This window comes from Mesocricetus auratus, unplaced genomic scaffold, assembly GCF_017639785.1.
Source record: "Mesocricetus auratus isolate SY011 unplaced genomic scaffold, BCM_Maur_2.0 Super-Scaffold_100011, whole genome shotgun sequence".
Classification (NCBI taxonomy): Eukaryota; Metazoa; Chordata; class Mammalia; order Rodentia; family Cricetidae; genus Mesocricetus; species Mesocricetus auratus.
Genome location: NW_024429195.1, coordinates 50,092,202 through 50,380,559, shown reverse-complemented (window position 1 = coordinate 50,380,559; position 288,358 = coordinate 50,092,202). Strand labels below are relative to the sequence as shown.

At 41.8% G+C, this 288,358-nt stretch overlaps 2 protein-coding genes and 2 long non-coding RNA genes across 4 annotated transcripts; 1 reads left to right on the top strand and 3 right to left on the bottom strand.

Moving 5' to 3' along the window:
* Nucleotides 1-41,610: 41,610 nt before the first annotated feature.
* Nucleotides 41,611-75,684, bottom strand: LOC121143270. Its single transcript, XR_005880468.1, has 4 exons — nucleotides 75,428-75,684; nucleotides 44,919-45,081; nucleotides 44,232-44,332; nucleotides 41,611-41,847 (listed from the first exon to the last, which is right to left on the bottom strand). It is a non-coding gene; the product is annotated as an uncharacterized LOC121143270 (long non-coding RNA).
* Nucleotides 75,685-90,098: 14,414 nt separating this feature from the next.
* Nucleotides 90,099-204,391, bottom strand: Msrb3 (methionine sulfoxide reductase B3). Its single transcript, XM_005081520.4, has 7 exons — nucleotides 204,161-204,391; nucleotides 179,879-180,004; nucleotides 163,044-163,152; nucleotides 161,331-161,408; nucleotides 138,923-138,951; nucleotides 101,015-101,112; nucleotides 90,099-93,102 (listed from the first exon to the last, which is right to left on the bottom strand). The coding sequence occupies exons 1-7, from the start codon at nucleotides 204,321-204,323 to the stop codon at nucleotides 92,932-92,934; spliced, it is 774 nt and encodes a 257-aa protein (XP_005081577.4). The 5' UTR covers nucleotides 204,324-204,391; the 3' UTR covers nucleotides 90,099-92,931.
* Nucleotides 204,392-208,712: 4,321 nt separating this feature from the next.
* Nucleotides 208,713-211,554, top strand: LOC121143269. The gene is made up of 2 exons (XR_005880466.1): nucleotides 208,713-209,012; nucleotides 211,449-211,554. It is a non-coding gene; the product is annotated as an uncharacterized LOC121143269 (long non-coding RNA).
* Nucleotides 211,555-222,907: 11,353 nt separating this feature from the next.
* Nucleotides 222,908-265,254, bottom strand: Lemd3 (LEM domain containing 3). The gene is made up of 13 exons (XM_005081521.4): nucleotides 263,647-265,254; nucleotides 243,786-243,823; nucleotides 240,757-240,823; nucleotides 238,726-238,793; nucleotides 230,587-230,666; nucleotides 230,351-230,496; nucleotides 229,201-229,302; nucleotides 228,987-229,089; nucleotides 228,164-228,342; nucleotides 226,104-226,185; nucleotides 225,423-225,528; nucleotides 225,256-225,334; nucleotides 222,908-225,046 (listed from the first exon to the last, which is right to left on the bottom strand). The coding sequence occupies exons 1-13, from the start codon at nucleotides 265,181-265,183 to the stop codon at nucleotides 224,883-224,885; spliced, it is 2,751 nt and encodes a 916-aa protein (XP_005081578.2). The 5' UTR covers nucleotides 265,184-265,254; the 3' UTR covers nucleotides 222,908-224,882.
* Nucleotides 265,255-288,358: the final 23,104 nt, after the last annotated feature.

The window sequence follows — 288,358 nt, the reverse complement described above, 5'->3', positions numbered from 1 at the left end:
TTTTAGCCCAATCTGCCAATTGTCCTTTACATCCATGACTTCAGACTTGAAACATTTTAAGCCACAGTGGGGAATTCTGTAGAGCACTTCCCCCGAAGAACTCAGTCTCTAATCTTTTCCCTTCCCCACAGCCGGCTCACCAGGGCAATGGTTTCCTCAAAGAATTCCAACAAATTATTTAGGCACTACTCCCTTTCCTGAGACTATGTCGGCTGTCTTTAATCAAGCTTGCTTTTCCAACTGTTCCCGATTTGATACCTTCAAGCAGTTAGACTGTTTTCTTCAACTAACGCTGCACAGCTTCTCACTCTCTGCAGACTCACAGCCACGGATAACACTTCAGGGGTGGAATAATGCCTGTGACCCAGGGCAAGGCTCCTTAGGGCTGCTTTCCACAGGAATAGACATTTCCCATCAGAACACAAAAGTAAATGCTTGAAATCAGAGACATTGTCAATGCTCGCTCAGTTTGTTAGCATTGCCTTAACATATTTGAACGAATGTTTAAGTTAGACCATTCCAATTGTGCGATCCCAATACCGTGTAGTTCCTACACTACTTGTAACTGGTATTTACTTCCTGGTAGCAGTGCCAAATCCTAACTTCTGAAGTCAAGAGGTTATGTTATACAGACCTGCAATTAAACAACTATGAAACATTTGCTGAAGGCTTTGATAGTTTAAGTCTTCTATTAGACTTGTACACAGATATGTATATTCTTATAGATATGTATATTTTGGAATGCATGTGTATCTCACAACACCTCATGTGTGGTCATGGTATCCATCACATAAACCTCTTCATTTTTCCAAACCCTGGGATACAGTTTCAAGCCACATATAAACGGACTTTATACTGCACATATGTGCCACACTGGGCCCTACCACACAGATAGCATCATTATTTCCACACGGACTGATTCACGGTCTAAACCCAGGAAAGGGTCTCCAAGAAAAGATGTTTTCGGACCAACTTTCCAAGTGAAAAATCTCCGTGGGAATGTCCAGAATAACTCTGATACTTTGTGGTGGGGTGCAACAAAGAGAGCCCCCAAACCAGGACCAAAACCAAACAAAAGGAGCAGCATTAAAAAGTTATGTGATGAAGTGGGATGCTATAAACCTTTTATTATGGCTTGCTTGGAAAGAGCTTGCTTAACAAACGCAGCCATCTTCTATTCAAATGCAAAACAATAAAGCGTTTTATGGTATACTATCACATACCACGATGTGGATGGAATGGCTTGGTTCAATTGAATCTTGGAAAAAAACAGCCTGTGTTTGCTCTTCGAGGAAAAGTCAGCCTTTTAAAAGAGACAGAAACGAAAAAAAGGGGAAGAGGGGGAGAGAAAGGGAAGCAAAGAAACTTCTTCCACAGAGTCTTGGTGATGATGGGAATTGTCTGGACAAGATGCCAACTGGGGAATTGGGGACGAAAGAGAAGCAAGCTCTTGTCCTGGAAAAGGGAGTCCAGGGAGGGAAAAGAAGATTGCTTTCACATAGTTTAGAGGCAATTACTCAGGAGAGTTGTTAATTGTAGAGTTACGATGTGAAGCGAAAAAGAACAGAGCTAGAGCCAATGGGTAAACACTGGAGGGGAAGGGTGGACTTGTCTCAATAAAGACCATTCTGCACGATGGCTTCACCACAAAAGAATGGGCTGTGCTGGGAACAATTGAGTACTCCGAGCCTGAGAGGCTCAGTCAACCTCCAGGAAGGGTGTTTTACACTGCTGTAGTTTGGATCTTAAGTGTTCCCCAAAAGCTCACATGTACAGGTGTAGTCCCCAGGGTAGAGCCATTAGGGGGTGTTAGAATTTTAAGCCTTTAGATAACTGGAGGAATACCGATTCCTTTCTTCTCCTGTAGCTCTTATCTGGCATTCCCTCTCGTCATGAGGAACAAATGCCCTTACCAAAGGACCCAAGCCGCAGGACCCATGGATCACGGAAGCTGCAGAATTACTTCCCAAAACAAACCTTTCCCTTCACAAACTGACTGTCTCGGATATTTGTTATAGTGACAAGAAGTTGGCTGTCATTCACAGGTAATTGATTCCCACAGCCAGAGACTCCAGATGCGGCGACCTGCGTGATTCTGACTGAGTTGGGGTGTCCACAGCCTAGGACTTGCTTGAAACTCCAAACCAGCCATTCCAGACACACTATCAAATCCTGACTGGGCCCTAAATAGGATTTGCACTGAAACAGTGATACGTACTGGATTGACCTCACTATTTGGCATTCACCAAGAAGGAAGGAATTCTCCCTCTTGAAACAGAAATTTTCAAAAATAAAGCCTTTCTCAAAGTTGGAGCACAAAGTTTTTTTCTTGTGTGTGTGGAGGGGTGCTTTTTTCTTCCTATAGTTTATTCACAGTTCCTGTTATTAATGTGTTGAAGTTTGGAACCACAATGTACTGTAAGACTGCAGGGGAATCCCACCGCCAGGGCTCTGTTCTTTGGCCATCACCCTTCATCTTTACCTGCTGTGTCTTCGTGGGTTCGGTTCTTGACTCCCTTAACGTATTTTCCTTCTGAGGTAAAATGAAGGACACTATTTCTCTGCTCTTCCCTTGTCAGAAAGGCAAACAGCCTTTTGGAAGAGATCAGAATATGGAAGTCAAAGAATCACTGAGGAGGGCTCTTCATCTTATTCCTGGTTTATGGAATAAACCTGGTTTATGGTCAGACTTGCCCCCTAAATTGCCAAGGAAGAGTGTCCCTGCCCAGTCATTTAAATGGATTCCTTTCTCCTTTGTTGCTGCACTTTCTTCAGGACACAAGAGACTCTGAGGCAGAACCTGAGAGGAACATAGTTAAGTCATGATGGGTTTCGCCCTCATAATGAGCCTCTCATTCCTCAGAGGCCTCCTGAGGCTAGCCATCAATATTCAACACCCTGATCCTCACTGCTGACAGCCAGCCTGATTCTGGGGAGTGGCCACAAAAGCAGAGGAAAGTTCCATCCCAAGCAGTCACCCCCCTTCCTAAGCATTAACACTTCCCTGAGGCTCTGCCCCGTTGACTTTGCATTGCTCAGTCTAGACAGGAGTCTTCCTGTATGTGACTTGTTCATGCATTTTCCTCACCTTCCTTTTGGGGGGTTCCCTTCTGGGGTGATATTTTCCCTCTTATGTAGATTTCCTATTTTAAGTCTATGAAAATCCCCTCTGGGTGGAGATTCTGTGAAGGCAGGGTACCTTACAAGGCATGAGCACAGCTGTCATTTAAGTTTTCCTTTAAGTAGGAATCGCTTATGAAACAAAACATCAAATGTGAACAGCACATGACTCCTAATGCCTCTAAATGTCTAATATGAAAAGGTATCTCCTTGACAGTTGAAGGACACATGAAGCAAACTGATCTCCACTATCCGGGAAGACATCAAGATAACTGGTAACCCGGTGTGTGTTTTCCAGTATCACTTGTTTTATGTTTAATATTTCATACATCTTACACAATGAACCTATGACAATGTGGCATTATATTACTTTTATCCCAAAGGGAAAATGGAAGCTCAGAGAGATTAAGCAAGGCCTGCCTCAATCTAGGCTACCTCTGAGTTATTGGAGCCCTTGTTCTTCTGCATCCCAGGATCTATTCTCCAGCCAAGCCTGTCCCACTTCACCCTAGGTCTTTCTCCAAGAGTGACATTTCCACCTATAGTGCATTCTTCTATTTGTACTTGAGACAAATTCAGTGTTTGTCTGGTTGCAATTCGAGGCAAATTCCCACATATTTGAAGTTCTCCAGTCTGCGAGGGCTCTGGAAGATGCCACAGGGGTCTTTATTTGGGTTGCGTTTCATTTCTACTGAGCTCTGGGCCTAGTTTCTCTAAAGAGTCCAAGGATTGGGCTTGGGAGGGGTGAGGGTAGAGGACAGAATGTAGTCAAGCGTTCATTTCTCACTGAAAGGGCAACTGTCTACTGAGTCCTCACAGTAACTTGAGTAAGTGTGTTGCTTAATACGCCAGGAGAAAATGCCCACCCCGAGAGTCTGAAATCGTGGATTTAATAGGCCTCCCACTGCTGCTCGGCTGCCTTCCCAAGGCTTGTTGAATTGTTTCCTCGGCTAGTAGCCCCTTCTGTCTCTGGGATATGATAATAATTGATCTGTGGCAAGGGGTGACCTGCGGCTGTTCTGCAATTGTGGAATATTAAAACCGATATTAAATAACTTCTTGTGAAGGATGAAGAGAGACTAGGAAAAGAAAGTAGAGCATTTGATCCTGCACCTGACTGCATCTGTGCCTTTTGGGGCAAGGTGTTCTGGCTGGTATCCAGCTTTCCACACTCAGAAAAAAACTAAGTCTTCTAAAGACCTGTTCTGGGAATACCTTGGCATGTGAACACACTGGCCAGCCACACACAAGCTGATCCTGTGCAGAGTCTTGCTTAGGTGAGACCCGTCACCCAACTCAGCAACATCCCACTCTAGAGGAGGTAGCTCAGGAGAAAACAGCTGTCCTTTTACATAGGCAACCCCCTTTTAAAAGAAGAAGACTCTACCACAGTGCTGAAAGACTTGTCTGTGGAAGATGCAATGGCCTTTTGAGTTCTAGCCTGAGATATAATAGAGGTCATTGACCCAGAGAATTTTACAAGTCACTAACTGAACTTGTTACTATTGAAAAGCTATGGGTCTAGAAGGTTCTCCAGATTATGAGAAGTACATGCTTCATGAAGTCGAGAATAGAATCAGTCTTTTGACCATATTCATCTCCTCTTGGAGACCGTAGATGGGTCACAGTGTCAGAGAAGCAAGAGCTACTGGGCTATGTGTTTTGTAACAATGGCTAGACTTTTTGTTCTCTGCTCATGCTTCCGTGCTTAATCCTTCAAGGAAATGACTGCTCCTTTGGCTTGAGAGCTCCTGCATTCTCACCACTCTGACCTATCAGGAGGTTCTAGGAAGAGAGTGCAACTATTTCTGAAACCGAAAATACATTTTACAGACTTCCTTGATGAAGGATGTCCTTCTGTATATATGTTTCTTTCTTTCTTTTTTTCTTTCTTTCTTTTTTTTTTTTTTTGGTTTTTTTACGAAACAGGATTTCTCTGTATTGTTTTGGAGGCTATCGGTCCAGCCCGGCCTCGAACTCACAGAGATCCGCCTGCCTCTGCCTCCCAAGTGCTGGGATTAAAGGCGCGCGCCACCACCGCCAAGCTGTGTATATGTTTCTATTATTGGTTGATGAATCAAACACTGTTTGGCCAATAGCCAGTAGAGGCAGGAAGATATGTGGGACTAGGAGACAAGGAGAATTGTGGGAAAGATAGGCAAAGAGAGGCACCAGAAGAAATGCCATGGGGGGAATGGGAGGATAGGACACACCAGGAATTACCCAGTAAGATAAGACCATGTGGAAATACATAGATTAATAGAAATTGGTTAATAATTAAGACAGAGCTAGTCGATAAGAAGCCCTAGCCATCAGCCAACAGTTTTATACTTAATGTAGCATCTCTGTGTGCTTAATTTGGGTCCAAACAGCTGCAAAAAAATGCTAGTAATACTTCCTTTCTGAAAAAGTTTCTCAGAAAATGCAACCAGTCTCTAATCAATGATAGACCATGTATTTGATGGCATTCAACAACTACAACAGAATCACATAATAATGGATTTCTCAGAGGTGGGAAATGGGGTGAAAGATGCCATATGATGAGAAAACAGGAGAAGCTAACTGTGGGAAAGAAAGGAAACCAGTTGCAGGGGGAGGGGCAATATGGGGGGGAGGACAGAGGTGAAAAGAGACAAGTGAAGTGGGGAATGAATGAGAGCAGTTTCAGGACACATCAGTAGGAAAATTTCATAATAAAACATACCATTTGACATGCTAACCTAAAAACTGATTCAAAAAAGTCTGGGGTTGTTCACCATTGCAAGCTATTTCACTGCCGACCCTGTAGGACACAAGTTGTTGTTTGTCCAACATACACATACTATGAACACTACCTACCACTTGGTTTTCAAGATGACCATTGTGGTGTCACAGTGCTTCTGTAGCCCCTACAGATTCAGACAAACTAAACAGAAATTAGAATTATCTAAGGGCACATGTACAGAAAAACACACCAACAGTAGGCTAGGTACTAACTATGCTTTCAAACATTCACTCAGAGTCTTGAAACGGGCATCCTGTGGATTCTGGAACTTACTTGTGTAAAATATACTTTTGCACACCAGTGTAGCCCAGTGCCTAGTCAATGGGAGCATGAGGGAGGCATCAGTCAGTTCTGAGAAGGCTTCTTTATCTGCCGGTGTGACTGGTTCTGCAGTCAGAGGGCCTGGATTTGAATTGTGACGCTGTTGCCTCCCAGGCTGGGTATCAAATATGTGGCTTGTGTTCTGGTTGTTCAGTTGAATAAAATACAGATAATACCATTCCTGACACCATGTAGGTGTTTGAGAAGCAGTTAAGTTTATATCTATCTATCTATCTATCTATCTATCTATCTATCTATCTATCTATCTAACTACCTACCTACCTACCTACCTACTACTTACCTACCTATCTACCTACCTATCTATCCATCCATCCATCATCTATTCATCCATCATCTACCTATCATCTATCTTATTGTGAACTACATCATCTCTATGTGTGTGGGTGTTGTGTGTGTGTCTTATGTATGTACATGTGTGTGAAGTGCATAGGATATTGCCTAAAATAAATACTCAAAAATTGACAGTGATTAATTTCTAGAAACAGATAGAAGGGATAGTAAAATAAAGGGAGTAAAAAACAAAAGTAGGCTTGTAGGTTCCATGGTGAGAGAATAAAAAAGATCAAAGATTAATATGTATTTTCTGAGCAAGTTAGGAGACACAACTGAGTGTGAGTATAGCTGTCAGAGTCTAGAGGGAAGAGACACAACTTAGCTGCTGCATGAAAATTTCACAGTTGTCAGGCCCATGCTGGAGGCTGCTCTCATTGCTTTCTGGGACTCACAGAACCAGCCGCCTGCACCTTGGGTGAGCTCACACAGTCGCTTTGCTAACTCTACTCCTAGAATCAAAAGGTCAGAGCCAAATATATGTAGTACCTCAGATCGATAACCTCATCTACCGGTAACACCAAGGACAGAGAGTTGAATTTGCATGCGGACTGTAGCAGATACACAGTTAGGAAATGGCTTTGTGTTCTGGAAGCATTGGCCTCTTTGCAACGGTTCTTCATTTCTTGAAGTTCTGAGAGGCTATTGTACGCTCAGGGTGATCCACTCTGTTTCCTGAATGTAAGGGACTGCAGACATTCGTCCGTTGGGACAGCCGTGCCAACGTGTCACTGGGTGATGGATGCTTTCCTATGGCTCTGCTCAAGAGCTTGAAGGTAAGCTCTCACTTTGGCTCCACAGACAGCTGAGGCAACAGATGGCCTTTCTGGAGGTCTGCTCAATTGCTGCAGTCTGAGGTTTGGAGGCTGGCCCCCATTTGTTGGTTGTTAAAATAGACTAGGAAAATAAAGAACTCTTACAGTAGGGGATGCAGCAAATATAGTGGCTACTAGGATGAATGGGTAGGAAGTGGAAAATGTTTGTGGAGTAATCTCCCTGACTTAAAAGGATCTAGTAAATTTATGCTACATGGCATATGAGGGAGCCATTTAATGCTTGCATCCTGGCTATCTTTCAGCACACAAAAATGTTAACTTAATGAGCCAAACACAACTAAAAGACAACAGTATGGATCTCTTCTCAAAACCGAGTGGTATACTTAACAATTACTTAGAATCAGACCTTAGAACATGTGTATTTTCATAAGCACTTTGAGAGATATTAGAGAATGTATACTTTGTTTCAGACCATCCCTAAGACTCAAACGTCCTCCACAATAAGAAATATCTGTTCATATAAAACTAGAACACTCGATGAGGGACTAGTGTGATGACTCAGTTGGTTGAGTGTCTGCTATATACACATGAGGACTTGAGTTCTGATTCCCAGGACAGGTTAAAAAAGGTAGGTACAGAGATGTATCTGTAACCCCCATGATGACTGGCCAGAGACAGATGGACTCCTGAAGCTCATTGGCCAGACAGCCTAACAAAATCAGTAATCTCTGGGTTCAGTGAGAGACCCTGTCTCAAAAAGTAATTCAGAGAACAATTGAGACAGACATCCAAAACCAATATCTGGTTTTCACACATGTTCACATTTGTACACATACCACACACACATACAAAGAATATTTGATAAACCCATGGGATTCTTAGCAATATATTAAATGAAAACAGTCATTATTTAGAGACATAAACTTCACAGGAAAACATCTTGGTTTGAAGTTTGCTATTTATATTGCATGGTGCCATCTTAAGCCTGCAACCGAAGGGGCTGAGGAGAGGATGCAGTTGCTATGGTGCTGACCACACAAATGTGAGGACCTGAAAGGGACTGGGGAGACGATGCAGTTGCTATGGTGCTGACCACACAAGTATGAAGACCTGAATCAAGAGTCTCAGCATTCAGCTAAAAGCCAGGAAGGTGACATCACATCATAGCAACAAAGGTTGGACAAGTCTGAAAGTTAAATTACAGTGAAGGGTACCAACACTTCAAGAGACATATTAGCCACCAGAAAGGGAACTTAGTCTCAAGACCCTTTGTGGGTCAAATGACCCTTTTGCATAGGGTCATCAAAGACCATCAGAAAACACAGATATTTACATTAAGGTTCAAAGCAGTAGCAAAATCAGAGTTATGAGGCAGCAATGGAAATAATTGTATGGTTGGGGGTCACCATGACATGAGGATCACAGCATTAGGAAGGTTGAGAAGCACTGGGGTAGAGGCAGAACTGCAGGAAAACCCCAACCTATCAGAATTTGAGTTTTCCAAGAAGAAAGTAGTATCGTTCCATTTAGATGGAGTCATTTACCTGCACTCTAGAAAGGAACACTTTGCACTGATTAGAAAAGTTACTTAACAAACAAATCACTTAGGTTTACTGGGTCACAGTGAACAGAAAGAGATTCTGCACATGCTGAGGAAACATTTCACTGGGGTCCTTTGTCCACATCAGGAGCCCTCTGCAAACCTTGGAATTCTCCATCCAGACCACTCTGTCCCGAAAACTAGCTGCCTTGGCAGTTACTTGCAAGCATGGAAGTTAATGCAGCCCCTGTTCTCCAATGGCTCACAAATAGAAATCTGTTCATTTTAAATGAAAAGCACTAGGATAGAGAAATTTTTAATGAATGGAGTAAGAGACACCAAGCCTGTATTCATTGTATTCATGTTCATGAGAGAGAGAGAGATAGAGAGAGGGAGGGAGGGAGGGAGAGAGAGAGAGAGAGAGAGAGAGAGAGAGAGAGAGAGAGAGAGAGAGAGAGAGAAAGTTTCCATACTGCCAGTCTTCAAAGACACTGAAATTGCAAAAATTAAATATTAATCCTGTGCTCATTTCCAGAAAAAAAGACCCCACACTGGCTTCAGATGTATTTGCTTAAAAATGTTTGACTTTTTGTCTTTAAGGAATGAGCACTTCAGGAGAAATTTTCCAACTTTTTCTCTGCCTTTCCCAGGGTTTCCTAACCCTGGCATGATTTTTTTTTTCAGCTCATTACAGCTCTCCAAACAAATGCCATGACACTTATCTTCAGTTTGGCCCAGTAATTCCTTTCTGAATGAATCACAGAAAACAGATCCATAAGTTTATAAAAAAGGAATTTTTGAAATATATAGAAGTTAAATGTTTTATGGCACCTACTTTTAAAAATCACAGGTAATAATCTAATTACAACAAAAAGCAAAAAACAAGTCAGTAGATCGTCTATGCTCTCTGCAGTCTTGGAAAGTGAAGCAATTGTCTGGATAATTGAGTCCAAAAAAACAAGTATTAAAGGAGAGGAGGCCCCCTTTTCCTGTCCCCAATTCACTGAAGCCATCCAATAACATGACCCACTGTAGTGGAATTTGGCATTAAAAAGGCTTGTGTTGGCCCTTGTCCAGTGGCATTTAGTTACTGGATTCTTTGAAGGACATTGTGCAAACATGGTCTCCCATGTAACTTGGTTCTAAGATCTGGGTTTTGAGAACCTTGATGTTACCACGAAGCTCTGCTGGATCGAATTATCCAGAAGCTTCCATCATCCCGCTTCCCGGTCCCGGGTTTAACAATGACAGTGTGTATTTCCACCACTTCCGCGTGAATGCTTGGATCCCGCAAGCAGAAGCAGCTGGGTGAAAGGAGACTGCCCTTCGCTGACTCTTCGCTCTCTAGCTCTCTAGCCCGGGCATCTGCACTGAGTCGCTGGGATAATCGTGTTGATTTGACTAATGGTTGAAACGACGGTGGCATGGCCCACCATCTCAAACCCAGAGTCCTGCTTTTTCTACAAGAGCAACCACGCTGAGGAAATAGCAGCAGCGTTTCTGTTTGATCTGCTGGCGCTCCCTAACCACGCCTAAGCCGGGTCTTTTGTAAAAAGACCCTGAACCGATTAGGTACACCTGGTAAACTGAAGCCTGCTATCCTGGGGTGGGGGGAGACTGAGGGGGCACACATGCGTGCTGAGATTCCATTTTCTTTGCCTGTAAAAAAGACAAGCACCATCAGGCTCGTGCTGAGATAGTCTAGGGGGAAACACTGCTTAAGCATTCTGCATTTACTCAACTCATTTACTCAATGGGGAGAGATTTCTCAGGAGGAAGGCAAGTCCTTTGTCTCTAGCCCTGGGGTCCTTTTTCTAAATAGAGGATGACCTGGGAAGCAGAGGCTGGTAATGTGTTTCCTGTGTGTGAGCCCCAAGTGTGAGCTTTCATTTAAAGGTATGCGCTCAAATAAGAAGTGCATTGTAGTCCTAGAACTACTAGGCACAGTTATGCACAACAATAGGATTTTCAAGAAGCAAGTATGTCATCTGGCATCTAAGGTTACCTTATCTCCTATTTGGAGCGTATGCTGTTAAAGCTGTAATAAATAATTCAAAAATATTTTTTGTGTGGTGCTAGGAATCAAACCCAGGACATGGGCAAGCTACACAAGTCCTTTACCACTGAGCCACACTTCCAAATTCCCTGAAAATGAGTTTGAATATCATTAACCTCAAGACAACCGACACCATAGTCCTCTTTGGTGTTTTGTGTAGACAAAAGACTTTTCCATGTGGGCATACAGGGACTCTGGGATATAAGAAAATTCAGGGTCAGACATTTTGCTAATGAATGGGAGTGAGGGGAAGCTCCATTCCCACCATTATATGGGACAACAGAGAAAACAACTTAAGAATTAAGTTTCTGTAATTCCATCTTTAATTTAGACACCTACGTGCTTGTTTTCCTTCCCGTCCTCCTCTTCCCCTCCTCTTCCCCTCCTCTTCTCCATCCCTTCTCCTCTCTTCCTCCTCATTCTTCCCCTCCGTTTCTCTTTAGCCTTTTGAGACTTATTCAGATTCTGGTTTCTCAGAGATTATTCACATCACTCCGTTTAACGCTGTGCTCATAGCCATCCCAGAAGCTTACTTTTGCTGAAGTTTCCCAACCATAAAATTAACAAAGCATAATGGAAACCTAACTGACCTGGGCAATTGTTCTGGAAACAGATCTCATTACAATTATATGAAAGGGATTTTTTTAATGGCTGTAAAACAGGAGGCATATTTATGCTCTCCCCAAAGATGAATAGACTTATTTATAGGTAGGCAGACATTCCATATGATAAGCTTAAATTAATCATGCTGCTGAAGAGGTTAGAGTCCAAATTAAATATAGAAGGGCAGCCCGGCTTCTTCCTCTGGTGTATTTTAATGAAGACTACAAAGGCTTAGGAAATATTTATATTCTTTCATTCATATTTTCAGGATTGCCTCATGTCTCAATCTCCAACCACCACCCCCCATCTCTCATTTAAGGGAGGGCACTTCAAAGTGAATGTGGATATTCTCAGTTCTTCATATCTTAAGAAGAAGGAGGAGGAGAGAAGGAAGGAAAAGAGGAAGGACGAAAGGAAGAATTAGTGGGGCTGATCAATTAGAAAAAAAACCCAGCTGTCTTGACTATGATTACTGCCATGAGTGGGACACATGGGGTCATCCACCAGCACTTTCTGTAGCTTTGGTGCAGATGATGGTTATCTTGGGGGAGCGAGAGACTTGGACCGGTACTCAGACTGTCTCTAGGTAACCGCTGCAGATTTCCCCAAAGCACACCACAGATAAGGAGCTGTTTCCCTGGCTGTCTAACTGCCTTTGGTTGACAGGAGGCCCTGCGAAGCATTTGGGGTCATTTAGTTAAAGATGGATATCAGAATGCTGGTAGTGAGGGAGGAATTCCTGCCCCACATGACTTGCTGCCTTCTTCAATGAAGTTCAAGGGTAGAGATGAGCCATCTTCCTGTTTTCCATTAACAGTAGGACGAGAGCACTCCGTTGAACTCCAGAATGCAGGGTCAGGAAGAGACTCCTAATTGCTCTAGTCTTAGTTGGGTTTAAGTGATATCTCTGCCCTTCTGGCTGCACGTTCAGTCTGTCTCTCTCTGCAGAGCCACACTGGGGAATCACAACACCACCCCAAGTGAGAAAACAATGTCTTCAGACAGTGGGAGATAAGGAGAGATGGGAGAGTTCCAGGCATAGTGGTGTGCATGTTGATATCACTGAGTTATGAACTATTTCCTTTTAATCTGGTTTCAAAAGATGACTTCCTCCATATGTGATTAATTCCACAGAGAACTACAAGGAACTGCATATTTGAGAACTGTAGTGCCATCAGTACAAATGTTTAAACAGTCTCTGCGGTCTCTTTCCCACAAACTGATTTAACATGTATATAAAAAGGCTTTGGGAATGAGCACATTACATTTGCTTCTCAAACTTCAGCGTCTGTTTTCAGTAAATATTGAAGACGAAACTTCCCTCATTCATGCCTGCAGCACTGGCCAATTGCAACCCAGGAATGCAGTTTCAGGGCTTCTCCTGAATGCAGAGTTCTTCATTGTGAACCTCGTTGTTCTTTCTCCAACCAGATCAACCGGACCACCGCAGAAAGTGTTCACGGTCATGTGGCTGACCTAGTCATGGTTCTCTTAATCAATATGAAAACAGAGGGAGTCACAGAGGCCAGAGTTCAAACCCTTATTCCAACATTTGCATCTGAAGTGACCACATACCCCGGGCAGCAGTGAACTGGGTTCACTGCTCTGGTGTATATAATCAAATGTGTTTATGATCACCTACTACTAAGTCAGCTGATGTCTCTACCATCCTGCTTGCATTTTGGGGAGGGATGTTTTGTTTTGGCTCGTCTTTTTGTTTTGTTTACTTTGTTTGTTCTTTCAAAAAAGGTTTGCTCTGTGTCGTTCTGGCTGTCCTGGAACTCACTGTGTAGACCAAGCTAGCCTTGAACTCGGAGATCCACCTGCCTCTGGCTCCTGAGTGCTGGAACTAAAGATATGCGCCACTACCGTCTGGCTCTGTCTGACCTTGCCTTTTTTAGGTGCAGCAATATGTACCTGAGTTCTAATCCCAGCATCTCTTGAAATGAGACAAAACTATCAAAAACGGATCACAGATTTAACAAAGTTAGATAGCAAAGAAAGACTTTTGCAAGAGAGAAGACAGCAACCTGCCTGTACCAAAAGTCACCTACTGCTCTTCTTGACTTATTAAAAACCCTAAGACCATTGAGAGACAGTTAAATGCCCTCGATTCCAAGGAAGACAAGTGAAGGCATTATAGGGTAGACGGTGGGAAAGGAAGGCTCTTCTCCCTGATAGGATGGGGTCAGGAAAATAAAGATCCCTGAAGATGTGAGCAGAAGAGGCAGAGGTAGAGACTGCAGGCAGAATCAGTTTGCAGGACAGAGGAAAAAACATCCACAAAAGAGCCTAAAGCAAGTTAGGGATTTTGCTGAGCAGGGAGGCTAGTGACACTCCACCAGGAGTATTCAGGCAGCTGGTCCTGCCCAGGAGAGATGGATTCTCCCTGTAGACCAGGCTGGCCTCGAACTCAGAGATCCGCCCGCCTCTACCTCCCGAGGGCTAGGACTAAAGGTGCGCGCTCAGCTGAGAGATGCCTTAGCTGATGCCTCCAACATTGAGAATACAACTGTGAGCTTCACAGTGGGACAACAGTGTACCCAGAGAATGGAGATTCCAGCTCCCCCACCCCAGTTGTCTGTCCTCGTTACAATTAAACATTCTACATTCTGGGAAAGAGGGGGGTCTACAAGCAGGAGGTAAATATTTTTGCCATCTTTGAGAATGGATGAAGTCTGGGAGTCAGAAAATTACATTGATTTAAAGAAATAAAGAAATTGATATGTTTTGCTCACTTCAGTTTGTAGGCTGAAATTTATTCCACATATGTCTTTATAAATATTTAAGTGTATAAAACCAAATGTTTAATATAAGATCCACATTGTAAATATTCCTTTGAGAGTATTTTTCTGCATGGACTGGGATGGCTGAACTTCTTAAAATATAAGTCCATGGGGTGGAGGGAACGGTGCCTGCTTTTTTGGTAAGCCTCCCTGGGATACCCACAGGCTTTCTTCACTGTTGCAGGGAGTTCTAATGTACATTTAAAATTCAGATTGTTTGTCTCCAACATTTTCCTTGCCCATTTCACATGCAAAAATACCCAGAGTTACTGAAAGATAGGCTCTTTTGGATGAAAAGTTTCCATTACTTTAGTTAACTGATTTCAAAGTTGAATTTTTTTCTCTAATGACAGTACATTTTTTATAACAATCATTCCCCTTTGTAATAGTATCTTTTTAAATTTTATGTGCATTGGTGTTGTGTCTGCATGTATGTCTGTGTCAGGTCTTGGAGTTACAGTCATGAACTGCCATGTGAGTGCTGGGAATTGAACCCAGGTCCCTTGGAAGAGCAGCCAATGCTCTTTACCACTGAGCCATCCCTCCCACCCCTGTGATACTATCTTATTGGAGCAGGTTAGCATGCTACAGTATCCTCCTCTGTCCCAGGAGGATCACAGTCACCTCTTGGGGGTGCTGCCCAGATTAAGAGGGGTCTTATGGAACAGCTGTCACACATGTCTGTTGTTTGGACCAGAATATTACTCCACTATACTGTTTCTGCTATAGTGACTGCTTCCGTTTCAAGTTCATGATTACCTTAGTGGGAGGGGGTGTGATTTTCTTTTTTTTTAATCTAAATGAGTACTCGCAAATCCTCTGATCTCCACATATGTGCCATGGCATGTATTCCACATATACACATAGATAGATGATGATGATAGATAGATAGATAGATAGATAGATAGATAGATAGATAGATAGATTGGCAGACAGACAGACAGACAGACAGACAGACAGAATAAAAAGGCCTAGAGAAGCCACAGGCTTCTACAATCTTCAGTTCTATAAAGGTGGCTTGGCTCACAGGGGAACCTCAGGCCTCCCACTCACCCCCTTCACTCCAATAAATGTGGTCTCGGATCCTCCCTCCCCACTTTGCCAGTGAGTACCTATTTTTGCATATTGCTTATCTAAGTAAGATTTCTTTTTTTTTTTTTTTTTTTTTTTTTGGTTTTTCGAGACAGGGTTTCCCTGTGTAGCTCTGGAGGCTGTCCTGGAACTAGCTCTGTAGACCAGGCTGGCCTCGAACTCACAGAGATCCGCCTGCCTCTGCCTCCCGGGTGCTGGGATTAAAGGCATGGGCCACCAACGCCCGGCTGTAAGATTTCTTTTAACAAACAACCTTGGTAGCCAATGGCAACAAAAGCAAAGTAAAAAGATCATTTGAAAAGAAATCTGATCGGGTCCACCCCCTTGATGAAGTTTAACACTAGAAGACTAAGTGTCTTCATGGACATCACACAGCAAGCCAGGGGCAGAGCCCAGAATGGGTTCAACTCATCTCCCTTCTCGCTGAAAGAGGCAGTTAAAGTCACAGACTTACACCTTACACATCAGATGTACGAAAACAGTAGTTTATTTATTTTGTATTACTGGTGCAATCTCACTCAAAAGCCCTCATTTTGACAGGTAGCAGAAATAACTAAAACTTGGGAAGTAACAGTCTCTTCTGAGGGAAAATAGAAGGGAAGTTGACTATATTCCACTTTGCAAACCACGAGTAAAGCTGACCCTGTCTCCTCAGAATTGCCTGTCACCTCTTCTTCCTCCCCAAATGCTCTCTGGGTAATGAGTCCGTGAATGTGCACTGGTCCTATTTGCACCTTCTGCAGGCTCTTTCCCTGGACCTCCCCACCATCTCTGGGCCTTGGTCTCTGCTCTCCCTCCATGAGCTGTGTTGTCTGCAGCTGGGGTAATTTGCGGTCTGTTCTCTCAGCGTGGGCAATCTGTGGTGATAGCTCCCAGGGAGCTGGGCCATCTCTCCAGTGAAAGTTCTACCCCGGGTGCCAGCGCTGTGGGAAAGGCTGCAACTGCTGTTTAGGAAGACTTTCTTTATCGGGAACTCACCAACTCGGAACTGAAGAGAATGGTAGACATGAGTCCCTTAGCTTTCCTTAGGGTAGAAAATTAAAAGCAGACACATAATCACTTTGAAAAGTAAGTCTCTTCTTGAAGACATAAAAGTAAAATCACCGATGCCATTCCCCTACCAATAATGAAAATAGAAGGGGGAAAAACACCCTCTCGGCATCATGAATGAAATAGAGAAATCTCTCTAATTCCAAACCACAAACTACAAAAAGTACCTGCCAAATATTGCTGTGGCATGGACAGAGATGCAGGAGGCCCTGAATGCTGACAAATGCCCTCTTGGATCTCATGCAGTCTAGAGTTCTCTCAAATTAAGTGAGGCAGCTGAAAAAGTCAGACCAATAGTCCTTTGATTAGAGACAGGATGTAAAACACGATGTTTTGGATACTGCGGACTTTTACTTTCTCCTTTGGGCTTGCCTATGTGTCCTGAAAATTTTGGGGGTGGGGTGGGGAGGGGAGTACCTTTCTACCAAATGATAGCTATTCTAACCATAAATAAAAAGTGAACAGAATGAACAAAGCAAATGGTGGTCCAACTATGCTCACAAAACTCTTCTTAAGCGGGCAGTCTTTGTACGAATATCTTGCTAAAATCGGGGTGTTATAAAATGGAGTTGGGAAGAAGAGAGGGGAGGTCAAGCTGTTCTGCATTTAAAAGTAGGCCCAACTACTGGGCTTTGCCTGCCATTGTGTCCTACTTTAGCAGGAAGAGAGGAAGGAAGGAGCCAAGAGGCGATGGGGTCAGGGTGAGAGTGGAGGAAATATTAGATTCTGAATTGTTTGAAATAGCCAAAACTATTTCAAATTAGGCAATCCTGAGGTTTGAAAATAAGTTTAAGTTACATCAACACAAAACCCTTCTCGATTGTCCTCAGATTTCTCTTGTGTACCCACAAAGTCCTAGCTTGTGTCTATTTTTTTTTCATTCACATTTTTCGTCCATTTGCCTGTTTGTCCCATGATGTTGAAGAGAAGTGAAGGCAGCTAGGAATGAGACAGGACTTACAGGTGAGAAGTGAGCAGCTCAAGTGTGGACTCTGAAGCAGCTAATTAAGGAAAGCAAACCAGAAGCCCACATCTTCCCTCCCAGCGTGGATCTCTGTAAGTTCAATGGCAGCCTGGTCTATAAACCGAGTTGCAGGATAAGCCAAGACTACACAGAGAAACCCTATCTCAAAAAGCAAAACAACAAACAAAGAAAAAAACAAACCAGCCAGGCAGTGGTGGCTCATGCCTTTAATCCCAGAACTTGGGAGGGAGAGGCAGACAGACCTCTGTGAGTTAGAGACCAGCCTGGTTTACGACAGCTAGTTCAGGACAGGCTCCAAAAAGACAGAGAGAAACCCTGTCTCGAAAAACAAAAAAGAAAAAAGAAAGAACCAAACAAAAAAAAAGATAAGGTGTTTACATATAAAAAGATTCTTTCACAGTCGTCCCTTAGTCATTGGGGTCAGGATTGGGTAGCTGGTGCAGACAGAAAACCCTTGATTACATCCGTGCTCTGATACTGTACCAATGGCTGCTGTTATTCAAGTGAACAGTGAAGAAAAAAAAAAGCCAGGTGGGGTGGCACTCGGGAGGCAGAGACAGGTGGATCTCTGCGAGTTAGAGGCCAGCCTGGTCTACAGAGACAGGACAACTAACGCGCTTACACAGAGAAACCCTGTTTCAAAAAAACAAAACGATAGCAAGAAACTCCTCCTGCCTCTGTCCCCACACACCCACCGCCTACTCAAGGACTTGCTCAGGCCTATTCAGGAATCCAAGTCACTTTTGTTTGTGCAACCACTGATCGCTGCCTAAACCACATGAGGCTTTGGGTTAGAGGGAAGAAGATGGAGTCCCTTTCATGCGATCTAGGTAGAACTCCTTCCAAGTTTGGGCTTTGCCAAGATATCTGGGCTATGTTTTACAGTCTTAACACATTTCTTGTCATTCTGGACTATTCCTGCTGGAGTGTTCTCATCACTGTGACAAAGTCCCTGGGGTGACTTATATAGAGGAAATGTTAGGCTGACAGGTCCAGGATTGCCTCTACAGCGTGGGAAGCTCAACTGTTCCCTCTAAGGCTTTTAGCATGCAAGGCAAGAGGTATACCCACCCTCATGCAGCCTCTATCTTAAAAAATTCCAATAACATTAAAGGCTGAGAACCAAGCCTTTCACACAGGACCTCTCAGACCCAAATTACAGCAACTGATTAAAGTCAATCAACAAATAAGAAGCAAACAAACCAAAAACACCCTGACTTACCCAAAATCAACAAGGTAAGTCATCTCTGAATGTGTTTGTGATACCAGGGTTAGAAGAAACAGTGCAACCAAGTCTTATTTAGTTTTGTTTTGAAGTTCCAATTTAAAAGATAGATGAGAGATAACTACTTGGCAATCACCAATCAAAATCAGTGACAAATGGAAAGCCCTGCTGAATTGGAATAATAATGGTTCCTGGGGGGCCAATATTACTTGTTTGATGTTTCTAGAAGCAGCCATCCGGGATGCTCTCTTTGATATTATCATCCATGAATGCCTCTTGGACAAAACTTTGCTACTGCGGATATCCAGGCCTGGAATTTGTTTATGAGTCCCGCGGGCTGTAGCCAGGCAGGATTAGGAGGCGTGAACAGTGTGGCTTCTTTCCTACCTGTTTTGTATCAGTTACACATACATGAAGAATGACCCCAGGTTCCATGCTCACGGTCTATGAACCGCAAGAGTCACTCTTTACTTTTGACAGAAGTTATCTGTCTGTCTCTTCTCAGATCCCCAATGGCTACTGTTTAAAGCAACTTGGAATCATAACTTCTCAGAGGAAGTCACGTCTCCGTTCTGAACTTCTCCCGTGGGCCATATCAAGGGCTCAGAGAGCATTGAGATCAATGAGGGGCCCCCTGAAAGCTCACACTGTCATTTTAAAGTCAACTTTCCTAAGAGTTGCAGAGGGAGATGAAGAAGCATCTGTCTTTCCATCTTCTCAAAGCTGATGGGGCATGATGGGCTTTTCTTCATCTTGGACATGGGCACAGAGAGAGAGAGAGGATCCCCAAGGGGAACAAAGATGGTGTATAATGCCTAAATCTCACCCACCTTGGTTAACAGAAAACAATCCCTCAGCTCAATTCCACATTGCAGATTCTGACACATTTTTGTCTCACTGTATTCCTTCCCCAGTCAGTGTGTGTGTGTGTGTGTGTGTGTGTGTGTGTGTGTGTGCGTGCGCGCATGAGAGAGAGAGAGAGAGAGAGAGAGAGAGAGAGAGAGAGAGAGAGAGAGAGAGAGAGAGAGAGAGAGAGAGAAGAGAGGGTTGAGGCTAGAACCTGGTCCAGATCACAGATCACAGGCAGAGTAGCCTGAGGGTGCTACCTCTGTTACTCTTTGCCAGCCTCTGGAAAATGCCATCACAGGACCCATTCTGTTCCCTGTTCTTGCTAACTTCCAAATCCAAGCCTCATGTAGATGCGTTTGTTCCCTTGCTATAAGGAAGGAGTTCTGGAAAGTTGCACGAGAAATGTAAAGCTCATAGTGGCAAACAATGAAAATGCCGTACAGACATTTTCCAGGATGGCAGCGTCTACTGAAAAGGATTGGTACTCACTTTCTACATTGAGAACTTTTCCCTTTGGACTCTTCAAAAAGAATCAGGAAGCCCTTGAAGTTATCAAAACTTGTAGACTATGAGGGTGAAAGACAAGAGCTGGCTGAAAGCATGGCGGTAACTAAGTATCTAGAGTCCCTCACCGTTTCTCGTAGATTCAGAAAGTCACCCCCAACTTTCCCCAGCCTGTCCTTTCTCTCCTGAAAAAAAATGTCTGGAACTGTATTACTTGATGAAGAAGGTCTAGGCCCCCAGGCACTGGGTCTAAAGACAGTTAGGGCCCAGAGTTCATAGCAAAGTGATAATTTTAGCTAGGTGAGGAGAAGTATTTCCAAAGCTCTGAGAAATGTCTTTAGCACATCTAACCACATTCCCACATGAGTGTTCTAAGGAGCTCCTCCCCGGTTCCAGGCAGTTTGGCTGTGGACTGAGGAGGGGAACAAAGCAGACGGTGGTACTTGTTACTTCTACTGCAGGACTTAGAAGGGGTGGCGCTCCTGTTTTCTTTTCCCTGGGTATAGTGGCATCTTGTTTTGTCAGTGAGCTTGCAGTGGTGGCCACACCCTGTGGCCATGGTTTCAGGTGTGTAGATGTGACCTCTCATAAGGTAGGGGAGGGGCTGACTCCATCTCTTGGGTTGCAGTGAGAACATGGGAAGGACAGAGACTGCATCTTCTAGAGCAGGAAGACCATGGTGGTTATTTACGGTTATTTATGTAAGTGCTTCCCCCAATAAACACCTATTTATCATTTATCTTGGGTCTGGTGGACTCATTTATACTCCATTTTCAAGTTCCGTGATAGCGTCATACAAGGTTTTTGACATGTCAAGGAGAATAGCGAGCCTTACCCATTTCCAGTGCAGGAAATAAATGATGAGCCAACAGCACAGACATCGTTCAGCTGGGTTGTCAGGCACAATATCTAACAGTTAAAACTACTCTTTTCTGGAGGACAGGAAGTTCTTGACACTACTGACATGAGGTAGCCATGCTCCGGAGGATAGCTTCATGCCCGTGCCTATACAAGTGGCCCCAGTAAAACCCAGTGGGTCATAAAAACAAGACATTAAGAAGTGGGATGGGGACTTCATGGTGGTGAGTGGGAGTGGGGGGGAAGATAAGAGGTGGATCGGGGAGCCAGAGCAGAATGTACTAGACAAATGTATGAAAATGCTAAGAAGTAAATTAATTGTTTTAAGGTAAAGAAGAGGTCGAGGAAGATATGTTGATGTCGCCCCTGGCTTGCATCTTATATGTACTTGCGTGGATGGACACGTCCACTCAAACGTGCACACAGGCAAACACCACACACAAGTGAAAATAAGGAGTAGCAAACTGCCCCGCTTTATTCCTAACTGAACTTAAGAGTCCTGTGGTTGAGAAAAGTTGGCTTCTCCGGCATCCTCCTGTCTCATGTCCTTGCATTCCACCAGCCTGATGCCAGACGCCATCTGCTGGCTATAAGCTATATAGCCCCAGAGTTACTGCAGAGGCCACAGAAGGACACAGAGAGAAGTCCTCTCCGGTCAGGAAGCTTCCATGGTCCCTCTGCTTCAGCTCCTGGGCTTGAGCAAGTCCGTGAACAAGGCCAGACCACTACCTTAACAGGAATGAGAAAAAAAGAATATCCCATGTGGGCCTCTGTCTCAAAACTACTATTATTCACTTAAAGTTCATAACCACAGAAATACTTCTATGCTCTTGGGTGATTCAAAGTTTTGATACAGGAAGAAAATATTACTTCTAGAAATATATATGAGTTGAGTTCAGATTGACGTAATTTTTACACCACATTCTTCTAAAGAACGAACAACCTTCTCTGGGACTCATGTCCCAGGCTCTGTACCAGCTTCCGTGATGTAACATTGTCCTGCTCAGTCTTGGGTTCCATCCTTTGTTCGCCACAGGCAGACATATTCTAGGATTTCTCTGATGCCTGTGATAACAGAGAACAGATAACGTTGGGCTTCACCATTTCCAAAGGAAATGTTATTAAATAATCTTACTGGAAATCACGATTATTTTTTCTATGTTCTAAATATCATGTTGTTTTCTATCACATTCAAATTTTTTTAAACAAAACAAGGTCTGACCCAGTTGCCATGATGTCAGGACTCTGGAAAGACACTCAGTAATGACAACCGAATTACTCTCCAGGTTTGTTCCAAGACCACATTGGATGATTCTGTAAAATGGGTGGCAGAAAAACAATGTGAATACCCCTGCATGTTAAGAGATGCCTAATCATCAGGACCACCATTTGCAAACTGTAGTAGTAAGTATTTAATATTATAAATGTGGAAGACTGAGATACAAAAATGAATATTTCATGGATCCTCTAGCAAGCTATGTAACTTATGTAAGCAAAGGCTACCACCCTGGAAGTCAGGGGATTTCAGCCTTGTTCAGTCAAGTCACTGTAATAATTCCAATAAGTTGACTGCTGTGACACTAGCATAGCCTGTGGAGTCTTTACCTCACATTTTATACGAAGTAATATGATGAGCCATTAACTCATGATGCAATCGGCTAAGAAGAGTCTGCCATGATCTTGCACGTTCAGGGATTGGAAAGGCACACGCCTATTTTTCAGTCTTCTATGGGCCTTTGGTCTAGCCTCTGGCCAATGTCTTTGTCATATCTCCAAAATGCAGCCACCCTAATAGTCAAGGCACAAAATCCAATTTGGTTTTGGTTTTGCTTGTTTGTTTGTTTTTGTTTTTTGTTTTTCTTGCTTTTTTATGACAATGTCTTACATGGTGGCCTAGGCTAGTCTTTGTTTTTTCATGGAAGCCCTCTACCTTCCACACTTACACCAAACACTCATTTCCAAGATCTAAAATGCCCAGGGCCCAGTCCTGGAGACCGAAGGATAATTTTTCAAAACAGAATTTGAAAGGTGGCTTTTTGTCACCAAACACAGAAGAGACACCTCAGTAGTAGAAAGTGAAGTAGGCATAAATCAACCACCACACTCCATCTCTGGTCCTACAAAAAGCCATTCCAGGGGGGTGGGAGGGGTGGGAAGCCTATGCAGAAACTGAAGGTCTTGCCAATAAGTACCAATATGAGGAGACAGCAGAGCGTAACTAGAAATGCAAAGGTGGCTGCTATTCCGCCCTGAGAACAGGCATTTCGTGGTTGGCACGTGTCCTTTAGAGAACCTTGAATATTATCCCTCATGTTATTGTCATTTAAACTCTTTTTTTTACTTGTATTTAATGTGGGGAAGAGGTTCATATGCCACAGCCATGCATGGAGGTCAGCGAACAATTTGTAGAGGGGGGTTCTCTCCTTCTGCCATGGAGTCCTGGGAATCGAGCTCAGATCATCAGGGTCAGTGGTAAGTGCAGTTACTAGCCACGCCTTCTCACCAGCTCTTAGAAGTCATTTCCTGAAGGACTTTCCCAGAGACAATAGCAGCTGTCACACATATGCACACATACACACGCAAGCAATCTTTCAAACCCTACACTTTTAATGATGTGGGAAAGCATCCGTATGTATTAAAATGAAAAGGAGAGCAGGGCTAGAGAGATGGTTCAGAGGTGATGAGTGACTGTCGTTTTTGCAAAGGACCTGCGTTTGGTTCCTGGCACCCACATGGTGGCTCACAACCGTCCTTAACTCCAGTCCTAGTGATTCGATGACTTCTTCTGACCTCCAAAGGCCCATGCAGGCAAAACACTCAGACACATAAAATAAAAATTAATTTTAAAAGAAAACCACAAAATGGAATACACAGCATGCAGGTCCATATCACAGAGGGGTGGAGAGCAGAAGTGCACACGCATTGAAGACAAAGTGACAAAAGAAAACTGTTGTCTTTAAATAAGTTATTCTTCCTAAAGAAACCCACAGGTGGTTTCTTCTTCTTTCTCCTCCTCCTCCTCTTCCTCCTCCTTCCCCTGCCTCCTCCTTCTCCCTCTCCTCCTCCTCCTCTTCTTCTTCTTCTTCTTCTTTTTTTTTTTTTTGGTTTTTCGAGACAGGGTTTCTCTGTAGCTTTGGAGGCTGTCCTGGAACTCACTTTGTAGACCAGGCTGGCCTCGAACTCACAGAGATCCGCCTGCCTCTGCCTCCCGAGTGCTGGGATTAAAGGCGTGCACCACCAACGCCCGGCTTCTTCTTCTTCTTCTTCTTCTTGTTTATGTTTTTGCTCCTCAAGTTTCCACCACGAATATGTAATATTTGCTTACTCAGCTGAAAACTAGTAAAACTCGTTGCCCCACAGACTCGTGTGCTTGCACACTTGGCCCTGAGGTGTACAATACTGTGCGGGAAAGTTTGGAACAGGAGGCATGGCCAGCAGAGGTGGATCACTAGATGAGTGACTTTGGGGAATATAGTTTGGATATTAGGCCCAGGCCCTCCATGTTTCCATAGTAAAGCCAGCCACCTCATGCTCTGCAATCCCCTCCTCACGTCCATGTTTCCCAACCACAGTGGACTATGCTGCTGCAAACTATGAGCCAGTATTAATTCTCTCTCTCTCTCTCTCTCTCTCTCTCTCTCTCTCTCTCTCTCTCTCTCTCTCTCTCTCTCTGAAGTACTTCTCTGGTATTTCATCTCAGCAACAAGTAAGATGACTATTTCTATCATCTTTGAAAAAGCCCCTCAAGTTGATTATGAGTTTACAGTTGGCAAATTTTACTCTGATAAAATTGCTTTTGTTTTTTAAGGTAAGAAATCTGCTATTCAGTGGCTACTCATTCTCTCTTATTCTAATTACCCTATTCATATTTCACAGCAATCTTGTGATTGTTAAGTACTGTGCTTATGGTCACTCTGATGATAAGGGCAGAATGGCCATCAACCCTCCAGAGATATCTTTTACTCAGAGTTCTCCAAGTGTCTAAGCTGCAAATGGTTCTGAGTATAAATTTCCACATTAGTCTACTAAAAGGAAAAAGTCTCCGCTTCTCTCCCAAGTAGATAGAAAGAACGGATACTGACCACGCACTGCAAGGTGCTATAAGAAGCAAGAAAGGCAGAGAGTGGCTGGAATCTACATGCCCCATAGTCAGCCCGGGGTGGCCTGGATTATAATATTTAGGTTTCCGTGTTTATATCCTGTCAGGGGAAGGCAGAATATCACATTCTATCAAGTCACTTGAAAAGAACCACTGATTTACAACTCCAAGGCTCTAACAGAGTGTTTGATTTAAAAGAGTGTATCTATGTAGCTGGAATAAACATACCACACTCCAGAAAGTCTGAAGATAGCTTCCCTCTGAGTAAATGGCAAAGAACTAAGACTTGTTTATATTCCTTCCCCTCCCCGAGGGTTATCTCGGCCTTTTTCATCACCTTGAAGGGAAAACAAATGATCAAAAGATGAATGACCTCTGTCCCTTATGTATCTCCTTCTTGGTATGCCAAAAGGCTGCTCAACCAGGCAGGGCAAGCTAATTATTTTTTTCCTAATCAATCGGGCTATTTTAATGAAGTGTGACATGCCTGATCTATCAGTACCATTAAGATAATGTCCACTCTGCTAAGTTTATGTATAGTCCACTAGCCAGCCTGGACCCTCAAATAAACCCAAACTCATGTTCCTCTGAGTGTAAGCCTCAAGAGTCCTGAGCACAGGGGAGAAAGCTTCGGGGTGGCTGTACTTTAGGGAACTGACAGACTCTGGCTGCCTCTGAAGCCTCCCCCAGAATTTGACATTGCTGCTTATTTGATCCTTTGAATTTTAACTTTGTCTTCTAAAGAAGTTGTTGTTAAAAACAAGAACAAAACCACACTTCAGTCCTGAACTTAGGTAGGTATTAAGAGCTGTTTCCATAATGGCTCTGCAATCTTTTGTTAGAGAGGAAGCAGCATCTGTAATCTGACCTGTCTCACTGTGGCCCTGTTTGTTGGGAGGAAGGGGTGAAGCTGCTGAGAGAACATGGAGGTCCCTGGTAGGGAGGTCAGGGGAGAGTGGAAAGAGGTGTCAGGAGATCAGCCGAAGGGCTGCCCAGGTGAGGAAACCCATGCTCGTTTGGACCTTTGGATTACCTGGAGCCCCTTGCACGGGGCTTTGGTGCTCTTGCCTGGAGCTCCCGGGCACAGGCCAAATGGAAGCCTGATGGTGGCCCCTGAAGAAAGTGACACTGGAAAGACTGTCCTCGGAGGCCTGTATGCTCCTAGTCTCTCCCCGCACCTCCAGCGGTCCCAGACAATCAGACAGGGGAACTCTCATCTCCTAGCCGACTGTGGCCCCTGACCAGATGTTTCACAGGAAGCTTTGCACCCCTCTCCCCTCAGACAGTAACAGAACCAGGACGGGGGAGGGTCGGGGGAGGGGTGCTGGGCTGCTTGGCCACAGCTGGCACACAGCTTTTGTTCTTGACGACTTCAGTTTGGAAAATCGGCCTGAAGACTGTCTTCTCAAAAGAGAGAGAGACAGAGACAGAGACAGAGAGAGAGACAGAGACAGAGAGACAGAGACAGAGAGAGAGACAGAGACAGAGAGACAGAGACAGAGAGAGAGACAGAGACACACAGAGAGAGACAGACAGACAGACAGACACACAGACAGAGAGACAGAGACACAGAGACAGAGAGAGAGAGAAAGACAGAGACAGACAGACAGAATAAAAAAGGAGACATCTGGGCAAGGATACAAGCTGCTTTTCACTCAGTGAGTGGAGGGAGTTGTGGAGAGAACATCCCTCCTCCCTGTTCATAGACAGCTTTTCATTGAGCAAGAACTCAGGATAGACATTCCCACCCACCCAGTCTCTGGACTTCAGGAGTGACCATCGATCCCTGGGGCCTGTCTCTTTCTGTAGCACGGATGCCAGTCTGCAGGGGTTAGGTAAACAGAAAGCAGTATGAACCAGAACTTCATGTGTTTCCTGTTCCTAGACTGGTTATAAACAGAAAGGGGAGGGGCCAGGAGTAGAAACACGACATTATAGCATGGTAACACAAACGTTGACAGAGGTCCAGGAGACAGGGTGAAGACAACAGAAAGAGAGAAGACGGCAGGAGAGACAACCACGGGAAGGGTGGTGTGGTTCCTGCAGTACAGTTCACGAGAAAAGTGGTCCACACAGAGAGGCACAGTCATCCCTGCACAACCGCTTCTGTTTCTGTAAAAATAATCAAGGAGAAGGAGAGGCAAGCTTCTATGTACTCCTTTGACTTACTGGATGTCACCCAGAGTATCAAGCATGATGCCCTGGGAATAAATCTGAAGGGATCTGACGTCCCTAGGGTTGGAGTTGAGCCAAGAAGATAGTCAGCCAGGGAAGAGACAAGTCCATGCAGGAACGACAAACAGGGCAGGTACTTTGAGAGCAGAAAGCAAGTTTTTGTGTAGAGGAAAAGAAAGTAGGAAAAACCTTGTCTCAGACAAGTTTGTAAACGGAAGCCTCTTGGAGCGGACAGGGAGACTAATCCAGGCAGAAGAGACCAACTGTGTGAGAGTCCCAAGGCCTAAAGAAGCTTGGGAAGTTTATTTAAGACAAGGAAACAAAACAAAAACAAGATAAAAACCATAGACAATGTGGAGGGAAAGTACCTTTGACAAGGTCTTAAGGGTCAGATTAGGGTCTGACCACATTGAATAACTTTAAGATGAGTAAAAGCATAAACAGGGGTTAGCTGGGAAAAAAAATAACCAAGAAACTTGAGTTTGTATAGTAAGGGAAGTCAATAGTTGGACATTCGGGGTGAGGGGTGGGTTGGCAGAATCCAAGGTGAGAAAGCGCTGGTGATGGCTCCAACACGGCAACAGAGGAAATGGATGGGACTAACCTGTCACTCTGTCCGTCTCTCTTTTTCTCTCTCTGTCTCTGTACGTCTGTCTCTGTTTCACTATGTCTCTCTGTCTCTGTCTCTGTGTCTGTTTCTCTGTGTCTGTCTGTGTCTCTCTCCATCTATCTTTGTCTCTCTGTGTCTGCCTGTCTGTCTCTCTCTGCTCTCTATGTCTGTCTCTTTGTCAGAATGTGTCTCTCTCTGTCTGTCTGTCTTTATCTTTGTCTCTCTTTCTGTCTGTCTCTCTGTCCATCCCTCCTATCCCTCCCACCACACACACACGCACACACACACACACACACACACTCACACACACACATACACACACACTCACACACACATACACACACACTCACTCACACACACACACACACTCACACACCACACACCACACACACACACACACACACACACCCCGTCAGTACTTTGGAGAGAGAGCAGGACAGCATCTGTCTCTTTCCTCCCACTGTAGCAAGTTCTCCATGTGTCTTCTTGGTGTGGAAAAGCAGGAGCCACAGACAATGGGCCTGAGACCTCATCTCAATGGCCTCTCCTGGCAAGAGACTCCTGGAGACGTTTTCTGTGCTTGGCGGTCTCCCCCATTCTTTGTTCAGCTCTGTCTACAGTGCCCACGTGGGGAAGAGAAGGGGCTGCCACGTACCCCAGACTCTGAGAAGCTGATCCTGTTTCTCAGAGATGCTAACAGGACATCTCTGTAGGTGTTACCACATCTTGTTATGTCTGTTGTCTGGTTCCCAATCTCAGCCTCAAGTCTCCCAGGTCACCCCTCTCCAGAAGCTGGAGAATATTCACACTGGGAGCAAAGGTGTGTGCTCCAAGGTTCACATCAGTTCATCACTGATAACCTGCCTCCCTTCAGAAAGCCCTAGTGAAGCCTCAGCCGGTTTCAAGGTCCCAGTGCACCCTTCGAAAGTCTCACACAACCTCTCCTTTTGAGAGATGTGAAGACTTATGACTCACTCTGTTTTATTAAATTTCAATGGCCTTCACTGTGCATTGAAAAGACTAGAAGATAGTTGTAACCATGTATGTATATGTTGAGTACCTGTGTGTGCAAGTGTGTAATCTCTGACGTAGACAAAGCTCTTTCCCGCATACTTTCTCATTTAGTCCTTAACACAACTTTTCCACTTTATTATCTGGAGGGTAAAAAGGCCTCTCAGAGTGACAAGGTCATGGGCACATAACTTTTATAAAGTCTAGATTGTTTTCATCATATCCAGAGCCTACCGCAGTGCCTGACACATAGTAGGTACTTGAATTGTGAAGTGAATTAGTGCTGTGTCTCTTGAAGAGCTGGGAATAAAATTCTAAATTCTAACCTCGCTACCCACCCCACCTGGATGTCTTCTGGTAAAATAATGAGTTTAGCTGCACAAATCAAAAAGAAGTAAAGTACCTACTCACATAGGTCCTGTAGATTCAAAATATTTCCTTGTAATATATCCAAGCCATGATCTGTGTCAGTGACTGCATACTTAGCATTGAGTTGACTAAGAGGCCATACTGAGGAGGCTTCATGGGGCAAGAGGTTCTATGACCTTTTGCTGCCCTGTACCCTAGCCCATAGCCTAACCCCCAAAGCATGTGTGTTTGCACATACACAGTTCTGAATACTACTCCGTAGCGTAGCTTATACAGTAAACTCCTAACATATTCAGGATTAGCGGCAAGGTTTTTTTTTTTCCTTTCAATTGGGATATCTAGTATCCAGTAAAGGCTCCTGATAAACTGCATACCACCACAGTGTGCAAAGCTACCATCAGACTACAAGGGGAGGAAAGGAGGGTCAGCTCCCGGGGACTTCTAACTGGCTTGGGAAGCTGAAAGGTTGTACAAGGCTGGTGAAATAATCATTCCATCTTAAGAAACCCAGGAGCAGCCAGGCCATAGTGGCACACACCTTTAATTCCAGCCCCCAGGAGGCAGAGGCAGTCAGCCTGGTCTACAGAGCAATTTCCAGGATAGCCAGTACTACACAGAGAGATCTGTCTTGAAAAACCAAAACCAAAACCAAAAAAAAAAGGAAACCAAGAGCAGCTTCCTGGTTAGCAAATGAGTTTTTCATTTACTTCTGAGGAATAAGAGAAGGTTGGTTATACATTCAAATCCTTGCTGACCCATGGCTGGCAGCTGAGTAGGCTGACATACTCCATCAAGTCTCATTTATTCATACGAATACGATCTACTTAATGATTGATTTATCCTTCGAGAATTTTGAGACCCAGACCATTTTTTACCCCTTCCTCTCACCAATATTCTTGGTAAATACAAATAGCATGGTTTTATAAACACTCTTTTAATAAACCCCAGAAATGGAGCCAAGACTAGCATCTACAATCCCACTTTCGGGAACAAGTCCCTTTTCCTCAGATCGTTATTCCTTGTGAAAATACCACATTCGGTTAAACAGAATAGCTGGTGTGGTCAAATAAAAATGGTAAAACTCAAAATGAAAAACCTTTTGTATGTAGGAATGAACGAAGTAAAATAACTCTCCTGCCAGCTCAAATACTTCCAAATATCTTGGGAGTTCCGGGACCTTCGAAATGAAGATGAATTTGCCAAGATTAGTGGTGACAGCCATTCGATGTAGAGAATGCTAGTAGAGGCCAGCCCAGTTTTTAATGAGGGAAAACAAATCCAACCATCAGGAAGTCGGTGGCCCCAGTGCTATGTACAGCAACTGAGTATGATGTAAGTCTGTTGCATCCTTCTCGCCACCTGCGTCTCCATCCTAGAAAGGTCAAACTCCTCCAAGCGTGTGAAGATCTGTGCAACCCATATTTATGTGTACTTATCATAAAAGAAAACATTAAAACATAAATGTGCATAAAGAGTAGTATATTTAGTAAAATTGTTGTATTACATTCTGTGTATGCATGAACCATTAACAAAGGTTAAAAATACTCAGGCAAACTTGGAAGCAAGGGATAATGGTGGTAACTACATTTAATACTTGCTACCATGCCCTAGGTACCATTCTCAGTACTGCACGCACATTGACTTGTTTAACCTTCATAACTCACAGACGACAAGCATTATCTATGTTTCGTGGTTAAGGAAACAGAGGCATAGACAGAGTCACTTCCCCAAAATTAAACACACACCAAATAATAGAGATGGTGTTTTTAATATCAAGTTCTCAGAATTTGGACTCCATTTTCATTTACTTTAAGAGAGAACTCGGGGTAGCTGTAGATGATAAAATTCCCTATGGGTGTGTTGGAATACCCAGAGTGAGGCAGGCCAGCTTTGTAATCTCCTACCCTCTACATAGAAAACTGGACCTGCCTGAGAGCCTCCCTAAGCCGGATTCTGGGGGGTTCTGTCTTGACGAAGCATCAAGGAAACTGTCCACCGGTTTAGAGAAGTGGTGAAAAGGAGGGAAGAAATCGCATCCAAAAACTAGAAACCCCAAGATCACCCTACTCAGGAGTGGATTCCAAAGCCACAATACCTACATGATACAGTGTTAAACCTGTAACTCACAAGGCAAAAGACCAGTTCTTCAATTATCCAACTAAAGGAAGCTTTAATACTAGCCAAGAAGACAGACTGGCCAGGTCCATACCCAGGGTTCCCAGAGAATGGCTGCTAGCTACATTGACCGGGTGCCTCCCAAGGCTAAACCCACAAGGTTACAAACTTCTCGCCTTCATCCAATCAGGGGCAAGCATACACCCTGACGCACTTCCTGCCTACTTACCTCCTAGGCAGGTTGTGTGATCAAGCACATCCGGTGCAGCTGGGTCAAATAGACTTATTTAAGACATGTGGAGGCATGCGGTTTGTTACATGAACACCAACCTCCAGCATCTCAGGAAGTATCTCTTCTTAGGCAAGTGGGGCTTACAGGTTAACTTAACCCCTACAATAGAAATGAGAAATGAACAGGAAAAATGAGCCAGAGGAAAAAGAAAAAAGAAAAAGAGAAAGAGGCAGAAGCACATAAAGAAACTCCCATGAAACGAAACATGGGTAGCAAGTGAATCATAGAGTCCTAGAGCAATCTAAAAGGGGCTCATTAGGAGTTTTTAAAAATATTATTTAAGAGAAAAAAGAAAAAAATGTCCCCAAAACTGGAATATTTTGCTTTAAAGAGGCAATATACATTCTAGCGGGAGAAAGACAAGCCATTAACCCTGTCAAGCTTTAATGTATGAATTATGGATTTCCTTCAATGATTTATTTATCTGATTTTATGTGTTTGAGTGTTTTGTCTGTGAACGTGTGCATGCATGCCTGGTGTCTGAAAAGGTCAGAAGAAGATAATAAATCCTCTGGAACTGGAGTGATGGACAGTTGTGAGCGTGTGTGCTGGGAATCGAACCTAAGTCCTCTGCAAGAACAGCAGCCAGTGTTCCTAACCTCTGAGCCATCTCTTCAGTCCCCCAAATCATGGATATTTAGACAGAAAAAGAATGTGAGCTCCAAGTCCTGTCGGCAATAACACCAAAGGGGGTCACTTCAAAATTAAGGCATTTAGAGGTACTTGTCTATCTTAGGAGAGGCGGACACATGGATAAACTTCAGACTTTGGAAATGATGCCATAAGTTTAGCAGTATAAACTATGTTAATTGAGAAAGAGTATTTCTTGGCTATAAACTGAATGCCCTTGGGGAAAAAATTTCAACATGTATTTCCAGACCTTTTTGTAAGTTCTTGTCCAGAGTGTCTGGAAGTGTCTCTATTTCTGTGTGAGTTAACACTACCTGCATCCAAGCTAAGTTTGCTGAGAAATCATAGTTCATACTAATCATGATCAGTGGGATTTGTTTTCTGGGTTCTTCCTTTCAGGGTCTCCAGGATGAAGAGACAAGCAGTGAGCCAAGAAATATCAGAAAACCAGTGTGCCAGAAAGAGATTCTTCCTAGGCTAGTATCTTGGGATTCAAATGAGAAAATTTTCTGAGGTTCTCCATGGCATGTACTGTTTTTGCAGGTGATTGATGTGAGGAGGTAATTTACTAGCTCCTGACCATCGGAAACTAATTATTTTGAAGTGACAATTTAAACTGGGTATTGGCAGGAATTGAATATTTAAGCTAATGAGTTTAATTGAGTATCAGGAAGTGTTTTCCTCTTTTCTTTTTCTTTCTTTCTTTTTCATTTATTTCTTTTTACAATGATGTAATAACCGTTTGGCATTCTCCTTGTAATAGCAGGAAGGCTTAAGTGCTGAAATGTTTGAGCAGTCCTGTTGGAGAGAAAAGGGCTCTGTAAAAAATATGTAAAAGTTATTAGTTCCTTCCTTAGCCTGGGCAAGAAGCAGAAGTCGTTGTCTGAAATTGTCCAGCACAAATTGGCTTATCTAAAATCCAGAGTCACATACCAACTCCTTGGGTAGAAGTCTTCTCATCTGTATGTGACGAACGTTAACTAGTGTTGCCCCCTGTCTGCAAGCACAACAATGGCTGCTTGTGGGGAAATCACAGTCTGGGGAAATACCGGTATAATGACCTATGATGACCAGGGGGAACTGTTTTTCAGAAGTGTGGCACATTACACTTTATCTAAAGACCTGAACTATGGAGCGGTTGAAAGAAACCATGCCCTTTGTTCACAGATTGTACAGACTGAGCAAGCACATGGGGGAATGGTTACCAAGTCGTTCTACCCACACAGCCCTGAAACAGCAAGGCCTTGTCACCTCAGTCATGTCACATTGCTGTCGCTCTGTGAGAAGCAGCAGTCTGCTCTTTTGAATCAGGGACTCTCCAGATGCAGCCCAGTGCCTGGCACATAGTGGTTTCCCAATCTACTTTTGTTTCTGAGTGAGTTTATTAAGGAACTCCTAGAGGTCAGTGTGTCTCTCATCATCTCAGGAAAACATTGTCTCCTCCACCCTACTAACCTTTTATCCCATGTAACCCAGACAACATTAGAACTTGCTTCATATAGACCTGTGCGCTCTACTATATAGTTAAATTTGTATGTATATATATGTTATATATATAGTATAGTATATTCCTCATACTAACCACACTTTAAGAGTTCAATATCCACACATGACTAACAGCTACTACATTCAGTAGTATAGCTATGGGACATTTCGATCATTCTAGAAATCCTATGTCATGAGGCTACTATAGAAACCTAGCTGGGATCTCTATGGCCAGGTCTTATTTGACTACTTACAGAGTAGATGTAGTTTTCCCTGCCTGAAGCACTCCTCTTTCCCACAGTACTTAACAAAGTCCTTCTATTCTTTTGGTAGTGATGACTGCATCATCCTATCCCCAGCTAGGTCAACCTGAGTGATCCTTGCCATATGGATACTTTAAGTACCTTTATGTAATTACTTGGTTAAATATTTGACCTGTTGTCGTAGAATATTAAACTAAGATGTGTTGCATTTTTATGCTGTGGAACATTTGTTTTAGTGATGCAAAGATGTGTTGCATTCTCCTATGTAGCATTTGTTTAACTCTGTGAAGCTGTGTTACTTTGCCTGTCTAAAACACCTGATTGGTCAAAGAAAACTGAAAGGCCAATAGTGAGGCAGGAGTAATGATAGACAGGGCTGGCAAGCAGAGAGAATAAATAGGAGAAAAAGAGAGAAGGGAGATCAAGGATTGAGAAAAGAAGGGGCCAGCCACCCAGCCATACAGCCACCCAGCCAATACAGCCAGCCATGGAGTAAGAGTGAAATTAAGATATACAGAAAAGGAAAAAAGTCCAGGGGCAAAAGGTAGATGGGATAATTAAAGTTAAGGAAAGCTGGCTAGAAATAAGCCAAGCTAAGGCCAAGCATTTATAAGCAAAAAATAGGTCTCTCCATGTGTGACTTATTTGGGAGCTGGTTGGTACACCCCTTCCAAAGAGCCAAAAGAATAAAAAGAGTAGAAAAAAAACAACCAAACTGTTAGCATCAGGAGTCTAGAAACAGCCATATTCTGTTCGGCATTGTATCTCCACTGCCTAGAAAACCCAGAGAGTTTGCATTTGTTGCAGTTTTCACTGGCCAACCTGTGAATGAGTCATCAGCTTCAGGGTTAGCTCCTCGGCATTGCGGTGGTTGGTGTGGTGCAGGACTGACACTCAGCTGACACACAAAGACAAAGCTTGATCCGTTGCTCACTGCCATCATTTCTGCGTTGCCATCTCTGTTCACTCACCTTCTTCATTGGCTATGGTAAATATCTCTAACATTCCTTTGTCACCTATGAGGACCTGTCAGAGTATTTCAGACTCTCAGGGTGAATAGACTGACCATGCCAAATGAGCATTCGCTACATAGAACACAAGCTTCCAAGTAGATTTTGAAACAAGTTCTAGAATTCTTCCTATGTAGATATGCCTCCTTTTCATCGTCAGAAGCTTGATGCAGAACCCTTGAATGTTTTCTAGAGAGTAACTTTCCCTAGGAAAAGGTTTACTGCCTGGTCCAGCTCTGAACACACGCATACACACACACACACACACACACACACACACACTACTGTTTCAATACTGTGATCACCGTTCTCCAAGTGCCCCAGACTTTTGCTGGGCAAAGTCCTTCAGCGGCCCTAGCCTATTGCAGCCAGGAGACTGGGGAAAATAGAGACAGTTACATTTGAGTATCTCCTGAAGCATTTGGGTCTGCACATTTCACAAGTGTGGAACACAGACAGACCGAAACAGCAACATAAAGGACAGCCCACTCAGGCTCCTGTGAGCTTTCCTGTCTGAGTTCATGCGGCTCTTGCTCCCAAACGGAAGTGGAAAACCAAATAAAGTCAACTCCATGGAGGTCCCAGAAACTAACACTGAGCAGCCTCACGAATACCAGAGTGATGCATCATGATTCATGTTACTACAATAAATGCCTAAGAAAGTAATAAGGATTTGGCACTTAGTATAAAGCGTTGGCAAGACAGCTTGAAAGTTTTCTGCTTGTTGTAAAGTATAACCCAGGACATTGTCTCTCATTGAGCAACAGGCATGAGCAATGTTATCTATGGTAGTATAGAAGTTATTCACAGAACTTTAGTAAATGATGTCAAGTTCCCTCCCTCCCCATGTTCTTTTATTTCCTGGGAGAGGCTTCAGAACAAACATTAAGATGTTTTTCCCAGTGTGTCTCCAACAGTCTACTATGAGAAGACGAAACACAGACCCAGAGGATTCAGACATCACCTTCCCCAAAGTGACTCACGTGAAGGAAAGACGCTCCCGATTTAACATCATTCACCTTTCCAAAATCGGCTCTGCACAGGACAGGAATCGGTTCAGACACAAAGCATTGGACTAGCACATAGGGGACAACAAAAGGGACGCAGCCCAGCTAGTTCTCTAGGTTCTTCAGAGCATGGAGAAAGGCTGTGGCCTCCCTGGGGAAGAGGTTCTCTCACAGAGAAAAACAAAATCATCTTGGCTCTCCTCAGGCAACTGATGTCTATCCAGCAAACCCATCCATGCAGGCCAGCGTTGAGATGGCTGCATCACACAGGCAGGTCGGTCAGTCCTGTGATGGTTCCAAGGCAGCTGAAGTGTATAGGAAAGGGGTGGCCCTTCTTCATCTTGTGGGTAAAACAGGTTCTCCTGGTAGAGAGCCTAAGGGCTTGGTTGAGCAGAGAAGAGCTGGAAGGGATCTCTAGAAGCATTGGCTATTTCTGCTTCCCTGCTTGTTATGAGGGATCTGGGCAGTATCTGCCAAGGCTTACGAGATCTATACCCTCCAGCAATGGGAGTCAAGAAAAGGAGGAATGAGAAGAGAGGTACTTCTGCAGGGTAGTAGCTCTGTTCCCTGAGATGAAAGGCCTTCTGCCATCTCTCCACAGGTCCTCCATTCTCTACGATAGGTCTTCCCCAGTTTGGCCAAGGAAATTTGGCAAACCCTCCACGGTTTGGTGAGACAAGGTTGAGTGCTTCCCTGGATCGTCCCAACACTAACATGAGGGACCATGAAGCTTGCCTGGTAAGCAGTGGCTTCCTGATGTGGAGGACTTTTCAGAGTTAAAATGAGGACAGTCACGGTGCCTGCCCTTTGAGCTGACCCTCCCCCGACTTCTTGTCTTCTGCCACTGCTGTCCACTTAGAGCAGGGTAGACTGTCAATTGGTGGAGGATGTGTTTGGGGTCATTCATCTTTGCAAACCCTCATCCAGGGGAGAGAAAATAACCAAAAACTATCACTCCAACAGAGCTTAGCGCTGAATGAATGAAAGGTAGCTCTTACTCCTGTGCCCCACAGCTTTTCGGATGTCTTGAATCTAGACATGGAGACTAAGGTGGTACCTCTGTGTCCTTCACCCACGGCAGCTAAATGGATGTCTGAATCCTACATCTTCCTCTCCAGCATCACTCCTCTTAGTCACTAGAATTAAGAGATTAAGGACTAGGATTTTTTTTTTTTGAGACAAGGTCTCACTGTAGAGCCCTGGCTGTCCTGGAACTTGCTCTGTAGACCAAGCTGGCCTCTTATGTACTAGGATTAAAGGTATGAACCACCACACCCTGTAGAAAACATTTTTGTCACTATTGTTAAATGCCCTTAATCTACCATTAGTGGAATATTTGTACATAAGAGCTGTGGTAGTCCTGATCTTTAGCTTTCTGAGTTTATATTCAGAATAATCCCTGCTGCCCCCATTTTCCAGAAAAGAAATTGATTGCACAGAGACATTAAACAACTCGCTCAGATGCCCACAGTTGCTTGCAGCTAACCCAGGGCTAGGCCCCCTCATTGGACTTTGAACTGCAGAACCTGTGTTCGCAACCACAACCCTCTACTGTCAGTCACTTGGGCAAGGGTGGCTGCATCAGCATGAGGACTATACAGCTGAGGTTTATATGTAGCACTGAGGAAAGAGATATACAGAGCCTGTTTCCCTGTCTCTTGTCCATTAGCCATAGTGAGTCTGGCTCCTTGGAAGCAGAAGAGAGCACATTGCAAGAGTGTGGTCCAGGAGACGGAATGGCTAACAAAACAGAAGGTGGTTCACTGTTTATGAGATAAATGAGAAGCTGGGAGCAAGCCAAGGTAGAGCTCTGCCCAAGGTAACAGCCAGACAGTGGCACGCCAGCCCTGCAGCCTTAATCCCCTGACTTCCTGCCCATGTTTCCTCCCTGCTTTCCCCCATTCTGCGACTATAAAAAACACACAAGGCTCTCTTTACCACATTCCTCGGGTTTTAAAGGCATTGCTCCTGCTGTCCTACCCCCCACCCAAATTCTAATACTCTTTTCTTTTCAACATTTGAGGAAGAAAGTGTTATGGTTAAAAGCATTTGAATTCCACCATGTCACTGTAACGTGTAATAAATACCTTTTATTATTTATTACCAAAATGCTTAGGAGCCATGGAAGACTAAAAGCTATTTTATTTTTTCTTCTTTTCTGGTGAAGCTCTAACAAGTTTATTCCCGCCCCTGAGTGGAGGGTAGGGGTGGGGAAGGGAGCAGCTGGGCTTGATGGTTTAATCTTCTCGACGCCACAGGTTGTGTCTCTGTGGTTATAGCAGAATTGTCTGTGACTGGAAGATTTGTTTTAGCTTAAACCTTACAAATGGCAAGCTCCCAGAAACACCTATCCAGTCCCCCACCCCTCAAAAGGAGCTGAATATGCTAAAGGAGAAACTGAACCAAGGGTCTATGTTACCCCAGAGTGACCAGTGACCAGATATGTCTGTTGCCAGGGGAGAGCTACAGAAAGATCTCATCACTAATTATTTGGGCAAACTAACAGTGGCTATTTCTGGTAAAGAAGAGGTGGGAGAAGGAGGAGGGAGGAGAAAAATGGAGGAGGAGGAAGAGGAAGAGGAGGAGGAGGAGGAGGAGGAGGAGGAAGAAGAAGAAGAAGAAGAAGAAGAAGAAGAAGAAGAAGAAGAAGAAGAAGAAGAAGAAGAAGAAGAAGAAAAAGAAGACGACGACAACCACCACCACCACCACCACCACCACCACCTCTGTCTTAAAAGGCCCACAGACTACAAGGCATCCACACACTACCCTTTTAGCCCTTCATACCTGCCAGGCAGGAATTCTGTTTGAATTAAAATGGCATCTTCCAAGAGGACCTATGAACTTGAAACAAATGTTGTTTAATTTGCCATTCATTGAGGGTGTATCTGGATTGACTTATTGCACCTTTATGACCCTAAGTCTTTGGAACAGCATTCCTGCATGATTAAACAGGGAAAGGCTACAGACAGGACTTGCACGGATCCCAGAGAAGGCTACAATGATACTGCCAATTGCTGTGTATCAAGTAACCCAAAGGGAACAGGGGACCAGTTGAGCCTTGAATGCATGTGATCCAGACAAGAGTGTGTAAGTCTTTTGATCCAGGTTTGCTGAGTCTTGTCCAAGAGATGTGGTCAGCACAGATCACTATTATCTAGATTGTTTTTTGTTTGTTTGTGTTGGTTTTTGTTTTTTTGTTTTTTTGTTTTTTTTTTTTTGAGGACTTTCACCTTCAGGATATTTGGAGAATGCCTACTCACAACTGATCGCAAAAATCTCAATCTCTTTTGGTCCTGATCTTCCTGCTAACTCCACAGCAGCAGGAGAAAGAGGAGACAGAGACATAGACAGACAATGGAGATGCGCATAGAGAGAAAATAAGTTTCCCCTGGCAGTTTAATAGGACGGTGGTAATCAGAAAATGACAACAAGCAACTTTTGAAGCGCTAAGAGTGGGGCAACAGCGATAACCCTTCAGAAATGGGAGCGGCCGCCTCTCGTGTGGCTGGCACAAGTCTAATTACAGCAGTTATGAGGAAAGACTGTTCATTTTATCTCATTTTATTTTATTTTGCTCTTAATGCGTAAACAAACCATTCGGGAACGGAAAAACCTCAGCCAACTGGTGTTGTTCATTTTTATCTCCTACTGTGACTCTCCATGTTTTAATTGACTTCCAGGAAAATTGTCCAGGGCCTTTGTGGTTGTGGCTGGAGCTAAATATGCACATTTACCTGGGGTCAGGGAGGGAGAGGACAGTGCCTTCAGTTCACTACCCAACTTCCTCAGGCTTAATAACGTCAGGCGGCCCGGCCAGATCCCTGGGAGACGACAGGGACTTGGGGCTTCGGCTGAGGACCCTGTACTCCTTTGCTTCCTGTGAGGGCTTGAATGCAGGCTCTCCCTGGAAGCAGCTGTCGTGGAGTCTGACCACTCCTACCCACATTCCTCTCCCAGACTCCCTTCCCCCACCCCAAACTGGCATGTGTCGGGGTGTCTAGCAAGCATGCTGGTTTTGTTTGGTTTTCCCATTGAAACCCAATGGCTATATAAGTAAAGAGGAATGTGGGAGTCCAGATGAGGTCAGGAAGTTGCTCATAGTCTATTGTTTGGGGGTGAGGGGATATTAGGAAGCCTGTCTTAGAACTCCGCACCCAGTGGCTGACATTCTACCATTTGTGAGGGACTGGCTTCCCCAAGAATTCCTAAGGATTTATTAATGTAGTTAAGGCAATGAATTCCCTAGAGGTTTGCTGCAGACTCAAGTGTATAGAATCGCTGCTTCGAGAAGCAGCCTGCTTGCAAATCAAGGACTGCAGAATCTCTAGAGGATGACTTCCTGCCCCCACCCTCCCACCCCACCCCCCTCCCGGAAAGAATCTGCATGCACTTCTAGGAATAAATAGCAGTTAAGTCCGACCGACGAGCAGCATTTGAATCACCTTAACAATTTATACAATGGCTTGGGTTTCTTTTTTCTCTCCCCTACTTTAACTTGCCAGAGGTCTGAAACTTAATTTTTTATCGCTAGAAATTGATTCCTTCAGTTTAAGAATTCTCTTCGGGATAAAAATGTTTGCTTCCCAGTTTTAATACGAATGCAAACCGAGTGGCTCTCTCAGGCCCCTGGCTCCCTCTGTTGGGAGTCCCGGTCTTCCCAGGAGCTCCATATCCCTGGTTCCCTTGGTGTCCAGGTTGCTTTCCTAATTAAGATCTCTCCAGGAGGTCCCGCCCCCAGTCCCTCCAAATGTCCCACCAAAGATCCGCTTTGAGAGTGGAAGCAGGTGGTGCTGCTCAGATCTGTCTGCTGGCACAGCTTTCTGAGAAGGGGCCAGAGCAGCACAGCAATCTATCTGGCCAACGGAGAGAGTGGGGACGGAACAACCAAATGGGTGGTGGCCGGAGAGCTCAAGAAAGAGCCAAGGACTCAGTCAGAACTTGCTGCTTTGTCACTCACTACAAAGTGTTGGCTTTATTTGGTGTGGTAGTTCTCATGCCCTCCATCCCATTTTTGGATGCTTAAATGTCCCCATATCTAACCAGCTCAGTGTTCACAACCTTCAGAGATGACTCCACAGGTGACAGATAGACAAACAGAATTGCTGGGTATGGGCTGCATTTGCTGCCAACCACCCCATTTTAGACTTCTTTCCTGACATTATCCCCACACTCTGCCTCCACTCAAGCCTTCTTGACTTCATAGTCTCTGTCTTGTTTGCTCTACACCATTCAAGGAGCCATAATGACTTTGACTTCTTAATGTTCTTTCTACATCTAAACTTCTTTATATCCGTGTGTGTGTGTGTGTGTGTGTGTGTGTGTGTGTGTGTGTGTGAGTCCATATATATAGATGTATCCATATACATACATAAAAATGGATATTTATTTCTATATGCAGCATATATATCCCTATATGCTATATTCTTTGTGTGGCTTTGAAGATAACCTCTCTCTTCACATTTATAAATAGTGCTAAGTGTACAACCTCCCTTCTGTATTTCAGCAGAATTAACCTGATGATATTACGTAGAAATGTATACAAAAACAATTAACTAGTATTTAATGCATGGTGGCTATTAGACTTGATGTTAACATATAATCTGTGATGTCATTTGGTTGGTATGTTTCTTCCGAAAATGCAACATTAATGTGAAGATGCCAAAATTAGGTGTGTGACAAAAGCTGTCATTTAATTTAGAAGATAATTAGCTGATGGGCCTGGATTTATGTCAGCCACTTCTTCAGGAAACTTACAGTCCGGGTCATTCACTAACGTTCCCAGCTGACATCTGTCACTTCATACAGAGTGCAGCAAAGACCAAAGGCATCACAAGAGACTACTAGTTTCAACAGGGGACAGAGTTGGTGGAGTCGATCATCTTTCTGGCAGTTTCCAACGTGCTGAGAAAAAGAGACAAAGAATAGAAGAACAGCTATAAAAAAAATTCAGAAACGCACATGGAATGAAAAGAACACTGAGTGCAACGTGAACTTCAGCAAACTTGGCCTCGTAAGTACAATCGATTTATAAATCGGGCCCTCAGGCAAATGCTACTTGGCCAGATGAAGACTACATGTGGAAGGTCCGTGCCTTCTGAATTTGCTCTAAGGTCTGGGGCAGAACTCAGCCAGAGGACTTGTAGAACTTTAGGTAACAAGTCAACTTTTACTCCACCAAGCAGAGGGCTCCTTAGTTAGTATGATTAGACAGAACAGCTTAGTATGTGGCTTCTGCTAGATCTTCATACTTCTAAGTGGGGAGGGAGTAGAGAGTTCTAGTCTTAGTTCTACCACTAAGTTATTATGGGATGGTGACTCCCTCTGCTAGATTCCCTATTGCTGGTGAAATAAACTAGAGAGAAAAATCTTTAGCACCCAGGAAAAGTATAACCATTCCAAATAGTTTATAATTATTTCTTTTTCTGGGAAAATAATCCCCAACTGAAATAACATTAGAAAAGCAATAGGAAAATGCTTGCGCATGTAAGAGTCTCCCCCATCCCCACTGTCCCATAATAGCATATCACATCACAGAGAAGAAAATAGTAAGAAAAATGTGTCTCTAGAGAGTCAACAGCTCAAGCCCTTTGTCGCATAGAAATGATTGTTATACCAAAGCACCATATTAGGAGAGTACACTTTTGTTTTGTTTTATTCAACTGGTTAATGGTCAAAGAGATTCAAAATGATTAGAGGGCATCTTCCTTCCTTCCTTTCTTTCTTTTTTCTTGAGACAGGATTTCTCTGTGTATTTCTGGCTGGCCTAGAACTTGCTCTGTAGATCAGACTGACATCAAACTCACAGAGATCAGTCTGCCTCTGCGTCCTGAGTGTTGGGATTAAAGATGTGCGCCTCCACTGCCCAGTGAGAAAATACCTTTCTATAGTTCCTAAACGTTATCTTATTATTCTCACTTTGCATCTTCTAATACACAGTGTAGGTGGAGTGTCTGAATAAGGCTTACATTGGTGAAAAAACAGGAATGGCCCTGGGATTCCCAGCAACACCTGCATCAGGTTGAACCTCACAATGCTCTGATGCTCCTAATGGATAGATCAAGCCAGCAAGATGGAGAAAGAAGTCCTTTGATGCTGGCCTGACCAAGATGCTGGGCAAGGTTCTGAATTTCTGGTTAGTGAGAGCTTGGTTTAGTGTAACTTTCCCGGTGACTGTCTCCATGGCCAGCAATGTAGGTTAAGGGGAAATGCCTCTGAGAACCTGGTTCAAACTGCATTCTGTTTCACACATGCGTTAGCTACATTTCCTCTGGCAAGGTACTGGGCCTCAGTTTTCTTGTATGTAAAATGTAGATATATAGTACTAATACCTATAAAAATGACTCCATAAATATTAGACATCATCACTATTTTTATTGCCATAGGCTGCCATGATAAAACATCATAGAATGGCTGGCTGCCTTAAACAATACATTTGACTGGCTTAAACAACCCTAGAATCAAAATCCAGATCACATTTTGGTGGATGGTTTGATTCTTGGTATCATTGCTCATAGAGATGTTCCAAACCAGTGCAGCTAAGCAAAGAAGACTATTAAGGTATCATATGATGGTTTGATGGTTATGATCAGATGAGTAATTATTGTGTACTGTAATTAGTGAAAGGAAAACAATATACTAAAATAAGTAATTACATCTACTATAAAAATTCTGGTGGGTCAGGGAGTTGGAATGAACTAGCCTAGAAATAAGAATATTTTCATCCCAACTCTTCTATTCTTAAAAAAAAAGTAAAGTTACTGAACAGATGTAGCCTTCATTTCTTTATTTGCATGATGAAGGTCATAATGAATTGTCTATCTTGTATGGTTCATGGATATCTACAAAAACATAGATGATGCAAAAAAAAACCTTCAAAAACCACAATCTGTAGTTAATAAAAGGAGTCCCAAATATTGCAGGAATGTTCCTCTTACTCTCCCTGGGCCTTGGTTTTCTTAGTTTTGTTAGCAATGCCTTAGAATAGTCCCTCACACGTGGTGGCCTAAGGGTCCATGCTACAGGAGAAATCTCACAAAGACCTGAAAATACACCTGTGTGCCCACAAGTTTTGAAAGGTTCCAAAGTAACACACATTCACTTCAGGAAGTAGTTTCCCTGAGTCCAATGTTTTTCGGTTGTAAATGAGTAATGCAAACAAGGGAAGTCTTTGGTTTTTCCAGAATAGCCAGAAAAAATATATATTACATTATGATCAATATGAAAACCACAAAATTAGAAGAAAATGGCTGTAGGGTTCTGTGACCCTGGAGAACAGATCTGTGTACCTGATCCAGGTGAGATGGGAGACAGTGTCAATTTCACTGCCTGAGTCTGTGGTTTTGTGGGCGACTCACAAACCTGGCTCATATGCTGAGCCATTAAACTCCTAGAGAGAGAAAAGATGCATCTCTTTGACTCTTTCAGGCATTTTTTCTCCGAGGATATACTCAATGATATCTGATTAAATCATTAATGCAAAGAAGGGAAGTCAAACTGGATGATGTCATTTAAAATCACAATCGAGACAATATATGCACATTTGAATCCGATTTTTGTATTAAGCTTGTGCTTTAATAGTGTCTAACACCCACACACACCTCCATCCAAGCCATCCCCCAGTGGGGAAGCCAGCAGCTTTGACGAAGACAGACTTTTGAATTGAATGTCCCAGGCTCTGATTAGCTTAATAACCAAGTCTTTGCTGTCAGTCAAGTCGATGATTTTAAACAAAAATAATTGCGGTGAGAAGTCAAAAACTCAAGTCCTGCTCCTGGCTTTCTGATTCTGCACCGTTCAGGTCCATTTCTTCCTGCTCCCTCCCTAACCTGAGTCTACCGTCTCACCCCTAGAATACCATCACCCCCAGCTCTTTGCTTAGCTGTTTCCTATGTGCCAGCTTCTCCTCTAGTGTCCCTTTGTTGACCCCTGAGACCCTCTGTTTAAGTGAGTACATCCATGCTTCCATTTCCTACCTTATGTCTTCTACTTGAAAACCACTTATTCATAGTAGTCGGGGGAGTGTTCAGTTTCTCCTTTCTCCTTAGACTACAATCTTCATGAGAGCAGAAATTGAGTCTATTTTGTACAGGACTGCCTCCTTAAGAGCTAGTTCAGGGTCTGGCCTTTAACAAGCATCTAAGTGAACATAGGCAATGAAAAAGCAAAAAAGGGCTGTTTATAAAACATTCTGTGTGTACAGAGCGCTGTGTTAGATAAGCAGCTGGAAAATTATTCAGTCTTTCAAATGAAAATACACACACACGCACACACACACACACACACACACACACACACACACACTCACTCCACCAAACTAGGATTTCTCTTTTAAAATCTATTGCCTGTCAAACATGGAAGCATAAACCAGGTTGACTAAAAGCAGACCTACTCAAGGACATTGCTTCATATTGTTTCCAATAGATTATGGATTAGACAAGATCCCACCAACGAAGCAGTCAGTCAGAAAATGAGAGCTTGATAAATCTCTGAAGGTACATTGCCTTACAGGGGCAGGGTCCAGCCATACCACAGCATCTACTATTCAGTCAAAGAAGAGTAACACGGTGAGAGCCTGTCTCTGCAGTGTGCAGTCCTGGAGAGTTGCTGAGTGCTGAGTGTGGGAATTCCAGTTCCTCTAAGCCAAGTACTTGCCGAGCAAGCACCAAGGATCTGAGTTCAGATCCTCAGAGTCCACAGGAAAGCTGTAAGCGACGGTGTCTTTAATCCTGGTGCTCCCCTAACAGGACATGGGAGGAGGAAACTGAAGAATCTCCAGAAGTCTTTTGGCCAGCTAGTCTGGCTCACACAACAGCAAAGAGGGCCGTCTCAAACAATGGGGGAGGTGAGGGTAGACACTGAAGCATTACACTAAGACAAGTCTATATGCATGTGCTCATACCACCGCCACCATACAAGTTCACATACAGAAGAGAGAGAGAGGGAGAGGAGAGGAAGGAGGAAGGGAGGGAGAGAGGGAGAGGAGAGGAAGGAGGGAGGGAGGGAGAGAGAGAGGGAAGGAGGGACGGAGGGAGGGAGGACCCAGAAATCCCATCTTCTTTTTCCAGTTTTCCATCCCACATAAGAGTCCTACTGGTAAACCACTTCATGAATGTGGGATTGTTCAGGTGGTTCCAGACACTTGATCGTATTTTCCTTAAGATTAAAGGACTAAAAAAAAAAAGCAATTGGCAATTGGCAATTATATCCTCTTTCATTTGCTCTAAGAAGAAAAAAAGAACCCAATGCCCTATTCTAGGGTTACCAGCCACAGCTCACAAACATCCTGAGGCATAGTTCCTTTATCCAAGAGCTGCTGAACATCTTTTCTGGGGTCCCAAACCTCTCTCTTGTCGAAGTTCAAAGATGACTTATGTGCCCGGTGTTTAGCAGGTAAATGGTCTTTCCTTAGGAGTCAAGCTTCCCTCTGCATTCTGCTTTTCTGTCTGCCCCGAAGCCTCTTATACGAAGGGAGAATTCTATTTGTTCACTTAATGAATGGAAGGAAATCGACTTTGAATTCTTTATTCCCCAACAATGGGTAACCCTGCATAAAGCATAACTATGGGCTATGATGGATGCTATTGTCTCTCAAAGACTCAATTTCTTTATTGGTAAAATGGAAATCATTACTACATCTACTTCATAAGATGTTACAAGATTTTAAAAGAGCAAGATGGTCGAGGCAAAATTTAGCAGCCTATAGCAGTGTGGATAATAAAGAGATGGCAAATTCTTTGCTTTTGTTGAGAGGCAGAACCTGTTTCCTCTACCTTTGGATACAGAATGGTCTTTGTGCCTTGCTTGACATACCCATGTGTTGACATTGATATTCTGTGAATTCCAAGATCAGATTACAAGAAACCATCCACCTTTTGCCCAACCAATTGGAGCATGTGTTCTCTACCAGCTACCTGATGTCCACCACAGTAGAGGAAACTTGAAGTAGTCATATGAAGAAACAGCATGCAGAGAGGTGCCTGGGTTTTCCAGACATTCTTTCACTCATGCCAGTTGAACTGGAGGAACTGTAAATTAGAGAATCAAGGGACTCTGGAAACTTCTGGAACTAAAGCCCATGTAAGAACTAAAGCCTCTTCCAGAACTAAAGCCTACCCCAAAACTAAAGGCTACCCCAGAACTACAGGCTATCCCAGAACTAAAAGCTATCCCAGAGCTACAGTCTATCCCAGAACTACAGGCTATCCCAGCTGTTTCCAGCTATTTGAATCACCCGGCTGAGACTCCAATACAAATTTAGTCCCATAGTGCCTTGCCCAAATTACTCATCCACAGAGTATATTGTTTTTTACTACCAAGTTTAGGGGTTAACAGTAGAAAGCTACAATACTTCAAACAATGTTGGTTAATATTAACAAAACAATTACAACAGCATTTAGAAGAGGCGTTTTCAACCGTCCTAAATGCTGAGCTTTGTTCCCAAATCATGACAGAGCCTTCTCATTAGTCTTGAATGCTCAGCCTAGCTCAAGCAAGTTTCTGGCTAGCTCTTTTAACTTAAACTAACTTGTTTCTCTTTATCTACCTTTTGCCTCAGGGCTTTTTGCCTTTCTTCTGTATATCTTACTTTCACTGCTTCTCTATGTCTGCTGGCTGGTAGACACCTGGCTTCTTGCCCTGGGCTTCTCTCTCATTCTCTCCTCCCTCTTTCTCTCCTTCTTCCCTTCTTTGTAAGCCTAGATTTCTCCTCCTATTTATTCTCTCTGCCTGCCAGCCTTGCCTATCCCTCCCCTGACTAGCTATTGGCTGTTCAGCTCTTTATGAGACCAATCAGGTGCCTTAGGCAGGCAATGTGAAACAGATGTTTTCATAATTGAATAGACATCCTTCCATAGTTAAACAAATGTAGCATAAATAAAAGTAGCACACCTTCACACAGTTAATGTTCTGCAGCATAAACAAATAGGACACATCTTTCTCTTATTAAAATAGCATCCCACAACAACAGACAACCCAGAAGGTTATAAAATGACAGAAGAGGGGATCCCCAGTGCTCCTCAGAAGTGTTTGCACTTCACAGACCTCAACAACTGTTTCTCTTATGAGTGAATAAATACCATTAGGAATGCATAATAAAAAGCATTCTTCCATAAATGAATGATAGACTTCAAGCATCATTGAGGAACGCTAAGTTTTTTCTACGATGACTTTTCTATCTAAAAACTGCCTTGTGGGATATGCTTTAAAACTCTTTAATGTTCTGAGATAAAACACAACCATTTCCAGAAAACTACACTTCAAGGAGGCTGTGGAGAGTCTGCAGCAGTTTTGTGGCTGTGATTCCTTGTCCGCAGGCAATAGGAGCAACCAGTTAACTTAATCACTGAAAAAATACTTTGTACTCGCTGCGCCAGCACACTAGAGACACAGCACTGAGCAAGCGAAGGATGCATGTCTCTGGGAGCCACATTTTACTGGGAGAAGACACTGAATAAGCAAAATCAAGGGACTATATGCCTTTGAGGGCTGCAGAGGAGAACAGTGCGGTGGTTTGAGTAAGAATGGCCCCCACAGGCTCATATATTTGAACACTTAGTCACCAATTAGTGGAATTGTTTGGGAACCATTAAAAGAAAAGGCATCTTCTTGGAGGAGATGTGTCAGTGAGAGTGGACACTGAGATTTCAAAACTGCACACCAGGCCCCGTCTCTGTTGTGGGATAACTGTACACTTTGAAGATGTGTCACTGTGACTGGTGTAATGAAAAGATGAACAGCCAATAGTTAGGCAGGAGAGACAGGCAGAGTGACTGCCAGGCAGAGAGAATGCTGGGAAAAAGAAGGTGGAGTCACCAGCCAGGTGCTAAAGGAGCAGGATGGCCAGAGCTCAGGGATGAGGTAATGAGTCAGAACATATACTAAAAACTATGGGTTAATTTAAGTTATAAGAATAAGGGACAAGCCTTACTAGTCGAGCTTTCATTATCAATGATAAGTCTCTGTGTCATTGTGTGTGTGTGTGACCTGCTGGCCCAAAGAAAAATCCCTCTACAGGTCTCTCTCTCTCTCTCTCTCTCTCTCTCTCTCTCTCTCTCTCTCTCTCTCTCTCTCCTCCCTCCCTCCCTCCCTCCCTCCCTCCCTCCCTCCCTCCCTCCCTCCCTCCCTCCCTCCCTCCCTCCATGTCTCCCTCTTCCTCTCTTTCTCTGCTATCTGATCAGGATGTAGCTCTCAACTATTTCTCCAGCACTTTGCCTGGCCTCCTGACAAACACTCTTCCCCGTGATGATAATGGAGGAACCCTCTAAAACTGTAAGCATGGCCCCTGAAATCGTTGTCTTGTTCATGGTGTCTCTTTACAGCAAGATGAAGAGACGAAGGTAAGAGCAAAAAGTGACTCTGGTTTAAGAAGAGCAAAAGCACCTGGTGGTGGTGATGTGCACCTTTAGTCCCAGCACTGGTGAGGCAGAGACAGGTGGATCTCTGTGAGTTCAAGGCCAGCTTGGTGTACAGAGTGAATTCTAGGACAGCCAGGGCTACACGAAGAAACTGTGTCTTGAGGAAGAAAAAAAAAGAGTGAAAGTTTAATAGGTCGATGATGATGTTTGAGCAGAAACAAGTGGTAATCTTATGAACTGAGCCATCTCTCCAGAGCTCCCTCTCTTTGACATAATAATTGAGCATGCTTGTGAGGTAAGGCGTGGTCTTTTGATGTACATGGGATGTGTGGGGATGAAATCTCAGGTCAGGCCCATTAGCTTTCCCTTCTCCATAAATGTCCATCACTCGAATAGATGACCTTTGTGCTCTCTAGTGCCCTAGAAGATGAGTGATACATGGTGAACTGGACAGATTTCAATTTCAGGTCAGGGAGTCGGAAGAAGAGACGAGGGAAGGAAGTGATGGAAGGCCACTTTGGTTCTGGAACAACCAAGCAATTGCAAAGTCAAGGGGGGAAAATGAGATGACCAAAACAAGCTCATATGTGTAAAAACAAACAAAACAAAAAACAGCTAATGTTCACTTTCCCCTATTGTCCTCCCCCACGCACACGCACACAAGTGCTCCTTCCACTCCACAGATCTACACCTGGAGACAGAATGAGGCAGGTCCAAACCCCAGCAAAGCAGCTGGTGGGCCTGAGCTGTGGAGTAATAGGCTTATGTCTTTCTTTAATTCTTCAAGCATTCCCCTGGGCTGGCACGGCTGGAAAATTACCTGTTACGTATGAGCCGACATTCAGACTCAAAAGACACAGACCTACCATCATCAAGACAATTCAAAAGAATGCACTGTGGGCTTGAAGACAATTTCCAGAGAGACACGAATTCTCAGAATGTTTCTAGTAATGGTTGAATCGTTGGAACAAAGGGCTGACGACCTCCCCTGGGGACCAAACTCCTTAGGACGTATGTGCTGAGAACTGTTAACATTCCAACTCATTACATAATAGTTGCACCTCATGCACTCGGATACCTCCGAAAATGTTTCCAGCCCTTCCATTTCAGTCATCACGGCCCACTGACAGTCTCCTATGCCTCTGAGAGAACGCAGCTCTCGCAGAGTGAAGAATGAGAAGGAAAGAGCCAACAAAGAGGCACTGCTGTGGACCATCTCTGTTCGCTTCCTTCTGAAAGGACTTGAGAGCACGAGGAACGAATTCTCCCCAGCTTTGGGGTCAGTCGGTGCTTGTAGGCTTCATTTGTCTTTTCTGTTTTAGTTTGTGCATCGCATCTAGGAAAGGGATAATTCGACTTCGAAGATAATTCCGGGCACATTGGGCCAGCAATGCCTTGAAGGAGATAGCCGCAATATCTACTAATTATCAGGAATTGCTTTTCAAACCTGCCCGCCACTAGAAGATTCCGCCTCCTTCTCCCCCCAGGGTGAAGTCAGAAGGCTCCTCTCACCACAGTTCCTTCGCTCTTCCATTGGAGCACGTGGCTCTGCATCTCCCCTAGCTACTTCCTTTTTCTTCCTTCTTACTTCCTGTGACTTTAGAGCATTGCATTGGATGTTGTATCATTCAAAGACTTAATGACAGACGAATTCAGATTTACATGTGGATAATGAAAACCTAGGTGTAGGGAGGAATAGGTGCAGAGAAAGCAAACTAGTAAATAAGATTTGAGGGCTGGAGAGATGACTCAGCAGTTAAGGGCACTGGCTGCTCTTCCAGACGACCTGGGTTCAGTTCCCAGCACCCACGCGGCAACTCACAACCGTAGGTAACTCAAGTTCCAGTGGATCCAACTCCCTCGCAAAGGCATGCATGGCAAACAAGAACACATCTATAAATTAATTAATTGATTAATTAAAAGATCTGAGTTGCAAACCCCATTCAGGAACGAAAGGATCTCCTATTTGTCCAATCAGATTCAGAATTCTAATACACATGGGTCTCAACGACTAACAGATTTGTGGCAGTGAAGAAGTTGCTCAGTGGTTAAGAACACACACTGCTCCTGCAGAGGCCCCAAGTTCGACTCCCATCACCCACACTGAGTGGCTCACAGCCACCTTAACTTCAGATCCTATGGACCCTATGCCTCTATCCTCTGTGGGAAGTGCATTGAGGTATACACATCCAGACACATACAAATCATTAAAAACAATGGAAAATAAATTTAAAGATATATTGCAATAGTTTTTTAACAAAATAAATTGATTTTAATTGCTTACCAGAAAAACAATCAACCATGTCAAATATATAGTGTTATTTTTACTATGGCAATTACCTTAATCTATGCACATACTTTACAATGTCTTAAACCACAGTCCACATAATAAATTTGATCCCAAAACTTACTTTTTGACCAACATATGGGAAGTATATACAGCCTGCCCTTGAGGACCCTGATATCACATCTCTCCACTGTAAGAATGAAAAGTAGGATATCTGGATTCATCTAAAATTGCCACACAATTCAAATCTGTCCCTCTGCTATCCTGTGATGAGAACCTGTCGGGCTGAGTAAGTTGGTGAGTTTTCTTTCCTTGCAAGTATGCTGTTGAAAAATGACCTCTTACAGTGTCTTTCTTTATTTGTTCCTGGTGAAGAGACACATGGCAACAGCATAAAGGAATTGTAGGATACTATCTATTGCTAGATAGCCACTAACCCAACAACATACTGACTTAAAAAAAAAACTACACAAACATTTGAAGGTAAATATTAACTACTCTGTGCATTGAAAGCTTCAGAAGCATTTCAGCTGAGTGGCCCTGGCTGGAGGTCTCTCCAGAGTTATTCAAGGTGTCAGCAGGAGCTATAGAGTCACCTGAAGGCTTGACGGAAGTGGAGGATCCATTTCTGCAATGTAACATTCATCATTGCCAAAGTGACGGCAGATGTTAGCAGGGTGGTAGCATGAACTTCTCACCAGGGGGACTTTTCCACACATCCGGTTTAATATCCTCATAGCTGAACAGCTGGCTTTCCCCAGGGGAAGAGGTCCTTGAAACCAGAGCAGAAGTTTAGATGGCTGCTGTGACCTTGTTTGGAAGCTTATGTTCCCTCATTTTTGAGATCCCCTGTTATGCACACGGCTCATCCTTGTCCATGAGATTCCCTGTTTGTTTTGGGATCAGACTCTTTGCAGGACATTGGCAGGAGGAGAGGGCTTCTGTGTGTTATTTTGAAGGGGAGACACCAAAGATGATGTTCAGATGAACAAACAAGTTCCTTGTGTTTATGGAACTTATTCTCAAGGTGAAAAGAACAGAAACTAGGCCTAATAAGCAATGGAACTAATTGGGGGATTTTGGCCTTGGTTGGTAGGTCAGGTCTGCATTTGGAAGATAGAGGCAGGATGATTGCAACAAATGGGAGGCCAGCCTCATTTACATAGCAAGTTCCAGGCCAGCTAGGGCTGCCCTGTGAGACTGATTCAAAAATGCATGCATGCATACGTACATGAATGCATGCATATATGTATACATACCATGCACACATGCATGCATACATACATGCATACATATATACATACATCTGCTATTGAGACTTGTGAAGAAAATTCAGCAAGATGAGATTGGGTAGTAATGACATCTTTTTTAACTGATGGTCAAGGCGGGAACTTCTCTGAGAAGGTATTTCGAATGAATATGAACTATGAGAAGGAACTAGCCTTGAAAAACTCTGGGAAAAAGAGGGAAAGCACAGGCCCAAGTGTGACTGACACACTTGTGGGCCAGATAAAGGGTCAAGGAGCAGAGTAGGAGGAAGTAGGATCAGAGATCCACAGGGGTCAAAATGTAGTTCTCGGAGGGCCAAGCAGAGACTTTGGATTTCATTCAGTGTATGACGAGACTAGAGAATTTGAAGCAGGTAAAAGACGCGATCTAATTTACATCTTCTAAAGGCACTTTTTCTTGAAGCTGTCTTATAAGACAACCACATGCCGTTAAAATAATAGTTAGCAGCAGGATCATTCCAGATGTGATGAGAGGTCAGGGAAACTGAGAGAGAGATTGTAGAAGCAGAGATATTCAGTGGGTTGGGTGGAGGTGAGGAGGGTCAGAAAATCCGAGAACAGTTTGAGTTTAACAGAGAGAATGCTGCTTCCTTTACAAAAATGGGGCGGATAATATAATGGAGTAGGGGCAGGAGGGCAGGAATTCTCTCATGATGCCTTCAGTTTCAGCAGATAAGTCCAGCAAGAGGCAGAACCTATAGAGTATAGGGGAACATAAAGGAGACCTAGGAGACAACCGAAAAAGTGCAGCTACATCTGGTCTACCAGAGCCCACATTCCATGGTAGCTCTTTAGACCAGACTGACCTTGAATTCACTGAGACGGCCTGCCTCTGTGCTGGGATTAAAGGTGTGTGCTGCCACCATCCAACCGAATCCCTCTTCTTGACTCTGACTTCTACTGTCACCAGTCCTTAGGCAGGACATGCCATGCCTTGCCCCTTCTGAAGGCTCCAAGGTGACCCCCTTCACTGCTTCAGGCTTCTAGCTTCTTAGTCTGGGAATGTAGACGCTTGACATTTACTTCAGATGCTGACTCATTCCCTTGTCTCTCACTTTACTGTCCTGTCCCTGGGTGTTCTAGGCATTCCTGGGGGCCGGGGCAGGGAAACTCCACAAACTGAGGTGAAAGAGAAAGCCCTCAAAGCCCTGAGCTCCACTGTACCGCCTCAGAGACATTTTTTAGCAAGCACCTATGTTACGTTTGTGTCTGTGAATGGGAAAAGTTATGTTTGATATCCTCAGATTTGCATTGGAAGCATTCGAATGGGGAGAGGGTGTGTGAGAGGAAAATAACACTTCAGCAGGAAACTGCCCCTCCAGATGTCAAAAAACACCAGAGTAAATAAAACAATGCTGTGAAATGTTTTCCTTTTGGGACTTAGTTTGGGCATTAAGATACCACAGGCCCTGCCTGGGGCATTGGTTAGCGAGCTTGACAGTCATGATTTGCTATAATGTAGTATCTGTCAGAGGAAGCCTTGATTTGCCCCCAGGAAAGTGACTGGACCATCACAGCACACCCAGCAAGTTAAAATTGCTCATGTTTCTTGTTCTGACCCAGGGCCAACGGGGCCTTCCTTTTGAGCAATGACAAGACGTGAGATTGAGCTATCATTCAGGCCTGTCTCAAACCCTCCCGTTTTGAATCCCTCCAGGACAAAGGGACCACTTTATACAACTAGAGCTTTGGGTCCCAGTCCTTGAGCATGTCCCTCCTCTCGCCTCATTTTTCTCACCTTTGGACTGCAGAGTGACTGAGCTACCACAGACTCTATCCAAAGCCCTGCCCCTAATCTGAATCTGGTCTCTCTAATGTATCGTGCCTCTCTTCATAGCATCTGCGCACCCTGTCACCGAGCTCTTTGTCAGTTCATCTGATGACCAAATTCTCACTCAGAAAGGACAGTTTACTTGCCCCCAGGCCTGGTACTCCCACACCACCCCCATCACTTTCCAGGGGCCAAAAGCACATGCATGGAGCTGCAGAGTTTGGAGCTGCCCAGCTGGTTTTCAGTCCTGCTTTGGTCCAGTATTCCTTACTATGCTCCCTTCCCTGCATTGCGGAACGGTTATGTGAACTCTATGCCATTATATGTTGGATGCATGTAATCCGATTTTTGATTTTTTTTCCTTAACAGGGATTACAGTCCTATGCCATGAGTCTCAGAAGAGACTTTAGACTTTGAAACAAGTTTGAGACTGTTATAGACTCTAGGGATTTCTGAAGTTGGACGGAATACATTTCTTTGCATTATGGTATGGCTATATGCCTTTGAGGGCCAAGAGGAATAATATGGTGGTGGTTTGAAAGAAAATGGCCCCCAAAGGGTGTAGCACGATTAGGAGGTGTGGTCTTGTTGGAGGAAGTGCATCACTGTGGGAGTAGGCTCTGAGCTCTCGTTTGCTCTGAGTTAGAATGTTTTCTTTCCATACTTTCTACCTGTTTTTCTTTCAGAAGCTGGCCGGAACCCTGCATGTGCATTCAGTGACAAATTGGGCTATCCCACACCTTCCCTGAAGTTTGCCAGCCCCGTCCACCACGTTGCTGCTTGTCCTCTTTGACACTGTTTAATGATCTCTGGTGCTGAACTCAAAAAGCTCCCCTCCCTTCGTTCCTCCCTCCCTCCCTCCCTCTCTCCCTCCCTCCCTCCCTCCTCCCTCCTCTCTCCCCTTCTGGCAGCCACCAAACATACAGTTTGGCTGCCCTGTTGTTTTTCTCTCCAACTCTAACAAAATTGTCCCGGAGCTTTCTTCAAGTCTGTTTCTAAAGTCTTATGTTAACAAGACTAAGAACCCAAAAGAAGGAACTCCAATTCTCCTAAAAAGGGACAACACTACAGGCAAGAAAAGGGAGGTCTCGGGGCTTGTGTTTTTCATGCAGTGCTCGATACACCAAGCTGGCCAAAACCAACTGTTATCCTCTGGTCATCCGACCGTCTCACACCGAGAACAAACAGAAGCCCTTACACACCTCAGTGCCGCTCTGAGCCTGCCGGCACAGCGACAGCCCATTAGCTGGGTGGGTCATCCCGGGTCTAAGCTCCTGCGCACCCATCCCATCCCTCTTTCTGCTGGCCACCCGTTTGACTTTCCTAGGTGTCGGTGCTTTGAATTCTGCCGATAGGGTTTTAGTGAGAGTGTATGCCTCTGCCTGAGCTAACAGGATTTAGCTTGACGTGACAGGAAGACTAATATCGGCCCTGCGCCATGTGCTGCTGGAGTGTGGATGCTCCCGGGGTCTGGAAGGAAGCAGCAGCTATGCTCTTGTTTAATTCCATATGAGCGGCTTTTTTATTTTTACAAATAGTCCTCTTGCTGTTAGGGAGTGAGTGAGGGGCATAAATCATCATGTCTTTGGCAGCCAGGATTTCGTGGGCATGGTCCTCATTAAAGTCTTTAGTTGCAGGGTTCCTGGAGACCTTCCTTTGATACCAAAAAAACATCAAACTGAAGCGCCACGGTGAAGGGGGGGGCGGCATGAAGAAGAAGGGGTAGAAACGCAGGAGGACCCCAGAATTGCTGTTGGGAAGCAGCAGGGAAACACTAGAATGATTATTTTTCAGCTACAAAAAAAAAAAAAAAAGTAAAAATTGCAGGCGCTATACAACTTCCTTGCTGCGGAGTCCAGTCAGCCCCGACAAAGGCTCAGACAGCTCCAGCAGCAGGAAGGACGGCTGCAGGAGATGCTGAGGGGGGAGGGTGGGAAGGAAAATTCTCTGAGCGTTTCCCTTCCGCAGACCTCAGCCCAGCAGGCTGTGGACCTCAATGAACTAACCTATTCCTAAGGCCTGATCTCCCCGCTGGGAGGGAATCCAATCCCCGGGCAAAGGTCACCGGGAATAGCGCTGCGGGCAGCGCTGTTCATTCACAAAATGAGCTCCTTTGTGAAAAAGTGGGGAGAGCAAACCGCTTGTGTGCATGCCAGGCTAGCCGTGGAAGGAGAGCCTCCAACAGCCTTCAGCGGACCCCGCGCATGCAACTCCCTTTTCAAAATCAAAGTGGCCCTGCCGAGTCCTGCGCCTCCAATCCCAAGAAATCAAAGCATGTCTTTAGTGGTGTGTGTGTGTGTGTGTGTGTGTGTGTGTGTGTGTGTGTGTGTGTGTGTGTGGCCATTTCAAGGAACCCTGCAGTGACATTTTGAAAAGTGAAAAGTCACACTGAATTCATCTCTTTTGCCTGGAAGTAACAAATACCATGTACCAGGCAAAGGGCTGAGCACGGTGAACATTTCTTAATATGGGATGTCCCTGGGCCTGGGGGGAGGGGAAAAACCCCTTCGAGACACTTTTGGTTTGGGTTAAACCAAGATGAGCTGCTTACAGTGTGGAGGGATTCCAGCTGGAGCCATATCCTCATGTCAGTATTAAAAGACACACACCAGTTGGTCCTCCCCTGCCTGACCGGGCAGTAATTCTTCAAGCAGACAAGCAATATTCGATGTCTTTTTAAGGCCTGAAACAGGAAGTGATAGCCAGAGTCATGGGGGAAAGGCCAGGGCCTCTATCAGAGAATTCACCCCAACTCGGCTTTCTGTGGTGGTGTCTGCCCATTCCGGCAGCCATCTCTTGTCTCAGGGAACTCACAGCTCAGCTTGATCATTCCCCATGCCTCTGAACAAATCGATGATGCATCGGTGCGCACGCAGCCTAAACCCCCAGGCTCATTTGGGAAATGTATTGCCTTTGACAACACTTTTGAAAGAGAGCCTAAAGTAAATTGAACCTGCACGAAGACTCATGCTCAAGACCCACATTGAACTCAAAGACTGCAGCTTTAGAATCCCAGGTCTACCAGGCTTTCCACTGAACTTGGGTCAAGTCACCTATCAGCTTCATATTCAGGCCTGCTTACTTATAACATGTTTTTATAACACCTCAAAATAGAGTATTTGGAAGATTAATCACTATAGACACACACACACACACACACACACACACACACACACACGCTTGGTTGCATGTCCAATGTATATACAGTACGCACTCAATAAGTGCTAGGTATTATGATCTTGTGGGGTTTTTGTTGTTGTTGCTGCTGCCATTGTTCACCTAAAAACTAAATCTCTAGACATGTATTTTATGGATTTGACTACAGAGCTGGTTGTCAGTTGGAGGAAGGGTCCAGAGATGGGCTGATTGTAATTACATTGTTTGACCCCAAACGATAAAGAACAGCAAACACAGTATCTTTGTAGAGACTGCCGAGAGAGACTACAAGCACTAAATTTTATGATGAACAAGACCAAAAAGTTATTTAATAAACTTGTCCAGTGGATGAAAAACAAAAAAGAAATAAGAAGGAAGGGAAAGGACGCAACTGCTTCTAGATAGGGTGGAGAAGAAAGTTTCTTGTAGATGTATGGGAGAGCATAGTCAGAGGCAGGGGCAGCTGGAGGAGGCCAGAGAGGACATGAGCAGACTGAGCTGGGCCATGTTGGGAGAGCCAAGGGAGTGAGGGGACCAAGTGCAGCAGCCAGGAGGCCAAATGTCCTAAGAGAATGGGTAATCAGAATGTCTGACTTATGTAGGGAAGGGTCTCTGGGAGAAGGGCAGCTCAGCCCCTGGGCTGCAGAGTTCAGGGTAGGGGGCCAGGTATGCCAGCCGTACTCTGTAATAGGTAGAGACTGAAGGATGCTGGGAAAACCTGGAGGCCAGGCTGACCTGTTAAGTAGGACCGCAGCCATTTGTCCCAGGTTTGAAATTTAACAACTAGGATACGTGTCATCTTTATAACAATGATAAAATACTATATTCACTGTGTATCAGACCTTCCAATTCAGGATGCTGGGGGGGGCATCACTACCACCACCACCAACAACAACAAAAAAAGACATTTTTCCCCAAAGCGGGAATGAAATGCAAAAGCTTCATCCACACAGAAAATGAGGACCAAAGATCAGAGGATAGTAACGAACCATCTCCAGACAGACAGGAGAAGAAAGTCAGCAGATTTAAGGGCAGTTCTTAGTTTCAGGGGTAAAATCTTTTTTCAGGGCTAAGTGTGGCGGTACACATCTTTAATGCCAGTATGTGGGAAACAGAACCACGTAGATCACTATGAGTTCAAGGCCAACCTGTTCTAACAGCCAAGGCTACCTAGGGAGACTCTAACTCAAAAGCAAACAATCACTTGCTTCAGAGTCCTGTGAAGGACTGGGACAGTGCTATGTCCTCACCTGATGACACGGCAGAGAAGCTGGGGTGCAGCTAACACAGTGCTGCATTTCCCATGTGCTGAATGAACACAGATATAACGCCAGTGTCACCGCCCACATAGCCAGTAATCGATGAGGGACATGCTTGTCACAGCACATGAGCGTACATGCGGGAACCATCACGGAGAGGAGATGGAACTGTTACTACCCACCCTGAGCTGCTTTGCTCACCGAGAGCAAGATTTAGTGGCAATAAATCCACACTGACCGTGCAATTGGGGATTTACCACAACCAGAAAGAATTCTTCTACCTGTGGCAGTTCTGAAGGCCGCACATGCTCCCCATATGCTGCCTCCTGAAATTCTCTTCATTGACATGGAATGTACTGAGATAATGTCTCTTGGAAGCTCATCAGGCAGAGCGCAGATCCTAGGCAAACTCCTAGAGACCCTCCCATGCACCTGGGTAGAATCCTTGAGGAATGGCCTTCCTTCTGTCTTCTAAAACCCTGACTCCCCCAACTCTGACGTGAGACTTGAACTCATTTATACCCCATGACAAGGTGGCCTGGGCCTCCACCTTACCATCTTCCTTGTCTAGTGACCTGTGAAATCTGTTGGAGAAACACCCCAACTATTTAATCTATGTTTGAACAAAGTGGTTAGAGCATTCTCTGTATCCACTGACTTAAACAAAAAGAGGTGAGTTGTCCTAAACTAAAATAGGAAAAGAATAATGCTTGGGCAATTTGACCTCAGAGTGGGAGGAAATCAGGGTCCATAGACTTCCAAACAGACAAAAAGTCGGGGTGATTTAAAAGTGCAGATGACAAAACTCCAACAGCAAGTAGAAATGCTACAGAGGCTAGGCAATGAAGCCTTTCCACATGGAGGGACCAGCATCCTTTGGGGGTACAAAGCACAGCGAGCCACACAAAGAAGAGGAATACTAGTCTTCCACCATGAAGGAGAAAGCAGGTGGAGTAGGGCAGTTACAGAGGGGAAGGGTGCAGCATTGGGAACATACTGTTAGGTGCTGGAAAATGTGGCTCCTAGGGCTGATTTTAAAAGAAAAAAGTCACAGGTGTATTACAAATAAAAAACCCCAGAGACAGATATTGGGGGTTCAAACTCAAGATCAGGAAAGCAGCCAACCATAAGAGAGATCTTACCTCTACCAAGGCTGGGGAGAACCAGTCCTCAGTGTGGCTGGAGACTGAATGCTACATGAGATGATGCTCCTGTCCTACATACCTCACTAGTGCTGGGATTAAAGCCTTACGTCACCACCACCCAGCTTCTGTGGATAACTAGTGTGGCTGCTGATCTGTATGGCTGTGGCTAGCTTTGCATTCTGATCTCCAGGCAAGCGTTATTAGATGATAAACAATATATCACTACACATAAGCTATGCTACAGAGAGATGTCTGTAACTTCAGCAAGACAGCCAAGCTTTTTGTGGTGCCCAGGGGATCCTCAACTTCCTGCAGAAGCGTGATATCCCTCGAGGGACTATGAGACTCTGAATTCACAGGAAAACCAACAGAGTTCCTCTCTGGAAGGTTATGTGGCCACTTCTCTCTGCGCGCTTTGTCCACAGCCTGCCTTCAGGAAAATCAGTGAGCCTAATGGCCAGGTGAAAAGGGACTCAGGCCTCCAGAGACCCCACTGAGAGTAAGCCAACTGGGAAGAAAAACAAAAAACAAACAAACAAACAAAAAAAAAAAAACAAGGGATGAGGCTCCCAAAGAAGGAAACCCGACAACAATGTAATAGATTTGCCATCAAGTGAAAAATCTCAGAAGACAGCAGAAACCTAAATATTCCCTTATTTACTATTTTGCTAACTTGTTCTTTTTCTCCATGTTGTCTGGTTTGATTGGATCAAATAATAATCAATGAATAATTTTCAAATATAGAAACCCTCAGCTGTAGAGTGATGTCAGAGTTGTCACAACTGCTCTAGATGGAGTGCCCAGGAGCACGGTAAGAGTGAAGAACAAATACCCTGCGAAGATTTTGTCCCCAAGGGTGGGAACAAAGAAATTACTAAAAGCATCAGTAAGTCCTCTGTGCATTAGACAAGGCCAGGAGACACCAGCAAACTGGCCCAGCTCCCTCTTGCCTCAGCATGGTCTCAGCAGCAGTCACCAAAGGCAAGTCCAAGTCAGCAAACACAAACTTTGGCTACGCAAGAGCTTCTGCCTTGCTCAGTGTCAGCTAGAGGTTGCGTGTACCTAAAAATCTCAGCAGAGAGGCCAAGTGCAAAAACCTGTGCTGTAGAGTTTCTACTTTTACAAGAAGAATGAGCATTTGAGGCACTCAGCCAAGGTCAACCTGGGGCTGGGAGGCTGCAGCTATGCTCGGAGGAGCCAGGGCCAGGGTGGAAAGCTGAAGGCGCTGGGAGGGTATGAGCAGGGCGGCTTGAGGAAAGGGCCAAGTGTGGGAATGTTTATTGAAAAGAAGACGCTGGGGAGAACCCAGGTCTCACACCTCAGGGATCTGGGAACTGGCTGTCTGCATTCGAACACCCTGCCAGATGAGTTCAGCCATTTCCACTCCATAAAGTTCTTGGTATAAAAGTGAATGGCAAAGCTAGCTACGAACACCAACATAATTGAAACCAATGGGTCTCCATTTCTAATCTGTTCTGGTGGTCCAGAGGAAAATGGCTGGTGAAAAGATTTCTGGGCACTTGCTAACATCCCTGTCCTACTCAGAGAGCCACTGTGTTGTAACAGGAGGACAAGCAAGGGAGGACTGTATCTGCTAAGACTTCACCAGAAAGAGAAGGCGAAAATGGGAGACTAAATTAACCCAAGAGTTTGGATCTGGTTGCCAGGAGACATTGGAAGGCTCGCATGGATAGCAAAAGGAAGGAACATTTATTCATGACCCTGAAATAGCATGACAGGACTGCCTTGGGTGATGGAACTTCATAGTAGACACTAGACGGCAACTCAAGGAGGAGACACGCTGATTACCCTTCTAATTGGCTGTCACTATCTTCCTGATGCCACACACATCACTGCAGTTTTCCGGATCCTTCCTGACTCCAGATACTACACTCTATTTCCCTCAAGGACTCAGTTTGAATTATTTCCTGGCACTGGTTCTGTTTCCTTGTTTCCTGTAGGCACTTAATTTATTTTACAGATGCCCATGTTTTGTTGTTTTTAATTTTATATAAGCTTTATTATAAAAACCTTGCAAATCAATGAAAACATCACACATGTAAACTCGACAGACCCAAAGCCAATACAGCCCAGTGAAACTCTATATAGTTAGAGTTGGTATTTGGGGTAGAACCTGTGAAGTTTTATACTAAACTTTACACTTTACACTGAATTTTATATTTCAGTGTTGAATATATTGTATGCACTTATTCACCATCTAAAACAGAAACTCCATGACCGAATTAGAACCCAGATAAACAATTATCTTTACATACTTATTCATAACTCGTGTCAATTACCTGTGCTCAGTCCTTCCTCACGCCCTAGCATTAGCCTTTCTATTGTCTTTTCTTCATGTTATACAGTACCACATGTGCGTTTGTTTACATGTATGTATATATTTCTCAGATGAGAGAAAATGTTTTTTGGTTTCTTTCTGAGATCACTTTTTTCTTAATATTATACATATGCCTTTTCTTTTATTTGCCTGTAAATTATTTAACTTCATTTTTTCTTTAGAGCTGAATAGTATTCCTACACACACACACACACACACACACACACACACACACACAATTTTCATTATCTGTTCATCTGTTGATGAATAATTAGGTTGATTCCAACTCTTTGCTATAGTGAACAGAGAAGCATTAAACATGGGTTGCAAATATCTCTATGGTACAGAAAGTAGCTCTCTGGGTATATGTGCAGGACAGAAATAGCTGGGTCATATAGTGGTTCTATTTCTAATTTGTTGAGACATTTCCAAACTGATTTCCACAGTGGCTATAGTAATCTGCACCCCCCCCCACCAACAGACAATGGGGTTTCTTTTCTCCACATCCTCCCCAACATTTGTTGTCAGGTTTCTTAATGACAGCCATTCTGGCTGGGGCAGTTGGTGTCTCAAAGTAATTTTAATTTGCATGTCGCTGATGGTTATTGACATTGAACACTTTTTAAAATACTTATTGGCCAGCTATATTTATTTTTAAAATATTTTTATATTCAGTTAATTTGCCCATTTGTTGATGGGTGGTTTTAGAATTTCTGTGGTTCTTTGTAAATTCTGGATATTAGCCCTTTGTCGTAAGTATGGCTGGTGAAGATTCTCTCCCATTCTGTGGGCTGTTGGTTAACACTGATGGTTGTTTCCTTTGCTCTACAGAGTCTTTTTATTTTCCTTTTCCACCCTTTTCCTTTTACTGAAGACAGATTTTATTTCACACAGTACATCCTGATTATAGTGTCCCCTCCCTCTACACCTCCCAGCTCCTCCCCACCTCCTGTCCCATCCTGATCCACTCCCCTTTCTGTCTCTAATTGGAAAACAAACAGGTATCTAAGGGATAACAATAAAATTAAATAAGATAAAACATAAATTAACATATTGGAACAGGACAAAACAAACAGAAGGAAAAGAGCCCTGGAAAAGGTACAAGAAACAGATACAGATGCAGAGACCCGGTTGTTCACACACTTAGCAATAAGAAAATAGTCTGGAAGCCATAATATATATGTAAAGGACCTGGAGGGTAAATGAGAAGATAATCATATAAATTAAATTAAAAAGACTGAAGGAGGAGGAGGAAGAAGACGTAAATGTACACACCTATGGACACCTGATTTTTCATTAAAAAAGAAAAGGCAGAAATACACACTGGGAAAAAAGACAGCAGCTTTATAATGTGCTGCTCAAACTGAATGGCTTGTATTTAGAATGGAATGCACTTAGAAGAATGCGAACAGATCCATACTTATCACCATGCACAAAGCTCAACTCCAAACAGATTAAAGACCTCAACATAAGGCCAGATAGACTTGATGAACTGTCTATTGGCAAGAGTATCATAATGAAGCCTCCCACTATGAGTGCTTGGGGAGGGTCAATATATGATTTAAGCTGTACTAGTGTTTCTTTTACAAATTTTGGTGTCCTTATATTTAGTACATAGATATTAAAAATTGAAGTGCCCTCTTGATGGATTTTCTTTTAATGAGTATGTAGTGTCCTCTACTATCTCTTCTGATTAGATTGGTTTGAAGTCTATTTTGTCAGATATTAAAATGCCTACACTTGCTTGCTTCTTAGGTCTATTTGCTTTGACTATCTTTTTCCATCCTGAGGTGATATCTGTCTTTGATGTTAAGATGTGTTTCTTGGATGCAACAGAAGGATGGTTCCTGTTTTCACAGCCATTCTGCTAGTCTATGTCTTTTTATTGGGGAATTGATGTTGAGAGTTATCAATGAGCAATGTTTATTCCTTTTATTTTGTTGTCGTCATTGGTGGTGGTGATGGTTAGGGTCCTCTGTGTGTGTGTGTGTGTGTGTGTGTGTGTGTGTGTGTGTGTGTGTGTGTGTGTGTGTGAGTGTGTGTTCCTCTTTTTTGATTTCCTGGTCTGGAACTATTTATTCCTTGTGTTTTCTGGTGTGGTTAATCTCTTTAGGCTGAAGTTTGCTTTCTTTTTAGTGCTTCAGTAGGGCTGGATCTGTAGATAGATATAGCTTAAATTTATTTTTTTATCATGGAATGTCTTATTTTCTCCATCTATTGTAATTGAAAGTTTTGCTGGGTATATATAAGTCTTGGCTGGTATCTGTTGTCTCTCAGAGCCCTTCTGTCAAAACCCTTCTGGGTTTTAGAATATGTACTCTGGGCCTCGGAGTGGCCTTTAGCACTCCAGATATCAGAACTCCACATCTGTAATGCCCACAGCCCACTGGAACCAAAGAGCCTCCTCTCGGGGGGGATCCTAGGCACACCAGAGCCAAAGCTCAGTGCTGTACCAACCTCTGAGGCTATTGTGCTGGGAATCTAGTCACACAGTGTTCTCTGGTCCTGCAGAATCCAGGGGCCTGGTTGCCCCCAGCTCTCTCTCTTATTGGCATCGATTCTCAGATTATTTCTGGGGCTCTCAGCTGTCTGCCTCCTTCCTGACAAAACTTCCAATAGGTCTGCCTTTATATATTAATTTGGTCTTTTCCCCTTGTAATCTTTAATATTCTTTGTGTTTAGTGTTTTGATTATTTTGTGCTGGGGGATCTTCCTTTTCTGGTCCATTCTATTTAGTGTTCTGTATGCTTCTTGTACCTTGATGGGCATCTCCTTCTTTACGTTAGGGAAATTGTCTTATATGATTTAGATGAAAGTATTTTCTGGGTCTTTGACTGGGTTTCTTCTCATTCCTCTATTCCTATTATCCTTAGATTTGGTGTTTTTGTAGTGTCCCAGTTATCCTAGATGTTTTGTGCCAGAATTATTTTAGTTTTAACATTTTCTTTCTATCCATTTCTTCTATTGTATTTTCAGTGTCTAAGAGTCTCTTTCTGTCTCTTGTATTCTGTTGATGAGGCCTGTCAAACTATGCCTCAGGAGTTTCTGTGAGCCAGGCCCAAGAGACCTCCCAAGGAGGGCCACGTTCTGGGTGGTGAAGTGCCAGGAGAACCTGGAGTGTGGAAATACACTATAGGAAACGTTTAAAGAAAATGAATACTTATAAGACAATACCCCAATCAAAGCCATGGTAATGGAAAAAATATACCTATTCAAGCGGGGCTGAGACCCATGGGATCCATGAGCCCCAAGTGTAGGTGCCAGATGTTGTGGGTGACCCTGCTGGGAAAGGGGGTGAGAAGATGCAGCACCAAGGACTCAGGCAGTAGGAGTCAGTGAGGAGCAGAGCATGCTGCAGACTCCTTTATTAAGGAAGTTAAGCCTGCCTTTATACCCCCTCCCAAGGTCCTATTGGCTCAGGCAGCTGACTCTGCTGTTGTCCTTTCCTCATTGGTGTCTCCCATTCAGCATCTCTGCAGGCTTCTTGAGAAATCACTCATTCTCCTTACTTTTTCCGTATACATGCATGCATGCATACATACATACAATATATATAGTGTTGACTTTGTCCTCCATCCCTGAAATTCATTTTTCTGCATGGTTTTGTCTGTCATGGATAATGTCTGTTGTGGTTTTTATGTGACTGACCATATCTTTCATTTCAAATACTCCTGTTTGATTATTTTTCAATGCTTCGATTTCCTTGTTAAATTTTTCTGTATTTCTAATGTTTCCTCCAATTGATTAACAGTTGTTCGTTCACTTCAGAGACTCTCTTGCCAAGGTCTTGGATACCTTTCCTTAATTCACACAACGGATCGTTCAACTCTTCTACATGATTCTTTGGAAAAGTGGGACTCTAAATTCTAAGATGCTTTGACTATTTCTGTAACTTTGGGCTCCCTTATCCAGGAGTTGGTCAGTTGGTGTTAAGTCACAGGTGGTGGCTGTGTCATGTACTTTGTATTGCTTCATCATGTTTTGAGAATCTGTTGGAGTAGGTATGCTTTGACTTCCTCTTCTTCTAAGACTTTTGGAATATTCTGGGTACTGTGACTCTTCTTAGAGAAATATCTATATGAAGTGAGCTTCAGGTAGGAGGACTGATGAACTTGGTGTTGATTATTGAATTGTTGAGTGAATTGCTGAGGTGATCCAGACTTGGCTACGTGCCAAGGTTATTAAGAGTCAAAACCCTGGTCACCCCTGGAGCCTATGAACCTTCTTAAGGCAGAATACCAGACCCAGGGAAGCCTTTGTGTTATCAGAGGGCTGTGGCTAGAGCCACAGGCCCAAAATAACCTCTTGAACTTCAGAAATATGTACTCTGGGCCTTGGAGTGGCCTTTAGCACTCCAGATATCAGAACTCCACATCTGTAATGCCCACAGCCCACTGGAACCAAAGAGCCTCCTCTCGGGGGGATCCTAGGCACACCAGAGCCAAAGCTCAGTGCTGTACCAACCTCTGAGGCTATTGTGCTGGGAATCTAGTCACACAGTGTTCTCTGGTCCTGCAGAAGCCAAGGGCCTGGTTGCCCCCAGCTCTCTCTCTTATTGGCATCGATTCTCAGATTATTTCTGGGGCTCTCAGCTGTCTGCTTCCTTCCTGACAAAACTTCCAAATCTACTGAAGTTTTTTGCTTTTTGTTTGTTTGTTTGTTTTTTGTTTCTTTTTTTGTTTGTTTGTTTGGTTTTCTAGACATTGGGGTCCTCTGGCCTTCTCTCCTGATCATTCGAAATGATATCATCACCAACTTGCCTGACCTTACTGTTTCTGGGGTGTACAGCTGTAGCCCAGCCTTTACCCCTTGATCATTTTTGCTGCTTTGGGGGTTAAGATGAGTGAAGTCATCATGAGTGCTCCTTAAAGTGTAAAGAATTTGAGAAATGACGTTGTATGGGGTCTTGGCAGGCAATGCATTTGAGCAAGAAGTACAGTGGCCATCTGGGGGCCAGTCTTTTTATTACCCCCCCTTGTTTTACAGACACAAACTCAAGTTGCTTTGTTAGACTTGTGCGTGTGTGTCTTTTTATATTTCAGCTTTATACAATTACTCCCCAGTCTTCCAAACTGACAGTGAGGAAGAGTAAAAAGGAACTGCTTTGAAGATTCCCCACATCCACATCATTGCATTTTTCTCACTTTCTGGCATCTACTCGGTACTTCTAGACGTTCCTAAAACAATCTTGATACATACAATAAAATTAAATAGATCATTAAAAAAATCTTGAGTAGATGATGCTACCAGCATCCTTAGACAATCTTACTGGACTTTCTGCCTTGTATGTTTTCCACTGTAAAATTTATTTAGTATCAATCAGTGCTCCAAAAGGAGGACACAGTGATCCCATGGATCTAATTAAGGACAGGGGATCGGCACAGCCTTGTAAGTTGTTCATAAATGCAAGGGTGATCACTGGAGGAAAAAGGAAGTTGATAAATTAATTATTACAATTATGAAGAATTCTCTCAGGGACTGGAGAGGTGGCTTAGCAGTTAAGAACATACTTGCTTCTCTTGCAGAGGACCCAAGCTCAGTTCCTGGCACTCACTGTAGGAAACTCACAGCCATCTGTAACTCCAGACCAAGAGAATTCAAAACCCTTTTCTAGACTACTTGGGTACTTTCAAGGTTGTGGAACACACACACACACACACACACACACACACACACACACACACACACACACACCACTTTTAAAACTCTTAAATTTTTGTCCATTTCTTCAACTTAGAAAACAAAATCATTCATATATTTTCAATTCTTTCAACAAAAAAAGCTTTGTCTTGCTAATAATAAGCAATATTTAATTTTCCTTCCCTGATACCTTTCTCAAGTTGCAGGAGAGGCCAGAGTGAGTCTGCTGCCGCCCTGTGATTGCTGAGGTGAGGTGCGCTGTCAGCATGGAGGGGCTCCTGCACTGTTGGAGGTTCTGTGTCTCTGATGCAGCAGGTGCCTAAGACTCTCTTCCACACAGTCAGTGTTTCCGAAAGGATGAGCTGTCATCTCTGGTAGAATTGTGGCTGTGGTGTATGTGCCCTGGTGACAAGGCAGCTCTGCCATTTTCCCTGAAAAGCTCTGGTGGCTCCACTGCTGTTTGTTGTTGCCCTAAAAATCTCGTTTTGAACTGGATTTCAGTGAATGCACATTAATTGAGCAAGATTCAACACTTTTCCTGTGTTGAGTCTTTCTGTCAAAGATTGTGCTATGACTCCCAATTCATTCAGGGATTCAGTTACAGCAGTTAATAAAGGTTGAGCTTTCCTAATACAAAACTCTGCAACATTTTTTTAAACACAGACGTGAAGCTACAAGTGAAAAATTCCCTCACATCATGTGATAGGACACATTCAAAGTGCAGGCGCATTAAAAATGTTGTATGAAATTACCTTCGGGCCACCCATTGATGCATACATGACACACAAATGAATGTTACATTGAGACTTAGATTGTGTACATAATGCATTTCATTAGGCATAACTCAATATTTCACATTCCAACATGTTTCGAAGACCTGAAATACATCTGGTCCTAGGTATTTCAGATGGGGTGTCAACCTGTATTATAGTTTTCTTCATACAGATTTTGATAGATTCATTCCAGTGTACTTTAAGTTTTGCAAAGAGCATCTGCTCCCCTTTATAGCCTCTGATCATCACTACACAGTCCAGACACTGCATGCTGGCTGGTTACCCTCTTCAACTGCTTTGCCTGCTCAAATGCTTTTCTCACTTGAGTTTCTTTGTGGATCATCTAGGTACATAGGGGTCTCTCCATTTCCAACCATTACCATCTCTCTATTTTCTTATCTTATTGGTACATTTAAGACGCACACTGACGCATAGCATGGTTACAGGACTGCTAACGTCACTGTTGCCACAGCTCCCATTTTTCAGGAGTGTATCTCACCAGTGCACACAGTGTTTACCAGCAGCTTCTCTTTATAAAAAGAGAACTTCTCTATCCTATCACTGCTGGGATTTATCCTAGTAAAGACGCTGGATTTTTTTATTTTAATTTTAAATAGCTTGTTTTACATGTCAATCCCAGTTCCCTCTCCCTCCCCTCCTCCCGCACCCCCCTATGATCCCCCCCATCCTCCCACCCTATTGTCAATTCCTTCCGCATAGGGGATATCTAGAGTTTATCATTTCACTCAGGGTAGGGTTCAGGACTTCTCTAAGAGTCCAGGCAGAGAGAGCAACCCTCCTTGTGTTATGGACACACGATGTCTGTTAGTATTCGAGGGATAAACACTGATCCACTGCTCAGGACTCCATAGGTAGCCCAGGCCTCCTCACTGACTCTCACATTCAGGGGGTCTGGATCAGTCCCATGCTGGCCTCCCAGCTGCTGGTCTGGGGTCCAAGAGCTCTCCCCTGTTCGGATCAGCTGTCTCTGCTGGTTTTGCCAGCCCATTCTTTGCCAATTTGCTCATCGGTCCTCTCTCTCTGTGGCTGGGTTCACTGGGTTCTGTTCAAGACGCTGGATTTTTATCAAGTGTAAAATCTATCACATCAGCTTCATAACAACCACTGAGAATTCAGAACCAAGTTCTTTTCTTTATAGCCACAGCTTTTATGCTTTTGTTGCATTTCCAAAATATCTGTAAAGAAATACACCTTTTTGGAGAAAATTAGCCTCCATCTTAGTGTGGTGGGATCTCATTTTTATGGTTATGAACTGTGAAACTTGAGAATTATTTTTTGAGAAAAAGTCAATAACTACAATAACAACAACAAAAAGATAGCAACAAAAAAGTAAAAGCCCAAACCCAAGATATATGCTTAATTGCATGAACTGTTAAAGAGAAGAAAATATTGGATATTTTTAAGTTATTACATTTATCCCCCCATCGTGTGTGCGTGTGTTTGTGTGTGTGTGTGTGTGTGTGTGTGTGTGTGTGTGATGTACATGCACAAACCATGGCATATGTGGAAGTCAGAAGACAACTTTTGGGGGTCAGATCCCTCTTTCCATCATGTCGGTTCTAGAGGAGGAACTTAGGTCATCAGGCTTTCGGGCAAGTGTCTTTACCTGGCTCTGAAAACTTTGAGTTCTACTTTTAGAGATGTTTTGGTGTAGCTCAATGCTATAGCACTTGCTTCTCACATGTGAGGTCTTGGGTTCAATCCACACCCCCTCCCCGCCTAATTTCCCACCTGTGTAAGTTTAATGCCATTTTCTCATCCCTGCATAGCATTGTTTCCTTCAGGCTCCTCTCTTCCGAGCTATAGACCAGGCAAAAATAAACACTGTGGTTCTCTTCCACAGCCAGGAGTCATACCCCACGTAAAACAAACGGTTGGTAAAACTCCAGACCCAACAGGGATGGGACACTCAGCGGCTCTCCTTCATGTGGAGAAGAGGGGAAATGGGTTATTGTAAAGTGGGGAACAATATTAGCTGATGTCTGGAAATGTCACAACGATTAACATGAAATGTTGAACTCACTTGAAATCAGTGTTCTGATGGTGTGACTCCCAAATGCTCTCTGCACCGCATTGTACACCAGGACTAAGAAAACAGCCTCACGTGTTTTACAACACTGCCCTCTTCCCCAGCCGACCCTGTGTGTTTTCCAAAGCCCTTAAGTCTGCCACTTTCAGCATCCCTACTTCTGTAGATTTATAGTGTGTTGCTAATATTACTGCTTTGCCTGCCTCCACCCCTCCCACCCCAAGTATCTTAGGCATTGTAAGTAACACATTTCCACATAAGAGTGCTGAAAAATCTAAAAGCAAAATCTCCCAACCAGAAGAACTGTAGGTAAAGTTCTTACTCCCAGCCTGAGCTTGTATCCAGCGGGCCATGAATACCAATGGGGAGGGTGGAGTAGGGGAACTAAGGAACTGCAAAGACAAGGAAAGGGTACTTTCCAGAGGAGAACAGCCTGTTTCCACTGACATGATCCGCAACATGACTGGCGCCACATAGCTCTGACCATAAGAGAACTTTCCTACTTTGTCAGCTTGGGCTACAGAGATACAGTCTAGAGGAAAGTCTTCCCAACAATTGAAGGCAAGATACAGGCTACAGGAGGGTCTTCCCATCAGTTGAAGGTGGGACACAGGCTACAGGAAGGCCTTCCCATCAGTTGAAGGTGGGACACAGGCTACAGGAAGGCCTTCCCATCAGTTGAAGGTGGGACACAGGCTACAAGAAGGCCTTCCCATCAGTTGAAGGTGAGATACTGGCTACAGGAGGGTCTTCCCATCAGTTGAAGATGAGATACAGGATACAGGAGGGTCTTCCCATCAGTTGAAGGTGAGACACAGGCTACAGGAGGGTCTTCCCATCAGTTGAAGATGAGATACAGGATACAGGAGGGTCTTCCCATCAGTTGAAGGCATGCCCCCAGAAGGCACAGGACTCAATCTTCCTCCTACCCATGCTCCTATGATTCATCAGGTAGCAGTGTCAAGGGGTCCCTTCGCTGATCTATGCCATGTTAACTTCCAAAATTCTGAACTAAATAAGCTAGCTTGCCTCTGTTGTTGTGTTATAGTAAGGAAAAACAGACCAATACAAGGACTTACTTATTTCTATTTGTTAACTTTTATGCTGCCATGATGTCTCCACTCTGAAAGAATTTATCCAAGCTAGCTATTGTCACAATGATGTTACCTAGCTAGCAACGAATATTAGAGATGTTCAAAAATCCCCCCACCACACACACATATCTGTAGACATCTAATGGCTATCAGACTTAATCACACGCTTTGGGGGAGCTGGGTAAGTTGGGCTTTGGATGGCTTTATTTCACATGAGACTCCCTGTAAGTCTGGTCCTCGGGTGTAGGCTGGGGGTTCACTTTGTGATTAACTGAGAAAAGAGGACTTTCCCTGGGGAGGTCTTCTTATTGCCAATGTGGAAACACACAAACCAAGCTCTACTGTATAAGTGCATTTCAGGGTTCTGCTTGGGTTACATCTGCTAACATGTCACTGGCCAAAGTGAGTCACATGGGCAACCCTAGATTTAAGGGCTTCTCATTGTAAGGTATGCCACTTTCCAGGCCTACACCAGGACACTTAAATGATGGACTCCTCTCACAGATGTAGGAAGGAATAAAATGGTGACTGTCTGAGCTGTGATGTCTTATAGGAACCTTCCCCCATCTAGTCCCAACAAGGACACGCAGAGCTTAAGGATTCACTTCTGAGCTTCTGACTCAAGGGAAATATTTGTTTCAGGTCCTAGCAAGTCCAGTTGTTTCTCTTTGTCACTGGGACACCCCAGCCTCCATCTTGTGGCAGACAAGATCACAATAAACAGCTAGAGCTGCACAGGTAGATCGTTTTGCTCAAATTACTTAAATTCCACAGACAGAAGTCAGAATACAGGAGAATAAATCAAATCCACTGGGGCCAGGGAAAACCACACCTGCCTGCTGCATGAACCTCACTCCCCCTATACCCTACCCTACCTGTGTGGCTCTGCTCCTCTGTTTCTAGTGCCCAGCTGTTTCTCACGATTTGCCTTCATCCTACCTCTGAGACCTCTCCAGGACACACAGGATAGCTCTGCTTGGGTGACCTCTGCAAGAAGGCTCACTAGCAGTCACTCACTCTTTCTCTCAGGCTTCTTTCTGCTATGGACCAATCTCAGGGCACCTATTTCCCTCTGGCTGCCAGTCCATCTGGTCATAGGCCTCTCTGATAGCACTCTTGCTTTCCAACACACACACACACACACACACACACACACACACACACACACACACACACGCACCACTTTTGGCTTTGGCCAAGAGCTATAGTCACCCAGGCTACACACTGGCCACTCTGGCAGCCAAGCTGCTGGACCTGACGGATGTCACGCAGCTGCCCTTGGGGCCTCTCCCGGATCTGTTCTCTAGAAGAGAGATTTATTTCCCTGATGTTTTAGGACAGGAAAAGACTGGTTTCTTGGAGGCTTGCCAGGAAGGGGGTGATCCACCCAGGAAATAAACAAGACCCCTTCCTCTCTCTCGGCCTTTCGTCTTTCCTGCTTCCCCGTGTCAGGTCCTCCCAGGGCAGCTCCCCCTGAGTGGAAGGAAAGCTGTCAGGATGAAAGGGCCTTGCTTGTGATGAGCAGCTGCTGGCAGGACCCACGCAGGCAGACCCAGCAGAAACTTAACTCCTTGTTCCCAGTCAGCCGGGGAAAGACTACATCCAGACTTCGGAAGTCACAGCTCTGGATGAAGCAGCTTTGTGTGAACAGAGAGCCATGCTGCCAGACTCAAAAGACCACAGAGTTTCCCCTGAGCAGCCGCTCACCTCCTCCCCCTGCACAATAGATGACCTAATAGGTCCACTCCAGGAAGTGAAAGGTTCAGACCTCTGGTGGTACCACTCTGTGTGTGTACCACTCCCTAGCTGGGAGATCCTGAACAGCCTGGCTGCAGCTCTATTTCCTCATCTGTAAAGAGAGATAAAGATGACAGGCATCTGTTGGTGGTGTGCAGAGACCTAAATGGCATCAGGCCAGTGTCTGGAATAGCATCCCAGAGCTGCCTTGGTTTGTATGGTCATTTCCATCATCACTAGGAAGACGCAGGCAATTGCTCCTGTAAAGACATATGTTACAGATATGTTTCTGTACAGTCAGAAATCCCACAGGCTGGGTTTCTCTAAGGCTTCGGGTTCCATCAAATTAGCGCAGGAATGAATCTTTATCATGTTTTCCAATGAGACAAGAATGTGACCATTTTCCTAAAGGAAAAACAAGGCACAGCCCAAACAGTCAGATGGGCAGAACTGGGCACAATTATGCACCCGGGTCAGCCCCAGGCCTTACTGACAACATCTACTGAAGGCCCTGGCTCCATCTTATAACAAGGAACAGGATAAGGGTATCAACACATAGGCAAAGCTAATCTATACACTGATAACTGTACATTAGTTGTAGGTGCTACAAAAACACAAAGAGTATCTGAGAAAAACAACTTTACAGGAGAACAGTTTCCTTCCAGCTTACAGTTCAAGACTTTAGTCCTGTGGTCACCTAGTCCCAGTGTCTATTGGCTGTAGTGAGATAGAACACAGGATGGCCATTTCTGATTACCAACTTGACAGGATTAAGAAACCCCTAGAGTACGTATCTTGGAACATATCTGTGAGACATTTCTTGGAGAGGACTGACCAAGAGCACACGACCTTCCCTGAGTGTAGGAAAGACCATCCCCTGATATGGGAACTTGATCTGAATAAAAATGGGAAAAAAGAAAACCTCTGGGTCCCCATTATCCCCTCTTCTCTTCTTCCTGGTCCACTGAGATGAGAGCCAGCAGCCTCATGTTCCCACTGCCAGTCTGCAAACCACTCCCACTACCAATCTGCAAGCCACGCCCACTGCCAGTCTGCAAGCCTCGCCCACTGCCATGTCTGCAAGCCACGCCCACTACCAGTCTGCAAGCCACGCCCACTGTCATGCCTTCCTGCCTGTGACAAACTATACCCTCAAACCATGAGCCAAAACAAATCCTTCCTCTCTCAAACCGTTTCTTGTCAGTATTTGGCCACAAAGCAACAGGAAAAGCAATTAATAAGCAGCATCATGGAGGAAAGGGGTGGGGTGGGGTGGGGCAGAGCTACTGACCTCATCACAGCTGGGTAACAACATGTGTGTCAGGGCGAGATAAACTGGTCAAATGCATCATCCCAACTCACCACTTACAGCCAGGACACACCTCCCAACAACACATTCAGCTATGAAATCGTCAGTAGAATGGTCTATTGATGTGGTTGGTACCTTCATTATTCAACCACTTCTCGGCAATTCCACCAGCCTCAAGACCTGAGACTTTGGGGGACATTTGTATCACTTGGAGTTCTCTATAGGAACAGAGTCAACACAATGAACATATATTAAGAGGGAAATCCATTACCATGGCTTACATGATAGGAGCTGAGTGATTAGCCACGGCTGTCTTCACACTGGAAAGACTAGGAACCAGATAGCAGCTCAGTCCGTGAGGCTGGATGCCCCCACAGTCCCAAACTGGCACAGAAGGCCTAGAGGATTCCAGGAGAGCCACTTGTCGTTAGTAGACGTTGGAGGACTAAAGAAGCAAAGGATAGCAGCAACAGCAGGGTGGATGTATTCACCAGCAAGAAGCAAAGGCAAGCAAGGAAAGCAGCCTCCTTGTCTCTTCTGCCAGTGATAAAGGAAATGACTCCTTTGATGGGGGGCGGGACCAGCTTCACGAGTTCCTGAGGCATGCTGGCTTTTGTCTAACTTCTTACTACCCGAATTTGGGGAGATGGAGTATCCTTTGGACCTGATTGGGAGTGGGGCATAGCATTGTCCATGCATTGTTTACCCTAAATTTATGATTATTTCTTCTTGATGGTTAAAAGTCATCCAATTGAAAGAATTTTCTACTGATAATGCCAGAGAATCCATGGCAATATTCAGCATGGACATATTTTATGGACACTGTAGGGCCTCTAAATACCTTCCTATTAACGAGATCAAGTATTGGGATTTTATTGGTTTGGATTACAGAACATTTTTAACATATTTCCACCAAGTAACTTTGAGATGTCTCCTCAATAACAAAGATTATTAATGAAAGGTTACCTGGAACAAAAGCATTTATTCAATGAGGACACACTTTCTGAAGAATACCACATACTTCATAGATGACATTGTTTGTTGTTTTGAACTAGGTGTTTTTTTTTTATCACTGCTTTGAAACACTTCACTTATAAAACTTGGCATCCTACCTCAAATAAAACTGGCAATTTCCCTCAGAAATGTAAGAACTTTAGAGAAAGTCACATGTATTAAAATAACTCCAGCAGTGAGAAAAGCTACATTTTCTGTACTTACAGAAATATCAAACCATGCCTGTTTCATTTCTCCTGTTTCTAGACTGCTGATACAAGGAGCTAAATGCAGGCACACTTTTTAAAGTTGAAGTTTTAGCAACAGAACTCAAGTGTCCCAGAGACCAGGTAAGTAACTTCAGAATGTCGACACCCTTAGTGTCACCCAAATGAAAGAATAAGGAGCCAAGCTTTCACACTTGGTGGGAAAGTTCTAATGTGAGTGGCTAAAGGATTAAGGATGAAAGAAAACTGATGTAAAATTCTGAAGAGATTGGGACTCAAAAAAAAAAAAAAAAGAAAGAAAGAAATCCATTCATAATGACTATAGAAGTGTTCACTCTTATGTCTCTCTAGGGACCAGAAAAGAAGCAGTAGCAGAGATTAATAATACAGTAACCTCAGAATAGTTTCCAGGAGAGATATTTGTTCTGGTTTCCTTTTGAAGGTTGTCTTCACAGGTCAGTTAGAGGGTTGTCCTGGCTAGTTTTATGTTAACTTGCCCCAACCTAGAGTCATTCGAGGAAAGGGAGCATCAGTTGAGAAAATATCTCCCTAAGACTCAGCTGTAAGACATTTTCTTAATTAGCAGCTGATGGGGGAAAGACCAGCCAATTGTGGATGGTTTCATCCCTGGGCTGGTGGTCCAGTGTCTGTAAGAAAACAGGATGAGCAAGCCAGGGGAAGCAAACCAGTAAACTGCACCCCCTTCATGACCTCTGCATCAGCTCCTGCCTCCAGTTTCCTGCCCTGTTTGAGTTCCTGTCCTGATTTCTTTCAGTGATAAACAGTAATTGGAAGTGTAAGCCAAATAAACCCTTTCCTCCCCAAGTTGCTTTTATCATGGTGTTTCATCAAAGCAATGAAACCGCTGACTAGGACAGAGGTATCTAGCATAGAGCACTAGTCCAAAGTCTACAAACTCATCTAAAGCAAAGATCTCCTTTTATTTGAACAGCCACTCACTCTCAACACACTGGAACCCAGAATTGAAGAGGCTACTCTTTTTCAGGCTCAATAAGCAATCTTAAGGATTTTAAAGTAAATATGGGTTTGAAGATAGCAGAATAATTTACTTTTCACTTCTTCTTCCATTCAAAACTTATCCTGAAACAAAAAGAACAAACAGAAGACCACAGAGTCTATATTGGAAGGCATGTGTAAGCTCAACAGACAATGCAGGTACAAAGAAGCAAAGGTAGGAGTAAGGATAAGTGGGGCTGGCAGGGAGAGAAGAGAAATAAAAGGTGAACAAGGAAGAGAGCAATGCGGAGGGGAGGGAGAACAGGAGGAAGTCAGGGACCAGTCACCCAGACAGCCATGGAGTAAAAAGGATGGTGAGATATGCAGAAGTAATAAAGATAAAAGCCCAGAGGGAAAAGGTAACTGGGTTAAAGTTAAGAAAAGGTGGCTAGCAACAAGTCAAGCTATGGCCGGACATTCGTAACTAAGAATAAGACTCCATGTGTGATTTATGTGGGAGCTGGGTGCTGGGCACCCCCAAAAAAGCCAAAAGAGTAAAACCTAGAACAGCACAAGGGAGATGAGACTCTGGGCATGCCTGTGAGGATTATGTTGATTACGTTAATTGGCTGGAAGACCTATCTTAATTTTGGGTTGGACCATTCCCTGGGAAGAGGATCCTTAACTATTTAAAATGGAGAGAGTGAACGGAGTACCAGTTTGTATTCAGTGCAACATAATGTATATTAGGCAAGATTTCCTTGAAAACATAGAATTGAATAATTCTAATGAAAATGAGTGCTATAAGAAGCACACATACAGAGAGAAAGGAGGCTATATACAAAGGAACAGAATAAAGATAACCAGAAAGGAAAGAATAGTATGAAAAGTACAGAGAGAAAATGATCAAATAAGAATTACATATTAGCAATAAAAGTTGCTTTTAAGAATGAGAATAAATTAATGTATCTTTCATATAAGAAAGAACAATAAAAAGAAAATAGAGAATTTATCCATGTCTCAGTTAGGGTTTCTATTGATTACTATGAAGAGACACCATGACCATGAACTCTTTGTTTTTGTTTTTTGTTTTTTGAGAGAGGGTTTTTCTGTGACTTTGGAGGCTGTTCTGGAACTAGCTCTTGTAGACCAGGATGGTCTCAAATTCACAGAGATCTGCCTGCCTGTGCCTCCCAAGTGCTGGGATTAAAGGCTTGAGCCACCACCACCCAGCTCACTGCAACTCTTATAACGAAAAGTGTTTAATTGGGGATAGCTTACAGTTCAGAGGTTTAGCCCATTATCATCTTGGGGAGAAGCATGACAGTGTGGAGGCAGACACAGTGCTGAAGACATGCTGAGAGTTCTACATTCAGACTGGCAGACAGCAGAAAGAGAGAGACACTGGGCCTGGCTTGAGCATCTGAAACCTCAAAACCTACCTACCCACAATGACATACTTCCTCCAACAAGGCCAGACCTCCTAATGGGCCATTCCCTATGGGCCTATAGGGGTCATTTTCTTCAAACCACCACAGTCTTCAAGAAGTTGTGGACCAAAGAAATTTTCAAAATAAATAATAAATAAATGAGTCAGGATTAAGAAGAAAGCCTATGGGGGGGGATGTATAAGAAACAAAGGAATTAATGAACATCGAAATTAGTGAACATGTAGAATATGCCATCATTGTCTCTCTGTGCAATCAGTATAATTAATAATACTCATGCTTTAGGATAAGGAAATCAGAAGAACTCAAATTTCATAAGTAGATTAGCTGTGGGGAAGACAGTCAGTGTCAAAGCACTTAGATTGTAAAGTCATTCAGATCTGAAATGTTAGGTATTAGTCATTCATGGTAAATTCCAAGGGAGAGGTCATGACTTCCAGATTAAAGAGAAAAGGAAGTAAAACAAAATCATCTTTGAAAAAGAAAAAACAGGTATCAAAAGAGCAAAAAAAAGAAAGGTATGAAATAAAATGGTGAAGGCAAATAACAATTGCACAAATAATCCATATATGTGTAATCCATCCATAAACACACACACACTTACATAGTAAAGTTCAATGCAAAAGATGAATTAAAAATGCCTATATATGATCATGGATTAGAAAAATTAGCATTTCTTAAATGTCCAAACTACTCAAAGAAATCTATACCTTCAATATCATCTCTATTAAAATTACACTAAGGATTTTCAAACCTCAATCAAAACTACAATGGCATTTTTAAAGAAATAGCAAAAAAAATTCCTAAAATTCATATGGATCCACAAAATTAGCAAAGCAGTCTGAGCAAAAAGAACAAAGATGGAAACACTGAACACTAAACATTAATATATCCTACAGGTATTAGAAGTAGTTAGTGTACTGCATGTCAAAACAACATTGTACTGGCATTAAAACAGACATTTAACCCATGGAATGGGTCAACAGCTCACAGTAAGCACACATACTTAGGGTCAATTATTTTTAGATAATGTTATGGTAAATCAAAGTCTTTCAACAAATGATGGTCAGTGATGAATATCCACATGGAGAAGATTGAAACTGATCTGATAACATTTGACATGATATAAAAAGCTGAGGCAAGAAAAACAAAAATAGACAGAGGATATTTGCATCAAATTAATTCATTTCTGCACAGTAAAGAAAACTCTCAAGGTCAGTGTTAGAGGCCAACACCTTTAATCCTAGCACTTGGGAGGCAGAGGCAGGTGGATCTCTAAGAATTCCAGGCCAGACTGGTCTATAGAGTGAGTTCCAGGACAGCCAGGGCTACATAGAGAAACCCTGTTTCAAAAAACAAAAAAACAACACACAAGATGATCAAAAAGCAACTTATAGAATGGTGAAGAATATGTACAAACTACAATTTCCATGAGGAATTATTACCCAAAATAAACAAGACACTCAACTTAATAAAAAGAAACCAATGGTCACTCTGGCTTTCATAGGGAGACTTTCTCAAAACAATCAAGAAAAAAATGCAAAAGACAGGAATACACATTCCCAAGAGAAGATGTATAAAGAGTGAATGGATGAGTGAATTAATCCCTTGATCTCAGGGGCTAGAAATATGGCTTTGCAGTTAAAAGAACTTGCTACTTTTGCAGAGAACCTGGGTTTGTTCTCAGCACTCAGATGGTGGTGGCTCAGTTCCAAGGGACCTGACACCCAATTGTGGCCTCTGTGGGAACTGCATGCATAGTACGTTGACATATATGCAGGCACATAAAAAATAAATCATTAAAACAAATGTGTTGCACATTGGTACTCTTTAGAGAAATCAAAGTGAAAACTACTAAAATGATTATTATCCAAAAAGGTAAAAGACAGAAATCATCAATGAAGATGAATAAAGAGGACACCACAAAGCAGAGTATAAATTCATTTGATTGTTATTTGAAAATAGTATGTAATTCTCTCTAAAGATTAAAAAGTCTCACCAAGTGGCCCAGCAATTCTGCTTCAGACTATAAAGACTAAGAAAGTGTAATCAGTTCATCAAAAATGCTGCAGTTCCATTGTTAGTATTATTCAGGCATCTGTGCTGGCCTGCCCTTGGAGTTCTGACATGATACAACCTCAGCTGCAGCCGCTAAGAGCACCACCTGTGCACATTCACTATGTTCCCTTTTAAAAGGGCCCTGCCCAATTCCCATCATCCTCTCTCTTTCTCTTCCTCTCTCTGTTCCTCTCTCTTGCTCGCTCTCTCTCTCCCTCTCTCTCCCCTCTTCCTCCCTCTTTCTCTCTCTGTCCTCTGTTTCCTCTCTCTCTCTGCCTCTTTTTCTTCTCTCCTATTGCTCCTGTCCCTGGAGGCCTTTCCTTTTTTACAATCCTTTTCCTTTAATAATAATAATTTTAAAAAACTTCCACTTGAACTCTGTAGCATGGTGTCTTTCTGTCTCAAACTGCTTTTCTTTAAATTATAGCACCCACATCACTGTAGTATCACCCACAAGATCCAAGTCACAGAATGGGTCTAATGTCACCATTAGGTAAACCGGAAAGTTAAATGTGTTTTACACACACAAAATAATACTATTCAGTCCTTTAAAAAAAAGGACATACTTTGTCTTTTCCAACAAGTAGATGAATTTGGATAGTGTTATGTGACAGGCACAAAATGATAAATGCAACGTGATCTCCCTTAGAAAAGTCTAAAAATGTTGGACTCACAGAAGCAGACAATAGGATGGTGGTTGACAGGCGCTGGGGTGAGGGGAAAGGATGCAGGTTGAGTGGCATGAAGTTTTGGCTACATACGTTATAGAAATCAACTAAACAACACGGGGGCTCTAGTTGCTAATACACTGTGTACTTGAAAGTTGCTAAGAAAGAAGATTTTTGTCTGTATTTAATACACACACACACAAGTTTTATCAGGTGATAGACACAATAATTGTTTCATAATTTTTACATATCATTATTAGGCAATATAGATCATATAATTATATGAAAATGCATGAATTATGTCACATATAATGTCATGGGCAAGGATACTTCTGCTAAAGTAAAAATAACCTGATACTAATAATACCAGAAGAAAAACAAGGGGTATAAAAGAAACACTACTTAGTCTTTCTAACTCCAAATACATTGGACATCAAAATTCCTTCCTGTGTTTCCTTTTACAGGACTCGGACACCCAAGCATCAATGGATCTTGAGGAAAGCCCTTGTAGAAAACAGGTGCCAAGAGATGCAGCAGAGTGACAGACAGCAGGTTCCCCAGCATAACTAGCCCTCACAGACTCCCACTAGCAACAACACTCAGACAAAAATAAACAAAAACAAGCACATTCAAAACTAAAATTAGAATTCCACCGGGGTCGACCATGTAGTCCATAGAGCAGAATGATAATCACATGGAAAGAGTGAGAGACGGTGTCTGGCTTTGACTTGTTGCCTTTTCCTCTCCTTCAAGAAGTCAGTAAGTGTGAAGGGGTTTTCCAGAGTCTGTGGTGAAAGAACTGGAGGAGAGAACCCAGCCTTCCAAGCACCTCCTGATCCTCACAGAAAGGCTATTCCATCTCATCTCAAATGAGATGGTGGGAAAGCCAAGGCTAGACCATCTGGGGTCCAACAAGGACAGCAAAACAAGAAAAGAAATTCAAGGATCTTACATCGACAAACAGGTCTCGTTGCTTGCTCTCTGTACCTATCTGTGTTGGCACCTGATCAGAGCTACCCAGTAACAGGGTATCCCAACTGCACATCCAGGCTTTCTGCTTCCAAAATGCTGAAGGAAGTCACACATAGCTCAAATTGCCTACAGCACAAGCACTGGACTTACACAAGGACTCCACCCATAGAGAAAAATGGTCTCTGAAAAGTTTCTACACCCCATAAGCATCTCTGCCAATGCAACAATCCAAATCAGACCAAATCAAACCAAATTAGAAAAAGCCCACATTTAGTGGATACAGTGCTCCTGGATGGCCTTCCAGTTCCCCAGAGAGATGGGAAAGGGGGACAGGAAAAACCACCAGTCGTTTTTTTCCCAGGGAGCAGTTTAAATACCCTTGAGTATCTCTGGGGAAGGGGCATCATTTGGCGGGCTTTCTGAGATGCAGCAGGACTTGGGGGGAAATGGGGATGGGGGCTTGGGTGGAACCTCCACCATAACATCCCAGACTCTGGGTTCATGGCTGCCAGGGGCTGGGGTGAAGCTTCCACCAAAATAGCCTCCATGATAAACTCTGGCAGAGAGAGTTGATTGTACTGTGTCTAGGTGATGGGGGAAGTCCTGTGTATGTGCTTATCTTATCGGTTATTGAATAAGGCACTGTTGGCCAATAGAGAAGCAAGATAGGTGGGACTAGGAGTTGAGAAGGATTCTGGGAAAGAGAGGCACAGTCAGTCACCATGTAGAAAGCCAGAGGAGTAAGAGGTCTGGACCCTGTTCTCCAAAGACCACATGGAAATGTTATTAGCAATTATGGGTTAGTAATGAAGTCAGAGCTAGCTAGTAAGAAACAAAGCAAATGGCCAACAGCTTAATAATTAATATAGCGTCCTGTGTGTCAGTTGGGGGTTCAGACAGCTTGGCAGGGGCCAGGCGGCAGGCGGGAAGACTACATGTCACATCTAGGAGTTTAACAGTTAAGAGCTCTGTGCAGCATCCACTTCTGTTGCTACATCCTGCCTAGGGAGGAGTACCGTGACCACTGAAGCTCATTCTCTCGGAGACCAGGAACTGACTGCATCATTCCCAGAAGATGAGGAGCACTGCACAGACCTCAAACTCACACCGAGGAGACTCTACCTCTGCAGGAATTAAGGCTCAGTTATACATTTCTACTGAGCAAAGGAGCTGCTGTCATTGATCATGAGGACTTCATCTGCCCTTGGAGCGATTCTGCAAATCTGTCCACTTGGTGAATGAAAATAGTGGTACTACTTGGCCATGGAGTATGTTAGTACCCAGCTTGATCAACTGGATGGGTCTTCAGCACTTATCAAGCAATTCAGCCTAATGATAGAGCCAGGTTGGTGGTCTTTCTAGAGAGCAGCTTCCGGTAAGCTGCCCCTCTAAATCCAAATCATAAACTGCAACCCTACCACTATCTATGGCCGCCATCATCTGACCCACCCACATTCAACATTCAACCTAGATTAATGTTGAAGCACTCCTACTCAAAAGAACACCCATTAAAGCTAAAACAGGATCCCTCTCTCTCTCTCTCTCTCTCTCTCTCTCTCTCTCTCTCTCTCTCTCTCTGTGTGTGTGTGTGTGTGTGTGTGTGTGTGTGTGTGTGTGTGTGTACAGGCATTAATGCAAGGATGGAGGATTATGAAGACTTAGATCACCAGGGTAACTCCAAAAAGAACTAACAGAGTTCTGACAATGGCCCTGAAGGAAAGAGATGCTTGAAAGGACACAATTCAGAATAATGTTCCAAAGGCAGGAGGATCACTGTGAGTTCAAGACCAACCTGGCCTACAGAACTAGTTCTAGAACAACCAGGGCCACACAGAGAAACCCTGTCTGAGTAAACAACAATGCAAAATAGTGTCTTGAAGAGGTTCAGAGAGCTACCAGAATATACATGTTAAAAAACAAAATGAACTTTGTAAAACATGAACATCCTAGAGATAAAAATAAGGATCCTGGATAAATTTAATGAAATAAAAAAAGAAGCAACAGAAATGTCAATAAGAGACTCAAGCTGAAAAAGATAAAACATTTGAAAACATCCAATTGTAGACTCAAAAGTAAAATGGAATGAAAAAGAATGCAAAAACCTCTATGAGGATAATGGGAAACTACCAAGAGACCTAATCTATCTATCATAGGAACTCAGCCTCAGCAGGTTTGCTCACCTCCTTTGGAGTTCAGAGGAAGGGAGGAGCCTGAAGCAGGAGCCAGTGTGACACCTGTGGGTACTGCCCAGATAAACTCAAGAGTAAAGGGCTCAGAGCTGAGGTGAGAATTAACAGGCATGACCCTACAGAGACTGCCTTCTCCCTGGCTGTGTGGGCACACAAACAAGTCAAAGGGATCTGCTGAAACCCCCCTAAGATCCTTCTCTTCCTCCTCCTCCTTTTGGATCTCCCTTAATTTACAAAATAAAAATAAAAATGAATAAATTGCAGGAGCTGGAGGAGGTAGTGTTTGCCTAGCAGGTATAAAGCCAAGCCTTGGGTCCAATTCCAGTTGCAACCTCGACTGAGCATGGTACCACTTTTCTTGTAGTCACACCACTGGGGAAGGGAAGGCAGGAGAAACAAGCAATTCAGTGTCACTCTCGTACATAGTCAGTTTGAGGCCAGCATGTCTGAAAGAAGAAAAGAAAGTTGGAAGAAAAAAACAACAAAAATAGTAAGTCAACCAATAAATACTGTGTGTATTCCTCTCTGAAAATGGATATTGTAAAGAGAAGCGAGAACGCCTATGGAAGTGTCTCATATAGCATCTTGGAAAACTTATCAAAATAGCAGGTCTATTGAAAAAGATAAGGACCACACAAATCCCTAACAATGCTCCCGGCCATCTTCTTTTCCTGCATAATTCTCCACTTCTGCTCTATCTCAAAGTGGAACCTTCCATCCGCCACTCTCTCAGCTCCATCCTTTTCTCAGAGATGCCATAAATTCTTCTTCCCACTGAGTTCTCTTGTGAGCTCACACATCATCCCAGACTCATGGGACACACCGAGGTATGTGCAGTGAGCTGCACACTCTATTTCCTCCCTAAAGTCTCGAGTCTTTTTCCTCGGGGCATAAATAGGAGCCCTGGGCAAAGAGCATCAGGAATCCCTGCCCATGCATAGGGAAAAGACCCCTCCTATGTAATTGGATGTTAAAAAAGAAAATCTCTTTAAGTCGGACACAGGATTTTGGCTGAAGTTCAGCCACATACCTAGTCTAAGCTGAATTTGGGTATAGCCCTAATAATTACAGTTACTCTTTAGAGAAACAGCCCAAGAGGTTTACCTGGAGATTCGTTCCAGATGTAAGCAGGTATGTGAGGAGGTTGGTAATGAAGATGTAAACCGGATGAGGCCATTTTGTGCCCCACAGCCTTCTCTGCAATCGCTCCAATGCTAGGAGATGTTCCACAGCCATCTAACAAACACCAGATGCCTGGCCAGCCGCGCAGGCTGGAGTGTTAAGGGGAAGGGGGGTAGAACCCCAAATCTGGATGCCTTCGCAGTTATCAATCTGTTACAAATTGTAATCAAACAGAGACAATTCTCTTTAGCCCATCGTTCCTGGGACAGACCTTTGTGTGTCCCACGCTCACAAGCTGTTTCTCTCTCATGGCAGAATTGAGATTGATCTAGTGACACTGGTAAGGATACCCACCCTCACTCCATCACCAGGAAAGATTACTGGACCAACTGTCACAGACACCAAATGTTTTGGTCATATGTATTTCCAGCATCACCTCTATTCTTCCTCTTTTCCATTTAAACTAATATGTGTCTTATGGTTTCCTGTAGCAATCAGAATTACAAGACATATTCAAGATACCCCTGGGGCAGGGGACACAGTATTTACTACCGAAGTACAAAACTGCAATGTACTTTATGAGCTTCCTCTGAAATAACTGTCACAACACAGGATATGTTTAGAAGGAAAAAGTTTTCATATAACTTGTGATAAATATACGGTATAAAATTTCTATCCTTGGGTCAGGTCTACCAACAACGGCACTAAGAATAATTAGTAAATTACATTGGAGCATGGTGTAGGGGACAGCCTTTGAGGTCGCATGAACTTGAGCTCCATTTATGACTGGTCATGTATTATTATGAGTGATGTATCTTGGCCATATATTATTATGAGTGATGTAATGTATCTTGTTTTGAGATTTAGTGGAACAACTTTAAGAGGACCACACATTTCCTATTGGAGGTAATGAAGCAAATAATTGACATAAAGATTATTTACTGTATGGTACCGTTAAGGTGAGAATATACCGCTATGTTGACACTGAAATTCATAGGACAAACACCTCAAGCAGCCCCTTCTCACCCTTAGCAAGTCTGCTGAGCTTTGTAAGACGTGGAAGCTCACATTTCTGTATCCTCACCCTGTTGTGAGTGCTGAAGTGAACCCTAACAATTAGACACTTCTTGACTTGCCGTCTGCTTTCTCAAACTTGTGTTTGCCGGGAGTATCATGACAGACACAGCAGGAGAGGACTTGGAAACCTTCAAATAACAGAGACCCCACAGGTTCCACAATCTGACATCGTTATTGTCTTTAATTAGATGAAAAGTCTAGAAAACCGCATGTGGGGTAAGGTTCTGACTTGGCGTCTATGCTGGTGAGTTTTATATGTCAATCTGACATGAACTAGAGTCATTTGGGAAGAGAGATTGAGAAAATGCCTCCATGAGATTGGCCTGTGAGCAAGTCTGGGATGTATTTTCTTAATTAGTGGGTGATGTTAATTAGTGAGTGCTGTGACAGCCCATGGCTGGTGGTCTCACTCCTAGACAGGTGGTCCTGGGGTATATGAGAAAATAGGTTGAGCAAGCCAGTAAGCAATATTCTGCCATGGCCTCTGTCTGCATCAGTTCCCGCCTCCAGGTCCTGCCCTGACTCACTCCCATGACAGACTGCAATGCAGAAGTCTAAGAGAAACAAACCCTTTCCTCTCCAAGTTGCTTTTCATCATGGTGTTTTATCACAGCAGTAGAATCCCTAATTAAACTCACAATTCTCAGGTCTCTGTGACTTTTACCCATAATTATTCCAGAAGATTTCATGGTCACATGATAACCGTTCTGATATTTGGGGTTCGGAGGCCTCAGAGCTGCCTGGTGCAGGACTGGTAGTTATCACCAAACTGATCTCTCTCAAGGTTGGCCTAGAACAAGACTAGCCTCTGAATGGGGAAGGGCAGAGTTCATGTCAGAATATTCTTTGGTAGCAAATGGCACTTCTTCAAGCTCCATGCCAAAATGATGAAATATCAATCAGTTCTGACCAACACAAGAAGCAACGGCTAGGATCGGCACCAGATACCTTTGAGACTGTCCCATGGGTAGCTTGTAAATTTACCCTGCAAGGGACACTAGTTGTCTTAGTTATGGCTTCTATTGCTGTGAAGAAACACCATGACCATGTAAGGAACACATTTAATTGGGGTGGCTCACTTACAGTTTCAGAGGTCCAGTCCATTACCATCATGGTGGGGAACATGGAGTCGTGCAGGCAGATGTGGTGCTGGAGCTGAGAGTCCATCATCTTACAGGCAACAGGAAATTGACTGAGACCTTGGGTGGTATCCTAAACATAGGAAACCTCAAAGTACACCCCAGGATTTACATACTTCCTCCAACAAGGCCTCACCCACTCCAACAAAGCCAGATCTCCTAATAGTGCCACTCCATATGAGATTCTGGGGATCAATTACATTCAAACTACCCCACTAATATTGTCTAGAAGTCATTTTATTACTAAACTATGGAAAATGTTAAGTGTCTACATATGATGTTTGAAGAAGAATGGCCCATAGGCTCATATATTTGAATATCTGTTTCCCAGTTGGTGGACCAATTAGGAAGGATTAGGAGGTGTGTCCTTGTTGGAGGAGGTGTGTCACTGCAGGTGGATTTTGAGGCTTAAAAAGCCCTTGCCATGCCACCCCCCAATCTGCCTGTGGACCAGGATGTAAATATGCATCTCCTGCTCTGACAACATGTCTGCCTGCCTCACTGAGCATGGTCTAAACCTCTGAAAGTGTAAGCCAGCCCCCAATTAAATGTTTTCTTTTAGGGTTGGAGATTTATCTCAGTGGTAGAGCACCTGCCTAACAAGCATAGGCTCTGGGTTCGATCCTAAGCTCTGAGGAAAAAAATAAAAAAAGAAACTTTAATAAGCTGCCTTGGTCCTGTTCATCACAGCAACAGAACAGTAACTAAGACTATATATGTGTATATATGTTATTTATACGTATACATACATACATACACATATACGTGTGTGTGTGTGTATGGTAGACATAGTACATAGTACCTTTGTAGGACTCTCAGTGGTGTTGGTACAGGAAGAACGGGGTGGGAAGACCATGTATGGATAAATGCACTGAGGTTTGTCATCTCACTCATAAAAGTTACTGAACTGAACCCTGCTGTAATAGCCTGTGGTTCTAGAAAGGCCCTGCTGTGCTCCACTGAGCTCCCAGTTTCAGCCCAGGGATGCAAGCAGGATATCAAAAACCACAGCTAGCTGGTAGAGACAGGTGAGGGACAATGAAGGAAGAAAGCATGGAGGCTGGGCCACACCTTAACTCCTTTGCTATAGGACAAGAACTGGTTGTTTTTGAAGAGTAGATACAGATGTTCTTCAAAAGGAATGTGTACATGGACGTTTGCTCAGTAGAGGTGTTGGGCAATGGTTTTCCAGAGTCAAGGCCAGAATCACATGCAGGATTACTAAAGCATTCTGGCTAAAGTCCCAACTCAGAGGTTTTGATGCTGCAAGTGTGGATGAGGCAAGAGTATCTGCATTTCTAGTGAGTTCCCAGGTGAGCCAGATGCTGATGGAGGCGGTGCTGTAGGAGATTCCCTGCATGAAACTGCTGGTCAGTGTTTAGGATCCCAGGGATATGACTTGGAGAACTGACTGAACAGAGTGTCTCCAGTAGCCCAGCCTTTCCTCTCTCAAATAAATAGGCCAATAAAACAATTAGCAAAAATACACAAACATTTCAACTGTATGTAATATTATATCAAAACCTATCTGTAGATAAGTTCTTATTTATTTTGGTTCTCAGAGGCAGAGTCTCACATTGTAGCCCGGGTTACACTGGAATGCACTAGGGAGTCCATAATGACCTACCTCAAACTCACAGTGATCCTCCTGCCTCAGTGTCCTAAATTCTGGGATTACAGAATGCACCACTATTGCCCCATTTGTAGAGACGATTTTTAAAGGTAACAATTAATCCGTGAGCAGTGGGGACCTCTGGACTTCCTTTTCTAGGGACCAACCCTTGCCATCTGTGTAAGTGTTGGACATTTCCTCAGAGCCGAGGCAGCATGGCACCAGGCCTGTATTCTCACACCTGCAGTTAACATGGTGGGAATTTCCCAAGCATATTTTAGAACAAGCCCTGGCCTTGAGGATTCTTGAGACCTTTCACATGGCCTGGGGTACAAGGCATCCCCAAGTTCCAAAGGCTGGAGCAGAGGAGAAGCCTTCTAGGGCACAAAGAGCAGACCGGCTGATAGAGGAAGTCTACTGTAGTCACTGTGCATGGTGGGCAGTCATGCTGGAAACTAGACAAGTCTTCAGGGACCAGAGAAAACAGGCATTCTTAGAAAGAGACTTTATTACCTAATTTCTGTATACAACAAATATAGGAAAAGAGTTTTCAATAAAGGTTTCATGTCACTTTCCAAAAGTTTTAAACTACTGGGAGAAAAGTTGTTAAAAAAGCATTCTAAGTCAAGAGACATATACAACCTTCAAAACAAATGGTACTAATTCTCTTGGTTTCTCACATTGAAAGCAAGGCATTTTAGACAACACAAGGAGGTTCTGTCCCAATTGCTACGTCATTTGCGTTGAGATTTTAAATACATAGAAGTGAAAAGTTTGAGTCCATGAATACAACTGATGCTGCTACCTCCTTCCAAGTCTCTAAGGCATGCTCATATGGACACATTTCCTGCCTTCCAGCACATCTCTGCATTTCTGGAAATTGGGGACAGGGAAGCCAGTGGGTCCCCTGTATTAAAGGACAGAACTCCTCCCACGGATCACATACACCTAACCATATTGCCTCCATTCCCTGCACTCCATATCCTTCGACAGTAAATCTGGCACTGTACGGCTGATATTATTGCTCACTGACATTTTAGCAATATATTTCTTTAACATAAGACAGAAATACAATGAAATTTGATACCACTTAAGCCCAAAAGGCAATCTGGAATTAAACTGAATGCACACATCTTTCTTTCTTTTTTCTTTCTTTCTTTCTTCCTTTCTTTTTTCTTTCAATGGCTATTACATATTTTTTAAAAGCTAGAAATGAAGGAAGAGCAACAGCCCCAAGTCTCTGGGGAAGGAAGAACTCTCAATTATCTTCTTTTTCTACTCCAACATTATGGCTCATATCCAAGGAAGCCTGGGGAAGCCACCACACTGATGGGAGTGGACAGAAAGGGCTATGTGTCTCTGAAGGGTGAATGCCACGTGAGACCCATGCCTGTCCTTAGCCACCCTACATGGGGTCATTGATGGTGTTGCAAAGACTCTTACAGTAGTCTGATGTCTTGTCTTAAATTTCCCTCTTGTTTCTAGAGAGGAACAAAGCCTGTGAAATCCAGAGTAGCCCTGGGCTTGGGGTGCAACATCTTGTTGGGCGGGAATTGATATGCAGATGACTTTTCCGTGTGTCCATGCTAGAAGCATGGACTTCTCTAGAACTGACAGTGAAGTCTCACCAGAAGCCAGGACCTCCAGGAGATACCTGGATGAGCCCAGAAGCTTCCAGAAATGGTGGTCTCAGCTTTACTTGTCACAGCTTTTTGTGCTCGCTTCCCATTGTGTCTACAACCGTCACATGTCTCTTCTCATCGTTTGTCTTGAGTGCTTATGAGGAAAGACACCAGTCTTCATAAAAAATTAGAAACATAAATATCTTTTAGAGGTGAATTTCAGGATAAGCATTCAAAATCACGCTTATTTGTGAGACATGATACTCACACCTGGTTACAATGCTGTTAGCATCTATCTCCCTTGTCCACCCTGTGAAAATCTCAGGCAACCATGCAGAGCCTCTCCAAGCAAAAACTGCCATATTGTTACAAGTAAAAAGTCTGACTTTCGGTCCATCTGTCTCCATATCAACCAACTGTGTCCACCTGTGCCTCTTCCTATTGAGGATGCCTGCTCTATGGCCCTTGAAGTGATTAGACTAGAGCAGTGTGACTTGAGAATACTGATCTTAATTGTATAGTGATATAGTAATTTTGCCCTGAGAGTATCAATATATTTTATAAATATATGAGTCCTATTGTGTACATGAAGATATAGGCACACTAAGGCTAAATGGCTTGTCCTTTGTACACACAGTGAAGCGTGGAACTTGGGCCTGACTATTCTGTCTAAATGCGCAATATCTTTCCACAGGCCTCCTGTTGTTATGTAGAAGTTTGGGTTAGGCGTGGTACCTGTAAGATCCTATTTTGCACAGCATGGGATTATTTAATACTCAAGACTTCAAGAAGACTTGGTCTTCTCTGATCTTTCTCTTTCCTACCACCTTGATGAAGTATGTTGTCCGTAATATTTTATTTTGCACTGGGGAATCTTCCAAAATGCTCACACAGATGTAGTTCTCATGAGGTGTGGAGAGAAATACTCACACAAAAGCAACAGAAAGACATTCTTCTTTGTGAACTTTGGACAGAAATGGGGTGCAGCATTTTACAGTTGTCTTACATTCCACTGTTTTCAATGAAAAATAATATAAAATAAAGACCTGCCCACGAGGTAATGTTTACGTCTCTGCGGCAACCCTCAGAGAGCCTCTCAGATCTGGTAACAATCTAACATAAGGAACGACTTTAGACCTTCACACCCTTTCAGTGAGAAAAAAACCTTAGCTCAGATTTTCCGCAGAGACTAGAAATCTAAGACATCACTCCATCTTTATCATAAGGCCACATGTCTGGGTGCCCTGCCTTCCCCAGCTCTGCTCCCTGTCCCGAGCACCAGCTCTCTGACTTCCCCTTAGGAGACCAAACAGCTTCTACCTCTTAGTCAAAGGAGGCTAACCCAGAACAAAACTGAAGGGATGTCTGAGTCGGAAGAAACAATGCCAAGGCTACTTAGAAGCTTGTGAAAGAACGCCACAGAGCTGTCTCCATTTGCAAGACCTACACACAGTTCTTTACCTAGTCAACAGTAGAATACATGGATGGGCAGAACATTTGGAGAGAGAGAGAGACAGAGAGAGAGAGAGAGAGAGAGAGAGAGAGAGAGAGAGAGAGAGAGAGAGAGAGAGAACAATTTCAATGGCATAAACTGCCCTTATAGCTTCTGAAAAAATAACTCTGTTAAGATAAACCATTTTTGTTTTTTTTTTCCATCAGCTGTGCATTGAGAACACTTTGTTTCCTCCACTCTCCCCGGTTCTACAGCTCTGCTCTGTCTGCCGATGCTGGGCTGCTGCTCTCTCTGCCACCGCCTCCTTCTGCCTCACTGCTGTCTGTGGGAGTGAAAGACAAGGAGGCCGAATTGATGCAGTATCTTTTGCCGGTCGGACGAGGTCCATCATCAAAGATGTGCCCAAGATGAGCACCACACTGCAAGAGAAAAATGATGTTTAAGGCACACACATGCAGAGTAGGTTCTGAAGGGCAGTTCGAGGGGATGGCTGGCCTGTGTAGGAATGATGGAAAGCATCCTGGACTATTTCTAATCTGTCTGTCAATAGCTGCTGAGATGGTTTTAGGCAGGCTTTGTACCACATGCCGAGAATAAAAAACACTGGAATTGTGCATATCAGAAATCATTTAGGAGCCACTGTATGTTTTGATCTATGAACTCTCTCAGCCAGCTGGAAAGACTGAAGTATTTTTTTAATTGAATTGACCCTTGATCTCCCCTTGTAACAAACATGTCAGAGTGAAATCTCTTCCCCCCTGGCATGACTTTGGCTTTGGATAGGTAGGTTTCAGATATGCAGAAGTCCACAGTAAAAGATACTGTTTAACTGGCCATGATAGAGGTGATGGTTGTTTGCATGGGCAGTAAAACTTAACATTAACAAATGATGTGCTTGGGACCCAATGAAGCAGTGGCAAGACTCTGGATATTTATGTCATGGTCACCAAAGCTGCAAATGTAGAAAGTGGAAAGTCCCCAGCCCACACAGTTGCTTTCTCTTAGCTTCCAATAGATGGATTGTTACGCCGCCCCCCCCCTCGCCACCCAAATAAACTAAATATGTGGAGAAGAAAGAGGCTATTTAGAGGCTATTCATCAAAACACCAAAGAAGGAGAGAGGCAGAATGAAGGACAGTTGTTGGGTCTAAAAGACTGGATGCAGTGGCTGGATGCAGTGGTTGGATGCAGTGGCTGGATGCAGTGGCTGGATGCAGTGGTTGGATGCAGTGGCTGGATGCAGTGGTTGGATGCAGTGGCTGGATGCAGTGGTTGGATGCAGTGGCTGGATGCAGTGGTTGGATGCAGTGGCTGGATGCAGTGGCTGGATGCAGTGGCTGGATGCAGTGGTTGGATGCAGTGGCTGGATGCAGTGGTTGGATGCAGTGGTTGGATGCAGTGGCTGGATGCAGTGGTTGGATGCAGTGGCTGGATGCAGTGGTTGGATGCAGTGGCTGGATGCAGTGGTTGGATGCAGTGGCTGGATGCAGTGGCTGGATGCAGTGGTTGGATGCAGTGGTTGGATGCAATGGCTGGATGCAGTGGCTGGATGCAGTGGTTGGATGCATGGCTGGATGCAGTGGTTGGATGCAGTGGCTGGATGCAGTGGTTGGATGCAGTGGTTGGATGCAGTGGTTGGATGCAGTGGCTGGATGCAGTGGCTGGATGCAGTGGCTGGATGCAGTGGTTGGATGCAGTGGTTGGATGCAGTGGCTGGATGCAGTGGTTGGATGCAGTGGCTGGATGCAGTGGCTGGATGCAGTGGTTGGATGCAGTGGCTGGATGCAGTGGTTGGATGCAGTGGCTGGATGCAGTGGTTGGATGCAGTGGCTGGATGCAGTGGCTGGATGCAGTGGCTGGATGCAGTGGCTGGATGCAGTGGCTGGATGCAGTGGCTGGATGCAGTGGCTGGATGCAGTGGTTGGATGCAGTGGCTGGATGCAGTGGCTGGATGCAGTGGCTGGATGCAGTGGATGGATTCAGCTTCTCCACAAAGGCTGGCTACTGAATAATACTTGTGCTAACTGTCTTGAAGCTGAGTATAGCGAAAGATGGTGATAGTCCCACATGCACACATCTCCCACTTCTTCTCAGAGGGACAGGGAGGTAATGGTGGTATCTGTGTACCATCTCCAACAGGCTGTGGAAACACAAAACTCAGCAGGCAGCAAAGAAGCCGATGGTTGGACTCAGTGTCTCCTCTGACTTGTTTAATTGGCAACTATAGAGTGCCCGTTATATTCCAGGTGTCGTAGTTTAAAAAGTAGTGTGACAGAGAGAGACGCCACGTGACAGAGGTCAATGTGGAGGTTTTTCTTTAATCAGGGGAAAAGTAATGGGAAAGGTAGGGAGGGAAGTGAAGGGAAGAGGAAGAAAGGGGAGGGGAAGATAGGCCTCTGGAGACAGGAGCCACAGAAGAGAAGAGATGGGTGGAGAGAGACCTAAAGACAGGCTGAGAAGCAGAGAGAGAGTGAGAGGAACAGACAGACAGAAAGAAAGAGAGAACGATGGGAGGTGGGCAGGATCCTTTTAAAAGGGAATGTAGTGAATGTGCACAGGTGGTGCTCTTAGATGCTGCAGCTGAGTGAGGGTGTATCCTGTCGGAACCCCAAGGGCAGGCCAGTACAGATGCCTGAATACTAACACCAGGCACTTTACTACACTCTGAAGATTCAGGCAACAAACCCTGGCCTCAGAGCACTTATCTGCCAGTAAGAAATGCAGACAATAAACAAGCCAGTGACCCAATAGAAATCAGTTAAGAAGAGAGGGGAAAGAGAAAGTATCAAGGTGTCTGGAGCCTCCTTGGTGGCTTTGGAAACACAAGTGAAGGAAGTGAGCAAGGTAGGAAAGAGTGAAGATTTAGGTGAATGTTCAGCAGAAGCAGCTTATACATGACTTTGCTATTCCTCCCACTGAGCTGTTCATAAAACACTTATAAACTAAGAGGGGCATATGAACCGAGGGGGCTGGGGTTAACCTGAAAGTGCAGATGGCGAGACAGAAAGCACGGAGGGTGCTTATCACAACAGAAATGCTTAGTCTCTCAGCGGTCCTCTGAAGGTGCTAAGTTCAACACAAACGGGTTCTCTAGTTACTAACAAACAGCACAATAGCAGTGCTGGCTCCATGGCACTTCCATGCTAAAGGTGCATCCTTACAGACGACACACTGTGTCCATTCATTAAAGAACAGAAAACAAACCCTGAACTGATTTGATCAATTGCCTGGAAAATATGAAACAGGCCTAAAGAACAAATATTGCATTATTTTTACCACTTTCTATGCAGGTTTAGGTGATATCAAAGACTACAGCTCAGATTGTTCTTCCTGTCTATAAACAACGGTGGCCAAATGTACAGGGATCAGCAGCTAAGATGTACTAAGAAAACTCCATATACTTGCCCTGTGGACACAGGAAAACGCTGATTTCTGCCTGCCAAAGCATTCAAAGAGTAGACCGACAGGAGTTAGTATTCTCAGGGACTGGTGCACAGTTACTGATCTCATGTGCAGATCTGGCCCTTTGATCACTCAGCATCTGAGAGGGGAAGCGTGCTTATAAAAGCCTGAGGTGGGGGGCGTGCGTGCATGCGTAAGTGCGTGCATGCGTAAGTGCATGCATGTGCGTGCGTGCGTGTGTGTGTGCGTGTGTGTGTGTGTGCGTGCATGAACACAGTGGTTATTGACAGAACATAGCTTGCTGGGCAAAATAAGCAATTCTGCTTCCATTCATTAATTGTCTTGTGAGGATCTGAGCATGCCTCCCTATCCAAAAAAAAAAAAAAGTGTGATAAGGATAGATTTGGAGCCAGTTAGAAGTTATGCAGTCTTCGCTTCCTACATCATTTTTCAGAAAACCAAATGACGATAATTCAATCTGTTGAACTAAGTTGATTTTTCAACTTAGTCCTTTTTTTTTACTAATTAAGAACTGGTTCTCTGACTAACCAGAAAGGGAAGTTCTGCCTCAAAATGTATCTCTGACACGGCTGAAAGAGAAAAGACACAGTTGGGAGACAACAGCTATCTGCAAGTAAAGGACAGCGATGGATGATGTCACGGCACATAGCACAAGACGCTCGCTCTAGAGCAGTGGTTCTGAACCTGTGGGTCACAGCCCCTTTTGGGGTGACATACCAGACATCCTGCATATCAGATATTTAAATCATGATTCATCACAGTAGCAAAGTTACAGTTACGATGTAGCAACAGAAATAGTTGTATGTGTGGGGGTCACCACAGCATGAGGCACCACATTCAAGTGCGGCAGTGTTAGGAAGGTTGAGAACCACTGCAGGGCTCACGCTAGGCCCCTGAGGGGAGCACAGGGGATCATGTCTATCTCTGTCACCACGTTGGTGCCTGCCGTTCACTGCCCGCTGTTTCTCAGGAAAGAGGAATCACACAGCAGGCTTCCGCGCAGGTCTCTGGGTCTGGGCTTAAGAGTACTCAAGACAAAGGGAGAGGGTGCACATGGAGCCCATTCCCTCCAGCTTCTAGCCAGGCCAGAGGCTGGGATGATGGATGGAAGTTGTCAGTGATGCATTGTTTCCTTAGCCGCCTTCGAGCTCTGGCTCCCTAGCCCCAGCCAATTGGCAATGCGTGCTGGGATCACTCAACACACCTGGTAGTAACTGAAACAAACCGGTTGCCTGATGAAGAAATCTCTGAAGCCTGCTGTTAGTGATTTCATCCCAGACAGAATCTCTCATGTGTGCTTTCAGAGTTCTCTTGGTGCCTGTGCCACTCTTTATTTCACGGGGAAACCCTACACCTGAGCCTTCGCTCCAAAGGTGCACATGGAAACAGTTCAAAGGGGAAAAACAGTTCTCACGGGAGCCCTTCCTGTAGGAAGGCTGTAGGCTTCCCTTCAGGAATGCTCAGGGAGGGAGCCTGCAGAGAACCCGGAGAAAGGGCATCCTAGACAAGAGACCAAGAACACAATTTGGCGTCCTTAAAGCCTCACTGCTGGTCTCAACCACGCGCCAAAGACACACAAACAGTGCATTCCCCACCGCGGTACAGCGCCACAGCCATGGATTTCACTGTCCTCGAGGCCTTTCTTGCCCTGCTCTAGGACGCTTGGGCTTTTTTTTTTTTTTTAACTGTCAGCTTCTCCGAAGTGTTTGATCTGCAGCATGAAGCACTTTCAAAGCTAGGCTTTTATACTTGGGCACGTAGGGAAAGAGAAAAGAGTTTTCAAAAGGGAAGCAATTTACTTTGCCATTTCATACTGTTCCCTCCCATGGTTCCTCAGGACACCTGTGTGCAAGTAGGGGCTGTTTCTCTGTGCTTGCAATATTAATCTTTTGTCAGGGAAATGGTTGGGAAGTCACCAGGTTAATACTATGCTTTTACTGAAAGATCAAGAAAAAGAGAGATGGACTGAGTCTGAAGCCCCGCTGTGACACATGGGTGTCTGAAGCCCCGCTGTGACACATGGGGCAATATAGGAGGTGTCATTTACAGAAGATTAATAAGGCTCGGGTTTTACTAAAAATTGCTTAACTTTTGAAACATTCTTCACATTTATGAATGGTTGATTTGGTTAGTAAGATAAATTAATAATGTTCTAAAACAAATTTAAAGGGTACTGAGATAGACTCCAGCAGTGATAGCAGCAGTAACAAAAAGACAACCACTTGAGTAAACTCGGATCTAATGGTTTCCTTCAAGATTATGAAACAAAGTGAAGTCATTTATTAGGCCTGCACTCACTCCAGATGGAGAATTCTGACCTGAGGTTTTTTCTGATATTGTCAGGAGAGCCTGACTTCACTGGACTATCTGTTGCTAACCATGAATGCTTACCTCTTTAAGCCCCTGGCAGAGAGCAGTTTACCAGCTGGCGGGTTGAAGAGACCGGGCCAGATAAGTACTCCTGGGGCCTTGGAACCAGAGGAGGAGCAATGCCTCCCTCTGCTTGAAGGCAAGGCCTTTTGAAGACAAGCGGCAGATGTGGAGGAGGTAGATATGAAGTATGGTGGGAACAGGCCCCTGCTAGCTGCCTATGACAGCAGGGAGGAGCTGTGGACGTTGCTGAACACCTTTTGTGAGAGCCACCTTATTCTGACATAGTGTCTTTGGTCATCTCAGGGCACCTTCATAGAGACCTTCCCTTAACTACTGCTGATGCTATCTCTCCTGGCAGGGATAGGCGGAATTAGACATAAACATCAGAAATTAGGGACGTGAGAGTTAATATCACCTGACTCAGTTTCCCTGTGCCTTAAAAAAATCTGTCTAGAGAACTTAGAACTTAAACTGTGTTACAAGCAAAAGGAAAGTAGGCATATGGATAGACTTTAAGGCAGCTTTTTAAAAAGAGGGAACCCCTGAGGTTGGTGAGATGGCTCATTTGGTAAAGTCATTTGCCCCCAAAGCCACAGGAAAATCTGGGTTCAATCCTTGGAACCACACATTGGAAGGAGAGAAGTGACAGAGAGAAGTGACTTTTTCAAGTTGCTCTCTGACCAACCCCCCCCACACACACAGGCTGTGTATATGTATTTGAAGGGGGTATGCATGCATACATGCATGTGTGTGCACAAGCATACACACACAAACAGACATATATATATATATATATATATATATATATATATATATATATGAGAGAGAGAGAGTTTACTAGGTACCATGTACCTACACCACAAAATTCAGAGTACCATCCTGCCTATAATATTATCTTTTGCCAACAATTTTAGATTCTTGAATAGACAACCTCAGTTGACTTCTGTGACAATTATTACATCATCAGTCGTAATTCAATGTAATTAAAAACCGAATCACACTAAAGCAAATGCTGGGGAATTGTGGAGTTTTTAAACATCTCTTACAACTTGGCCTTTTGTAGTGACCCCCCATACACACCCCTCTTTAATAGAGTATTCTGGAATCAGGTTACCTAAATGCAAATCTCAGCTCTGCCATTAAAGCTGCACAACTTTACTGGAGCAACTGCCTTCTCTGGACTCAGTTTCCCCAACTATAAAACGGGAGAATGAAGTTATTATGTACATTAACCAGAGGAACACTGGAAAATGATGCTGTGTAGGCAATACTCAGTACAACTAGAGTCTCTGGGGAGCAAACCCAGCACTAGGGAGTTCCGGTGTCATCTTACACCTATTTTTCAGAGTTGAGCAAACAGAAAATATGAGTTAAATAAATGAGGACTTACACTTTTCAAGGGAGTGGGGTATACTTGATAACCTGACTTTTTAACCAAGAATATATCCGTAGACTGTATCGTCTATATGTATGAAATTGTCAAAGAACAAATTTAGTAATAAGGAAACCCAGAAATTCATCAGATAATCAAGTTCAAACAAATATCCCGCCCTCTTGGCAGTAAAAAAACCTCACCTCTGTAAGAATCTTGCACCTACAGAAGGAGAGAAACCCAGTGAAGGACAGGCAGTGGAGTCCCAAGGAAAGCCACATGGTGGTCACTCTGCCCCTGCAGCTGCCCAGTGGTACCTTTCTTTACTCCATCTGTACAAGACCATCTTCCAACAAAGGAATCTTGGGTACCAGTAAATGTGAGAGTACCCCAGCCCTCAGAACCCTTCTTTCACTTGTTGGGCAGAATCAAACTGGTCTACTTACTGTAGAGTATGCCATGGCTTTCTCTGTATGGGCGTTTCAGCTATGTCTCTTGGTTAGCCACAAAATACCAGTCAGTTTCAGCCTCTCAACACATTAACTACTGTCATTTCCCCCTCAAAACATTTCTACTTTCTTCTGTAGAAGCAGCATTAATTTGGGTACAGACGAACAGGGCAGAACTAAATAGCATCCTTGGAAACATGGACAAATACATACATCAACACAAAATCAGAAAGTGTTGCCTTAGCTTGCACCCCCTTTGACTAGCCTACCACTGAACCTCCATTTCCAATGGCTTCTCTCCAACCTCTACCCAGGAAAAGCCACGTCTGAGATCTTCCTGGACTGTATTTGGATTGCAGCCATAAGACATTATGATAATAGAACACTGCAGAAGAAAAGCTATCATTGCATCAGTCTATGCAAGGCTATTTAATGAAATCATGATAGACCCTGCAAATGCCCATTCACCACTATAGTAGGTCAAATGAAAAAGAAATCCCCCTACCTACCAACCAATGACTATTTAACATTGTTAAAGCTACTGACTGGCAGTGTTAGTCATTCAGCCTCTTAAAAGGATCCAGCCTATTTGTCTGTCCCTCTTGTGAACAGTTCTTTGGCCTTGTCACTATATGTATGTATAAGAAGAGACTTGGGAAGCATTTGCAGCATAGAGTGATCCCCATAACTGGGAATGTGGGGGGGTCAACTCACCTGAGAACAGCTTGTCTCTACCCTGTGCATCCCATAGGAAAAATCGTCCGTGAACTCGATGGCCTCAGAGCTGATCACATCATGAAAAGAAGGCCAACCTGGAGTAAAACAGGCACATGGACCACAAGGGAGGAGACAAAACCTCTGGTTAGATGTGAATCTCAGGGACGATGAAGCAGATGAGGCAAAGCCTTAGCTGTGACTAATGCCAGGCTTCTTTAACCTGGAAGAAAGGGTCAAAGCCCAACAGGAGAGTTGCATAGATGTTTAACCCTTTCCTCACACGGAGACAACAGCTGAGCTGAGCTAGTGTGCATTTCTGGGACAGCCTTGGATCCACTGACAGTTTCTGAGAGCATTCCAAGATTTCACAAGCTCTCTGTCACTACTTTCTCTTGTCTTCAGAATCATGACTTAGATGCACTGCTAATTTCCCATTGGGGCACTTTCCAAAACAACCAATTGATTTGGATATTAACTCTCCAGCTATTCCACACTTCTTTAGAAAATCATGCTTTTCAGTTCCAGCTTTACATGGTTAAAATAAAGAGGATGGCTATCCTGTTAACTATCTCCATCTAATTTCTTTCCTAGTCTAAAGTGTATCTGGTACACAGGCTGTATCTTGTGGGTGAACAACACTTCCTAGGAAAAGCATGCCCAGGCATCTAGAGATAGCACTATTTCTCAAACAGCATCTTTCCTTCCAATTTTCATGCATTCTAATCATTTTTTAACAGCCACATTTTAAGAAACTCTTGGTGAGCAGAGCACACTTGGAATACAGGGTTGGGTTTATTTGTTTTTGTTTTTGTAACATTTCTTCCAAAGACGTGTGAGGCCCTGATGTCTGGTGAGGAAAGAGGTTGGGAGGCCGCCTAGCTGCTGGTGTTAATTGTTGTTTTCTCTTTCAGGGGTCTTTTGTTCCCACAGAAAGGAAGCGATACTCAAACACTGAAAGAAAACAGTATGCAGACCCCAGCAGTAGGATTTTTCCTCTGAAATTTGCCCAAACTCCTCATAACCGGACCCCCCATGAGTGCGGGCTGCTTTACAGTCATTGCTAAACTTAACAGCATGAGCCAAAGCACTTCAGTTCCTTTATGTGAACTCGGGGCTCCTAACTACCAGGAAAGCCTAAGCCTGAACATCCTGTAGCTTCACTCTTCACTGCTGTAAGTAACTCATTACTCAGTACACTCGGAACTCTGAAAAGACCCCAACCGTATGCTAGGCTGCACTGTGTGCTTTTGCAATGGCTGTTTCACGCATTTAGGTGTTCTTTGTTAAATCACCAAAGTGCCAATTGCTAGCGATGGTAAATTTCATGGTGACACTTAAGGACAGTGATAAATGAAGTCATTTATCTAGGAAAAGAAAGAAAATGCGGTGGGTTAGCCTTTTTAAACCTTCCATGGCAGAACACATTTGAAAGTAGTTTAAGGTACCTGATACCAGTATGGGAGGCAGTGGGGGTGGGGGGAGGTTAGAGTCATTGGGACTTGACTCAGTAGCCCAGAGATAAAAGATGAGATTCCACAGTTTCCTGTTTCCAAAAGGCAAGACAGGAATTGAGCACGGATGTGTGCCCCACCCCACCCCCACGCCACTCTACTTCTTACAGTCTCATCGTTTCTATTTATCTGCTCCTGAGATTGGCCAGCATTGCTCCATGTCTTCCTCCTGACTAGGAGGTCAGTGCTTGGCGGCAGCCTAAACTCATGGCCTCACAGTGGCACAGATCAGAGGGCAGCATGGGCACTTTGCGCACTAGTTTCCAGGAAGCATACAGCAAAGGAGTAAATGGGTAAAACACGGAACACGTGTGTGTGTGTGTGTGTGTGTGTGTGTGTGTGTGTGTGTTCATAGGCCTCTTCAATGTGCTTTAATAATAATACATATATTCTCTCCTCACACACACACACTAGCTCTCTCTCTCTCTCTCTCTCTCTCTCTCTCTCTCTCTCTCTCTCTCTCTCTCTCTCTCCTTTCTAACACAGGGAGATACCCAACTTAGTTCACTCACTGCACAGGCAGGGACCTGCTTCATTATGTACATGGAACAGAAGAACTTTTTGGGGAGAGAGCAGAGGATACTGAAGTGGCGAGTACCAGAACCAATGCTAGAATCTGATAGCTTGGCTTTAGCCTGGGACTCCCTTCTCACACCCCTTATTCCTTTATACAAGGTTGAGAGGTCTTTCATTCAAATATACTACAAGGGAAGAGGCTGCAAGCTTTAAGGAACTGGATTAATGTCTCATGTAGATAGGCTGACCATGACATGGACTTTGCCTCGGGAAGCTGATAGCGAATGAATAATAAATTTTGACTAATAGTCAAAAACTACTCAAAGGGAAAAATCCAAAAGCCATAATGTGAGAGGATCTAGCATGAAAGCTATATAAATTTGTATTCGTTTATTTAAACCACCACAAAGACAGAGCAAAAACTCACCCTTAGGCAGTAGTGATGAGGAAACTTAATTATATTTGAGTATCTCAATTCAAGTGATCTGGTTGGCCATAAAGATATGCATTTTTAATGCTCACAGAATTTTTCAGAAGACCATATTTGAGAACAGAGCATGGCAAGAAGGGTAAAATGACACGGAGGCTCTCAGAGAAATTGTTGGGAAACGAATGTTTGAATAGTTCATTTATTGTTTACTATGTTATTCACATTGGAGGAGACACTGAAAATAAATCCATAAAGACATTTCACTACTCCTCCCACTGACAGTGTCCTTGTGCACTGTGGAAGAGAGGCAGCTCTAACAATCAGATGTTCAGTGTGTTGTTCAAATGTTAACCAGGGGAAAGTGACGGGAGAAGCAATTCCTGCAATAGAGCACACTTGTAAAGAGGATGGTGGCTACCATCACTACGAAGGCTAACAAAGGAAAGCACCAGCTGTTCTGTTGTGTCTTTCTGAGAAGTGCATTGCCCCAGAAAGCAAATCCATCGGAAAGTTACCTACGTCCTTGCCGACAATCAAGCTAAGAAGGACCATCACCCAGGAATAAATTGTCCTATGACAGGGAACCCATAGTGATGACAGCACTTTGAAAGCGGAATTCCCTCGTCATGTGAAAGTATTTAAAGGAGGAGCTCTTCAACTGCTGTAAAAATCCTCAAAGGGAGCCCTGCCCCCACTGCTAATAACAAGGAAAGTGCTTCAAAGGGCGATAGGCAAGGGCTGAAGCAATCTGCGCCTTGTTGGGAAAATTATCTTGAGCGAAAGGGAGGGGGGGAGGGAATTGTGTTTATGTCAGTTTTGACATTAAAGAAACATCATCTCTCCTCCTTTCTCTAGGCCTTTCCTTTTGGTCTTCTCATCCAACAAAACATCATTTGTTTTGGATGCGTTCCATGCACTTTTAAAAAGAAAAGTCATGTGAAAACCTGTATAAACAGTGGGCTCCCTCCACCCCCACCCCCGTCCGCCCCTTTGTTTCTATTTGATGAGGTTGGATGTGGGCCTATTATCATTTCATTTCAAAGAACATACACTGTACTTTTTAGATCGCAGCCTATGAGTGTCAAGAATGTCTTATCTTTAATAAACATATTCTCCCCTGGAGGACTTCTCATCTCAAGATAGTAAACAAACATAGGGACTACAAGGAAAACAGACAACTCAAAATACAACGGGTCTGCCTTGATTTCAGGCCACATTATCTGCAGTTGTATCTTAATTCTTCTTGTATATAAAAGGGGCAAACTCAGGACATGCTCATTGACATCTCTGACCCAAAGCAAGTGATCCAGATGATTATCACTAAGTTTTGCCTTGGTAGTTACTATCTACACTCCAGCAGATGTTTTAAATGACAATAAAACTTCTTATTCCACCCGCATCCATGATGCTGCTCCATTCAGTTCTTCTAAGTCTATTCCACCTGCAACCCAACGGTAGCCTGGTACTCCTCCAGCACTGTGGACAGCTTAGAGTTTTCACTTCAATTACCTCCTAGGAAAAACCTCCTCAGTTTCCCAGGCCCATCTGCTCCTCTTTCCCTTCAAAGAGTTTTTTTTTAAAAAACTAACTTAAAATTAGCCACAGGTTATAAACAAGCTGAACGTGATTCCATCTGTACCATGTCCACAAAGTGTGACCCTTAGTCTCCTCTCTTAACGTGAGTGAGCATGCAGAGACCACCTCCCCTGCATTCTTCTCTTACTCCTAAACCAGTGTTCGATCTCAGAAAGGTGGCTACATGACCAGTCAGTACACAACACTAGAAACCTGAACAAGAATTTGTTGAATTGAAAGCCAATTCCAAAAACATTATCTGAAGGTAGACTAATCCTGAGCACACTAAATTCCAGTTGGGCTTGGGCAATATTTAGTAATGACAACTTTTATTTGGGCACAATTTTGGTGAAGAGTCATATTTTTAGTGTCCACCAGGTCTCACAGCTCTATAAGTCTAAATAATTCAAAATTTGTAGGTTTGGGGGTTTCTATAGCCTGAATCTGTTCACCTCCCTGGCCACAATTTACCTTCTTTGTTAGACCAAGACAAACAATAACAGGCCTCCCGCTGACAAGAATTGTTTGAGGCTTAGGTCCCTAATCCTTGCCAAATTATTCACTAGAACTGACATTTCCAGTGTAACTTTTATCTCATTTTTTTAAAAGGATGACTCTCAACTCTCCTTCAAAGATCCCATTTGGTTGCAATCTAGTCTTCCAAAAGTATTAGTAATCAACGGAATAGATACATGTAGGAGAAAATCACAACACAGATGGCTCATCATGAAATGTTTCCTTTCAATCTCCTACCTACCTACAAGCAACCATGATTGATAGTTTTCCTGTTTAGCTCTTTTTCTAAAGGTGCTTATTGTAATATCTCTTGATTTGCCTACTTCAAACCCGTGTTGTTCAAAACAGTAGCTTCTAGCCACTTCAAGACAGCCACCTGTCAAGTTCTCAACAATCAAACATGACAGACGATAGCTGTTACATGGACAGCACAGACATACACAGAGCATTCTTATTGTGATTTCCACAGTACAGAAGACTTCTACCACTAGACAATGCCATTTTAGATGTTTTGAATTGATTTCTACTATGAAAGATACAGACTTAGTATCCCTAACTTCACTAACCTGCCCATTCCCAAGTTTTTATGTTTATATTATCTTTCCTTTAAACACCTCCCTTGGAGATATCTGCCTCCAGGACCAGAAAATAAGTTCAATAACCTCAGGGAATTTGTTTTGTTCACCACTTAATTTCTAACCATTCAGCCTGGTGCCTACTACAAACAGTACTCCAAAAACACTATGTGATGAATGAACAAAGGAATGTATTAAAGACTTGTTAATTTAGGGTGATATGGTTTGATTCCCACATTGCAAAAGGACCTGCGCACCATCACCCTGCACCTGCTCCTCCCCCCATTCCGATACCAAGTATAACTAAGTCTTCTGTGATTTTCTTTATACAGACTTTAAAAATTGAAAAGGAATGAACAGTATCTTGTTTGCTCTATATTAGTATTATATATTCTTGCTTGATTATTAGGATTACATTTTCTTCTCCCAGGTTGAACTGTCAAATTCTTTTTCATTTCATCATTGTTAAAAGGTATGCTCCCCACCATGGGGGGTATATCATATTTTTATATTGCAGTGTTATAGAAGTTTTCTATCATTCACTATTTTAATTTTTTAATTTGAAATTAAAATATTTTAAGTATAAAAATATACAGGCTAGCAGGTACCTACTACTCAGATTAAACCGATAACGTGGTTTACAATTTTTCCTTTAGCTACTTTCCCCTCTTTGTTAACAAACAAATGTTGTAATTACAGCCAGATCTGACTCCAACTCTATATCTGTGCCTTTTGATGGCTTGAAGACAATTGTTCTATGGACCACCCCCACACTCTTTTGGATTCTATGAGCATCTATATCCACAGACAATCTATACCTACTTAAAGTCTACAGAAGTGAACTACATTGTGGGCTATCTTCTGATAACTCATTTTTCTTGATATTCTTAGTCTCTGGTTATTCTTTATTGACAGCATCATCTAACTTTATAAATGCAATGCCTTTAAAATACCTCTAAGACTATGAATTAGAGGGCTGTTTAATTTTAAATTTTCTAAGATATTATTCCCCCTGGGACAACTGTAATTCTGATTTTATTCATTCACACTCTTGGTTCTCTTTTCACTTCTCTGGTGATCCTGGATCACTTAAGAATGGAGGTTGGGTAAATTGCCCAATCCGCCTGATATAGTTGCTTCTGCTGTCAGGCACAGTGTGAGTCTGTTCCTTCAGTGGGTCTTATCTCTGAAGAGAAAGGCTGCTGACAGACAGGGGTTTGATCTGAGGTCCCTTCTATACCTAAACGGCAAAGAGTTGACCCCGCAGGACCAGAACCTCAATAGCAACCCCAATTCCTTAACAGTCGGCTCAGTGATATCTTTAGAGGACAGTGTTCTAGCTATTTTTTCCGTGTAGATAACTGATGATCTGTCGTTTCAAATATGAAAGCGAGGAAGATAGGAAACTGGTCTTCCTACTCTTCAAGCTCTCATTCTCCCTCTCCCCATCAGTTTGTTCTTGCCAGTCCTGAGCCCTGAGCTTCTTTGTAATCCTTCTGGGCACTGATTGTTGTACACACTTTGGGCTGCAGCTCTGTAAAACTGGGAATATCCATTCATACACATTTCCATCACATTTTCCCTGTGTGCTCAGCAGGCACCCCCAACTTCAGGACTCTTCTTGCTCACTTCTTTCTCAACTCTAATTTTAAGGGGTTTCTTGGGAGAGAAAGCAATAAGCATTCATCTCATTCTATCTACCTTGTACAAGGAACTGAACATCTCAGAAAATAAAGTTGCAGATTTTAGCCACAATCTAATAACTTATATTAAGAAGCAGCAGATTTAAGGCCTCGGGCTTTTTTCTACTAACAGTAATTATGTTTTTGTTTATCTTTCCGACAAAAAAATACTGAAGTCTGCCCTGAGTTTGGGGCTTGGTGGAAGAGTGTTTGCCGAGAGTCCGTGAGGGGGCTCTGACTTGATTCTCAGCACTGTAAAACAAAATGAATAAAGCAAGCTACAGTCAATATTGCATTAAGCAGCTTTAATTGGCATACATTCAGACTGTGAGCTAAGTGTGTAAGATTAATACTTGGAAAGTGTTTGTGTCTCCAGCTCCTTCAGATTCAGCAACCAGAATATTCTCACTGAGGCTGTGAAAGACATTACTTACACAACTTTTCAAGTTTAAGGGCTTTTAATATTATTTGAGAATCTCTTGCATTCTTTCTTGCCATTGTAAATATAAGAACAAGAACCCCCTCAGTAAAGGACCACAGGGTTTCATTTCTGCAAACAAGAATGGTCTAAGGAAGTAAAAGACCCACATGTAAAACAAGCTTGTTTCTGTTTTACATTTTAAAAAGGGAGAAAAAAAGAAGTAAAAGATCCAGGCAGGACAAAGGACTAAAAATGAAGCTACATTTTTGTCAAACATCCCTCCATAGTTCGTCTAGCTTTATTAAGTACCTGAAAAATACAATGGTACTTAGAATATTTCTTTTCATTTATGTATCTATGTGTGCCCATAGAGGACATCAGGTCACCTATAGCTGTTGCAGACAGTTGTAAGCCAGCCAGTGTGGGTACTGAGAACTGAACCTAGGTACCTTCCAAGGGCAGCAGGTGCTTGTAAATGCTGAACCATCTTATCAACCCTGGCCTGCCTGCCTTTTCAACTCTGTATTCTAGGGGCTGAATGGTATGAGACTACAGGATCTGCTTATAGGCTTTATAGACTACTAACATGATCCTATTTGTCTTTTTAAAAGATGGTTCTAGAAACATGGTGTAAAGCAAAGAGGGATTGTGAAATGAATATCACAGAGGAGACTATACACCAAAACAGAATCCATGATATTCTAGGATAGTGGCTCTCAACCTTCCCAATGCTGCCACACTTACACACAGTTCCTCACGTTGTGATGATCCCCTCCCCAACCATAAAATCATTTCTGTTGCTACTTCATAACTGTAAGTTGCTACTGTTATGAATTGCAATGTTAATATTTTTGGAGACAGAAGTTTGCCAAAGGGGTTGAGGCACACAGGTTGAGAGCCAGTGTTCTACATGAAGCCATTGGCAAAGGCGCTGGGGAACAGGGGAGAGGTTAGGGAGCAATTAAGAAAAGAGTTTACTGACTTTGGTCACTATGATCTATCTGGAATGATGGAGACAAACAGAGCTTCCAACCTACATACCAGCTGGATCATAGTAGACCAGATCACAAAATCAGTTTCTCATGGAACTGCTGAGAGGGCAGAGTGTTATGTGGACTTGGAAGTAAAGACTAAGCCAGGGATACAGAGCTGAAAGTCACCAGAACACAAACACGTGGTGTGGGTAAGGAGATGAAGGAGGTGAATATAAGAGGAGGGAAAGGGTCAGGTAGGTACTTAAATTTGGCATGAGAGGAAGAAAATAAAGAATTTGGAAGCCAAGAGGTTGTGTCAGAATCCAAGGAGGAAATTCTAAGGTTACCTATGACAATGACGTCATCTACCCAAAGTCCAATGAGCTCTGGGCAGCCCTGAGTTCAATAACTAGTATCGGGGTGGAAGGCTGTGTGTTGTGAGGACAGAGTAAACACACGCTCTTTACAGGGAGTGGCAAGGACGGAAGGTAAAGCAGGTGATGGCCACACAGAGGACACATGATGTCTGTGTTTTCTGAATTCTGGTGTCCCCGCCCATTCATCCCAAGCCTCTCTGTTTCCCAAAGGATGTTAACGTAACAATATTCCTTTCCAAAAAAAATCTCTAAATAAAAATGAGTTAATAGATATGAAAGCATTTGAAATGCTAAAAACATAAGCATTATTCAAATGCTCCTAAAGATACTAAACAAAGTGATATTTCAAAAGGCCTAGAAAGAACTTTAATTTTCCACGTATCTTCTCTTCTGCTGTTCCTAACGACTCATGGTCTAAGAATATAAGATATTCCAAACTAAGAGCAGTCAGTGGAACTCATTAAAGGACTGTTGTAACGTGTTTTGCTTTTGATACAAAGTATGCAGAAATGACTCCAGAGACTTAAGTCCAGGTCAAGTTTCTACACTGAACATGCTCACAGAATCTAGTACTTTTACTTCCAATCCTGTCTCTTGGTTAGTAATGACTTATTTATAGGAATCATTTAAGATGAACAATGTTCTAAGCACCAAGAGACCTTGACTGCTTTGTTTGCTAATGTATTTTTAATACCCAACACATGACACATTCCTGAGTGAATCAAATAATAAAGAGAATATATTTCATTAACAGCAAAATTAAGCCCAATGAAAGGCAATAGATCCCTGTTTAGGGTGGTGACAGTTACACACAGAGATGCTATCATGGTATTTTCTGGATCCAGAGGAGCAGGAAGGACTACTCTTTAATGGTTTGGAGCTTCCATTGTTTAAAGTGAAAAGCTACGGAGTTGGGTGGTGATGTGGCAGTTGCACAACAGCATTAATTTACTTCATGCCCTGAACTACACAGGGGGGAAAGAATGTTAGCCTGGTAAATTTTATATTTTACCATAATGAAAAATTACAGCCTACACACATGCATGTAGGCCAGAGGTCAACTTTGGATATCATTCTCCAGGTACCATCCACCTTATTTTGTGAGACAGGGATTGGCCTCAGGCTTGCTGGGCATCGGGCCTAAGAGATCTGCCTGTTTCCACCTCGCCAGTACCTGGGCTACCCAGTTATTTTCTGTGTCTGTGCCATCTCTACCCATGAAGGAGAACACTCATCAGGAACTGAACCAGTGTCTAAGTCAGTGTCGGATTTCCCAATCACCAAACTGGAAGAAAGAGACCTTATCCTTTCAAGCAAGAAAGAGAAGAGAGAAAAGAAAAGGAGGGGTGAGGTGAAAGGAGAGGAAAATAAAGAAGGGAAAGGTGAGGAAGGAAAGGAAAACGAATTTTTGGATGTGTCTGTTAAAGAACCAACTGAAGAAATATGCAAAATGGGTGAATAAATTCTAGTTACTTTAGGCAAATTTTTAAAATAAATACCAATTAAACATGAGCTATCTTTCCTATCAAGGAGAATGCTTTTTCCAAATATTTTCATTGATAGTTTTAGATGTAAAATAACGTAGCCTTATCATTCCAAACGTTTGAACCTATTTAAGGACACGATGACCACAGACTGTCGGGAACACCGTGGTGTCCTTTGGGCTATGTAAACATCTGGTATCTATTCTCTTTAGAGATTAATGACGGAGCTGTGCCACACAGGTTTCACACTAATTCCTTTAAGTCCGCACAGCATTTTTAAATGGTTCCAAACACACACGATCTCTAATTGGTATGGATTTCACCCACAGTTTTTCTTACCATCTCAGGCCGTATCTAACTCCTAAGCAAGAATCAACAGGGGCCAGCTTCTCTACTTCCCTTAGTGGAGGTGGCTTTTACTACTTTTCTTTTTCCAAGTTCAATAAAATTACTGAACTCAAACAAACCATTTCAACAAAAGGGCTGGAGAGGGAGCCTTTACTTTCCCTGGCCTCAGCACAGTCTCTTGCTACTTTAAATCACAGTTAGTGTTTTAAAGGACACATCTCACACACGTCAGCTGAAGACCTTCAGCATCCAGGAATGTCACCCACATCATATGCGGCCCCACATTCGCCATAATTTCTAAGTGCCATTTTAAAAAAGTGTCTCTCAAGCTGGCTTTAAATTTAGTGTTGACCTAGTAACCTTGCTTCCCAAAACATTCAACTTTTAGGTGACCATTTTTGCTTTGCTTCTGAAAGCTCTTCAGTCCAGGGAGGAAGCTCCACAAGGAGTTTGCAGTTTGTCTAGATTTTATTTGGGCCGTTCACTGAGTGAAGGTTATTTACTGTGCTTCACTGACCTCAGAAATTCTATGAGAGATAAAACAAGGAGATTCAAAGGGACCAGATTCCATTCGTGGTGCTCCCATCGAGAGCAGTCCTGAATCAGGACCATTCACCCTGGAGCATCAGCTGGCCATGTCACACTGGAACTTGCATTCTCCAGCTTGGTGCCCATCAAAATCTCTCAATAATTCCTTGCCTAAATGCAGGGACATGGTAAAAATGTTAAAACTACATTTGTTTTCTAAAAGACAGGTTGAGTATCGAAATTCTTCTACTCATCTCAAATTTCTCCTGATGTTTCTCTTTAACTGGTCTTTCTAAACGTGCAGCTGGGCTTTTGATCTTTATTCTATAATAGGAGCTTCAATACTGCAGTTTAAAATAAAATGTCTCCTTGTTTTCATAAATACATATGATGCTTTATGATCAGTACCAAGTTTTCATGTGTCACAACATACTTCACCTACCGCTGTTTGAATTTGTCTGAAAACCCATCTTGAAAAAAGAAATTGAAGCAGAACAGACTGCTCAAAAAAGCTATTCAAAATAAAAGTTTAGAATAAAATAACTTTCTTAAGAGGTTTTATTTTGGCATGACAAAAATACATTTTGCCTCTGTAGCAGACACGTGGCAAAACTGAAGCAATTTGTCAAAACACTAAGCGTTTCCTAATCTACAGAAAACTGAATAGTTTACATCTAAAAGGCATGAAGCAGGCTAGAAGGTAGTTTGTTTATTAAAGTTCCTGCCACACTTGCAGGAAAACCTGAGGCTGGATTCCCAGCATCCAGGTACAACGCCTGGTGGCATGGCAATGCATGTAATCCCAACGCCAGGAAGGGATGAAGGGCCCATGGACTACTGAGCTCCATGTTCAGGTAAAGACCCAGTCTCAGAGAGATAAGGTGGAAAGCTATTGAGAAAGATGCTGACCACATGCCACCATTTGAATGGTTACACAAGCACTCACACACACACACACACACACACACACACGCACACACACACACGCACACACACACGCACACACACACTCACACACACACACACGCACACACGCACAGGGCTGGGGAGAAACTTATATCACATCAAGGCATACACTTGTAACTTTTCAAATTCTTCAGGGAAATATTTTTTGCAAATATACAATTCTCCATTATTCTGCTCTCTCTCTCTTTCTCTCTCTCTCTCCTCTCTCCACTCTCTCCTCTCTCTCCTATCTCCTCTCTCCTCTCTCTCTCCTCTCCTCTCCTGTCTACTCTCTCTCTCTCTCCTCTCCTGTCTACTCTCTCTCTCCTCTCCCTTCCCTCTCTTCTCTCCTCTCTCTCTCCTCTCTCTCTCTCTCCTCTCTCTCTCTCTCTCTCTCTCTCCTCTCTTCTCTCTCTCCTCTCCTCTCTCCTTTCTCTCTCCTCTCCCTCCCCTCTCTCTCTTTCCTCTCTCTCTCTCCCCTCTCTCCTCTCTTTTCTCCTCTCTTTTCTCCTCTCTCTCTCTCTCTCTCTCTCTCTCTCTCTCTCTCTCTCTCTCTCTCTCTCTCTCTCTCTCTCTCTCTGTTTCCTATATGCATTTCCTCAAGTTGAATACAAACTCAATGAGGGGAGATACAGTTGTGCTCCTGCCAAAATATTCCAAGTTCCAAAATGGGTCCTATCATTCAATAATTCCTGATGGAATGAATCAATTTCCTATACATAATCCCATTACTCTGAAAACCTGGGATTGCAAGATAAAACTTGCTTGACATTAAAAACACACAAAGCATTTATACTGTAGTAGAATTAACTATAGAACCTCCACCATTTACTAGTGTTTATTAACCATTCTGACACCTGAAGACAGTCTCATCCTCTTAGTTCCAACCTCTTGTCAACATTCTAGTTGGCCTCTGTGATGGACACACAATAATATCCCTCATGTCAAGATCCAGGAGTACAAGTGGTCATGGCAGTTTGAAAGTTTAGACAATTTTAATTCTGATCACTGACAATTGGAAGCTTTAAAAGTAAAATGCATCACATGAAGAACTGACCTTCATAAGGACAGGTTTACCTACATGTCAGTGGAGCACACTCTGTAAAATGGCACCAGACCTCCAAGACCCAAGAGTAATATTTCACAACGATCTAACCGTTCCCAGCATATATTCCACACCCCACAGGCCGGCATATCATTTTTGTCAACCATGTAATAATGCTCAAATTTACCTACTACACCAGGTGCAAGACATGGCCATGTAGCATTAGTTGGCAATACAAAAACCATGTTTTTTTTATTTTGCAAAGGAAGCCAAACTAATCTGAGGAAAACATTAACAACAACAAAATGTTGAGAAGCAGACTGAAGACACTGAAGGTTGAATATAATCAAATCAAGTTGTATACCATGTATGGAAATTTATAATAAAACCCATTGTCTTGTGCTGTAACACTGTTTGCTATATGATAATTTTTAAAAAGAAAAAGTTCAAATAAAATCATATCATACACTTTAAATACATAATAAAAGTTCCAGAACTGATAAACTAGTGCTTAATTTTCCTTTGAAAATAACCTATGTAAACACCTGGCAACACACATCTATAAGCCTAAGGCTTGGTAGACTAAGGCAGGAGGTTCTAGAGTTCAAGGCCAGCCTGAGGTACATAGCAAGACCTGTCTTAAACAAACAAACAAATGTAAAAACTGCTTAAGAATGACCATAAAAATTGATAGGATGCTAATGTTGGAAGACTATCACTATAAGATTTTTAAAATACAGGCTTTAAAATTGTGTGTGTGTGTGAGTGTGTGAGTGTGTGTGTGTGTGTGTGTGTGTGTGTGTGTGTGTGTGTGTGTGTGTGTGTACCGTAGCACATGTGTGGAGGTCAGAAGACAACTTGTAAAAATCAGTTCTCTCCTTCTACCACGTGTGTTCCAAGAATCAAACTCAGGTCACCAGGTTTGGCAGCAAGTCCCTGAGCCCACTGAGCCATCTTGCCAGCCCTTAAACATGCTCTTAAGCTACAACAACCCAAGGGATGAATAGATGAACATTACAATGAGACAGAATAGTAAACCAGAAAGAGTCACATGTGTGTATGGAATGAAGATGGTAGGTCAAGACACGGGAACTGTGTTACTATTAACAGTGCATACTAGTAATGGCGGCCATCTTAATATCACAGGTATCTTTTGAGAAATCTCACTTCTTAAGCATTTATATTCTTGTGTCACTAAATGACAGTTATGTTGTCCCATGGAATACTATCTAAGTGGCATTTTATAAGAACATGAGAAGTCTCTAGTATTCTTTTAGTTTGTTAGCAAAAACTTTCTGAAAGCTTTGGTCAGCACTCACAAATATAAGACAACACCACAGATAACAGGGATATTTTTATTAATAAATTAGAATGTAATTAAAATGAATTTAAATTACATTTCCCATTCTAAAAAACTTTCTTAGGGAAAGTTTTACCAAGGTCTGGAGCTATATATGTGTAAGATTTTTTAAAAATCTTTTATTTAATGGTAAACCAAGAGCCAAGAGAATAGCTCTTTGATCTTTAACAAGTATTTTTTATTCATAATGTTCCTTTCCTATAACCATGTACCTACCAATTAATCTTAGCTTTCACTTGGCTCCTAGGACTGTCCTAGTTTCTGGCCTCTGAGATACCATGATATCATCACTTCTTAAATGCCTTGTTACCACACTCTGCTGCTTTTGAGAAAGTCATACACATACTTATTAGGCATAGAGATGCATAAATGTGAATGTAGCAGACATACCTTATGTATAACTTTTTTCCTGTTTTATTTTCTTGGCTATTTTCCCTTCCCATAGGAAACCTATGTTAACAACCTCATAATGGTCCTATTGCATATTTGTCTCTGTTCTAACAGTAATATAAAGTCATAAACATCTACACACACATATAATCATGAATGCTCTATCAAAAGCATAACGTTACACCGTGCAACCATCTCCCAAGCCACAGCAATGATTTTGCTTCTAGTTTAACATTTGGAATGTGGGAGGGAAATGATGTGTGGGGAAGAAGCCAAGAGGGAGTAATGAAGAGGTGAATACAATCACATTGCATTATATGCATGTATTAATATCTTACAATGAAAGAGCTGGAGAGATGGCTCAGCAGTTAGGGGTGCTTGCTGTTCATCTAGCTAACTTGAGTTTGGTTCCCAGTACCCACAGAGGTGCCTCACAACTGCCTGTCACTGCAGCTCCAAAGGATGCAACACACTCTTCTAGCCTCCGTGGGTACCAACCTGCATGTGCACATACACTCACACAAATAATAAAGATTTTAATTGTTATAATGAAGCCCATCATTTTATACAATTAATAAATGCTAATAAAAATGAAATGAATAAAAACATGGTAGTTGCCCATCCTACAACAACATTCTGGCACAAACTCTGCACATGGTAGAATTCTCTTTCTATGGGAAGTACTTATAAAAAATAGGATTGCTAGACCAAACATATTTCTTAATTTCAACAATGATAAATGTGTCAGCCTTCTTTCTTTTTTCTAGTAAATTACTGCCAGCAATTCAATTCATCATGCTTTGCATTTCAGTCATTGTCCATAAAATAGACAACTTCTGATGTCTGTTGGTCATTCAAATTAGTTCTTTGGGGACTTGTAACTCCATGTTCTTTGCTGACATATAGTACTTATAAGCATAGCTCTCGCCTCATCAAAGAAACCCCTCTCTGCAGCAGATGGAGACCACTGCAGAAACCGGAAGAACAACGGGCTGTGTGGTACCCTACACCAACAGATACGTCCATGGCACAACCTATGCCCAAAGCTTAGGAAGCATCACAGACCTTAAGAGCTAGATGATCAGGATGCTGGCCTACAGTGTCTTCTATATATGACAGAAACGGTACCCAGGAATCCTCAACGATATGTCTACCTACATAAGACCAGCACAATGACACCACCAGTTGACATGGCGATGCGGATTGGGGAAACCTTACATGGTCCCAGTCCTAGATGAGAAGCTATTGACAAATAATGGCTGAAAATCGGTGGGTTCCAGGAACTACACTCGGGGTTCTTTTGTTTTTAAAATTTCATACATATACACATATGTTGGGATCATATGCCTCTCTCCTTAATTTCTTTTCTCCCTCCCACCCCTGCTGACCTCTTCATACAGTTTTATGGGGGATTTCTGTTTTGTTTTGTATTTAGGTCTCACTCAATCTTGGCTTTCTTTCAGTACAGGGTAAAACAGTCCCATATTGTCTTTCGTATGGGAGAACTATGATCTACTTTGATCAATTACTTATCTATTAGGTTCCTAGATGATGATAATGAAGATGATTGGGCTCACTTAGACTCAGCACTAGTTAGTAAAATAATTTTAAAAATGCATAGGTTTTCGGAGTATGACTGCGCACACCCAGTCCCTGCTGAGGGAGCAAGAAGACAAAACAAGAGGAGGCTTCCTGTATCAGGAACATGGTCGAGCTCAGGTACGTAGCGGCTTCTCACTGGGAATGAGAAGTTTGGGTACAATTACGAGCATGCATGCCAATCTTTACTCTTGGCGTTCACAAATCACTCTAAGTTAAACTCCTCCCATGGTCTACTATAACTAAAATCTCACCATTGTGATCTATGACACTACCCTATGGCCCCTCTGTCCACTAAGGAAGAGTTGTATTCAAACAGTTCTTGCAAAGATTCCCACCACTGTTTGAGAGACTGAAACAGAAAGTATAAAGATGGCAAGCCACACTCAGGACCATCACCTAGTTGTGTTATTTGTTGGTGCTGGTCAGATGATACCAAATGCCTTACAAACTCTATAGTTATGTATATTACTACTATATAAAATTATATTATATAATAGTTATATATTACATATAATATGTATAAGTAGATATAAATCTTCTTATTCTGCTTCACAGGGGAACAGACTGGGGTTTAGAGAGTGAATTTTTCATGAGGTCTCTACCATGTCCTATCCAGTACTGCCTTCAAGTCCTTACTCCTAATGCTATACCAAACTGTTTCTGCGATATCTCAGAGGGTGGTCAAGCTGAGACAATCCATGATGGAAAAAACAAAAAACAAAACAGTAAGAAGCTGCCAGTATTTCCTGATACCTGGAAATTTCATAGTCTGCCAGATGACTAGTTTTCTGAATTTTCTTTCAGATGGGCATAGAATAATGTGATGAAATCTTCAGCTGTGTCCATGGTCCAGAACAGGGTCTTTACAAACAATGTCACACTGGAAGCAGGGATTATCAAATGCTTTTTTATTGTTAATGGATCTTTAAAGTCAGGTAAAATCCCCTGGAACAATACTTCTAAATGCATGATGATAAAAATTCACGAGATGGCTGGGCGGTGGTGTCACACGCTTTTAATCCCAGTACTCGGGGAGGCAGAGGCAGGCAGATTTCCAGGGCAGCCTACAAAGCCACAGAGAAACCATGTCTCAAAAAACCAAAAAAAAAAAAAAAAAGAAAAAGAAAGAAAGAAAGAAAGAAATTCATGAGATTACAAAAACAAAACAAAACAAAAAACAGCCCTTCTATAGTAATTACAAAGGACAGAAAACCACATTTGTAACAGGGGCAAGCAAGGTAGCACCAACAGCAAGTGATCTAATAACGATGTCTGAAATACTTCAGCACAGTAATAGCTCTGTGGTGACTATTATGACATGAAAAAACATATTTTGTGGACTTCACACTCGGGAACTCTGCATATGTGTCCAGGAGTTGGTGTTTTCCCAAACCTGTACCGAGCACAGTCTTTGAAATCTGAAGTTCCCAGCATGCTTTGTGTATCTTAGTGTTTCTGCACTGTGTTGCCTTTTCCTGCCCTCTTCTGGAGTTATACACTTAGTTTGCTCACCGCTTTCCACAGCCCACACCCATCATCTTTCTTTTCCAATTATTTCCTTTTCTTCATTATTAAGTAGTAGTTTAAATTGCTCCTCACATTACTAAAGATCCATTTAATAACGGCCTCAATTTGGTTCTTTACAGCTTCTAATGAAGATTGTGACTCTGAAATTGCAAGGTTTTTCGGGATGTCATGTCCCTTTGCTTTCTTCTTATTTCTCTGCTCTGCTGGAATCAAACTCAAAGCCTTATCCCTGGCCCCTTCTGCTAGGTCTTCTTGATTATACCAGCTTCGCTATACTTTCGTCTCTGATCATATTACAAATCTTCCCATCTTTCACATTTTCCCATATTTTTAACATTCAATATTTCTCCTAGAGCATTGCTATTTTCCTCTGCTTACACTGCAAAGTACTTTGTAGGCACCGTGTTTGTTCATTTCTTTCTCCCACAACAGTAGAGAAAGGCGACTTAGTCCTGCTATTGACTATTATGAGCCTATTCTCCTTCTATACTATACGATTACGGGAACTAACAGGGATGTGCTGGTCTATGGAGAGCAAGAGGCATGACAAGTTTAACTTTCTATTGACAGCTTGGTGATCAGGCAAGAGGAAAAAAACCAGTAGAGCAGGGGCTCAAGTGTGTGCCCACAGAAATGTCTCTGTCAACTCTTCACTATGCCTTAAGTACATCTTAAGTACATCCAGTTTACTTTTGGCCAGGTTGTTTTTTCCCTGTGTGATGATAAGACCCCTGTGGTTGACAGCTATTATCTGCTCAACAGGGAAGAATCCTAGCTCTAATCTCCTTGTGTGTGAAGGTAACTCAGGCCTCTCCACTTGTTTAGATCATAGAGTGTTTTTTACAGCAGTAGAAGGATATGTTCCTGAAGAGTAGGCTCTACCCCACAACTCTTCAACGTCAGAAACACCATATGGGTTCCGAAGGTACCACCCTGACAGTCAACCACTATATCATAAAGAAGGATGGTAAATCTTCACAATTCCCTTAGCGTCTTATATCAATTACATTCTACCTTCCCTTGCCTTGTAGAAATCCTCAAGGTTTAAAAAAAATCTACTTTCCTTTAATCATTTGAATTGAGATGAGGAAGAGTAAGGAAAGAACCAACATGTTTTCACATTGCCATCATATCCCAAACTCTAACTTTCCCTTCTCTAACTTCTAGTTGTCATGGTTTTAAGACACTTTCATATAGGGCTTCAAACAATCTAAAGTAGTTGGGCAGTGGTGGCTCATGCCTTTAATCCCAGCACTTGGGAGGCAGAGGCAGGTGGATCTCTGTGAATTTGAGGCCAGCCTGGTCTACAAAACAAGTTTCAGAACAACCTGTTAACAGAGAGAAGCCCTATCTCCAAAAACAAATAAAAATGAAATAGATACAGTATTATCATACTATATAACATAAAATTTATACATACAATGGCATTAAATACATTCTCACCACCATGATACCATTTTCACGTTTTATCTCCAGAACTTTTCCACTCCATTAGGTGAAACCAATATTTACTAAATAACTGAAAACTACCTTTCTACTTTTATCTCTACTTTATCAATTTAGTGTCCCCATTCATATATCTATCCATTAATGGCATTTTCATTGTTTCTATCTTTGAATATTGTGACTAATCCTGCTATAGACAAACAAGCAGCTCTTCCAATCCCTGATGTCAACTCTGTGGACATCTACAAGGGTACTTGCTTGAGCACACAATTGTGTGGCTAGCCCAAAGCTGCAGTTCACTGCCACTGTTCAGAAAAAGAAGTCAACATTTAAAATTGAAAGGATGAGTCCTATTTGACTGTGTCATCATAAAGTTGAAAACCCACAAGACACAGTACAGCTAAACTGGGGAGTCTTTATAGGATCTGAATTTCTCCCTGGAATCTCTAACATGCCTTTTCTGCTTTTCTTACAGATATTCTAGTGGACTAAAATAATTTGATAAGTTGTCCTCACATTCACAAACCAGTTTGCCCCACATTTATCCATGTAGCAGAGTCATATTTGCTTGGAGAAAGACAGTTTTTACTGTATGAACACAAAAAGGTGATGAAATACCTACCCAGAGCATCATTAGGGCCATGCTCACAGGGACAAGGGGAGGAAGCGGTGCTTTCCAGCCGTCTACACTAGCACACACTGATCCTAATAATTTCCTTCTTCATCTGTGCATGACTAGCTCTTCTGATTTGGAGGTAGATATGCTGGCTGGCCTTCTTCTCAGTAGCCAGTTTTAGCGTAGTTAGAGGACATTTGTGTTCATGTAACACTGGTTCTAGCCTTTTATTTAAATCCTGTGCACATAAAGATTTTTGTTCCTCCCCGACCCCCGCCCCTTGGGAATGCATTCATTTTTCCTTACTAGTGTCCTGCACTAGGAACTGATATTTTTGCTCAAGGCTCTAATAGTTCACCTATTATAAACAGCATATGAATGTAGAGTATGTAAATACAGGACACACTGCCTTTCTGTATATATGTAAACAGTGAGCAATTGCTACATGAATTTCCACTACTCTAAAAATAGTGTACTAACAAGTCGACTAAAACACTAACTTGGTACATGCATTCTTTTGTGATTTTTAGCTATAAAATCCTTTTGTTGATTTTAACTTTCTGCGAACCCCTTGCTGAAAAATAAGAAAGTAGCTGTAAAAACAAACCCTGTTGGCTTAATAGATCTCTGTCTCTCTGTCTCTGTCTCTGTCTCTGTCTCTCTCTCTCTCTCTCTCTCTCTCTCTCTCTCTCTCTCTCTCTCTCTCTCTCTCTCTCTGTCTCTCTGTCTCCTCTCTCTCTGTCCCTCTCTCTGCCATCAGACTGATTACACGGAAGTCTAATGAAAGGTTTCCTAGTACTTAAACTCTGAATATTCTTTTTTTTTGTTACTGTTGATGGTCTTCTAGCCTCCCACTCTTCTATTCATCCCATGCTAGACAGATCTTGCCAAATAGCAGATCCAGACCCGGACCCGGACAGCAGTTTCCTGGGCCCATGCATGTGCCTCTGTCACTGCCCGTCAACACAGAGAGGCACTACCTTTTAGAGCCCACAAAGACCCAAGCTTCACCTAAATGAAACATCTACATTCCTGAGCCTTCTACATAGGGAAGCATGAGAGTTTGGCTTTTCTACTATCACCTTTAAAAAGAACTAAAACCAATCAATAAACATCAAAACGGAACTAAAATAATCACTAAACATCAAAAGGGAGGAGAAAGGATACCCAGTGATTTCTTTTCTCATCAGTTGCTAAATACTCTGGTGTATTTGCAAATCTTGTCTCCTTTTCCTCTGTGCCGAGTGAGTTTTGCAAACTTGACAACAGGCAGGCAAGCTCGAGAATCAAATCTGTGGATTCTTGACATACAAAACAGCCCAGCTCAGCACAGACAGACAAAATGCAGGGCCAGCCTCAGGACAAGTGAAGGCACTCTGCCATGTGGGGAACAGTTTAAATGAGAGAATTTCTGAAGAGAATGAGGACCAGGCAATGAAAGGGATTAACTTTTCAATCTTCTTGAAGAACAGGAATCAATCAGTGAGTCATTCCCCCAGGTACTCCAGGCCGGCCCTAAGAATAGAGTCAGTTAGGAAGCAAGGAGTCTAGCTGAAACTCAAAGACACTGGATTCCAGTCAGACTCGAGAAGTTCTTCAGGGAATAAAAGAATTTTATGACTCACAAGACAAAAATCTCCTGAATACTCACAAAAGGAATCCAATGAGGCACTGTCACCAGGAAAGAAGTTTGATGAATGTATGTGTTATGCAGGAAAATTTGAGGCAAAACAGGAAATTGGAAGAAGAAAAAAAACTTGGACATGTTTTCATTTGTAATTTTTCCTTTCTGAATAAAACTAACGTCAGAAACACACTTTCCCACATGGCATGGCATTCTGTGGAACACCACACTTGAAACATCGAGGATCTTAAGCAAATTTCATATTCATTAAAAATGTGGACAGGTGGTGAGTCATCTTAAGATTACTCCTGGGGACTCAGCTTTAAGTCATTTTGAGGATTCTTAGAATCAAATTATATATAATTTGAAAAAAAAAGAGCTGTAAGTGCTGAAGGTAAGACTTGGGGCTGAGGCTAATACACATGTAAGAGAGATACACACATAGGCAGGAAGGGAGTCGGGTTTTTCCTCGGGAAATCCACAACAAAGATTGCGAGCTGGCGGCGCGCATTGTCTTGGCTTTTAGACAAGGCTTAAGCCCATAATCAACACCAAGAAAGCCACCTTGACCTCCAACTGGTCCCAGCTTTTTTCTAACAATTCTAATTCAAAATTTTGTCTGTTCTATATTAAGTTTCCTTCCTTCTCCTAACAGGTTGTAAAAATAGAGCAAGCAATGGAAACCCTCTGTTTAATCATTCCCAGGGACAAACATAGTGAAATGTATAATATGTAACTATGAATTGGAAGGCAAATTGCTTTTATTTAATTTAGTCTGGTGCTCAGCTTCACCTCTGAAATATCAGTCTGCATCCTTCTATTTTGGTTTGCTTCTATAGTCCACTTAAAATAGCAAATGTTTACACTGAAAGGACATGAGAATGTGTGATGTATTTTAACTGTCAGGAGTGTTGTGAACAGCGGCAGCTGGAAAAAGGCCACTTCACTGTTACCCTGCAGCCTTTAGTTTCCACAAACCAGCAGTTGCATCCTTTACTGTCCACATTAAAAGAAAGGCAGAAAAGAAAAAGGAAATTAATTTATTGCTATTTCAGAAAACACAGTATAATTTCTCTCATGTGTGGTCTCCACATTCAGTACAAACTTGAAGTTGGTTTAGGGGGTGGACTGGTCACTGGGCATGAAGCTTTTCTTTCATTCAGTTTTGCTGTCTTTTGTAGGTGCCGCACAGACACAAAAGCCTGGAAGGCTCTCATCCAAGTGAATTCTGCTTGCTTCTGCTCCTCTGTGCCTACTTTGGACATCATCCTAAACTCACCATCACGTGGCTGTGCTGAAGGTCTAGCCTAAACTCACCGTCATGTGACTGTACTAAAGGTCTAGCCTCAACAGACTAAACTCTGTAAACAAGTTGCTCCTTTTGCTGCTCCCAGACACAGTGGCCATCCACTAACAAAGCTGGAGAGAGAGAGATACGATTGTCCTGCTGAGGTGGTATCAGGCCCTAGGGGAACATTCTGTGGTAAATACGGGATGGTAAGGACACACATGCAAAGTTAGACTGCATTGTTTAGCAGGCTCAATTCAGGAAACATGGAGGGTTGGCCCACCTTCACATCACCCAGCCCCCTGTCTACCTCTCTAAGCATATTCTTGAACTACACTCCTATTCTTCTTCAGCCACAATAGCCAGTCTTTCTGTTTCGACAATGTATCGAGTGTTTGTGCTTATAAAGCCCAAACTCTGTATAGAGTTCAGTTCTCACACTTTAGAACCTAGCTCAAACATCGCACTCACTCAATGGAGACTTCTCTGAAATTCCAACCCAGATTAGGGTTTCCTCCCACACTGTGCTAGCATTCCGGTCCTTCCAGTCTTCCGATTTCCTCCATGGCGCTTATCAGCTGCCGCCATGTTTCTTCACTGGTTTCACCACAGAGATTAGAATGTAAACTGTCCTGACTATTTACCACAGTATCTCCTGGTCCTGAAGAAGTAAATATTTACTGTGTGGATAAGCTTAAAATTCTACTAGAAGCTGAGGTCAAAACAAGAGAAAGTATGCAGCCCCACCCCCACCAAAATAGGAAAGGAAAACTAATAAAGACATTTTGCTACTCAGCTGTTCTTCTGACCAAAGAATCCACGAGGCAGCTCTCACCAAGCACCCTCACCAACTACTACCACGTAAAGCCAGAAGCCTAAAAACAGAAGGAAGCTCAGAAAAGTCATGAACATGTAAAAATGGCATGCCCCTAAACAACCAGAAATTTTTAAAAGGAGAAATTTTATTTTTAAAATCTAAGACAGATGATAACGAAAACACATCAAAGCTTATGGGATATAGCAAAAGCAGTTCTAAGCTGGAAGTTTCAGAAACAAATATCTATATCTAAAAAGAAAGTCAAGTTTGGTGCTACACACCTGTAATCTCCAAGCTTGGGGTTTGGTGTTAAAAAAAAAAGTTCATATTTCTTTTCTCAGTGAATATAAAATGCAAAGCAGTATGAATACAATAAATAAAGACTAGCACCAAAGCAGAACCTAGGGCTAATAGAACTGTGAGATAGTTCTAGTATAGTTCTAGTATCTGTATGTATGACGTGCATTTCCATGTCTAAGAAACAGATAAAGGCAAACACGTATGAAAAGCAAGAAGAGCAAACAAATCATAAGGTGAGACAGCAGGTATCTTCAGGGGCTCTCTCTCCATTTCAAAGGTGAAAAGTTTAAATTAATAGAAAACTGTGTATTTGTATACACAGAAAATCCTGATGTGTAAAAATATGAAAAGAACTCAGCAATATTATTTCATAAGAAGCACACATGAACTGCCAGAAAATGACAAAAGGGGCTAATAAACAAAAATAGCAAGCTCTACCAGGTAAATACAGGGAGGCAGGGATGGCACAGAGCCTGTTGACCAAAACAGTAAATAAAATCAACTCTAAACGCATCAACCAGCATAAAAGGGGATATTTTAATAAAGGGCAATAGTTCACAAGCACATGGTCTTCGATGTCCCTTTACATAGATCAGAGCTGTGAGCTTCGTGAAAACAAAAATTATTATAAACACACACACACAAATTGGTAATCCTCGCTATAAGGGCTGTTAACGCACATATTTCAAAACGACAAGAAAAGGAAAAGAATAATAAAAGGGAAAAAATGATGTGAATTGCATCAAGAGCCACATTGGCAGGAAACAGCAGGCAGTGAGAGGACTCTTACCTAACATGGACAAGGTCACAGATTTGATCCCCAGCCCTGGGAAGGAAATAAAGCCTCACTGAATCTCCCTATCCAGTTACCAACTACAACTACTTCTAGAGCAACAGGTCAACCAGGGGAACTCTGCAATGGAAGAAACAACACGCTGAGGGGCAGTCTGGGGAATGTGGTATCAAAGAAACCAGATTGCCAATCAAACTTTAAAACCCTCAGCCTTTGGACTGAGGCTCAGGAGCAACATTCTGGGCTTTAGAAAATGACTCTGACTTGTGATCTCAGCTCTTGACAGGTTCTTGACAACAAGGACCGAGAAGCAAGGTCCCGGGAGATGTGGAGTGCCAAAAAGGGGGTTGGGGGAGAGACTCTTAGGAGTCACACAGAAGACCAGTTGTCTGAATTGAGACCAGGTCAGAAGGAGACTTGCCACAAATGTGACCTGTTGCTGAACTATAATCCAAGGAATTAGAGACTAATTAACTCCATCCCTTCTCCGTTCTTTGATTCATTCTTGAGTTCAAGCAAATGCTCACTGAACTGCTAGTAAGAGCCAATCCCTGTGGAAGCAGAGAGAACAGTGAGCGAAACAGACAACAGTGTCCCCCACTCATCTATGATTACTTCCTAGAGTTACCAGCCACCACTCCCTCTAGATACAGGGGGCCTTTTAAGGTAAGGCATACCAAAGCTCCAACACCAGAGACTTTGGGACAACTGGTCACCAGTGAGCCAGGGACCTATGTTTTTTTTTAAAGTCCGTTACGTGATTCTGACACATGAATAGGGCTGAGAAAAACTGTCCAAATGAAGTAGGACCTAGCAGACAGAGTAAGGACTGGATGAAACGGTGTAAATCAATCCAGGTGCAGGCAATAGGATCACCACTGCTGGAGATCTCTGGAGACACTCTCCTCCCTAAGTCATCTCTCCTCCCCTCTGGCTGTGGATCACTGGGCTACACTCCCATTTTCTTTAAACACTTAGCGCGAATTATCTTTCTAATCCGATCTTTCATGATCTTTCATACGCAGCTTACATAGTACTGTTGATAACTCTCCCAGAACCCTGGCTTCCTCAGTCTCCGCCACATTCATTCTCAAGCTGCCGCTGCTGAACAGCTGGTGCAAATCCAATACCAATCATTTTAAACACCGCTCCGAACTCCCAGCAAGCTTGGAGCTGAGTGAAGGCCCCTTTCCCTCCCACAAATGAGAAACCGATTCTTCTCATCCCAACCTGACATTCTCAATAAATCGTCTACTGAAACTGTTATGTACTATCAGGTACAGTAAAGGTCCCAACCCTGGGACACTGGCCTTGAAGACTGCTATTTTTTTTTCACAATAAAAATATATTCTAAGATCCACGCTGCCGAGCTTACGAGTGGACTTTTGAAAAAACAACCCACCCACCTCTTTGACAGTGTCTGTGTGTCACATACTGGCCAGGGTGAGAAGTGACACCACTTATATGAATTAAGAGCAAAGGTCAGCATCAGATGAGACACACAGGAAGTTCTAGACTACATTTATGAAGCCACAGACGCAAGCCTTCCAGAAGCATGTCCACGGAAGTTTCATTTAACCAACAGCAGTTTGTGAAGAATACACTTGTTCTTTTTCTCTGGAGAAAAAGCCAATCTATCCTTACTTTCAGCTAATCCATGCCTTAGCTGTTCATTTTAACATTCAGCAAAATCACCAAGAGAAAAGCCACCCAACACTCATGCGCGTCTCCCACCCTCTGGTTTGAGAATGTCGGGTTCCTGTTTCCAGCAGGGTCTTTAATGCTTTCACACTTCGGTTGCAGTAAGTTCCTCTTTCTCTCACAACATTAACACAGGCCAACAGATTCCCATCACTGCTCACTTGATGGGAAGCCTGTGTAAACCCCCTTATCTTCCTCTTCATCATGTGCCCCAATGTTTCAAGGCAGTACCCCACGAAAGAACCACCACATTCTGAGGGTCACTTTTACCAGGGAAATAAGTAGTGGAGGCAGGGGGCATTAGGAAAGGCTACATATAATTTCTTCCCCTTTTCTCTGTTTATAAATGCAATGACTGTTTTTGTAAATTAAACTAGAAAACTACAAGAAACTATAAGAAAGATAATAAAGCCACCCATAATCTTACTTCATTTTGGTCTATTTCTTTTGGGGATTTTTTTTTAATTCTACATAGAGAAAATGTAGTGACTTGCCCGCATCATGGAGATCTGGAATATATGGATCCTCCCCTTGCCCCCCCCCGCCCTGCTGTGATTGTGTTTTCTGGACATTCTTTCACATTTGCCTTTGAATATTTTCTCTATAAAGTTTCTGAAATTAGAATTTCTGTATTAAGCAATCATCAAATTGCTTTTTGGAAAAAAAACAGCAGCAAATTCTGTTCCCATTACTAACATTTGAGCTTTGCTTAATTATACTTTTGCTTGAAGTCCTAAATTTTGGGGCATGCATTTAATAGTTGGTACCATCTATATATTTCTATGATTCCCAATTTGGTTAAACTTTGGAAATGTTTATTGGTCTCTGATAATTATTCAGTTCTCTTTTATCTTTTCTTTTTTAATTTTAGGCTGTATTGTGCTTAAAACCTTGTGTTCAGTTAAAAGGGGGATGGGTCAAAAACAAATGAGGTTGAAAGGGTTATGTTTTGGTTGTTGGTATTGTTATTTTCCCACATCTAAAAACAAAGAAAGGGAGAGAAACTAATGTGTCCTTTTCCCTCAACTGGACTGATAAATCACCATACATCCATCACTGGTCAGAAAACTGGGAAAAGCAGAGTGATGACTGAATTCCAGTACCTGCCAGAAATCAGCACGGGCTTTCAGAGAAACACTCTGCCAGGCCTAAGAGAAGCCAAGCAGGGATGAGACAATGGAAAGTGGGACAGAGCAGACACAGGCAGAAAAGTGTATCCACACAGTAACGAGACTCACTACCAGTTGATTCAGTTTGCAACCTATTTTGGCTTTAGTCTTATCATTCTCTCCCTCCTAGCAAACCACCCCCATCACCAGCCTTTCGAAGTCAAGGCTCATGTGCTTGTCTACGACAAATGGTTATCTTTAGACAAAACAGACTTCCTTCCATTTGCCATTTTATGTAGTATTTACACATAACCCCAGTGAAGGAGAAAAATGAGGGATTAAGGGAAGACTTCCTCTAGGTAAATATGACAGAGAATGAATACACATCATTATCTGAGGATTAAAAAGGCAGGGTAGCTAGAGTCAATGGGCAAACATCCAACACTCAGAGATACCCTTGTGCCACATGTTTAGGCACAAGAGACTCGCAGAGATGGCCTGTCTCCATGTGATGAGGATCTGCCTAGCTGTAAAACAAAGTTTTTAAATCAAAACACTAACCTCAGGTCCCTTATGCTAAGCCTAATAAATCTTAACACTTTAATGAATATATTAAAGATATCACAAAAGCTACATTTGAGTTGAAATTCATTCTTAATTTATGCTCTTTGTCTAAAAAACTGGCACAATTTGATAAGGTTAAACAACTTCAAGTGGATTATAACTGATATATTTTTCCTGTGATATTTTACTAGCTGTAAATTTTAGGGCAGAAACAAGATAGTGGTCATTAAAAACAGAATGTGAAAATATTTTAATCTTCAGCCATTAATCATGTCAGTTTTACTAGATTCCCCCACTAAGCTATTTGAAGCGGATTAAGACATTTTCTAAACCACAGCTTTCCTGTTTTGGATCATTCTATATAAAGCCATCCTACTGCCTCAGTGACAAATTCAGATAAAAGATAAATACAGAAGCCTTCAATGTTTTGTTCCATGGACCCATGGCTTGAACTGTGACACATCACGAATCATGATTCATATGAATTAGAAAAAAACATACTTAAGAAAAATAACGCCAAAGGAGAAAAATCACAACTCTAGCAATAATGAAAATAAGATGGAAAAGTTGCTGCCAATCAATTTTGTACACTATCCCACCCAACATCAAGACAGATGTGTGTTTTGAAAAACCACACAAGATTATCTTCATAGAGACTAACTTAAAACAGAGTAAAATTATCATGTTTAATACTGATAATTTGTTAATTTTTTTAATCTGTGTCTTTTTCTCGCAAAATGTAATGAACAACAAAGTTGTGGAAACACAGATGTGGAGATGCCGCAAATCGTCCTGGCCCAGTACCTCTACTTACACCACTTCCTGCTTTAGAGAATAGCAACCCCTCAGCTTTACTTTATGATCATCCATCCAACCAAGGAGTTTAGACACACTGAAGTATTGTTACTGTAGCTACCATTGAAAACAACCCTTACATCATCTGAACAGTTAACCAGATACTGGAATAGGAATCCTGTTTCCTTAGGGATAAACAGGCAGGTACAAAAATAACAAAATATCTGTCTGGCTTTGCTAATTGCAAAATAAACAGCAGGGAGAGGCAACAATCTTTATGCTCCACCATGTAAGAACATCCAACTAGTGATATAATTTTGTTCTAAGAGTTACTTTTGCTAGATACCAAATAAGTCTAAAGCAGTTTACAGCTAGCCAGGGCAGTGCAGAAACCTTGACCCTAGCTTGTATTCAAAATCCATGTGGAACCAAACATGTGACTTAAACATGGAACGAAGCTGATGAGGCTTTCATTTTGACAGTAACATCTCTCCTTCTTCATTCACTGTCACTTATGAAAATTGTTATTCCCAAAACCTTACAATGTATATTTGCATATACATGAAAGAACTTCTATAGCTCTCATGCCTGTACTTGGTAGCTTACAAAACTCTTTCTTTTCATGGAGCATTCCATACTTTTAATATATAAGAAAAAACATCTTACAAATTCTTAAGTTACATAAAGGCACAATAATATTACAAAGAAAAATTTGAGAAAGTAATTGTAGCTCATCATGGCTAAATTTAACATAATTTTTAAACTGGGGGAAATTTTTGTATTCAAATATATTTTCTGTCAATTGTTTAATATATATGATAACTCTATTGGGGACACATCTTAGCAAAAATTGACAATTCTAAGATCTAGCCATGCAGTCCTCTATACCAGCTGAAAAATCATATAATCATACAACAAGAAAATCAACATTCTAGCAGACAGAATATCAATAAAAAAACTCACAGGTTTTCTAATAAGTAAGTCAGTGAAAGCCACATATCCTGACAATATCTCAAGGAAAACTGATAACCAAAAAGTAAATTGTGGTGAAAAATACATTGAATTAATTTCTATACAATTGAGTCACAAAGTATAATGCATTAAATGGGTTCCTATTAACTGGGTGGTGGTTGTGCATGCCTTTAATCCCAGCACTAGAAAGGCAGAGGCAAGTGAATCTCTGTGAGTTTGAGGCTAACCTGGTCTACAGAGTGAGTTCCAAGAGAGCCAGGACTACACAGAGAAACCCTGTCATGAAAAAATAAATAAAATAAAATAAGGTACTGTCTCTTTGTCCACCCATGTTCTTAAGAAATAGTATGTGAATCTCTTATATAAATTGAAAGCTCATAAAACCAGTGATTGTCAAACAATGATTTACTCAAAATTTGTTCATATTTAGTTCCTATCAAGAGAAATTGGGAAATGAATTTAAAAATAGAATATGCTATTTATGAAAGACTTGTTTTTATCGGTTTTAATTATGTGCCAGGGTATGTGTATGAGTGCAGGTGCCCACAGAGACCAGAAGAGGGAGCTGAGCCTTGGGTGCTGGAAACAGCACCTAGGTCCCCTGCAAGGGTAGGAAGCATGCTTAGTCATTGAGCTATTTCTCCAGCCCCCAAAGAACCTCCTATAAAATGTTCTTTTCTGTAGTGTAATATATAACATAAAAAAGGGAAGCTATTTATACATAAGAAGTCTTAAAAGTCTGGCTGGACGTGGAGTTGAGTGGCAGGACATTTTCCTGGCAAATACACAGCCTTCAGTTAAAACTCCAGCACAGAAAAAATCTATCAGAGTGTAGTATGAAAGAAAAGGGAATGGCACTATGAGGTGGTTTGAGAAGCTGGAGTAGGTGTGGTCTTATTGGAGGAAGAGTATAACTATGGAGGAAGGCTTTGGGGTTTTATATATACTCAAGATGCTACCCAGTGTCTCAGTTTACTTCCTGTGGCTTGTTAAGATGTAGAACTCTCAGCTCCTTCTCTAGCGCCATGTCTGCCTGCATGCCTCAATGTCCCACCATGATGAAAATGGACTGAACCACTGAACTATAAGCCACCCCAAATAAATGATTTTCTTTATAAGAGTTGCTGTGGTCATGGTGTCTCTTCACAGCAATAGAAACCCTAACTAAGACACATGTCCAAGCAGAAGTTGCAGTAAAAAACTTCTACATACTGTTCCAATGCTTTGATAGTATTATTCTGGGCCAGAGTACTGAAAACTTAACAGATCATAAGCACAGCCATATCACTGGGAGCTATGGCTTGGGTCAACATGTACAAACACTAATATCTACACCAAGTATGTGACCCTAAGTAAGTGGCATAACGTTCTGTAGCTCTGCTTCCTTCACTGATGAACATGGCCCAGGAGAATGTACAAAACTTGGTAAGATTTATGAAAATGGTTTTAATGGTAAAGCACTATGTAAATATTTTCACCATCACATGTCATGAATACCACAGGTAAAGTTAGGTTTCCAAGCAATGAGAAATAAGCAGGAACTGAATCTATTTCAATAATGCAATCATCACTGTAACCCCACAAATACTCTTATAAAGAAACTGGCTTAAGAGTAGGATGCACCCCTTTGATCCCAGCACCCGGGAGGCAGAGGCAGGAGGATCTCTGAGTTCGAAGCCAGCCTGGTCTGCACAGTGAGATCCAGGACAGCCAGCCAGGATTACACAGTGAAAGCCTGTCTCAGAACCCCCCCCCAAAAAGGATAGGATGCACTTCACACAGTGGGTTATGGACTCCTAGCCATCCTCATTCTTGCACAGCCTCTGTGCTGCGTATGTTACCTACACTCATCCTCAGAAAGGGAGAGGAACAATTACATCTGTACTAGAAGTACAAACATTTTCCTAAACATTAATATGCCCCCCAAAAGAACCAAAACTTCAGTGTTTTAAAACATGATATATAATCCTCCTAGGAGTCAGCTATAAGGGAGGAAATCCACAACTTTAAAGGACTTCAAATAAGAAAAAAAAAGAGAAGATATTGTGAATTTTAAATTTGTGATCTAGTGGCAAACAAAAAACAATTAAAAAGTGCTAGAGACAAGACAACTTTACTTCAAAGAAAGTCTCACCACTCAGTCCTAGCTCTGAAAGACAAAAGATGACACGCCATGCTTGCTTCAACCCAGCCAGAAGGTTGTCACAGAAGAGACCAACTTCTCATGCCAACCTTGAGCAGGAGAAGCAAATGAATGAATTCACAGGGCAGCATTTACAAATAGGCACTACTGTTCTCTAGTTAATCTCTCTCTGTGCCCATCGGTTGTATAATGTCACTCCTTAGGCAGACCTCAGCACCCTAGGGCTGTCCTCAAAATCCAAGTAGGAAACACTCATGGAATGAACAATGTAAAGAAAAGTGAATTTTTCTAAACTTAAAATATACTGGCCCAAGCTAAAATACCAGAGCTCTTTAAGTCACCACCTGGACCTAAAATTAGACTTGTTAGTAGCCCTTCTCTGCTAAATACACAGAGAAATCTGGGGAATTCATACAATAGACGCAGCACTGTAAGATTCTATGAGAGAAGCAATTGTGTCTACCATGTTCACAGCTACTGCCTCAACATCTGGGACCTAGCATGCCCAAAAAAGAGATGTTATGAATGAATTGTTGAATAGTCGGTGTTTTTCTTGTGTCTGTTGAATGATGTTCAAACATGGATTTCAATATTCTTACAGAGAGATTCATATTTTATTTCCTTTTTCTTCCTTGTCATTAAAACAAGAAATTTAAATCACAAAATTATAAAACAAAACTGTGTTGTCAACATAGTCATACAAGAATGGAAAATATTTTCCTCACTATCATCTCTGAAGAGGGGGAAATTGCTTGATTTGTTAGCAAGTTTGAAACTCCAGCTATGTTCAAGTTCTCCATTTCGGTTAGCTTCCTACCTCTCATAATACTCTGCTCCTCATTTCAGTGCCTCTGGGCTTCCAGTGATTCCATTCTTTGATTTCCTTACCCTACTGTGGAGATTCTTTTTAACTATAGATCATAAAAGTGACACTAGCTGCTTTTTGTTCCTTGGATTTTTTTTTCACCCTTCGGGATAATTATATTCTTTCGTGCTTTTTATTATTGTGCTGCTCAGGACCTCCTAGCCTTCTGCACTGGGTCTTTATTTAAGAGAACGCTCCCCGCCTCTGCTCTCCACACTAAACCGTGCTCATTAGGTTTCTTAATCCTCCATAATTTGCTTTCATGAAATCTTATGCCTTTGAGACGTTGGGTTCTATGAGCCCATTTCCTTACAGCTGTTGCTTGCATAGCAATTCCAAGAAGCGCAGCAAGCACTAAATATGAGCTTCCTGGTTTTCCATAGAAAACTCTGCTTGGAATGTTTATGGGCCATGAAACTCTACCTTTTAACTTAGTATTTCATTTTTCACCCAAACATTGCCTGGGATGTTTAAAACTACAGCATAAGCCCATAGGCAGTCTTCAGCAGAGAGTTATTAATTTGTTTGCCTCAGAATCTTAGATCGAAAATAACAATATCCCACTGAATTGCTAATTGGTAAATTCAAACTATATCTTTGCATTATCCTTAGGATTTAGAAAAAGAATAAAACCTACGTGTTTTTACAGTTGTTCCTCAAGATCTTGGATGACACAACGTCCTACAACCTCACTGTCAACCTGGGTCTTTTCAACTACTAGGTTTTCTCCATTCTATTCACTGATACTTCTAAGGGGTCGATTCAGAATGGTCACAAAAGCACATGCTTCCCATTTTATTGCTAACTCTCTAGGAGCCTTTGTATACTAGTTGCTTTGGTTTGTGGCCTGAAAGAGTTAATGAATTTCCCAAAGGTGCCAAGCTTTACTCCGACATAGCTCACACTTGAACTCAGTCCACACTGGTTTGTGAGCCTCCCCATCCAGCTGACAGAAAGCAAAGCCAGAGTTCTTTATTTAATTGGTTTGCATCCACGCGCTGACCTCCAGGGCTCTGTTTATATAGCCTATCATGCAAAATGCTCCACAGCTCCCCACCTTTCAAAAGCCTGTTTCTCCTGAGATTTGATATATGGCTTTCATGTTTGGTCACTGCATTAAGCTCAACGCCCTGCTCCCTCCAGCATCAACTAACTCCCCTGCTTGGGTGGCGGGGTGACAGGCGCAGCTTCTTGTTTCTTCTGAACATAAAAGAAAGTCTGTTTTACTCTCTTAGTAAGAGCTCCAAGTCTGCAAGCGGAGATATCAACTAGGAACTCGTGTTAACATAAAAACTTTCAAGTTTCTTTTGAAGAAAAGAAGGGCCAGCTCACTCTTCCCAACTGGCAAAGCCAAACTTCAGGTCACTGAGTTGTAGAGCAACGTGTTTTTAAATCAGTGTGAAATTCCATATGTAGAAATCACAGAGAGAACTCACGGGAGCTCAGCTCTCATCCAGATTTATCATGAGGCCGGGCACTTCTGTGAGTCTCAGATCAGAAGGAAGTCAGTGCCTCTGCTCCGGCTACAGGGTTTCCTCATTAGAAGACTTACCAGAAGCAGAATTGCAGTCTACATCTGAATGTGAACATGGAAATGACAAAAACCCCTGGTTCTTAATCCATGTTTGGCCCAAATGTCTACAACAGGTACAAATCCTGAAAACTTAGCTGCCCCCACTCAGTAGGGCAAAACAATCTGCAATTGTCAGATTTTAAATACCACATAAAATGTACTGTCCCTTAAAATATTGTGAGGAGAAAAAGCAAAACTAATGGCAAATTAATAATAATAGTAAAATTTAGATGACAGTTATGTGGTGCTCTTTGAGGAATACTATCCCCCCTACTTTTAAGTGTGGTTGGAATTTTCAGTATAAGAATTTTAATTTTAGGAGCTGGAGAAATGGCTTGGTGGTTGAGCATTTACTACCCTTGCAAAGAACCCATGTTTGGGTCCCAGCACCTACACAGCAGCTCTCAACTGCCTGCAACTCAAATTCTGTAAGCCCCATCACCCTCTTCTGTCCTCTGCCGGAAATGCACACATATGGTGTACATAATCTCCTACAGGCACACATATACATAAATTAAGTAGATTCTTAATTTAAAGAAATTAATTTAAGAAGCTAAGAAGATGGTTCCAACAGTAAAGTTCTTGCCTTACAAACATGAAGACTCGAGTTTGATCTCCAGAACTCTTGTCTTAAAAAAAAAAAAAAAGCCAGGCATGGTGGTGTATACCTGTAGTCACATCACAGAAGTCTAGACGTAGGGAGAACAGGATCCTTGAAATTGTTGGACATCAATCTAGCTTTCATGGCAAGCTCTCAGCCAGAGAAATGAGGCTAGACACAGTGGTGTTTGACTTTACTCCAGCAAAGTTTTCCCCTGGCCTGCACGCAAGCACACACACTCATACACACTTATATACACACACACTCTCACACACTCATACACACACACACACACACACTACATGTTTAAAAATTCACAGAAGGTTGTTAGTAGGCTCTCTTTTTATTAAAAAAATAGAGTAATAAAGTAATAAGCAAAACTTGGTTGTTTCCTTGGTTGATCATTTGATGTGTACTCAACAACTGACTTTTTTAAACTATGTGATGGCAATGAAAACCTTCCTTCCTCATAAATCTTACTCAACAGCCCGAAATTCATCTGTACAAACTACACATGTTGTATAGCAAGCTCAATTCATAAACTGGATACTTTGCTTAACAAACAATATGTGTGTGTGTGAAAAAGATGTAAGCATACATATACATATACATATGCTTTAGAATCCTTTCCTTTATGGCTAGTCATTGACCATCATATTTAATCTTTAGTTTTATTAAGAGCAGCACCATTCTCCACTTAAAGATCTTATTTTGTCAAAATATAACATTAGACAATTCTGTATTCTATGAACAATGAAAAATCTGAACCTATTAAAGTAGCACTTTCAATTGTTCCAATGTGTTATCGTATTCATAACCAAAATTTGCATGATTAAAATACCAACGAATTAACCCCATGTTTCCTTTGCCTCATTCCTCATCAATGGTAAGCTTGGAGCTCAGAAGGGAAAAAATGACTTATTTCTTAATTTGAAAATGTCTAAATTTACTCCATAGTTGAATGTAAAATCAAAGCACAAATAAACTTTTTGTTTGTTTGTTTGCTTGTTTGTTTTTCGAGACAGGGTTTCTCTGTGGCTTTGGAGGCTGTCCTGGAACTAGCTCTTGTAGACCAGGCTGGCCTCGAACTCACAGAGATCCACCTGCCTCTGCCTCCCAAGTGCTGGGATTAAAGGCGTGCGCCACCAACGCCCAGCACAAATAAACTTTTAATTCATGTTATTTCCCATAAGTCCTTATGCATCTCTAACCATATGTTTCAAAGACATGTGATTGTTGTCTAATATAGGCTTTCAAAAGAAAAAACAGATTGAAGAAAAGAGCTGTGGACAAAAAGTCTTAGGTCAGAAGAGTGAAATATGAGCCTGTACAGATGTTATAGCCATTTCCATGATAAACACTAGCCTTGTATGCATGAATTTAGCAGCATGCTTTAATTTGGATTAAAAATCTTACCATAAATTACCTGGCTTTGACAATCACAGTCTAATATTTCAGTTTTGTGCACTATTCCCAGTTTTCACTTCCAAAATGAAACTATCGAACGATTTCATTTTTAAAAGCCAGGTAGCTTAACACCAGCTTGTCTGGTTTTGTTGTTGTTGTTGTTAGTTTGCTTGTTTTTTAGAGAACTATACTACATAACAAATAAGCAACAGTTATTATCTTATTACTTGATGACTGGCTGGCAGAGAAATTTCCAAAGCATGTAGATTTTGTGTAAAGAATTTACTCTCCATCAATTTATTTATTATTATACTTAGAGATTTCAGTCATTAAATTTGTTTCATTCTGTTTGAGTCAATAAAGAGTCAAATAGTTGTTTCAATGTCATTTCATAGTTAGCCTCCATATTGTTAATATTTTGTGTTTGTTTTTTTTAACCAAAAATATTTACCCGTAACATCAGCGGCACATGTGATTGAGAAGCCCAGAACACTCTGATTAGAAACAGTGGTGGAATCCTGGTATTTAAATTGGGTGAAATGGCCAGGTCAGATCTACAGACTTCATCAGATAAGATGAGAGCCCCTCCAAACTAGAGAAATTCATAAAGGTGCACCCACAAGGACAACCAAGCTCACAAGAAAGGAAGGCAGGCTAGCTCTGTGACACTTGTCAAGTCACTGGTTCCTCTGTGCTCAACAAGCAAACACATTTTAGACTAAGTTGCAGTGACTTTGAAATTCAATAACTTATGTAATTTTTCCCTGCAAATTATTATCTCTTAGAATTGAAAACTAATGTTGACATATTAACAGTCCATCAAAGGGCCTAATTCCTTGGTACCTAATATGAGACAGCTTTTGCACTTTGGTTGCAAACACTACCAGGAACACTGAGTACACAGATCTCAGCAAGAGGTAACAGATACAGCCAATCCCAAGGATGATGCAACTACATCCACGCTTAATCATAAGAAACCATCAAATGTGACTGATAATGCTGCTGTAAAATGCAAATTCTGTCTCAATAGGTGCAAAACAATAGTTTAAGGTGATTCTAATTTGCTATCAGTCCCCCCCAATAAAACACAAAAAAAGCCTGTCACAGACAAGTTTCCATCTCTGTTATGTACACCCCCCAAATCATTTGTAGAGACTCTTCAAATATTTAAGATGTTTTGTATATTTGCAAAGTAATATTCTGTTGTGAGCAATAAGCATGTGCTACATCCACTGCGGTTTCTAAAGGGGAAGTCTGCAGACACAGAGCATTTAATACCTATTTTGAAACCATGAAAGATCCTAACATGATCTCAAATTATGATTGGAAGCATCCCAGAGCCTTGCTTTGAGGTGGGGCTCATGTCAGAAGAGAGATTGCTCAGCCATTTAAAATCAAAATGGCTCTTGATATAGTGAATTATTTTTCAGACAATAATGTAAGAAAAGAAAAGCATTCAGAATAACATTATTAATGTGAACATACCTGAACCAGAGTCAAATTTGGTTTCTGACCTGCAAAACAACAAAAAAATTAGTATTATAATTGTATAAAGGTCTGAGTTGGGGAGGTGCAGTAATTATAGATTTCTCTATAATGATCAAGAAATAAAATCATTTTCTTAACATAAAGCTGGATTTATGTCAACCATTTCAATTGAATGCCTGCATTAATTCAAATTACACAGTAAGAAAAAAATTACTCTCAAAGTTAGCTTTTCAGAGAAGGGATTTTATTTTTCAAAATATCCAAACTTTCTTCAATAGTATTATGGAATGATAAAGAAAAAATCCAATCTATAATTATGCCTTTTCCCTTATTATTAAAGATGTTCAATTACTTCGCAGCAAGTAGACCCTTAGCGCACAACAAGTGAACTGAGTAACCCCGTACACTTAATAAGCAGGAAGGAGAAACGGTTCCTTGTGGGAACATTATGTTTCAGATACAGGTTAACACTGGCTGTAAATCCAGAAGCCTTTGAAGCCGTTGGTCCGGCTGTGGGAAACTGCTGTTGGTAATTACTCTCAAGATGCCTCTGATGGGCTGTCAAGCAGAATTAACCCCGTGACTGGGCCTATCCACACAGGCCACTATAAGACAGCATTGTCTATATCTAGCTCTCAAACCAATTAGTGGGCATGCTCACTCGGATTTATATCACACATTAACAATCAACTGCATATATGTTCACAGCTGCCACAGCCAGATACAAGAACCAAGCAGCGGGGGTCCTGTCAGAGATGTTACGTTGACAGAGGAGATTTTTCCCCTCTGTGGAAATGCAGTTAACTAACTGGGAAAGGGGAGCTCTTTGAAATTATGCCAGAGTACTGAAACATTTTAGAAGGAGTGGCTTGTCTCACTTAAACTAGCTTCAAGAGAACTCATCAGAGAACAAAGGGGGAAATAAGGGACTTCTTTGGTCACAAAAATTCATTTTCTCAAGTACTCTCAAATTTCACTTTATTTCTAAACAAAATCAACACTTTCCATACACATACTATATGTAAGCATATACGGTTATACATACACAGATAACAGTGTGTCTGTCTGTATGCATGTTTGTATGTATGTCTGAATGTATGTATACATGAACGTATGAATGTATGTATGTCTGTATGTATGTATGTATGTATGTATGTAACCACAGATCTGGTTTTGTGAGGGTTTTCTCTGTGTGGTGCTATGAATTGAATCTAGGGGCTCACATATGATAGATGAGTACTCTGCCCCTTAGCTCTACCCCTAGTTCAACCAATTACAATTTTTAGCAACCGCCTCTAGAATGTAGACCCAGCTTCCCCCCGAAACACAACCCTCATCTCTGTCCTTCCCTTCTATGCCCAACTCCCATTCCCGGTCAAAGTCAAGTCACTCTTTGAGACCCATGACTCTGGAATGCCTCGCTTCATGATTGCACCATCCCCGCTGACAACTCAAAGTCTCTTATGGGTCACTCTGCTGGCTTCCTTATCTACTTCCTCTCTCGACCTCAGTTATGTCTTATTAATCTTTGTAGCCACAGCACTTAAATATACCTGGTGCATGTACCCAGATGTTTCTTAAGAGAAACTACAATGACAAAGGCCTTGAGAGATATGAAAAATGATGTAAAAAAAACTTTACAAAAATCTTACCTTGTCCTGAGACAGCTGGTCAGTATGTAATACACACCCATAAAATGAATATAAAATATTTTTACAAACCAACTAGTCCCCCAGGCATCAATTAAAAAGTAGAAAACATTTTCATAATCCTCAGACATAGTATTAAACATTTAAAAATACATTGTGAACAATTAAAGCATGATCATAAAATTAATATGGTCAGATTTGGGGCTAGGGGAAGTTGGTCCTATGACACCTGTTCATTCAAATTCCTGACATTTTACACACTCACATAACCAGAGACAGAGTCCATTGTGCCATACTGAATTCTAGCATCTGCTATAATAATATATTCATCAGTGCTCTTTGAGAACACGAGTAAAATAGGGGCAGGAACAAGTGGTCAACAGGGGTGGCAGAAGGGGGTCCAAGGCATTCAGTGACATTCCAAGCACATTCCTTGTAGGCTTAGTTCTAGTAGTAGCTATACTAGATACTAGAACACACACACAAAAGGCACAAAGCAGGGCACAAAATGGATAACATCACAGTGTTTCCAAAGACACCCATTCTATTCCTAAAGTCAAAATGATCGCCTCAGTTCCTTCGGTAATCACCAATGGAAGGTGTTTGGTGCTGTTACTGCTTTCCAACATACATGCACGCCTTTGTATTTTCCAAAGTTTTAAATATGCACATGGCCACGTAGGTGAAATATTATTTCTGCACCATTCAGCACCTCTCTTGTGGCTCATTGTGGCCATGTGACCTAATTATCTTGCACCAGGCTCCATCTCTTAAAGATTCACAACATCACACAGGGGACCAATGTTCCCGATCATGAACTTTTAGTGGGCAAATCACATCCAGGCTTACACTAGCATTTACAAATGTGAATTGGAAGCCAGAAAAGGTGACAGTGGGAGAATCGATTATCATTACAATTGTTTAAATATATAACATATACGATATTTTTATAGAAAAATGGCAGGTTTTCAAGAGAGGGTAGACTTGCTCACTGGTTAGAGTTATGTGCTCCTGGAGAAATAGACACTGTCATTTTCTATTTACACAGAACATTCGATGTAAGTTGGTGGCGCACGCCTTTAATCCCAGCACTTGGGAGGCAGAGGCAGGTGGATCTCTGTGAGTTCGAGGCCAGCCTGGTCTACAAAGCGAGTTCCAGGACAGCCTCCAAAACAATACAGAGAAACCCTGTCTCGAAAAACCAAAAAAAAAAAAAAAAAAAAAGAATTAAAGCAGAGGATGTAGTCTGTTTGGTGAAACACTCACCTAGTGGGCAGTAAGATCTGAATTTCATCCCTAACACTGTATGAACTGGTTGTGGCGACACAAGACTTGGGAGGTTGAAGCAGGAGGACTAAGGAGGTCAAGGCCTTCCTCAGCTATATAGAAAGTTCTAGGCCATGCTGAGCTACATGAAAGCCTGACAGTACAGAATAAGAGGAGGGAGGAGGGGAAAAGGTAGGGAAGACCAAGAGAAACTGTAGTGTTTCAGGGCAGAAATTGTAATATCTCAGGATCCTATCTACTAGTCTCAGAATTTCTCTCTGCTCCTAGAAGTAATGCAAAGGCCTTTCTCAGACAGAACATTAAATAAGAGCAGTGGGCATTCATGTGTCCTTTCAAGCAATGCAACTACAGTATGCTTTCTCTACTTGGGATATTCCCATCCTCCCTGCTACCTAACCCCAGAAACCTTCTGCACATATTAGCTTCATAAATAGTTTTCTGAAAAAAAAAATTACCAGACTGACCCTTTGACTGCCCCCAGCACTGCCACACCTTCCTGGCACAAAAAGTTATAATTCTACAATGTATTTGTTCATATGAAGTTTCCTTATACTGTATCTTGGTGGGGTTTTTTTCCAAATACTTATTAATTACATATTAATTGTGAATTCCAGTAGGCTTTACTGTGACATTTCCACACACATGTGCATTGTTTTGTAATGATACCTAGAGTTCAGCAATGGAAGCAAACATTATTAATTGCCTACCTGAAAGCTAGTCTCTCCTTTCCCCAATAACAGAACTGCAGTTTCTGAAAGGGGTTAAGACATGCCCACTACAGTAATGATTTCTGTGTGTCCTTTATAAGTGACTCACAGAGAAGTAGCCCCTGAGGCCAGCTGAGTCCTGAGAGGTAAAGTCTGGTGGTGTGTGTTCTTGGAAAGATCATTCTCCATTAAAAAGAGGAGAAAGGTTATTGAGAGGGAAAGGCCTTCTCAGGCTCTCTGCACTTTCCTGCCTTCAAAGTCACTGCATGAAGACGCTAGCTCAGAGCTGCCACGGTGTCTTGCAACCCCGAGAGAAAGGCCAAGACAATCAAAGAGCTGCAGCTGGGTGCCTCAGTCCAGGTCAACTAAGTCAGAGGCATGCCTAGATGCATGAACATTGCTTTCATTTGGGAATTTCTATTCCAAAATCAAATACATCATGCTTCTTTTAAATCAGAGCACTAATACATTGTTCCTCATCTGTCCCTGTATTCAAAATTTGTATCTTGATAACAGTGCTACAGATATAGACAAGTCACAAAACACAGAAACAAAACCACAGTCAACTCAAACATTTACATACACATAGGCTACCACAACCAAAATCCAAGGAAATTCTGGAAAGCTGTTTTGTTTAATCAATCACAAGTGCCCAGAAACTTAGAAATCAAGATAATCATTAGTAAAACAGCAGCAAGAATTAAGCCAAACCACACTGAAAACAAGATGCACTTACAACCGCTGTGATGAACTATGCAGCTAACAACATATTGTGTTGAACATCTTTCTCCCCTACTTATGAAAATCAAATCTGTGGAAATAATGCTAAATGAAAACGTGCCAAAGTCTTAACATTTTGCAAATACTAGTCCCTCTGTGTATATGCTATGGTTACGCAGCTTGGTGTTCTTGTGGGGCCCTTAACAGTGGGAGTGGGGAGTCTCTGATTCTTTCATCTAGTCTGGGGACCCTCTTCCTCCTGCTAGGTTGTCTCATCCAGCCTTGATATGAGGTCTGTGCCTTGTCTTACTGTAACTTGCTGTGCTGTGTTTGGTTGACATCCCTGGGAGGCCTGTTCTTTTCTCAAGGGAAACAGAAGGAGTGACTCTGGGGGAGAGGGGAGGTGGGGTTGGTGAGAGGATTGGAGGGAGGGGAAACGGTGGTCATAACGTAACATGTGAGAGAAGAATAAAATTTTAAAAGGGCAAATCTTAAAAATGAATAAACCCTGTTCAAAAGATAAGCCTAAATTCATTACAAAACATTAATATCTGAGAAAACAAATCAAGACATAAAAAGAACGACAAAATTAAAGCAAGGAACAAACACACATAAAAGCTACTCGGAATCCGCATGCCATGGGAACACCCCGTGGGTATTTCATGAACTCAAGGGACCATCGATGCAAACAGACCCTTCCTTCACTCTGAGGGAACCATGTAAAGGAGACACCTGAAGCCAAAGGCCCAGCCCTCCCACTTTCTACCCAGTGACCTCAGACATGCTCATTACCATTCCAGGGTGGTCTTACTACCTATAGAAAGGGCTAGGAAGTTTACTTTTAAAAACTTTTGTGTAGGCTAAGATAAGCCTATGCCATGTCCTGGTATGTATTATAAGTAAAAGCTTCCTAAGCAATAATACTATATGGAATTAACCTATGATAACAAGCTCAGTTAACAATGTTTCAGTTAAATAAGAACAGTATTGTATTATATTAAAAAAAAACTATTGGTCTGGTTAAGATCTTCTGTGGATGCAGTGTGAAACGATACAGGAAAGACAGAAAAAAAGGACACAAATAAAGATAACTGGGAAATGGAGCTGCTTAAGAAGACAGGAAGGATGGCTCTGTGTCACTTCAGTTTCTGACAAAACACTGGACGGAAGTGACTCACGGAGGAGAGGGGTACTTGAGTTCACCCTGAAGGAGATAACATCCATAATGAAGGCCAGACCACTTTGTCCATGCCAGTGCACACTTTCAGTGTGACCACTCACATCTTAGCAGATCAGGAAGTGGACAGTTTGAGCTGGACACTGGTTTAGCCTCTCCCCAGGGATCTACGATAGCCAGGTGGGTCCTGCCTCTCAAAGTCCCACAAGGTCCTCAGACCACACTACCAGCTAGAAAGGAAGTGCTCAAACACATCACCCCGCGGAGGACATTTAACATTTAAACTGTAACATTCTGCCCGGATCCTCAGAGGCCGTCTCATTACGCAAAATGCATCCAGTTTGACTTATTTAACGTTACATATTTCTATTACCCATTGGCACATTTCCTCCCCAAGGAGGAGGAACGGGGCAGAGCAAGGAGGCGCCGGAACAAAAGTGAAACCCAGAAGGACGAGCAGTAAACCCAGTAGCTCCATGTTCAGCACCCACAGCCCTTGGCGGCAGCATCAGTGGAGCACTAGTAGGTTAGGGTAGCCTTGCCCCATGGGGATCCTCTGGTGAGCCTGCAGCTTTCCCTGGCAACTTCGGTACATTCCTGGCATCGCCAACATCCTGGAATCTCCACTGCGCCACATAAAGGATTGAACCTCGATACGTGTTGTCTGTACCCATAGGCTTTTCTTCTGACCTTAACATAAAGGCCCAAGGTCCTGTCAGTGTCACATTTTAAATGCCTACAAGGTCAGTGCCATGTAGATGGCAAGCTCTGCTTCCGGTTCAAGATGTCATGGCACCCTTGAGTCACAGCTGCAGCAGCCTCCGCGGCGGCACCTAGGGAAACACTCTGAGGCGTCTCTGCACAGCACCCTGGTTCTTTCTTTTCAATAAAATGTGTTTGTAAGATTGGCCTCTAGACAAGCCCATAGAGCATTTTCTTAATTAGTGATTGATGTGGGAGCGAAACAGAGGTGGAATGTTTCTTCACCATCATTGTGAGGCCTGGTCTAGCATGCTGAACGGCCACTTCTAAAGGCCTGCATCAAAGACTCCGGAAGTCAACAAGCTCTTCAGCTCACATCAAGCTCTTGAAAAGCAGAGTGCGAAAACGCATGCTTGTCCATTCTCCAAATAATCCCAAAACCTGCTAACTGAAGTGGCATTCCTTTAACATGAAGAAAAACTCTCCTATTTACATCTGCAAAGCTTGTCGTCTTCCTAACGATTCCAACTTGTTTATATCAACTAATCCTCAAAGTAACTTTTTGCCCAATGGGGATCCAAAGTAAGTCCCCTCACACTGTATGAAATTTCACATGGAAAATATTGTCCATATCGCTGTAATAAAGTTATTTTTGTGGGATGCACTGAGCTAAACAGCAAGCAAGGAGAAATCTGTTGGAAAAGACGCAGTCCCTGGGTGTGTGTGTGTGTGTGTGTGTGTGTGTGTGTGTGTATACACATATATATATATATATGTATATGATGTATATGTACATGTATATATTCACCACTATCTTAGTGAACTTATTAAAACGGTTTTATTGTATAGCTATTGCCTCTGAGAACATGATTCAAACAATGGCATCTTGACGTGCAACCACCTAGAATGACTTATCAATAAAAAGACAAGTTTCATGAAGTCAGTAAAATTATACTCCATCAAAGCCTCAAGCAAAAACACATATGAAAGACACAATTCCAGAAGCCTTCCCGCCAATCTGGAAACCAGGCAGAGAAGTTCACTGGAAGGTCGAAAGACGCATTAAGTCACAGTTGAGAGCATTTATGGAGTGCTTACTATGTACAAAGCACTCTATTTGAAAGAGGAGGCTTTCTATAAAGTCACCATAATTCAACCAGTAAAAGCCCTTTATAGTTTAAGATCAATAGCTTGAGCCTCCTTGAAGAGCAAATGGGTAGTGGGTTCATACCAAAGGAGGAAGGTGTAATTGGTCAGTCCGTGGTGAGTGGTGTCTCAACTTGAAGGAGACTTTGCCATCTACGTAAATTCCACATTCTGGGTGGTCTTTCAGAACATTCCCAAAGAAGGCACACCAGAGGTAGCAGAGTTAATTTATGGTTATGCAGACTGTGAGTCATGGGACTGCCATTAACACTATACACTTAGCTAAATGCACGGAAGTAAAATGTGCAAATCCCTAGCAGTATAATGCCAAATTTCCTTACAGCAGAAACCTTGCAACTGGATGCCACTGAAAACCAAAGCAATCCACGAATTTTTAAAAGTATGTTTTGTTTTGAGGATCATGCCAGCTAGTAAACATAAAATACGAGCCGCAGAAGGAGCCAGTCTCTTTCCAGCTGACTCATGGTCGGGGAATACAGGATTGATAAAACAGTGACTGACTTAAAGTTGCTGTGTCTATTCACTCCCTGGGGTAAGAAGCAATGGAAACAATAGTAACATTAGTAAGAGCTGCCAGGTTCCAAGTACTGCTCTAAGGCCACACTTGTATGCACACAGCAGGGAAACTAGCTTATCTAGAATAGCCTTCCTGGGATAATATACCCAGCAAAATTGCACACAATAATCGAAAGAGAAAGAAAAACTTGCCACAATATAAAAAAAAACCTAAAACAAATTATACCCAAGAAACCAAATGTAAAGAAAATACAGGAAGCATTATTTCAGGCTGAATAGAGGATAGAGCATAGCAGAGGGACTGTAGAAGGAAATACAAAGCCTTTGTTATCAAAATACAAAATGCCATTGAGAACACAGACAATACCACACATCAATCACACCACAACTACAACTGCACACACATTTCAATAAAAACCTTAAACATTAATGTTCTCACTTTCCCGTTCAAAAGACACAGGCTGGATGAATGGATCAAGAAAGAAAACCTTTCTATAAGAAACAGATCTGAGCTTTAAACATGGGCACCACATTAGAGAAAAAGGATGAGCAAAAGTACCCTAATCAAATGGGACCAGGAAGCAAACAGTTGTCACTACCCTAGTATCTGACAAAATAGATTCCATTGGAATGAAGGGAATAATTAACCAAGAAGACATTATCATCCTAAATACATATGCACCAAAATCAGGGCACCCAGTCTCATAAAAAAATGTCCTATTGGCTGTAAAGACACATATTAACATCATTCCCCACTATCTCCAATAGACAGGTCATCCAGACCAAAATCAGAGAAATAGCAGAAACTAGTAACACCATACATCAAATGGACTTAGCAGATATCTACAAAATATTCCACCTAAACACAAAAGAACACACAGTCTACATAGCAACACATGGAAACTTCTCTAAAACAGACCACATCCGGAGACATAAGACAAATCTTTATAAACTCACAAAGAATGAAATAACAATGTTGTGGAATATTAAACATGTGTTACATTCTTTTATGTTGCCTTTGTTTAAATCTGTAAAGCTGTGTTATTGTGCCTACCTAAAACACCTGATTGGTCTAATAAAGAGCTGAATGGACAATAGCTAAGCAGGAGAGGGGTAGGCAGGACTGGAAGACAGAGAATAAATGGGAAAGAGGAGAAATGAGGAGGAGCAAAGAGAAGAGAAGGAGAGGGGGACGCCAGGGACCAGCCACCCAACCTGGCATGGTGTAAGAAGGAAAGAAAGAGATATAGAATAGAGAAAGGTAAAAGTCGAGAGGAAAAAGGCAGATGGGATAATTTAAGAAAAGCTGACTAGAAATAAGCCAAGCCAAGGCCAGGCGTTCATAAGTAAGAATAAGTCTCCATGTATTTATTTGGGAGTGGGGTAGTAGGCCCCTCAAAGAGCAAAAAGTAAAATAAAATAACAACAACAACAACAACAAAAAAACAACTACAGCTTGGTGCCCAAATAGGGGCATGATCCCTGGTCCAGCTAGCTCAGTTTGTAGAATATGAGACTCAAGGTCGTGGGTTCAAGCCCCATTTGGAAACCAGGTCTAGGAGCTGAACACAGACTTCCCAAAAGAAGAAAAAAAGTGACTAAGACATATCTCAAAAAATGTTCACCATCCCTAGAAAATAGGGAAATGCAAAGCAAAAGAACATTGAGATTTCCTCTTACCCCAGTCAGAACAGCAAATATCTACAAAACAATTGACATCGATGGAGGGGGTGTGGGGAAAAGACAAGTTTCATTCACTACTGGTATGATTGCAAATTAGTGTATTCAAACCAGGAATCAGCGTGGAGAATTCTTGAAAAGCTAAAACTAAATCCCAAGCTACCATGTGGCCCAGCTATGGCATTCCTTGACATATGCCCAAAGAAAATAGACATCCTACTCCACAGATACTTGCTCGGCCAAGTCTATTCAAAATAGCCAGGAGATAGAAACAACCTAAACACCCTTCAACTAACGAATGAATAATGACAGCATGGCACCTAGACACTGTGGGAAGCTATTCAGATGTAAGGGAAAAAATGAAATCATTAACTCTGCAGGTGCGTGGATAGAACTAGAAAAGATGATACTACTTGGGTAGCCCAGACCCAGAAGAATAAACACTGCATGACTTCTCTCCAGACTCTAACACTAAGTCTTCAGATATGAGTATATATCCTGGAACAACTGTGAAACCAGGACAGTTAAGAGGAACTGTCACCTGGGCGAGGTGGGGCATAAGAGAAGAATAGCTGCCAAGTTATGTGATCACAGAAATGGAAACAAAAGGGGGATCTAATTCAGAAGGATAGAGGGAAGCAAACACAGAAGCAAGGAGGAGACTAAAGCAACAGTAAGGATGTCTGAAAATACTATTATTTACCTAAAAATTTTACCTAAAAACCCTACAATATACATAAGTCTGTGTATAAATATGCATATATAGTTTAAATGAACTTTTCTCATCTGGCCTGACATGCTGCCTCCAAGAGCCAAAGACCATACAACAAAGTCTCAATAGCAGACATGAGGAGTCCTCTTTTGACCTGTTGATCAGGTATGTCCAAAAGACTCAAGACATACAGGTCATTGAATTGCTCTTGGTTGCCCTCCAAGACATGATAATGGTTTAGGACATTAACTCCTATTTCCCTAATTTACATAGAGGAGAAAGGAGGTGAAAGTTATCTTAACCACAAAAACCCAGTGCTTTATTCAAACGTGACTATGTGAGACTTCCACAAAACCCCCAAAGGACTGGAAAATGAGGAGCTGTTAAATAGCCTAATATGTGGAGGGTTCTTCGAGGCATGCCTAGAGGGGGGCACAAAAAAAAAACACGGTGTTTTCCACAGGTTGTCCTGGGCAGTTCACTAAAACACTACATAATACTTACAACAAACAAGTTTACATAAGGCAGGCAGCGGTCTTCTAGGCTCTGTGAGCCACTCCACCAAATCAACTGAGCCTAGGGAGTCATACAAACCCCAGTTTAGTTTGTTTGTTTTGGTCAGAAAGAGTTCTAGAAGAGGCAATCATGAGGCATGAGCCTCCAGGCTATTGGGTCTGAGGCTACCTCCAGGTACACAACAGCAGAACTGAATTCAATCCCTAGAGCCCCAGCTGCCAACCACTGGGGAACTGATGGTTTAATGTGTGGGGGAAATCTCCCACATGTCTGCTCATAGAAGCAATCTGTTTTGTGTGTCGCGGAGAGCGTGCAGTAACAGAAAAGCAAAAGGGAAGCATGTTGGAGCCAGGTTTACCCCAGCCCCTCACATTTATAGCAGAACAGATATGAACATGTTGTTTTCAGTGGCAAAATGGAACAGGAGAAAAAACAACGGTTCTCCTGTCAAATGGCTTTTCAGATTTACTGAAACACACTTCTGCTGTTATTCTTTTTGTGTTTTGTTTGGGGGTTTGGGTTCATAATTTTTCTTTACCCTTAAGAATTTTATACTTGCACACAAGGCAATATGATCCACTCCTATTTCCCTCCCAAGCTTCTATTTTATCCCCTTCAACAATCAGTTTGTCTCCACTCCAGTAGTGTTCTGAAAATTAAGAGAACCAACCGGTAATGTATGTTTGGAGAACAATCATAGCTAGTCATCAAATAGGACCACTATCAAAAATAAGATATATAAGCTTACTATTCAATAAATTATAGTTTCAAAAGTAATAAAATAGAATTCATCATTTCCCAAGTATTTAACTAGACATAACTTCTTTGTGTTTGTTATTTACAACATATATAGAAATACTGTAACAGAAACATGATTCATGGTGTGTAATGGCTAATCTTGGTTGTCACATTGACTAACCTCTGAAGTTAACTAAAACCCAAGCAGCAGGGCACACCTGTGAGGGGTTTTCCTGGATGGATTATTTGATGTGGAAGACCCACCCTAAATCCCGATCATTTGAGTCAGAACACCCACCCCAAATCTGGGCCACGCCTTCCAGTAGCAATCCGAAAGCATTTGCTTTTAGCCTGCTTGCCCCCACTCTTGCTGGCAAGTTCAGCTGGCCTGTTCCTGAGACACCCCTTCTCTGGTGTTGGAAGCTACTTCTTCAGGATCCCCATATAGACAGATTGAAACTGCTGAGGCTGCCAGTCTGGTGGACTGAACAACGGATGGAGCCTTGGTCTTTCTCTCAGGAGACAATAATTGTTGGACGACCTAGACCAGTCTGTGAGGCACCCTAATAAATCCCTCTACATGTGTCTGTGTGTGTGTGTGTGTGTGAGAGAGAGAGAGAGACAGACAGACAGACAGACAGACAGACATAGACAGAGAGAGACACAGAGATAGACACAGAGAGAACCCTGACGACTAAATGGTGTTATTAAATCTCTTCCCAGCTCCACATTCAGTAGTGTCACATTTGAGCTTGTCACAGCCCACGCTGGAAACATGTCCACTATAAAAAAACAACCAAACAACACACATCAGAGCTTGAGCTATTATTTTGTGGATTGTCCAGATCAGTTGTTTCCAACTGGAGATAATCTTGCCCCTTATGGGATATTTGGTTATGCCTAGAGAGATTTTTGCTGGTCGTGAGTGGGAGAGAAGAGGCTGTGGCCATCTAACGTGAAGTAGAGGGTGCTTTTAAAAACCATGCACTGCATATGTTAGATGTGGCTCAGACCCTTGTCTTCCGATACATCTGCCTAGCTGGTCTCTGTGGGGACTGTCTTCATCACTCAGGTGCCTGGGAGAAGGCCAGTAGTTAGCTTATCCAAGGGTGTTTTGTTGTAGTCCTCCTGTGTTTTGGTATTTTTCTTGCACTTTGACATGAATGTGCATTACAGTTATTCATAACAATAAAAGCTGGTTCTTGATTTTACTTTGATATAGTTTTAAATGTCTGGTCCTGGTTTGTGACTTTCAGCCCAGTTCAGTGCTTTCCTGTAAGAATGTCCTGATCATCATCACTGTCATCTTCCCTCCGTGCTGGGAATACACTCTTGCAGATGAGAAAGGAAGCAGGCATCTACTGAAAGAAGTTAGGCCAGTCCTGTGGTCCAGAGAATCACTTTGGGAACTGCGGTTAGAGAGAACAGCTGAAGGTGCTTGCAGCCAAGCATCTATATATCTACCCTCCTAGTGTCTAGTTGAGTCATCTAATTCTACTAGTTATTTCACAAATAGTTAAGTATTTAGAATATGCAAAGACCCAATGCATAGAGATAGGGATTACAAAATTCCTAAATCATAGCATACTCTCTCAAGAAGTTGATAGAGTTATTGGGAAAAGAGATTTAAAAATGACCAATGTCTTCCTACAGCTATTGACTTAAGTGCATTACTTAAGAAATTTATAATACACACTAAAATTTTTTAAAATCTTTTGTAAGATTATAACTGAAAGTTTTTTGGATGAGCTGAGTCACTGGGTCAAATACTGTTTTATAAAATACCAAGTTATTGCACAGCCCTGCTGAGCAGCAAGGAAAAGAAGAAAATACAGACACACAGAGAAGCTGGGCTCTTAGATGGAGAAACTGCAGGACCCTGGAAGCTCAAGATCTTTATTACACAGAGTTGAACAGAGAGTTGGGGTTCCTCCATATAGCTGAGCGAGGAGTGGGTCATCATACACATACAAATAGGGAGGCAGAGTTTACAGTGTACAACAAAATGATTTAGTTACTCTAGGCAGGAGCTGTCTCTCTAGGGGAGCAGTCTTCAGGCAGTAAACGTCTAAGTGGAGTCTATAGTGGACATTTCCTGCACACACTACCTACCAACAACTACACTTGGACCAGGAGGGATGGCTCATCCATTTCCCTAAACCTACACTGGGGAAGGCTTGGCCATTTCCCATAGGCCTAAGACTACTGACTCCTTGACACAATTGTCCCCACATCAGTTCCGCACATTCAAAAGTCAGGACTTCACTCACTCAGGACTCCTGACAATAAAACATGCAGTTTTAATAATGGAATAAAAAATATAATTTTGAGAACTCTACATTTGTATGCTACTTAGAGTTTATCATATAAACTTGAAGCTATGGTTTTTTTCAACCCTTACTTTACGTTTTTTACAGCTCATCTCTATAATTCCCGCATTTACTACAGTAATGCTGTTAGAAAAACAACGCCGTTGTCCACTCCATTTTACAAGTGGGAAAGATGAGAAAGTCTTTCCATTACTGGTTTGTGGCTTTGCAGCAGGTCTGTACTGGGACAGCGCAATGTTGCTTCCACAGGATGCTCCGAATGGCATTAGGACTTTCCACGACAATGCCACCTCATGGGCCACTTACCCATGTAGAAGCCACTCAAGAAATGTGCCTGAATTAAAATTTCTACAATTCTTGTTAACCACTTTCTAGTGAAAAATATAAAACTAGAACTGTTTGTTTCAAGAACAGCTAATTGGTGGATTACCTCCCAAGTACTTACCTGAGCTTATACATATTGCTTTCAGGAGCCACATGATTTCAAAGCCCACAAGGCAGAATGGTAAGTATTAATTGTCTGGTCCGCACTTATCCAAGATAAATCTGCATTTGTATTATTCTCACACTTATCCTAAACACTATAATTTATTGAGATAAATATAGGCCATTCCTACCTACATGTGGAAATTAATATTATAATTATATTAATACTAGGTAAAATGGCTTCCTCCATATTCCTCTCTTCACAGTGCGCATGTGGACGTCTCACACACACACACACACCTTCATGTATCTTGACATTTTGTGTGTACTATAGTTTCAAGCTTTTTTGTATATTTACGTATATAACTTTTAAAAAGAAAAAATGCAGTTATTTTATATGTCACTGTACCTTGAATTATGTCTTGCTATAGTTTTGTAGTTTCTAAAATACGGTTTTTCTCCATCTTCTGAATAATGTGCTCTCCTCTGCCCACAGTGGTTTCAAGGTCAGGTACTAGTGGTGGCTTTTACTCCCCATCCTTCCCAGTAGCCCAAGAAAGTCACTTTCTCCCAACCCATCTGTGGTCCCATCCAGAGCTTTCCAATAAGACAAAGGTATACAGCGACTCCTGCTACAAACACTACTCCTGCGGGTCACGGTGTGTGAGAGGAAGGCATGAAGGGTCAGCGGGATTCAGGAAGTCACTTCTATGTTCTCGTCGAAAACACGAAGCTTTGTGTGAAGTCGCCACTCGGCACCTCCTTCACCTAGCTGCAAGGCTTTGGAGGATGCAGATTACAGCGATGGGCAAGTCAGTTCTATAAAACTTCAAAGTTAAACGCGCTTCTGTAGTGGCTAGCACTTTTCTAGAATTACAACCGATTTCCAGCAGAATCCCACGAAGAAGCACTCTTGAAAAGAAACTCATGTTGCCCCTGGAACTCTCCGGTGGCTGAGATGGTGAAGACCCTAGGAAGCAAGCTCTCAACAGAAGAGAACGACAGTCAACCCCGTCTTCTGACTTGCTCCATGCTCCCGGCCACACAGGATCCAAGTTGTGTCTGAGGGCGAAGGGGTCATATTGAAAGTCTCCTGGAGTGCTGAGTGGAGGAGTGTGTGGGGAGCAGAAGCCACCAGTCGACCATGTGTGGCACTGGACTGGAGTACTCTTAATGAAAGAACTTATGTTCTTAAAGGGCTGAAAAACGGCTCCGATTTTCTGGGGGCCTAGAATAAAATAGCACAGGGGGTGGGGGCTCTTGTGAAATATAGTGTGTGCACACGGCTTGGCACCAGAGTTCCGCTCGAATGGTGGCCGCGCGGGTTGAAGCAGTGACTCGTCACACCCGCATCTGCTCTTCACAGATAGACCCGCTCTGACAAGCTCTACATTCTTGCATTTCACAGACCCCTTTAGACTGCTGTGATGAACATACCCCTACCTTTAGACTGTTCTGAAGGTATATATGCCCCTAAACTCGTTCAAGCCACCTACATTTAACATTATTTTAGTAACTAGAATACACTAGGCATGTTTGTGCATTGAGTTTTTACCCTGTTTAGCTTCACTTTCCCCAGTTTATGGAGAATGAATCTGAGCTCACATATCTGGGCTGGCATACTACATATCCTATGAGTTGCTTTCGGGCAGTCCCTAGCTGCCTCCTCCATGAAGATGGAAACACAGAGAAGCCATTTAGAATTACTCGTGTTAGTTGACATCAGTCTTCTCAGAAACACAAGAAAAAAATTTAAAGATGGGATAAATGTGAACTACAGCTACTTGAGAAAAAGGATATGAGAAATCAACATGAGAACATAATATGCTTCTATTGCTGCAGTCCTACCCAGTCAGCCCAGCTCTGACTCCTAGGGGTTGGCTGGCTACTGACTCCTCGCACATGTAGTACATCTTTCTGGAGTGGCTCCAAGGGTCTTTCAAGCAGTCCTTCTTGACAATCAGTCACAACAGAGCACGTCCTTTTTCCTAAATAGATATGATCTCCAGTTTTCTATGGAAGTCCTCGAGTGCTCCAACAGCAGATTTTACAAAAAATGAAAGTATGTGTGCTCCATTTGGTCTAGTGATGTTGGTTAAAATAGCCAAGCCTGACTGGCCAAAATAAAATCTAAAGCATTAGACTCTGTAATTCTTTAAACTTTGTTCCCTTTAAATTTAACATGACCATTTAAAATACACTCACATGTTAACTGTGATCCTCACAGGTTTTCCTTACTTAGTTAGCTCTCTTATCTATGAAATGGGTAGCTGTAGATGGCGTGATTTTCATATGAAGTACTGAGGGCTGTGTAAGCATTAGAGATTATTTTGGTAGCGTTATTGTTCTCGTTGATGAGCCTGCATTACAAAATGAGCTTCTCAGTGGAGGACTGCTGTGTTTACAGAATAGTGAGTATTCAGTGTGGGTCTTCGAAGTCACAAATGCACCAGGAGATGACTGCACAAAGATAACGCTGCGATTTATCAGCATTGTTATGACTGACTTCCATTTCTCATCATGCTATTCCTTTACTCAAAATTTCTCCAAAATCAACCTGACCACAGTGAGACATGCATGTGGTCAACCAATAAATATTCAGTGATTATTACATGCCTGGAGCTAAGAGAAAAATATATTACTAGAGCGTGGTCTTTCCACTGTGAAATTAACTTGGCAGAAGGAAGGTAAACACACACATACTCACAAGTGTGTGCACAGTCATGCACACACTTAGACAATCCAAAATAAAGCAATAACTGCAGTGATGGAATGTGCTAAGGAAGAGAGATGTGGGGACCACGTTCACTCTAGAAGGAGGAAGCAAAGACTTTGATGGAGAAGAACATGCTGGGATTCCAAGTAGGTTAAAAGCCTTTTCTTCAGCAGTGTCTCCCATTGTTCCCAACACAGTCCATCTCTCCCTTCCTATTGGTCCCATTTTCTTGAAAAACTACCCCTTTGATCTTATCTCTAACTCCTCTTTCCAAATAATATTCTGTCAGGATCCTCCACCAAAGAAAAGCCTAGCTCACACCTCCCCCCCTCTCTCTCCCTCTCTCCTCCTCGCTTCCTCTTTATCCTCCTCCCTCCCCTTAGTAAAACCCTTGCTAACCTGACAAAGTCATATACCCTCCAATTATATATGAAAACCTTTCAACCAGCAGCATTGTGACACAGAATTGTTTGTCATTTTTTTCACAGTATCCCAACAAAACCATAGCCAGTGAAAACAAAATTTGTGACGTTATTTGATTTATCCCATAGCACCTGGCAATGTAAGAGTCAGCACAATATAAATGGCCCAAAGTATTTTCTGAATCTAACTGTTTTACCAATTCTCTCTCTGGTCTATCTGATGTGTAATAAATTCACTTTATGAAATTTTAAAAGTTCAAATAACCAGAGGTGAGAACATTCTTGCTCCTGTCAGTAAATTTACTAACTGGAAGTCAGTAGTACCGTATGAAAAATAAACTAGCTTGGTAAAATTTGGGAATGTGAGGAAAACATGAACGGTGGAATAAATTACTCATTGGTGTATAAGAAGGCCATAAATGAGGGAGGAAGAAAGCAGCCTATTGTTCAAAGGAGGAAATGTTTTACAGTACAGGTTTGGGAATAAAATGAGAATAATTAAATAGGCATCTTTGTAAGGAAGTATAATATATGTGGGTCATTCAAGTAAAAGGCAATTATGGACTGGGGAAATAGCTCTGTGGATACAGTGGGTACCCAAGTGTGAGGACTTGGGTTCAGCTTCCCAGGACCCATGTAAAAGCCACATGCCATAGTGCAAGTCTGTACTCCCCGGATCCCTGTGAGAAATGGGGCAGAGACATGAGAATCCAGGAACTTATGGGCCAGCTAATCTGGCATACATAGCAATGTACAGCTAGACACCTCTCTCAAACAAGACAGAAGATAAGACCAACACTCAAGGTTGTCCTCCAAACTCCATATCCAAGTAATGACATGTGCACTCACACACACACACACTAAGTTTTAAAGATAAGCTTATACAAATACATCCATACACATACTGTAAGGATGGACTGGATAACAGAAATGGAAGTTTGGGAAGCATTTAGACATTTCCAGCTACAGTATATAACTTATGTCTCCTACTGTTTCCTCAGAGTATTCCTAGTTAGTCTGTTCTCTTCATCTCTCATTCCCTCTCAAAAAGAAAAAAGAAAAAGAAAAACCCCATTCACTCACGCCTCACTCAGCAATTGCTTTGCATACTCTGTGTTCAAAGCAAGAAGCAAACTGCCCCCTTGAGAATCCCTAGTGGTGATACAACCAATCCACTCCTGTGGTGAGTGGTTCTCAAAGTTTTGATCAAGGATTCCTGAAAAGAATATTGAAATAACTCCTTTTCTAGTTTTTGCAACATGGAGAGCTGCTCCAGTGCCAGGTCTAGTATATAGTTCTTCCTATGACAAGCTCCCTCTGTATTCACAGCTTCTCCAGGGCCTGATTCCCACAGAGGAAGCAGCTTCTCCTGCATTACTCTTTAGCAAACTCAAGTTCCAAGAGTTCAACCACTGTAACAAGAGTAGCTTCTCAGGCACCAGACTCCTACAATGCCAGGCACTTTCAGTGTGCTTTCAGGGGCAGTAATGAAAAGCCAGCAGCTTCCCCAACACTCCCAACTACTTCTGCCAACAGCTTTCCCCATCACCCAAAAGGACAGTTTCCCAGAGGATCCCAACAGGCAAATTTCCAGTGCAAATTCGTATTTCCAGTACACTACACTCATGGCATAGCCATGCGCTCTCTGCCACGTGGTAGTCAGGCCATCTACTTCTCAACCACAGAGAAAGGAAGTAGAAGAGGTGCCGAGGAGGAGAACCTTCCTAGGCCTTTCTGTTTCTGCCAGAGGGGTCATACCACCATTGCTGCTGTCTGCACTCATGATCACCACCCTGCTGTCTGCACTCATGATCACCCTGTTGTCTGCACTCATGATCACCCTGTTGTCTGCACTCATGACCACCCTGCTGTCTGTATGCATGATCACCCTGCTGTCTGTATGCATGTTCACCCTGCTGTCTGCACTCATGATCACCCTGCTGTCTGTATGCATGATCACCCTGCTGTCTGTATGCATGTTCACCCTGCTGTCTGTATGCATGTTCACCCTGTTGTCTGCACTCATGATCACCCTGCTGTCTGTATGCATGATCACCCTGCTGTCTGCACTCATGATCACCCTGCTGTCTGTATGCATGTTCACCCTGTTGTCTGCACTCATGACCACCCTGCTGTCTGTATGCATGTTCACCCTGCTGTCTGCACTCATGATCACCCTGCTGTCTGTATGCATGTTCACCCTGTTGTCTGCACTCATGACCACCCTGCTGTCTGTATGCATGTTCACCCTGCTGTCTGCACTCATGATCACCACCCTGCTGTCTGTATTCATGATCACCCTGCTGTCTGTATTCATGATCACCCTGCTGTCTGCACTCATGACCACCCTGCTATCTGTAATCATGACAACCATCCCTGCTATGTCTGTATTCTTCCTAATTTCCTTTTTCTTCTTACTAGCAAACTCCTCCTTATACCAACCCTATGCTGTATCTTGCAATACTTTAAACTTTCTTGTCCAAACAACTATGTGAGTTTTAAATCTGGACTTGCTGATTGATAATTTCCCCCTGGTATCTTTTCATAGCTCCAAAAGATGAGTTTCCAGTTGTTTTGTATTCTGTTTACATGCTTACAGTGTTCTGTCAAAACCTCAGACGTCCATATTTCCATCATACACAAGTGGAGAAATTAATCACATGAACTAATTTGAAAACCCAGTCTTTAGCAATATATCCATCAACCAAATCAGACTTGGTTTTTTTGTTGTTGTTGTTGTTTGTTTGTTTGGGTATTTTTTTTAAACAACGAAGCCCCCCCACCCTCAACTCTCATTTTTTTCTATTGTTCGAATAAACACACTGATATGTGTTCTCATGGCTACCCATTTAAGTTCCTGGGTGGAAAATGGATACACAGAAAGACATACAAAGCAGACGGTGAGGGGAGGTTGCTGACCCATGGCGGAAGTTTTGGGATACTGTCTTCCATTTTTCTCACCACTGTATTATTTGTTTGTTTTAGTAGTAGTTGTGGTGGTTCTCCCTCAGCGAGCTTGACTTCAAAAACAATACACCCTTGAACTATTGTTTTGCTTGATGCTTGAAGACTGCAACTGGGGACAATACATTCCAGCAATATTTGGAATGTACAGATGAAAAGTGTACCACTCCAGGGGGAGTAAGAGGACAGAGGTCACAAGAGAGACGACAGGCGGGGGAAAAGATGCAGGCCACAGACCCCTGAGTTTCAGCAAATGTTCCCAGAGAAACAGGGCCCATGTCCTGTGGCCCCTGAAGTCTTCATGGGCACCCAGGGTACACATTTTGAACAAGAAGACAACTGTAGAAGGCCAATAAACTATTCCATCTCCAACAAGGAAAGCACAGGAAGCCAGAAGAGACATGCGAGCATCGAAAAGCAGCAAATGTGTGAATGAAAAGTCAGACCCTATTTCTCCAAGTTTTCAGAAAAATGGAGCTGACAGGAATGCTCGAAGAAAGGATGCAGGGCTGCATTGGACCGCGCCCATGACTCACACCAGCTCTCATGCGCGAATAAGGGACTTGCTTCCCGGGCTTGTGATCCAAACTCTCACAAGGGTTAAATCTGCCCTTTTACAGTGGCTCTGTTTCTTATTTAAAACAGCAAGTTTTCCTTCAACTGAGTCCTTCAGTGAAATCACACGATTGGGGGGGCGGGAGGGAGGGCATCTTAAACAAAAAGCAAAGGGGCTGTGGGCAGCATTTACCATTTGGGGTATTAACCAGTTTAGCACGGCTCAGCAGCTATCTTAAGTGTTATGTCAACTATTATGACATAAGCTAAAGGTGTTGAAATACGAGGATGTGTGTTTTCTGAGAGGAAATGGGTGACAATTTGAAGGGTCGGTTTTTGTTTTTTTTTTTTTTTAAACATGGGAAAAAAATACGTAAAAATTCAGAACAGATTGTCAACCAACACTAACATGCAGGAAGGTTTATGTAATTGGGGAAAAGTTCAAAAAATCTTTAAAAATGTTAGGGAAACTACCATTTTCCTGTTATTTCAGAAATATCTGTAAACGCTAGTGTCTTAAGAGAGAAATATGGAGCAAATTAAAGTGTGTTTCACATGCCACGGCTATCAGATTTTTATTTACTCATATATCCTATGAAACTTTGTAATCCTGTGTTAGATAAACAACACTCACTCTGGTAAGCCTTCTGGATAGGGCTTCTAGGACTTCACACACCCAGCTAAACTTCTTTGGTAAAGATTATCCTTCATTGAGTAAGATTATCCTATCCAGACCAAGAATTAACTATCTTGGCCAAAAAGTTTATGTGGTGCCTACATTATTGTGAGCTGCTGGAATTTTTTAAGGTGATTTTTAGACCAATGCAAAAATAATGTTAACCTCAAGTATACAATATTGTTACCTATACATAAAAAAAATCAGTTGTATGCCTCATGTTTACTTTAAATACAGGCATATCCCTTCATTGTGGAAGTATAAATAGACTTCTTGATGAATATGTTTTAATCTGAAGGGTGTGCATGAGTGACTTGCAAAATGGTCCATAAAGGGATTTAAGGGTATCACTTGAAGGTAGAAAAACCAGTAAATACACAAACAGATCTCTGCTCACCAAATTTTCCTTCATACTTCTGCTAAGGCCAATGGTTGTTAAGGTGGGGCGAAGTTAATGCTGGGTGTTTTTTTTTTTAATGTCTAAACAGTACAAAATTACCTAGTCTGTCATAAAGTGATTAACCAGGAAAGCTTGTAATTAGTCTTGTTTTCAGGGAGTAGACAGACAGATACACACACACATACACACACACACACGCACGCGCGCACTCACACTCATATTATATGTTTATAACAGAAAAAGGCAGAAACAACATCATCAAAGGAAAGAGTCAGAAGTAAATGAGCAGCAAGGAGTCCACTGTCACATGGCCCAGACATACCTACCAGCTTTCAGTACACTTACTTGAACAATGGAGTCCCACAGACAACACATTTATATATTCCAGGATCTTTGTGGTGTGTGAATTCCCCTTCAAAGGCACTGATAAAAAAATAAACAGATCGTCAAAAGATATTAGCAAAGCTAGTATTACTTCTTACAGAACATGTTGGCTTAAAATATATTTCTCTAGGAAATCTTTCCAGGGTTTCTGCCCTAAAATGAGAACAGACCAAACATATGGAAAGCTGAATCATACTAATATACTTCAAATATATGTATCTATAATAAAATGTGCATATAACTACTCCAAAACTAGTACAGGTTAAGTAAAAATATCAAGCCATCTAGTATGTAATACTTAGAATATTTTTCAAATTAAAGAGGAGAAAAGGGCTGTTGTTTGAGTCACATAAAGAACATTATTACATAAGACTTCTGCTACTCCACACTATGCAAGAGGGGACCAGAAAATTCTGCAGGGTCCAAGTGGAAGGAGTCTGACTTTTCAGTTTGAAAACGAATATTGCAGCTTTAAGGGAATATTTTTCTAAGTTAGCAATCTTAAAGGCGAGGAGGTCATTCGGCTAATACAAATCAGCTGTGGTAGCCCAACAAAAAGTCTGTGTACTCTGCAGCTTGTTTTTATTATCCTTTCACCCTCTTTACGAGGTCCAATTTTTTTTATAAACAGAATTTTTAAGAATGACCTAATCTCTGGTTGTTTGTGCGCATTAAATCATTTTTGCTAGCCATGCACACAACAGGGCAGGCCGAAGTCCTCCGAGCTGAGAATCCAGCCCACACTGACTCCAGCGGACAGCCAGGGCACGCTTTGTCAGATTCCCCGCTCAGTCAATTCAGCAAATAGTAGATTCTGTGACAGGAAGAGCGTGCTGCCTATTAACAAGGATCCCCTGTGTGGGAAAGAGCTCTTTCAGCTCATGAATGAAAACACTAAGTTACATCATTAATAAATCTGGATCGGAGATACATTTACAACTTCATGCCAAGCTCCACGGTATACATTAGACAACAAAATCATTGGGCTTTGGCAAGTTACTTTTTAGCTGGAATCAGCTGAGAAAGACTTTAATCACTACAAACAGTCTTGGAAGTGAACAAACTCTCTCTCTCTCTCTTTTTTTCTTCCAGGATGTAGGGCGAACTTCCAAGGACCAAAGCCATGTGAGGGCAGTTATTGAAAATTTTTGACATTCCAACCACAAATGAGCCAATAAATACTTTCTCCACATGTGCTTCAAAAAGAAATTGGAGTGGGGTAGAAAGGAACTAAATTATGCTACCTTCTTTTTACAGCCAAAATGTCTATGCTTACAATGGCCACCTTCACAAATGCCAGTATCCTGGCACAGCTCCATGTCCCTCACGGTTTTCCTTGCTGTGATGTCTTAAAAAAAAAAAAGAAAAGAAAGAAAAGAAAAACCTAGTACCTAAATCGCTATTACTTCCACACATTTTGTTATAAACTAAAAACAGGCCCTTAACAAAAGCCCCGTGACTTTATATAAGATAGAACGTTCATTGAGCGAAGGAAAGCAGAAATAAAAGTCAGCCTTAACCTAAACAATGTCCCATTTCCAACCTTTTCAAAAACAGTCATTTGCGGGCTTAGCCTTATAGGATTCTTTAAATTAACTAGCAAGGAAGATGACTCCAAGGAGGAGAGAGCAAGGCAGTCCTCGCTCACTGGCTTTTTATTATAGCATACATTACCTTTCTGTTCCTTTCTCCTGAGTGACATGGTATTGTAGAGGTGTCAGCCGCTTCCTCAGTTCCTGCTGGGAAAAGACCACCTTACAGTTCTTTTTATCCCTGCATGACCCTGGAAAGAGAGGACATGGGAGAAAGAGCCTTTTTAGCCTGAATCCTAAATAATTGCTTTGGCTGGTCGCCACAGTGGAACCTCTAGGGTCACTTGTCAATGGCCAAACCAGTCCCTAACAGACTACAAAATCTTACCTGAGCTGCAGCTGGTCTCCAAGTTCAAAATGAATGAATGTGATACTAAAAACTCACTGGGCATTGTTTCCAGGATGGTGGTACATCCTATATGCCACCTGATATGATACCCTGAAACTACTTTTTTAAAAGATGAATCCAATATTGTGCATGTATTTGTAAGTATTCACTACTTATATGTACACATATATCTGAGAATGGGCATACAAAGGCCCATTCAATAATTTTGCAAATTGGTAGAATAGCTTGAAGCCATCACCATTCCATTTTCATCTAAGATTACTTAATTGCCATCCTATTTATTTTTCTGAGAATCCTTAAGATAGATAGAGAGAGAGAGAGACAGAGAGAGAGAGAGAGAGAGAGATTCTATAGTAGGAACTGTTTTCTGTGAGTCTATCAGGTTCTAAGTCTTACAACGCATGTTTTTCTAAAGACCCTATCTTACCACCATATTAGCAAGAACCTTTCAGTAGACTTCAGGAGAAAGCATTTATGTATACTAAGGCAGATTCGAGAATTCCAGAGGAGAGGGAGCAGGAAGAAAGAAAAGACACAGACAAAGGGAAGGGTGAGTGTGACTTCATTTCTAGGCTCATGCTACCCTTTCTGCAGTTCAGCTGGAAGTTCACTGATCTCAGGTATCTGAAGGATGAAATGATTCTAATGTGACTGCAAGGGTAGTTTTATTTCAATGTATGCAGACTGCAGTAAAACGTTCAGACAGCACCTATTTATGTGTAGTATTTTATTTTACTCGAGCAAACAACTGAAAAGAAATAGAACTCTGAGACAGAACTGCCATGACTCAGTGCAGTAAAATGACTTTTCTTTGCCACCCACTACAGTGGGAAAGGAACTTGCAGATAGCCCTCCATGCAAAGTTTTTCTACCGTGTTTTGAAGTTAGCCTTCTTAGTGTTCTGACCACTAACTTCAACATCTTTTGATTTAGAACTGGGATTGCTTCCCACTGTTTACTTATAAGGTACCTAATGTAGAATATGAGATTACCGAATTAAACCCAGCACAGATCAAGGTAAACCAGTTACCCTGATTGTGGGGTTGAAGAAGGGCTATCAGCTTCCAGAACTGGGGCCGCCTAGACAGATGGCTCATTCTCCACCAGAAAACAGAGAGCTGGGAGAAAGAGCAAAGATAACCTTGGTTAGGCCTGCAGAACCCAGACTCCACTTCTGCTGGCCTTCCGGATCCTGTGTTGGTCCAGAAAGAGACCCAGGAGCAACAGACACATTGGGAATGGCATTGAAGGCCTCCCATCTCCCTGAACCCCAGTTAACGCCAGGCTCATCCTGGTATGGAACAACCCTGTGACAAACCCTATTACTGTCCAAGGCATAGACAAAAATGTCTCCCTTGTTAGTCTGTTCAACTTGAATACAGAAGGGCTATTTCTCAAATAGTTGGTGTCCTGAGATGGGTGAAATTCTATTTACCTCCCTCCAGACTTCTTAAAAACAATATTTTGCTTTTATTTATTTTTTGTTAGGAGGGTATCATTGCTAATTTTGTCAAGAAGTTCATTAATTAAAACGTAATGTGACAAATTATCATGGTTAAAATTATTAGTTCCAATGGGCTTGATAATTAAGATCTGAACAATTAGAATTAAGCAAATCCATCCAAAATATTTTGGGTTACTATATGTTCATTCATATAAAAAGACCAATTGTGTTCCCAAAGTTGCGAGAGCTAAGCTAGCCATCTGTATGTCATTTAGTACAAGAGAAGCAACCGCAGGTTTAAATTACATGGTATTGGATTGCAATTTCCTAACATTGGATGCTTTTCTGCTTTTTTACCTTGAGTCATTTACCAAGGAGTGTTCATAAAAAGTAGCTTCAAGCACAGATGCTTGCAAATCACTTAGGCAAAGATGTTTCTCTCTCTCTCTCTTTTTCATTCTACCTCTCTCAAACATCTCTTTTCTGAAGGAAAAGAATAAGACTGTTGGTCAGTATTGATGAACCATGTCATGTATTTGTGAGGGGGGGAGGTACAATTGAAAACATCTGATTGAAGTAAATAATACAAACATAAAAGCTTCACTGGTGAATGAAGGGTATTGAAGAGGCCTTATTTCATAGATTAGAAATTACTTTTGATCTAAACATTCTTAAAACCAGATTGTTTTCTGCCATGAGCCATCTCATTAGCTGTGCCACAGAGACCCGGTTTTAAGGGTGAACTTTGAAAGGGACGCGCTGCACTCTTTTGTTAGAGTCCCCATCTTATTTGGAAGAGGGCAAAGCTTTCGTTCCAGCTTGCTTTGTTTGTCTTTCAAGAACCACGGAAGCAGTATTCACACAAATTTTGGAGGAATTCGCCCTATGTCACAGCCTACAAATTACTTGGTTTTGGTGCACCTAAAGGTCATCTTCCAGATTAGCAAAATTTTCTTACATCCTGGCTTCTCAACCTTAAATATAAATGTTGTTTCCTAGCTGTAAGTGGGGTTTACTCACTGAGAAAATGCTGCTGATTATTTAAAGTGTACATTTTTATTCTTTGGCCATACTGTGATCTCCAAATAATTAGGCCAAATAATTTGCCTAATAGCAAAAAGAAGATATACAGACACACCAGAAATGGTTTTTGTGATTTCTGTATTAAACAACTCAATGAGAAGCCAGAGTTTAATAAAAGTCTTGCCTCACAGTGCAATAATTGTCATGTACTTCTTGGACAGCTGATATCTGTATGAATGTATTAATTCTTCTAGCACAACAAAAGTTTGGTGGGTACAGAGAAAAGCTTCCCTTCTGTCCCTGAGTGCTCTGGCCCCTACCAGACTTTTCTAAAGTCACATGGTACCACTGTTGTTTCTACAGACATCATTTCATTTTGAAATTTGAGAGTAATTCGTTGGGTGGTTTCCCTTTACTATCTTCACTTAGGTACTGTAATTTTCTTATTACACAGAGTAATTTAGCATTAGTGTTATACGACATCTGTTCAATGACTTCTGAATTGGCTTAGAAGCATGCTACGGAGAGAGGTATCCCTTTCTTCAAAGGTTTAATAGCATTACTTTGAAGGCACGAGTGTCGGCATATGTACATATGCAACATGGTACATCTGAGGGAGTAATATTACCCCCTTCGTATCTAATCATAACCCATTCTCTACAGTGTAATTTTTATGTGGATCAGATCTATCTTGAAGGTTAGATCTGGAATATGCTCAGTGTCTTTTTTTATTTATACCAAGGCATCGTCCATGTTGCTGAAGGGAAGAATTGTGTTGGAACTCCAACAGGAAGCTCTTCTCACATAGACTCAAGAGTTGACTCTCTGAGAGTTGGAGGTGGGACACACCTGGAATCCCAAGGCTTTGTCCCCAGCCCCACTTCTGAAAGAAAGAGTTTGCATTCTGGTTTTGCCTGCTTCTAACTGACCTTCAATGAGCGCTGCATTAGATCTGCAGCTGTAGGATGGCAAAGACTGGGACTTAGCAGGCCCCAGGTGCAAAGTCACGGAGGATACTGATGCCAAAAATCCCGCTTAAAGGGTAGCAGCTCATATGTGTCTGTGCACTTCGGTATTGACTAGTAATTGCTTTCTATAATAATTTTCTCAGAAAAGTGTTTTTCTAACAAGTTATCCTTTTAAGATGAAAATAAATAGGAAACGGGGGAGGAAAAAACAGAACTAAACATTCAGTTCTGCCCTACTCATGCACATTTCTAGACACGTAAGTCTAGGAGGTAGAATCATGCCCATTTCACAGACACAAAAACCGAGGGTCACAGAGTTGGTTATAACGTAACTTATTAAGGGACATATCAACTCAAACATGCTGTGTTGGACTATAAACCCATGCCTATTTCTGCTAGTAAAAAACTGTGCTATGATTTTCTTCTCAAATTACCCAGAAAAATTCAGCTTTAAAAAAAATCCCTTACTAACAAGTTAAGACAATAAGTGGAGGAGGGTGGTAGTCATGACAGTGCATAAAAAAGTAACAATGTATGCCCAGTGTCACCGATGTCTACTCCTTCAGCACAAGACCAGTGACAAGTTCATACATGATTCTTGCCACATCTACAGAATCCCAAAATGCCCCTTAACGCCCTTGTTAGGAAGTAGATCAGCTCTGTTACCCGAATGCTGAGGGCACTCTTGAGTCATACATTTTATAGTTCAGTGTGAAAACTCAAAATAAAACCAAACCTAAGGATCTCAGAACTTTAATTTCTGCTCTAGAACTAGGGGGAAAAATGAAAATATTAACTATTTTCCCAAAATAATAAATGAGAGATATGGATCTTGTTTTGATTGAACTCCATTAAGTTAAACCAGTGAAATTCTTGTAGAAATATCTTGCCACTGTGTTGACTGATGGCCTGAAATTAAAGCACATGTTAATTTTTAATTTAATATAATAAACTTTAATTTCCAAGTATACATTAGTCTGTCATGTTGAACAACTATTTTATTTCAGGCTTAGTAGTGTTAGACTTTCTAAGTGGAAGACTGTACAGCTAAATCTAGACGGCTTTGAGAGTAAATGTAAATATATACTACAAACAACTTTTGTTAGTTTATTTGTACTCTTCTTTTTCACAACTCTAGTAAGCCAATATAGGCCTTGAGAACAAAGTTGCAAGTTCCGAGGGGCAAAGTCCCTCTTTTTAGAAGCATCTTTCCTTCTAACTGTTCCCTCAGAGTAAGCAAGAGAAACATCCCTGACACTGTTACTAACCCAAGGCACCAGGGTGTGGCTTCAAGCCTCAGGCTTCCACAAAACCAGGTCTGCACTCCTTTCCTTGAGAGCACTAATCCAAGACTACTTTCTCTTCCGAGTAAGCGAAAACATTGTGTCAGCTACAGAGTGTGAAGTACTAGCTAGCCAAACTATGTATCCACCGATTGCTTCAGCTGTCATTTTGTAGGTAGCATGTAGGTACTACATAGTGTGTCACTGTTCTGTGTACTTAGCACAGAGCCGAAAACAAAAGGAGACCTCCGGTCTTGGAGCTCCGTTCTGGCAGAGATAAGATACACAGAACACAAGAGCAAAGACGGCTACTATGAGGTCCTTTAGAAGGTGGAAAACATGTGAGAATGAAAACAGCAGCATGGAGCAGGGCCAGGAACACACAAGACTAGTGAAAGAAAGTCATCTTAAAGGACTAGGTGGGGCGGGGTGTCTCACTACGGTGAAGTTTGGGCCGAGCCCTGGAGATGGAGAGGAAGCTAGCAGCGCTGATGTCTCAAGGATGCTCCAAACACATGGAGGAGAGGACCAGAGCATGCAGAGAAGACTATGTGAAGGTCATACATGAGTGACAGAGACAGGTAACTTGAATGCAAGCAGAAAGCCTGAATGCAAAGTGGCAAGAGCAACAATGTACACCTGCAAAGGGCAAGCCTTGAAGCCAAGAAACGTGACTACTCTGTACACATCATAATACAGATTCTTCTAACACTACCACTTGTTTCTAGGGGCGCTCTCGTGGGCCACCTTTTAGACGGTGTACACCCGGAATGTCTCTAAGAAAGTATTCATGTGGCCAAATTCTCGAGACATGAGGTGTGCAGACTGTGCTGATTTGCTTGCTGGCTTAATGGCATCCCACTTAAACCCAGACCACCATGCCCAACCTCAAGTCATGTTTAAGAGGATACTCAGTAGATATGTTTGGTGATGAATGCAGCATGAGTATAGAGGACAAACCCCTCTGGCCATTTTCAACAAGGCGTTTACCCTGGGAAACAGTGTCACCTCTCACTCTTTGGGGCAGTCCTGTAGGTGGTGGCAGGGAACATCCTTAAGTAAAGGAAGCACAGAATTAGTACATCCAACTGGTTTTTTTTCTTTTAAACGGCCTTAATTTTTACACCAAACAGTTTAATTTCATCTGTGCTCCAAGCCCTAAAAGCACATAACACAACGTAAAGAAATATGTTTCTTGAATTAAACAGTGCCATGTATTTTACTGCCATAGCACCATAATGATGAAATTGGCCTCCAGTTTCTATACTGGTGGAATGACTAGACAACTCCGAAGGCATTTCAGGACAGTTTTCTGTCCCACTCTCCCTGTTAGCCTCATCTCTGCCAGTGCCCTCTGCAAGACAGTATCCACACAAGCAAATACAGCAATGGTGCAATCATGCAATTATGCTCCAACACTCGCATTGCGTCTACATTCCTAGAAACATTACAAATTCTGCAGGATATAAACTGATGGGCTTCATATTGGTTCATACTTTTTTTTACAACCATTTATTAAATATCTGCAGTGAGTTGAGACTTGAGATGAGCATTGAGAAATTCAGAACATACCGGGGAAAGTTCCCGCCTCCTAAGCAGCACAGCCTAAAGTCTTTAGGGAAGGCATGTGCAGAGCTCTGTGTGAAGGGAGTGAACACACAGGACCATCACACTCTAAACTTTTCTCATCCAGTCTGACCGTATCTAGTCGTCGCTGGTGTGTGGGGAGCACAAATATTCGTGGAAATCAAATCGCAAGGTCAAGAGTGCCAGGGAAGAAAACGCCATCTAGGCAGCTGACTGACAGACGGGGTGGGATTAAATGTGTGTAGCCACCGCCGTAGGATTCCATCCTGCTAAAAACCATGCAGGTGGGGTACTTATAATTGTATCAGCTAATTTTATGAAGTCACCACTTCACCAAACAGGAAAAAGTGTAGATTCCAATTCAAAAGAGTAGGACTTTGGGATCTGAGAAATGAAGTAATTGTAAAACTAAGGAGGGAAATGTGAGAGGGTTTTGTGTTTCCGACTGTAAGCTGATAGGAGTAAATGCACAGTCAGAGGCCAGTATCAGCTGTATGGAACCTAAGGCTAATTAAAACGACTGAAAATTCTAACCACCATAGTAAAGCCTCCTCAGTGCAGAGGCATGATTTTCCTGAGAGGAGACAATGGAGGGGTTTATCCTTTCATTCATCCTAAAGAGACCATGGTTAACAATGTTGAATGATTGAGAGATTTTTAAAAAAACACCTTTTGCACATCTGTGTTGACTTGTACGTTGTAAATTTTTAATCGCTGCACTCATATACAGCTGTCATTTGATCAGCGTTGGTCAAAAACCCGAAAGAACTAGAAAATGCTTTATCAGGTCCTCAGAACATAATGCAAACACTGGGAGCAATGATGTTCATGTTAACATGGACCATGAAGTTGAGGGTTTAGAGAAATATTTAAAGCATGTCTTGATCCTGAAAGCATTTTCTTGCTTGCAAAGCATTCGACTAAAAAAGAATTTTTGAACCACTGCCATCATCAAGTGACAATAGTGGAAGAGAGAGTCACTTAACTTCAATTCTATCTGATTGCATGTGAAACTTCTGACAAAGTTTAGAGTTCCCTGGTTTTAATTTTTTTTTAAGCATGGGTCTTCACTTGAACATCATAGCCCATAAAGAAAAAAATTAAAACCAGACAGGCTCATTTCAATTCTACATTTCACATGCAATCAAAAAGATTTGCGTGTGCACATGGGTGCACACACACACACACACACACACACACACACACGACATCCTCTATCCATCTCTCCTTCCTCCCATTCTGTTTACGGATCACAGTCTGCTCAGGAGATAAAGGTAACTACCCACGGAAAGGAGCCCTCTCCTAGATTATCATGCAGAATGTTATTTAAGTACAACCTTGAGTGTACTTCCTTAGAAAGAAAATATAATGTCTAAAGACTCAACTTTGTCCAGTTTCTAAAATTAACTTACGGCACACAACAAATTTGAGTCTAAATTTAAGTACAATTACAAAAACCAAGCCTGCAGCCTTCTGCTAGATGGATAACAGCTAATTGATTATCCCAGAGGAATCTAAGATAGCCTGGATAAAAATAAAAAATTCTTTTACACATAAAAAACTCAAGAAAGAGTGCCTGCATATTAGCACTCCCCACACAGGAAAGGTCTCCATCTCAATGATTTCTGTCCCCCGCCCCCAAAAATGTCTTCTAGATACCTGTGGCAACATTTTTTAGATCTTAGTTTCAAATATGCAGCAACATTTGTCTAATAAGTAAGCATGATAAAAAAATGAAGGTTAGTGATAGAGTAAATTTTTTCCTTTAAAATTACTCAATCTTTCATTGCTTCTCTAGAGGGCCACATCCAATCTTTTCACTGTGACAAACATTTGATGAATCTGTAGATGTAAGATTTTGAGATCACGTGACCCAGGAAGGCCCAGAAAACATTATATCCAACACTGACTCTTAGGATAAAACATGCTAACATGTTGTTCCTCTTGGAGAGTGAAAAAGAGAAGCTTCCATAGTCAGATTAGGAAAACCCACCAGTTTTCTTGATGCAGCCCGTCTCAGAGAGCTTCTTATGTTAATGTATATTTTTAAATATGATACATTATCTAACGGTCCCCTAGGAAGGGGAAAAACATTGCCAAACTATGATAAATTCTTATCACAATGTTTGCAAGCTGTCTTTCTTTTTATTTCATGTCTATGGATGTTTTCCCTGAATGAATGTGTGCGTAGTTCCAGCAGACGCCAGAAACGGCATCAGATTCCTCAGAACTGGAGTTGTAGACAGCTGGGATCTGTTATGTGGGTGCTGGGAATTCAACCCCAGTCCTCTGCAAGAGCAGCCAGTGCTCTTAACACCTGAGTTGTTTCTCCAGCCCTCATCACTGTGGGTTTTTTTTTTTTTTAGCTTCATCCTCAAGTGGAAAAAGCTGAGTTCTCAAAAAAACCTTTTTTGTTTGTTTGTTTGTTTTGGTTTTTTGAGACAGGGTTTCTCAGTGTAGCTTTGGAGCCTATCCTGGAACTCACTCTATAGACCAGGCTGGCCAGGAACTCAGAGATCTGCCTGCCTCTGCCTCCCAAGTGCTGGGATTAAAGGCGTGCAACACCAATGACTGGTCTGAATACTCAAACTTATGAGATACGGTAATATGTAGTGTCATCAGGGTAAATTGCAAAACCCTAACCCTGAAAATGACAAACCCTCAAGAAGCAGTTAATGCCCAAACAAGTTACCTGATGTGGCCCCCACCTATTTGACATGAGCCAGGATCTCCCTGTTCCCGCCTCAGTAAGAGGGAGTGTCTCTGCATGCTCAAGGCATCAGTAAGGTGATGGTTTTCATTCTACGGTTAATAAAGCATGCACCCTAAGTGGACATCCCTTTTTTCCCACCAGAACGTACCGTACCTTCTGCAAGAACAAAGATCTTGTCACATCATGGCATTGTTTTGATGCATGATGATGTTACTTATTTGCTGACACTCATTCATTCAGTGCACAAATGTGTACCAAATGCCCATCACGTGACAGACATGATTGTAATAGGAATGGAGCAGTCACTTACACAGTCAAAAGTCTCAGCCTTTCTGGCACTTTACAGGGCCCAAGAACTTTCTGCAATAGGAAATGTTTTTGCCAGACCAGCTCATCACCTTCCCAAGGCTAGACTGATTTTTTCCCATAATTTCTTTTCTCTGCTTCCTTCTTTATAGCAAGGAGCTGATGTTCTACACAATAAGGTGCTGGAAATTCTCAGCTGGAAATTCTTGAGAATTCTAATTATAATAATAACAGTGTTATATAATTCTCAGTTTCAGATGAAAAATGGAATAAAGAGCAGAAAAGGAAGCTTCTGGAAGTCCAAAGGCAAATGGGTAATAAAAACAATCTGGTAACTTACAATTTGCTTCTTCATCAATACCAATAATATAGTGAAAGGCTCTAAAACTGAGGTTAATTTATCTAAAACCACACAAGAGATCTTAAAAATTAATCAAATGAAATGAATCATTCTGAAACAATATGTATTTTTGGCAATAAATTAAAAATTGTAGAAATATTTACAATTGTAGATTTTCTTGGCATGCTTAAAATTCAAATTAATTTAAAATAAGATTTCATTCTCTTCAATCACATGGCTGAATATAATAGTCATAAGTAGTACTGGAGGAAGGATTTATCATAACAGTTAATAAGTTTAAGTATGTAAATATATAGCTTACTAATCCATTAAAAACCTGATAAATACTTTTGTAACATATTTTAAAACAACTGATACAACTCTGAACATGTTGAATACAAATAAAGGGGAAAATTAAGGACTTTCAAACAAATACTAAATTTTTCAATAAATAGCTGCTTTCAAATGCAAAGGCAGAAAATATCTACATATAATTTATCATTGCATCTCAATAATCTAGCTTAAGTAACTAAAGTATATCTAGCAAACGCAATCATGAAAATTTGCTCTAAATGTTCTGGTTTAAACTATGAATTGAGGAAGACTAATAAAAATTCACCAGGTATGATCAGTATTACCTGGCATGTGACCATTACGGTTACCTCTGGCTCATTCCTTCATTATACACTTCTGTTGAGGATAAAAGACCACTCATTTTAGTAAACCCCTCTCTGATCTTTTTCATAATACTACTGTGAGCATGTTTATATACAGAAACATATCTATGCTATATCTCCAAGTTCATGTGTCTTGATTTGTTGGAGCTAGTAATGTTTCATATTCTCTACAGTCATTGTTATACTTAATTTGCCAAAAAAAAACCTGGGATATGTTTAAGATTTTGCTTATGCTATGCTAGTTTTTTTACTGTGTTGTGTTTTATAATTACTACTTTATTTGCCACTTAATACAAAAATTTAATAAAATCCACATTTAATAAGTTATATGCCCAACATATTTTATACACATACGTCATTTTGAGGCAAGTCGGCCTTGGTGAAGCATCTATTCTCTACAACCTTTCAGTATTAACTCAAGCTTGATTATAAAGGCTAAAATATTTTGTTTCAAAAGCATAAATCTATATCAGAGTACTCATTAATCAAAATTTAAAATACAACTTTTTCTAGTTTTCCTAAAACATTTCATTCATGCAAAAGCTGATCAATGCTCCACATTCAGCATGGTAACTAATAACATTTCAAGATTCTACAGCAATCCAAAACATGGCAAAACAAAATGTATAATTTTCTTTAATTCGTGGGTGGTCTGCTGCAGAAAACTTAGCCACATATAAAGCTATAAATTACTGCTCAAGCAGCTATTCGGTACAAGATAGGTTAATTTATGAAAACTTGTTTTAGTTTGTAGAAAGTCTACATATGAAAGACATTTCCAAGAAATGTCCAAGCAGAGGGAGCCAGGGTCCTATTGAAAACGGAAGAGGTTTTCACTCTACACACACTGTCAGAACAGTAAAGGCGGGGACAAGTCTGGTCTGTAAATCCATATGTTCTTAACTGGATATCCTTACATTCTTTCACATTTTTACAATGCACCTATGTGTTTAAGGCTAGGCTACATCACATGCTGCACAAGGATGTAAAACTAGTGCCATCTACTGGGAAGTGTTTATACTATCCATTCAACTGATTTCAAACTGTTGTGTAAACCACACTGAAATTTGTGTTTGTTTTTAAACTTATTTCTCTTAAAAGTAAATAAAAATCTCATGGTCTGTTGGGGTCCATAACATGTATAAGGCCCTGCATCAGGTCTATAAGAACTGCTCTCTCTCTCTCTCACACACACACACACACACACATTCTTCAAAAACGTTAATAAAACGCTAGGCAAGATGCATATGTAACACTGGTGAACACACAAGACATTATTCTGCTGGTGACACCAATAGAGAAACAAAAACTACTGTGTCCTTATCCATCTCAAACATGAAATTGTTTCCTGACTGGCAGAGAAGAGGTTGTGAAGCTAATCACAGAGCCTTCCCTGGGAAGCTTTGGAAGACCTATCAACAGAAAACTTAAACTACAACATTGTGCTCACAGACGCAGGTCACAGAGTCTACCAAAGATATATGGGGGAGGTCCATGTTTTAACAGAGGTTTTCAACACCACCATAGAGTGTACCTGTCCCAGTGGGCAGGCTGGCTGCTTTTAAAGGAGCTATGACATCAGTTGCTACTGATGAACTATTGTCAGAACTGACAATAGTGTTTTTTTACTTACAGAGCTACTGTATGGGAAACCCTGTTTAAGATGTATAAATCAAAGCACAAACATGCTAATTTGCTCCTCAGAGGTGAACAAATGAGCCAGAGTTCTTAGTTCCCATAATGTGTGTAAGATCTACTTCTCCACTTCAGTCAATATTCCAACAAACTCAAATTATCTTAGAGAAAAGGCAAAGAAATTCTAGATAATCTATGTATACATAGCTTATCTGTGTTGTCACTTTCGTTACTTAACTAAAAATACTACAATCTGTATCTAAGACATCCACTATACTGCAAAAATCCAATAAAATGAGAATAAGTCGCTTTTTGAAAATGAATTTGGAAGGCACCTACGCTATATAACCTTTACTTTTAATCTTCCCACACAAACTAATCTCAAATGAGTCTTTACTCTTTGTTATAGTCATGACCTCATATACATATAAACTTTCCAGATGTTTACTACTGGTTTAAGAAATACTTACTAGACACCAACCATGTTCCGGAGTCACAAGCCCCTGATTCATGGAGTTCCAGTCACACAGAGTAGAACTTTCAAGCCCCTTTCCACAATGTGTCTTTGGGAGTTCTAATGTGTTCATTAGAATGTTATGATACATCATCTTCATAAACAACCCGATAGTCCTGTAGAGGTGTGTTAAACATGTCCAAAAGGGAAGTAAAAGTCACAGCTGCATACTGTGTCCATGGTATGAAGGTGTGGCTATCACTGTAACAGGGCTATCTAGACAGGCACCCGTACTTGCCTAAAAACTACCATGATACCTGGTCTACACTACTACACTACCTAACTTTTCTCTGGTATTGAAACTATGTTTTAATTTTGCTGCCAGATCCCTCCTGGGATAAGTCTTTTTGTCTTGTGGAATTCTAACACTCAAGCACCACCCAGCAGACTTTTTCTCTAAGTTTGGAACATTAATTAATTGTGAGTTTTAAGAATTAATTCACCTCAAGCCAAAAGTTAAAACTGTAGGCTTAAGAAAGACAAACACAGAACAGGTCATCTAAAGTCACCTCTTTTTAAAGGAAAAGAAAATGGAATCTGGAGAGGTTCACAGATGTGTCCAAGGTCACACAAGCAAACGACAGAAGCTCGGTTGGAGTTTCTGCTTGATAATACTTACAGGAAACTGCTGTAGGAAATTACCATGAAACTCTGAGTGAGAAAAATTGCCTTTAATGACAAACATGAGTAACTCAGATGTACTTAATCAAGCTCTTAGTTAAAACTATGCTTTATTAAAAAGTAAGAAGAAAGGCAAGTTAGAGCTGAAAAATGATAAATCACTTCTGAGATACAGCCTCCATGTAGACCAACTCAGCTACAATCAATTTTAGGAGCCCATTCCAACTATTTTTTTAATTCTAGAATTATTCACATTGAATTATTATTCAAAGAAAATTTATAATCCAATATTGAATTATTATTCAAAATCAATGTGTTATTCAACAAAAAATTATGATTCAATATTCAAAATTAGTGAGGACAAGGCACCAAAATCTTTTTGATTTGCAGAGATTTCTCTCATAACAGGTTTGGGTCAAAGAACAGTGATTTAAAGCAAGAAGTGAAACTTGCATTTTAATTTCCTATGTCTTCCATTTTGCCCTCTTTTCCTCTTTCTATCAAGTTACAAAGGTTAGAATTCTCATCTCAATTATATTTTCAGATTGGAAAGTCAAAATAGTTTGTATCGTTGCTGTTAAATCTAACAACTTCTTTAGCATTTCCCTAGCTCTAATTATAAAATTCCATTTAGAGAAATGGATGATAAATTCATTATATTTCAAACACTAGTGGCCCTTGAAAATTAGGGAATTAAGGAATGTTCTAACCAATTCACTTGCCAGGTAAAATGCATCTATAAGCCCTAGGGCAGAAAGATAGTTTCTCTGGGCTTTTGTCAATACTGGGTGTTAAGGGTAAAAGACACATGCATTCACAGAACAACATATACATAAACTAAAGAGATCAGGTTTAAATATAATAAAGAGAGGCTGGCAAGACTGCCCAGGAGGTAAAGGTGTGTGCAGCCAAGAAGGACAACCCGAGTTCAACCCTCAGGAACCATAAGGCAGAAGGAGAGAACAATACCCACAAGTTGTCACCTAGCCTCCACAAATGCAGAGGCGCACACATACATACACACATATAAATAAACCAATGTTAAAGGAATAATAGGTTGAGATGGTTATTCCCCAAACAGCATGTATTTGTGGTTCCTATTAAATTAGTTAGATGAAAATACACATATTTCAATGTTTTTAAAGGTCTATTTTTATGGAAAACTATAAATCCAAATGGACATAAACATTTGGATTTGTATAATAAACCTAGTGAAAACACCTATGGGTAGTGTCCTTAGCTGTTTTATATGCTGATCTATTTAATTCTCACAGCAGCCATTTTGGGTGGAATCTATTATTATCTTTATTTTGAAATTAAGAGAACTAAGACACCTAGAAAGTAAGAGTCAAAGCCAGACTCCGACCCCAATGATACTGAAACTACAAATGCTTGCTTGGCACTATACTGGCATGGTTTGGTCCTTCTCAGTTTTGTTGCATTTATCTCTGAATTGTTTTGTTATCAAAAGTTAGATCTCTTGTTATTTCAATTAAACAATTTCATTATGAAACACTTTACTGGCCCATTATATTTGGAGGAATACACTGCTATTTGTAAGTTATTTCTGTAAACACTTAGCCTCCATTGTGGATAGCAGACCCATTGTGGATAGCAGGCCCACCTTACGAAACTATGCAGAGTGCTTTTACCCATAGCGGCGTTCACAATGAGAAAATAGTTATGCATAAACATCAGTGACACATGTGTAGTCCAATTGTTGTACATATTTATAGCAATCGAAAACTCACATATGGCAGAAGGACTGTAGCGGATGAGGTTTTCCCTCGTGCTCGGAGACAATGCAACGGATGAAGCTTGTCACTTCTACATCCCGCATCGCACTGTAGTCTACCCTCACCCGTCTCTTCACATTTACTCTGATTGCCATTGTTAAGACCCTCAGCCCTTGATGACAACACACAGCCTCAGATTCATCTGCTGTACGATATGAGGTCAGTGCAGGATATCAGGGGCAGGAAGAACAATCAATGCCAAAGGTGATGGTGGAGGCTGGGGCTCTGGCATTAAGCTGTATTCACTCATGAGTTGTCATACATACATAACATAAGATCTAGTTTTTACAGATGTCTTACCCGGCCCTTGAAATCAAGTTGCTGTCGCAACACCTCTCACAGCAATGTGGGGGAAAAAACGGCACTGGCCTTCCTCTATACTCCACCAGCTCAATCTATAAAATGCCAGTGCCGAGCTAAGCACCCTAGAACACATCATCACAACACTTCACAATGTGCCTACATTTCCTCCCTCAGCTCTCCCTCTTGCCGTTCCTAGATACCCACATAAATAGCCCACATTTCCTGGCCATGCATTGCTCTTTTCTATCTTCATGCTTTGTCCAAGCTACTTCACATGGTGGAAGTACCCCACTTCTGGTCGTGGAGTTAACTGCTATTCATGGTTTGAGATGCTTCTCCTTCATGTGATCCTTTTAAACTCCAGAGACCTACCTCCCTTCCAAAATGTATTTCCCTACAGAAAACTGCTAGCTTCATTCTGCTATGGGTTCCTACTCTACCCAAGGCACAGACACATATGGTGAGAGGGCCTCAGACACTTCTATTTCTATATCTTTCGTGCTGAAAACCAGTCATCTTAGCCTTGTTTGTCATTATACCATTGCTGCTTAGTACTGACATGCCTTTAATACTTAGTAAATGTCTAATCATGTAGTTAAATCCTCTACCTAGTGTATTAACACACACACACACACACACACATAGTGATGGGAGTATAAATAATATCTATAATCACAGTCACTGGAATAAAACATTTGACCATTGTGAATTTCATGATAAAATTAAAATATTAATTTGAGTGATTCAGACACGCAGTGAATTTTTGAATGGCTATGCTTCATTGGTTTAAATGCTTAAAATCACATTTTTTAAAAGGATGGTGTTTCTAACTTATGAACCCGTTTGAAGCATGCTGTATTAGTCTTGTTTATTTGGTCTTTGTCATGCAAAAAAGATTCTTTTCTTCCTAACTACAATGTTAGTAACACAATTACATTAAAGTTGCTCATTTTAGCTTTTTTTTTTCTAAAGGAGCAGCCAGCCACATGCGGAGTGAAAAGCATGGCCCTCCCTTTAACAGGATGACATTCTGCTCAGTGTGACTGGGGCAGTTTCATCTCCAGACTTCCAGGTTCTCGTGAACTATGATTTGCAGATGTGCAGTGTGCGCTAGGGAGCAAGGGGACACCATGAAATACCAGTGTCGGGTGTGTGCGGGGCAGGGAAGCTATTGAGAGGGCTATGGAAACGAGTGTTCATCAGAGCAGAGTGATGATTTATATAGCCAATTTCCGCCTTCAAATTAGGGTCCAAATAGAAAAGATGGAATTTAGTAAAACTCAATGGTGTACCATTTCCTAGAGCAGAGATACCCACTGAGCCCAGTGCCCTACTATGGAGAGAGTACAAGCAGCAACCTGAGGGAAGCCCACAGGCTCGCAGGGCCACTGGCTGGCTCTTTGTCACCAAATGCAGCAGGTTGAATGCAGACATCACTGTGATATCTTCAGCAACAAACCCAGAGGCAAAACCAGGGACAAAAGCTGAGTAGGAGAAAAAAAGAAGAAAACAAGAAACAACGAATTAAAACATCACAAACTGTTAGGTACATTCATAACAACTGATGGCTTTTGGTTTATAGAGCTAAGCCCACGCACAGTGCTAATAAGGTGTCAATGCCTCGTTTTCAGATGGCAAGCTGACTTTCATTGTTATCGTTTAATCCTCACAGTCCTCTTAGGAGGCCGACTGCATCCCCAATACATCTGTGGGAAAAACAGAGGCTCAAAGAACCAAGGACACAAGCAAATACAGTTGGAAAGAGTGGGGACATCCATCTGATGGCAGAGCCATCCTCTGTCCTTACGCACACAGCCTTCCATAGATGCAGAAACTCATGCTTTAATACAAAAAAACAAAACAAAGAAACAAAAAACCTAAGGACAACTAAGAGACATCACTCCACAAACTGTCAGATTTGAATAAAGCATAATTCAATTTTATGATTTGTATTTTCTAAATAAAATTCTGAGTAGTGCTCATGACTCACCATGGAAAAGGGTAAAAAATATTTTACTAAAGTCTTTGGAAATGCATCGTGTAGAAGAATCTCAAAGCTACATGATGTTAAGCTTCAGACAAGCTTTCAGCTCGTAGGGTTTTCATAAGGGCCTCATGCAGTGTTGCAGTCGGTGAAGAATAACTTCAAATCAAAGTGGAGGACACTCGGTGATTAGCAATTTCTGATGTTTTGTTTAAAATGACCATGTTAAGTAACCCCAACTGCCAAATGTCTAAAAATGGAATAAAATTAATGTCTTGCTCATTTCCTGACCTCGACCACCTCCATTCCCCACCCCAAAATAAAAGTCCTTTCCTGGACTCTTGTGACCCCCTTCAAGAGCAAACACATAATAAACAGTAATGTATTTGACCAAATCGCTCTGGACTATATCTGACGGAAACCTGCTTGTATTAACATGCCTGAACTCTGACTTCCACAAACTAAACTCTCTCCAAAACTAAAACATTTCTAACTGGAGGCAAAGTGGAGGGAGAGGGAAGGTAAGAATCGCGAGGCACAGCCCGAGAGAACCGTTAGACATAAATAAACATGTCATTTTCACAGTGACTGCAGAACAGGGGAGAGAGCGCATGCCTTTGGAACAGACTACTGGCTAATAAAAGATCAAAGGTCTATACCTCACAACGCCATAAATAAAAATGTAGGTTTTTTTCTTTTCCATGAGACCCCTTCCCCATGAGGGACAAGGTATGTGCGGTAAATGTAATTACTTAGCATAGCTGCGGCCTCGCTGTGCTCCCACAGCTGACCATAAAATGTCTTCCCATTCTATTTCATCAACCGCTGTACCAGGCGGCCTGGGCGCCTACGGATCACTGTGGCCATCTGGCTTGTGTCAAAGCCCGGCACACAGGAAGAAAGGCAGTGACGTCACTCTGCAGGTCAGGCAAAGAACAAAGATGCCTTCTACAATTAAAAGCCAAGGACTGCAAACACCAGGGGCCCAATGTGGCTGCAATTTAACAGTCCTCCTCACAGCCTTTTTCCTACCCAAATAGCCAGAGCTCCATCTAGTGGCAAATTGGTTTTGCCCAGTTTGGGGGTTTAAATTGTTTTGGTTTGGTTTGGGTTTTATCAAGTTGACCCTGGAAGGGCTACACTAGCACCACCTGGCCTTCCCATGCTGAAGAATGAACTGCAACCTGTCATAGTGTGACCCACCTACAGATCTCACCAATAACGATTTTAGAGGATGGAAATTGGTGTGACCCTAATTGCATTAATGCCCACAAGAATGCTGGAAATGCAGACAAACTCACAGCATGCTTGCCATTAGCACAGCACCTGAGAAAGTGTCTCTGAGCCATAGATTCAAAGGCCATGCTGAAGAAAGCTGTCTGCAGCTCAAACCCACAACCCCTGCTTCCATCGAACAAAAGAACCCCAGAAAAAGCGCCTCTAGTGTATGAAGTCAGAAACAAGTTTTCTCTAGAGCACAGGACCAATATTTTTGTGCTGAAGTTTTGGGGCACTAGAGTGAGTGCTTTTACATTTGCAGCGAATGAAATAAACACTGACAACAGATACAAAATATATAATCCATTTTCCGAAAGGTGCCTATCACTACGGCTGTAAGGAGCCGGACTGTATGGCTGGGGCACTGGCAGCACCTGTAACTACCTATATGACCTTGGGTAAGTCACTCCTCTTCTCAGCATCTTGGTTTCCTCGACTCTAGAATAACCACTAAATAAATTAATTAGCTAAGAGTACCTCCAGCAATGCCTGGTATGTGATGTATGTTCAGAAAAAGCTAATAATATTTAAATGTGTCAAATCATTCCATGTGTAATATTTTATTAATGAATAAAGTTTTTCCCCAGTACATTCTGCCCCTGGTTTCTCCTCCCAGATCCCCCCTCACCTCCCCAGCCATTCTCTCCATGCCTTCTTTTTCTCTTTCTCACCGGATCCTACCCCATCCTTTAGTCCTGCAGGATCAACTGCTGATAATTCCCAAAACAAGTCCATTGATTCCTACCACCTCCAGGTCTTGACTGCCAGTCACTGTTGTCTACCACTCCTAACATCTACTGGCCACAGCTCAGCTTTTCCGAGCACCTGCCATGCTCTCCTTGACAATTCTGGGGACACTGGTCTGTTCTCGTTCTCTCCTCTTCTACATCGAGCAGCCCTCAAAGTCGGGAAGAGAAGCCTTTCCATTTATGCATCCCGCTACCCAACACGTGACAACCAACCATTGGTTCACTGACTGAACAGAAGACTGGAAGTAAATGACTGACCTATGAGACTGGTTATTCGGGGCCCTGGTTTCCAACGATGTTGCTGCCTGTTCCCTTTCTGATGGTGCTTAAAGGAATTCAAATCTGTTACATGTGGATGATTGTAGCAGTTCCTCTGAGACAGGGGATGATGGAAGACTCTTCACGTAAAATTCAAAGATAATTCAAATGCTCTACATTGGTCAAAAGTCTGATTCCCTATGTCCCTACTACCTCAGATTCTAATATCCAAAAGTCAGCTTGCTAGTGCCTTGGGGGTGGATCCTCCCTGACTTCCCTCTTTCCCCCAAAGTTGAACAATGTACTATACCAAAGAAAGGTCATCACCAGGGCATCCAGAAGACTCACCAAGTTGATAATTAGTTCCAGATAGAGCTGACTGTACCAGTGGACTTAAAAGCCATCAACCCCAAAGGTCAGAGCCCTCTCCAACAAATGGAAAGAAATGTATACATCAGTGGTTCTCACTAGCTTGTAAAATGCCCTACCCAAAACTACACAAGCCAAAAGAATTGACAAATGTGGAAGTTGCCAATGACAATTTTTGAAAAACACTAACATTCCAATCTCACCCGGATCTCAAGAAAGCAGAGGTATGCTAACATCAAGAACCAAGAAGGCAATTCCGGAACAAAGACCACCAGTGACCTAAGAGGCTCAGATGAGGGGAGCAGTTTTGTGTCACTACTGTTCCCATTTCATGCAAAAGAAATTTCGCCATGGTCAGCACCTTGGTCTCACTCATTAAAATGTCTGTTATAAAATTCTATTAAAAACATGGTAGTCATCAGCACTGGCCTGACACACACTTTACTTGCTGAGTGAATGGTTAGCTCCTTCAAGGGCTGCAGAAGTCAACAGCCGGAAGGGGAGTGATGAGTACCAACTCTGGTAACCAGAGATGGTTCTGTGATCACACAGAAGGCTGGGTCTTAAGAATCCTCACTCTTTCTAATCATTTTCAAAGTAAATGATCTTAAGACATCGTTGTGGAATATTATTTTAAGATGTGTTTCATTTGTTTAACTCTGTGAAGCTGTGTTACTTTGGCTGTCTAAAACACCTGAAGGGTCTAATAAAGAGCTGAACAGCCAACAGCGAGACAGGAGAAAGAATAGGCGGGGCTGGCAGACAGAATAAACAGGAGGAGAAATCTGGGAAGAGGAGATGAAGGAGTGAGAAAAGGAGGAGAGAGAGGGCTCCAGGGGACAGTCCCCCAGCTACAGAGCAAGCCACGGAGTAAGAAGTAAAGAAAGGTACACGGACATAGAGAAAGGGAAAAGTCCAGAGGCCAAAGATGGACAGGGTAACTAGAAACAAGCCAAGCTAAGGCCAGGCATTCATAAGAAAGAATAAGACTCCTTGTCATTTATTTGAGACCTGGGTGGCAGGCCCCCAAAAAAGCTAAGAGTAAAAATAGAAAAAAAAAAAGACTACAAGACATGAACTGTTTTAGAGAACTGGACTTTCTTTTCCTCTACTTCCTGGATCACCATGCCGTGAACTGAGCTGTTCCTCACCAGGATGGACTGAAGTCTTAGAAACTGTGAGCCAAAATAAATCTGACTTTTTTTTAGCAGGAAGGAAAGGGGGAGGGAGGGATAGGAAGAGACATGGATTTTCAGTTATTCAGTTCCCCCCCCAAAACAGTCTTACTGCATGGGAAACAATGTGTCAGCTGCTGAGTGAGATGCAAAGACGCAAGGCTATAGTCTGTGCCCTCACATTTGCTGGCCTAAGTGGGAACAAAAATGTGGCCAAACTCCTTGCTCTCTCCGGAGGGCAACTCCCAGCTCTGGAAGGCAGAGTGACTGGTAAATAATGGGATTTGGAACAATTACACAGAAGTATAAAGGAGAACTCCACTTTCGTTTTCATTTCTCCGAACTTTTTTATCTCAAAGTCCTTTACACTCCGAAGAATCCTCAAGAAGTTCAAATATCTTTGTTTATGTAGCTATATCTATCAATACTTACTACAATAGAAATTATGAGGGAACAAACTTAAAGTATTGGCTACAATAAAATAATAAAAAATAACTTACAAGATTACTATTTTACCTTTTAATTAGAAAGTGTGAATAAATTTACAAAAATGGTATTTTAGTGAAAAAATATATTATCCAAAACAAAAATATACACACAATGGGAAGAGTTTTATGTTTTGGCAATTCTGTTTGCTATTTGCCTTGACAAAACACAATTTTGTTCTCATTTGTTCTTTTGCAGTCACTACATTGTGGCATTTTGTTCTGGTTGAAGTATATATGAAGCAAATGCACCCACGTGGACAAACAGGGAGAAGGGAATGATAGTTTAACGACCTTTTCAGATAACTGTGGCTCTTCTTATCCTGTGAAGATCAACAAAGGACAGCCGGAAACAGTATCAGTGAACTTTCTCATAATGTTGCATTAAAATCTACTGATCTAGCTTGCATCTTTTAAAGATTTGATTCTTTTTTTTCCTTGTATGGAAACAGTTTTTGTTCCTCACATAATATGTCCTGATTATAATTTCCCCTATGTCTACGCCTCCCAGTTCCTCCCTCCTCCACTCCCATTTGGATCCACCTCTTTCTGTCTCTCATTAGAAACACTTGAAGAACGATTCATAGACCACAAGCCACCAGTACTGGTTGGAAAATGTCAGTTGTAAAAAGTCATGTTAAAAACTGTCCTTAGGAGCCAAAGTTTGATAACAAAGTTTTTTTTTACAACTAGATGGATTTATAGTCTTCGATAATGTCTCTTTCACTTACTAAGTTTTGACTGTTTCCAGCAGAGGAGAGAGACAGAGAAAATGAAGTTAGGTCTAGCACAGGTATTGAACCAAACGTGCAGCCTATGCCATCTGTTCAGCAGCCATTCGACAGTCTCCACGGAACTAGCTGAGCCTGTCTCAGTGAGGAAGAATGGAAGACAAACACATCTTTTATCTTGAAAGTATTAAAACTGATAAGGCTTACAGTAGGTCAGACAGTTTGAAAAATAAAAGATGTTACCCTGGGTCTGTTAAAAAAAAAAAAAGGATCCCGATGGTGTAAACTAGCAGAAAGTTACAGATGTAAGCTCAACTTCTTTTGAGGCCATTCTATGAAATGCCTTTTGTTTCAGGGTTCCTGATTTGTAAGGATCGAAGCAGAACATGGCAATTTAGTTACATTCTCAAACTGATGCTTTAAAACAGTGGTTCTCAACCTGTGGGTGCAACCTCAGAGGGATGAACAGCTTTTTCATAAGGGTTACTTAAGACCTTCGGAAAACATAGATATTTACATTAAGATTCAAAACAGTAGCAAGATTATAGCTATGAAGTAACTTTAACAAAAATAAATTGAAGGCTGGGGGTCGGCACAACATGAGGAACTGTATTAAAGGGTCACAGCATTGGGAAGGTTGAGAACCACTGCTTTAAAACTCTACCGCACCCATTCCCGTGCATTATTCTAAAATGGCCACTGTTGTCACCGTTTATACCTTATACTTTATATGCATATTTCTGCTGTATTTTTTCTTTCTTTTTACATGGGTTTCAGAGATGGGAACTCAGATCCCCCAGATGTTTTTCTTTTTATAATTTTTTCTTTTTATTATTTATTACATTTTTTAAATTAGAAGCAAGCTTGCTTCAAATGTCAATCCCAGCTCCCTCTCCCTCTCCTCCTCCCAAACCTCCCCACCACCCGCCCACCACCAGCCTCCTACCTTATCCCCACTCCCTTCCCCATAGGGGATATCCAGAGTCTGTCATTTCGTTCAGGGCAGGGTCCAGGCACTCCCCTAAGAGTCCAGGCTGAGGGAGCATCCCTCTTTGTGGTATGGACACACAAAGTCCATTTATATGCCAGGGATAAATGCTGATCTACTGCCCAGGGCCCCATAGATTGTCTAGGCCTCCTCACTGTAACCCACATTCAGGGGGTCTGGATCAGTCCCATGCTGGCCTCCCAGCCATCAGTCAGGGGTCCAAGAGCTCCGCTTGTTCAGGTCAGCTGTTTCTGTGGGCTTCACCAGCCCATTCTTTACCCCTTTTCTCATGCCTCCTCCCTCTCTGTCACTGGGTCCCAGGAATTCAGTTCAGTGTTTAGCTGTGGGTGTCTGCCTCTGCTTCCATCAGTCACTGGAAGAAGGTTCAAGGATGGCATATAAGGTAGTCGTCAAACTCATTATCAGGGATGGACATTTAAGGTAGTCTCTCCACTATTGCTTAGTTTGCCAGTTGGTGTCATCCTTGTAGATCACTAGAGATCTCACTAGTGCCAGATCTCCCCTCAAACCTATAATGACTCCTGTTCTTCCCTATTTTTCCCCAAGCTGTTTTTCTAATGCATGAAATCATTGGCAAGACATAAAAGCCCACATAAGCCATTTTAATTAGTACATAGAAAACCACTTTCAGGGTTCTGTGGGGAGAATGACTGGGCACTGAACTTAGGGCCCTGCACCTTCTAGGCAAACACCTTATCACCAAGCTTCATCCCAGGGCATTTTTGTTACTTTTTATTTGAAATGAGATCTTGCTGGCTTTTAACATAGTCTGTGTAGCCCAGGCAGGCCTTGAACTTGTGAACCTCAGGAACCTCAGCCTCCTGAATAGTGGAGATTACAGCTGTATAGCACTGCGTCTGGGTTAGTTCTGCTTTTTTAATTGTTTCTTTTCACTGTTTTCTTATGTAGGAAACTTTGGGTTTCCTTGAGTTCACACCGAAACCCTCACTGGCTACATTTCAGTGAGGCACTTTACTGAATTCTGCCAAGTCTCCTCTGTAAACATGGAGCTTACAATATCGGCCATTAGAGGGGTACATGGCCCCTCTAAATTCACACTGCAGTTGCCACAGAACTGAGGAGCAGAGCCTTCTGGAAGCATCTTGTATGGCTGACCTCCCTTGATTTTCTGATCATCATTTTCTTCCTCCTTTTGCAGAAATTGTGTCTATCTCTGAGGCTATTCCTTTCTGGTTGTCAAAGCAATTATGCCCTGGTCTAGTGTGTCTGCTTCCTCTGGGTTTCTGGAGTGCTTACTCTCTTCCTTATGGACTTTACCTTCCTTACCTAACCTCCCCCCCATTCCAGATGCTGACTTTTCCCACCACTTGTTGATAGAGAGCTACCTCTATCAAATCTAGCCTCTCCCAAATCTCCAATGCCTGTTTTCTCATGGTTTCGAGATAGCAGATACCAACCTGTGTTTGCACTGCATGCTTTTATTGGCAGCCCCTTCCATAGTTTTATAGCCTGCTCTACGTTGTGTTCTTTAAGTATCTGTATGTGCACATTTCACATAATGGCAAATGATAATCAGATTCAAGCATCTGAACTCTGCTTACGAGCTGCTTGAAGTAGTTACTCCTACTTGTTACGTCTGGCTCTCCACTTCCCATGCTGGGAATGCGATTCCTGCTCCCGCCCCCTTGTGGCGAAGGGAGACCCTGCGACAAGCTCCAAAAATGAAGAAGTGCCGCTTCCCAGCCTCTCTAACTGTTGGTGTGAAACCCTGCAGAGCCTGCTTTTCTTCTGTAACAAAACCCAGCAATGCTCTATAATTAGATGAGAGTAACTCTATTAGCCATGATCCTGGAATAAGGAGACAAGCAGCAGCCCTTCCATATGGCCCACAATGAGCACACAGTACAAATAAGAACAAAGCTTTCAGCATCTTCAGCCACTGGTATCCGTGATTGTTTGTTACAGCAAGAACTAAAGTTCAGGTAATAACTCGTTTGACATTGCATGGCAGCAAGTGATGGAGCCAGAAGAAAGCTTGTTTTAATATCTTCTACTATATTAAAATTCCTTTGGGTTGGAGACATAGCCCAGCAGTTAGGCGAGGTATTGCTCTTCTAGAGGACATGAGTTTAGTTCCCAACAGTCAGGTCACAACTTCTTGAACTCCAGCTCCTCTGTGGCAATCAGATACCCTCAGCCTCCGTGAGCTTTTGTCCACATCCACACTTAAAAATAATACATATATGTTTTTAATCCTCCAAGATAGGAATTCTGGTGCTCCAGATCACTGTACCAATTTCAGGAAACATAGTCCCAAGAGATGCGAAGTCAATGCCAAGGACAGGGAAGATAGATAGATAGATAGATAGATAGATAGATAGATAGATAGATAGATAGATAGAATCTTCTAGTGTCCCAGAATCCATCACCTCCTCCAGAGAGAAGTTCTGCCTGCAGAACTTCAGTCCTCAATATTCTCCGGTACATATCACACTCCCCAACTCTCTTAGCCTTTACTATTCCTAGTGCCTCACTCAGTGCCTAACTCTTAGAAGGTAGCCAACCTATACCAGTGGAATAAGTAAACAAATATTATGTCCTGATTATAACCAATTGTTCAGTTACTTCCTAAAATCTCTTTCCTGGAGATCTCTATAGATGTTTAGCTTCCCTACCTACCAAATATGGATAATAATAGTCATTTCATTAAAGTTTGGGTTAAATTCAATGTTTATAGCACTACATAGTACAGAGAAGTGAACTGTACTATCCCTGTCCAGAAGGGAAACAAAGATGAGAAAGAGAAGGAAAAGAGAATGAGCTATACACAGAATTTGGTTAACTTAGTTTAAGACATGGGATCATTAAAACTTAACTTCACAAGGATGATTTTTCCACTTCAGAAATTATGCTTTCATGACTTTGGGGGGATGATCTCACCTTTGACAAAAAAACAAAACTTCAAATTTTATACTTTTGGTTGTGAGCATAGCCTTTAAGGACTGAGCCATCTCTCCAGCCCAAAACTTCAAATTTTACACTCTATGATTTCAGTGAATTGAGTGACGCAGCTTTATGCATGCAAAAACCAAAGAGCTGAGCAGCTCTTATCAACTCCAACAGAAGCTATAAATTATTATTGCAATGTCACTTACTACCTTTCAAAGATAAAGCCTTCAAGGACCTAAGACTAATTTTGCACATGACCCTGAGAATTGTCCATATCACTTGAGATTTTGAATTCCCAGCACTAATAACCTTGTGACTGGCAGTAATTTTTTCATCAAAATGCCAGTAAATTCCATTGTCCTAGGTCCCTCTTCAGCACAGAATGGTGGTGTCTTTTTATATATTCCATAATACATTTTGACTTGCAACCAGATTATTCAATAACAATATCCCAACCTCCTTATTATGGCTTTTGATAATCTTCTTTCTAAAGAAACGTTTTGCAAGAGGTATGATTACTTTTATTAAATTCCCTCAGGGCTTAGGAAGCAAAATAAATATATCTTTTCTTGTTTAAAAGGTGTGTCAGCTAAAGGATGGACCCTAGGCTATGAATGGTATATAGTGATGCTTATAACACATAAATCAAAATGTCAGTAATCTGAGGCTGCCAAAATTAAGATTTAAATAAATGGTGGTGTGGTGATTTGAATAAGACCCCCATGAGGTCACAGGCTTGAATGCTTGGTCACAAGGGTGTGGCACTATTGAGTGGTGTGGCCTTGTTGGAGGAAGTGTGTCACTTTCAAATGCTCAAGCCAGGTCCAGTGTCTCTCTCCTTCTAACTGTGAATCCAAATGTAGAGCTCTCAGCTACCTCTCCAGCACCATGTCTGCCGCCATGCTTTCTGTCATGCTGATAATGGACTGTAAGCCTCTGAACTGTAAGCCAGCCCCTATTAAATGGTTTCCTTTATAAGAGTTGCTGAGGTCATGGTGTCTCTTCACAGCAACAGAACATTGACTACGACACATGGTAATCAGTAAATACAATGAATGTTACATAATTAGATGAAAGTTATCCTTAAAAGAAAACTGCAATATGAAAACAACAATAGTGCAGAAACAATCACTTTCAACCATAGACTCCATTTTAAGCAATAGAGCGGGAAAAATCTTCCTAAATTTCTCTCACATAAAAGAGTTAAGTGCTGTTTCACTTTTAATATAATATTTAGACTGGGTGAAGTTTGCTGGCATTTTTTTTACAATCATAGAAACTAAAATAACCCATATAAAAGATGAAGGTGAATATAACATAGTTAGCACACTATGATAAACGAGCACCGGGAGAAAAATGTCACAAAAGTAAAAGTGACCTTAAATTTGCTTATTAAAGTAGTGACTCGTGCAGCACCAGGAAATGAAGAAATGACCTGGAAGGGTTTTGAAGAAGGGAGAAAAGGAGAGACTATCTTTCATCTGCTACATGCAGGCACAGACAAAAGACAAGCAATACTTTCCAAAAGAGCTTTTCACACAGTCTGTAATCAGATTCGTCACTCCCATCACAGTGGAGAAGAGAATATAAAAACAGGAAAACCTGCATCCACCCTTAAAGGAACGCAAACTGGGCTCTTCTAAAAAGCTTCTAGCGGATAAAGTGCAAAGAGGAGGAACGGGAGAAAAGGGCCAAATCCCAGCTGCACGTCACATGGGATCACTGCCTGCGAGTTAGTGAGAGGCCAGCAATTCCCATCAGACTCTACAGAGAAAGCAGAAGAAAGGCCACAACACAGCCAGGCACCAGGTATGGAAGGTGCCCGTGAACATGCGCTCTGTCTGCATCCCGTGCCTACATGCTGACTCTCAAAAGTGACAGCCAAACTGAGAGATCCTGGGGGTTCTGCCTGGAAAATTCTGGCTAGTGCTCCAACTGGAAACAAGAAGCTCTGACAGCAAGACAAACCCCCTCCCCTCCCCCTCCCCTCTCCCTCCTCTCCCCCTCCTCCTGATGCCACTCTCTCTATTCACAGTCTGTGTCTGAGAAAAAAAAATCCACAGAGAGCCAAGGCTTCTTTTGTAAGCTTGAAAGACAAGCTCATGCCACACCCAGAGGTGCTCTCATTCCCCAAATGGGACAGCCCATGTTGCATTCACTCCTCATTCTATTTGACAAACAGAAAGTAAGCCCAGCCTCCATGGTCCCTGGCAGCTTACCTGCTAGTGTTGTGAAAGCTAAGGTCACACAGAGACACAAAGGGGAACACAGACCCGCACAGCAGAGGGAAGGAATGCAGTCTGAAGCCTGGAGAAACGTTTGCTTCATTTAACATTTAAATTAACAGCAAAGGATAGGACCCATGCCTGGCTTCTCTTCAAAGAAGAAAGGGGTCAGGAGAGATGCTTTGGTGGTTTAGAGCACTGGTTGCTCTTGCAGAGGACCTGGGTTCAATTCCCAGCACCCACACGGTGGATCCTGACCATCTATAACTCCAGTTCCAGGGGATGTGACACCCTCTTCTGACCTCTGTGCACAGCAGACGTGCACACGGCCTACATATATACTTGTGGGCAAAACACTCATACACATAAAATTTCAAGGAAATAAATAATATCTGGTGGCCAGGGGTGTGGCTGAAGGGGAGCATGCTCATCGAGCACTTGCAAGGCCCTGGGGTACATTCCCAGAACCATACCCCATAAAAAAAGAAAAGAAAGGAAAACAGAAGTGTCCCAAACGAAGAAGGTGATAGTGCCAGGAGGTAAATGTCACTCACAGAAGGTAAGAAGACGGAGGGTGTGGCTGAAGCTGAAGTCTGCAGAGCAGATCGTGGAAGCCATTGCAAGGACATGTTAAAAGAATAGAAATTAATGAGGTTATTATCATCAGATACACAGGTTTAAGTTTCAATACGACAAAAATGAAAACGGGTAGGAGTCACACAGGACCAAGGGCAGACACTGATCTCTAATCCAAAGGTCTGCTGTCGGTGTGAGACAGGTATTTTAAATCAGGAGACCATGGTTCTGGCTCAATACACAGTGAAAACAGTACAAGCATTCACTAATCTGGGGAATAAGGAGGAGGTCAAAGTTCAGGTAGAAAAGGAAGTTCTGGTTTTGACACGGTCAGGCTGCCCAAGGCAAGGTTGTCCACTCAGTGATGACACAGACAGGATGAACACAAGGGAACTGGGCTGATGAGGAGATAACTTATCATTCTTTTCTCACTTAGTGCATCACCTTAGTAATCTTACTTCGTGGCTCCAGTTCCAGTCTGTATTTCAATAACGTCCCCGGTATCTCCTAAAAGGAGGATCTAAGGCAGGTTCTAATCCCAGAAGGGAAAGATCAAAGAAGTATTGTCCCAGAACAGTAAAGATGACCATGACTGTAATGGCAGTGGGCTGCTGGTAGAATTTCTGTGAGTCACTGTGAAAGGACCCATGCCGAGTAATACCAAGGCAACTTATAAAAGAAAGCACTCAGTCTCAGGGCTCCCAGTTCCAAAGGGCTAGAATCCATGACCATCACAGTGGAGAGCATGGCAGCAGGCAGGGAAGTGTGGAGTTACGGCAGTAGCCAAGAGACACTGGGAATGGGGTGGACTTTTGAAACCTCAAAGCCCGCCCCTAGTGACACACCTCCTCCAACAAGGCCACACCTCCTAATCCTTCCCAAACAGCTCTACTGACTGGGAATCCATCATTCAATTATATGAGCCAATGGGAGTATTTGCATTCAAACCACCACAGTAATTCACACATATCCCTTTCATTTTGTGATTAAAACAATCTATTAACAATGGGGCACGCTATCACCCCCATTTTGCCAGTGAAAGAACTGAGACATAGGTTTCATCAATTAGATAGATCAGACACCAGGACAAAAGGACTACTCCTAGGAATGGGAGTGGCTAGTGTATCAAACAACCTGAAGTTAGGAAGGCCAGGAGCAAATGGAACCCACTGGGTTTAAAAAGAACACCATCAGTGACTTCCTCTAGAGCAGTTCGTTTCAAGGAAGTAACACCAACGAGGCTTCACCTCTGGCACCTCCTCCCCTAATCCTAACCAGGAGCAGTCCCTCTCTGAACCAGCGACTTAGTCCTAAATATTACACCTACTGTTGTTCTTGGTCCCTACGATATCTTCCCCAGACAACAGCCAGAATGTGTATTAAAAGTGAAGCTCGGGGCCCCTGATCGCCTACCTAACATCCTTTAAACACTTCCATGCTCAGCTACCTAAACTATCAGCATGCTCTAAAAATCCAGAAAGTGGCTGGGAAAACCGTTGGAAGATACAAATGTTTCCTTGCAAGCCTGAAAACTTGAGTTTGAGCTTCAGGACTCACAACAATGGAAGACAAGAGCCAAGTACTGAAAGCTACCCTCTAACCGCCACACACCTGCTGCTGACATGTGTCTATACCTACACCATACGTAAACATGATTAAAAAAGTGTAGAGTCCTATAGGATCTTCCCCTACTGTTGATTTCAGCTCTAACTGTTCTGTCTTGCTCCTACCACAAAAATGGTCTTTTTTTTTTTTTACAAGAGGACAGGGCAGTTTCAAACCAAGAAGAGAAACCTGAGACCGAGTCTGTCTCTAGTTGACACTGTATCCTCAATGTAAGACACATTAGTACCTCACTTGTAAAAAGAGTTGATACATATTTTTTGGATGGGTAACAGAAAAAAAGAGAATGATAGTAAGGAGATAAAGAATCTGTAAACCAGCTTGAAGACTAAATGGAGAATAATGGAACAGGAAGGACTGGGTTGAAAGAGGGCAGGGATGAGAGGGCAGAGTAGAGGAGGTAGCACAGGGAAGGATAACAAACTCTAAAGGCCTTTGAAAGGCCAGATGGAAACCTATCATGGCAGAAGTTTCCTAAAATATATGTCTGTGCGTATAGAAAAATTTACATGGAGCTAGCCTACAATGGGAGTACAATGTCTCTCCCAACCACCACACACTATCAAACTAAAAACCCAGTGGCAGGCATGAGTTACCTCTTTTCAAAGCTGTTGCTCAGTGAGATCCCAGAGATGTCCCTCCACCAAAATCACAAGTCATTGGCACTGCTGTTGGTATTCTCCAGAGGTAAGACTCCTACTGCTAAAGACATTGTGCACTTGAGTCACAGGTTATGAAAACGTCAAATCAGTGCTTACCTGGAACATTTATTCTTACAGGTGCAGGGAACTGCTATGCATGGTATGCTGTCGCTGGGTGGTGGTGGAGGTTAACTAGTCAACAGCCTTTCTCTTCTGTGGACCCTGAAATTTACAGCAGCAAGTAGCCTAGAAAGATACTCGGACCAGCAAGTATCAATTGACAGATGCAAGCTATCTGAAAAATTCCTAGGATGTAACTGATTCAAGTAAGGTCATAATAAATCCCCTTTTTAAAAAGAGGATATTTGAGGCTGACAAGACCATAAATCAGGTAGAGGGTGCTTGTCACCAAGCCTGAAGACCAGAGTTCGATCCCTAAAACACACGGTGGAAGGAGAAAACTGACTCTGTCAAGTTGCCTTCTGGCCTTTACATATGCACCATGCTGTGTGTGTGTGTGTGTGTGTGTGTGTCTGTCTGTCTGTCTGTCTGTCTGTGTCTATATGTGTGTGTGTCTGTCCGTCTGTATGTATGAATGTGTGTGTCTGTGTGTGTGTCTGTATGTGTGTGTGTGTCTGTCTGTATACGTATGTGTATGTGTGTCTGTATATGTGTACGTGTCTGTCTGTATGTGTGTGTATCTGTCTGTATGTGTCTGTCTGTATATGTGTATGTATGTGTGTCTGTATATGTGTATGTATCTGTCTGTATGTGTGTGTGTCTGTATGTGTGTCTGTATGTGTGTGTCTGTCTGTCTGTATACGTGTGTGTATGTGTGTCTGTATATGTGTCTGTCTGTATGTGTCTGTCTGTATGTGTGTGTATGTGTCTGTCTGTATGTGCATGTGTCTGCTTATATATGTGTGTGTGTCTGTATGTGTGTCTATATGTGTGTATATGTGTACACAGAGACAGAGAGAGAGTCATACAAACACAGGCTCACACTGTCCCCCACTCACATAAATAAATGTAAAACATTTTTTTAAATTATGGTCTTTCTTTTTAATGTATGGTACACAGCAATATAGAAACACAGAAATGTTCCAGGAGAAAAAGTCAGACACACACTATACGCAGCAGACAACAGCATCTGGATGTAAAGTCCCAGAGCGTGCAGAACTGAAGAGTGTAATAGAAGCTGCCTCTATGCCTGAGGGAGAAAGACACTGTCACTGGTGAGAAATAAGAAAATCACAAAGCCCTGCAGATAACAGTCAGGCAGAGGAGAATGTAACTGGTGACATCACACAGACAGCCTTAATATTTCATTCTAACGCTGGGTGGGAGACTCAGATTTTATAACAAGATTCTGCTTGCCTTATACCTCATGCAATACTCTTCTTGCATGTGTGAAACATTTTCAAATTAAAAAAAAGATCAAAACTTACTAATAAACTGTAGAGGTGGGGCACTTTACAATGCTCAAGAGTCACATGTAAGCAACATGTTTTGTTGTTGTTTTCTTTCCTTTAATGACTCTGTTGAAAGTTTTCCCTTCTGAGATAAACTCTCAAGCATAAACAAGCATCCCGTCTGCCCTTTAAAACACAGACATCATTTCTAATGCTTAAGGCTGTCACCGCCAACAGGGCATTCATGTAATACTTCTAATATGCCTGTAATCTATCTTTTGAATAAACACTAAATCTTTTAAAAGGTTATGCAACATTAGCTAGAGATCAAATTCCTGGGCACACCAGGATGCAGAGTTCAAACATAAGGTCTTAGAGTGTTTGCAGATAGCTCAACAAAAGAGAGAAACGTAAAGAATAACAAGGAAAACCTGATTCTATATGATTTATTATCCATGCTATTTCCATTAAGAGTTGTGGAAGCTCCTGGAAGACTTTCCAGACAACCCACAGACTACAGATTCAAAAAAGCAACATCACAGGGTAGCAGTTAAGTTCATTTGCTCTGCAGAGATGGAAGGAGGAGCACAAGTCAGGTAACCAGCCTAAGCAAAAACAAGCAGGGATATATGTCTCCCAACTGCCACCCACTGTTCCTCTCAGGCCACTAAATGACTCCCCCTCAACACTACTGGGGGACAGAAGAGCCTGCGCTGTTTCAAACTGCTCTTCTTATAGGTGAGCATCCTCTGCCTTCAACCCATTCCCTCCTTGGCCCACTGAGGCAGTCTGACACACTCGCATCAAGAAACCAGGGGCTGGAGAGATGGCTCAGCAGTTAAGAGCACTGGCTGCCCTTCCAGAGGATCCAGGATCAATTCCCAGCAAGCACATGGCAGCTCACAACCATCTGACTCCAGTTCCATGGGATCCACCGCCCTCTTCTGGCCTCCATGGACACTGCACCATCATGGCGCAGACATGTATGCAGGCTACATATTCACACCCATAAAATAAAAAATTTAAAACCTAATATAGTTTTTGAAAAATCAGAAGCAAAGATGACAGTGCGCTTTCTCCCTTTCAACTATTGTGAAACTAGAGCTACAAGAGTGTTCATGGCATCCCACCCACTATCTTATCTAATCTGGGCTAGGTCCCAGGAGATGTGACCACATTGTTCCTCATTAACACATTTCTAATCTCTCCAACTCCAACCAAGCCCAGATCCTGTAGTCACCAAACCGAATAAAAACAAAAGGGTAAACATAAAAACATAAGGTGGATTTCTACAAGGACTAACTTACATTCCCGTGTAGCACAGGCTTATTCTCAATAATGACTTAAGTTTAATATATACATTGAAGTACTTTTTCCTTACTCATTAAATAAAATAATCAATCCAAGAAACTGGAAGAGCTCATTATACTGTGTATAGCAACGGTGGACAGGTATAGCCAAAATAGTGAGTTCTATAAGGGTGTTATACAAATTTCACCTTAAAATCATATTATAGACTAGGAACAATGCCTGAAAACAGTTTTTGAAGTATACTGTCGCTATCTCCTCATCCTTGAGACTATTTAATAACCCAGCCAGTACATCTCCTGGCCAAAAGTAAAAAGAAAAAGAAATAAAAATAAAAACGGGTGGCAGGTACCGTGAGAGGGTTTTAAGGAATTTCCTTTTGTTCAAAATCTCAGTGATTTATTTAATAAAAAAAAAAGTTAAAGTGAGACAATGACCCAGGGGACACTGAATCTGGAATGTCCCTGCAAAGCCAGAACACCAGGTGAGGCCTACAAGCTCTGTAGGTCATAATTTCCACATATGTACTCTGCGAGCTTATCAGCATGCTTTTATACTCAAAGTTGAATTTCAAAACTTTACAGCAGCTTTCTGCTGTTTCGAATTTTCTCAGTCATCAGCTACTAAAAGTGTAGCTATTAGCATATGGGGGGTGCTCTTGTTTTTAATTTAGAGAGGAAGAAATTATTCTTAATACTACACTCCATCCATAAACCTGCCACTGCCTACATGTGAGGACCGATGCATTGTCTCTGAAAACTCAGAATCAGGATATCCCCTGAGTCTGAAGCTGTGCCCTGAGCACACACATCCCAGGCCACTCCTCTCTCCGGCCCACCTTTAATCAGATCTAGGTGTCATCAATCTCCACAATCCACATACACAAAGCCTCCCATGAAGGGTATTCCCTGAACTTTGCTCCAGATATCCGAACATTGTCCTAAGTCTTCTATGTCACCCCACAGTTGACTACAATGAGTAGATATGCCGGGTAGCATGCTCCTCCATGAGAGCAGCAAGGTGGCTAACTCCAGGTGCAGAAGCCATGCAGAGACAACTGATAACACCAACAGGGCATTCACGTTTCAGGAATTTTTCTTTTTTTTTTTAGTACAAAGGGGAAGGATGTGCGTGTCTGCTTTATTGTGTATTTTAGACTGGAAGTATTCGGAGACAAACCTGACCAGGCCGTGGGAAGTGCTCCTAAAGCAGACTCATCAGAGAAAGGAGAATATGCCATTCTATCTCCACTAACTGCATGGTCTTGGGGGGAAGACAAAGGGAGAACCAAGGAGGGATGTGAGACAGAGCGTGTGTCCAGAACTAACTGAGTATCACAGAGTCTGAATTACTCAGGAGAGTGAGGAAGTAGCAGCCCCCGCAGTGCAGGCTTAGGGCATCCTAGATGCAGCATCTTGCATTCAGTGTTTCCTATGTTATATGAGGAATTAGAAAAGTGATATTTCTTCAGCAAAGCTGCTCAGACAGAATGCCAGGTGCCAGGTGGACATCTTTGAAAGCCTTATCAAATCTGTCTTCTTTCGGGGACTTTGGCCGAGTCCCTCCTTGTAAGCAAGCCAACCGATGTTCTCCTCTTACCTTCCTTGACAAGCCCTCCTCACTCATGCATGTTTTATTTCTAGACCTGCCTGCTCTCCCCCTGGAAGCCTCAGCCACACAGGAGTCTACTACACAATTCCACGGGAATAAACAGAAGATATCTGAAACTGATGCTTATTTTGTTCCATTTATAAACCTCTTCGGAGATCCCATTCTCTAGGTCATTGAAGCTTAACACACTACCTATGTTGTAATTTAAAAAGTGGCACGCGAGAAAGACACCATGCAACAGAACTCACGTGGAGGGTTTTGGTTTTTTTTTAATTAGGGGAAAGGGCATGGGAAAAGGGGGAGAGGAGGATGGAGACGGCCTCTTGGGATAGGAGCAGCAGAAGAGAAAAGGGGGAGGGGACAGAGAGACAGGCAGAGAAGCAGGGGTGGGGGACAGACAGACAGAGAAAGAGAGAAGGATGGGAGGTAGGCAGAGTCCCTTTAAAAGGGAACATAGTGAGTGTGCACAGATGGTGCTCTTAGTGGCTGCAGCTGAGGGCTTGTCCTGTCAGAACCCCAAGGGCAGGCCAGTACAGATGCCTGAACACTAACAGCCCACAGCCTTTATCTATCCCTGTCTTTCTCAATACGCAGTTGTGGATTTCAGCCCAAGGCACCCAGCAATGCTCCTCCCACCCTGTTGCCACTCCCTCATTCAGATCTATTCCTTGAAAAACCTCTTATTCTTATTCAGCCCAGTGGTTTCTCTGCCAGTTCCATTCATCCTATGAACTGTTAGAAATGCAATCTACAGTTCAACTCTGGTTGTGACATTTCATGGATCAAGAAACTCCAATTTCATAGCTTAGTAGGCCAGTCCAAATCTCCGGGCCTAGCAGTAAGAGTCTTGCAGGTTCTGAGCCAAAGCAAATCCCCCAACTCTTTACTTTCACATTCTTCCCCTTTATCTTTTGCATTTACCGTCTGATGTAATATGGCATACCCGACCAAAGTCGGTCTCCTCCCACATGAGTTTGCCGTCATCTCTCCTGCTGCATCCCTCCAGGTGAGGAGAAAACTCCCTACCGTCCACATACGGCATCTGCACACAGGACACTGGAGAGCTCGTGGCAAAGTTTATAAAACAGACTAAGAAAGAATAGTGCACCTGCGTGCCAGTGTCAAGGAGGAAGGTGGAGGTGGGTGTGAGGGCTTCAGGATGCCGGAAGTCAGAATCAGAGTAACTGAGGCCCACCATGCCAGAGTGCCAAGAGCCACCAGCCTGCCACACGGTGACTACTACATATGGTCTTTGTAGAAGTTAAAACAAGTTAAAGATTCAATTAAATAGGGAAGGGGTCACAAAAGAGCATCCGATAAGAGACTGTAAAGATTTCGACCACTGTGAAGAGGAAAGTTCAGGGCGGCAAACCAAACCCCATGAACTCATGCTCCCTAAGTTATTTCTGTTTTGGATGTCTCTATCATTTGCACACTCCTAATGAATTTACATAGGATTTACATAAGGAACTCCTTGGACTCAGCGTTCTAGTGAGTGGAGTCTCAAAACTACTCCCGATGATGGCCTACAGAATGGATGGGATGGCTATTGTACAGGATTCTCACCGCTCTGTTACATGCCACGCTCATAGTTCCCGAGTGTGACGGGCATTCAGTTGAGTCCCCATAGGTTTCCTTCTCAGAACTCCTGCAGGAGGACCACTGCCCACTTTACACACACTGCAGTCAAGAAGAAATTATGCAGTGTAAAGACTAATTACCATGGCTCGGTGTTGGTGGCCAACGCCTTGGCTCCCAGTGCTTGGGAGTCAGAGGCAGGTGGATCTCTGTGAGTTCAAGGCCAGCCCGGTCAACAGAGCAAGTGTGTGTGTGTGTTTGTGTATGTGTATGTATGTGTATTTGTCTATGTATATATGTATGTGTGATATATGTGACATATATCACATGAAAATGCCAACTCAAACTCTCTACTTGGCTATACTACATGAGAGTGTAATTAAAAGAGACTTTTAGGGACATCTAGACCAACCATGTGTCCCAAACTGTGTGTGCCAGGAACTAGGATTGAGCACACATTTGTGCTTTGTGTTTGTGGGCAAAGGACACAGAAATAGAATAAGAGTTGCTGAGCAGTAACTGTAAACAGCAAAGAGCAGACTCAAGACCAAAACAAACACAGCCAGGGAAGAGAGGAGCAAATGAAGCAGGGACGGGGGTGTCCCAGGCTCTCGTTACTGCTCACAATCGTAGGCCCTAATAAGGTCTGTCTGCACTTAGCTTCCAGTGGTCTTCCAGTACATTCCTTTTCCCCTTCCTTCCTTTCTCTTGACTAAAACTAGTTCAGGTTTATTTCTGTCACTTGAAACAAGTAGTAATCAAAATCTTCCACAATCCACTGACTCATCGCTGTTCTACTTTTTCTACGTTCTCTTCAAGGCTTCCGAAAAAAATTCAGAAGATTGAGCAACTGAATACACGAACAGTGGGTAAGGTCCACACTGAACCTTCCACGAGGAAGAGAAAAGAGAAAATAAAGGGCGTTCGAGGCAGAGTCATGTACAGCAAATTAAGAGATTCTAATAAAGAGCCGATTTTAAGGCTCACCGTGTGCCTGTGCAAAGGCACCTTAGCTGTGAAGACATCAGACTGGTAGACCGAGTCTTCTGAGAGGCAGGATTATAACACAATGCCTCTACCTAGGGGATTTCATTTGGAAGGTAACCCAGGTAACTAGCAACCGGCTTTCCAAGGGCAGGAAGTGTTGAGTGTACTCTGATATCTTCCTTGACCCAAATACCAAAACCAAGTTATCAGACTGTGCCAGAGGTTTCGGTTTCCCTACAAAGGGCAGGCAGGCAGTTGTTAGTGACAAAAGCAGCAGCTTGTTTTTAAGGGTAAGAACGTATGTACAACTGAATTTTAAGGAGCTCTGGCCAGGCAGGTGCCTTCGGTCAAGCAATCCTCAGGGCAGATGGCTCCCCAAAGCTGAAGCCACGGCCATCAGACCCGACTACCTGTAGACCAGTTTAACATGTGTAGCAAGTCAAAGATTGACACGCAGATGTCTGAAGGAATGAAGTGGGCGGCTCTGCAGGGTTATGCAAACAAAACGAGTAATTTAGGAGCCTGTAGTTAGAAGACATCTACAGAAAAAGCAGTTAAACTTTTAGAACCAAATTCACCGACCAAATGCACAATGTCACAAACATATACACATATTTATAAAATATATACAAAATATAATAATCATAAAATACATATGGGAATAAAAATCAGAGGGCTCTGACTAGTTAGGATGGAGCTCAAAATCACTATTTACTAACATTGTTTTCTGATGGTTTAAAAATCTATGCGTAGTAAGTGAAAAAATTCATCAGAAAAACTGATGAACTCTAGTTGGGGGATAAATTTTAGTCTTTTTTTTTTTTTTTTTTTTGGACAGGTTGCTTATGTAGCCATGACTGACCTAGAACTTGCTATCCAAACCAGGCTGACCTTGAACTCACAAAAACCTGCCTGCCCTGCCTCTGAGTGCCGGGATGAGGTGTATCCCACAATGCTGGGTGTTAGACATTCCTACACTGTAGCGAACGAGCAAGGACTTCTGCCTGAAGAATTGGAACAAATACCTTTAAAAATGGAAGACAGTGCTTTGATTCAAACTCTAAATGACGCTGAATGCTGCAACCTCGCCCAACAGGCAGTTTACATACTGTGACAAAAATCTAAATGGCAAAGAGCTACTGAGTTTAATATATAAAAAAACATTCCAGACATCCACATAGGGAACTATTAAAAGCATCAGAAAGTTGATTGGAACATCAGATAGGAACAAATTTTTTAAACTATGTTTAAATAGTCCAAATATAAACTTGGTGTTCCAAAAACTGGCAAGAGGCCACAGTACAGTTGATTGTGGTCTTCAGAGTCGGCTTGGCCACAGGTATTAAGTCAACATGTCAGACACAAACAATCAGTCATATATTCCCTTCAGAACAGTCGATCCCTTATCACCCAGCCCACAAGTTTTTAGAAATCCATTGACAAAATGAGAAGTGAGAATCTGTTGATTCCTAAGAAGGACTACGATAAAGCAGCTCCTGTATTACGAATCTGCTAAAAGGTGGGACCCTTTCTGAAGAACAGCGTTCAGGAACAAACATAAAACCGCTGCCACGGCTAGAGTGAGTAGTTACAAACTGCACATTCAGTATATTTAACTATCCGCCGTTGGTCTGAGAAACAACTTCGTCAACTCTATAACCCTGAGGGTATTTTATGGGTAAAATTTATAATTACCCTTTAAAACTAACTGCACCTGAGGGTGCAGTCAACCGCCAACCAATGTGTGTGTCCCGGGTAACCAAATCTCATTTTGACAGTTCAGCACATCGATGGTAAAAATAGCGACCACCTAACATCTTCCAAGTTATCCCAGTTTCCAATAACAATGTTTTGCCACACCAGGCAAAATAAAAGAGCCAAGCCTTGATTAGTTGACCCCGTCCAAATTCAAGAGCCCCTGCAACATCGCATTTCTCTTAAAATCTCACCTCGAGCTTCAAATTATTGGTATTTTGACACTGAGGGGGAGGGAAAACAAAAACTCCCTAATACTTTCCACAAGATTCAAAGCAATTATTGTTCCGCCTTCAGAATTATCACACTCATCGCATAACCTACAAAGGCAGGAACAGCACTTCTTATTCGGAGAGTTTGACTTGGAATAGCCCAGTGGAAAAGTTTGGGTTTGGTTTGTTTTTATAAAAAGGTTCAGATGCTTACTTCCACTTGAAAACAAAACAAAACTGGTACCTGCCCAACTGGGGTTCTGCTGGGTTTGGGCCTATGAGATGACAGCCGAGCCCCGGGTGCACCCCTCTCCCCGGGATGGGGGACAGGATGTGGCGGGGGTCCCGGGATGGTGGCTCTCCCACGTTCCCACGCCCCGGCCCGTTATCCCGGGCCAGGGCTGCAGGGGAGGCCGGAGCGGAGCGGGGCGCGCCCGGGGTGCTGCAGCACACGCCCCCGGCCAGCCCGGGGAGTCACTTGGGGCCCGCTCGGGGACAGTGGCTCCCGCGGCTCAGGTTCGCGGTGGGGGACGGGTAAGGTGTCAGCGCGGAGGCTGGCGGGGCGCGGGGCTCCCGCCTGACCTCGTTCCGCGCTGTCCCTCGGTGGGACACATCCCGGGGACCCGCCCCGGCTCTGCGGCCAGGGGATGACGCTCGAGGCGGAGGAGTTGCGCGGACGCTCCCGGGATGGGGGGGATGGGGTCCCAAGCCTGACTTGGCGGGGTCGCGGGGCCGGATGGGACAGGAGGGGTTGGCGCACTCACCGGGCAGCGTGGTGGCCGCGGCCGAAGCCAGGCAGAGACCGAGGCAGAGCGCGAGAGGGCGCGGGAGGGTCCGCCGCACACTCCGGGGCAGACGAGCGGCCGCCGCTGTCCGCCTCCCTCCTCCCTCCCGGCTCCGGGCGACAGACGGGGCGGCGGGAGGCATGACGGGAAATTCCTGGGCACGGGCGGCCGAGTCCAAATATGAGCATAGGAGCCGAGCGAGGGAGGACCGCGGAGCGCGCCGGCCGCGGACGGGGCCCGCTGCCCGGACCACGGCCGGCGCCAACTCCCGCCCCCTGCGCCGCCTCCACCGCCCCGAGTGCCAGCCCAGAGGGGACCCGGGTGGGAGCACCCTCGCAGCCTCCACCTGAAACCCCTGCGGAGTCAGAACGCCAGAGACGCAAGGACCTGTGGGGTGACATGTCAGGGTGGTGACGGGGTTAGAAGTTCTGGCCTGTGCCGAAGATTGCGGGGTGCCAGGTAAGGTGTGACATGAGCGCGCCTAAGCGTACCCAACACCCATAATACAGAGAACCACGGTCTGCGACCCAGGGACCCCCAGCACCCCCTGTGTGTGTGTCCAGGTGAGAGTCCTTACCACTCCCACTTCGACTGTGTGTGTGGGGGGGGGCTGATGAGATCAGAAAAAGGGCATCCCCTGAACTTTTATTTGAACACCATATATGGTGTCAAGTCAGGCTGACTGAAAGAGTTTCCACACCGTTTACACCGACCTTTATTCATAATCGTACAGGAGCGCCCGCGCGCGCACACACACACACACACACACACACACACACACACACACACACACACACAATTTGTATATATTGCAGACTGTCCGAAAGGCATTCAAAGGTACTACCTCTGATGACCAAAATGTCCCAGATGACTGATTTCAGGTCAAGCACAAGACTACCTGTCTTCGCTTTGGCACTAATTCTACAATTAATCAGATCCAAATGACCCCTCTCAAGACAACGTAATTATGTCCTAATTACTATAATATATATTGTCCCCCAAACAAATTTTTGACAGGATTTGGCGATGTGGGATGTTATACAATTACTTCTCAACATATTAAGAAGCTGAAGAAGTGTGATTAATTGATGCAAAGCACTTAAGGGGTAAATGTCAAACAGATTTAGAGGGTGGATTATTTTAACATGAACTAAAGGGAGATAATTTGTACATCACACTGTGCTTGAAAAGGCTTTATTTGAAAGTTAGTAAACCTCATTTCCAAACAAATTCAGTTCTGGCAAAGTATGAAGGCCCATAAGCCAAAAACCCAGTGCATTTGCAACTGGCTGCCCCCAAAACATCTGGCACTAAAAAATATTATGTCCCGTGGATTACACCCTACAGATGGGCAGATTTCATTTCATGTACTAGCAATGACAGCAGATCTAAGGACAAATGGCCTAAGGAAACTCAGAGTGACTCTGTCGTAATAAAGCAAAGAAGGTCTTTGAAGAACACTTTCATATTAATACTCAGCTATGGAACCGGAACCTGGACAGCTGGAATAGGATGGGAAACTTGAGTATCGCCCTTTCTCTATCTCTCTCTCTCTCTCTCTCTCTCTCTCTCTCTCTCTCTCTCTCTCTCTCTCTCTCTCTCTCTCTCTCTACACACACACACACACACACCATTGAGACTTGTAATAAATAATCACTGTTTTTCTCCTGCTTACCCAGCAACAACCAGCACAGTCCTTTCCCCATAATCTAAATGTTTAAAACTAAAAAGAATGCAGCCATTTATAAACTGAAGATAAGAACCCTCTGCATAAAGGAAAAAGCATGTTTCAAAGGACTGTGGCAACTATGGCTACGCTTAAAATATTTCTGTGCAATGATGGTAAGATGGGAAGATATAAGAAAACAGAAATGGATGCTATTACAGAGTGATTTGTGTTCACTGGAGTAGGGAATTAATGATCAGTTTGCAGGCTTTACCTACCAACTGTGACTTTAAATGCCTGGATTAAGTATGTTAAGGAGGGGGAAAAAGACTCAAATTAATGGGTGTATAGTAAATGACAGATATTAAGCTAGATGTTTTACACCTGATGTTTCAATTGAATCCTGCCAAATATTCTTAAACATGGTATTTCTGTCTGCTCTGCAGTGATGTAGACTGAGACATAGTAACAGAACCTACTCCAGAAGCAGAAGTAGTGTTGGAATTCAAGCCCCAATCCACCATGTCTATACACCTTTTACCTGTTTTCTTGACATCAAAAACATAAATAAATAAATAAATAAATAAATAAATAAATAAATACAAACAATTAAGGTAGCTTCGAAGAGTGTGTCCCTTGGGTTGTTACGGTTTTAAGTATCTGGCAGGCACTCAGGTTGTCTCAGGTACAGGAGGCAAAGGCTCACCGAGAAATTCAACCAGAGGCTTAGCTGGGCCTCACAGGTGTGGTCTACACCTTCGATGGCTCCGGGGAAAGGAATGGCACTGCCTGTGGACCACTATGCTCTGAGTGCCATGATTTAATCAAGAATCTCCACAATGTTTCTAAATGCCCTGAATTAGGGTTCCTAGGGCTATGAAGAGCACCATGACCACGCAACTCTTATAAAGGAAAAACATTTAGTTGGGGTGGCTTACATTTTCAGAGGTTTAGTCCATTATCGTCATAGAGCGAAATGGTGCTGGAGAAGCCGCTGAGAGTCCCACAACTCGCTGTAGGCAACAGGAACTGGTCTGTCTCACTGGGCGTGGCCTGAGCATATCTGAGACTTCAAAACCCGCCTCCATAGTGACACACTTCCTCCAACAAGACCACACCTACTCCAACAAGGCCACACCTCCTATAGTGCCACACCCTTTGGGGGGCCATTTTCTCTCAAACCACCACTTGCCCTATCACCAGTCTTAGAAACAATAATCTTACTTATTATTTGTTGCCTATGCCATCTCTCCCCTGTCCCAATGGCACACTGGCAGACATTTACGTCACACCAGGCATTTACGTCACACCAGGCACGTAGGGGGACCAGGCCAGTTGTATTAGCTAACTCACATGCTGTAACTGCTTCTTCTAACCCAATGTGTCAGAGGTCAGAGTTTAGAAAAGACAGACACACACAATCAGCTCTTGGGTAATAGAGTCCGGCGTGGCTGGTTATAGCATGTAGCAGCTCTAACACCTCACGTTTTTCAGAACACAAGAATAATTTGTACAATTGCATTCCTTGTACCTTACCTGCCTTCCCAGCCCTTGGCAGAGGTCTCATTATCAAATGCCCTGCAGGGAAAAATCTGACTCTTTCACCATTCTTGCCAGAGTCTATGTCACAAAGAGCTGACCACCTGGACCAGTCACGTCTCTTAATTGCTCAGCTGTGGCTACCATGAAAATGGTCACATGCTACAGAACAATGCCCAACGCCGGTAGCTGTGCTGAAGAAATAAATAGGAAGTGGCTGAGCATGGTGGAGCAGTTTCTAATGCCAGAACTCTGGAAACTGAAGCCGGAGCAGTGCTACAAAGTCAAGGCCGTCCAAAAAAGAGAAACAAACAACAAAAAAAAGAAGACAAAAGTGATGAAAAGACCAAAACCAAACAAACAAAACAACCAAACGAAGTCCCCAAACAAGCAAAACACAAGAAAAGCTAGAACCAGAGTGTAATCTTTTCATGGGGTTGTGCTACAGATAATTCCTTTTCATTGTTCAAACAGAGCGTGAGGCTGACAGCCGCCCAAGCTATGTCCTGACTAATACGAATAAGATGTCCCAGCCACGTCACACAGCTTTAAGATGCCCTGCTACCCCCACGTGTCCACAGGAACTGGACGGATGCCAGCCTGTCCTGCGCGCGAAGAATGGACACAACAGGACTTGCTACTGTTCGGAAGCTCCCAGCCAGAGCAAGAAACCCAAATCAGCACTTACATTCAATGGCCCTTTACCAAATTCCACGGCTTTAAAGCAGGTAGCGGTGGGCCGGAGGGGAAGAGCAATCCTGTGGGGAGGTGGTGCCACTGCAGGGGAAGATTTTGTAAGCTTCTCGATCCTGTGTTCCTGTCTGTTCCTGTCTCAGCGAAGGGGTTGCACTGACTCTCATTCCGGAGAAAACAGGGTTTTCTACTGAAGGTAGTGCACTGTACCAGGCCCTTTCTTTTGGGCCACCAACCAGCTCCCAAATCATGGCATGGAGACTTGTTATTAGTTTTGAATGCTCCGCCTAGCTTATGCTCATTTCTGGCTAGCCCTTTCAACTTAACCTGTTTCTCTTTATCTACCTTTTGCCTTGAGGCTCGTTACCTTTCTGACTTTCTTCTGCCTGCCTTCTGGCACCAGGTGTGTCCCTTGTCATTCCTCCTCCTTCTCTCACTCCTTGAGTCTAGACTTCTCCTCCTCTTTATTCTCTCTGCCCGCTAGTCCCGCCTATCCTTTCTCTGACTAGCTATTGGCTGGTCAGCTTTTTATTAGACCAATCAGGTGCCTTAGACAGGCAAGGTGAAACAGATGCAACACATCCTTACATAAATAAACAGTAAATACTTCATAAACAAAAGTAACACACCTTCATGCAGTTAAAGTAATATTCTGCAGCATAAACAAATGTAACACATCTATGCCCAGTTAAAATCATATTCCATAACAGTGCATGGCAGTAACAACAGGCCTGAGAAGAACCGTGCTCAACATGAAGGACACCGAGTCAATACTGAACACTGTGGAAGACCCTTAAATCTTTATTTCAAATCTTCAAGAAGAATGCCATGGCCCTGGCTTCTTGTGGTCCCTAGCCACCAAATGCTCCGAAGAGGAACACCCTGACATAAAATCCAGGGGATTCCTAACTGGACAGAGATGGCTGGATGAATGTGAGCATTTTCCTTCTTTTCTAGATAACATGGTCTGTCTGTGTCTCAGAGGGCATTTTAAATTTTATATAGTTGAAGCCCTGATGCTGCTACTCTGTGTGTGTGTGTGTGTGTGTGTGTTTTAATTCTGGAGCAATCTGAAGTGATTGACATACTGTCTGATTCTTCCAGCTCTGGCCTTTTGGCTGTGCAGCAGTAAGTAATAAATATTTAGTAAGAGTTCCAGTATTATGAAGAAATAAGCAATTGCCCCTCAGTCAGCAAAGCTGCTTGGTGTTGGCAGATTCTATAACGGGAAGAGATATGTAAGAGCAGCTAGCCACCAGTACAAACTGAGAGCATGGATCAACGCCTTGAGGTGGACAAGCACTAACGGGAGACTTCTGGTTGCCCTTCTTTCTCTTCGGCTGGGTCTACGTGCTTCTTGCATTGGAACCGTCTCAATATCCTATAACATCAATGTCTACGGGAGTATGCTTTTTTCACACCTGCCCTTGCCTCCTTCTCCAGCACCATGTCTACCTGCCTGGCTTCCGGCCATGATAATAATGGGCTAAACCTCTGAACTGTAAGCAAATCCCAATTAGAAGTTTCTGCACCATTTCTCCTTAGTTGCAAACCAACTCTGGGGTTTTGATTTATTTATCAAAGTGCCTTCAATCGGAGCCAGTGTCCATGTTACAGGCAACTGCTCTCAGAGTCAGTGAGGCGAACTTTGGCATCATCAGATTGAGATTCAAGTATGGCTCCTACCACTTCTACCACATGGGACACTGGACAGATAGCTTGGTCTCCAAGCCTTGACATTTTTATCTATAAAATGGAACAGAGAGGTTTTGTTTCCTGTATGATGCTTAGCAATTAGTCCCTTGTTAGCACAGGTTACAAGTATAATAAATGTGTCTTAGTCAGCATCCTAATGCTGTGAATAGACACCAACTCTTATAGAGGAAAGCATTTCATTGGGGCTGACTTACAGGTTCAGAGGTTTAGTCCATTATCATCATGGCTGGAAGCATGGCAGATAGACATGGTGCTGGAGAAGAATCCAAGGGCAAGCAGCAGGAAGAGAGAGTAAGCCACTGGACCTGGCTTGAGTGCCTGAACCACAAAGCCTACCCCCAGTGACAGACTTCCTCCAACAAGGCCACACCTACTCTAACAAGGCCACACCTACTCCAACAAGGCCACACCTACTCTAACAAGGCCACACCTCCTAATCCTTCCAAATAATGCCACTCCCTATGAGCCTATGGGGGTCATTTTCATTCAAACCACCACAAAATGTCAATACAAGATGAATGTCATATAACATATTATTAACTTTTATCCCTTCTTACCAACATATAATCATTATAAAACACATTTTACCTTTAAACCTTATCTGATTGGATTTCCTGTCTTAAGTGACTCTTTTTTTTTTATAGCCTATGGTCCTACATTTGTATTTTAAAAAATCACCTTTAAGGAAGTCTGTTCATGTTTACCAATTTCCCAACACATTTAAAAAATTTTACTTTTTGCACTATATTCAAAATTATTGATATTTTTGAAATGTTTCAACTTCTTCAAAGTAACCAGAAGCGTACACTCATATTTGAATATTCAAGCTATTTTGTGAGAATTGCTTGTCATCAAACCATATGGTACAATTTAAAAAAGTATCTCTAACAAAGGAAATTTATTCTTGCAGTCATTCATTTAATTTTTCAAATGCTTGCTAATGTACAGCATATATCATAAACAAGATAACTTGGCAAAATGCTTAGTATGTTAAATAAGAAAAACAAGACAGGGAAGGTTGCTAAAAGTGTTTGGGGAGGAATGTTGAAGACCTCAAAGAAGGAAGAAATCAAGCCATGCAAATGCTGGGGGGGCGGGGCTGCCGATGATGGGTCTGTGACAAGCTGGTTCCTGGCAGCTTGGGGGGATGGCAGGGGTGACAGAAAACCAATGCTGCGCTGGTAAGATTCTAGACAGCTTTAGGGTCTGAACAACAGCTCACCAGAAGAGTAAGAGCGCTAGAGGTGAAAAAATTAAACTTGTCCTAAGGATGGCTATTTGTTCCCCAAGAGTACACCGTGTGTACTTCTCCCCCATGGAAGAATATACTGGGTGTGGGTGGAGATGATTCACCCAACCCAGATGTTGTTGATGGAGAAGTGATGGCCACAGTCTTGAGTCTGTAGAACCTGAGGGTCAACTGCCGTGGCAAGCAAAAGTGTGACCATCAGCCCAGGACCCTCGCAGTGCAGGCTGACCCCATTAGTGACAGTACTACTGTAGTGCCCCAAGATGAGGAAGTAGGATGGCGTATGAAGAATGACTGTCGATTATGGGAAGCTAGATGGGGTACAGCCTATATCCATGCCACTGTTCCCAACTCTGCTCTTTCAGGAATCGTAATAGCTAATTTCTTTTTCTTAATCTCCTCAGCTCCCTGACTCCAAGACCACTTGGCACTAATTTGAAGTGGATGAGAGTGGTGGGCCTTCAGAGACTGTGCCAACCCTCTGCTTCAAATAAAAGTTTCATTATTTCAGAGTGTTGCATGAAAAAAATCTTAATACCAGGGGCAGGTCACCTTCCTACAAGGTGTTGGCCAGGGAGGACCTTGATGTCTGTCCCATAATAAAAGCTATTATAACATGCCAGACGTGGTGGTAAGTCCTTGTTGCTGAAGACACCACATGCTGCAGCTGCAGGATCTAAAGACAGCGGACTGGGAATGAGATGGAAGCTCCACCCCTGCCCACTGGCCTTTGTGATGCTGGAAGGTGCTAGGCAGGGTAATGGGGAAGAATAGTCACTGATGGTCTGGCTACATACGACACTACTTTATTAGTCACCTTACTGCTGCTGTGACAAGACGCTATGACCAAGTCAACTTAGAGAAGGAAGAGTTTATTTTGGACTTACAGTTCTAGAAGGTTCGAGTCCACGGTGGCTGAGCAGAGGTAGCGGACAAGGCGTGGTGGGCCCAGCATCCGGGAGCTCACCTAACAAACTGCAGGTAAGAGAACAGAGAGAACTAACCCTGAAACGGCATGGGTCCTTTGACATCTCAAAGCATGATGCCAGTGGTACACTTCCCAGCTGGGAACCAGGTGTTCAAATGCCAGCGACAGACATATGGGGGATAGCTCAAACAACCACAACTACCAACATACCAGACAAGATGTGGCTGCTGGTGGAGAAGTGGTACAGCCGTTAAAGAGTACAACTAACTGCTTTCTCATTGAATGGTAGGCACCCTCTAGGAGAGGGAACTCATGGCTAGTACAGCAAGCCAGGGCAACTACTTGAAGCTGGGGAAGTAATAGGTTCCTGTGGGGAAAGCAATTGCTATTGTTATGAACACATATGATACGCTTATCAAATTGCCTTTTGTGTTTATGAACGTTTATGTTTATGTCCGTTTGTGTTACATTTACTGCAGCTGTCAGCCTAGGTCATGGAGGGAAACTTGTTTTTGTTTTTGAGTAGACAATAGTTACTGCTGGGACCCAACAAGTCACATTGTGGATAAGGGACTTGCAGTGGGGTGGCATCTCAGTGGTCAGCCACAAATGATTAGATATCTGTGTGGCTCCACCGGGATCGTCATAGGACAGAGAGAATGCAAGAGCCGCAAAAGTTGCCCTGCTCTCCATTTCCTCCAAACTGAAATATTCCCCCTCAGAAGGAATCGTGTAAGACTCAGAAGCTAACAGACACTAAGAGACGTACTGAGGTTTTGAACTGTTTGCCTTTGAAGACAGAGTATCACATAGTGAGCCTAAGTTTCAGTCAAGGATGGCTTCAAACTCCTGATCCTCCTGCCTCTGACCCCCAAGTGCTAGGATAACTTGTTTGCTACCATATCCAGTACTCAAGTTATTTTCTTAAAGATTTAAGTGTATGACTACCTGTGTGTGTGTGTGTGTGTGTGTGTGTGTGTGTGTGTGTGTGTGTGTGTGTGTGTGTGTGTGTGTGTGTGTATACAGCACAAGTAACTGCAGTGGCCCAAAACAAGCCAGCAAGCATCAGGGGCCCTAAGGCTGGAGTTGCCTATGATTGTGAGTCTCCTGACATGGGACCTGGGAATTGAACTCTGGTCCTTTGCAAGAACAGTAAGTGCTCGTTATCACTCAGCCATTTCTCCACCCACACAGAGGGGAAGAGGAGAGGTGACTTCAGCAGAGCAGCCTGCACGCCAGGCAGGAGCGTCACAGATTGTAGCTGTCCTGACCCTTCACCCATTTATTCCGGAGTCTGCTGTTCCGTGATAAAAATGCCTCTGAGTCATCCATGCTCCTGTTAGTAATCTCAACAAATGCATTTGTTCACCAAACGCAACTCAGGAAGAATCATTTCTCCAGTCTGTCAGTGCTTTGTCTGGGCCAAAGAGACATCCATTCATGTCTCCCCCAGAAAAGCCCATCACATGAATGTTGATTATCTCCTAAAGCTGCTGTCATAAGAGCAATCAATTTATGAGTAAGCAGCAATCTATTCAAGCTTCATGCCATGTGACAGTCATGTCTGACTTTGCAATTCATTTTACTTCTCTGAGATTTAGCTTACATTTAAAAGTAAATTATTACCTGTCTTGTCTATTCTGTAAGATTCCGGGAATGAAGTTAAAACTGCTGATAACCTGAAGGAAGTCATGGTTGAGGCTGGTTGTGTTTTTCCAAATTTGCCCTTTCTTTGAATAAGCCAATGTTTTTTGCATATCTTGTCAATGCTTCTCTAAGAGCCCGATACAAACTAAATTACATATTCACAAATGCATGGATAATATAAGATACAAAGCCCAATGATCAGAAATCACTTTGTTGGCTGGAGATATGCCTGTGGTGCAAGCATGAAGACTTGAGTTCAGATCCCTAGCATTCACGTAAGAGCCAGGGGCAGAGGCATGCATTTGAAACCCTAATGCTGGGTACAGGGTGGTGTGGGGGGTTCTGGACAGACAGTAAATCCAGATCTGGTGTCCATTAGCCAGCAAGTCTAGTCAGATCAAGTTCCAAGGTCTCGAGGCCCTATCTCAGAGGTAAGACAGATGCTGAGCATGGTTGGCGATTGACATGGACTTCTGACCTACACATATGCACACCCACAGAGAAAACCACCTTGTAAAGGAGAGACAGGCCATAAATTCTTTTTTTGTGGAAAAGAAATGTCAAGGAAATAGCTTCTATGAAGCTGCAGTGTGCTGCAGGCAATGGAGTTGAGTGTTGGGAAGGCTGCCTAAGCAGGTGTCGAAGAAACCAGAAGCCTAAAACGTGAGACTAGAGTTGAACAAAAGCAGATCTGCAGAAATAGTTAGTAGATGCAATATAGAATATGCAACTACGTTTGAATCTTAGCTACAGCCAATCATTTTATAGCCTGAATATGTCTGAAGTATTGCATGGAGCATACTCAAACATTCGTGACTTACCCGAAATCAACTTTAGGTACCCTTGGCTCTTATTGGCTAACTCTGCAGTCATTGAGATAACCGGTAAATGCAGTCCCACACCCATGTTCACATTTCTACCAGGTACATTCATTTTCCTTAAAGGACCATCTATTTTCCAGTCAGGGTATGCGATTCAGTATGTTATGGTGGTATTCGGGTTTTTTTTATTTTGGTTTGGTTTTTTTTGAGATGGGGTCTTAGTTCAGACTTATCTGGAACCATGTGAGCAGCCTTGCCTCAGCTTCCCAGTTCTGGGATTACAGCTTTATTCTACCAAAAAACATTGTGGTACTGTACTATATAGTCTGTAAGAATGTGTACGTGTGCATGTGCACCTTAGTGTATGGGTTTGTTAGCAGCAGAACAACTGACAGGATTTCCACAGGAGAGACACTGCATTGCAAACGTGGATCAAAAGACCCACAGTCTTCTTTCTCCATTACACACAGGAAGGGACACAAGTGTACAGACATTGGCAGAAGGGTCTCCCTCCCCCACCCCAAAAGTCTGTGAAGCCCTAGCCTCAGGCTTTGATTGGATAGTGTATGGAGTCTGCAAGAAAGAGAAAGGTCCAGGCTATGAGGCCCTTTCAGTGGGGAAGTAGGAGCCACAGAGATCAAAGGGAATCCATCCGAAGTGACAATGTGAATATGCAGAAGGGGATCCATCCAATGTGACAATGTGAGCATGCAGGCAGACTCTGCATGGAAAAACCACAGGCCTTGAAAACTTAGGTGGGCCAAAGGAAAACCCAAACTACAGTGGCAGAACTCTAATCTCTGTCTCTCCTATTTTATAATCCCATTCTGAAATATGGTAAGACTTGGCAGGACTTGGATCCTGAATGACTCTCATTAGCAGTAGAGAAACTTGAAAATCAACCCAAAGGCTTCCTCCTCTTGTGACTCCTCCAAGGACAATGGATATGTTAAAAATGATGTTTGCCCTTTAACAGGGTTGGAGTAGTTACACAAAATATATGAAAGTTCAGTTCTCATAGAGAAAACACGGCAGATAAAAGCATTCCCACTCACCTTCATTCAGAGAGAGATGGCACGATAAAAATAATTCTTGAATCATATTCTGCTCCTGGTGATGAGTTTCAAGAACAAATATTGGTTCATTAGAACAAAAGCTCTAAAACAACCCAAAATGTTCAGGAGAAAAAACCCCTAGAGAGGCTTAAGTAATGTTCCAACTTGAGACAAAATATCAGAACAGAAAAAAGATAAATGTCTTTCACATGAGTGAAATGTGCTCAGCTAATTTCATATTACTTCATGTTTGTATAAAAAGAAAAAAACTGTGTGTGTGTGTGTGTGTGTGTGTGTGTGTGTGTGTGTGTGTGTGTGAAGTAAGGGTACTGTCAACAGAACGAAAAATCATTGAGTAATTTCCAACTTTGCCTTTACAATTCCTTTTGATCACTACTGTTTGAACACAGCAGTAGAAAGCAAACTAAGAGAGTGACAAGTATTTAAAAAAGTTTTAGAAAAGAACTTCGGAGCATCCAAAATTGTAAATCCAACAGAAAGCCAGATAGGGCTAAAAGAGAAACCCACAAGGCTTTTACGATAAGGTTTGTGTCTTCCAGTAGATTCGATGAACTAGAATTCTAGTTCAGTTTCCCTTTTCTGGGAAAGAAAGTTATGTACACTGAATGTCACCAGGTATTTGGGACAACCCTATTGTTATTCTGTCAAATTTGATGAATTGGACTCATAATGCAAACCGACCTTGCACTGGAATTGACTTGACTCGGCTGTGATGTATAATTTATACTATATAATTTGATTAATTAGTATAGCAATGCACACTAACCACTGCTTCCGGGTTAACCTGACTTGTGCCCTGCACATTGCTGGATTCATTCACTGACAGATGTGGTCTGCTTATGACGTCTGTGCTTCTATTTGGTGCGATTGGCTTGCAAACGTCCCCCTTCTGTCCCTCAGCTTCCTAGTCAAGAGATTTATCCCTTTCCTCTTTGCTGAAACAGAGATTTCATTTTAAAATGAAGCACCGGTGAACTTTATACTTTCAAGGACCACAATGGGAAAAAAAATTAAGTTATTGCCAAGGAGCCTCAGCTTAGAAACAGTAAAAGCAGTACTCTGTGGTGGGCAATATTAACAACTGTTTTATTGCCTTGTCCACAGTACAAACAACTGTAACACTGTTTAACATGCCTGAAGTCAGAGATCAGTATGGGTCAAAGCTTGAATGAGATCACACTTCTAACTCCGGAGACCACGCCCTCCATTGTCTCCTCTTTCCAAACAGGGACCTGGCCAGTATTGGAAGACTTCGAATATATACCTGCTAACACTACCAACCCATGCCAAAATAAACATAGCCCTTTCCCAATGTGCTGAGATGATTAAACTCTAAATGTCTGAACTTCATTATCAAAGATTGGCAGTGATTCAAAATAAACTAGCAGAGGAGACCAATTTTAATGAGTGAAGACAATTATAGGAATGAACATAATGAACGCACATGAGGTTTTGTCAATAAACATGTAACTCAACAGACTGCAACCCGAAGCTAATTTTGAAGTCCTCTCTGCCCAGTGTTATGTGAGTATGCCACTCATTCTTGACAGTTTCTCGCCTTTTAACAACTATGATAAAGAAATACACTTTGAAGTCAACAGTGTTGTCAGTAACAAAACTAAATTGTAGTTGCCCATGCTAAGGGCTATTCTTGCCAGGGTGCCGATGCTTACTTCCAAGTGCAGGCACATCTTGAAGGCTTCTAAGGAACACTGGGTGGTAATTGAAGCCTTAACCTGGATAAGGACCATTCCTTTCTTCCTAGATCCTTCTAGAGGAAGATGTAGCTCTCATTTAGTCACCCCGAGCCTGCTCTAGCTTTGTCACTGACTTCTGTGAGTACAACTTCCTAAATATTCTTCAAAACATATCCAGACTCTTCCTATCATCTGACAATTCCTCAAGATTCCCCGGGTGCTGGAGAGATGTGCCAGTGGTTAAGGACTCTTCAACAGAGGACCCAAGTTTGGTTCCCAATTTCTGTATCAGGCAGCTTACAACTATCTGCAACTCCAACTCCAGGGGATCCACCACCCTCTCCTGGCTATCTCTGAAATCCGCACACATTTGAAATATACTCACACTGATATTCATGCAGATATACAGTGAAAATATTATACATAAGCTATTGCTAAGACACTTATATGTGACTCTCAGGTATACCTCCCCGCCCTGTTCTTGAACATCTACTAATACCTATGTTTAAATGTTTAAAAAAAAAGTCTTAATAAACTCCAATTCTTCATACTGGTACACTCTGGAATTCTCTGCCACAGTCAAGAATGCAGGCTTCACTGAATAGAAGTCTGAAAAGAGCTCCTTGGACTGTCGCAGCTGGCAGTGTGGAACTGCGCTGAGGGCAACTCCTACACCACAGAGGTATCAGATTAAGATCGTCTAAGTTACAACAAACTGGAGGGTCTGAACCACTTCTACAGAGATAATATCAAGAGACACGGACCCTGATATTAATAATACCACGGCTCTAACATGAAGGCCTTGCTTTTTTGTTTTTTGTTGTTAAGTAAAAAGTTTAAAGAGAAAAGCTCACTTTTCTCAGTAGTTTTATGACACCATCATATATTGAATTTTTTAAAAATTACTTTTTAATTTTTTAAATGTACTTTGGTGTTTTGACGTGTGTCAGGTCCCCTGGTACTGGAGTTACACACACTTGTGAGCTGCCATGTGGGTGCTAGGAATTCTAGGAATTGAACTTCAGTCCTCTGGAACAGCAGTCAGTGCTCTTAAGCGCTGAGCCAGCTCTCCAGCCCCCCCGCATATGTTGAATTCTTATGTACCAGAATGTCTTTAAAAGTCACATGTTTGTTAACTATATTACCTCAGTTACTTGGTTATTACACTACACACCCTTAACAAAACTCCTTTCCAGAAAGTCACTGTCTCACTGGGCATTTGCTGCTTCACAGGAGCCACATCTATTCCTGCCCAGTGTTAAAATGTGCTTTCCAGCGTCTTGCAAACTGTCATTCAACAATATGAATGTAATGAAAACACCCTCTAAGATGGACTTCCGAGGACCGGCGTTGGTGGTGCACACCTTTAATCCCAGCACTCGAGAGGCAGAGGCAGGCGGATCTCTGTGAGTTCGAGGCCAGCCTGATCTACAGAGCGAGTTCCAGGACAGCCTCCAAAACAATACAGAGAAACCCTGTCTAGAAAAACCAAAAAAAAAAAAAAAAAAAAAAAAAAAAAGTACTTCCAAGACTCTCAAAATGTTTAGGCTCTCAGGAAGTCAACGAGAACGACAGAAAACTGCTCAAATCCCAAGCATGGCCAGAGACTATGTGAGTGACAGGACAGAGGCTGACGCTGTACAACACGAAGGCGGGCCTAGAGACAGCCTGGCACAAAAACGGTCTGCGGCAACTCTTCAAAAATGATTCCAACTTTGGAGAAGAAACCAAACACTTGGAAATCACCATCATATGCTCCTAAAATACTTTTGTCAGAAAAAAATATGAAGAAATTCTGGAAGTTAGTATAATTATAATCTAACTTGCTACATATAAAACGTTAGTAACTTTAATAAAGTACTTCAAGTTAACCTCTAGTGAAAACTGTTATGAAAATCTGGTCCCTAATTAAGGTGAATTTAAGTGATTTTGAGTGTCAGTGAAGCCAATATGAGGATCTACTTCAATGAAGGCATTTATTCTCTCCCTTTATCTGCTAACAATTTAACATATTTAATTAGCTGCATTCTAGTAGAGCCAGCCTACTTTTATTAATCATATTTTCATTAATACTGCCTGCCTACTTCAGTCTTCCCGTTGATATTCTAGGATTTCAATTAAAATCACTACACATGGATCTATGCCTACAGGCGCTTTACTAGACTTGTACTAACCCACAGAAAGGAAGAATTAGCTCACTCGTTATATTCACTCTATTAATAAGGACAATCTTTTTGTTTTCCTCGAGTTCTCTTGGAGAAGTTTCTCACATGGGTCTTTCACCTTTCTTTTTAGGTTTATTCCCAGGATGCGTATCTTGATCAAATCACTATCTAAGCTAGAATGCTCCCACTGAATACATGGGCACTGACACCAAGAACAGTATGCCATTTCTTCAAAGACTGAGGATGAGTTGTAACTATGGGGACAAAAAGGAACAGTTTAACAACTTATTTCCGGAGACACAATGATAGCTTGAATAAATCGCTCATAAAACTTAAATAATAACTTTTTACATAAACTGATCATAAAGGAAACCTTGAAGCCAGGATAAAAAGCAAAAGGATAACCCAGTGACACGATCAGTGGAGAGCCAATGGCGGCCGAAAGGTGTCTGTAGATCTTTAGTGACCTGGAGGCTGCAGCAGCAACAGACACATTCTTCTCATGTCTACAGGGACTACTTTCCAAAAAAGGCCATGTGCTGTGGCACAAAACAAGCTTCAGTACATAGGAAAAGGCCGAGACAATACAAAGTATGTCCCTAAAATACATGGCTTAAATCAGCCATAATCAACTACTATGGAATCTGGAGAGATCACCAGCCTGCAGGCATGAAATACACTTCTAAGCAAGCAACGGGGTCAAGAAGAAATTTCAAGGGAAACCGAAACACTTTAAGATGAAAAAGGAGCTACAATATGCCAAAACTCATGGAAGGCAACTAAAACAATGCTTGCAAAGAAATGCATAATGCTAAGATTTCAGAGCAGTATCTAAATACCATGCCTTAAGACATGGATAAACAAGACCTACAGTAAGCAGAACAACCGACTAGGACAGAATTTAATGATACAGAAAATAGAAAAATAAGTAAAATAAAACAAAAAATTATGGATTTTGAAATCATCAACAAGTTACAATGACAAGGGAAAGAAATCAAAGACTCAATTTATGAAAATTATGTAAATTATGTGTTAGGGAGTCATTCCAGAAGCAGGGCTATAAGGGAATGGTGTGGACATTAATACACCAATTAGATGATAGATGGCATGGGAAATTTCTAGTAGGAGACAAATTACTGAATTTGATTAAGAAGAAATGTGAGTAGATTTGGCAAATAAGAAAAAATGATTTAGTATTAATAATAAATAATTCTAATAGTAATTAATAATAAACGACCCACAAATGCCCTGACCCCGAAGCCTTTTCTGGTAAACAGTACCAAACTTTTAGATGACCACATCAGTTTCTGTTTCAAAAGGTGAAGAGCATTTATTAAGTCATTCTAGGTTTAGTCTTAACCTACTAAAACCAGACAAGACCTCACAAGAAAATTGTAGTCTGTTATGAATGCAGAAGCAGAAATCCTCAACAAAACTATCAGACCAAACCCAGAAACATATAAAAAGGTTTGCAAATCATGACCAGCACATGAGATTTATCATACAGCGCAAGACTGTCTTAGCATTTGAAAATCAGCCCCATTTTAATAGACTAAAAGACAAAAATGGCATTATCATAGTAGATTTTTAAAAAATGGTAACATCCAAAGATTCCTGATAAAAGCAAACAACAAACTAGAAACTGAACTTCAAACTGACAAACCCAAATTAGAAAACATCATGAGATGAATAAAATCACACTTTACTGCTGACATGATAATCAGAAGTACTGGGAGCCAGTGGAACGAACCTTTGGGAGGCGGGACTTACTGGGAGGTCCTTCTATTGAGGTCATGCTCTTGCAGGTGATGGTGGGACACTGGCCTCTTCACCCTATGGTACATAAAATCAAAACAACAATTATTTACAGGTATTCTGAGTTGTATGTTTCCTTTCCATTCCATTTTTGCTTGTACAGCAGCTTTGTAGTTTCATACAACTCTGTAGGTGTGTTTTCCAATTTTGGTTGTGAGCCTAGCCTTTAACAGCTGAGCCATCTCTCCAGCCCTGTTACAGTGTTCTCTATGCCTAAATTCCCCCTTCCAAATTCAGGAGTGCGTGCAGTTCTTTGATGTCTAAGGAGAAAAAGTAAATCTAAACACACGGGTTCTATTGGCTTTTAAATCTAAACATCAACAAAATGTGTCTATTATGTTGTCTGCTGGGTTTCCTTAACAGGGATTGGGAACAAAAGATGAGCACCCAGGGTATCAGTTTCTTTATGACACAAGTCCCAGTTCCTAATGATTCTCAGCTCCCAAGCATGTGACAATGACTGCCTACATTCTGCCTGGGTTGGTGCGCTCTGATAAGCCACATGGAGAAGGTGATTTGCCGAGACAGGCCTAGGAGAAAAGGGTAAGGGTAAAGAAGTCATGTAGATGACCTATGATTTCATGATATGAAAAGCAGGAAATGGTTTCTGGAGTAAATCTTATTAAAGATGTTTGGCACACAGAATGTCTAAACACTGCTCACTTAGAAACGTGTTATGCAAACTGTAAACTCCAAAAGCCCAATATGAGGCTCTGATATGTATAACACATTCAAGAATGCACACAGCAGTGAGTATGATGAAAAAGGGCCTTATCACATGGCTCCACACACGGGCTCTTATGATCTAGACCCAGTGGGTGCCTTATCCCATACCTCCCCTGTTCTGTATCTGAGCTACTAAGATGCATCCAAGTTCCTCTGTATCTCAGAATCCTGTCTATTTTCCTTCCATGTTATCCACATTCTTGTAACTTACTATATTCCTCCTCCAGATGTGACCATCTTTAGTTATTAGCCTGTGCTTTCCATCTCTGTATTCCTAACAGAGACAACCAGTGTCAACTACATTAACAAGCCATAAGTCTACCGTGTGACTAATGAGGTAAATCTAAAGGACTGATCGTGACTGCTTTATAATGGGCTAAGGCTTTCAGTCACAATGCATAAACTGTTCTTTGCCGAGGAAACTAGTTGAACTAAAGTGCTTAGTGACCCAGCTGATTTACATTTTTGTCACCATTTGATCCAAACATTTGAGGGTTAAACGAGGACATTTTCATAAAGAAAAGCAAAGTTAGAAGATGGAGATTAGTGAGAACAGGAAAAGGAGAAGGTAATGGGGGATGAATATACATGATATACACGCATACAAATATAAAAAAGCACATTACTATGTATAACTAACATATGCTAATTGTTCTAAAATGCTGAAAAATATGAGTGGTGACTCAGCCCTGCAATCTTAGGACTTGAAAGGGTAAGTACGACTCCCAAGTCAGGCCAGGCCACAGGCTGAGGCGGGAGGACTCCTGAGTCGGTGGCCAGCCTATACTACGTAGTGAGCTGCAGGCCAGCATAGGACAGAGTGAAACTAAAAGCAACACACAAGAAACTAACTTTATGGTCCTCATCCTTATAAACACAGAGCCATCCATAGAGCCTCAGATAAAAGATTTAAAATAAAGACACCCACTTTCACTGGCAAAAGGAAAGACACGAGACACTTTATAAGTTTCTTTAAAACAAACACGCATTTTTAAAAAACCTAATAAATTTTTAATTAGAATGTTTTCCTTCTTTTTTAAACAGAACAAAAAAACAAAACAAAACAGATTACATCAAACCAGAACTTTTCAAATAATACCTAATTATTATACACATTCCCATCTGTCTTCTAGGGAGGACTCTTGGTCAGCTTAAAGAGTTCCAGGTAAAATAAGCTACATAATAGTATATATTACAATAATAAATGTACAATGTATACATGAAATACATCTTAAAAGCAAAAAAAAAGATGCATCTGCATCCAAAGGTGACCTGTTAAAATGCCACAACTATTTTTTTACATTCACTCTTGCAACAGGTTACAAGATAGGGTCACTAAGCTCAAATAAATCACTATGATGCACATAAAATACAGAAAGACTGGTTACTTTATATATTATATATTTATACTTTTAACACGTTAGCATCTGAGACATAAATTGAGAATTTAACATTCACTCTCTTCTGATAACAGACATTTATTCTTCATAAACATGGTGCCCACAGAAGCACACAGGTAAGGCACAAAGGGTTTTCTTACAGAATAGTGTGCATCATGTTTACTAAGCAGAAAACGTGCATATCTGTGCAAGTTCATGCTGCAAACCCAACACATATACAACAAAAAGAAAGCTGAACTTAAACAAGTATTGCAATTGGTAATCCAGCTGTGCCACATATTCATTTGGACCAACAATGATATATCCAGAAGATTATTTTTCAAAAAGCCAATTTTTAGGTTACAAATAAACCTTGATCAGTAACTATTCTGATGTGAAATCATAAGCAATAATAAAGTAGCTTTACTGAACAAACACTAAAACACAAACCAATGGTCATTTATTTGTGCATTTTCTACATTGCAAACTTTCGTGGCCCAACATTCCAAGGATAATTTGTCTAATACATTTTGCTGCAACAACATGCCTGCTCTACACTGAACATAGAACAGGAGCTATAAACAGACTGGAAAAATGACATACTCCCAATAGCACTGCTATAGCCCCAGTATTTATGATAAATACAGCTTTTCACAAAATATTTTTCCAGTATCTGCCAATTGCTTCTTTATTGCTCACATAAATTTGAACTCATTACAACTGGTGCCAGAACTTTTACACAAAATCATACTCAGGCATTTTTATATAAAATCTATAAAAGGTATTTTAAACAATGTATCTAATACTTCCAGGTATTTGGCTGTTTGATCATCTATGACAGTACAGCCATATGTATTTATCTGTGTATTTATGTACATATGTACAATTACATATGTACATAAACACACAGCTATGCACATACATATATACACAAATTAGATTATGAATAAAATAAAGCTTATTGTACTGCTAATGCAGACATTCTCACAAAACAAGACTTTCACTACCATCAGCATTTATACATATGTACAAAAGTCAATTTAAGTACATGTACATCCACTTACACATGTATGCAACCATTAAAACCAAATAAATTTCCCCATATTCCAGCTGCAGTAAATGAACCTTTTACAAGCAACAGAAACCTAAGATTGAAGTGGGAAATGAACAGTTTTACCACAGTAGCTTGTAAGGAACTACGCAGCGGACTGTATACAAAAATTCACATTCGTTCACAAGAAATTATGGAAATATAAAAAGGCTGCTTCGCCATGCTTTTGTGTGGTTATCTAATCACTTCTTAGTGCAAAAATATAACCACCATCTCTGAAACGCTTCATATAAAGTCAGTGCTCCTCGTGCACAACTTAAAATGCATTGGCTCAACTGAGCTCCATAGCCTGAAGAAACCAGTAATTCTGCCTACTCAGCATTGCTGCTGCACTGCTAAATCCCTTTGCAACCTTCAAACAGCTGTCCTCAGCAATAAAAATATTACATACAAAAATCATTTTAAAAGGAAGACGGGAAGCCAAACGGGAACTTTTCCTATTTAAATAAAGTCCTAGGAGTGAAGGGATCTCTTCAGGAACTTCCTTGAGAATTGGCTAGGCCAGTCCGAAGGCGCAGGTGCGACATAGAGTTCATATGTTTATTTGATGGCTTCAAGGGAGTGTTGCAAGTAAGAGCTTGGGGAAAGCGATGGTGGTATCTATCTAGTCGTAAGTATTTTACTGTAACCAACTTCCCTGTTGTAAGATAAAAATAGTATTTTAGATCTATAAAATTGTTTAGTATTTGCAGAAAATTAACTATAGTAAAGACTAAACACAAAACAAACGCATCTAAAATTATTATTCAAAAAGTGCTACCCTAAAACTATTCCATTTAAAATCAGACATAATGTAAAATGGAACTAATTTTCCTTTCCAAATCTTTGTACTACTCAAATTCTTACCATCAAACCAAGAGCCATGCAATGCTTTAAAAGCCTTTCCAGCATATTCCGGAGACAGACATTTAACATACACACAACCCTATAGAAGAAAGGAGAGAGAAAAGAATAGTCTTAATTTAGCAGCCACAGATACAAAATACTGTGTTCAATATTAGACATGCTTTTACCTCACGTGAGTTTTTGTCTACTGCAATATGAACGATGCCATCATTATCGCTGCATTTTTCTAAAATTGCTTCTTGAATTGCCAAATGCCATTGATCTCCTATTTCCCTGAAATTAAGAAAAACAAAATCAACCACGCTATTTCTACTCTGTATTCACTATCACACCACAAACAAACTCAGCCATTCTGTGTATTGGTATACTTGCACATTGTTTCATTTCTTTTTCCAGATTAGTATTAGCATTAAAGCTGCAAGAGTAGAACACTGTTTCCTTTTTGTTATTTTATTTAATATAAACACTACATTCCAAGCTTCTTTTCCAAAATAAAAGGTCCCAGGTCAAACAGAGTGCATGGTCATCGCACCTCAGCAAGCACTTCAAGGCACCTGTTATAGTACTCATGCTTATCTCTCTTGCTGTGGGTGAGTCATAGACGGGAGGGCAAAAGGAAAACAACTTCACTTTCAGTCTGCTTAATGCAACCAAACACTGGACTGGGTCTAACTTCCTGATTGCTAAAGCATGCAGGAGATGCCTTTGTTTGGAATTTAACCAAAGGAGAAAAGCACATTTATAGTTAGCAATAATTTTAAAATTTCCAATTAGACACAGCATAATAGAAATACCATACTCGAATACCCCAAATAAAAATTTTGTGTGTGCCTGTTTATAATACTTACATGACTGGATCAAACATATTTCGAATCTTTAAACATGGTGTCAAACTATTTGGTGGTGAATTTCTTCTATCTAAATGAAATGCTACAAGGAAAAATGAATTTTGTTACTTGAAATTGCTCCATTTTGTTGAAAAACAAATTTTTAGTTCATTAAAAAATACTTATTTTGTGCTTTTAATGAGCCAGTTAATTAAGGTGGATTAAGACAGTCATCATTATCCAAAGCCAATAGTTTGGTGGCAAAACAAACAAGTGACAGTCTCTTCCAGGGGATTAGAGCTGTGGTAAGTCCTTGTTGAAGCGAGGTAAGAGTTCCCTGAGGAAGTGAAGCAGACTCTGAGAACTGAATTAAAGCAGCAGGGAGATGAGGGACAGGTGAAGTGTACACAGCCCTGTGATGAGAAGGAAATGGCATACTCAAGAGACTGAAAACCAGTGTGGCTGGAAAAGAACAAAAGGAGAGGCCGGCAAAGGTGAAGTCAGCTGTTCAAGACTCTGTTGGCCATATGAAAGTATTCCAACAATGCCATAGTCACCCAAGTGTTTTAAGAGGAATCATATGACAAGATCCATCTTTAAATATTAACAAAAGTGAAGTAATTGTGTGGAAAATCAATTAGGCAAAGTGACTTTAACACAGCCAGAGGCTATCTGCTGTCCAAGAGGCATTGATGTGGAAAAGTGAGGTCTGTGGACAGGAGTGCATCTGGAGGGATCTGTTCAAGGAGCAATCAATCAGAAATAAAGCACAGTCTGAGGATGACTTCCAGGTAAATGCAGGAGCCAAGAGAGAAGCGGTACTACTGTCTAGACTAAGATACCAGAAAAGTGACTTTGGGAAGAGACAGTGAGCTCACACTCATGTCTATCTGTAGTGTCTATTGTCTAGAAGAGGAGTTTTCCACATGGTACAAACAGAATTATCATATGTAAATGAAATGAAGCCACCATATGAGAAAAGATGAGTTAAAAAAGTAAAAATGAGAAGACAGCTTTGAGAAACTGCAAAAAGAGGAAAATCTAGAATTAGGAAGAGGAGGAGCATGGGACACAGTCATACGATTGGAAGAAAAGATCAGGGCAAGAGAGAGCCAGGGAAAAGGTGCTATTGCCAAAGCTAACAGTGAATGCTTGCTGAAGGACTCATCAGCCAGACACAGGTAAGAGTCACGTGAAATAATTTAAAATTGTTCTAGTGTCACACAGTCTTTCTCAACACAACTTTGCAAGGAAATAATTTTGTTCTTAGCATTTTTTTTCTCACATGATATATTCTGATTATATGTGGTTTTCACTCCCTCAACTCCACCCAGATCATCTCTACCCACTAACCACCTAACTCCATGATTAAGACTATTAAAGCTTTTTAAAGTAAAATTGACTAGAGGGGGGAAATGACAGGATTGTACTCTTAGAAATGCAATTTTAAAACACTTCATTTATCTTTTCTAGGAATACTATTTCCAAATACTAATAAACATGATTTGGTAGGAAAGATTTACTATTATAATTCCCTTATATACTGTTTTACATACATGCTTCTCCTATGTAGGCTTATAAACTCCTTATATATTTACTCTCTTTCTCTTCTGAAACTACACACACTATTAAGAAAACCAGGCAAAGACAGAACTAGACATGATTCCTGGAAGGTGACATACTCAGCAAGGGACCTTCGTGAGAAACAGGAGGAAGGCAAGCAAAACTTGGAAAACAGAATGTTAAAGTCACGCTTTCACATATATATAAATATATTTTATGTATAATGAATACATATTAACAATGATTGTAACAATCACTCATGTGTTTGATGAGAAGAATGCCATTAGAGCTATAATACTAAGTTGCTTTGTTAAACAAAAAGGGAAAGACCAAAAGGATATCTGTTTTCATGACAGTACAGACACACCAGATCTGTTCTAACATTTATTCACTCTAAGGGTGCGGCTATAAAAGGAAGATTTGGATTCACATACCTTTGAATTAGTGTTTCAGGTAACATATAATGTATATTTTGAAAAATTGGGAGAAAATCTTTGGTTTTGCTTGAAGATACATACCTTGGCCTTGCCATACTTTAGAAGGTATTACTAATATCTTGTCACAGGATGCAGAAGGCTGGATCCACCGCCAGACCAGAAAATCTGCACCTCCTATTCTTCGTGTTTCCGTGCGCACTCTAGATTCATTAGCAGCAAGGAAGTCAACGGCTCTATCCCAGACTTTCTTCATCTTTTTCCTATCACACAAACAAAATGACAAATGTACTCTAATCTTGGCTTGTCATCTTTTGGAAATGTCAGCAACTGAAGTAACAGTTATTGTTAACTAGCTAGTCGGTCATCTGTCTCTGTACTCCACCCCATCCCAGCTAGTACCACACTTGACAGGTACTCTAAAAGATGACTTAGATGCCTGTGCCTCGCCTCGTCTCAAGTTTACCAAGTTTCCATCTACAGAGTGATGAAGATACGCTACTAAAGATCCATAGTTTTCAGAATATGGATTTTTCCCCATTTTTGAAAAGTTAGATTTTAGCTTTCATTTTAAAATCTCCAGTAATAACATAAGTACGTAAAATATTGCAAAAAATATAACTAGCTTTTGTCTGTCTCTGCTTCTTGGTAAAACAAGAAATAACGGGATAAAGAGGAAAACTGACAAACAAGAAATAAAGATATGCAGGAATGAGAATAACCCAGCTATCATATTACACACTGGAAGTCAGAAGGCGAGCACAAGTGTTAAGAGGAGAGGGAAAGCATTTTAAAGTCTGTCCAGTCAGGCAGCAATAGTCAAGAGGGGTCACAATTCTCATTAAAATCCCAGTCTCCCATAGGTACCTACACTGTGACTTATCTCAATGTCCACTAATGCACACACCTGTCATGGGGTTGTATTAAGGAATCTCGAACATGTGGAATAGGCATATAAGGTTGTAAATCTTTATTTTCCTGGCAAGCTTCATTATGACTTCGTAAAACATCTGAAAATAAATCAACAACTTTACAAGTAAATCAACTTCTGACAACTATGTTGTAGCTTTATCACATGGTAACTGTTCTAGAAATAGTTCAGGATTTTACAAATTCCGTACCTATAATCTTTACCACCATATCATACATCTGCCTTGTTTCCTCTTCCTCCTTAGTCCAGCGGTATTTCATGTAACGTAGAACAACACAAACCATCACTACACCTGCAACAGTCACAGAGTTGTCATTAAGACTGTGGTCAGCAATAGGGTGGTACATTGTAGCTAGCATAACAAAGACCACCTCCACTGCTCTAATGGATTAAGAGTCAGTTATATTGTAGCTAATAACAATAAGCATCTCCACTACCCTAACAGAATACTGGAGTGCAAAGGTTTGAATTACCAGTGTAATAGAACTGCACAGAAAACCCTACTATTAAGCACTTTCTCAAAATTTCACCCTCTCTCAAAAAATTCTTCCATTACATTAACAGATCAGTATTTAAATCCTTACTAAAAAATTTTTTCAGGCTTTTCTTTCAGCACTAAACTACTAGAAAAGTGATTTTTACTAAACATATGAAATATTAAAGTAAAATGAGCTATGTTTAAAGAGCTTACAAAAAACAAAACAGGAAAGAGAACAGTTCCTTACTTCCTATTATGAAATATCAACCTAAATTTAAAAAATGCTTACAAAATGACATTTTAACCCAAAATTTAGAGCTTACTTTATTTTCTAAAAGTAGGTTTCCTTATACATACTTGCTCCTTCTATGACCTTTTCATGACAAAGTTTTCTCTATCTTATATCTATTCTTTTTTTTTTTAACTTTATTTTCCAGTTTAAATTTATATCTATTCTTTAAGCCCCTAGGTCCATAGTTGCCACAAATAACCAATCTTTTCTGTCATCACTGAACATGAAAATGTCTCCTCACAGAGGCTAGGTCACCCGCTGACAACCCTTTAAGAGGTGGACTCTAGCTAGAAGGAATAAGTCACTGGTGGCAGGTCATTAGGGATACTTGTCTCAGCCACTTTCTCTGCTTCCTGGTCGCCATGCTATCTGCTCTGCCAACCCTCCTTCCACAATGGACTGACATTCTCCATCCTTCTTGCATAAGTCATTTTTTTGTCAGGTATTTGGTCACAGTTACACAAAAGTACACTAATTATTTAGTGAGGACTTCTACAGAAGGGAGAAAGTTCCTGACTGACACTGAGTGACATGCAAGCAGTGGAACCACTTTTAATACTAATAGCTTACCTAAGCACAACAACAACAGCCTATGGGCTACAGTAATGAAAGCACGTCGGAAACGACACCAGAAAGACATCTGGGGTTTGGTGGACTGTAAAAACTGCACATCAGTTATATTTGCCAGGTCTTCCTCAGGCCCATAACCAATACACCTATTTAAAAATAATTAAGGTAGCGATTAAAACTTATAAAAAATACTTCTTACAATATAAAATCATCAAAGTGTAAAGCAAATTCTGTACCTTATTCCAACATCTTTCCCATTTTTTAAAATCCACAGCAATGAAGTATTAAATACATCTTCATACGCAGGGTCTAAATCCTAACAAGAAAAATAGAGAACCATTGTCAAAAGTCCTATGTAAACGGTCACATAAAGAACATGCTCTGTTTTTATCTTAACCATATAAACAAAATAATGAAACTCAGTACCAAAAAGGGGGAAATCATCTTTTCATGACTCCAATCTAACCACTAACATGATGTCTGCTATGCTTTCTTTCTGGTTGCTTTCTATTTACAGGGTTCAGTTATTTGTTAAGTCTGTTTTCAAATATCATTGTGATAATGATTTTACTGTTCATAAATGGAACAGTATTTTCAAATAAATGGCAAATTACTGAGACTTGGATTTTTTTATTTTTTTAAGACATGTCTGTTGAATTAATATACCAATGGATTCTTCAATGACACTGGAATTGTTTTCATTGGGTCATACTTGTACTTTCTAATTCACTGGGAAACTTGCTTTAGCATACTCAATGTGCAAACACACCAAACTGTATGTACAAAGCACAGCTAACTCTGCTGGGTATCATGACTTACACAAAACTGTTGCTAGGATTTTAAAGCTAATAAAGGTAACACATAGGCCATCTGCTTGAATTTGCTTTATAGAAAGGGTATCTTTCATTCTTACTCTTTATGTAATAAGCTGAATCTTTTACATGAAACAGTACTGTTTTATTTCTGAGATGGTCTAGCTACATAGGCCTAGCAAGCTAACCCTAACCCCAACCCCTGGATCACAGGGGTCACCACCTCACCAAACTAGAATTGCTTTTCTACTCTGAAACTTAACGTTGATGCATCTGACAATGGTTTCAAGGCATACATTGTCGGCAGTTATTGTGAAAATCAAGTACATCTGGAAATCTAGAAAAGTTGGAGTGTGTAAGCACACATGCATACATACCATATATTAAAGTAATACAACTAAGAATTAGAAACCCAATGTGGACAGTTCATAAAAAAGGACTGGAAGGTAAGAATAGCTATGTACCTTTAATTTAGAGAATATTGTTTACTTTTGAGATGATTTATACTATACACCAAGAAATAACACTAGGCCAGGCATGATGGTGATTCTCTTTAACCCCAGCACTCAGGAGGGAAAGGCAGGTATTTCTCTGTGACTTGGAAACCAGCCTGGTCTAGCAAGTTTCAGGCCAGCCAGGGCTACACAGTGAGACCCTGCCTCAAAAAAAAAAAAGGGGGGAGTTATTTAACCATTGGCTAATGGAAACTTGATTTCTGGTTTTGTTTTTTACTTTTCAAGACAGGGTTGATTTTTGTACCAAGCAGGTCTGGGACTAGATCTTAGTTCATATATATGTATATGTATACATACATACATACATACATACATACATACATACATACACACACACACACACACACACACACACACAGTGAGAAGAATATATATTACCTAGAGATGTACCACTTTTAATTACTTCTTTATAGAGTGTTCATAGCTTAAAGCGTCGTTTGTTTACAACTAAAGGGTTACAGATTTAGTTGGGCCATCAAAGAAGTGGAATGGCATAAGAAGGAGGGCAGATTTGACTCCTACTCCCAATCTGACCATATTCTAGCTGAATGACCCAGTTACTAACCCTCTAAGCGTTAGTTTTTCCATAAAGTAGGCTTCATGCCACCTACCTTATTATCACTGTGAAACCGAGAGCAGCACACAGCACCAAAGGAAACTGAGTACTTGATAAAAACCAATTACAAAAGTCCCACTTTTTAGAGTACTTTTTTCTTTTTACCAAATTTCTATTAGAAGATTTAATTTTACATAATGAGAACTAAAGAAAGGCAGCAAGATAAAAATAAGACCAAACTTAAGTGGGATGTGTAGAAATGTAGAAAGCCAGAATATCAAACACTTTCCAGAAGCATCACTGATCAAAAGAGGTAGTCACTGCTGAAAGCAATATCCCCATCCCTGACCTCTTGAGAATACTTTACTTTCCACATAAAACTTCACCAACAGCGCAAGGTACCAAGCTAAACTATACAGGTCTCATCTGGCCATAACTGGGTACACTTGCAGTTATTTGCTTTCCTATTATGTGCTTCACAAATCTTAAATATTGCTTATTGTGTCAAAAGTTAATCAGGTTTTGAAAGCAACTTAGAAACTGACACTCATCACATTACCCAACAGGAAAATCATCAAGAAACTTCCAATGAAATACAAAGCATGTGTTTCCTAAGCGTTCCACCAGAGGGACCTCTTCACTTTCCACAAATGTAAGCCAGCTTTCACTACCAATTTATGGAAAGGCTCAATACAAGCAGTAGGTAAGATAGAATACATTCATTATAAGTTCATTAAAACTCCCTTTGAAGAAAACAAGAGTAAAGAAAATGGTAATAAAATGTAATGAATTAAACTGAACAAAACAGAAGTATCATATTGAGAGTTACTCGTCATGACTACCAACAATGCACTAGGACCCAGGATAGCCAGTGTGCATTTGTGGGAGCTCTACATTCTCCTACCCTTGAGCTGAGCCAAGACACTGCGAAGTGATTGGTTCACTTACCCCTATATCCAAATAATGTTAACTGTTGTGCAGATGAAATCATAATATAAACACACAGAACAAATACAAGATTTCTCTGTAAACAGAAAGCTTGTTGTATATACTTTATAATCATTGTTTGGTACCATGGTTGGGGGAGGAGTTCTTATACTGCCAAACAGATAAAATAAGCTGAGGCTAGGCTGTACTAAACTGCCATTCTAAATTAAGCAGTAAGATGAACAGAATCAAAAGCACTTTATAAGCTAATGCTCTTTGAAAAAGTAATGTCCTTTCTAGGACTATTTCCTAAGAAAATGACTAGGGGAAAAAGCCCCAATGTAATAGTTACATAATAAAATACTAGCCAACAATTAAAAAAATTAAGCTGTCTTTAATGACAGAGGCAAATGTATACAATTCATAGAGTAAATATATGACTATATATGAATACACCAAGTGCTACCAGGGATTGCCATTCTACAGTGAATATAAAACTTTTTTCTCTTTATTTTTCATGTGATTTATGACGGTAATTTTGTATAGAAAATAAAACACTATTTTAAGGAATACCTAAAACACTCACCTAGAAATTGACACTATTTTTTACAAAAAAAAATCTTTTTTAGTGGTTTCTATTTATTCTGGGAGTGTTTCTGGCAGCTATCTAAACTGAGTCTATGGTGTGACAACCATATGATTTCACACTTGAAGACCTAAAACTGAAACTCCAAAAGAAAGGCTGTCTGGCTGAGACCCAACCTGTGCCCAGTCTAACTTAAGGCATCTCCCCGCTTCTTTGAGCCTCGTATCACTGCTGAAGCACAGTCACAATCAAGTGGTGGAAAAGAGAAAGGTTGAAAAAGCCCTGCATGCTAATCCCTGTCTCTTCAAGTTAAATTCTGATCCCCAATACTATCCCATTTCTTTAGTCCTTCAAGTGCAGTAGTCAATTTTAAGTCCTGGTAATCTTCCAAAATACAGATATACCTTGCTTCAGAAATGCCTGATCAAATACAGTGCTCATCTTGCTATTCACCTCTGTGAGAGACACTCTGAAGAAATCCAACAAATCAGAGGAAAGACAGGTCTGAACAGCCTGAATACAAGCATACCAAAAGGAAGCCTCATCAGAGTCAGAGAGATGCTCAGATGGTGAAGTGCTTGTACAAGTACAAGGACCTGAGTTCTGATCCCCAGAATCCATGTTAAAAGCCTGGTGTGGTGGTGGCATGCACCCATAATCCCAGACCTGTGGAGGCAGAAAACAGTGGATCCCTGGAGCTCACGGGTCATACAAGCTTAGGTGAATCAGTGAGCTCAAGATTCAATGAGAGACCCCATTTTTCAAAGTAAGGAGGAGAGCTAGGGAGGGAGAAAATGTTGACTGCTAGCCTTCCTCAAGCACATTTTTTTACCCTCACGTACACACACCATTATTATCAAATTGGGAAAAGGCAAAGAAAAATTTAAAGATGATAAAAGCTACCATTGCATCAGAGAACTTATCCAATCGTCAGCAGATTTGGGGGGCAGAAGAGACTTAAATATTTCCCATAAAAATGTTACAAAGTGGGCTGGAAGGATAGCTCAGCCATTAAAGGCTAGGCTCACAACTAAAAATATGAAGCATTGTAAAGTTCAATACTATTAAAAATGCCTTACAAGAAAAGCCAAAAAGCATCTTTAATATTAGATTAAGTAGCAACATAAAAGCATATAAATGTAAAACTTACTTATAAAGGTATACACAAAACAAAACATCCAGAACACTGTAATGGTGATACATACATGAATCACTTCAAACTACAGCATACAAATTAAAAAAATATATATGTCTTAAAAGCTGTAGAAATGTTAATGTAAAGAGCTATAAATATTGAGGTATACAATCTAAAAGACTAGAATATGGCACTGATAACATAAAAGATAGAGGACAATAAAAAGCATTTTCACTACAAAAGAGAATTTATGACAGGAGAACAAGTTTTCCATATAGAGAGAAACTAGAAACAGAAAAAAAGCCAGGTCAAATGAAAAGAGAAGCAACCTAATCAGTACACTGACGCCCCCAACTACCTTCTATGTGACAGAATCCACTCTATTCTTAGGGGCATACACACAGGCTGGCTAACTAAGGAACATGAGCAACTATTTTAACAAAACTGACATCAAAACTTGTCACATTTGACAAGTCAGAACATCATATGATGACAAGCAGCTCAATCCACCTAGACAACATAGCAATTATATTGACATATATGCATTACATAACTCACATACATGAAGGACTTAATGACAGAACTAGAGGGAGAAACAACAACATACTAGCTGACAGGAGATGGCAACTATACCCAACTTTCAAAGATGGAAAGAACACCCAGATAAAGATCAATGAAGAGGAAGACAACTTAAATACTACATAACAGACAGACACAAGAATTTCCCCGATTTTCCCTTTGTGAGAATGTCATAGATGAGTGCAATATATTTTCATCATACCTACTCTCCCTCCCCTCTCCAACTCTTCCCCTGTCCCTCCACAAATCCCCCTCACACTCATGTCCTTCCCTTGTAAAACGTGTGTGTGTGTGTGCACACATGTGCGTCATTTACTGAACCCAATTAGTGTTGCTCAGGAATACATGGGTTCAGAGCTAACCACATGGCCATGGGCAACCAATCAGGGGGCTGGTACCTGAAGAAAACAGACTCTCCTTCCCTCAGCCATTGACTATCTGAAAGGACTCAGATTGCTTTATGTGCACTTCTGTCGTCTTAGACAAGTATGAAAGCAGAATTCATTTCTAATTTTATTACTTAGAGAAAATTAATACTAACTTCAAATTCTTTAAAAAATGAAGAGAAAGAAACATTTCCAAACTTATTTAATTAAAAAATGCTAACATGTATATATTTATTCATTGTGTGTGTGTATATGTATGCATGAATATGTACATTCAATGGCTCACATATGGCAGTAACAGGACTCTCCTACTATGTGAGTCCCAGGGATTGAACTCAGGTCATCAGGCTTGGTGGCAAGTGTCCTACCCACTGAAACATCTTCTAAGCCCTCAAACTAATTTTTATATGTTGATTTTTATTATCAAAGTTAGACAGATAGGACATGAAAAGTCAGACTAATATTGATGAACAGAGAGACAAATATCCTCAATGAAATACCGGAAAATGAGTTCCCTTTGATACAAAGATGTTCCAACACAAAAAATATCAATGAGATTACCCCTTAACAGATAAAAAAAATTTAAAAACCACAATATTATCTGGGTCTTATATTACCCTGTTTATTACATACAGTATTCATGTATTGCTATATAATACTCATAATGTATTCTCAATAAAAAATGAAAATATTTAAGTCATATGATTAAATCAACAGATGCAGAAAACGCATGAGAAAACTCAACATGCCTTCAACAATGAGCAAAAAAGGCCAGGAGTAAAAGGAACTAATGTCAATGTACCGGAGGTCAACATAAAAAAGCTACACTAACAATCTTACTCAACAGTGAAAAACTTAAGAGTTGTTCTCTAAGATCAAAAGGAGGCAACAGTCAGTCTCACCACTTCTGGTCAACACAGCACTAGAAATTCTAGTCAAGTAATTTTTCCAAGAAAATTTTAAAATCCAAAGCAGGAAAAAGTAATCTATTTTCACAAATGATATAATCGTCTACATAAAAAAATCCTCTAAAGATTTTATATCCTGAAGTCTTAGAGTAATGAATTCATCAAACTTGTAGGGTACAAAAACCAACTGTTTCTATATAGTAACAGCAAACAATCTCAACTTTGTTTACAATAGCCTTAAAAAGAATAAAATACATAAGGGTTTCAGTCATATAAAATGTAACATCCTAAAGATTGGATATATAACTATGTGCATATAGTTACCATACTGTATCGCACATACATTTAAAATAATAATAGGAAAGAATTCATGCTACTTTAAAAAAAAACCTAATATTTGAAGGGTAGAGTAGGAGAAATGACACTTACTCCCATCGAACCCACACAGCCATGTACAGGCTGGCTGCATCACATTTCAATTTGCAAGCATTCATATCTTTATGGGGTTCTCTGCATGGAACTAAACTGTCACAGAACTTTCCAGTATGATTTTTAAATTCCATTTTCCCTGTCACAAAAGCGTGGCATTTTGCATCTATAACCATTTAGTATTTTTCAAATAGTTCCAGGGATAACCTGTAGCAGCTCATAAAAACTCCCAAGTCTTCTTAGCCCCCTGACATTAAATTAGACTAGAGCAGGTTACAAATGACTAGCTACTAGCTTGCTTTCCTGCATGCTCCCCACCTGCCCTACTTTTATCTAAATTTCCTTCTTACCTTTTGTGTTCTCTTAAGACAAGGGCTCACTAAGCTGCCCAGGCTGTCCTGAACACCTGGGTTCCAAGCAGTTCCCCTGCTCCAGCCTACCAAGCAGTGAGCACAGGCGTGAGTCACAGGGTCTAGCTAGTATCCGTGCTCTTTACACATTTGTGTGCATTTCCTTATACACAGTACTCTAAAACAAAAACACTAACAACTTCCACTTTCTTTTATTACACTTGCTTACATGACACTAAATGGCAAGACTGTGCTTTTTGTAATTTTATAAACTCCATTATTAAAGAAAAAAAACCCTTGCAAATAAATAAAAACATCATACCAAAATTAACCACGCACAAAGCCTATACAATTCAATGAACTTCTACAATTAGAATAGGAATTCAGAATAGAGGCTTTAGAGGTTTACAATAATCACACTTCTAGTATTAAATCCATTTTATGCACTTATTCACCTGCAAAACAACCATGCAGACAGTGTTTTGTTAAATCCATAGAACTAGAAAAACAATTAGCTTCATATCCTTAGATATAAACACACTTCAATCAGCTTTATGTCTACAATCTCAGAAATAAAAACTCCATGTTCTTCTCTCTTACCAGGAACCTAGACAATAACACACCTATTTATATAAACAAATGTACAAGTGAGTAGATCGGTGGCTCTCAATCCGTGGATCACGACCCCCAAAGACTATCAGAAAACAGATATTTACATTCATAACATTATCAAAATTACAGTTATGAAAATAATTTTATAGCTGGGGTCCCCACAACATGAGGCACTGTATCAAAGGGTCACAGCGTTGGGAAGGTTGAGAACCATTCAGGTAGAGTAACAAGAAGAGACAGAGGCTAAGCTCAGGGATAAGGAAGGACTGACGCAGGTATGGATGAGTTATAAAAGAAGATGTCAAAACTGTGCCTTAAGCAGTACAATTAAAGTAGCCAAATGCTTCCTACTTTTGACAGTGGTATGGATGCATATAAGCTGTAAGACTAGGGCTAAGCCGGGCGGTGGTGGCGCACGCCTTTAATCCCAGCACTCGGGAGGCAGAGGCAGGCGGATCTCTATGAGTTCGAGGCCGGGCTGGACCGATAGCCTCCAAAACAATACAGAGAAACCCTGTCTCATAAAAACCAAGAAAAAAAAAAAAAAGACTAGGGCTAAAATTCTGATGTCACTGCTTACCTTTAAAAACGAAGCTGCTTCTTGGACAGAGAGCATCCTTTGACTGGAACTGCCACACTCATGATCTCCTGAAAACATTAGCATATTAATTTGAAATAAATACAATATTAAACAGAAAAAAATAGAATTGAAAATGTTTTACAAATGACACAATTATATATATAGTAATAATCAGTAAAGATTGATGAAGTTACATATGTTTTCTAGAAACAGTTCCGGTATCTAATGCAAACCCTAAAAATTGTTTAACACAGATCAACAGTGAAACGAGGTTAAAATTTCTACCTATGAACTTACGACTTAGACTTAGTTTTTATAAAGGGGTATGCTATAAAAGTTAGAGACAATTACTTCCTTCTTTCATATAACTAAAGAAAATTCAAAGCTTTTTTCTAGACTACATGTGGTTATTAGAGATTTTTTTCTTCATATTAAAATTCAGTGTTAAGTTTCTGCTCTCCTATTATTTTCAAGTAGTTTAAAAATACCTTCTTCAACCTAAACATATAAGCCAGGTGTGGGGGACACACACCTTTAATCTCAGCACTCAGAGCAGCAGTACGTGAATCTCTGTTGAGTTCCAGGTCAGCCTGGTCTACTACAGAGAGAATTCTAGGACAGTCAGGGCTACACAGAGAAACCCTGTCTCAAAACAAAACAAACAACATAAAACTGTAATAACACACCTTTCTCCTGAAAGTATTCTTACTTCTTAGTTTGCTCAAGGAGCCAGGCTGTAATGGTGGGAGTTAGATCAAGGATAAACAGATCTTCAAGCTTTATCATGTTTCCTCAAAGACTCAGATTCCACAGATCCAGAACAGGAGTCAGCAAAGACAGCCAAGGCCAAATGTGGCCTGCTGTTGCTATTTATAAATGAAGTTTCACTGGAGTAGGGTCAAGCTAATTGATTAATGTACTATTTATGGTTATTTGCATGCTATAATAGTGAAATAAAATAGTAGTGAGAGAGGCAGTCTAGTCCACAAAGCCTGAAGTATTTACTATGGGCACTTTATAGGAAAAACTTGCCAATGCACACTCTGGGAAGGAAAGCTCCATCTTAAAGAGCAACTCTCTGTGCTGATCTAGGAAACCGCAGGCTGCACTTCATAATGTTGCTATTGAGAGCCACACAGGCTTAAGGTAGCAACATTAGGATTTCTTAGCCATGGAATATATTCAACCTACTCCCAGGTGCTAGCATACCAAATGAATGTCACTAGCTATGGTATATGAATACAGCAAATCAATCAGCACAGAGAAAGCATTTAATAATGTACACAGAATTATAAACCTAAAAAACTGAGCAAAACTATGGATCAAAGAGCAAGATGGAAAAGGCATGGGAAACAAATGCCAGGATCCTAAGTACTTCCATCTAACCAGAGGAGTCACCATGTCTGATTCCTAGACTTCTGCCAAAGACCTCACTTGCATATGGCAGTCTGCTCCTGCAGTATGTTTCCTGTACACTTATAAGAAGGAATCCAAAGCCACTTCTTTCAGATTATACACAAATATTAATAACTTATATACTGAATTGGGTAAACATATATGCTACAGTAGTTTTGCAGATACTGCTTGCAAATATCAAACTTAGTAAGAATGCATTTAAAATATAATTTCATTAAATTCAGACTGCAGATGTGTTGATACCTGAGCACTCTGATAGACCAGGAAGAGTAGAATATGAGAAGAATTAATTAAAAAATAGAATACTACATTTACTTTAACTACAGAGTAACAATGCAAAATCACCAATAGAAAATCTATACCTCTATCTAATCCAAGATTTTAATTAATTCAGAATTTTCTATTTACACAATATATATAAATTATATCTAACATATAGCAAACAGAAAAAAACCTTACATACATCTGTATAAATTTCTTTTAAAAATCTCTAAAGAAAACTATTGAATAAATGTAAATCTGTACTTAGGAAAGACTACTTCTACCGACACAACAAGCACACATACCAGGTAACCTTAGACATGGTTTGGGAGACAATGAAAGGTAAAATAATACCTGCAAGCTGGGCCAATCGATCATGAAGTTTGTATAATGTGCTCATCATAAGATTTCTTTCACTTTCCTAAAATTAAAAAAAAGTTATTATGAAATACCAATTTAAAGAAAAATGTCTATAATTATTTAAAAGAGGAAATCAAGCTAAAATGGTTAAAGTCATATATCTGAAAAACAAATCCATATGGAAACAATAGCTACTGTATTTTAAGGAACCTTAGCATAAATGATCACTGTTAAGTATTTTACTTTCTTGAGGACTATTAAGTTGCCCCCAGAAAGCTGGAGAGGTGGCTCAGTGATTAAGTTTCTCTTCCAGAGGGCTCACAAGCTTTTGTAAATCCAGTTCCCCAGGAATTGACGCTGCTGACCTTGGCAGGCAGCTGCTGACCTTTGCAGGCACCAGCACGTATGTGCACATACCCCATACATACACACACACACACACACACACACACACACACACACTCACTCACTCTCTCTCTGTCTGTCTGTCTGTCTGTCTGTCTGTCTCTCTCTCTCTCTCTCTCTCTCTCTCTCTCTCTCAAAACATCTTAGAAAGAAGAAATTACAGAAAAGGATCTCATACATAATAACCCCCAAGTCATCAAAGTAACCCTTCCAAGTCCACATTGTATATAATGTATAATGTATATAATGTATGCTCATATATATACTGTTCTCGTCTTTCTTCCATCGAGGTTACATTATGTGTTTCAGTGATTGATTTAATTTGTGTACATATATGTGGGTTGCACACACAGGGGCATAACCCTTGTATATCAGAGAACAATTATTAGGAATTGCTTCCCTCCTTCCACCATGAATGTTCAAACTCAGGTTGGTATGCTTACTGGCAAGCGCTGTTAGCTGGTGAGCCATTCTCCATAGTTTGTTTTAGCCTGACTTAAAATCACATTAAGACTAAAGAAATGTACATTGCTACACTGAAATACAGCCTGTCCTAGATCTCAAGATGGTTCCATACAGTTACCAACCATTGATGTGGAACATTCAATGAAGTTAAGGAGTAAAGAACTACTTTCTCAGAGCATAGTGAGACACAACAAACAAGGTATTTCCTATTCTCAAGAACACCACCGCTGCCATGCAGTGTCACATTACAGCTGCCAAGTTCAATGCAAACAGAGAGGGGTAAACAAAGGCCCATGTGTGTAACGTGGAGCATTAGAGCTGGGCAGAACAGGAAGAAGACTTGCCCATCATTCCAGGTAGAGGGGACAGCACAGAGTAGGAAGCAGGAAGCAGGAAAGCACTGGATCTATTCCTCACACAAACAGGAGCAAACTGAAGGAAAAGTAGCCCAGAATTAACAGCCATAGAACCCTAGTATAAAGAAAAAGAGTCTGGCTTCATTCTGAAGATTTAGGAGAAAAGTAGACCAGGCCTACGCATGACTGAAATACTGCTGAGCAGAAGGTAGGAATAATCTGGAGTAAACATGGCACTGTCTGGGTAATCTATCAAGTAGTCTAAACAATGATACCCAAATCTAAGAACAGCTGCAACTAAGATGAGCCAGTGTCAGTGACGAGGAAAAGTTAGAGATTCTAACCCTAAGCTGGATAAGGTCACGACTATCAGGATGTCTTTATGACTTCCTTTCTCTGGAGTGCCTGACAGAACAGGATTTAGATGAATATGCCCATGGAGCAAGTCCAGGCCTAGTGAGAAGGTAGAGAATATGACATGCACAGGTCTAGAGACAAAACCACACTCATCCTTCTGTCCCCACATTCATGTTCAGGAAACAAAGAGAACAAGTTCGCACACAATGAGAACATAGTTTTGTCAGTGCACTAAAATTTGAGACAGCAGGAAGAAGCAAATTCATAAAAGGCTCCAAAACCCATCCCATGTCTTCAGATTATGTCTCATGATGACAAAGTACTCATCCCTTCAGGTGACTGCCTAGTTCTAAGCTTTTTGCCACATCACTCTTTGATTGACTCCATCTTTATGTCATTACGAATCAAGGCAATTTCCATCTTCTCCCAAAGTGCAGAGTACAGTGACTTATGTCTGTAATCCCAGCACAAGGAGACTGAGATAGGAGAATAGCAAATCTAAGGCTATGCAGGTTGGACTACATAACAGACTCTATTTTTAAAAAAGGAAGAATGGAAGGAAGGGAAACATACAATAATCAAACTCCAAAATCAAACACCAAAAAGTAAAAGCTGGTGCTGAATCCCATGATTCTTAAACTGAATCTATGATGTCACAAACTGCTAAAGAAAACAGTTTTGTACCTCCAAGGCTCCTTATGAGTCCACTGTCAATTATGAGGCTGTCACATTTTAAAGACTCAGTTGTCAAATTCACTGCAAACGAATGTCTTCACTATGAAATATACTGAAGAGAATATTCCAAAGTTCCACTCCTAACAATCTGAAATAATATTCTACAGGTCTGTCTGTACTTTATTACGTGCTCTTGAGTAAAACAAATAGTTTTCAATACAGACATATGTAATGGTCAGTTCCTATAATGAAAAATTAACAAAGAATTATGTACTATAATATACACATCAGCTTTAAGTATCTAAGCATCCCCAGTGTCTATGATATGGCAAGCATTTTGGTTAAGATTATTACACCCCCTTTGAGGAAGAATCTGTAGAGCCCTGCTGCTTCCTTCTTAAACCTTTGCTTCCCTGATGGTCAGCACACCAACAGAACAAAGAAAAGAGCTGCTAAGTAAGGCATAGGTAACTTGGAACAACAAGGCATACTTGTAAGTATAAGAACCAGATCAGGAGGGCTGGCATGCCACTCCCTGTGATGGGGCAGATGTCTCTATTATTAAAGTAATAAACACGAAAACAGTTTTTGAAGGAGCCCTAGGTCAGACTTAGTTAAATTATAGGCAGGAATACCCAGCATGAGAAAACATAATGCCTCTAACTAAAATGGACTTAAAGGTACTTTTCTTAATTTATAGTCACTTTAATCTTTTCATCACTTAAAGCATGATATAAATTATAAGCATTATGATTTTTTACTTACTTGTATTTTTCCAAATGTTTCATCAAAGGGGTTTTTTACTATCAAGGAAAAGAAAGAAAAAAGAGAACTATTAGCATTACTCAAGAATTTAAATCTTCCTCAACAAGTACCCTGAAAAGCCAGCATATACTACTGTTAAACCAATACACATATGAAAACAAAATGTAAATAAAATGGACTTGGAAACTTGGGAAAGTAATAAGACTAACCATGCTAGCCATTCTCACTTTAAATTCATCACAACTGAAAGCCAGGGTTCTGGTGCCATGAGTCAATAAATCAAATCTCCCTACTGGTTATTTAGTAATACCTCCTCCTAACTTAGTGACTTGGTCACTCTACAACCTTCCCTTTAAGGAGGGGTGAAATGGCACATACCTTACACAGCTGCTGCAAGGACTGAACGACAATCCCTGTAAGATGCCTACCACAGTCGTAGCTGTCACTCACTAGGTTCTCAATACATACTATCCATCTTATTATTAGTAACTATATCATGTTTCTACCTTAACTTGTTGCTTTAAAACTAAATAATTCTTTTAGGATCAAACTTCTAGTATCTACCAAAAAGAAAGCAAACAAAAACCTTCTGACTTTTGGCTAACATCTAGAAAAATGGCAAGGAGAAAATATACAGATCAAAGCAGCTGACAATTGGATGTCAGATTTTGACAATCAAATATTACAATGGGAATTTACAGTATTTTCCATGTAATTTTCCTCTATCTAAAACCTCCCCAAAATACAATGCCAGATTACAATGCTAAATATATATCTCTCACAATTACTCAGAACCTCTTCCTATATCACCTATTTTATTATATACAAAAATATTCAAAGTTCACAGACACTTGAAGACTTTCACACTTTTTATTCAGATTATATACTATATAATCCAGGTTACAACTGTGTCTAACTGATCTCATAAAATAGTTCACACTGACCAGATTTCCTTTCTGAGATCCTTTTCTATTTTTATTTGAGAAAACAGGAAGTCCCATAGGAACCAGGAACTGCGTGATTCTAAGAAAGTTCATGTCCAAGACCATCTTGACAAGGTACAATAAAAAAGCAATGGGGAAAAGTACATGCTGTTGTCACATTTTCCAAATGGTCCTTTAGAACAACCTTTCTCTATACAACAAAAAGAGATCAGCACTGGGAAAGGAGTATTTTTGAAAGACAGAAAATCAGAAGTTCTCAAAACAGGAATAGGAAAAAAGTAAAATCTTAAATATTAAATTAAAAAACCAAAACACATGGGTTGTAAAACTACTTTTCAGTAGCATTAATTTTTAATGTTAAATCTGAACACTTTGAAATAAAGCTATATAAAGCTCAATATACTACCAAAAATGTTTTATCAATCTTAAAATACATTGGTTAAGAAATACTAAAAAATAAGTTTTTGTGTTAAAAAAAATGCAATCCTGAAAAGGCAAGTTTTCAAGTCTATGAACAATGCCCTGATATAGCACTTTTTTCCACTTGACATGAAAGTGTTTTTTGTCACCATCAAATGGGAAGCCAGTTCAAGTGTGCCTGTGACAGCAGAACTGTATGTACATCAGGAGTGGTCTGTCACCAGACTGTCGTGAGCTCTTCTCACCTGAAACCAGGCGTTGGTCACATTGTATGAGTGGAGCCGCACAGTTTAACTGGAAAGCCGTCCTGTTGTCTAAGCTAAATCCACTTAGGTGTGTACGCATGTTACTGTGTGCTGTGAAAGCACTGGTGTTAAATTACGAGGGAAGCTTCGGGAGGTATCACAAGGACTAGGAAGATGAGGATGGAGTAAAAGAGGGCTCCGGAGAAAAACAGTCTGTTGAAAACTACTGCTGTCTTTTGTATCCTAGATTTGTGCTTCAAGACTAAAACTGAGAATTGACACATATAAAAAGTCAGGGGGATTCTTTCTGCCCTTAAGTAAAAAAACATTTTTTATGCCAACAACTAACACATACTAAACTGAATTAAGAGTAGAGTAAAATATAGCCTATGGTTAAGTTTTAAAAGGAATCTATCCATGCACAGCAGTTCTTAAACAGTAAGACAGTCTTCAAATCTATGAAAGAAGCATGTTCACACATTTGTCTTCCCTCAAACCATTTCAGTATTTTTAAAACACCAATACACCTCATTGGAACTGTCTAGTCTTTAAAGAAGAAAAAGAATTATCATGTTTAAAAACTCACAAATATTCTTATCAATGCTGACCTATCTAACAATATGGAGAAATCTGGCAACTGTAAACAAGACTATATTGCAAAAGTGTCTGGCAGCAGAACTCTATTGCTGTATTAGCTGTCTCTTCTCTAGGGGAACCGAATGGACTGCAGTTCTCAATTGTACCCCAACAGTGACAGTGTCAAGCTCTCTCAGATTCGTGCTTCCATCCCAAGGGCACAGCCACTGTGAAGCCATGCTCCAAACTTAGTCTCCTATTTTATGCTTTGAAACAGTTGCACATCACCACTTTTTCTTAAGTTCTCCTGGTCTGGCCATTTCCTCTTTACTTCTTTGTCCAGGTTATTTCAAACTTCAGACACACCAAACTCTTCTTGTACATATCCTTAATACTTGGACTTATCTTTTCTTTAAACTACAAACCAAATTCCTAAAATGTTTAATTTGACCCTCAAAAATTTTCAAAGGTTTTCGTATTACATTTTGCCTCAAAGGACTAAATTTTAGCTTATAAATTTAACAAGACATTTTTATTTTTCGTCTCCAAACTTCTGTTAGCAATTTCAAAAAATATTATTAGTTTTGTGAAACCTTTCATTAAATGTAAACTTTTTCCAGTTTTTAGCTGAACGCTGAACATTTATCAACCACTATGAATTCCTCTGAGTTGGTATACTACAGAGTCTTTACTATTCTTAACCAAATAAACTAATGACCTTTCAAAAGGACTCCATATGTGGGTCACTAAGTGCCAGTAAAGAGACCAGTACTTTGAGTATTACATGCTAGACAATGTAATTATGGGCACTGAATAAATCAATATACTTGTCCTAGTTAACACACTGACAAAAAGCAACTTGGAGTAGAGGGTTTTTGTGGCTTACATGCTTGAAGGAGAGGGTTTATGTGGCTTTTATTATTTAGGAGGCTAGGGACAGGAGCTCTATACAGGAATCTGGAGGCAGGACCTGAAGCAGAGATCATGAAGGAATGCTCCTACTGGCTTACACAAACTCCCTTTCTATACACAGTCCAGGTCCACCTACCCAAGGATGGCACCCCACCAGTAGGCAATCAAGCAACTGACATGCCCACAAGATAATCGGATAGAGGCAATCCCTTCATTGAGACTCTCTTCCCAGGTATGTCTAGGTTTGTGTCAAATTGACAGGTGGAGCCACCTATGACCCCTGCCGTTCTAAAGAGATTCAGAGAGACAATAAACAAGTAAATGCTGAAAAGGTATAAAACCAGGTAGGTCTAAGTTCTTTGGATGGAAACAGCTGGGCTTGACTGTAACGGAAAGAAGCTATATGATCAGAGAACCACCCTAACCAATCACAGCCCCCTCGCGTTTACCATGTTTTTAAAAGCTGTAACTCCTGGATTCAATACTGACACACCATTCAGCCTTATCTTTGGATGTAAGATATTCCCAACAAGTCCCTGCGCTATGCCAGTTAGCATGCTTAGTTGGAGGACATAAGAACAAAGAGAAGTCCTCTCAGTTTACTCTGCAGAGCTACTCTCAGGGCAGCCACTTACAGCTCTGCAACTACAACCTTACACTAGTTCTGAGTCCCAGGAAACATTCATCTCAGCAGCAACATTAACCACCTAAACAATGATCTCAGTTGTATCTTCTTATATAGATACTCAAATTTGCAGAATCCCATCTTTAACACTAGTGAGATTATATGTAAAAGGGAGGGAGAGAGACGAGGGAATTTTTCCAAAAGCTGAAGAACACTGCACCTGTGTGGCAAGCACTTTTGAAGGTCACCATCAGCCAAGCAGGTCTAAAAAAGAACAGTGAACAGGCAGGACATTCTTTTGCAACAGCAATTACACATTTGTTTCCTGACAGTTTGACAATTACTCCTGGCTCTATTAAATATGTGCTCAGTCCACAGCATAGGAAAGCCATTTACAGTTTACACCTGTTAAGACTTCCTTTCAGGGGCCACTCCTACTACCTTTACTTTAGTCACTTTTGAATGACCCTGCAGCCATAATCCATCTACAGACATGGTAAATAATCATGAAATAAAGGGAAGAGAGCAAGATTCTAAAACTTCTCAAGCCCACATACTCTACAGGGCTTCCAGCTTTTCACCTCTCACTGTTTTAAGAGAGGCAATAATCCCATGTGTCTTCCAAATAACAATTTATAATGATGAATTTATAAAAAGGGCTTTAAATGTGGGTATCAAATACTAACCTTACAAAGAAAACAGAAAAAATGTATTCAAGAATTTAAAAGGTCAAATTGACTCAGGATCAAATTGGACAATAACATTTTTTAAAATTTTGGTTAGTTCTTATTCTTTATACAGGATAGAGAATATTATGGTCCATTTTCAACCTTATGATCACCTGAAAGTCACACATTTGCGCACAACAAAACAACATGCATGGGGGAACACACCCAGTACTCAAGAGACAGAAGCAGGTTATCAAGTTTAAAGTCACCTTGAGGCCACAGGGAGACTGTGTCTGGAACAATTTTTTCTCTTTTTAAAAGAAATGAGATAAAGTGAGTATCAGACTGTAATTAAGATTACTCATAAACCTCACATTATGATTGGTCTGGGATCTCTGTTACAAAAATTACATGAAAACAAAACAGAGTGACAACTGAAGAAAACAAGGATAAGATTAACAAGGGAAATCCACATAGTGTGAACAGCAGGAGTAGGCAACAGGCATGAGTATTGATCCTTTCAACTTTGTTTGACATTTTCATGTATTAGAGAGGAAATATAAATGCAAATAAATATTTTACTTTTTACTAAGCAAAACAAGAAATGTTTATGGGTGATGTTAGGGTTAATCTGCTTTTAGTCTGACCTATGAGAAAATATGAGATTATTACTCTGTTAAACAGCAACAACAACAAAAAAATTAATTCTTCTTACAGCCACAACAAGTGGTGTCACAGGGTAAACTATTATCAATAAAATTGGAGAGATCAATAGTCACACGGAAGTGATGGCAGACACCTGTGGCAGAATATTTAAGGTGTGTGACTTTTGTTTAACTCTGTGAAGCTGTGTTACTGTGCCTGTCTAAAACACCTGATGGTCTAATAAAGAGCTGAACGGCCAATAGTGAGGCAGGAGCAAGGATAGGCGGGGCTGGCAGGCAGAGAATATAAACAGGAGAAATGAGGATGAGGAGAACAAGAGAATAAGGAGAGAAGGACATCAGGGGTTAGTCACCCAACCACCCATGGAGTAAGAAGGAAATTAGCCAGCTAATTCAGAGAACCGTGGCTGGTCAAGGTGCTGAGAACAAGTGACCTTGGGAGCTTAAGCTTTAAATGGTATATCCTTATTACCTCCTTTAAGATTCAGAGAACACCCAAGAATTGTGGGAAGAATGTAAGAGCTGGATGATTGTGGAGAAAAGCCATGAGAAACGTGTCTTAGAGACAAAATATAGCTAGGGTGCTCACGAACTCACAGTAACTGCAGTTGCCTGGAGAGGGCCTGCACAAGACTGAGCATACAAACAACCAGCTATCAATGCAGGAGGGAGCCCACCCTGACCAGGAGAGCTGAGACAGTAAGTGGGTGATGTAGCTACTGATGAGTTAGTCACTCGTGCTCCAGTGGCTAGCCTTCCTACAGCTATGTCTATAGTTGTCTGTGGAATGCTCAACCACAAGTGACACACTTTTATTACTCCACCTGCGTCAGTGCTCATGGCACACCATGGGAAAGGGAGCAGAAAGATTGTAAAAGGCCAAAGTTTGGGAAGACTGTTGCAAACAGTGCCTTCTGGACATGGCAGAGCTGTTAGACTCATGAACTCTCAGCTACTGCGGTTGTCTGTATAAGACATGCACAAGATCAGAGCAGTCAACACCCGGGCATGGTGGATGGCGTGCTCACAAAGCCCTACCCCGAGTTGAAGAGCTATTGGCAGTTGAAGGTTATTAGGAGGAGTCTGTTTTCTTGAAGGGTGTGGTCCTTGGTAGGCCCACGAGGATGTGGGCAACAATAAATGGACTCAGCAGGGAGGATAGAGAAGGGGGAGAGGAAAACTGGAAAGAAAAGGAAGACTAGACATGAAATTGGGACACAGAGAGGATTGCCCTGTTATACACCAGGCAAGGGATAAGTGGGATTTAACATATAAAACTAAAAAAATAAATGAAATAAAATATAGTATTGGCCAGGTTGCCTTGACCTCTCTCTATGCTGACTCTGACACTCCCCAAGTCTCTTCTGGTTCTAAATACCACCCAATTCGTGAATTGTTCTTTGCTCAAATAAACTAATTTATTTTGTTACGTTTTTAGCACTATTTTAGTCCTTCAGCTTTCTTCTAACAGTGTACCTCAAATTCCAAATGCAACTTAAATGTTTAACTAAGTGTAACTGTTCTAATGCTTACTTAGATATCAGAAGAACCTAATCAAAAGCATCATTTCTGGGCAGGGAATTGGTGACCCACACCTTTAATGCCAGCACTTGGGAGGCAGAGACAGGTAGATCTCTGTGAGTTCAAGGCCAGACTGGTATGCAGAGTTCCAGGACAGGTTCCAAAGCTACAGAGAAACCCTGTTTCAAAACAACAACAACAACAACAACAACAACAACAACACACACACACACACACACACACACACACACACACACACACACATACACACACACACACACACCAAAAAGTATCATTTCTGAGACCATAAGGGAGCCTCCATATCTAAGGAGTTTTCTACTGCATTTCTGCATATTTTTTTACCATGTTAAATTTCTACTTTACGCTCTGATTTCCAGAACTTAACTTCATGGAATTACCGCACACAAAAACTGAACTTGTCAGTTGCATAATGACACTCTGAACAAATTAATATGGCTGATACTTTAGTTTCTACAGTCTAAGTAAACAACCTTAAAACCTGGAATAAAACTAATTTGGAACTAGCCCACAGAGCCTGGTGGGCTCACCTGTGGGTATCTGACAAGGACTCTCCTCCTGAAACATCCGGTAGCCAGCGGCTCAGCATGCACTCTTCTCCCAGCTGTCTCTATTTACAGGCCAGGGCCAGTGAAGGCAACATGGGGGCTGGGAGTTCACGCCTGCAACAGCTGCCCCATGCCCAGAAGACAGCATGTCACAGCCCTTCTCTCTATCTTCTGAATCTTACACGCTTTCTATCCCTTCTCTGTGATATCCCGAGCCTTAAAGGAGATGGCATAAATGATCTGTTTAAGGCTGAACATTCACTGTCCCTTTTGAACAGCCAAGAAAGAATCCTTGCATTCACCAACAGGCACTGCAAAGAGAAGTTTCTCTGAGTAAGGCTGAAGGTAGCTTGTGTCTGTGACAAGACCACCATAGTTTTGAGAACTAAATAATGCAAGCAAAATCTAAACATTTCAGTACTCAAGAGATAGGCACACACACATTGACTTGGAGCCCCTTGAACTAAATCGTCATTAAAACGTTTATAATTACAAATCCACAGTCACAGTACAATTTTTTCAGACAGGGCTTCTCTGTGTAGCCCTAGCTGTCCTCAATCTCACAGCAATCCACCTGCCTTTGCCTCCTGAGTGCTGGGATTAAAAGCACCACCACTGCCCAGCTAAGCCCTCAGTTTCTTTCTTTCTTACTTTTTGTTTGTTTGTTTGTTTGTTTGTTTGTTCGAGACAGGGTTTCTCTATATTGTGTTTTGAAGGCTGTCCTGGAACTCACTTTATAGACCAGGCTGGCCTTGAACTCACAGAGATCCGCCAGCCTCTGCCTCCGAGTGCTGAGACTAAAGGTGTGTGCTACCAACACCTGGCTCCTCGGTTTCTTACAACTGTCCTTCCACCTGAGGAAATTTGGCTACATGGCTACACAATATCCTCCCAATTCCTCTACTGCACAATACAGCATCCAACTCTGAAAACTCCTTTAAAATCAAAGATGGTTCTCTGCACCAAACTGTTTTAACTTTAGAAACTCATTCCTCAACTGGGCGTTGGTGGCCCAAGCCTTTAATCCCAGCACTTGGGGGCAGAGGCAGGCAGATCTCTGTGAGTTCGAGGCCAGCCTGGTCTACAAAGTGAGTTCCAAGACAGCCTACAAAGCTATGGAGAAACCCTGTTTTGAAAAAACAAACAACAAAAAAACTCATTCCTCAGTCTATCCTCCATTCTTCTCAAGAACCAGAAGCTCCATGTATGAATGGGAGTGGGCATCGAACCCTTGTAACCGACAGGTAGTTAACGGTGTACAAACATCTATGAAATCTTATAGAACAAGCTATTTCCTTATATTCATGTAATAGCTGCACTAGCTAGAAGTCTTACTAGATTTTTTCCGCTTAAAGTGATCTGCTCCATTCTTGTCAAATTGTATACCCTATTATACTCTATTTTAAAAACATCTGTGGTTTTGTTTTGTTTTTGCTGTTTTTTGGAGACAAGTTTCTCTATGTAGCATTGGAGCTTATCTGGAACTCTCTCTGCATACCACGCTGGCCTCAAACTCACAGAGATCCACCTGCCTCTGCCTCTTGAGTGCTAGGATTAAAGGCTTGCGTCACTACCACCCAGCTTATTTTAAAAACATTTGAATTCAAATAACATGCTGACATTAGGACTCATACTACAGTTATAACTAAGCAGTAAGTGATTAAATTGTCTATTATTTAAATCTCTAGAAACTAACAAAAGATAGTAAACAACATTGATGTTTGCTTTAAGAGAAAATGGGGGATGGAGAGACAGTTCAGCAGTTAAGGGAACTTGTTGCTCTTGCAGAAGACCTGGGTTTAGTTCTCAGCGCCTACATGGCTTGCTGGAGCCTGAACCAGACCTCAGACACAAGGTAAGTACTGCTAAGCTGTAGTCCCAGCCCATAGTAAAGTGGGAATTTCAAGTTTAAAATGTCTTACACATATAACTCATAATTTCTGACCAATGCAAAAAGGAGATTGCTTGTTTTTCCTTTTTGAACACAAAAAGCTGCTACATAATATACTACAAAATGATATAAATGTATACAACTCAACATGATGAGTAACAGCTTCCCAGAAGTCTTTCTCAAAATGACTAAAAGTTAAAGCCCTTTAGCTTGACAAGATTTACTAGTCACTCATTAGTTTTCTCTGTTCCCAACAAGAGCTGACTTTTCCCACCTCACTACAGTCATGTGTCAGATTGGAAAGGCCGTCTCTCATTTCTAAGTCTAGTCTCAAGAGTAATAGAAAGCAGTTTAAAACTGGAAATGGTGATGTAAGCATAGAGGAATATCCCCAATAAGAATGAGAGCAGGTGGGAGTACTACTGGAGCTTCAAGCCAAGAGGCATTTGGTGCCTTAAAATGAGAAGTAATAAAGTCAAGTCCTAGAGTGAGTGAAAACAGCAATGACTGGACTCAACATCACTCACCAGCCTGCCCTGTCTCTGTGTTCTTAAATAGTGCAGTATAGGAAACAGAACAGGTTTTTAAGATCAGAATAGTTGTAAATCCCACTCTTGTACAGAATACCTGTGTTAACAAAGAACTCTATGTCATCATTTATATCTGTAAATTGTTAACAAAACCTACATCATATTACTAGAAAGAGTAACTGTAAAATCATATAGAACAAAATGCATGGCACACTGTAATCATCCTAGAATTAGTAATCATTAGCTCTAATTAAACCAATAATGTAACTCAGGGAAATCTAGATCTACTAACCGCATGTGTCTGCCAAGCCTTGGAAATGTCACTGCTATGTGTAAAGCTCCCCGAGTTTTGAATTCTTAGTACACATCAGAATACCACATAAAATATTTCATCAGCAACTTCTACACTGGCTATGTCAAAATTCTAGCTATAAGAGATTAAGTGAAGTTAACTACTAGATTTCAATCTACCCATTTACTTTTTACATCTTAATGTAGCTACTAAAAAGTTTTACTGGAACATATTACTTGCATTATATTTCTACTGAATGATTCTGATCAAATAAATCACAACATTGATGTTTTAAATTCAAAATGAAATAAAATTGTTGTTATATGTCTCAAATTATCTAGGAGACTGGAAATATTAATGTATCTTAGTTCTTTCTAACTTAGGCAGTGTGATTTTAATTTCCTACTTCTTATCAAACCCACGTTATACCTTCCAGTTTCTAGGCTGTATCCATTTAAGTGACTGTGTATTAGTTGAAATGTAACCTAATCTTCCCACTTTGGTATAGGAGTACTCATCCTACTTTACAAGTTATCTGAAGAACATCTAGCAAGCAAACACTTGTTTGGTACCATTCTTCAGCTAATGTTAGGAGTCCAAAGCAGCCAGCACCTTCAGGTTGCAGCCCAGATACAGAGGAAAGAAGTGCTGTTTTGCCTACCTGTCTTGCTCCTTGCTGGTGAATACACCAACCGTGCTTGCCACTGCAAATTGCTGCCATCCTTTGCTTACCAGAGACTCAGCATCTTAGGCCTTCCATCCCCAACTACACCAGAGCTCAGGTAGCCTCCTGCCTTCAGGGCCAGGCTGGGACTGCTGATGAGGCACTAAGCTTTGTGCACTGAGCAGCTGCAAGGTCCCGGCCTTTCTAGCATGCAAACAGCTTTTGCTGGACTACCCAGTCACTGCAATGTCGGCCAATCTAATAATTCCTTTTCATGATACATATTCATTGTACAGTTCTGTTCCTTTAAAAAACTAAGTAAAACATCCACCTACATTTTTAATGTATTTTCTGCCTCAAATTCAGGACTAAATTCTACATTAATGTACATATTTCTGACTTGCAAATCTACCTTCTCGTGGTCAGCACCGTTAAAATCTAGCTCTTGGTTGTACTCTATGATGTATCACAATAATATAGCTATAAAAGTGAAAGGTTCTTCAGTCTCAGAAATAAGGAAGGTTACTAATTAGGTGATATGAAACAACAGGTCCCCTTTATCTACTCAGACAGCACAAGAGACAAGTTTAAAAGTCTGATAAGGACTATAACTTTAACAAATTTCCATTACTTAGTAACATTATTAGCAAGACATGCCATTGAGCTTAACAAGTGTTTCTTAAATTACACTACTCTAGCTGAAGAATTCTAACTTACAATATTAGAAGTACAGTTTAGATTATCTCAAATTCCCTTAAATCACTATGTGAAATTCCCTATAAAAGTCACTGGCTGAACATGAGGCTTATTTTACTGTGTTTTCAACTGACAGACATAAAAACTAAGGTTCAGGGTTCTAAGTCACTTTCTTACCCAAACACAGCAGCAGAGCCACCCAACAATCAGGCAGTATGACAGTGAGGCAGAGACAGTGAGACAGTGAGACAGAGACAGTGAAACAGAGACAGTGAGACAGAGACAGTGAGACAGAGACAGTGAGACAGTGAGACAGAGACAGTGAGGCAGTGAGACAGAGACAGTGAGACAGAGCAGTGAGGCAGTGAGGCAGTGAGACAGAGACAGTGAGAGACAGTGAGACAGTGAGACAGAGACAGTGAGACAGAGAGACAGAGACAGTGAGACAGAGACAGTGAGGCAGTGAGGCAGTGAGACAGTGAGACAGTGAGGCAGTGAGACAGAGACAGTGAGACAGTGAGACAGAGACAGTGAGACAGAGACAGTGAGACAGAGAGACAGAGACAGTGAGACAGAGACAGTGAGACAGAGACAGAGACAGTGAGACAGAGACAGTGAGACAGAGACAGTGAGGCAGTGAGACAGAGACAGTGAGGCAGTGAGGCGGTGAGCAGCAGCGATTGACCATGATACACTTGTTCCTTATTTCTTCTGCATCTCAGATTCTCACAGGGACAGCAGTAACTACTCTCATAAAAATTCAAGTGTTCACAAATAGAAAGTTTTTCATGTTTCCTCTTATCAACTAAGTGTTTACATTCTAAAAGAAGGGACGATTGAAATCCTAATTTTAAAAAAACAAGACATTTTGTCATAAGCATATGAATACTTTTAGAACATTTGAACTTAGCAGTAAATGTTCAGATTTATAACATTTTCACTTGGGACACATTTATTCTCCATGTTTCTTCAAAAAAAAACTTATAAAAACTTTTGTGAAATGATACCTAAATTAAGTCTGTGATTTATAGATGCAATGCTCACTTGAGAAACTGTGGTACCAAAAATAGGTGGAAGAAATGATCACATTAACACTTAGCACAGGAATTACCCCACTCCTTTATACAGGGTGCATGTTGTCGTAAGCTTTACCATATGACACTCAAATGTACAGAATCTATTTTTTAAAGTTAGGTTTCAAACATTACAATATACAAATCCAAACACTGTTACATAGTAACCAAACTCTAAGTCCTCGCAACTCTAATCACTCATATCAACACTGTAGACCAATGGTTCTCAATCTTCCTAACGCTAGGATCCTTTAATACAGATTCTCAGGTTGTCACAACTCCTCTAACCATAAAATTACTTCATTTCTACTTAACTATAGCTATGCTACTGCTATGAATTGTAATGTAAATATCTGATATGTAGGATATCTGACATGTGACTCCCTGGTTGAGAACTGCTGCTATAGAACATTTCTTTCCACAAAAACAAACATAAAATATTATAAATAGACAACTCGAAGTTTAGTTAAAAGAAAAAAACATATACTATGTATCTAAAATTCTTTACCACTTAGATAACCCCTAGATAAATGTATATGATAAGACCACTACTTTTCCCACCAGTTTCATAACTGCAAAAATATTTTAAAAGCTAGAAATATTACAGCTTTATATATATATTAGTTTGCATTAGAGCAGACACCTCTTCCCCATATATCTATAAATTAATCTAAAATCTTAAGTGAGAATAAATGATCCCACACAATCCCTAATAGTTGAGTATAACTTTGTACTTTCTTTCCCTAGATTATTTTTAGCTGTTCTTGGATTTCACACACTAATCTGTTTAACCCACCTACATCTCTTCAGAGTTTTCTGGATAACGGATACAGAGAAGACAGACTGAATATGTATGTACTTACACACATGAAGGCAATCTAGCATGGTGACTACCAGATCCTGCCCATACAGGACTGCTCACGACCCTAAGTAAGTTCCTTGACCTCTCCTGTCTTTCCATGCCTACAGCAAGGAAGCACCTACACCATGAGGACTAATGAGTGTGGAACACAGCACACACAGGGTAATGTGCTGTTATTACTAAAGCCACAGTCAAAGCTTTGCCGTGCATGGTCGATTCTTTAGTCTACTTCACAATGAGGATGCTGAGGATTACAGTACCTAACTTACCCTTACTTTAGGAGCTAGCAAGTCAAAGTGCCAAATGTTCACACACAGGCTCTCGCCGCCAGCGTTTCCTCAAACTACTTACTTCCTTGGAGATAACAAGTTCTGATTTTAAATTATTCTCCAAAGAAAGACATTCTCATAGAGTAGATTTTTAATTTCTAAAATCGTCAAACTGGTATATCCAAGCATCGCTGATTTACAGGAATATTCTTAGGTTTTTTAAAAAATTGTTTTCTTACCCAGTAATCAACTTTTAGAGATTTCAAAACCACACCCAGCTTTCATTCTTCACAAATACTGCAACAAGTATTTCTTTCAAACATTTTAACCCCAAGTCAATGCCAGGTATTAACTTCAAGGAGTGAAAATATTTCTTAAACCAAGTCTACAAAGTGATAACACTTGGTCTTGTACTTTAAAAAGAGCCTTCTTCTGCATCTCTCTCTCTCTCTCTCTCTCTCTCTCTCTCTCTCTCTCTCTCTCTCTCTTTTTCTTTTTCTTTTTTTTTTGGTTTTACGAGACAGGGTTTCTCTGTATTGTTTTGGAGGCTGTCGGTCCAGCCTGGTCTCGAACTCACAGAGATCCACCTGCCTCTGCCTCTCGAGTGATGGGATTAAAGGTGTGTGCCACCACCGCCCGGCTCTAATTCTTCTCTACAGTATCAACATTCCTAAGTCATTCAGGCTCATAAACACAAATAACCTTTTGATTCTGACAATTGACAAGCATATTTCTTTCCTCAAAACAATTATCTGAAGCCCCATTCAATTCCCAATTGTCAACCTAAGTTTTATAACAGTCATGCTAATTGTTATTGTTACTTTAACTTTCGTATTCATTCCATGCTACCCCACTTGTTTATCCTTCCTGAAAAAATAATTTGATCATGTCAGTTCTCTGCTCTAAATCCTCCATGGATTCCCATTCCTTACCCTACTGAACTATATCCACACTTGGACTTTGGCCTTTGGATATTTTGACCGATAAAGTGAATTCTACCCCATTTATTAAAGCCTGGGGCTTGCCTCATAATTACCTATTTCTTAACCACTTCCTATGACTGAGTTTGATGTAGTCCAAATTTCTGTGGGAATGAGCTATTTTTATATACCTTTGTGGGAGTAACTAATAACTAATATACAATGAGCTCATGAATGTATATTTAAAGCAGTTCTTCAGTTTACATGAAGAATGGGGCTCCTGCAATGAAAACTGTCACATAAAATGGCATTTATATATATCTTCTATTCATCTACTTCTATACTCCAGATCATCTCTACATTACTTTTAATGCAGACTACTATGCAAATAATTGAATATAAATTGTGACACAAATTTATGCCAATTGCTATTATTAAGTCATTGTACCATACCATTAAGCAATAACAAAGTACATGTTAATATAATATACACACACAAAGTACATACATATAATTATGATATAAATTTATGTTAATTGCTATATAAGCTGCACATACAGGGGGCCTGTGTTGGGTACTTCATATGTGATCATTTATTGAACATTTACTGGGTCACAAATTTGTGCCAAGGGTACCACAGTGAGTTCCATCTTCAATAACACTATACATTTGACATCTATTATCTCATGCAAAGTTTAAAGTCAACCCCAGGGAGGCATCAAACACTGTCAATCTTGAACATGAAACAATTACATTTCTAGTAAAGTCACAGAACGGACAGAGAACTGAAATTCACACCCCAAACTGAACAATAAAGCCTGTACCCAACATAAGAAAGATTAACCAGAGGAGTATCATCTGCCTGCCGTGGGAGACTGACACCGTCACACAGTATACTGAGTGCTATAAAGGACGAAGCTCTTATTTGAGCACAAAGTGATAGTCCAGACTTGGATAAACAGGATGAAGTATCCACAAAGGAAACTTTTAAGAATAAATAGTAGAGAGGAAAAGAAACTATTCCCAATGAAGGAAATAGTATGTTCAAAGAGACAAAATACCATTATATATTCAATGACTAGTAGGAAATGAAGGTAGAAAGGACAAGCGCAATCTCAGGACTGTTTAACCAAATTTAAATTCAGCCAGTAAATACAAGAAAGTTGCTGAGTAATTGTAAGTGAGAGACTAACTATATCTATGCTTTAGACACACTGCTCTAGCATGGAAATGGGCTGGAAAGGCTACTGCCTACAAGCAGGGACCTTTTAGGCTATCAGGAGTTCAGGCAAAAACTAACCTAAAAAAGCAGAAGTGATAGAAACAAAGATTGAGCAGGGCAGTGGTGGCGCTCACCTTTAATCCCAGCATTTGGGAGGGAGAGGCAGGTGGATCTATGAGTTCCAGAACAGCCAGGAATACATGGAGAAATTATCTTATAAAACAACAACAACAAAAATATTCAAAAGATGCATAGAAAGTAGAATTACTAGACATCCAAAGCAATCAAAGACAGTAAGAAGGTGAAGGAAAGACAGGAATCCAGGCAAACCCAAGTTTCTCTCTTGAGCTCTGGATATAATATGGAAGCACCATCATCAAAAAAGGGACTAGAGGGACAAAAACCTACTGTGACAGTACAGAAAACGCCAGATGATGCTGGAACCTGGAACAGCCAAAAGATGTGTAATAAACAAACAGGTAAATTTAGAGCAGTACCTGAGAATGGATGAAACACCCTAAGGAAGTATGTATAAAGGACGGCACTGAAGATAAAGCTCCAAAGGCTAAACACTCTTAAAGCAGAGGCAGATGACGCAAGTATGAAAAGCAGGAAACAGCAGCAACGTTCATGCTTGCAGGAGTGCAAATCCAAGGGGGTTGGCAATACACTGAATGAACCAAAGGGAAGAGAAATGGAGGCTTGTTAATTGGCGGCCTGCAGACTGATGACAGTAGAATAGCTAGCAAAACTAGACAAAACTTAAGTGACTATCGGAGAAGGGAAGAATGTCTTGGCTGAGAAGAGAGCAGCGGCTAAAATAGAATATAGAAACGAACATTTTTAGGATAGCACAGATTTTAGCACTTTTACAGGATGAGAAAAAGACCTGTGGTGAGAGAAATGTTTAAAATATATCTTTACACTTAAATCAGTGGATGGAAAGGATACCTATGACATAATGTTAAAGGAAAATACAAGTTGCTTAATACATACAGAATGATGTAACTTAAAGTTCAGACTTTTCCATTATGACTTCATCCATGCCAAAACTGACTTCATCCATCGAGTACCACTTTCCCTCACATTCACACACAGTCCCAGCAACACTGGGCATTCTTTCTGACCCTTCAACACACTGCCTGCTGTATCTGCCAGAGTGCTCTTCTTTCAATGGCTAGCCCTCCAGGCAACTCTGATCTTGGTTCATGTGTCACATTCCCAGAAGCCTGCCTACCTGTATGCAGTATTACATACTCTCCATCCCTACCCCACCTCTCTAAAGATACTAGCACTTTCTTGTGCTAACAGCTAGCACAAACAAGCATAATACTAACATTCTCATTTTTCACTTGTCCATCTTTCTCTCCGGTATGTAGGCTCTGAAGGTGATTTCTTCCACCATATACCCACCCATATATTGATATCCAATACTCATCTTTGTTGAAAAGTTACTGTCGTGGTAGGCACTTAAAGTAAAACTTACACATACTATCTGAATGATAATGAACACACCTAAAGTTCTGAAATGAGTTAATATTCCTGTTATAAATGAACAGGAATGAGTATGAAATTAGAAAGAGGGGATCTATAATTACACTGTTCTTGTGCTTCATCTCTCTTCAAATTGTCTATAAAGTCTTTTGCAGTTGAGAAATGATTTTTTTCTAAATAACTATGAATCTACAATAGGCAGTCTATTCTGTTTTCCCTTTTCCTTTAGTGAGCTGTTATGATTTAATCATCTGTAGGACAGTTTTATTGCAGGCTAATGTGTGAGTTATTCTGATAGTAGTTAAAAGTTAAAATGTTAATCCTTGGCATTGACAAAGCTTCGATCATCTTGGCTGACACCCAACTCTACAGACATGAACGTAAACTCAGAAATTTAATGAGTAAAGATAATTTAATTAAGATACTAATGAAAAAAACCTACAAAATCCAAAATAATTAAGAACATTTTACTTAAAAAAAAACCATTGTACATTATGTAAATGGTAACTAACTAAAAGCTTATGGTCACCTACAACCCTACAATCTTTTGGTGATACTACTTAAAGTAAAACTTATACTATTTGACCAATGAATGCTATAGATAACATTAAAATATGACCAAAGATTCAGAATGCAGGAAGTAAAAATATTCACTCTGAACACTCTAATGCCATTCAGTGACAGACTAACTGAACTAGCAGGCACTTTCTACCATGGCTTTTGGTGTCAAGTGCATACAGAGTTCATTATACTATGACTCAAACCTCTGCATCAGCTGCTTCAAGGTGTATCCAACAGAACTGATGACAATGTTAAATAGATTTAAAAACACTGTAAACATAATTTATATTGATATTTCTTACATATATATATACACACACACTGTAATTTACCAGAAATAAAGAAAACTTCATCTGAACTTCCAAATAAGTATCTCATGTTTAATAAATTATCTCATTTGAACTTCACAACTACAAAGTCAGAAGATATTCCCACCCTTTAGCATGTAAGAATGACGATCAGAAGATAAAGAGTTTGACTCTTTCAGCCAAGTCCTTGATCGTACTTACCCCCCTGTTTTTTTTTCCATCCAGGACACCCATGTACCATTTTCTCTATGGATGAAAGTAAGGAGCTTTTTATAATGAAAAGAAATCCCAGCATTCCTTTCCAACTGTACTTTAAATTTTAGTACATAACAAAACAATAACCATTTGCCTTAAAGTGATGGAAAAAGATCAAAGTGACTTTTAATAGTTTGGCTCACCAGTAATTCCACATGAATTGCTACCAAACGGAGATACCCTCTCATCTATAACAAGACTTACAGATGTCTCACAAAATATTAAGAAAGGGGTTTTGTGGTTAGGTAAAAATCTAAAATCAATTCATAGATAACACCTTTTTTCCAAAAGTTGTAGGAAGACACAGGGTCAAAAAAAACCAAACATACAAAAACAGGTACCACGGACAGGCAATGTCATTTAACTTCTGAGTGTTATTTCTTTTCCATCTCAAATATTCAAGGCAGGACACAGTACACCATTCTTGCTCCCAGAGAGCCAAGTAAAGCAAGGACTGCTCTTTCAAGCCTGTAATCCAACAATACTGTGGTCATTTATGTATTCATAGCTTAGCCTTGGTTATACTGAAATCGATGCTCACACTACCTGCTGGGCTACCTGCGCCCATGCCACTATTGTGACATAAAATATATAGTAAGCCAGCCTTATATATACAAACCATGATACTGTAAATTCTTACTAGGAGAAAATCTTCAAGGGAAATGGGAAGAAATCTAACAGTCCAATACACTAATTTATGTCCAATACTAACAAACCCCATCCTAGCCAATATAACATGGTTTTTCTCGATTAGCAAAGGGAAGTTCAAACCATAGTAACTACTACAAATCTCTTGCCCCATTCAAGTCTTTTCCGCTGCTTGTGATACCTGCCCAGAATGTCCTACAGCTGCTCTACAAGGCTACTTTGTTTTGTTTTGTCCAGCTTTACTTTTAGGTCTACCTCAAACAGCACTCTCTGACCATGCAATCTAAGCCAGCTTCTTCATCCCTATGTCCTCACAAAACACACAGCGGCCGTCCTCCTCAATGATCTGACCTATTACTGTCGTGTCATTACTCAATACTCAGTACTGAGGAAGGCCCTGGCTTGAATGAATGAACGCACACACCTCCCTGTCTATAGTCATTTACCAAGGAAATCGGACCCCAAGTTCCGTGGGCTGTTACCACCACTTTCTCCAGGGTGGAAGGGGAGGGGCTCTGGACTGAGACGTGAATGAAGAGGTGTGTCCCGCTGCCTCCTCAACACCTGTTCTCTTTGAAGAAATTAGAGAACTACCTATACTGTGTGTACACTGTCGTCTTCAATCATAACGCATTTAGAAAAGAAAACTCTGCATGAGTGGCCCTGCTCACAAATGGCACCACTTCAAACCTCATCGAGCCAATGACATCTGCAGTTATTTAAAACTAAAAGACGTTGGGACACTCAAGGGCCTTTGACTGGCCCTGGACTCCTCCTCGATAAGTCGTTCTGAATTTACCAACACACCACGCAGAAGAACGTAAAAGCCAGCCCTATGAAATCATTCTGGTATTGGTAACGACGTTCCTTCTCAAAAGACACACGACGCGTGTATTCCGAGGCACTTTGGCTGTTAAAACAAATAATTTCTTGCAGGTAAAGGTCGCCATCAGCAAGCAAGCCACGTGTCTGCATGTGAAAACCTGGGCCCTCAGAGTTGACTTAATACTTACTGAGTCCTCCAGCCTCCGGCACTCCGGTCCCCCTCATCCCGAGGTAAGTGAGTCCCAGTATCAGGAAAAAGAGGCAGGCAGCAGTCAGGAGAAACATGGACAAGTAGTGCGCGCTGAAACTGCCCGTGGGGGACACCTCTTCCCGTTTAAACTGCTGGAGGAGTTCCTCCTCGGGCTCGCAGAGCTTCGGCTTGCCATAGGCGTTTTTCAGGTAGGTGTGATTGGAGCCAGTGTGGTTGGCGTGGTTGACCCTGAGCGACGGAGGGGCAGGGGCGCCGGCGCCGGGAGGCAGGCTGTTGGAGTACACCCCGGGGGGATCCACAGCGAAGGCCCCGCCGCCTATGTGGTTGTTGGTTTTGAGAAGGGAACCCGTGGGCGACTCCAAGCTTGAGTCCACGTCGGGGGCCGCCAGCTTCTTGGCGCCAGCACGGTGTCGAGGAAGCGGGCTGGAGTCCACCGGCTCGCACCCTCCTCCCGGCTCGGCCGCCGCCTCCTCCTCGAGGGTTCGGCTCCAGTCTAGACTCCCGGCAGCCGCCGCCCTGTCATTCATCGCCAGTCCTCCCCCTCCCGGAGCCGAAGTCTCCAGCCGGCCGCCGCCAGATTTAGCAGGCAGCGCCGAGAAGGGCTTACTGTGGTGGCTCCGTCTGGGCCGATGGCGGGCCGGCGACGCGGAGTCGTCCTTGGCTACCTGTCTGCCGGAGGCCACGTCGCCGCCGCCGTCCTCCTCCTCCTCCGAGTCCGAGTAGTGCTCCCGGCAGCTGTACGGGAGGAGCCTGCTGCCGTTCACGGCTCGGCTCGCCCACAGCGGCTCGTCGGCCTCGGGGTCCCTGTCGTCGCCGTCCGCGATGTCCTCGTCGCCGTCCTCCGCGGCTCCGTCGCTGCCCGGCGGCGGCTGCGCTTCCGACGCCCCCGGCCGCCGTGCTCCCCACCACGAGTGGGGCTTCCTGCGCTCGCCCGAGTGGCCGCTGGTAGTCACCTCGGCGGCGGCCAGGGACGCCGGCGGCGCTTTGAGCCCGCGGGACTGGAGCGCAGCCCGGTCCCTCCGCGCGCCGCCGCCGCCGCCGGCCTGCTCCCGGGGGCTGGCCTCCACGTCCGACTCGTCCGAGCTGAAGCCCAGCAGCACTTTGCTGCCCGCCGCGGGGACGCTCGCCGCGCCCCCGGATCCTCCCAGGGGGCTCTCGGGAACCGAGGCGGCCAGGCGGCCCAGGCCCGCGGGGGTCCGTAAGTACGGGAGGTCACCCGAGCCGGCCCGGCCCGCCCCCGCCATCCCCGAGGCCGCCGCCGCCGCCGCCGTGTTATTGTTATTACTGTTCCGCGTCTTGGTGCCGCGGCCCCCCGCCCGGTGCGGCTGCGGCTGTGGCGGCGGCGTCTGCGGCGACTGCTGCTCCTCCTCGCGAAGCTTCTTCAGCTTCTTGAGGTACACCGGCCGCGTGCTCTCCGTCACCGGACCCGGGGATAAGCCGTAACGGCGGAGCTGAGTGAAAAGCTCCTCGTCCGAAAGCTGCTGGGGCGCCGAGGCCGCCGCCGCCGCCGCCATTTTCTCTCCAGGGTGTTTTACAAGCTCCGCGCTACCGGAAGTGACGCGCCGCCCTAGACCCTGAACTAGACCGGGCTGCCTGCGTCGCCCTCCCAGCGCCACGGGCGTCTCGGCCAATGGGAGACGCGGGAGGAGCTCACCTGAGCGGGAAAGCGCCACCTGAGCGCCGGGCGGGCTGGCGAGCGGCTCGGCCGGACTGGCGTGGAGGCTCCAACCTGCGGTCCCCGGCGTGTCCCCGGGAAAGCGCCACCTGAGCGGGGGCGAGCCGGTGGGCGAGCGGCTCGCCCGGGCCGGCGTGGATGCGACTGTCTCTGTCGCCGCTCCGCGCCCCGCGCTGCCACATGCCATCCCACTGGCCGCCAGTGTCGCAACTACACCTTGACCTCTTCCCTGGGGTCCCGGCAGCGGGCGGGGAAAGGACATCCGCCCTGAAGTTCATGGCGACACTTTCCTTGTTCGGATCCCTGCTGCCCAGGACACCGAGAATCGAGCGGAGGAATCCCGGCGTGGCGGTTTTGCTGTCTGTTCCCTTTTCATTTTGTCTTTCCGTGTGATTTTTTTTTTCTAAATGATTTTCTCGCCTCGATGCCTTTTCAGAGACTTGTCTTGGAAGAAATGGAAGAGATCGTTCACAGTAGTTTTCAAAAGTCATGGCTGCTCTTTAGATGGGGGCACGTAATTAACTTTTATTTTTTAGGTTTTCTATTTTTTTTAGGGATTTTTTGTTTGTTTTGTAAGTATGATGATGACCTTACAAAGTCATGGAGAAATGAAAGAGCCTATCATCAGAATCATTTTGGCAGAAGAAAAACAAGCTGATTCAACTGCTCTCCTGGCACCTACCCAAACAATAATTAATAAATATTTTTATTTATTTTGAAATATTTTATTGCCCCCTTTGGCTGTAAGCTCCATGTACAGAGGAACTTTGCTTCTATTGTTTTCAACACAGTACACATTTGTTGAGTGAGGTAGTGAGCTGAAAACTGTAATAGAATGAGATTAAAACTTGGGGCATGGGAAAGGTGTCTGGTAAGGTCGATAAACTTTCCCCCAGAGAAAATAAAAACTGAAAGACCTACCTTCTTGTTCACAAAATACAAAATGAATCTGAAAGCAGAGAAATTTGACAATTTTGGTAAAGAGTGCTTCCCCTTTTCTCAAATCCTGACAGCTATTTTTTTTTTGAGTACATAAGCCCTAGAAGCTAGTAAGCAATCCTAGCACTATGTACGAAACATAACAATAGTTTCTGAGTTGCTTTACACTAGAACATAAAAACATCCACTAGGAATAGGTTAGTCAAATACCCAGTGTCCCACAGCAAGGAAAAAAAAATACATTTTTACCTCAATTCTAATTCTTGATTTCTAGCAAATCTTGTCTTCAAATCAAAGCTCTCATATGAAAAACCACCTCCCCTTTTTCTTTATCACTGAGACTTTAAATGTCACAAATGGCCCTGAATCCATGACTGTTAAGCACTTACAAGAGTATCTGAAACTATCATAGTGATTATGATGACCCGAAAACTTACTGAGCCTCAGGCTAGCTGGGTGTTACATAAAACTGGATATTGGCCCTGTCCTTTTTACTATTTTTCATCTTAATCCAACATGCGTTCTCCACTCTGTTGGTTTGTCAGAATCCCAGGTGTCCACTGTCAGTCTGACTTGGTCCAAACGTTACCTAGGTGACGAGCGTTTGGATGTTCTGAAAAGGATTATCTAGGTTTGGTTAACTGACATGAGGAGACCCACCTTGACTCAAGGTGGGCCCATTCAATGGCCTGGGATACTAGACCGGCCAAAAAGGACAGAGTGAGCTGAGCATAAAACACCCACAACTTTCTGCTTCCCGACCATGGTTGCAACATGATAGCTGCCTCTAGCTTCTGCTTCATTCCTGGGCTGCCATGAACTTTGACCTCAAACTATAAACCAAAATAAACCATAAATTCCTATGTCAGACATTTTGTGTGAGGACTGTGTAAAGTAACTAATACAGTATCTATTGATCCTATCCCAACTGTTATGAGCTTTTAAATATACTCCTGCAAGGATTGCTACACAACTGTTTCCATCTCTAACTTTGGATAAATTGACGATTCTGTGCCTTCATTTCTGTATATACAAAATCCTCCACATTTGATCCCCACATCTCAGGGCACAAATGTCCATGTGATACTTAGTGCCATGCTTAATGCTCAATGTGCACTCAGTAAATGTTAGTAATGCAAAAGTCAGCCTTTGTGCATGTCTCTTTGAGTAGTATGGTTCCTGGTGATTCCATGTAACAACCATCAGAACACTTCTGTACAGACAGAAATAGAATTATTCAGAGTCTGCCGAAGATATCAACCACATTGTGAGTTAATGCGAATCAAAGGCTTTGGTAACCCCAGTTCTTGGTCATTTCAGTACTTTGGGTTTTGAATGAATGAATTAGGAACTAAAGGTCTTCTGTCTCCAAGTTACATAAATCTTAGGCTCTCAGAACCTCAATTCATTCTTTTAAAATGTTGACAGATTGCCTTCCCCACTTGGCAAACAACTAATATTTAAGAAATTTTTAGCCGGGCGTTGGTGGCACACACCTTTAATCCCAGCACTCGGGAGGCAGAGGCAGGTGGATCTCTGTGAGTTCGAGACCAGACTGGTCTACAGAGTGAGTTCCAGGACAGCCTCCAAAGCCACAGAGAAACCTTGTCTTGAAAAACCAAAAAAATTTTTTTATGAGAACAGTGAATAATACATAGCATATGAAAATGACATCCAAGTATGGTATTTGCATGTTGGTTACTGCCATACATGAATAAAAATGGCAATTATACTAATAGGCAAATTTATGTTTTACAAGAGTTTTGTATACACGATCTCATTTGGTCTACAAAATAAACAACAAAGCCCTTTCAGGACACTAAGGGCGTGATTTATTGTAGGGAACTAATACGGAGTTGTAATTCTGCTTGGTTTTGGTGTTTAAAACAGACAAGAAAAGCTTCCCAGCCCCAGCCATGTCACTGATCATTTGTGACCTGCCTCTTATTTTCCAAATGAATCTTATTCCAGCTTCTAGACTGTCAAGTGTTAAGGTATAGAATGATATCTTAGTTGCACCCAGACCCAGATACTTGGCAGGGAATACAATCTTAAACTTACTGGGCTCCTCGGCTTCTGAAAATCGGAGTGGGGAAGGTATTTATGATCGGTTGCCCTGTACAATCTTGACATCAGCTTTCACTGAAAAAATTTGTATAGAATTTTTTGGAACCCAATATTAAAATCAAAGATTATACCACTTGTGATTTATTTCCTAGAAGAATATCCTTTCTGGTCCTAGTACTAAACATAGTTCTGTTTTTCCAGGTCAATAGATTTAGTTTTGATTTTTTTTGGGGGGGGCATGAGGTTTCAAGACAGAGTTTCCCTGTAGCTTTGGAGGCTGTCCTGGAACTCACTCTTGTAGACCAGGCTGGTCTCGATCTCACAGAGATCCATCTGCCTCTGCCTCCCTAGTGCTGGGAGTAAAGGCGTGCACCACCACCTCCTGGCTTTGTTTTTTGTTTTTTTTCTTCTTACTGAAATGAAATTCACAAACATAAAATTAGCCATTTTAAAGTGTGCAAACGGTATTTAACACACTCATAGTACTGTGCAACTATTACCTCTATCTAGTCCCCAAAATATTTTCATCACTCCCAAAAGAGAGCCTGAACTCATTAAAAATCCACTCCCCATTTCCTTCTTTCTCTACATACAAACAGCCATCATCAGTTCCTTGCCTTTGCTTATATAACACTTTTGAATATACCATGTGAGTAGAATCAAAAGTGACCATGTACCTGACTCCCACCACTGAGCACAAGTTTTCAAGATTTATCCATGTCGTAACATTTACCTATTCATTTATTTATGTATTTATTTTGGTTTTTCAAGACAAGGTTTCCCTGTGTAGCTTTAGAGCCTTTCCTGGCATTTGCTCTGTAGACCAAGCTGGCCTTGAATTCATAGAGATTCGCCTGCCTCTGCCTCCCAAGCGCTAGGATTAAAAGCATGCACCACCACTACCCAGCTCCATGTTGTAACATCTTTTTATATGATAATATTTCATTATATGAACATGCCACATTTTATTTTTCTATTCATCCATTGACCAGCATTTTGGTTGTTTCTACACCTGCTTGTTATTCATAATGTTATCATAAACATTGATTTTTAAGTATCCATTTTCAAATCTTTGAGTATGTGCTTTGGAGTGGAGTGCTAACTATATATTTGAATTTTTGAGGATTACAAAAGTTAATGAATGTGTTAATGAAAGAAGAAAGGAGGACATTAGCCTGCTATTGTCCCAATACCTAGAGCTTTTTTGTAGTAAACTGAAGTTTGGATTCTTCATAACTAACTGCTATGGTTTGAAAATGGTCTGTTCCCACCAGTTTGTGTTGATGTAAGTAGTTCAGTGCTGGGAGAGTAGTGGGAGATATAGGGTCACCAGAGCTGAGTTCCGTGAACATTTTCATACCTTCTCCTGAGAGTGAGTGCCCACTTTCAACAGGGCTGGAACAACTACCTGGAGAGCAAATTATTATAAAGCAAGTTTACCTCTAGGCTCTAGGGCATGGGATAGGTTTGGCTGCTTCCCAGAATTCCATGGGCAGCAAGTTTCTTGATGCCTTGGGGCTTGTTTTATGGTAGTGGTTTTGGTGGGGATTTTATTACAGACACTGGGGCGGGGGCATTGTTGTCTGACTGGCTGGAAGAAAATACATCATTTGGAAGTTTGGAGGCTTGGAGTGACTCTAAGAGACATATTGCTTTTACTTCATCCTGTGGACCAAGTGATAGCAGTGATTCAATCCAAGAGGAATTTATGTAAAATGTTTAAACTAAGTATGAGTATAGCAAGGAGAAAAGAAGTGATTGGGGAGGTGGGGGAAGCCAGCATAGGAGGGAACCGAGAGCCTGTCCAACAGAGGAAATCTCTTATTGACTTTTTTGAGCCAGGTTCCTAAGTCTTTGGGTCCCTTCTTGAAGCAGTTTGGATCTGTTTGTGTAGAAGTAGCGTCCTTCCTGGAGGAGGGCACATGGTTGGCTGAAACCAGGAGATCTAGACCCCCATCAATTCAAGAACCAGAATTGACACAGAATCGAGTTTCTCCCGAAAGAGATCAAGCTTGGGAACTAGACTTAGTCCTGAGTGCTAAGGTTTCTTTTAGCAGATGCTGAGAGGAACACGTTTTACGAGGCTCTGCCGGAAGCTTGAGAGGTACAGCCTTGTTAGAAGAGCTCTCCCCACCGTTTCAAGGGTCCATCAGTAAAGTGAAAGCCTGGAGTCAAGGTGTCCCCACTCTTATAATCCACACTAAAGAGGAAGGGACGTGTAAGGGGCCGAGGAGGAAGACAAAAGCTTTTCACAATTGCCTTGTCTCTTAGTCTTGTTGCTACATGCAGTCGATAGAAAGAAAACCCAGAAACAGAAAAGCATAATCATCCACTTTCCAGAAGATCAAAAGAACGACACACTACTATATTGATGCTATCACTGGAACTTCTCCAGGAGTGCCTCAAGGATGTGTTTGCCAGTTTTTTTAGTCTACAAAGTTCCTGGTATTTATTTCTCTTTTTGAATCGCTTAACTTCTGTTGTAAATGCTAACACTTCTAAAGAAGAAGCCAGAATAAACATACTAGAAATACAACATGGTATTAAGAAATGTTAGACAAAATTCTTACCCTGTGTTAGTGTGAGAATTTGCCAAGAAAGTTTTGTCAGGAGAGCATCTGTCTTGCTTCTCTATATATAACTCAAACAGGTGAGGTGCAGTCCCAGGACTCAAGTAAACAGCACACATATGCTACAGTTGGTATTTATATCCTACTGTAACCATTCAAGTGAGTGAATTGCCTCGATCATATACAAAAAAGTCAGAGACATTTCTCTTTATCGAATGATGGACCAGGGTCCCTGTGTTCTACCACTCACTGAAGTAATAGTTTATATGGCCTCCCAGCCTACAAAAAGCCTTTAACATGTCATTTCATCTTTACATCCACTCTGAGGGGAAAAAATTAACACAACAGTTTTAGATGATGGGAAAAACTACAACTTAGGAAGTTTCTGTCATTTGTCCTTTGTGAAGCAAATGACCAAAGCCCAAAGCCACTCTTGGGTTCTCAGTCCCTTGGTTGACTGTTTGCTCCAGCCCTCCACAGTCTTCACTCAGATGACACAGAAAGAGTTATCAGATCTCTTGCTTTTGGTTCCTTCATCTATAAAATGTGGTGTGAAATGTACAGTGATTTAACCACCAAGATGCCTGCAAGACCTAAAGTCTTTGAAGGCGCCTTCTAGACTAATTACTGTTGTGGATATTTCTGTACTTGCCTTCTTTCTGCCCCTCAGTTCTACCTGTCTTTTTGAAAGTTTCATCCTTGTTGACTCTAATTTATGTCTGTGCAGTAGATAGCAATTCAGCTGTGTTGACCTGTCAAAATTTATAGAGGGTACTACCTGTTACAAAATGACATTAGGATGTGTCTTAGGGTTTTGTTACTGTGAAGAGACATCATGATTGTTGTAGGACTTTCTTCTTGTCAGACTTTCCTTGGGACCACCAGTTCCCCAATGACATGGGGACTTATGTTTAATTATGAAAGCTTGGCTTGCAGCTTAGACTTGTTCTCCACTAGCTCTTATAGCTTAAATTAACTTGTTTCTATTAATCTACGTTCTGCTGTGTGGCTTTTCAATCTCCATTCTGTACATCCAATTCCTCAGTATCTTTCTTGTGAACCTAGAATCTAACCCTGATTTCTCTCTCTACGCCCAGAAGTCCCACCTCTTCTATACTGCCTAGCAATGCTTATAAAGGAAAATATTTAACTGGGGCTAGCTTAACAGTTTCGGAGTTTTTGTCTTTTATCATCATGGCAAGAAACATTGTGGCACATAGGAGGACATTCTACAGGAGAAGGAGTTCTACATCTTGATCTGCAGGCAACAGGAAGTGAACTGTCCCACACTGGGTGTAGCTTGAGTATATAAGACCTCAAAGCCTACCTTCACAGAGACAAACTTCCTCTAGCATGGCCACACCTACTCCAGCAACCTACTAATAGTGCCACTGAACTTTTGAGTCTTTGGGGCCATTCCTATTCTAACCACACAAAGATTGGAAAAAGGGTTTTTATTTAGACCTTGGTGGTAGTGGAGTCTGGATATGTTTTTCTCTCATTTGACTTTACTTTTTTAAATTTCCTTTTGAGACTGGATCTAGTTACATAGTATCCAAGCTGGTTTCAAACTCACAGTCCTCCTACCTTTGCCTCACGAGTGGTGGAACCACAGGTATACACCACCAGGCCTGGCTTTAGTTTCAATTTGTTTGTTTGTTTTTTAACTGATATATAAAATTATTAAAAGTTCCCATATTTATGGGATACCATTTGATGTTTCAATACACGTATACAAAGTGTAAAATTTGTATCTAACGTCTCAAACATTTATCTTTTTTTTATTTTTGGTTTTATGAGACAGGGTTTCTCTGTATTGTTTTGGAGGCTGTTGGTTCAGCCCGGCCTCGAACTCACAGAGATCCGCCTGCCTCTGCCTCCCGAGTACTGGGATTAAAGGCATGTGCCACCACTGCCCGGCTCCAAACATTTATCTTAATGGTGAAAACATTCCAAATCCTTTCTCACAGTCATTTGAAATGTACTTGCTATCCAAACTTCTCTGACCCTGCTGTGTAGAAGCAAACCAGAGCTCACTGCTCCTATCCAGCTGTAACTTTGTACCGATTGACACACCTTCCCTTATCCCTCTACCTCCATTTTTGAGACAATGTAAAGCAGAGTCTGCTTACAGATGGTTCATGGATCCCAGGAAAGGATATATTCAGAAGGAACCAATAATGACTGCATAGTTTTAGGCTGGGTATTCAGAGAAAAAGTAACACTATTTACTTAGGTGGAGCAGCATACTACAGTGAGTTTCCGGATGAGACAAGAGATGCATTTGGATATGTAAGGTTTGTGATTACCAAATAAAAGGACGATGGAAGCGACTGTTCACAGTGTATAGAGCTGGGAGGGGGTGAGGGAAGGAATGGAATGTGTTTTTTAGCATCACAGAGTGGAACTTTAAAGTTGTGGAAATTACAAAATCAGAAAAGAGAAAAGAGTCAGGTGTTGGTGGTGCACACCTTTAACCCCAGTACTCGAGTCAGAAGCAGGCAGAACTCTGTGAGTTTGAGGCCAGCCTGGTCTACAGAGAGAATTCTAGGACAACCACAGCTATGTGGAGAAAACCTATATTGAAAAACCAAAAGGAAAAAGAGAGACAAGTTTAACAAAGAACTTGTAAGCTGGGCAGTGGTGGCGCACGCCTTTAATCCCAGCACTCGAGAGGCAGAGGCAGGCGGATCTCTGTGAGTTCGAGGCTGGGCTGAACCGACAGCCTACAAAACAATACAGAGGAAACCCTGTCTTGTAAAACCAAAAAAAAAAAAAAAGAAGAAGAAGAAAGAACTTGTAATTGAGGGTGACACCTAGCTGGTACTGAGAAAGAAGGACACTACCAGAGTGTGATCTGTTGAAAACTGCTAACTCAAAGTTTAGAAACCTCTCCTTAGGTTTCTATGAGTATCCTGTGGATACTAGACTCTCTCTACCAAAGTCTAAGGGCAATGACACCAAAAACATTAAATAACTCAAATGTCTGTCTGCAAATTAATAAGTAATGAGAAGCATTAGAGGGCAGAAAAGCAGCTCAGCAGATGACGGCACTCGCTGTACATCCTAGTTAGGTTCCTGCGGCTTCTTGAAACACCACAAGCAAAAGCAACTTGGGGAGGAAAGTGTAGGTGGAGTTTTCCTGTCCCACACCTGCTCCCAAATAAACACAGAGGCTTATATTATAAATGTTCAGCTGATAGCTCAGGCTTGTTACTAGATAACTGTTACACTTAAATTAACCCATAATTCTTATTTATGCTTTGCCACATGGATTGGTTTGTTACCTCATTTTCTACACGGCCGACTTCCATGGTGTCTGACTGGCAATTCCTCTGACTCCACCCTTCCTCATCCCATCATTCTCAGTTTGGCTTTCCCGCCTAACTTTATCTTGCTCAGCTATTGACCAGTCAGCTTGTTTATTAAACAAATGCAGTGGCATATATTCACACAGGGTACTGAAGGGTTATTCCACAACAGGGAAGAGTTTATTTAGCTTGTACTCACTGTTCATCATAAAAGGAGACCAGGGCAGAAACTCTAGGCAGAGACCTGGAGGCAGAAGCTAAATCAGAGGCCATGGAGGAATGCTGCTTAGTGGTTTTTTTTTTTTCTCCAAGGTTTGCTCAGCCTGCTTTCTTATACACCCTGGGGCCACCTGTCCTGAGAAGGCCTCACCCACAAAGGACTGGGTCTTCCCATATCAATCTCTAATTAAGAAGATGTCCCCACAGGCTTGCCTGCATGCCAGTCTGCTGGGGGCCTCACCCACAAAGGACTGGGTCTTCCCACATCAATCACTAATTAAGAAGATGTCCCCACAGGCTTGCCTGCATGCCAGTCTGCTGGGGGCATTTTCTCAACTGAGGGTCCCTCTTCCCAAATGACTCTAGTTTGTGTCAAGTTGACAAAACACTAGCCAGCACAGTGTGCAAGCCTGACACCCTGAGTTTGACCCCGGAACCCATGTAAAAGTAGGAGAGAGCCAACTCCATGAAATTGTCCTCTGTCCTCCACATGGGTGCCATTACACACACACACACACACACACACACACACACACACACACACGCACACACGCACGCATGCACACACGCACACATTGCTACTAATACAATAATCATAAAGAAACAAAAAGTTTAAAAAATTTAATCATTGACTTAAAATAGTAGGGTTCTGACTAACTATTTTAATCATCTCATATATTTAACCATGTTTCATTAAAAATAAGCTGCCATTCTTCCTATCAGCCACCACTTAATGGCTCTTTGTAGCATTTTAATTCTTTCTGCATAAAAAAACCAAATGATAGATTTTTCCCTAAGAAAAAAATGATTTTGGAATGTTTTAAGACAAGCTTAACCATGTTCATTTTAGAGAGATTTATGAATGTTATTAAATTCTTTACTCAAGTTTGGGGTAGAGAGCTGAGCTTCAAAAATTAATATTTGCTAAGTGGAAAATTCTTCTAGTTTAAGCCCTCCCCTCTCCACCTCTCCCTTCTCCTCTCCTCTTGTCTCCTCCTCCCCCTTCTCCTCTTCCCTCCTCTCTCCTCCCCTCTCTTCTCTGTCTTAACATTTTGACTCAGTGACTCAGGAGAAAAGATTCATAACTGTCACAAACATAGAATTTCCAAATGCCTATGAAAAAAGCAATATAAATTGCAAAGCATAAAGGCGGTATTACATTATTACAACAGTGGAAGAACAAGACATTCTCCTTACTAGAAAAGGGAAGCAGGCCCACTCTAACCTCAGGCTTGAAGAGTCACTTGGCATTATGGTTTCCTCAGCTTTAAGTCTTGGTGTTCTTCCATTCAGCTAAGGTGAGTTCTTCCCATTATAACCAGTAAGATACATCACACATATTTCTTGATATTTTTAATCTCAGAACCCAATGTGGTAAAAAATGGAGGGATAATTGGAGGTCCCTCAACACAGAGGTCCTGCACAAACTGGTTATGAGACAATTGCTATACTTAATGCTTCCAGATCAATGCGTGTTACCTTGGTTACTGTTTATTTCAGATACAGTCCATCTATCTAATCTCAGTGTGAATGAAGTCATTGTTTACTTGATCAGTTTGAGAAATGGACAGGACTTTATGAGACACAGCAGCTTCGGCTAATGCTTGTTATCCTGTTTTGAGAGAGGATTAACTGTGGAGAGAAGACTCATTCTAAACAAGGGCTGCACCCTCCCATGGGATGGAGTCCTGGCTGATTAAAAAATTAAATTAATAAATAAACAAACAGAAGCAAGCTGAACAACAGCATTGTCCTCATCTCTGAGACCCAGTCCATTGAGATGTGAGCAGTCTCAGCCACACACCCTGCTACCTTAAACATCATCCTGCCTTCCTTGCCATAACAGACGGCATCCCTAAAACTGGAAGCCAAAATAAACTGCTCCTCCCTGGTACTGCTCAGTCAGCAGTAACAGAGTAGTGACTAACACAGTGAGCAGCTAGCCAAACCTTGGCCACAAGCCTGGTTTTATGAGGGTTCCCAGAGGGAGGCACCCCCTCAGGTCTTCTCCAAAGAAAACTCCATGGGATAGAAGGGATGTAACTTCCTAAGGGAAAGCTGAGGTATTTTGTGAGATACCAGACAGGCTTTGAAATGAGTAGCAAGCGACTGAGTGCTTACCCTCAGGCAGAAAAATTATGGAGAAGTATTTTATAGTGGACATAAACATATGTCCTGATGACTTAGAGGAATGAACTAACTGGGCCGGTGAAATAATAAGCCCTTAGGCCAAAAACTCAAGCGGAAGTGGGAACTGGAATTACTGGTGGTAAGTAACATCAGAGGAGGTGTCTACAAAGTGGTTATATAACTTGTCTTGCTATTGAGGGTTCTCCATAGGAAAAGACACTTAAGATTCTTAACTATTTTGCATCATAAGATGTGAATGTATGTACATAAATATATAGGTATCAATCACAAAGCAACTTTACATTTACTTACCTTCAATACTGTTCTCAAACTGTGAACAGCAGTACTTCCAAGTCCCTGCGTCCCTCTCATTGTCATTGCTAAGGTAGCATCTTCCTGAGTGAGGACACAATGTTTTTGGTCCCAGAGCACAGTAGTCATTATGCTCTGCGAGGCTAAGCTTGCTCTGAGGCACAGTGGGTAAGGGGAACCTCAAGAGTCCCAGGATGAAGCTTCCCACCTCAACACGAAGCCCACTATGAGTTGGGTACTCCAGTGCCATGGTAACTGGGAAAGTGCTTTGGTTTCTCTTTAAGACCCTGGTCAACCTGTCTCCCCACCAATTCAATTATTTTTTAACTAAAATGAGCATTTGTCTTTATCTCTGCTAATAATTGGCTACCTAGACTTTTGTCCAATAACTGTCCTTGACCATGTGTGTTAGATACTGGACATAGAAACTGAACTGTTTAAAACAGATTTAATAACAATAATTAGCTGGGCATGGTGAGACACACCTTTAATACCAGCACTCTGGAGGAGAGGCAGAGGGATTTCTGTGAGTTCAAGACCATCCTGGCCTACATAGAGAGTTACAGGCAAGCTAGGGCTACATGGTGAGACCCTGCCTTAAAAATAAAAATTAAAAATCAATCAATCAATAAGAAAGAATTAGGACATTGCAAAAATCACCAGAAATGCCAGAGGACTGAGTGGAGACCAAGGAGTGACTCACTTGACTGTTCTCTCTGGGGAACCATCTCCTCTGTTGTAATTAGGGAGGTAGGGAACCAAGAATCTATCCTTAGAACTACTCAAGTTAAAAACAAAGAAAGCCAACAAAGTGCAGCAGCTGTAACACAGGAAGTGTGAGCCTGCTTCTGCCGCTGCTGCAGAGCCTCTTAGCAAACAGGAGTCTAGGGACTCTGCATTACAGAGACCACCATGTGCCTACAACCACACCTGCCCTCAGTAGAGAATTAGGAGGAAGAAGAGAAGGAGGAGGAGGAGGAGGAGGAGGAGGAGGAGGAGGAGGAGGAGGAGGAGGAAGAGGCTGGCAACATCCCAAACATGTGTCAGTGGATCTAACTGATGGTCACACATCAAATATAGAAGCCTGGTGATAAAATATCTGGACATTTTGGTATGTAGTTTTATACCTACTTGACTACAGAAAGCCACACAAGAAAGAAATGGAAGTAAGTGCTGAATGTTATATTCAACACATCATGCCCAAGAGTAGTGGAAATCCTAGTATATTAATGCAAAGAAAACATGTAGAAGGATACAGGTAATAATAGAAGAATGAGGGGACTAAGGAGAGCCAAGTTCAGATGCAAATGTATGAAAATGCCATAGTACCATTGCTTGGTATACTAAAATACTTAATTTTAGAAGAAAATTAATTTTAAAAAGGAATAATGTTATTCTGTACATGACAAATCTTCTAGAACCCACAAGGACAGAAAACATTTCAAGTGCTAAGTAAATACAGCAAGTCCAAAGATATAGGGCCAATTTAAATTTTTTTTCTCATATAAGCAATGAACTGCTTTTAGAAATTAAATTTAACATCAGTTATAATGTGAAAAATTAAAAATATCATTTACGATATAACCAGAGAACATGAAATATTCAAGGACAGATTTTTCTAACATATACATAATATATGTACATTTAACATTTCAAGGTTGGGCTAGTCAGAGGAGCTTACTACCAGTCCTGGAGCGACATAGTGGAAGGAGATAACTAACTCCTGAAAAGCTGCCCTCTGACTCCCACATATACTCTGAGACACACACACACACACACACACACACACAGAGACACACACACACACTCACACACACACACAGACACACACTGAATAACAGCTTAAAACATAAAATTGTGAAGAGAATGAAGACCTAATTACAAGCCAATTAAGAGTTTCATCATGCTCACAAATTGGAAGTTGTTCATATTACTAAAATGTCCATCCTTCCCAAACCGGCATTTAAGGCCAATGCAGGCCTAGTCAAAATCCCAGGAGTTTTGTTTATTTTTTAGATTTTTTATTTATTATGTATACTGTGTTCTGCCTGCATCCTGCAGGTCATAAGAGGGCACCAGATCTCATTACAGATGGTTGCGAGCCACCATGTAGTTACTGGGAATCGAACCTCTGAAAGAGCAGTGAGTACTCTTCTGAGACATCTCTCCAGACACCCAGGAGGTATTCTAAACTGAGTATTTATAATCTGATTCTGAATTTACATGGGGTCAAAGTCTTAAAGTACTCACAAAGTAATGCTGGGGATGGGGAACCCTGTGGCTCTTTGGAGATGTCCTTCTGAGTCTTGGGCATTTGAACACTGAGTTCCCAGGTGGTAGGTGTTTGGGGAGGATAAGAGATACATCCTATGCTACTTGAGGGTGGGCTGTGGGATTTCAAAAGAGTCGTGCCAGCCTGGTATAATGGCACATCCGTTTAACCCCAGCACTCAGGAGGCAGAGGCAGGCGAATCTCTATGAGTTTGAGGCCAGCCTGGTCTACAGAGTGAGTTCCAGGCTAACCAAGGACACACAGGAAAGCTTGTCTTTAAAAAAAAAAAACAGACCAAATTCTCCAGCTAGACTGGGTGGTAGTGGCGCACACCTTTATTCCCAGAACTCAGGAGGCAGAGGCAGGCAGATCTCTGTGAGTTCAAGGCCAGCCTGGTCTACAGAGCTAGTCCCAGGACAGCCTCCAAAGCCACAGAGAAACCCTGTCTCAACCCTCCACCCCCCCCAAAGGCTCCAGCAGTTTCTAGTCAGCTCTCTTTGCTTCCTGCTCACAGTTCAAGATATGAGCTCTCAGCTGCTCCTGGTAACATGCCTTTGGGTCACCATCATGGACTCAAGCCCTCCAGAAACATAAGCCCCAAATAAAGCCTTCTTTCCATAATGGTGTTTAATTGAAGCAACAGAAAAGTACCTAATCACCCACAGTGTTGGATGCCTTACACCACCCGAACTGAAGACACTGTCGGAAGCTAACACAGCTGATGCCATGTGGTATTGGCATCTGAATAAAGGCAAAGGTCAACGGAACAGAACACAGATTCTGGTATTAGAGCACACACATTGGCATACCGATTTTTCAGAAAACTGCCAAGGTGATCAGCATTGGAAGGGAAGTCTTTCTGACAAATTATATAGGGACAGCTAGATAGGTAATGCTGAGGAATGAATTCTACTCTTATTTCACAACACACACACACACACACACACACACACACACAGCTCCAGTGCACAACACACCCAAATACAAAACCAAAACATTGAAGAATAACATGGGCATCCCGGTCACTGTGAAGAATTGGAAGGTTTCTTAGGAGGCTGAGTTGGTTGTACAGTGAAGGACTTTGAAGTCAAGGTCTAGCCTTTGCTCTGTTAGCAGAGTTTCCTCTTCGGCAAAGCTTTTCAGATGAATTAAGTGAACTATTATATAAAATACTGAGCACACTGCCTTTTATATGGTACACACCATCTAAATGTCTGCTTTAACATAAGTAAAAATAGCTATACCACTGTTAGACTTTGATAAGAATTGCCTGGATGCTAAATCTACCCCACAGTTGTCAAATATCTAAGTAGCAGACAGCCTAAAACAAAGATGAGCCTTGTGACTTGTGTTTTCTTTTATTTTTTCTTTTTCTTTTTTTGTTTTTGATTTTTCGAGACAGGATTTCTCTGTATTGTTTTGGAGGCTGTCCTGGAACTCGCTCTGTAGACCAGGCTGACCTCGAACTCACAGAGATCCGCCTGCCTCTGCCTCCCGAGTGCTGGGATTAAAGGCGAGCGCCACCACCACCATCACCTGGCATGTTTTCTTTCTTCTTTCTTTCCTTTCTTTCTTTCTTTCTTTCTTTCTTTCTTTCTTTCTTTCTTTCTTTCTTTCTTTCTTTCTTCCCTTTCTTTCTTTAAATTTTACTGACTCTTTGGGAGTTTCATATCATGCACCCCAATTCTGTTCATCTCCTGGTCCCCTCATATCCTCCCCTCATCCCTGCCACCCCAAACACAAAAGAAAACAAAACAAAGCAAGCAAAAGCAAAAGCAAACAAGCAAACCCCACAGAACCAAAACTAAACAAGAACAGCAGCAGAAAAATCTCTGCGTCTCCTTCTTTCCTGCCTCTCCCACTCTTTACATTCGCCCTGGTGGCATTGGAGGTGTCAGTGTGCCACTTAGTATACACCCTTTGTCCCATCAGCTTTACTGGCAGATGATCATTGCAACGAGTCACCGATCTGGTTTAAGGCCTCTGGTTTCTGGTACACCACCATCACTGGATCCTCACCAGACTCCTCTGGGATATCCCGTGGCCATCAGAGTCATGGAGGTCCTGCTGGTATCCCCATGGACCAGTATATCCACAGGTATATCCACAGGACCGGACTTCACTAGCTCCAGCAGGTCCCAGATGGGGTAGGTGCTAGGGTGGGTCAACCCAAGGATCAGGGTGGCGTTGAACTCACTGAGATCCATCTGCCTCTGTGTCCCGAGTGCAGGGATTAAAAGTGTGTGCCACCGCTGCCTGGCCTCTATGGCTAACAAGTGTGGCTTTGCACCCTGATCTTCAGGCAAGCTTTAATTGTTAAATCATCAATAAAATATCACCACAGTCATCACATAGCAGTATAAACATTAGCAATTGTGATAATACAAATTAAAGCGTAATGAAATATCACTGTATACCAACTAGAACGGGTAGTTTTAAAAAGTGACAATACCAAGTATAGTCAAGAATATGGAACAGTAAATACTTTCCTGTGTTGCTGGAGGGACTGTAAAAAGCTGCACTCACCTTGGATGCCGTTTTGGAAGTTACTATAGAGCCTAGCCGTTCTGCTTCTGGGAATTTGCCCAAGAGAAATGAAAACAGATACCCACACAAGGACTTAACTATGAATGTTCACAACAGCTTTATTCATGGCAGGCAAAAACATGGTGGTGGTGTCTAGCAACAGGATAATGTATAGATAGATTTTAGTGGAACCACTAAACACAACTTTGAACTACTCATTAGTCATAAGTATTTACCTACTTATATGTGGACACTACTCTAGACATATTTCAAAAGTATTTTAACTTACATAAACCCAGTATAAAGGAGTAAATATTGCATGATTCTATGTAAAATATTTTAAAGAAAAATTAGTCCATATGTACAACAAAGCAGGCTGCTTTTGGTGATGGGTACAGAAGGGGTAGCAATCAAGGGGGGCATGTTTGGGGTTACTAAAAAATGTCTATCTTGATTGGAGCAATGGATACATTATATATGATTTTTTGTCAAATCCAAGAAAATATTTCAATTGGTGTCTTTTATTATATGAAATTTCTACCTTAATAATGTTGATTTTTAAACCACAAAAACCTAGCTATGTAGGATACATGTTTCCATTCATCAAACTGTGTCTCAATTCATTAATTTATTTTTGTTTATTAAAATAGGGTCATATGTCTAGTGTTGGTGACGCACTCCTTTAATCCCAGCACTAGGGAGGCAGGGGCAGGCGGATCTCTGTGAGTTCAAGGCCAGCCTGGTCTACAGAACGAGTTCCGGGACAGGCTCCAAAACAATACAGAGAAACCCTGTCTCGAAAAACAAAAAAAAAAAAAAAAAAAAAAGGTCCTGTGTAACTCAGGCAGACCGTGAATTTACCGCCATCCTGCCTCAGCCTCCTGAGTGCTGGGATTGCAGGTATTTGCCATATCCCTTGCCTAATCCCCAGCGGATACTCCCCTAGGCACAGATAAACATATCACTTTTTTTTCTATACTGATACAAACCTTGGAGATGATAAATGCTTCAAAACTGCTTTCCTTCTGGAATCCAGTTGCAGAGAGGAGGAGTAATGAGCAAAGGAGTCAAGACCAGGCTGGTGAATCCCAAAGAAACAGCTGACCTGAACAAGGGGGAGCTCATGGACCCCAGTCTGACAACTAGGAAACCAGCATAGGACTGATCCAAACCCCCTGAACGTGGGTGTCAGTGAGGCCTGGGCAATCTATGGGGCCTCTGGTAGTGGATCAGTATTTATCGCTCGTATACAATTGGACTTTGGGAGCCCATTCTACATAGAGGGATACTCTCTCAGCCTAGACACATGGGGGAGGTCCTAGACCCTGCTCCAAATGATATGACAGACTTTGAAGATCTCCCATGGAAGGCCTCACCCTCCCTGGGGAGCAGAAAGGGGATGAGCTAAGGGGTTGGCGGTGGGCAGGGAAGCTTGTTTCTAATTTAAATTACTGTTTTCCTAGTGGCTATGGGGGACCTAGTCAAGACAAGAGATGTTGTATGGTTATTCATGTCACTTCTGCTAAAATTGATTTTCTTCTCACCTCTCTCATAACTTGCCAGTTTTATGTCAAATTTTCATCCTTTGCCCCTTCCAAAAGTTAGCATGTCAGAGCATTTCCTAATACTTTGGCAGATACTCTCTTTGTGCATAGCAAATTGAGAGATCTCCATTGAAATTTTTAGTCTGGCCATTTGGCTTTGAGTTGCCGAGTCATTACATTCCATATATATTTTGAGTATAATCACCTTAGAAAATAAATAGCTATAAAATAGTGTCTCATGTTCTATGGTTTATCCTCTCTCACTTTATTCCTTTCTTTGTGTTTTAGTTTGAGGCAATCCCATGTATCTTCATATTTTGTTGAGCATGGGTTTGGTGCCAAAATCATTGTGCAAATTTCATATGAAAAGTGACCAGCTTTAGTCACATCACCTCAGAGACAGGCGAATGTCTGTGACTTCAACTTCAGCCTGGTCTATGTAGTAAGTCCCAGGCCAGTCAAAGGTATACAATGAGATCTTACAAAACAGCTTTCTCTTATGATTTATGCTAATATTTATGTGGTTTTGGAGTCAAACATTTAAATTTAAATTTACTTAAAGTATATTTGCATGTGTACTAGGTGCAGGTCTAACTTCCTTCTTAGGCATGCAGAAAACAGCTTTCCTCTGCTTGGAAGACAAATCACCTGGTCTTTAATTATGGACTCTTTGTTAAATTCTTTTTTTGTTTGTTAGTTTTTTGAAGCAGGGTTTCTCTGTGCCTTTGGAGGCTGTCCTGGAACTAGTTCTTGTAGACCAGGCTGGTCTCGAACTCCCAGAGATCCCTTGCCTCTGCCTCCCGAGTGCTGGGATTAAAGGCATGCACTACCAACACCCGGCACTCTGTTAAATTATACAAATATCTATTGAGAGCAATGTGGTGAAATTTGTTGTACTAAAATTAAATAAGCAGGACAAAAGAATACTTTATAATCTTGTGAAAGATTAATAAATTCTAAAAATCTGTAATCCAGAGCAATAAAAAAACAAAACACTTTTATCATTATAAGAGACATACGTAATGTAGAAACTTAGGGAAGGGGCATGCCATAAAAATGGCATTTTAATTGAAGCTTTATGACTGAGTTGTGTTTGCAGGGTTGTTTGTTGAGGCAGAGTCTTACTCTTTAGCTCAGGCTAGTCTCAAACTCAAAGCAATCTTTGCTTAAACTTCTTGTCTTATTTACTTTTCTTCTATTGTTATGGAAAAAAACCCCACCATGACCAAGGTAACTTATAAAATAAAGCATTTAATTTAGGGCCTGGCTTACAGTTTCAGAGGGTGAGTCCATGAGTGGAAGGCTCCTTTAGGAGCTAAACTTGTCAAAGCAAGAAGCCTGTTACACAAAGTGTAACAATGCAGTGTTTGGCCTTATGTTTAAGGAGGGTTGAGCTGCAAGGACAGTTGAAGGGAGAAGGAGCCCCCAGATGAAGAGGACACGAGAAGTCTAACTCAGTTCTAGGTAGACAAGCAAACAAGAAACTAGAAGGGCTGGAGAGATGCCTTCGCCGTTAAGAATACTTGCTGCTCCTGCAGAGGACCTCAGCTAGGTTACCAGAAGCCACGTGGTGGCTCACAACTATCTGTTATTCCAGCATCAGGCAATCTGCTGACTACTGAGGGCACTTATCACACACACACACACACACACACACACACACACACACACACACACACACACCTATACATAATAATAGCAAAGACTAACAAATCATTGGGGAAAAAAATAATGCAGGAAGGTCACGTGGCATTTTGAAAAGTTTCCACGGGACGTAGCGGTATATCACAGGTACAGCTGTAGAGGGAAGAAGGCAAAGGTTGACTAGGCACCGGCACACTTCATTCAGTCCTGGGCCTATTGAACAGTGAGGGATGCAGGCAAGGAGACAAGCAGAAGCAATGCTATCTGGAAGGTGAGTATTTGTTTTGTCAACAGAATTGACACTTCTCTTAGATGTGGTGAGCTTGGTGCTTGGGTGGAACACTTAGACAGTGATCTGTAAAGGAATTTGAAAATGAGCAAGGGAGTCTGGCAGCCACATCTAGGAGCCATGAATCATTCAGATAGCAGAGTCAGCAAGAGCGACTAAGTTGACCAAAATAAAGCCTGAAGAGAAAAAGTCCCTGGGTATCAATGACCCTCACCCTCATGCTTGTAGATGCTATCAAGTAATAACGGTGCTTGGGGAGCCATGCCAAGAATTCTCCATGTATTAATTAGCACAATAAGGGAAAGTATGAGTTGCAATTATGACTAATTAATTATTGATAAACACTATAAAAGTTAATTTTTCAGAAATAGAATCCTAGATTACTTCAAGGTTGACAGTAATGAAGAGGAGGCCAGAGGAAGGGAATGGAAACAACACCAGATTGTATTACCTTCTTCAGAGAAGGGTGGGTCACTGCCATCGTAATGTTAAAACAGAAATTCGCAATCAGTTTTCTCCAGTAGAGGACACTGGGTATACCAACCATTCTGGGGCATGCCTCATATTCAGGGGTAGTTGACCAACTTATAATGGACCCCACAGTTTTGTGTGTGTGCACTTTTATTTGGTTACAGTTTAGTGTCTCTCCCTTTTTTTTTTTCTTTTGGGCTATTGTTTTACTTGTTTTGGTAAATTTTGTCATTATATTCTGTTTTGTTTGTTGTTTTTCATTTTGAGAAAGAATTTAAATATGGACCGGTAGAGAGGGGGAGAAGATCTGGAAGGATTTGGGGAGGGGAAGGATATGATCAAAATATATTTAAGTGTAAAATTTGTTTTAAATAATAAAAATATAATAAGAAAGAAAAAGCCAGAAATTCAGTGTTATGAAGAGCTTTTAAATGAATATAATATGTCCCCAAACCACTGGACTGAAAAAAGCCTACCTAAGTAACTGTGAGGATACACTTGCTATATGTTGATAATCTAAGCACACAGTTCTGAAATACATACTTATACCTTGTTAGAAATATAGATTTTTGAGCTGGGTGGTGGTGGCATAAGTCTTTAATCCTAGCACTCGGAAGAGAGAGGCAGGCAGATCTCTGAGTTCCAGGACAGGCCCCAAAACTACAGAGAAACCCTGTCTCCAAAAAAAAAAAAAAAAAAAGAAATATAGATTTTTGAAAATCTATTATAATGAAAACTATAAACAACCTCATATAAATTTACATGTCAAGTAAACTTAAATGTTAAGATGTAAGTGATATCACTTAAAAGATAACCATATAATATATACATTATTATATATGCACATAAGAGATTGTAGATTTCATAATATTCAAATGTCTTTGGACATTATGAAGCACATGGATTTTGGAGATGATTTTAACAAAATTTAAACACAACAGGAACATGAAGTCATATATTCTTGCCATATTATAATAAAAAGAGACACAAGAAAAGGACAAAATGCATCTTGTGCTGGCCTGTAGACAGTGCAATCTCTATCAAAGTCTGTTGGCAGTGCACACAAGCAATCTGCTTCACTTTTTGCCTCCAGCTTTCCTCAGAAAATGGCTCATGCCCTGGCGTCGATAACATCATGGAGTCTCTCTCGATGCTTAGGCATTGCCTCCAAGGTTTTGTATGTAGTCCACTCAGAAATTCCTGGAGAGATTCTAGCCATGCCTCGATTCCCCTCAGAGGCTTTTCTCTGGAAGCCTGGTGAAAGTCTCCAAGATCCATCATCACTCTTGCGTTCTGTATGCCTGCAAAGCCAGTGGCACACGAATGATAACGGACTAGCATTCCGCTGCCGATGCAATAATCAGCTTGCTTGGGCTAGTTGCCACACCTCGGCCTTCTAATGCCAGCCTGGCTGAACCAAGAAATAGTTCCCTCAGTAGAATCCCTTCACCTCTCACTTTTTAAATGAAACCTTTCAAGTGGATTTTCTTTTTTATATCCTGGGGCCTTTCATACGTCATTTCTATGTCTTTCCCTCTGGAACCCAATTCAATTCTAGTGCAAAGTAAGAGGTACCTTTTTGTTTTGTTTTTCGAGACAGGGTTTCTCTGTGGCTTTGGAGGCTGTCCTGGAACTAGCTCTTGTAGATCAGGCTGGTCTTGAACTCACAGAGATCCGCCTGCCTCTGCCTCCCGAGTGCTGAGATTAAAGGCATGTGCCACCAACGCCCGGCCTGAGGTATGGTTTTAAAGATTTATTTATTTATTACATATACAATTTTCTGCCTACATGCCAGAAGAGGGCACCAGATTGAATTGTAGATGACTGTGAGCCATGTGGTTGGTTGGAATTGAACTCAGGACCTCTGTAAGAGCAGTCAGTGCTCTTAACCTCTGAGCCATCCCTCCAGCCCCATAGGTATCTTTTTTTTTTTTTAATGGTGCTAGTATCTTCAACAACAACCACCATCCTGTTCCTGGTTGCTTGTCTGGGACTTTAACCATATGTCCAGCTCTCTCCTCCCCAAACTGTACATTTTCCACATTTTTCTGCTTCATATTTTGCTCCCATTTCTCACTGTCACTGTGCACCTAACTAGATATTAAGTAAAAGCATCAAGCTATAGTAATGCAACAGCCTGAAAGTTATACTGATTCTAAATTTCCTTCAACAAAGTAAAACACCCATTTCTCTCGAATTCATTCTCATTCTAGTTTCCAAAACAGAGAGCATAGGTCCTTTGCCACGGTGTGACATGAATGGTCTGTCTCCGTTCCAGTTGCAGCAGAGAATCTCCACCTAAAAATTCCCAAGTACAGTCTTTACCATCGATATCCCAAACAGCATTGCTGTCTTCTGCTCTCCACGGAATGGTCCATTAATTGTAGCTTGCTACTTGTGGGGCTTCTATACCAAACAGCTCCAAATTCTTCCACATTTTGTAATGAACCAACCAGCTCCAAAGGCACTTAGGCCCCCACGGTCAAATTTTATCGTATCCACCATCTCATTCTTCTAATAGTTTTCTGTAGCAGCTCCTTTCATATCACCATCTTCAAATACTCAAGGGAGAAAAGGGTTGTTTTGGTTCCTCATGGTGAGGATAGTGGGTGTGGTGGCTTGAGAGCTGTGTCTGCTGCAGCAGGAATATGACATAGCAACTTTTCACATCTCATAGAGCAGGAAGCATAGAGCACATGCGTGGGCGTCATCTTAGTGAC

Bases quoted from the DNA above. Each gene is read 5' to 3' on its own strand.
- Msrb3 (XM_005081520.4), bottom strand. From the start codon at position 204,323: ATGCCTCCCGCCGCCCCGTCTGTCGCCCGGAGCCGGGAGGGAGGAGGG. The intron at 161,409-163,043 runs GTAATGTATGCT...TTTTTTTATCAG, and splicing joins CAGGAGAAAGGAACAGAAAG to TGCCTTTGAAGGGGAATTCA. The intron at 138,952-161,330 runs GTAAGTGTACTG...GTTGTTTTGCAG, and splicing joins TGTGGGACTCCATTGTTCAA to GTCAGAAACCAAATTTGACT.
- Lemd3 (XM_005081521.4), bottom strand. From the start codon at position 265,183: ATGGCGGCGGCGGCGGCGGCCTCGGCGCCCCAGCAGCTTTCGGACGAG. The intron at 226,186-228,163 runs GTATGTATCTTC...TTTTCCTTGTAG, and splicing joins TAAAGTATGGCAAGGCCAAG to CATTTCATTTAGATAGAAGA. The intron at 225,529-226,103 runs GTAAGTATTATA...TCTTAATTTCAG, and splicing joins AATATGTTTGATCCAGTCAT to GGAAATAGGAGATCAATGGC.